We start from the raw sequence: 288,358 nt of genomic DNA, 5'->3' as shown, positions 1-288,358 counted from the left end.
TGCCAACCCCCTGCTCATGCACCAGTGTCTCTATCCCTCCTGCCCACCCCCCGCTCATGCCCTGTGTGTCTCTATCCCTCCCGCCTACCCCCCGCTCAAGCCCCGTGTGTGTCTCTCCCGCCCACCCCCCCTCTCATGCCCCATGTGTGTCTCTCCCTCCACCCCACCCCCTGTTCATGCCCCGTGTGTCTCTCCCCTCACCCCCTACTCATGCCCCGTGTGTCTCTAGAGCTCCCACCCACCCCCCGCTCATGCCCATAGCACTCCCACCCACCCCCGCTCATGCCCCGTGTCTCTCCCCTCCCCACCCAACCCCCGCTCATGCCCCGTGTGTCTCTCCCCTCCCACCCACCCCCTGCTCATGCCCCGTGTGTCTCTATCCCTTCTACCCACCCCCCGCTCATGCCCCGTGTCTCTCCCTCCCCCCACCCCCTGCTCATGCCCTGTGTGTCTCTCCCCTCTCCCCCTACTCATGCCCTGTGTGTCTTTAGCCCTCCCACCCACCCCGCTCATGCCCCGTGTGCCTCTATCCCCTAGAGCCCACCCCCCCGCTCATGCCCCGTGTGTCTCTATCCCTCCCACCCACCCCCCACTCATGCCCCATGTGTCTATCCCTCTCCCCCACACCCGCTCATGCCCCGTGTGTCTCTATCCCCTCCCGCTCATGCCCCGTGTGTCTCTAGACCTCCCGCCCACCCCCCGCTCATGCCCCATGTGTCTCTATCCCTCACACCCACCCCCCGCTCATGCCCTGTGTGTCTCTCTCCCTATCCCACCCCCACTCATGCCCCGTGTGTCTGTTTCCGTCCTTCCCATCCCCCGCTCATACCCCGTGTGTCTCTTTTCCTCCCGCCCACCCCCACGCTCATGCCCCGTGTGTCTCTATCCCTCCCGCCCACCCCCCGCTCATGCCCCGTGTGTCTCTATCCCTCCCACCCACCGCCCGCTCATGCCCCGTGTGGCTCTATCCCTCCCGCCCATCCCCCGCTCATGCCCCGTGTGTCTCTAGATCTCCCACCCACCCCCTGCTCATGCCCGTGTTTGTCTCTCCCTCCCCCGCACCCCCGCTCATGCCTTGTGTGTCTCTAGCCCTCCCACCCCGCTCATACCCTAGCCCGACCACCCACCCCCCGCTCATGCCCCGTGTGTCTCTCCCACCCAGCCCCCGCTCATGCCCCGTGTGTCTCTAGCCCTACCACCCACCCCCGCTCATGCTCTGTGTGTCTCTAGCCCTAATACCCACCCCCCGCTCATGCCCCATGTGTCTCTAGCACTCCCACCCCCCGCTCATGCCCCGTCTCTCTCTAGCACTCCCCCCACCCCCCGCTCATGCCTCGTGTGTGTCTCTCCCCCCACCCCCCGCTCATGCCCCGTGTGTGTCTCGACCTCCCCCCACCCCCTGCTCATGCCCCGTGTGTCTCTCCCCTCACCCCGTTCATGCCTCGTGTGTCTCTAGCCTCTCACCCTCCCCCCACTCATGCCTTGTGTGTCTCTAGCTCTCCCCCCACCCCCCGCTCATGCCTCGTGTGTCTCTCTCCCTCCCCCCACACCCCACTCATGCCCCGTGTGTCTCTAGCCCTCCCACCCACCCCCCGCTCATGCCCCATTTGTCTCTAGCCCTCCCCCCCACCCCCGCTCATGCCCCGTGTGTCTCTCTCCCTCCCCCCACCCCCGCTCATGCCCTGTGTGTCTCTCTCCCTCCCCCCCACCCCCGCTCATGCCCCGTGTGTCTCTAGCCCTCTCCCCCACCCCCCGCTCATGCCCCGTGTGTCTCTCTCCCTCCCCCCACCCCCGCTCATGCCCCGTGTGTCTCTCTCCCTCCCCCCACCCCCGCTCATTCCCCGTGTGTGTCTCTCCCTCCCCCCAACCCTGCTCATGCCCCGTGTGTGTCTCTCCCTCCCCCCACCCCCGCTCATGCCCCGTGTGTGTCTCTCCCTCCCCCCCACCCCTGCTCATGCCCCGTGTGTCTCTCTCCCTCCCCCCCACCCCCGCTCATCCCCCGCTTGTCTCTCTCCCCCCCACCCTGCTCATGCCCCGTGTGTGTCTCTCCCTCCCCCCACCCCTGCTCATGCCCCGTGTGTGTCTAGGCCTCCCTATCCACCCCCGCTCATTCCCCATGTGTCTCTAATCCTCCCACCCACCCCCGCTCCTGCCCCGTGTGTCTCTAGCCCTCCCACCCACCTCCCGCTCATGCCCCGTGTGTCTCTAGCACTCCCACCCACCCCCCGCTCATTCTCAGTGTGTCTCTAGCCCTCCCACCCACCCCCCGCTCATGCCCTGTGTGTCTCTAGCCCTTCCACCCACCCCCCCGCTCATGCCCCGTGTGTCTCTAGCCCTCCCACCCACCCCTGCTCCTGCCCCATGTGTCTCTAGCCCTCCCACCCAGCCCCCGCTCACGCCCCGTGTGTGTCTCTCCCTCCCACCCACCCTCCGCTCATGCCCGTGTGTCTCTAGCCCTCCCACCCACCCCCCGCTCATGCCCCGTGTGTCTCTAGCCCTACCCCCACCCCCCGCTCATGCCCCGTGTGTCTCTAGCCCTCCACCCACCCCCGCTCATGCCCTGTGTGTCTCTCTCCCTCCCCCCCACCCCCGCTCATCCCCCGCTTGTCTCTCTCCCCCCCACCCCCTGCTCATGCCCCGTGTGTGTCTCTCCCTCCCCCCACCCCTGCTCATGCCCCGTGTGTGTCTCTCCCTCCCCCCCACCCCCGCTCATGCCCCGTGTGTGTCTCTCCCCCCCCCCCAATACTGCTCAAGCCCTGTGTGTCTCTCAACCCGCTCACCCCCCATTCATGCCCCGTGTGTCTCTAGGACTCCCTCTCCACCCCCGCTCATTCCCCATGTGTCTCTAGCCCTCCCACCCACCCCCGCTCATGCCCTGTGTTTCCTCCAGCCCTCCCACCCACCCCCTGCTCATGCCCCATGTGTCTCTAGCCCTCCCACTCACCCCCCGCTCATTCCCAGTGTGTCTCTAGCCCTCCCACCCACCCCCCGCTCATGCCCCGTGTGTCTCTAGCCCTCCCTACCCACCCACGCTCACGCCCCGTGTGTCTCTAGCGCTCCCACCCACCCCCCGCTCATGCCCCGTGTGTCTCTAGCCCTCCACCCATCCCCCGCTCATGCCCCGTGTGTCTCTAGACCTCCCGCCCACCCCCCGCTCATGCCCCATGTGTCTCTATCCCTCACACCCACCCCCCGCTCATGCCCTGTGTGTCTCTCTCCCTCCCCCACCCCCACTCATGCCCCGTGTGTCTCTTCCGTCCTGCCCATCCCCCGCTCATGCCCCGTGTGTCTCTTTTCCTCCCGCCCACCCCACGCTCATGCCCCGTGTTTCTCTATCCCTCCCGCCCACCCCCAGCTCATGCCCCGTGTATCTCTATCCCTCCCACCCACCGCCCGCTCATGCCCCGTGTGGCTCTATCCTCCCGCCCATCCCCCGCTCATGCTTCGTGTGTCTCTATCCCTCCCGCCCACCCCCCGCTCATGCCTCGTGTGTCTCTATCCCTCCCACCCACCTCCGCTCATGCCCCGTGTGTCTCTAGATCTCCCACCCACCCCCTGCTCAAGCCCCGTGTTTGTCTCTCCCTCCCCCGCACCCCCCGCTTATGCCTTGTGTGTCTCTAGCCCTCCCACCCCCGCTCATACCCCTAGCCCGACCACCCCACCCCCCGCTCATGCCCCGTGTGTCTCTCCCACCCAGCCCCCGCTCATGCCCCGTGTGTCTCTAGCCCTACCACCCACCCCCCGCTCATGCTCTGTGTGTGTCTAGCCCTAATACCCCACCCCCGCTCATGCCCCATGTGTCTCTAGCACTCCCACCCCCCGCTCATGCCCCGTCTCTCTCTAGCACTCCCCCCACCCCCGCTCATGCCTCGTGTGTGTCTCTCCCCCCACCCCCGCTCATGCCCCGTGTGTGTCTCGACCTCCCCCCCACCCCTGCTCATGCCCCGTGTGTCTCTCCCCTCACCCCGTTCATGCCTCGTGTGTCTCTAGCCCTCTCACCCTCCCCCCACTCATGCCTTGTGTGTCTCTAGCTCTCCCCCCACCCCCCCTCATGCCTCGTGTGTCTCTCTCCCTCCCCCCACACCCCACTCATGCCCCGTGTGTCTCTAGCCCTCCCACCCACCCCCCGCTCATGCCCCATTTGTCTCTAGCCCTCCCCCCCCCCCCCGCTCATGCCCCATGTGTCTCTATCCCTCACACCCACCACCCGCTCATGCCCTGTGTGTCTCTCTCCTCCCCACCCCCACTCATGCCCCGTGTGTCTCTTTCCGTCCTGCCCATCCCCCGCTCATGCCCCGTGTGTCTCTTTTCCTCCCGCCCACCCCACGCTCATGCCCCGTGTCTCTATCCTCCCCGCCCCACCCCCCGCTCATGCCCCGTGTGTCTCTATCCCTCCCACCCACCGCCCGCTCATGCCCCGTGTGGCTCTATCCCTCCCGCCCATCCCCCGCTCATGCTTCGTGTGTCTCTATCCCTCCCGCCCACCCCCCGCTCATGCCTTGTGTGTCTCTATCCCTCCCACCCACCTCCGCTCATGCCCCGTGTGTCTCTAGATCTCCCACCCAGCCCCCTGCTCATGCCCCGTGTTTGTCTCTCCCTCCCCCGCACCCCCCGCTCATGCCTTGTGTGTCTCTAGCCCTCCCACCCCCGCTCATACCCCTAGCCCGACCACCGACCCCCCGCTCATGCCCCGTGTGTCTCTCCCACCCAGCCCCCGCTCATGCCCCGTGTGTCTCTAGCCCTACCACCCACCCCCCGCTCATGCTCTGTGTGTCTCTAGCCCTAATACCCACCCCCCGCTCATGCCCCATGTGTCTCTAGCACTCCCACCCCCCGCTCATGCCCCGTCTCTCTCTAGCACTCCCCCCACCCCCCGCTCATGCCTCGTGTGTGTCTCTCCCCCCACCCCCCGCTCATGCCCCGTGTGTGTCTCAACCTCCCCCCCACCCCCTGCTCATGCCCCGTGTGTCTCTCCCCTCACCCCGTTCATGCCTCGTGTGTCTCTAGCCCTCTCACCCTCCCCCCACTCATGCCTTGTGTGTCTCTAGCTCTCCCCCCACCCCCCGCTCATGCCTTGTGTGTCTCTCTCCCTCCCCCCACACCCCACTCATGCCCCGTGTGTCTCTAGCCCTCCCACCCACCCCCCGCTCATGCCCCATTTGTCTCTAGCCCTCCCCCCACCCCCCGCTCATGCCCCGTGTGTCTCTCTCCCTCCCCCCACCCCCGCTCATGCCCTGTGTGTCTCTCTCCCTCCCCCCCCACCCCCGCTCATGCCCCGTGTGTCTCTAGCCCTCTCCCCCACCCCCCGCTCATGCCCCGTGTGTCTCTCTCCCTCCCCCCACCCCCGCTCATGCCCCGTGTGTCTCTCGAACCTCCCCCCACCCCCGCTCATGCCCCGTGTGTGTCTCTCCCTCCCCCCACCCCTGCTCATGCCCCGTGTGTGTCTCTCCCTCCCCCCCACCCCCGCTCATGCCCCGTGTGTGTCTCTCCCTCCCCCCCACCCCTGCTCATGCCCCGTGTGTCTCTCTCCCTCCCGCCCACCCCCCGCTCATCCCCCGTTCATGCCCCGTGTGTCTCTAGGCCTCCCTATCCACCCCCGCTCATTCCCCGTGTGTCTCTAATCCTCCCACCCACCCCCGCTCCTGCCCCGTGTGTCTCTAGCCCTCCCACCCACCTCCCGCTCATGCCCTGTGTGTCTCTCTCCCTCCCCCACCCCCACTCATGCCCCGTGTGTCTCTTTCCGTCCTGCCCATCCCCCGCTCATGCCCCGTGTGTCTCTTTCCTCCCGCCCACCCCACGCTCATGCCCCGTGTTTCTCTATCCCTCCCGCCCACCCCCAGCTCATGCCCCGTGTGTCTCTATCCCTCCCACCCACCGCCCGCTCATGCCCCGTGTGGCTCTATCCCTCCCGCCCATACCCCGCTCATGCTTCGTGTGTCTCTATCCCTCCCGCCCACCCCCCGCTCATGCCTCGTGTGTCTCTATCCCTCCCACCCACCTCCGCTCATGCCCCGTGTGTCTCTAGATCTCCACCCACCCCCTGCTCATGCCCCGTGTTTGTCTCTCCCTCCCCCGCACCCCCCGCTTATGCCTTGTGTGTCTCTAGCCCTCCCACCCCCGCTCATACCCCTAGCCCGACCACCCACCCCCCGCTCATGCCCCGTGTGTCTCTCCCACCCAGCCCCCGCTCATGCCCCGTGTGTCTCTAAGCCCTACCACCCACCCCCCGCTCATGCTCTGTGTGTCTCTAGCCCTAATACCCACCCCTCGCTCATGCCCCATGTGTCTCTAGCACTCCCACCCCCCGCTCATGCCCCGTCTCTCTCTAGCACTCCCCCACCCCCCGCTCATGCCTCGTGTGTGTCTCTCCCCCCACCCCCCGCTCATGCCCCGTGTGTGTCTCGACCTCCCCCCACCCCCTGCTCATGCCCCGTGTGTCTCTCCCCTCACCCCGTTCATGCCTCGTGTGTCTCTAGCCCTCTCACCCTCCCCCCACTCATGCCTTGTGTGTCTCTAGCTCTCCCCCCACCCCCCGCTCATGCCTCGTGTGTCTCTCTCCCTCCCCCCACACCCCACTCATGCCCCGTGTGTCTCTAGCCCTCCCACCCACCCCCCGCTCATGCCCCATTTGTCTCTAGCCCTCCCCCCATCCCCCGCTCATGCCCCATGTGTCTCTATCCCTCACACCCACCCCCCGCTCATGCCCTGTGTGTCTCTCTCCCTCCCCCACCCCCACTCATGCCCCGTGTGTCTCTTTCCGTCCTGCCCATCCCCCGCTCATGCCCCGTGTGTCTCTTTTCCTCCCGCCCACCCCACGCTCATGCCCCGTGTCTCTATCCCTCCCGCCCACCCCCCGCTCATGCCCCGTGTGTCTCTATCCCTCCCACCCACCGCCCGCTCATGCCCCGTGTGGCTCTATCCCTCCCGCCCATCCCCCGCTCATGCTTCGTGTGTCTCTATCCCTCCCGCCCACCCCCCGCTCATGCCTCGTGTGTCTCTATCCCTCCCACCCACCTCCGCTCATGCCCCGTGTGTCTCTAGATCTCCCACCCATCCCCTGCTCATGCCCCGTGTTTGTCTCTCCCTCCCCCGCACCCCCCGCTCATGCCTTGTGTGTCTCTAGCCCTCCCACCCCCGCTCATACCCCTAGCCCGACCACCGACCCCCCGCTCATGCCCCGTGTGTCTCTCCCACCCAGCCCCCGCTCATGCCCCGTGTGTCTCTAGCCCTACCACCCACCCCCCGCTCATGCTCTGTGTGTCTCTAGCCCTAATACCCACCCCCCGCTCATGCCCCATGTGTCTCTAGCACTCCCACCCCCCGCTCATGCCCCGTCTCTCTCTAGCACTCCCCCCACCCCCCGCTCATGCCTCGTGTGTGTCTCTCCCCCCACCCCCCGCTCATGCCCCGTGTGTGTCTCAACCTCCCCCCCACCCCCTGCTCATGCCCCGTGTGTCTCTCCCCTCACCCCGTTCATGCCTCGTGTGTCTCTAGCCCTCTCACCCTCCCCCCACTCATGCCTTGTGTGTCTCTAGCTCTCCCCCCACCCCCCGCTCATGCCTCGTGTGTCTCTCTCCCTCCCCCCACACCCCACTCATGCCCCGTGTGTCTCTAGCCCTCCCACCCACCCCCCGCTCATGCCCCATTTGTCTCTAGCCCTCCCCCCCACCCCCCGCTCATGCCCCGTGTGTCTCTCTCCCTCCCCCCCACCCCCGCTCATGCCCTGTGTGTCTCTCTCCCTCACCCCCACCCCCGCTCATGCCCCGTGTGTCTCTAGCCCTCTCCCCCACCCCCCGCTCATGCCCCGTGTGTCTCTCTCCCTCCCCCCACCCCCGCTCATGCCCCGTGTGTCTCTCGAACCTCCCCCCCACCCCCGCTCATGCCCCGTGTGTGTCTCTCCCTCCCCCCACCCCTGCTCATGCCCCGTGTGTGTCTCTCCCTCCCCCCCACCCCTGCTCATGCCCCGTGTGTGTCTCTCCCTCCCCCCCACCCCTGCTCATGCCCCGTGTGTCTCTCTCCCTCCCGCCCACCCCCCGCTCATCCCCCCGTTCATGCCCCGTGTGTCTCTAGGCCTCCCTATCCACCCCCGCTCATTCCCCGTGTGTCTCTAATCCTCCCACCCACCCCGCTCCTGCCCCGTGTGTCTCTAGCCCTCCCACCCACCTCCCGCTCATGCCCCGTGTGTCTCTAGCACTCCCACCCACCCCCCGCTCATTCCCAGTGTGTCTCTAGCCCTCCCACCCACCCCCCGCTCATGCCCCGTGTGTCTCTAGCCCTTCCACCCACCCCCCGCTCATGCCCCGTGTGTCTCTAGACCTCCCACCCACCCCTGCTCCTGCCCCATGTGTCTCTAGCCCTCCCACCCAGCCCCCGCTCACGCCCCGTGTGTGTCTCTCCCTCCCACCCACCCTCCGCTCATGCCCCGTGTGTCTCTAGCCCTCCCACCCACCCCCCGCTCATGCCCCGTGTGTCTCTAGCCCTACCCCCCACCCCCCGCTCATGCCCCGTGTGTCTCTAGCCCTCCACCCACCCCCGCTCATGCCCTGTGTGTCTCTCTCCCTCCCCCCCCACCCCTGCTCATCCCCCGCTTGTCTCTCCCCCCCACCCCTGCTCATGCCCCGTGTGTGTCTCTCCCTCCCGACACCCCTGCACATGCTCCGTGTGTGTCTCTCCCTCCCCCCACCCCCGCTCATGCCCGTGTGTGTCTCTCCCTCCCCCCCAATACTGCTCATGCCCTGTGTGTCTCTCTCCCTCCCGCCCACCCCCCGCTCACCCCCCATTCCCCCGTGTGTCTCTAGGCCTCCCTCTCCACCCCCGCTCATTCCCCATGTGTCTCTAGCCCTCCCACCCACCCCCGCTCATGCCCTGTGTGTCTCCAGCCCTCCCACCCCACCCCCTGCTCATGCCCCATGTCTCTAGCCCTCCCACCCACCCCCGCTCATTCCCAGTGTGTCTCTAGCCCTCCCACCCACCCCCCGCTCATGCCCCGTGTGTCTCTAGCCCTCCTACCCACCCCACGCTCACGCCCCGTGTGTCTCTAGCGCTCCCACCCACCCCCGCTCCTGCCCCGTGTGTCTCTAGCCCTCCCACCCAGCCCCCGCTCATGCCCCGTGTGTCTCTAGCCCTCCCACCCCACCCCCCGCTCATGCCCCGTGTGTGTCTCTGTCTCCCACCCACCCTCCGCTCATGCCGCGTGTGTCTCTAGCCCTCCCACCCACCCCCTGCTCATGCCCCATGTGTCTCTAGCCCTCCCCCCACCCCCCGCTCATGCCCCGTGTGTCTCTAGCCCTCCCACCCACACCCGCTCATGCCCCGTGTGTCTCTAGCCCTCTGACCCACCCCCCGCTCATGCCCCGTGTGTCTCTAGCCCACCCACCCAAACCCTGCTCATGCCCCGTGTGTGTCTCTCCCCCCTCCCACCCCCCGCTCATGCCCCGTGTGTCTCTAGCCCTCCCACCCACCCCCGCTCATGCCCCCTAGCCCTGCCACCCACTCCCCGCTCATGCCCCGTGTGTCTCTAGCCAACCCTCCCACCCACCCCCGCTCACGCCCCGTGTGTCTCTAGCCCTCCCCCCACCCCCTGCTCATGCCCGGTGTGTCTCTAGCCCTCCCACCCACCCCCTGCTCATGCCCCCTGTGTCTCTCCCCTCCCTCCCACCCCCCGCTCATGTCCGTGTGACTCTAGCCCTCCCACCCACCCCCCGCTCCTGCCCCGTGTGTCTCTAGCCCTCCTACCCACCCCCCACTCATGCCCCGTGTGTCTCTAGCGCTCCCACCCACCCCCCGCTCCTGCCCCGTGTGTCTCTAGCCCTCCCACCCAGCCCCCGCTCACGCCCCGTGTGTCTCTAGCCCTCCCACCCACCCCCCGCGTGTGTCTCTGTCTCCCACCCACCCTCCGCTCATGCCCCGTGTGTCTCTAGTGCTCCCACCACCCCCTGCTCATGCCCCATGTGTCTCTAGCCCACCCCCCACCCCCCGCTCATGCCCCGTGTGTCTCTAGCCCTCCCCACCCACCCCGGCTCACGCCCCGTGTGTCTCTAGCCCTCCGACCCACCCCCCGCTCATGCCCCGTGTGTCTCTAGCCCTCCCACCCAAACCCTGCTCATGCCCCGTGTGTGTCTCTCCCTCCCCCCACCCCCCGCTCATGCCCCGTGTGTCTGTAGCCCTCCCACCCACCCCCGCTCATGCCCCTAGCCCTGCCACCCACTCCCCGCTCATGCCCCGTGTGTCTCTCCCCCTACTTCCCGCTCATGCCCCGTGTGTCTCTAGCCAACCCTCCCACCCACCCCCGCTCATGCCCCGTGTGTCTCTAGCCCTCCCCCCACCCCCTGCTCATGCCCGGTGTGTCTCTAGCCCTCCCACCCACCCCCTTCTCATGCCCCCTGTGTCTCTCCCCTCCCTCCCATCCCCCGCTCATGCCCCGTGAGTCTCTCCCCTCCCACCCACCCCCCGCTAATGCCCCATGTGTCTCTCCCCTCCCACCCACCCCCCCCATGCCACGTGTGTCTCTCCCCTCCCACCCACTCCCCGCTCATGCCCCGTGTGTCTCTCCCCTCCCGCCCACCCACCGCTCATGCCCCGTGTGTCTCTCCCCTCCCACCCACCCCCTGCTCATGCCCCGTGTGTCTCCCCCCTCCCACCCACCCCCTGCTCATGCCCCATGTGTCTCTCAACCTGCTCACGCCCCGTGTGTCTCTTCCCTCCCACCCACCCCCTGCTCATGCCCCGTGTGTCTCTCCCCTCCCACCCACCCCCTGCTCATGCCCCGTGAGTCTCTCCCCTCCCACCCACCCCCTGCTCATGCCCCGTGTGTCTCTCCCCTCCCACCCACCCCCTGCTCATGCCCCGTGTGTCTCTCCCCTCCCACCCACCTGCTCATGGCTGGTGTGTCTCTATCCCTCCCTCCACCCCCCGCTCATGCCCCGTGTGTCTCTATTACTCCCACCCACCCCCTGCTCATGCCCCCTGTGTCTCTATCCTTCCCACCGACCCCCGCTCATGCCCCATGTGTCTCTATCCCTCCCACCCACCCCCCGCTCATGCCCGTGTCCCCCGCTCATGCCCCGTGTGTCTCTATCCCTCTCCCACACCCCTCGCTCATGCTCCGGGTGTCGCTATCCCCTCCCGCCCACCACCCGCTCATGCCCCGTGTGTCTCTATCCCTCCCGCCCACCCCCCGGTCACGCCCCGCGTGTCTCTATCCCTCCCGCCCCCCCCTCATGCCCCGTGTGTCTCTATCCCTCCTGCCCCACCCCCCAGCTCATGCCCTGTGTGTCTCTATCCCTCCCGCTCACTGCCCTGCTCATGCCCCGTGTGTATATCCCCTCCCACCCACCACCCGCTCATGCCCGTGTGTGTCTATCCCCTCCCGCCCACCCCCCACTCATGCACTGTGTGTGTCTATCCCCTCCCGCCAACCCCCGCTCATGCCCCGTGTATCTCTATCCCTACCGCCCACCCCCGCTCATGCCCCATGTGTCTCTCCCCTCACCCCCTACTCATGCCCCGTGTGTCTAAATCCCTCCTGCCCACCCCCCGCTCATGCCCCGTTTGTCTCTATCCCTCCCGCCCACCCCCCGTTCATGCCCCATGTGTCTCTATCCCTCCCGCCCACCCCCCGCTCATGCCCCGTGTGTGTCTCTCCCTCCCCCCAGACCCGCTCATGCCCCGTGTGTCTCTATACCTCCCGCCCACCCCCGCTCACGCCCCGTGTGTCTCTATCCCTCCCGCCCACCCCTGCTCATGCCCCGTGTGTCTCTCCCCTCACCCCCTACTCATGCCCCGTGTGTCTCTAGCCCTCCCACCCACCCCCAGCTCATGTCCCTAGCCATCCCACCCACCCCCCGCTCGTGCCCCGTTTGTCTCTATCCCTCCCACCCAATCCCCGCTCATGCCCCGTGTGTCTCTATCACTCCCACCCACCCCCCGCTAATGCCCCGTGTGTCTCTATCCCTCCCGCCCACCCCCCGCTCATGCCCCGTGTGTCTCTTCCCCCACACCCGCTCATGCCCCGTGTGTCTCTATCCCTCCCACCCACCCCCTGCTCATGCCACGAGTGTCTCTATCCCTCCCGCCCACCCCCCGCTCATGTCCCGTGTGTCTCTATCCCTCCCGCCCACCCAGGCTCATGCCCCGTGTGTGTCTCTCCCGCCCACCCCCCGCTCATGCCCCATGTGTGTCTCTCACTCCCCCACCCCCTGCTCACACCCCATGTGTCTCTCCCCTCACCCCCTACTCATGCCCCGTGTGTCTCTAGAGCTCCCTCCCACCCCCCGCTCATGCCCATAGCCCACCCACCCACCCCCCGCTCATGCCCCGTGTCTCTCCCCTCCCACCCACCCCTGCTCAGGCCCCGTGTGTCTCTCACCTGCTCATGCCCCGTCTGTCTCTATCCCTCCCACCCACCCCCTGCTCATGCCCCGTGTCTCTCCCTCATCCCCACCCCCTGCTCATGCCCCTTTTGTCTCTCCCCTCTCCCCCTACTCATGCCCCGTGTGTCTCTAGCCCTCCCACCCACCCCCTGCTCATGCCCCAAGCCCTCCCACCCACCCCCCGCTCATGCCCCGTGTGTCTCTCCCACCCACCCACCCATCCTCATGCCCCGTGTGTCTCTATCCCTCCCACCCACCCCCCCTCATGCCCCGTGTTTCTCTATCCCTCCCACCCACCCCCGCTCATGCCCCGTGTGTCTCTATCCCTCTCCCCCACCCTCCGCTCATGCCCCGCGTGTCTCTATCCCTTCCCGCCCACCCCCCACTCATGCCAGATGTGTCTCTATCCCTCCCACCCACCCCCCGCTCATGCCGCATGTGTCTCTATCCCTCTCCCCCACCCCCCGCTCATGCCCCGTGTGTCTCTATCCCCTCCCACCCACCCCCGCTCATGCCCCGTGTCTCTAGACCTCCCACCCATCCCCCGCTCATGCCCCATGTGTCTCTATCCCTCACACCCACCCCCCGCTCATGCCCTGTGTGTCTCTCGACCTCCCCCCACCCCCGCTCACGCCCCGTGTGTCTCTTTCCCTCCTTCCCACCTCCCGCTCATGCTCCGTTTGTCTCTATCCCTCCTGCCCCCCCGATCATGCCCAGTGTGTCTCTATCCTTCCCGCCCACCCCCCGCTGATGCCCCGTGTGTCTCTATCCCTCCCGCCCACCCCCAGCTCATGCCCCGTGTGTCTCTATCCCTCCCGCCCACCGCCCGCTCAGGCCCCATGTGTGTCTATCCCTCCCGCCCACCCCCCGCTCATGCCCCGTGTGTCTCTAGCCCTCCCGCCCACCCCCCGCTCATGCCTCGTGTGTCTCTATCCCTCTCGCCCACCCCCCGCTCATGCCCCGTGTGTCTCTATCCCTCCTGCCCACCCCCCACTCATGTCCCATGTGTCTCTATCCCTCCTGCCCAACCCCGCTCATGCCCCGTGTGTCTCTAGCCCTAATACCCACCCCTGCTCATGCCCCATGTGTCTCTAGCCCTCCCACCCCCTGCTCATGCTCCGTGTGTCTCTAGCCCTCCCCCTCCCCCCGCTCACGCCCGGTGTGTGTCTCTCCCCCCCACCCCCGCTCATGCCCCGTGTGTGTCTCTCCCTCCCCCCCACCCCCTGCTCACGCCCCGTGTGTCTCTCCCCTCACCCCCTGCTCATGCCTCGTGTGTCTCTAGACCTCCCACCCACCCCCCGCTCTCATGCCCCGTGTGTCTCTAGCCCTCCCACCTAACCCCCACTCATTCCCAGTGTGTCTCTATCCCTCCTGCCCACCCCCTGCTCATGCCCCGTGTGTCTCTATCCCTCCCGCCCACCCCCCGCTCATGCTCAGCGTGTCTCTATCCCTCCCGCCCACCCCCCGCTCATTCCCCGTGTGTGTCTATCCCCCCACACCTGCTCATGCCCCGTGTGTCTCTATCCCTCCCGCCAACCCCCTGCTCATGCCACGAGTGTCTCTATCCCTCCTGCCCACCCCCCGCTCATGCCCTGTGTGTCTCTATCCCTCCCGCCTACCCCCCGCTCAAGCCTCGTGTGTGTCTCTCCCGCCTACCCCCCGCTCAAGCCCCATGTGTGTCTCTCCCCCCCACCCCCTGCTCATGCCCCGTGTGTCTCTCCCCTCACCCCCTACTCATGCCCCCTGTGTCTCTAGAGCTCCCACCCACCCCCCACTCATGCCCATAGCACTCCCATCCACCCCCCGCTCATGCCCCGTGTCTCTCCCCTCCCACCCACCCCCCGCTCATGCCCCGTGTGTCTCTCCCCTCCCACCCACCCCCTGCTCATGCCCCGTGTGTCTCTATATCTCCCACCCACCCCCCGCTCATGCCCCGTGTCTCGACCTCCCCCCACCCCCTGCTCATGCCCCGTGTGTCTCTCCCCTCTCCCCCTACTCATGCCCTGTGTGTCTCTAGCCCTCCCACCCACCCCGCTCATGCCCCGTGTGCCTCTATCCCCTAGAGCCCACCCCCCGCTCATGCCCCGTGAGTCTCTATCCCTCCCACCCACCCCCCACTCATGCCCCATGTGTCTCTATCCCTCTCCCCCACACCCGCTCATGCCCCGTGTGTCTCTATCCCCTCCCGCCCACCCCCCGCTCATGCCCCGTGTGTCTCTAGGCCTCCCGCCCACCTCCCGCTCATGCCCCATGTGTCTCTATCCCTCACACCTACCCCCCGCTCATGACCTGTGTGTCTCTCTCCCTCCCCCACCCCCACTCATGCCCCGTGTGTCTCTTTCCGTCCTGCCCACCCCCCGCTCACGCCCCGTGTGTCTCTTTTCCTCCCGCCCACCCCCGCTCATGCCCCGTGTGTCTCTATCCCTCCCGCCTACCCCCCGCTCATGCCCCGTGTGCCTCTATCCCTCCCACCCACCGCCCGCTCATGCCCCGTGTGTCTCTATCCCTCCCGCCCATCCCCCGCTCATGCTTCGTGTGTCTCTATCCCACCCGCCCACCCCCCGCTCATGCCTCGTGTGTCTCTATCCCTCCCACCCACCTCCGCTCATGCCCCATGTGTCTCTAGATCTCCCACCCACCCCCTGCTCATGCCCCGTGCATGTCTCTCCCTCCCCCGCACCCCCCGCTCATGCCCCGTGTGTCTCTAGCCCTCCCACCCCCGCTCATGCCCCTAGCCCGACCACCCACCCCCTGCTCATGCCCCGTGTGTCTCTCCCACCCAGCCCCCGCTCATGCCCCATGTGTCTCTAGCCCTACCACCCACCCCCCGCTCATGCTCTGTATCTCTCTAGCCCTAATACCCACCCCCCGCTCATGCCCCATGTGCCTCTAGCCCTCCCACCCCACGCTCATGCCCCGTCTCTCTCTAGCACTCCCCCCACCCCCCGCTCATGCCTCGTGTGTGTCTCTCCCCCCACCCCCGCTCATGCCCCGTGTGTCTCTCCCCTCACCCCCCGTTCATGCCTCGTGTGTCTCTAGCCCTCCCACCCACCCCCCACTCATGCCTCGTGTGTCTCTAGCCCTCCCACCTAACCCCCACTCATTCCCAGTGTGTCTCTATCCCTCCTGCCCACCCCCCGCTCATGCCCGTGTGTCTCTATCCCCCCGCCCACCCCCGCTCATGCTCAGTGTGTCTCTATCCCGAACGCCCACCCCCCGCTCAGGCCCCGTGTGTGTCTCTCCCTCCCTCCCTCCAGCCCCGCTCATGCCCCGTGTGTCTCTATCCCTCCCGCCCACCCCCCGCTCATGCCCCGTGTGTCTCTCCCCTCCCACCCACCCCCTGCTCATGCCCTGTGAGTCTCTCCCCTCCCACCCACCCCCTGCTCATGCCCCGTGTGTTTCTCCCCTCCCACCCACCCCCTGCTCATGCCCCGTGTGTCTCTCCCGTACCACCCACCCCCCGCTCATGCCCTGTGTGTCTCTCCCACCCAGCCCCCGCTCATGCCCCGTGTGTCTCTAGCCCTCCCACCCCCCGCTCATGCCCCGTCTCTCTCTAGCACTCCCCCCCACCCCCCGCTCATGCCCCGTGTGTGTCTCTCCCTCCCCCCCACCCCCCGCTCATGCTCTGTGTGTCTCTAGCCCTAATACCCACCCCCCGCTCATGCCCCATGTGTCTCTAGCCCTTCCACCCCCCGCTCATGCCCCGTCTCTCTCTAGCACTCCCCCCCACCCCCCGCTCATGCCCCGTGTGTGTCTCTCCCTCCCCCCCACCCCCTGCTCATGCCCCGTGTGTCTCTCCCCTCACCCCCCGTTCATGCCTCGTGTGTCTCTAGCCCTCCCACCCACCCCCCGCTCATGCCTCGTGTGTCTCTAGCCCTCCTGTGTGTCTCTAGGCCTCCCTCTCCACCCCTGCTCATTCCCTGTGTGTCTCTAACGCTCCCACCCACCCCCGCTCATGCCCCGTGTGTCTCTAGCCCTCCCACCCACCCCCCGCTCATGCCCCGTGTGTCTCTAGCCCTCCCACCCACCCCCTGCTCATTCCCAGTGTGTCTCTAGCCCTCCCACCCACCCCCCGCTCATGCCCCATGTGTCTCTAGCCCTCCCCCCCACCCCCGCTCATGCCCCGTGTGTCTCTCTCCCTCTCCCCACCCCTGCTCATGCCCCGTGTGTCTCTCTCCCTCCCCCCCACCCCCGCTCATGCCCCGTGTGTCTCTAGCCCTCTCCCCCACCCCCCGCTCAAGCCCCGTGTGTCTCTCAGTCCCCCCCCCACCCCCGCTCATGCCCCGTGTGTCTCTCTGCCTCCCCCCACCCACGCTCATGCCCCGTGTGTGTCTCTCCCTCCCCCCACCCCTGCTCATGCCGTGTGTGTCTCTCCCTCCCCCCACCCCCGCTCATGCCCCATGTGTGTCTCTCCCTCCCCCCCACCCCTGCTCATGCCCCGTGTGTCTCTCATCCTGCTCACCCCCTGTTCATGCCCCGTGTGTCTCTAGGCCTCCCTCTCCACCCCCGCTCATTTCCTTTGTGTCTCTATCCCTCCCACCCACCCCCGCTCATGCCCCCTGTGTCTCTAGCCCTCCCACCCACCCCCCGCTCATGCCCCGTGTGTCTCTAGCACTCCCACCCACCCCCCGCTCATTCCCAGTGTGTCTCTAGCCCTCCCACCCACCCCCCGCTCATGCACCGTGTGTCTCTAGCCCTCCCACCCACCCCCCGCTCATGCCCCATGTGTCTCTAGCCCTCCCACCCACCCTCCGCTCCTGCCCCGTGTGTCTCTAGCCCTCCCACCCAGCCCCCGCTCACGCCCCGTGTGTCTCTAGCCCTCCCACCCACCCCCCGCTCATGCTCCATGTGTGTCTCTCCCTCCCACCCACCCTCCGCTCATGCCCCGTGTGTCTCTAGCCCTCCCACCCACCCCCCGCTCATGCCCCGTGTGTCTCTAGCCCTCCCCCCACCCCCCGCTCATGCCCCGTGTGTCTCTAGCCCTCCCACCCACCCCCGCTCATGCCCCTTGTGTCTCTCTCCCTCCCCCCCAACCCCGCTCATGCCCCGTGTGTCTCTCTCCCTCCCACCCACCCCCCGCTCATGCCCCGTGTGTCTCTAGCCCTCCCACCCACCCCCCGCTCATGCCCCATGTGTCTCTAGCCCTCCCACCCACCCCCCGCTCCTGCCCCGTGTGTCTCTAGCCCTCCCACCCAGCCCACGCTCACGCCCCGTGTGTCTCTAGCCCTCCCACCCACCCCCGCTCGTGCTCCATGTGTGTCTCTCCCTCCCACCCACCCTCCGCTCATGCCCCGTGTGTCTCTAGCCCTCCCACCCACCCCCCGCTCATGCCCCGTGTGTCTCTAGCCCTCCCCCCACCCCCCGCTCATGCCCCGTGTGTCTCTAGCCCTCCCACCCACCCACCCCCGCTCATGCCCCTTGTGTCTCTCTCCCTCCCCCCAACCCCGCTCATGCCCCGTGTGTCTCTCTCCCTCCCCCCCACCCCTGCTCATGCCCCGTGTGTGTCTCTCCCTCCCCCCCACCCCCGCTCATGCCCCGTGTGTGTCTCTCCCTCCCCCCACCCCTGCTCATGCCCCGTGTGTCTCTCTCCTTCCCGCCCACCCCCCGCTCACCCCCCGTTCATGCCCCGTGTGTCTCTAGGCCTCCCTCTCCACCCCTGCTCATTCCCCGTGTGTCTCTAACGCTCCCACCCACCCCCGCTCATGCCCCGTGTGTCTCTAGCCCTCCCACCCACCCCCCGCTCATGCCCCATGTGTCTCTAGCCCTCCCACCCACCCCCCGCTCATTCCCAGTGTGTCTCTAGCCCTCCCACCCACCACCCGCTCATGCCCCGTGTGTCTCTAGCCCTCCCACCCACCCCCCGCTCATGCCCCGTGTGTCTCTAGCCCTTCCACCCACCCCCCGGTCCTGCCCCGTGTGTCTCTAGCCCTCCCACCCATCCCCCGCTCACGCCCCGTGTGTCTCTAGCCCTCCCACCCACCCCCGCTCATGCCCCGTGTGTGTCTCTCCATCCCCCCACCCCTGCTCATGCCCCGTGTGTGTCTCACCCTCCCCCCCACCCCTGCTCATGCCCCGTGTGTGTCTCTCCCTCCCCCCCACCCCTGCTCATGCCCCGTGTGTGTCTCTCCCTCCCACCCACCCCCCGCTCACCCCCCGTTCATGCCCCGTGTGTCTCTAGACCTCCCTCTCCACCCCCGCTCATTCCCTGTGTGTCTCTAGCCCTCCCACCCACCCCCGCTCATGCCCCCTGTGTCTCTAGCCCTCCCACCCACCCCCCGCTCATGCCCCGTGTGTCTCTAGCACTCCCACCCACCCCCCTCTCATTCCCAGTGTGTCTCTAGCCCTCCCACCCACCCCGCGCTCATGCCCCGTGTGTCTCTAGCCCTCCCACCCACCCCCCGCTCATGCCCCATGTGTCTCTAACCCTCCCACCCACCCCCCGCTCTTGCCCCGTGTGTCTCTAGCCCTCCCACCCAGCCCCCGCTCACGCCCCATGTGTCTCTAGCCCTCCCACCCATCCCCCGCTCATGCTCCATGTGTGTCTCTCCCTCCCACCCACCCTCCGCTCATGCCCCGTGTGTCTCTAGCCCTCCCCCCCACCCGCCGCTCATGCCCCGTGTGTCTCTAGCCCTCCCACCCACCCCCGCTCATGCCCCGTGTGTCTCTCTCCCTCCCCCCACCCCCTCTCATGCCCCGTGTGTCTCTCTCCCTCCCCCCCACCCCCGCTCATGCCCCGTGTGTGTCTCTCCCTCCCCCCACCCCTGCTCATGCCCGGTGTGTGTCTCTCCCTCCCCCCCACCCCCGCTCATGCCCCGTGTGTGTCTCTCCCTCCCCCCCACCCCTGCTCATGCCCCGTGTGTCTCTCTCCCTCCCGCCCACCCCCCGTTCATGCCCCGTGTGTCTCTAGGCCTCCCTCTCCACCCCTGCTCATTCCCTGTGTGTCTCCAATGCTCCCACCCACCCCCGCTCATGCCCCGTGTGTCTCCAGCCCTCCCACCCACCCCCCGCTCATGCCCCGTGTGTCTCTAGCCCTCCCACCCACCCCCCGCTCATTCCCAGTGTGTCTCTAGCCCTCCCACCCACCCCCGCTCATGCCCCGTGTGTCTCTAGCCCTCCCACCCACCCCCCGCTCATGCCCCGTGTGTCTCTAGCCCTCCCACCCACCCCCCGCTCCTGCCCCGTGTGTCTCTAGCCCTCCCACCCAGCCCCCGCTCATGCCCCGTGTGTCTCTAGCTCTCCCACCCACCCCTGCTCATGCCCCGTGTGTTTCTCTCCCTCCCACCCACCCTCCGCTCATGCCCCGTGTGTCTCTAGCCCGACCACCCACCCCCCGCTCATGCCCCGTGTGTCTCTAGCCCTCCCCCCACCCCCCGCTCATGCCCCGTGTGTCTCTAGCTCTCCCACCCACCCCCGCTCATGCCCCGTGTGTCTCTAGCCCTCCCACCCACCCCCCGCTCATGCCCCGTGTGTCTCTAGCCCTCCCACCCAAACCCTGCTCATGCCCAGTGTGTGTCTCTCCCTCCCCCCACCCCCTGCTCATGCCCCGTGTCTCTAGCCCTCCCACCCACCCCCGCTCATGCCCCTAGCCCTCACAACCACTCCCCGCTCATGCCCCATGTGTCTCTCCCCCTACTTCCCGCTCATGCCCCTTGCGTCTCTAGCCAGCCCTCCCACCCACCCCCGCTCATGCCCCGTGTGTCTCTAGCCCTCCCCCCACCCCCTGCTCATGCCCGGTGTGTCGCTAGCCCTCCCACCCACCCCCTTCTCATGCCCCTCTGTGTCTCTCCCCTCCCTCCCACCCCCCGCTCTGCCCCGTGTGTCTCTAGCCCTCCCACCCACCCCCGCTCATGCCCCCTGTGTCTCTAGCCCTCCCACCCACCCCCCGCTCATGCCCCGTGTGTCTCTAGCACTCCCACCCACCCCCCTCTCATTCCCAGTGTGTCTCTAGCCCTCCCACCCACCCCGCGCTCATGCCCCGTGTGTCTCTAGCCCTCCCACCCACCCCCCGCTCATGCCCCATGTGTCTCTAACCCTCCCACCCACCCCCCGCTCTTGCCCCGTGTGTCTCTAGCCCTCCCACCCAGCCCCCGCTCACGCCCCATGTGTCTCTAGCCCTCCCACCCATCCCCCGCTCATGCTCCATGTGTGTCTCTCCCTCCCACCCACCCTCCGCTCATGCCCCGTGTGTCTCTAGCCCTCCCCCCCACCCGCCGCTCATGCCCCGTGTGTCTCTAGCCCTCCCACCCACCCCCGCTCATGCCCCGTGTGTCTCTCTCCCTCCCCCCCACCCCCTCTCATGCCCCGTGTGTCTCTCTCCCTCCCCCCCACCCCCGCTCATGCCCCGTGTGTGTCTCTCCCTCCCCCCACCCCTGCTCATGCCCGGTGTGTGTCTCTCCCTCCCCCCCACCCCCGCTCATGCCCCGTGTGTGTCTCTCCCTCCCCCCCACCCCTGCTCATGCCCCGTGTGTCTCTCTCCCTCCCGCCCACCCCCCGTTCATGCCCCGTGTGTCTCTAGGCCTCCCTCTCCACCCCTGCTCATTCCCTGTGTGTCTCCAACGCTCCCACCCACCCCCGCTCATGCCCCGTGTGTCTCCAGCCCTCCCACCCACCCCCCGCTCATGCCCCGTGTGTCTCTAGCCCTCCCACCCACCCCCCGCTCATTCCCAGTGTGTCTCTAGCCCTCCCACCCACCCCCGCTCATGCCCCGTGTGTCTCTAGCCCTCCCACCCACCCCCCGCTCATGCCCCGTGTGTCTCTAGCCCTCCCACCCACCCCCCGCTCCTGCCCCGTGTGTCTCTAGCCCTCCCACCCAGCCCCCGCTCATGCCCCGTGTGTCTCTAGCTCTCCCACCCACCCCTGCTCATGCCCCGTGTGTTTCTCTCCCTCCCACCCACCCTCCGCTCATGCCCCGTGTGTCTCTAGCCCGACCACCCACCCCCCGCTCATGCCCCGTGTGTCTCTAGCCCTCCCCCCACCCCCCGCTCATGCCCCGTGTGTCTCTAGCTCTCCCACCCACCCCCGCTCATGCCCCGTGTGTCTCTAGCCCTCCCACCCACCCCCCGCTCATGCCCCGTGTGTCTCTAGCCCTCCCACCCAAACCCTGCTCATGCCCAGTGTGTGTCTCTCCCTCCCCCCACCCCCTGCTCATGCCCCGTGTCTCTAGCCCTCCCACCCACCCCCGCTCATGCCCCTAGCCCTCACAACCACTCCCCGCTCATGCCCCATGTGTCTCTCCCCCTACTTCCCGCTCATGCCCCTTGCGTCTCTAGCCAGCCCTCCCACCCACCCCCGCTCATGCCCCGTGTGTCTCTAGCCCTCCCCCCACCCCCTGCTCATGCCCGGTGTGTCGCTAGCCCTCCCACCCACCCCCTTCTCATGCCCCTCTGTGTCTCTCCCCTCCCTCCCACCCCCCGCTCTGCCCCGTGTGTCTCTAGCCCTCCCACCCACCCCCGCTCATGCCCCCTGTGTCTCTAGCCCTCCCACCCACCCCCCGCTCATGCCCCGTGTGTCTCTAGCACTCCCACCCACCCCCCTCTCATTCCCAGTGTGTCTCTAGCCCTCCCACCCACCCCGCGCTCATGCCCCGTGTGTCTCTAGCCCTCCCACCCACCCCCCGCTCATGCCCCATGTGTCTCTAACCCTCCCACCCACCCCCCGCTCTTGCCCCGTGTGTCTCTAGCCCTCCCACCCAGCCCCCGCTCACGCCCCATGTGTCTCTAGCCCTCCCACCCATCCCCCGCTCATGCTCCATGTGTGTCTCTCCCTCCCACCCACCCTCCGCTCATGCCCCGTGTGTCTCTAGCCCTCCCCCCCACCCGCCGCTCATGCCCCGTGTGTCTCTAGCCCTCCCACCCACCCCCGCTCATGCCCCGTGTGTCTCTCTCCCTCCCCCCCACCCCCGCTCATGCCCCGTGTGTGTCTCTCCCTCCCCCCACCCCTGCTCATGCCCGGTGTGTGTCTCTCCCTCCCCCCCACCCCCGCTCATGCCCCGTGTGTGTCTCTCCCTCCCCCCCACCCCTGCTCATGCCCCGTGTGTCTCTCTCCCTCCCGCCCAACCCCCGTTCATACCCCGTGTGTCTCTAGGCCTCCCTCTCCACCCCTGCTCATTCCCTGTGTGTCTCCAACGCTCCCACCCACCCCCGCTCATGCCCCGTGTGTCTCCAGCCCTCCCACCCAGCCCCCGCTCATGCCCCGTGTGTCTCTAGCCCTCCCACCCACCCCCCGCTCATTCCCAGTGTGTCTCTAGCCCTCCCACCCACCCCCGCTCATGCCCCGTGTGTCTCTAGCCCTCCCACCCACCCCCCGCTCATGCCCCGTGTGTCTCTAGCCCTCCCACCCACCCCCCGCTCCTGCCCCGTGTGTCTCTAGCCCTCCCACCCAGCCCCCGCTCATGCCCCGTGTGTCTCTAGCTCTCCCACCCACCCCTGCTCATGCCCCGTGTGTTTCTCTCCCTCCCACCCACCCTCCGCTCATGCCCCGTGTGTCTCTAGCCCGACCACCCACCCCCCGCTCATGCCCCGTGTGTCTCTAGCCCTCCCCCCACCCCCCGCTCATGCCCCGTGTGTCTCTAGCTCTCCCACCCACCCCCGCTCATGCCCCGTGTGTCTCTAGCCCTCCCACCCACCCCCCGCTCATGCCCCGTGTGTCTCTAGCCCTCCCACCCAAACCCTGCTCATGCCCAGTGTGTGTCTCTCCCTCCCCCCACCCCCTGCTCATGCCCCGTGTCTCTAGCCCTCCCACCCACCCCCGCTCATGCCCCTAGCCCTCACAACCACTCCCCGCTCATGCCCCATGTGTCTCTCCCCCTACTTCCCGCTCATGCCCCTTGCGTCTCTAGCCAGCCCTCCCACCCACCCCCGCTCATGCCCCGTGTGTCTCTAGCCCTCCCCCCACCCCCTGCTCATGCCCGGTGTGTCGCTAGCCCTCCCACCCACCCCCTTCTCATGCCCCTCTGTGTCTCTCCCCTCCCTCCCACCCCCCGCTCTGCCCCGTGTGTCTCTCCCCTCCCACCCACCCCCGCTAATGCCCCATGTATCTCTCCCCTCCCACCCACCCCCCCTCATGCCACGTGTGTCTCTTCCCTCCCACCCACCCCCCGCTCATGCCCCGTGTGTCTCTCCCCTCCCGCCCACCCACCGCTCATGCCCCGTGTGTCTCTCCCCTCCCACCCACCCCCTGCTCATGCCCCGTGTGTCTCTAGCCCTCCCCCCCACCCGCCGCTCATGCCCCGTGTGTCTCTAGCCCTCCCACCCACCCCCGCTCATGCCCCGTGTGTCTCTCTCCCTCCCCCCCACCCCCTCTCATGCCCCGTGTGTCTCTCTCCCTCCCCCCCACCCCCGCTCATGCCCCGTGTGTGTCTCTCCCTCCCCCCACCCCTGCTCATGCCCGGTGTGTGTCTCTCCCTCCCCCCCACCCCCGCTCATGCCCTGTGTGTGTCTCTCCCTCCCCCCCACCCCTGCTCATGCCCCGTGTGTCTCTCTCCCTCCCGCCCACCCCCCGTTCATGCCCCGTGTGTCTCTAGGCCTCCCTCTCCACCCCTGCTCATTCCCTGTGTGTCTCCAACGCTCCCACCCACCCCCGCTCATGCCCTGTGTGTCTCCAGCCCTCCCACCCACCCCCCGCTCATGCCCCGTGTGTCTCTAGCCCTCCCACCCACCCCCCGCTCATTCCCAGTGTGTCTCTAGCCCTCCCACCCACCCCCGCTCATGCCCCGTGTGTCTCTAGCCCTCCCACCCACCCCCCGCTCATGCCCCGTGTGTCTCTAGCCCTCCCACCCACCCCCCGCTCCTGCCCCGTGTGTCTCTAGCCCTCCCACCCAGCCCCCGCTCATGCCCCGTGTGTCTCTAGCTCTCCCACCCACCCCTGCTCATGCCCCGTGTGTTTCTCTCCCTCCCACCCACCCTCCGCTCATGCCCCGTGTGTCTCTAGCCCGACCACCCACCCCCCGCTCATGCCCCGTGTGTCTCTAGCCCTCCCCCCACCCCCTGCTCATGCCCGGTGTGTCGCTAGCCCTCCCACCCACCCCCTTCTCATGCCCCTCTGTGTCTCTCCCCTCCCTCCCACCCCCCGCTCTGCCCCGTGTGTCTCTCCCCTCCCACCCACCCCCGCTAATGCCCCATGTATCTCTCCCCTCCCACCCACCCCCCCTCATGCCACGTGTGTCTCTTCCCTCCCACCCACCCCCCGCTCATGCCCCGTGTGTCTCTCCCCTCCCGCCCACCCACCGCTCATGCCCCGTGTGTCTCTCCCCTCCCACCCACCCCCTGCTCATGCCCCGTGTGTCTCTAGCCCTCCCCCCCACCCGCCGCTCATGCCCCGTGTGTCTCTAGCCCTCCCACCCACCCCCGCTCATGCCCCGTGTGTCTCTCTCCCTCCCCCCCACCCCCTCTCATGCCCCGTGTGTCTCTCTCCCTCCCCCCCACCCCCGCTCATGCCCCGTGTGTGTCTCTCCCTCCCCCCACCCCTGCTCATGCCCGGTGTGTGTCTCTCCCTCCCCCCCACCCCCGCTCATGCCCTGTGTGTGTCTCTCCCTCCCCCCCACCCCTGCTCATGCCCCGTGTGTCTCTCTCCCTCCCGCCCACCCCCCGTTCATGCCCCGTGTGTCTCTAGGCCTCCCTCTCCACCCCTGCTCATTCCCTGTGTGTCTCCAACGCTCCCACCCACCCCCGCTCATGCCCTGTGTGTCTCCAGCCCTCCCACCCACCCCCCGCTCATGCCCCGTGTGTCTCTAGCCCTCCCACCCACCCCCCGCTCATTCCCAGTGTGTCTCTAGCCCTCCCACCCACCCCCGCTCATGCCCCGTGTGTCTCTAGCCCTCCCACCCACCCCCCGCTCATGCCCCGTGTGTCTCTAGCCCTCCCACCCACCCCCCGCTCCTGCCCCGTGTGTCTCTAGCCCTCCCACCCAGCCCCCGCTCATGCCCCGTGTGTCTCTAGCTCTCCCACCCACCCCTGCTCATGCCCCGTGTGTTTCTCTCCCTCCCACCCACCCTCCGCTCATGCCCCGTGTGTCTCTAGCCCGACCACCCACCCCCCGCTCATGCCCCGTGTGTCTCTAGCCCTCCCCCCACCCCCCGCTCATGCCCCGTGTGTCTCTAGCTCTCCCACCCACCCCCGCTCATGCCCCGTGTGTCTCTAGCCCTCCCACCCACCCCCCGCTCATGCCCCGTGTGTCTCTAGCCCTCCCACCCAAACCCTGCTCATGCCCAGTGTGTGTCTCTCCCTCCCCCCACCCCCTGCTCATGCCCCGTGTCTCTAGCCCTCCCACCCACCCCCGCTCATGCCCCTAGCCCTCACAACCACTCCCCGCTCATGCCCCATGTGTCTCTCCCCCTACTTCCCGCTCATGCCCCTTGCGTCTCTAGCCAGCCCTCCCACCCACCCCCGCTCATGCCCCGTGTGTCTCTAGCCCTCCCCCCACCCCCTGCTCATGCCCGGTGTGTCGCTAGCCCTCCCACCCACCCCCTTCTCATGCCCCTCTGTGTCTCTCCCCTCCCTCCCACCCCCCGCTCTGCCCCGTGTGTCTCTCCCCTCCCACCCACCCCCGCTAATGCCCCATGTATCTCTCCCCTCCCACCCACCCCCCCTCATGCCACGTGTGTCTCTTCCCTCCCACCCACCCCCCGCTCATGCCCCGTGTGTCTCTCCCCTCCCGCCCACCCACCGCTCATGCCCCGTGTGTCTCTCCCCTCCCACCCACCCCCTGCTCATGCCCCGTGTGTCTCTCCCCTCCCACCCACCCCCTGCTCATGCCCGTGTGTCTCTGCCTTCCCACCCACCCCCTGCTCAAGCCCCGTGTGTCTCTCCCCTCTGTGTAAGGATGCCAAGCTGCTACGTGATACTCCTGTTTCCCTCCACAATCACAGCTAAAGATCACTATGTTGTCCTTGGTCACCATGCCCTGCTTGTTACTAGCAACAGTGCTGCACCTCCGGCCACAAAACTATGTTGTATGGTGTATTTGTTAACCCTGGCTGCTGGAGTCTTGATGCCCTTCTTTCCTGGCTCCTGTGAGAGGGGAAGGAGTCCCCAGGACAGCAGGAGTTCACAGCTTTCTGTAGGGCACTGTAGCTTTATATATCTAGCTATGGGACTGTCCAGTATGGTTGTCACTTCTCCCGTCCTCTCCCAGCGTGCAATCGCCTATTTGTTAGCTCTGGCAGGTGCTATGCCACTGGGGGGCCCAGATCAACCTGTAGGGCAGGGGTTTGGCCATGCACCGTGTGCAACGGGTCTCCGCTTTTATGTCCACAGATTCCATCCATCGTGCCTGCCACGCAGTTCAGGCCGGGCTCAATTTGCTCGAGTACTAAAGACAGACCGCCATAGGAGGTACAGGACAGGAGTCACCAAGGCAGGTGCTGAGTCCACTCCAGCCTCCCCCGACCTTGGAGCGCACGGATGAGGCCACTCAGAGGACGCCCGCGTGTGCACTGCATGCATCTGCCTGCCCCCAGAGCTTCGTTGGTTTTTGGTCTCACCTCCACTGCAAGTAATCACCAGCTTCTCAGGCCTCTGCCAGGGTGCATGCAGCCTCCGCTGTGTGGCACCACAATGTCCTTTGGGGCACTAACAGTGTTTCCACTGTCTTCATACAGAGCCTCTGTACATTGCAGTTTTTCACCCAGGATGTTATCATGATATTTGGTAGCAGAGCCGCAGGTCCGCACTGTTACCTGTCTGTCACTTTGGCCATGCCCCCCGCAATGTTATTCTCATCATCTTCAAAACTATACATGGACTTGCCCCACCCTACCTATCGGCCCATCTCACTCCCTACTGTCACCTTCACTCCCTATGATCATCCTTGGCTCACCTCCTTGCCACCTGTCATGCCCTTTGTGCTCCCTCTCATTTCTGTTCTTTCTTTACTCACCCTTACTTTGGAATGCACTTCCTCTCCCTCCCTGCAGTACTCCCACTCTCTCTGTATTTAAATCCAACTGCCTAGCTCCCCTCCTTTCTGAAGAACCACTTGCATAGCATTCTACACCACCACATATCCCTGTTCTCGTCTCCTCCAACTTCTCTACAACAACCCCAGGGAACTTTTCCTTCATCCCTTCGTCCTAAATCTTAACACATCCTCCTCTATCCCGTTCCTATATCATGTTCTACTGTCCTTGTCCCTGGTTCCTGTTTCTACCTCCCCTTCATCATCTGGTATTATAACCACATTTTCTCACACATTGTTACCGACACTGGTCCTCCACTCTGTAAATCAATGTTAAAACGTGTTAAAAGCATTTGTATGCTAACAATGCATTTTTTTTCCATGAAATTTGTATAAAATAAATCAATAAATCTAATTGAAACAAGGGCATCACAGGCTTTTGATAACCAATGTTCAAGGGTCGATATGGAATCTCTGGGTGAAGTAGATATACTGCGGGGTGTTGGAGTCGACAATACATATTGTCTATAGTGGCTTCGGTACTCCTTTGTAATGGATCTATTGTATGTCAAATATCTTTGTGATCAGTCAGTGCAGGAAAGACTTAGTCCCTAGGACTGGCAAGGATGGGAACCAATGCTTGAATAGGACTTGTGACTTTGGGACTCAATCAGGATTCAGGTTACTTTTGAAGCCCTTGGAGGCGGAAATAGCAGTAGTGTCCATTGTTTTGTGTACAGGTTATCTGGCCTCATCTTATGGAGCGTTAAAATGTCATGAAAGTAGAATTGTTATTTTCAAGTCAATTACCAGTACATGACAAGAGTTTCTTTGCAAGGGACTTTTTTTCTTGTTGCAAGGTAAAGAGCAAAAACATTATAGCCACGGTCACTCCTCTTTCACCTGTGCGGGAAGATTGATATTGACGAGAGGCGTAAATGGCAACAGCTCTGCTACTAAATCCTTCAATACACATCATAAAACTGCAACTCGTTAAGCTATAAGAGCCGAGCACACTTGTGCTTTCGGATTATTGATAATACTTCCACTTGCAAGCTTCCCCAGGTCCTCCTGCCTCCATTTAATGATGATGTGTTATTTATATAGCACTTTCACTGAAGCGCTTTACGTAGAACATTTACATGCTCTATCAACCAACATCGACCTCGGAAGGATTAAAGTCCGACTTGGCACTGCACAGATTCAAACCTGTGACCTGCAGTTCACAGAGATCGCAGAAGCCAGGGATCAACCTGCAGAGCTATTTTAGCGGCTTTTACCGAGCACCTCTGCATTTATGCGTGGTCCATCCCACCAGGTGAATCCTACTGCATCACATAGAGATGTGGTGACACCATCATTTTATTTCAGAAACACTTTCACCTTGCAACCAGGGAAACATTCCAAGAGTGACGGCTTGCTGACACATGTTTTGGACAGTGTACATAAATACCATCTGGTGCAGAGAGACCCAGGCAATAGGAAGCAGACAATGGCGGATGCCCACAGAAAGCCTTGAGGCGGCACTCTCCCCCTTCAATGAAGTGCCATTTTCTTTTCCTTGAGGAAACTCTTTTGCTTCTTGGGAGTGTATTAAGAAATATATAGCCGGGTAATGGAAACGGGATGCTCTCTGTCCGTCAATAGAATCTATATATACAATCTATCCCCTCGGGGATTAATTCCGCGTTTGATTCAATCTTTGGAAGGCTTAAATCATCATGTTACAAACCTCCGAGGAACAACTGTACTACTGGTGACCTTTCGTATTACTTTCTGGCGTTTGATAAGAGAGCGAAAATTGATTTATAGCGGAGTGGGGTTTGCATGAGATCACAAGCAGCAGGGCTGTGGAATACGGACTACAGAAGCCCCACGAGCAAGTGCGTACGCGTGACTTTTGATAAAGGCCATTAATTAAGAGATTAAACGCCCCACCCATCCTCACAGGAATATGGACAAGGCAACACTGTAAATGTCACCCCACTCATGTTAACAACACACTGCCCTCCACAGAGTACACTGGAGTGTAAGGGAAAACGAGAATAGAAGTGAATTCCAAACATGTCCTTCCCTTTATTAGCCCAGTTTGGTCTGCTGCACATTAAAGCCGAACTGCAATGTTTATAAATGTTACAAACTATCAATGTTGTTTTTTAAAAAAAAAATCCTATTCAAACCGCATTTTTCAAATGTTTGTAACCATTTTTCTTGTTGAAATGTTCCTCCATTTGGGGGGTTGATTTAAGCCTCAAGAGGGAAATCGCAGGGGACAGAGTGAAGACTGTAGCTCCGTTAAAACAGCAAAAAGGTTGTTTTTCATTTACTTACACCAACAAGTGTACTTACAATCTAACACTGTCCAAATAATCAGATTAGTTACAGATTTAGTAGTGATAACTTTAGTAGTATTAATAGTATTGATACCAACTGTAGATGGTAGTATCAGCAGCACTACTCTCACTTTTGCCAACAATCGTACCATTACTACCAACATTGGTAGCATTCGTACCAGTAGTCTTAATGGTACCACCATTACCAGTAGTAGTATTTTAGTAATTATAATATTGCTAGTAGAAATACTACAAGTAGCTGTAGTAGTAGAACTATTACTGCTGCCAATATTAGTTGTAGTAGAACTATTATCATTGCCAGTAGCATCAGTAGCAACAGTATTGCCAACAGCTGTAGTAGTGACATTACTAACACCCATAACACTAACACTAATACTAACAGTACAGTTTTAGCACTATTACTATTAGTTGTATGGCTACAACTACTAGTAGTACTGCTAATAGTATCAGAATACTACCACTAGTAGCAGTAGTGGTCGAATTATTACCACTGCTAATATTGGTTGTAGTAGAACTATTACCATTGGTGGTAGCAGCAGTAATAGTACTATTTCCAGCAGCAGTAGTAGTGGCATTACTAAAACCAATTCAAATTGTCCGAGAGAGAAAGGTGGGCACAACCAAACAGTACTTAGATATAATAGATGCTGAGTTCCAGTAGATGTGATAGACATATAAAAAGGAGCAGTCTGATAATGAAGACCCTGTGACACAGGGATCCAAATTCCCCCAAAATTGGGTTAAACCACTTAGTAGACCAGACACTCACAAACTGCTCTCTTGCAAAAGCTGCTGTGCTTGGTAGGGATATTTTCCTTGCTACTCTGCTAATAAGAGCATTCTTCACATGTTAATAAATAATGAAAGCATTATTCTCAATGCTTTAGGCGTAATACCAAAAATAGTATTTAATTATAGTTAGTAGAGGCAAACAGTATCCTCAGCAGTGTGGGCTCGTTAGCCAATGTATTTCAGAGATAACTCCATCTTTAGGGCTGAGCACTTAGCATGAGGACCTTGGTGTCTGAGCTGTGAGGTATGCGGTCCAGGGAGGCCGTTAGTGAGGAGATTTAGAGTTGCGGGCGGGCGGCTCACCCATGCTAAGTGCTCAGCCCACAAGATGGAGTTATCTCCAAAATGCATTGGCTAATGAGCCCACACCACTGGCAATGCTGTTTGCCTCTACTAACTATAATAAGAATTAAATACGATTTTTGTCCTAACAAAGTGGAATACCTATTATTTTATGATAATGGAGGAATTGAAGCTTGGGGAAGGGAACCCCAATAATGTGAAAGAACGGTATATGAAAAGGAAAAGTACAGCCTGACAAAACTGAATTTGTGTTGGAAACTGAAATCGGTCTGAGTTTGGGGAAATGAACCCTGAGAGGCCTAGCAAAGTTGGAGACATATTGTTTTGTAATGTTGAAAGGATTGAAGCTTGGGGAAGGGAACCCTGATAAGCTTCAACAGGAACTGTGTTATTTTTCTTTTGTGGTGTTTGGAACTTGGGCAAGTCGAAGCTTCTGGAAGGGAATCCTCAGAAGCTTCAAAAGTAACAGTGTTATATTTATTTTGTGGTGTTTTGAACTTGGACAATTTGAAGCTTAGGGAAGGGAATCCCAAGATACCAAAGACATTGAAAGTATTTGAGAATATTGCAAGGACCCTGCTACAAGCAGCCTTTTTTAATTGAACCTATTTTTATGACATTGATCAAACTACACCTGGTGAGAAGGCCACCCGAAACCAACCTTGGTTTCCTATTTTCTGTTGGACCACTATTTTACCTTTTTAAAGACTTTCTAACACATTTTTGTAAAGAGTGAGGGCAAGCAGAGGTTCAGACACAGACAGATTTTTATTTTGGAGTATCAGACATGGAAGACCCTTTGAGGACCCTTAGAGGTAGTTAAGGGAACCACCCTTTAGGGTTAGGGCCAGTCAGGCATTACACCAACCCATGAAACTTAGTAAATAAAGGTTGTGAGACTCATATCTTTGAGTCTGTGTCTCTCTTGATACCATGCCTGTCTCACATATGTGTTAAGGTGTTAAGGGCGGGATGCACCTCAACCAAAACAAGTTTGTGGACCCTGAAATATGAGAAGTTAAAGGATAGAGCCTACAGCCCCACAGTGTCCACTAAAGGATCTGTTGGGTTTGGTGTTTGTAGTTGTCAGATAGAAACCATCCCGCCAAAGGAAAAAGACGTCTCATCCCTACTGATCTCGTTCTTATTCCACCTCCCGGAACTTACATCAGATTTTCACCCAAGTCAGGACTTGTGTGGAAGTTTGGCATCAATGTCCAAGTTGGGGTGGTGGACCCTGATTTTAGAGGGGATGTGAAGGTACTACATGGGGAAGAGGCCTTTCAGATCCAGACAGGGGATCACATAGGCCAGGTGATTCTTGTAAGAATGATGTTGCCTGTCCTGAGAGAAGATGCTGAGAAAGATGTCACTGAAAGGGGTGCTTAGGCTTTGGGGAAGCTGATGCCCAACCCAGTTCTATCCAACCCCCAGCCATCCATGACGAAAGTTCAGACATACTTCTGGACTTGACATTTGCTCACTGGAACCATCATGAGGATCAGGGTCAAAGGGAGGAGGGCCATTTTTCTTTTTAAAGAAAGGACTCCTGTATAGAGGGGAGGTTATTTCGTTAGGGATGGCAATAACGAAGCTAGTGGCTCCCGGAAGTCACAAAAAGATAGTGCTTGACATTTAGGTCAAGCTAAAACTCATGCTCACCTGGCCATCAAATTCTTTTGTCCTGGAATACATGTCGACTTGAATAATTTCAGACTTGTGAAATATGTCTGCGTACCAGTACTCACTTACCACCACCAGCCCCCTTAAATCCATTACCCACCATTGAAGTACCATTCTCGAGGATTGGAATGGACATTATTGGGTCCCTTAAAAAATCTAAGTTAGGGAACAAATATTTGTTAGTGATACTTGACTATGCCACCAGATACCTAGAGGCATTCACCCTGCACAATACTACCAACGAGCAGCTACTCAAGCATTTACTTCCCTTTGTCTCTCGACTGGGCTTCCCTAAGGACATTTTAATGGACCAGGGTACCCTCTTTATTAGTAAGCTCATTGGGGAAGTAAAAGAGCTACTTCAAGGTAACCACCTTGAGGACGTCTATTTACCATCCCCAAACGCCCCAAACTCAGACACCATTGTATCTCTCCAGCACTGAAATCTCTTCACTTGCTCCCAGTGGTTGCAAGGATTAAGGTCAAGACCCTCTGCATTGTCCACAAGACCTTCTGACACCTGGGTCCTCAATACCTCCAACTTTCTCTTCTTATATACCTTCCTACTTGAGCTCTCCGCTCCTCCACCTCCAAATCTCTCAGGGTCAGATGCTTATCCAAGCAATGGGTTGGGGGTAGATCTCTTTCTTTGCGTGAGGGCCTCCCTCTGGAACTTGAGGAGAACCATCTCTGGTTCTGGAAGCACATATAGATCTTCCTCTTTGCTTCTGCCTTCTCTCTTGCTCTCCCCTGCTGATCTCCTGTCTGATACTGCACTGGTCATCTGGCTACCCTCTGAGTTCGGACCATGGTCCCTGATTGCCCATTTACACACCCACACTGCCGCCTGGCATCCCTTGCACTTGGGTCTGTATCTGTAACCCCACAGTCCCATACCTACACTTATTGGACAACTGCTGCCAGTACTAACCCTTGCACCTGCCACCTGCTGGCCGCACCTCTTGTTATTGTGATTCCATGTACAGCACTGCCACCCTCCCCCACCTCTGACACTTTTCCCCTCCCCTCTCCCCTCCACTTGTACAATCTCAATTTCACCTGGCCTAGTAAGATCGCTGTATCTGTCCTCCCCCTGTTCCCCCTCCCTTGCTTTGTCACACCTTGAAACTCTTGTGTTAATTATAAATGCAATATTATATCATATCATATCAAACTGACGGATTAGTTTAATGGTTTAACAAGATGCTTAAGACCATTCTTAAGAAGCTAGTTGACAAGGACATAATCAACTGGGATCAGATGATTCTGTGGGCTTTATTGCCATAAGAAGAACTCCTCAAGCATCCAATGGCTTCTCACCCTTCGATTTGTTGTATGGGTGAGAAGCCAGAGATGTTCTAGATATGCTTTGAGTAACATGGAAGGAAAGGAAAGATGCTCCAATACCACTGTCCCGGACAGTCTCTCAATTCAAAGAACATATGACACCTTGGCAGAGACCCAAAGCCAAAGGAAAGCATCTTAAAATAAGAAGGTATCGCTTAGGTCTTTTTCCATCAAGCATCTCTGAATCCACTGCCACAGTGTTATCTTGTATGATACCAGAAGAGGTAAATAATAATACTCCGATTCCCTCTGATATCACTGACACTCAACAAAAAGTTCAGCCCCTTGAATTGCTAGAACAATTCTGCGATGTGTTCCGTGAAGAGCTTGGCAGGGTTTAAGCAATATACCATCACATCCACACCCTTGCAGACAAGGTATTACATCTTAAACCAAATCGACTACCTGAGGCCCGTAGAAATATTTTCCTCAAAGAGGTTGAGCATATGCTACAGTCCAACATAATTGAACCATCTACCAGTCCAAGGTCTTCCCGCATTGTGCTAGTGGAAAAGCCAGACAAAAGTTGGAGGGTCTCTATAAAATTCCAAAAGGAGAATCACATTTCAGCCTTCGACGCCTTCCCAATGCCTCGTATTGATGATGTTATCGATACATTGAGTAGTGCTGACTATTTGTCCACCCTAAACTGAACCAAAGGGTATTGGCAAGTCCCACTACAGGGACCAGATAAAGCAAAGACCGGCATTGCAACCTCGATAGGGCTATACCAGTTTAAAGCCTTACCCTTCGGGTAGCATGGTGCCCCCGCAACTTTCTCCAACCATATTCAGAATTTTGAGGGCATACATCAACAACATTGTAATCCACAGTCAAACCTGGGAAGACCATTTGTACCACCTATACACTCTAATAAGACCCTTATGAAAAGCGGGGTTAACAACCAAAGTAGTTCCACCTGCCGTAAAATTCTTCAGTTAGAGCTGTCTTGTAGTCCCCTATGCCTGAAACTAAAACGGATTTAAGATCTTTCCCAGGGTTAATTGGGTACTATCAGAGATTCATAGCTAATGTTTCCAATAAAACAGCTAGATTGACCGACAAATTAAGAAATGCAGAACACCAGAAACTCAAATGGGATGAAGAACGAAGCATGCTATTGGACCCCCAAACAAACATTTTGTCAAAGCCCTATTCTCAAGGTGGCAGACTATTCTAAGGACTTCATATTATACACGGATACATCTTTGACTGGTTTAGGTGTAGTATTATCTCCGAATCATGACAGGCTAGAACATCCCATTCTATATACTAGTTGAAATCGGTTTCCCAGAGAAAAGAACCATTCAGTGATCGAATTGGAAGCTTTAGCGATCAAATGGGCCATCATGCATCTCAAGTATTACTTATTTGGCTGAAAATTTAGATTGATCACCGACCACTCCCCCCTAATATAGATCAGTGAAAGGAAAGAGTCCAACCCAAGGGTTATGGGGTAGTTCTTGGACTTGCAACCCTATTGCTTCTCAGTGGGATATCAAAAGGGCAAAGGACAAGGAAATGTAGATTTCTGTTACATTCCATCTCCCGAGCCTTCCCTGCATGGAATTTGGAAGGCTCGGGAAATCGAGGAAGATGGTTGCTGGCGAGTGAGGAAGCTGAATGGTGTCCCTTGAGGTCGGTAAATAAAGAACCATTTCGCTAACTGCTTACCGTGAATAAGAAGGTATTTCACTAGCAACAAGGATAATTAACGGGCCTTTGGGAGATCCCTCAACATGGATGGCAGAGGCAGTGACTCTGCAGTGAAAGCGACAGGAAGAGAGCGTCGGAACAAGACCTCACACCCACCCGACCGCATTGTTTCAGACAGGACAGCAGTGAAGGGGTGAAGGTAAGGAGAGGGCCCACTAAAAGGGAAAACAGCACTCACGTGACACGTACAGGTTAAAGGTAAGGACCTGCGAGCATCGACGAAACATAACAAGGAAGGCGTTGAGGAAGATGTTGTCATAGCAACAACAATAAACAATGCTCTAGAAAGGAGAAACAACACACTTGCAATATCAAGATTAAACGGGCCCCATAACACAGCGGCAGAACAACAAAAGTGTAGTCTTAAACAAGCAAACACTGAAATAAAGCAAAGCTAGCATAAAGCAGCCGCAGCCCAATACAAAAGCAGCAAATAAAACTGACACCAATAAGATAAAACAAGCAAACTGCAGACATGGCAGCTGCAAGCATGTCACCACCACCACCATTGTTAACTGAACCTGGCACACCAGCAGGTGGGAGAGGTGGAAAAGCTATTTGACACATATTTACTGGCAATAGGAGGAGACAAATTCACATCTGCTAGAAAACAAGCTGTTCTCCTGTACAACTTAGGAGCAGAGGGGCGAAGTGTATATGATGGCCTTCCAGACTCAGGAGAAGCGGGGCAAGGATATGTAGATGACTACACACTGGCTGTACAAAGATTTCAAAACCATTTTGAGCCAAAAAAAACATTACGTTTTTATGCCAAAAGTGTTTTGAGAGGTCACAAGAACCACAGGATCCAGTAGAGTGTTTTGAGGAAGCTTTAAGAACCTTAAGTCACACATGTGACTTCAGGACACTAACTAACTCCCTAATTAGGGACAAATTGGTATGCTGTACCAACAACACCAGAGTGCAAGAGGAGTTACTGTCAAAATATGTGCCTCTGGAATAAGCAACGGAAGTTGACAGAGGTATGGAACAAATAACCCGCTACATGAAGAGCATGAGAAATGAAAAAACAAGTACAAAAAGTATTCGCAATAAAATAAAACAGAAAGGCAAATGAAGGAAAAAATATAAGTGCAATAAATGTGGCAGCAATAGACATCTAACATCAAGTCTATTTTACCCAGCAAGGAATGTAAACTGCATTAAATGCAAAAGGAGACGACATTTTACCCTAGTGTGCCGCAAATCATCAGTAGAACCGATTGATACAGGAGGAAGACATCCAGAATAAAAAAAGCTTCTGCAAACCAATCAACAACACAGAATAAATACATTCTAGAAGTCAGTGCTGTGTCTGGAGAAAGGAAGAGCCCAACCGATGTATTTGTAGTAAATGGAAAAGTGGTCACAGTGAAGGTAGACAGTTGCTCTCTGTGGACTATAATATCACATGAGACATTCAAAGAATGTGTAGAAGGGAGAGAAGAAGACCTACTAGCAGGACATAGAACCATATGCCTACGGAAGTGTGAAAATTGAACTAATTGGAAAATATTCAGCTGTTGTCAAATAGAAGGGTCACAGCTGTTTAGCAGATGTGTATGTCACAAAAGTAGGATCATCACTATTAGGTTGGGAGGAACAGTACAACCTGGGAATTCGCATCCAGGGGAATGCACCCACTCTGATAACAATAGCTGAAGTGGGGGACAAGTGGGAAAGAGAGTTTGCAGAAGTATTCTCAGACATCCTAGGCGAACTCAAAGATTTGGAGCATTGCATTAGGCTCAAGAAAGAAGTAATACCTAAGGTGAATGAAGTGAGGTCAGTCCCACAGCAGTTAAAGGAGAAGCTAAACGAAGAGCTGGAAGTGTTACTTCAAAAAGGAATAATTGAACGGAACGAAAGCTCAGAGTGGCTGTCTTCAGTTGTAACTGTGGCAACATCAAATGGCAACATCAGACTCTGTGTAGACTTACAAGACTTAAACAGAAATATTTGGGTAGATCACCACCCATTGCCTATTATTTCAGAAGCCTTATCAATGTTGAGCAACTCAAAGGTATTCTCAGTGATAGATTTGCAGTTTGCATATCACCAAGTTCCACTCATGCATGAATTTCAGCATTTTACAGCTTTTGTCACAACTGAAGGAGCATTCAAATTCTGCCGAATGCCTTTTGGATTAGCTTCAGCAGCGGCAGCATTCCAGAGAGTGATGGAGAAGGTGTTGGAACGGGTGCCCAACATAATAGTGTTCCAAGATGACATACTGGTTTATGCAGAATAACCAGAGGAACATGATGAACTGTTAAGAATGGTATTGAATAGGTTAAAGGCAGCAGGTTTGATGGTACAAAGGAAGAAATGCAAAATAGCTGTGGAGAGTGTCGACTACTTGGGACACAGTGTATCAGCCCAAATGTAAGTGTCAAGGAAGCTATCAATAAAGTTCCCAAACCCAATGACAAAGACCAACTGAGATCATTTCTGATTTTAGCAGAATATTAACATACTATTGTGAGAAATGTTGCAGTCATATCCACGTCCCTGAGATCATTACTAAAGCAAGGTGCCAAGTTCAATTGGTCAAAGGAATGTGAAGAGGATAATTCAAAGGATAAAGTAAGACATTGTGAAGGGACCTTCGATAGGAAAATTCTCTCCAAATGATAGATGTGTTCTGACAGTGGATGTGAGCGTCTTGGGAGTGGGAGGGATTCACACTCAGTATGATGAAGACAAGGAACAACGTGTGATAGTGTTTCATCAAGAACACTGAAGGGAGCCGAAAGGTACTATTCTGTCATCAAAAGAGAAGCATTGGCCATGTTCTGGCCAATAATACATTTTAAGTATTTTCTGTGGGGCAGAGAATGTATAGTTAGTTCAGATCCCAAGCCCTGTGCCCATATCTGTGAATGTGGGAACTGGGGTACAGGATCACTGAGAATAAGCTGGTGGCATTTAGGTCTGCAAGATTATAATTTCAAGGTGTGTTACCTGTCAGGGAGACAAAATATAGTCGCAGATTGCATATGAGGAGGTCATTGTTGCAAGTGTAGAAATAGGTAGTGTGGAGCAAATGGAATGGGAGAACTGTGAAAATCTTGATGAGTATATACAAATCACTCGGAGTCAGAGACTTCCTTATCCTGTCTTCGCCTGACTTTCTAACACCATTTAGACAGAAACAATTTATTTGAATTGCTTAATCCTATGGTCTGAGTCCCTAAGTTACATAGGGACTCATGCCATAAGATTAAAAAAGTCTTAATGAGGACATGAAAGTAATTAGAGAGTGGACAGTTTCTGGTTGGGACAATAAAGCAACTTTAGACAAGAAATGTGAAGTTTGGTGGGAAGTAAAAAATGAACTGCATATCATTGATGGTAGACTCAGAAGATTGGGGTGCATTGTCCCTCCTGAGAAACTTAGATCTCAATTAGATGAAATAGCTCATCAAGGCCATTTAGGAGTGAGCAGTACTAAAAGAAGGCTAAGACAAGGTTTTTGGTGGCCTGGGAAGGACAGTTCTGCAGAAGGATTTGTCAGAAGTTGTACTCCTTGTTGTTTAAGTGATAAGACCAGGGTTGTATGCGAGACCCTGCTTATTTCAATTTATTTTCCTGATCAGCCTTGGAAGAAAGTGCCAATTGATATAATGGGGCCCTTACATGTACTAGGAGAAGGATTGAAGTTTTTGTTTGTAGTGGTGGATTTTCACACCAAATGGATGGAATGGAGTGTGTTAGAGAAGTGACAGCAAGAGAATTAGTGACATTTCTGAAAAGGGTTTTTTGAGGGAAGGATTTGCCACTGAAATTGTTTACAGACAATGGAGTACCATTTTGTTCTGAGTTCATGAAAACGTTTCTAAAGAGTTATGCCATTAAGCATACCCGCACAGCATTATGTCACCAAAGGGCAAATGGAATGGTACACAGAGCAAATAGATTTATCATGAGTGGTATTCAGCTGGCGTTAAGATCAGGGTTGCCATGGAAAGGGGTTTTAAACCACATGGTGTGGGGTTATCTCACAATACCACATTCAGTGACAAACATTTCACTGTTTGTTTCATTAAAAGGGAGAGAGCCATGTACCAAGTTGTGTCCGGGATGGTTAGGTCTGGCGAGTTTGGTTGATGTGGATACGAAAGCAATAATGGATGTAATAAAAAGTCAGAACAAGGACAAGGAAATGTTTGATGATAAAAAGGGAGTAAAAGACCAAAATTGGAAATGAGGAGATTGTGTATTGATACAAAACCCTAGGTTCTCTCACAAATGTATAGAGAGGAAATCTATTGGTCCAAAAATAATTTCTGCAGTAAGAAAAGGTGTGGTGATATTGGAAGGAGGGGAGGTGTGGTCAATGTGAAAGTTGGCAAAGTGTGAGGAAGGTCAGTACAGCGTTTCAGTGGACACCAATACTGATGATGTTGATTTATCATCTAAGATATTGAGAATAAAACCTAGTTGGGTGAAGGATTTTGTGCATGAGTAATCACCAATGATATGAAGAGATGTTATAATAGTCAGAAAACTCTTATGTTAATCTTCTTATTACCAATGATATACAGAGCTGTTATAATAGAAAACTCTTATCTTACTCTTATCTTAATCTCCTAATGTTGTATTTCTCTATTACTAATTTTGTAGGCAGTCACACTCATGCCCACTGATGAGTGTTAATGTCCAGAAAACCCCTACCTTTAGATTTTCAAGTTGCAATCCTTACTCCTGTTATGTTTTATAAATGGTCTTTCAATACAGTTATATATATAAAGGGGGTAGATGTGTTGCATTCCATCTCCCGAGCCTTCTCTGCATGGAACTTGGAAGGCTTGGGAGATTGAGGAAGATGGTTGCTGGCGAGTGAGGAAGCTGAATGGTGTCCCCCGCAGGCCGGTAAATAAAGAACCATTTTACTAACCACTTACCGCGAAAGAGTAGTCATTTCAATTTCCTTTCAAGGTTCCCCAGTGAAGGAATGCAGTCCAAACCGCATAGGGGAAAGATTTGTGAGAAACATGACTGTATTATCTGACTTACTCCCTCGGGATCTTCCATTCTGGTGTCATGGGAAGGGCCATTGTTTTTGGCTCCCGAACCTGGGGGTGGACAAGCGAGGGAGGATCACCTGAGTGGAGGATCATGCGGGATTGGGAGGAGGATACTCAATGGTGAGACATGGTATTCCCCCATTCCCAATAATACCCCAACCCACTCTCCCTCAGCCTTTATGGGGCATTTTAAAACTCACCCCATCTCCCCGTCCTCATTTCCAGCAAATACTGAGACGAGGGAGGTGCAACTAGGAGCAGTGAAGATTGCCCATAGAAACAACATGGGGAAAGAGAAACCTACTTTAGGAAGAACTCATGTTGTCCCACTAATAGGGTCAGGCTGGGTCAGGCATTCAATAATGACCACTGACACCTGACTCCACTTGACTGTTTTTTCAACTATAAAAGGTGCGGTTTTTCAGAAGGTAGAGAGCGAGCTGGGGATGCTGTCCGGACCAGAGAAGCCAAGGAGCAGTGAGCAGCAGAAGTTGAAGTCTGAAAGTGAACGTTATGCCGAGACACTGGTCCAGTGTTTGTGAGGGGCTGCAGCATGGCAAGGAACCAGAGTAAGGCAGCCAGTACCCTGTTGGTGGTGTCTGGTAAAGTGCTCATTCCCTTGGGATGTGTGCCGGTCCCAAGAGTGTTGAGGGGCAGGTGGTGAGACCCAGACCTCAACCCTGTGAATCTAGAGAGACCGCTTGTCGATGCAACGCACCCCGGTGAGTAAAAGAGAGAAAATTGGGAATGTGCCTTTGACTGGAGCGGAGCGGGAAAAAGGCACAGTTTTAAAGTGACACGGAGCAGAAAGTGGGATAAAGTGTACGAAGGACAGAAAGTGTAAGAAATAATCAGAATAAAAGAAATAGCATCATGGAAGAAAAGTAAAAGTAGAAGAAAAACATTTGAAGAGTGCAAAGAAGTAAAAAGTGGAATAAGGTGTTTTGAAGAGTGCAAAGTGTGCACGTTAAATAAAGTACAGTGTGTGAAGCATGTAGGTAGCATAAGAAAGAAAGTAAAGTAAGGTGCATGTGTGCCCGGTGGACAGAAGGGGAACAGTAAAGGGAAGGTACAGGTGTGCACGAGAAAGAAGCAAAGGAAAACAAGAAGGGGTGCAGGAAGGACCTGAAGGTGAAAGGTTAAAAAGCAAGACCAAGGAATGAAGAGAGGGGTTACAGATCAAAGTGGTCATGCCCAGGAGGAGCAAAGAACCTGGCAGTTTTGAAAGTATCTGATTGTACCCCACGAGTGAGGTGTGTGTAAAAGAATGGTATGTAACAGGAATGGTACATCATGACAGGCTAAACTTGTGTTTGAAATCAAAAGGGGCCCAAGCTTGTGGAAGAGAACCCTGAGAGGCCCAACAAAGTGGAAAACTTATTATTTTATGATACTGGAGGAATTGAAGCTTGGGGGAGGGGACCCCAAGAGTGTGAAAGAACTGTATATGAAAAGGAAAGTACATCCTGACAAAACTGAATTTGTGTTGGAAACTGAAAGGGACGTGAGCTTGGGGGAGGGAACCCTGAAAGGGCTAGCACAGCTTGAGACATATTGTATTCGTAGTGTTGAAACAATTGAAGCTTGGGGAAGGAAATCCTGAGTTATATTTCTTTTGTGGTGTTTGAAACTTGGACAAGTTGAAGCTTGGGGAAGGGAATCCAAAGGAACCAAGACATTGACAGATTTAGAGAATATTGCAAGGCCCCTGTGGAGAAGGTCTAACAACCCTTTTTGATTGAACTTATTTTTGTGACATAGACCAAACTACACCTGGTGAGAAGACCACTTGAAACCAACCTTGGTTTCCTATTTTGTGTTGAACCACTATTTTAACTTATTAAATACTTCCTAACACATGTTCGTAAAGAGTGAGGGCAAGCATAGGTTTAGACACAGACAGATTGTTATTTTGGACTATCGGACATCGATGGCCCTTAGAATCGTCAGTTAAGGGAACCGCCCTTTTAAGTTAGGGCCAGTTAGGTATTAGACCAACTTAGGAACCTTAGTAAATAATGGTTTTGAGACTAATATCTTTGTGTTTGTGTCTCTCTTGACACCATGCCTGTCTCACACTGTGCAACACTTCCCTCTGCAACAAAAAAAATGGAGAGCATAGATCTGAATTTTAAATAAGGTTCATGCTGGCAATGCAGGACTAAAATGATGAATCACGTCTAACACGATGTGATTAGAATCCGTGCACAACTATAATAGCAAAGGATTGCCAAAATCAATTGTGGAAAAAGTAAAACATTTTTAATGGTTGATACTTAATGGCTCCTTCAACAGAGAGTAATCAACAAAAAATGAAATCTTGTTGAGTGTCTTCAGAAAACAATATCACAATGTAGTGTAAAAAGTCATCAAATCAACAATAAGATACATTTAAATCAATTGTTTCAAAACGTTACAACAAACAAAAACAATAGGAATCAATTCTTCAATTCAACAATAATCAACATAAAATTTTTGGTGTTGAGATAAATCACTAGATGTGTCTTTTTATCTCCCAATACATGACGCGTTTCGGGCCGTCACCAGGTGTGGGAATTCATCTACTCAGTAAAATAAATAAATATACTCATTACTAGCATGTTTCTGGAAGTTTACCTGCATGATGCATCAGTGTCTAATGTTGTTTAACACGATCACTAGCCAGGGTATATCAATAATGCCTCTTGTCTCAGAAATAAAGGCACCAACCCAAATGTAATAGTCTTCTTTCAAACAAGATCGATACGATCTGGAAACAATTGGAAATGGGCAAATTTGATAACCATATGTGAAAAGATGGTGGGTGCTATGTGGGATCAGATGCAAAAGTTATAGCACTGGGTCCCACATCAGAGTCATTGTTTAGAAATGCAGACGTAACTTTGATCAACCAATTAAAATGTTTACTTTTTCCAGAATTGATTTTGGCAATTCTTTGCTATTATAGTTGTGCACAGATTCTAATCACAGCGTGTTAGATGTAATTCACCCTTTTAGTCCTATATTCACAGATCTTGTAGTTCAGGATCATTGAATCTGTGGCACCTAAACATTTGGAAACAACCATCACCAACCATTAAACAAACTTACAAGGATTGATCTAAGAGTGCCCCTCTCCATTTTCATTGTTCTATCATGCCGGCAATGCCTCAGAAATGAAGCAAGGTACAAAAACCTGCGGGTATAATCTTAATTGAGAACTAGCCCTAAACACACCATCACAAGAAGTGTTTCCATGTATAGTTTTAAAACAGCCTGTGAATTGGAACAATAGCAACTAATGTACGCTGCAACATGCTTATATTATCAAAGGCAGACACTTGAAGAGTCTCAAAATGATCATTTAAGCAATCAAAGATAATTTTCATCCTAATTATATTTCCTGTTTCCCTATCACGGAATGCAGGTATGTTTTTATTCTGCATGCTACCTGTATGTGCACCACCCCTTGAGTAATTCTTCCTCCATAGGCCGTGTATATATCTTTAGTAGTGGTTGGCCCTCTTTCTATACCTATTAATTCATGGTTCATTTCCCAATGAATTTGCCATTGGTGTAAGGCAAGCAAAGGGAAATTGTGCTGATTGGATGGAAAAACATTTAAAAAGATTCAGTCATTGGTTTGTTCATTCCATGTGGACAGGTGTAGAAAGTATGATGTGAACTATAAATTCCATATGTATGAGGCACATAGGACCCATTGTGATAGTATACTATTTCCAAATGTTGTAGAGCTAAATCCCCTATTTTACGAGCTTCTAATAGGTGTCATAAATAACACCAATACAACGTTGCCTTGTACATTTGTTGCATTAAACAGTAATTTCTTTTACAGGCTTTTCTAATAAGCACATTGGGTCATTAGTATTTCGTATCATAGAAATTCTGGTGTGTTAGTAAGTTAGTGACTTGCACATTTTCTAATTCAGCATAATGTGCACATTAAGCTGAATTTGAAAGTTTACAACTCACTAATTGACTTCAATTGTGCTTATGAATAGAGCATGTACAAAAATACAAAAATCACTGTTTAATACAACAACCGTACAATCAACTTTTGATTGGTTTTATTTATGATACCTATGAGAATCACTCAAAATAGGGATCTTGCTCCAAAACCATTTTTTAAGGCATAGGTTGTGGGCCTTCCCTTTGGTGAGCTGCTCTCTAGTAACCGAAAGGCAATATTCATCCCACAACACCTCGAAGCGACTTGGTGGCACCGCCAACACAACTAAACAGCCATAGTTTACTTTAACCTTATTTCCAAATGGACCTAATTACGAGCCTGGTCATGACATCATTTCTAGTGGTAATTCCATTGCTTTTTTACCACTTTTTTGGTGGTAACAACATTACTGCCATTCATACCGCACCAGTGAATTCTGACTTTGGGGTGAAGTGGAGGATATTCACCATCCTACAGATGGAGGTAAATCATCAACTTTTTCACCAAAATCATCAGAATTAGCTCTTTAGAGTGACTATTTACAGTAAACCTGAAGAAATCCCTATGGAGCTGGATAGAATACAAACATTTAGATTAACACCACTTTAACAGCATGCATAATCCAACAGTAAATCTGCTGGACTGAGTGGTGGTAACAGTAAAAATGACTGGCAATAATTGAGCCAAAACACTGCAGAATTACCATCAAACTAGTAATGAGTTTTTTTCTTTATTTTTTGTATTTATTGGTTCTTTGCCATAGTGTAGGACCATTTATATTTTTTGAGAGACAATGTCAGTGGTTTTCCTCCGTCTTAAATCATCTGATGTACCACAGATGTGTTATATAGGCAGAATCCTATCATCCTGATGATGAAATGAAAAGGAGCAGAGTTGGATTCCTTACAAATGCCAATCTAGATGAAATATGTGTTGGGAGTTTTAGCACACGTTTTATGATTGTATTGTAACACTGTCCATTTTAGTTTGTTAATGTCTAACTTAAACGACCATTCATGTGCTAGTCAGCGTGTAATGTTGTATATATTCTTAGTATTGTGAACATTCCCAACATCAATATTTCTTTAGAGAATAGGTGGCATTAATATTATAATGCAATTATTTTTGAATGATGATATGATCATGTTCAGACTCAAATGTCTTTCTTCGGTTTTTATGAAATGCCCACCTTGTATCTAACATTAATTGCTACAGTTATAATTACGTAAACAGATTTGAAATTGTAAGTGGAAACACTCCTTTCAAATAAATGAGAAAATTGTGCAAACAAGTCTAGGACATTTGGGTTTCTAATCCTAAACAATTAGAAACGTGTTTAGCATTTTAGAGCATGAGAGGAACAAGAAATGTCATACAACTACAGCATTCTGTAAATGGTCTGCTATGGTTCTGAGGTATAAACATTCTTATGAATTGAAATGATATGTTAATATCTTTGCACAAAAGTTATTCTCCAAATGTAGAAGGGCAATCTATGCTAGGAATGTGTGCATTGTTTTTTCTTTACATACATATTTTAATGTAATATTCACTGAGGAAAGTTTTAGAAAGACAATATTAGTCAGGTAGTACAGTAGAAAAAAGTTAGATCATAACACCGTGCTTTTTTTTTAAAACACACACTTTATATATATATACTTATATGTCAGCAATCCAGGGCAAAATATAACTTATTTCACATTTAATCACATAAATTTAAAGGCAAAATAGGCAATGCATCTGGTCCTTGAACACATAATATGATATACTAAATTGATTTCTTAAAAATAATTTATTGCTTTTATTATATTTTTATACAACATAGGATACTCAAATCCAGAAAGAAAAAAAATGTAAACTTTAATTTGGCATTCACATAATTAAGCAAGTTAAAATACCTGCATTTCAACCTACAGAAGAACAACAAGAGATATGCAGATTAAAGCCGTTACTGCTGTAACATGGAAACCCTGAAAGGTATATTTTATTGCTATCTACCTACATAGAAATAAGAGGCCAAAAAGATAAAAAATGTATATAGAAACAAACATCGGGCAACATGGATGTTGGATTCGCTCTGAAAAGAATATGCTGGTGAAAAAATGAACGCAGCTTGGCCTACAGTGACACCATTTCCTATTCATCTGAACCAGTCCTTGCTGTAGAAAGAGAAGCGGTAGGATTGGACTGGGCATCGATGATGTGACACACAGATCCTATAAACAAATTGAACAAGTCATGAATGCCAAACAGTAGTAGAACACTAACCTTCACACCTTAGAGGAGCCACATGGACAAATAATCATGTCCAAAAAAATGTGTGTTCTGGTGACAGACACAATTCCCTATAAAAGTAGTTGCCTAGACAAGCAATGCCATCAAGAACGTTGTCATGGACCTGTGGAAGGTCATGCTAGTGCACGGTGCCACGCTGCTGTAAAGCAGGTTGGCATCTCCAGCTTTGGCACCTGACTCTAGTCTGACAATTGTTATGCATCCTAGGTATAAATATTTCACTGGCCATTTTAAAAAAAAACATATTTTAGTCATTTCTTCATTCAAAATAAATATGATAAATGCAACTGATAAATATGCCTCCTTCGGTAAACACAGGAATGAAGTTTCTGATATTCATACAGAATGCATAAGCTGACATCCTAGAACCGGGCCAAAGAGAAGATTACTGGCTTTGTATGTGAATGCAAGATTCACAAAAAACAAATATATTGTACAAATCAGAGTGCTTTTGAGCTATTTTGCTCTGACATTAAAACCACAGAAGAATTTGTTCAAATTTCAAAAGGCTTCTTGTTTGAAGTTCTGAAAACTAAAGATGCACAAACAAAATGTTTAAAAAGATATTTCATGAATGATTACCCCATAAGAGACTTCATAAAAAATCTATTTTCTACAAAATTTTAGATGACAAAGTCGGATTCCACTAACAATTTTGGTGTACAAAACTGCAAAATAAAAGCAAGTAGCACATACAAGTGGAGAAGTCTTTTTAAAGTGATGAGAAGTCCTACTTCTGGAGAACTAGAGGACAAAAGGGCATTCCTTGATAAAACATCTAGGTGGAAGCCCACCTTAATAGGGACAAATGTGCGTAAAGCATTTTATTTGTGCACTTCACGATAACACACACACACTGCCTTTTTACAATCAAATATATATATATATATATATATATATATATATATATATATATATATATATATATATAGCATAAATTTAGCTCCCTAAATATGTTAGTGTACAATAATGTTCACTTCATATAATTACATTTGAATATTATAGATTAAGAAAAAATCTGCATCATTGAAAAGAAGGCTGCATTTACAGTGCATAGCTGTAACAAATAAAGGACATTGTCATACAGTATATACACAAAATAAAAATACTCCATTTAACAATTGTAAATACTTGAACTACACATTCAAATGTAGTGTAGCCGCTATCTGGACATTTTCCAGATACAATGTAGTTATACCTGGCTCGCGCCTTACTGTAACACCACATCCACTCGTCAAGAAGAAAAAAGTGACACAAGCTGCATCGTTGACCATTTGCAAGGTTCTTTTAAAGTTTGATGTGGAAGATCGATATTCTGGACATCTTGCATGGGTGTCAGATTTAAGGAAAATGGCTTCAGAAACATTAGGTGCCAGCAGCAGACATTATCTTGGTGTATTCCCTGCCTATACCCCAGGCTCTCACAAAATCAGTAGTAGGACTTTTAATGTATGATTTGGTTTTAGTTTTTACTTCTTCTGTGTTCTTGGTAATGAAGTCCAACAAGAAGTATCATTACTGAATAAATATACTAAGCGTATGCATCTTAGTTTATAGGAACTGTATGTCCCCTATATTTTAGTATGGCCTTCATACTTTGTAGGTTCTGCCCTTCACAGGTTCCTGTGGTGAGAGTGCTCTATCATTAGGTGCTTTGTTCTTGTCTTGACTTGAGTCTTCGGGATTGGCAACCTTCACCACTTCAGGAAAGCTAGCTATCTGACACCATGAGTGCACATGTTTGTTCGTCGTCTCTTTTCTCCCTCCACTCCTCAGCAGCTGTGTTCATGTAAACCTTTGTAGTACAGAGTGTAAATCAGGAGAAATTCCTTAACTTGATTTCCAATAGTCTTGTTGATGGACATGCTGTCCATGAGGTATTCTCCATCCGTCCATTGTCTTCACACTTGGTGCATGTTACCTGCGAAGGCTTCTCTGTGCTTCTTTGAGCAAACTGTCAAAATCCATGGAGTCATATTTGCTCTTTGTGGAAGCAGGGTCGAAGTCGTCTGAGTTTGAATCTAGAGAAAAATAAAATAATTGAAGTAGAGGGCACATGCCAATTGGAATTGCAGAAACGAATCCCTCATCTAATGAGCACTAAACAAATATTGAAGTAATTATACCAAGTGTCTGCAAACCTGGTGTGTCGAAGTGTTCTGGACTACAACCTCCACAATCCCTCACCATTGACTAAGGTGGCTTGGGTTGTTGGCAGTTGTAGTCCAGACCTGGAGAAAGAATGTTTGCAGACCACTGAATCAGTCCCTTCTGGCATTGTAATTGCAATATTTTTAAACAGTTTACCCTGGTGGGATCAAGATGGTACAACAGTAATACACATAGTGGTATGAGGGAGAAAATCAAATGCACAAACATTCCAATCCTCTCTTTCCTATTTGAGCTCATTACTTATCCATTAAATGCTCACTTGGCTTGATATTTCTGTCTGACTCTCATCAAGAAGTTAAACATTGTGCTAAAAGTAACAATAAAATAGTGTATTCCCTCACATAAATATATACCATTTCATCATTTTCAAAAAGGAACACTTCAAATATAGAAACCAGTATGTATTTCTAATTGCTCAAACTTTCAGGAGGTAGGAGAGGGTGACAAAGGATTTTACAGGGATCGTTCACTTCAGCAAAATGGCAACACAGGAATACGAAGTAGGATTTCCAAGTTCAACAGCCATAAAGCAAGGCACTACACCACATCCACACCACATCTCCTCCTCTCATGACAATGGCAGGCATTATTTCTTGTTGTGAGGTAGCATCACATCCTCTTTAGGCACTCACAGCGACTTTAATATGAAATGCTCATCGCTGTTACTTACAGCTAAATGATCAAAGTCAAATAAGCAGTAAAGTCTAATATTGTTTTTGGCACATAAATGTTGCATATGACCAACAAAAACAGTTTTACAAATTCAAAACGTAGCAGAAAAGCAATGGAGTTGAACTCTCCTGGCAGTTGCTGAATAACTAAACTGAAAATGCTTTGAGTAAAAAAGAAAAATCACTAATTCTACAATCATTAAGGGGATTGAAAGTACATTGTGTAAAAACCAAAACCAGTAAAATGAATGTGCAGTGCTGTGACAGATTGCCAATTGCGAGGGTGTTAAAGTACTGTTTTTTTTTATTTTTATGAATTAAGAAATGATGCAGGTAATTCTGCTTCTGAAAGGGGAGTCGGCCATTCAGACGTCCCTTTACTGATGTTTCATGCCAAAAGCATAGCCCATACATGTGCCCTCACTGCATCAGTCGCATGACATCTGCAGCAAGTGCTTTTCTTTGGCACGGGCAGTTTTAAAAGTCAGATGTACATTCCTAACAGCTGCTGTGATGCAAAATACTGCAGCCATAGCTTATTTTTTGGAACTTCCACAGCTCTGATTTCAAATGTAATAATTGCTGCCTTATCCACCTGGTTGCAGGTTAATCTGTAAGGCATATCTGGTTATGTGTTAATTACTGATAAGAGCACACAATTATTAAAGTCACACCAATCTGATATCATATACGTCTTACCTCTGTGAGGGCGATGTGTATAATGTCAGCCTGGCTGTCTGCAATGCTCCCAGTAACACAATGACCAGGAAGCTGTCTACCTGTGATCCCATAGGAGGAATGGTAACACCTCCCTTTAGGCATATGATCTACCACTAGGAGAGATCCTGTTAACCCTGCCTCAAAGGGGCACACGCATTACAAAGGCCAGCTTCACACCAGGTTGCTGCACTCCAAAGCGCCTTTGTAGGTTGCTGCAATCCAAAGGGCCTTGAAGTTTCAAGAATGGGATGGGGGTGGGGGGGGGTAGTGTATCCAGAGAGAATTGAGTGGACATATGAGGGTGTTCCATTAGCTTGCTTTTCCTTCCAGCTCCCTCCATTTCCTGTGGAACAAGACGCTCTTAGTATGATGCAAAAAGCCAAAAGTGTCTTGTTATAGCAACTCCTGGTATGACTCAGACCTCGTCACCCTTAAACGCAAGTGCAGGGTGGCTGAGAGAAATGGCATGATTCCTGTACATCTTCTGACAAACTGGCCTGCCGCCTGCTCCAAAGGCAATACCGGCTCTCTGTCCGCGCCAAGAAGAGAGCCCATGAACTCTTTAAAATCTGCAAGGAGCTTGCCAATCCTGCTGCAGTCTCTACCTCACATGTCCCCTCCCAGGCCCTCTGCATGGCCTTGGCTTCTCATTTCATCTCCAAAACTCAGGACATCCTGTCCTCTCTCTCTTCCTCCCCTCATCCCCTCCTCCTCCTTCTACTCCCCTCTCTTCCTCTGGCACTTCCGTGGCCACCTCTCCTCCCTACTTCTCTGCCTTTCCATTGTTCTCCCCTCACAAGGTCACTAGACAAGTCCAATCTATGAAAGTCTCATCATAACAGGTTCTCCCTTGTTCCTCTAAAACCATCAAGGACGGCATTGACACCTTGGCTCCTGCTTTGGCTGACTTCTCCAACCACTTTCGTCTCAGATCGACCCTCCCAGGTCCAACTGGGGTCCTTCCTCTCCTCTATCTCTATCTCTACCTGTGGTGTTCCCCAGGGGTCTAACCTCTCTCCCTGGCTGTTCAACTAATACATGGCAATTTTTGCCCACCGCATTGCCGCTCTCTTCTCCAATTTTCAGTGCTATGCAGACGACACTCAGCTTATTTTCAGGCTCCCTTACGCCACCCCTTCTACTTCTCTCATCTCTGACTGCCTACCTGCTATCCAGGAGTGGTGTGCCTCCAACGATCTCTGCCTCAATGCCAGAAAGACTGATATTCTCCTCATCGGCATGCCTGCTCCCTCCTTTCCTGTCGCTCTCTGGCGGGCCGCTCTTGGCCCTCTTCCTTCTCCCACTTCTGAGGCTAAAAACCTCGGGGTCATCTTCGACTCCACTCTCTCCTTCTCTGCTCACATCTCTGACGTCTCTAAGAAGTCACACTACCAGCTGCACCTCCTCAGAGGTATTCTTCCTTTCATGTCCTTCCCCCAGAAGTTCACTGTCCCCAGAGCTCTGGTTCTCTCTAGGCTAGACTACTGTAACAGCCTCTTTCTAAATCTGCCAGCTTCTACTCTCCGCCCTCTGCAACTCATCCAGAACTGGACTGCGAGACTTGTCCTTGGCCACAAGCCCAGGGATCGTATCTCTCTAGGACTGAAATCTCTGCATTGGCTCCCAGTGGCTGCAAGGATTAAGTTCAAAGCTCTCTGCATTGTCCATAAGGCCTTCTGGGGACTGGGGCCTCAATACCTCCAACTCTCTCTTCCTAAATATCTTCCTGCTCGAGGTTTTCGCTCATCCACCTCCATCTCCCTCTGGGTCAGTCGCTTCTCCAATCAACGAGTTGGTGGTAGATCTCTTTCTTCGGCTGGGGCCTCCCTCTGGAACAGCCTCCCTGCCTCCCAGAAACATGAGGAGAATGATCTCTGGTTCCCGGAAGCACCTCAAGACCTTTCTCTTTGCTTCTGCTTTCTCTCCTCCTCTCCCCTGCTGAATTCCGGGCTGAAACTGCACTGGTCACCTGGCTACCCTTTGATCTCAGGCCCAGGAACACTCCCCACCAGCTATGCACCTGCACTGCCTCCCGGGCAACCCCTGCATATGGGGGCTGTTTTTTCTGTATCCCTACTGTCCCCACCAGCTCCTGACACTTGATGTCTGCACTTATTACTGCACTTGCCACTAGCTGGCCGCACTTTTTCCTCTGTTGTATTTATTTTATTTATTCTTTACTATTGATCCTATGTATGGCACTGCCCCTCTCCCTTCCCCCCGCACTTACCCTCTCTCTCTTCCCCTGCACTTGCACAATCTCAATGTCACCGGGCCTAGTAAGATCTTTGGGCCTCATTACATGGTAGGCGGTAACCATGGCGCTATTAGTAAATACAGCCGTTGAGGTCGGGTCCCGCAAAGGGACCTCGTAGTAAGGCAGTAGGGGATTACCGGCACTGGTGCCCTTACCGGTGCTGGTAATCCCCTACCGCGTTCCGTGTAATGAGGCCCTTTGTCTTTGTCTTCCCTCTGTCCCCTCTCCCTTGCCACGTCGCGCCTCAAAACATTTGTGTATAGGCGCATTATAAATGCCATATCATATCCTATCATGGTACTGCAAAGAGGCCCTGACACCCGTGTCTACTTTTGTGACCATAGTGACTTTTAATTCCCCAACCCTGCCTTTTCCTTGAAAGACATATCCATTGACGTTGCTGCACCTGATCACCCAGCTCAAATGCACTGGGTGCTATTCTCTACCAGTCAAGCATTTATATTGTGTTTTAGTTCGTTTTTTGTATTTTTATTGTTTAATTAAAGTATACATATTTGGGCATTGTTTTATTTTGGAGTCGTTACACTATTGCTGTTTGGGTTTCTTCTAACACTTCACACCCCTCCTGAAAGTATAAGCATACATTGGCCCATGTCACTACAAAAGGCCAATGGGGTATACCCTTTGCCCTGCATATGTTTCACCTTTACGATTTGAACACTGCTGGTTCCGTAGTCACACTACTATCAAAGGTGTTGTAAGTCAGGTGTAACTTATTTTATCAATAGCAAAGCCCTCTCCAAGTGTATGGTAGGCGTAAATTAGAGTTACCCCTTCTAAATTGTTTGTGAATGTGTCCCATTGAGTGGTGGACTAGCCTACAGGGAACTCTGGAGATATCCTGTCCTGTTGAGCTTCTTTTGAGTGGGATGAATTAAAGAATGTGTTACAAAGCTTCGCATCCATGTTAATATGGGGAAATTTTGAAAAACATTTTCACTGCCAATTTACATCTCTCCAGTCCAGCCTTGGGCCCATTTCTTCCATTGCAGCAGCCAAGAGCTAGTCTCATTTTGGTTGGTAATTCAAGTTGACGCTGGTAGTTTCTTTTATAATGAGAATAGTATGTGTTAATGCAATTACCACTGGGAGTAAAGACTTAACAGGCATCAAAAATTGAACAAATTTTGAAAATCCAAGGAAGTAGATGTGATTGCCACTGGTATCTATCTTTTCTGTGGGGAGAGCTATTTTCCAACTGACAACAGTTCTTATTTACAGCAGAACTCTCCACACTGTGGCCCTATTTGTATTGAAGACCAATTGTATTCAATATATTGCACCATACATCCATCCATACCTTATACAGAGGATCTCACAAAAATATATTCCTTTGTGTTTTCACACTAAGTGCAACAACAAAATAGCTGAGGTCCCTTTGCTTCATTTGTTAAAACCTTGGCAGTGGGCGGAGCCTATAATGATTTCTTATCGGAATTCTGGATGAACATACCTGCCAAGAATGCAAATAGTTTAGGACATGAAGCTTTGATTTCGTTGCAATCCATCGCTGTGTTTTATTGCGCAGGCGGTGAACTGCTTAACAGTCCTCCCACATGGTGCTCGGAGTCCTCTATTATGTCCTGGGTACTCTGTCCCTAACGCTGTCATTTTTTGAGATGTGAGACACCCCCGTGACCTTCTTACTGTAGAACAGTATTGAAACCTAGATATTTCTCTGCCTTTTTCTGCTTTTATCAGATAACATTTGAACAAATGACTTGCCACCTTGTATGCTTTCATCTTCTGCTCTCTATCTCACCAGAAGTCAGTCACATTTTCTCAGCCGCTCGCTATCTATTTTGCCTTTGAAGTGAATTACCACATATGCATCGTCAATAATGCTCATCACTGTTATCATTTATCTTGAGGTCGACATCCTTTCAGGTGAAAAAATAGATTTATTTGTATTCATCTGAGTGGTATTAAAGCAAAACAACAGTATAGCCGCCCTTTCTATTCCGAGCTTGATACGGTCCGGTCCATCAGCACCTCTAGTAAGAGGTAACCAGGGGTCTAGTTATGTTATGTGATATTTGTATAGCTCCTACGACCATCATTATGGATTTGGAAGACATTCCAGAAGACTGAAGTCTGTGCATGCATGAAAATTAAAAAGCATTATATTGCATGGAAATAGTCTAGTGGCAAAGTTGGTAAACTTGTAACATGGAAACTGGAAGCCCGGATTCTTTATGATTTGCCACTACGGGCATGTACTTGACACCTAGTAAGTAATCAGCCTGCCAAGCATACTTTTGTGGGACATAGTAGTTCCTCTCATAAAGATTATGCATTTGTTTTATCTAGTGATTGGTGAACAGTAACTAAATTCGAGGTATTATATTGTAATGACCACAAACCGTTGTTTTTTACTCTCAAATTCCTAGAGCAAATAAATCCTGGAAGAGGCTCTACCGTCAGCCTTGCATATCCGAGCTCAGCCTGCTATTAAATGGACTAGGATTATTTCCACCAAACGCAAGCCAATTATCTACAATGTAGCACTGAACCCTATTGAAAAGATTTGTAATGCAGAGGCATCACTTGATGAAGTGCTAACTGAGTTTCTTGAACTAGTTACCTATATGGGCCCCCTCTTTCTGCAACCAACGGGAGAGATTAAGAGAAAAGCTGTGAAATCAGTGGGCTGGTTTGTCGAGGACTGTAGATGAATCACAAGAGAACTAATGTACTGATTATCTGGGAATGAAAGGATGGACAAGAATCATATATGGGTTCTTAGAGCAAATTACAAGATAATAGTTAAACACAAGAAGGAAGTATATAACAGGGCAGAGTTGGTGGAATTATCAGAGGCTGCAAGGAGAGGTGATTCAACATCCTTTTGGAAAATTGTTTTGGGTAAGAAGGATGGTAGTGACTCCCACTTGCACGGCTGAGTGGAGGGCTCACTTTGCAGAGTTATGTGGCCCTTGTCACTCTGTACTGAGGGATGTTAGGGACAATGATACTGAGAAATACCGAGAGTCAGGAACTAGAAAGTTCTCCATCTTGGTAGCTGAGGTGGAAGAGGTCATATGTAGCACACAGTGGGGGAAGGCCCCTGGCTCTGACAGGATAGCGCCTAATTTATTTAAGGATGAGCTTTCTGTATTGACACCTGTTTTGTGGCAAGTGTTCAATGCAGTGATTGCCACCAACTGTGTCCCTGGTTTATGGAAGGGAGATGAGTTGGTGCCAAAATACAAAATGGTGGGACAGCCCTGGTAATTATCGACCGATCTCGCTATTAGACGGTGTGGGAAAGATCTTGGCCGGGGCATTCTTGGAGCATCTCCAGGAGTGGGTAGCAGCAAGAGATCTCATCAATCATTTTCAGATTTATGCCTGGAATGAATACCCTAAAACAATGTTTTTGTCTATTCCTCTTCCTAAAGAAATATACATTTATTCGCAAAGTTAAGGTCTATGCAGTCTTTGTTGATTTTAAGACTGTATTTGATACAGTACCTAGGAACCAACTTTGGCATGTTTTGGACAAACGGGGTATCCCAAGCACTCTTACAAACTGTTATTAGCCAACTGTACTCAGACAATAGTGCTGTGATTAGATGGGGACTGGGGGGAGAGAGGTGACAGAGTCCATTAAAATGGAAGGAGAAGTGAGCCAGGGATGTGTCCTTGCTCCTCTCCTCTTTGGCCTTTATATTAATAAAGTGGTCACTGAACTGGTGGATGGCTGTATCGCAAATTGGTTTGATCCACCTGAGATGTGACAGAATGTAGTTCCAGCACACTTTTACGCGGGTGACGCCATACTGTTGGTGACATCCCAGATGGGGGTGAGACGCTCCCTAAATTGTTTTGTAGCCAAATGCTGACAGTTGGGTTTAGAGCTTGATAAAACCAAGACTAAAGTTATGGTTTTTGTCCTGAAATTATCCAAAGGTCAGAAACTGCGCATTGTGATTGATGGTTATAGACTTTAGCAAGCTCCATATTATGATTACGTGGGTGTCAGGTTCTCGGTAAAGGGTTCCTAGTCTGCTCAGATGATCAAAACCTCGAATACTCTGGAGAAAAATGGCAGAGGTGCAGCCAACTGTCATGCAAGTCATTGCCTGGGGAATGTGATGGCAGCCATTGAGATATATAAGATACATGCCATTTCTTAGGCCCTATAAAGGGGGTATGCTAAATGTGGATCACTGGTCATAGCTAAGAACAAATTCTTAAAAAGTTTAAGATTGCCGGTGAGCACCCTTAACGTCCCCTTATTATTAAACGTTACATGGTACCAATTCAAATTCATGTTGTGAACACATCGGTTCAGTCTTGGGTAAGATGGGTAAGATGCCGACCATCCCCAGGATTGGGAACCTATAGAGAAGCCCATGAATCTATACTGAACAGTGCAGGTGGTTGTTCATTGCCATGGGTCAGACATGTTAAGAAATAATTAGTGGCCTTGCATCTGGCCCCAGCATGGAGTGATCCAATGGCGTTGACAATAAAACACAAATACATGGTAAAAAGGGCAATAAAGTCCCTTTCCTCAGACTCAAGGAGGAAGGTTCCAAGTTGAGCACGGGTCTAATGTATGTGAGATACAAACAAGAACCAGGTTTTGAAAAATATCTCGACCTATTCAGCCAAGTTCAGCACGGGACTTATACAAAGACGTCCGTCTCAACACATTGAAAGTAGCCACTTTTACAAGCCATTGGAGAGGACATACTTGAGCTGTATGCACAGTATGTGGACATGAGGATGAACCATTGACACACTTTTGGTTATTTTGTGATTGTTTAAGGGAACTAAAAGTCTTGTACCTGCACCCATTGTTTATAACTGCCTGTAAACGAAGAGTATCTGATGCTATGTTCTTTTGTAAAATTCCAATCAGCCCTAATGTTGCATATCGTGTTGCAACATATATACACCAAGCCTGGATTAAAAGGACTCAAAGAATCCAATGGCTGTCAACAATCAATGGTAACACTGGGCTGTTACAATAATGTGCTGTTGTAGGAGCTAGAAGAAATTGATAAGGGGATCTACTCTGGTCATTTATGTAAGCACGATAGCACTTTCCCAAAACCCGAAATTGTCTGGAGGGATGGACATTTCATTTAAATGATGCTGTATTTATAAGGTTTTTTTTTTACTTATGTATAATGTGTTTTCCTATCGTTGTATAAAATCCAGTTTTTATAATTGAGAAGTTCTATTTTGTTTGCGTTTTAAGTGTTTGATGCTGAAGACAAATTACCAACTAAAGCCTGTGAAATGAAATAGTAAGCTCTGGCACTTGCTCTAAAATGTCATGTGATTACCTCCCTGTGAAAATAGGTGTGAATAAAATATGTTACTACCAATTAAAGAGTGGAGTCCTACATGTCCCTTACGCCATCATTTCATCTTTGTATCCACTGCAATGCACGTTCTCTCTGAGTGCTCCATTTATTTATCATTATTTATTTATTGAGTATTTACAATGCGCCTATACAGCAAATGGTGTTTCAAGGCACAACAAAACAGAAGGGGTTTGGGGAACAGAGGAAGAATATCAAAAAACGGTCCTACTAGGCCTGGTGACATTTAGGATTGTTCATGTGCAGTAACAAGAAGTGTAGGGGGTTGGGGAGGAGGGGGAAGTGCTGATCAGAGAGGAGAGCATGCAGTTCTGGTGCGCAGGACAGGGGTGAAGAGGGCCCAGGGCTAGGCCAGTGCTAAGGGGAGGCCAAGTGTTCAAGTGCCAGGGGAATGCAGAAAGTGCAGGGGAATGAATGTCCACATGCTAAGTGCGAGGACAGGGCTGATAGGCTCAATAGGGGTGCAGGCCCAGCAATGGCCAGTGCAGGGGGAGGGAGCCTGGAAGGGCAAGTGCAGATTAGGGGGTGGGGGCTCAGGGGCTACATCTAAAATGCCCAAAACATGGCCAAACACCACTTCCTCATTCAGTACTGTAGCACTAGAAGGTAGCTTAGTGGGTAGAGCTCTCACTGCTGCAATCTGTGTGTGATCTGCAGGTCACAGTCTCGAATCCTAGCAGGGGAAATTTAGCCTTTCATCCTTCTAAGATTGATAAATACTTTAATATCTGAAGGTCTATAGGAGAGACAAGCACTGTGTCTATTTCGAGCCGCCCCTACTTTCCTACCCAAATTTGGATCACATCATTTGCAATGTATGCCTCTGAAGCACCAGCTCTCCCTCACATGCTGGAACATGCACAGGTGTAAGCCCACCAGAATTAATGTCCTCACTATTTTGATGCACCTAAGAGAACAATTTGTGTGCTGAAGGGTGCATTTCAGTCTACCCGTGGATTTATCTGGATGACCCCATATGATAATATGGGAAAAGCCTATCTATTCATCTATTTCCATTTCCATGCGGTAATGGTGCCAGTGTTTCCACGTCCATCTGCAGCCGGTGGCATTACGCCCGCCAGGTCAGACCTGGCAGGCGTAACCCCACCAGCGGCAGAATCTGTAGTTAGCCAGTCTTATAACGGTGCCGGTACGGTTTTACCGGCACCGTTAAATTCGGACCGGCTAACTTGTAATGAGGCCCAATGTGATTAATAGTAGTTGAAGCATATCCTCTTGTTAAAATGTACATTTTTATCAAAATAGTTCTATCAATGACCTCTGCGTGTTATATCCACCAGACCCACGTGGGCTTCACAATCTCCTCTCCTCACTGTCCCTAGATTCAAAGAGCAGGGGGTAATAGTTTCCCTGTAATGTTGACAAACACTGGAATACCCTCCTTACACATCTCAAATTGGAACCCTCCTTCTAGTACTTCAGCAAAAGCCTCAAAACTTGGCTCTTCTCACTCGATCTCTAATCTCCACTTACCATCCCCAACGATAACCAATTAGACATGCTGGAACTGCACCCTACCTTTAAGTTTGAAATATATGCGCCACCTATACCGGCTTTGACGCGCCTCTGTAACCAGCAGTCAATGCTACTGCTCTGATCTCACTAAGATGAGCTATACTGTAACTGCATCCAAGGCCTACGCCTTCCTACTTCTCATGTATTGTCGAAGCTTTTCTGTAACAAGCGCCTTGATGCCTCAGGCCTTGGTGTGCTATACAATTGACAAAATAAATAAAGATAAAGATATTTTTACAAATTACAAAGTAAGAATTTCTGGCACGTTTCAAACTCTTGGAATCGAGGAGTTCAAGCTGTCCGGTTGGTATCTATTTGTGAGCTATGGGGGTTGGTGGTTTGAGGACAAGTTCAACGTATTTTAAATAGCCCCCCAGGATTCTTTGTGTGTTTCTGCATATGCACAAGTCACTGCGGTGCTGTATTTGTAATGTGGTAGCAAAGAATTATGGGAAGGTTAAGTATCCGCCCAGGACTCTTTGTTTGTTTTTGCATATGCACTAGTCACTGCGGTGCTGTATTTGTAATGTGGTAGCAAAGAATTATGGGAAGGTTAAGTATCCGCCCAGGACTCTTTGTTTGTTTTTGCATATGCACTAGTCACTGCGGTGCTGTATTTGTAATGTGGTAGCAAAGAATTATGGGAAAGTTAAGTATCCGCCCAGGACTCTTTGTTTGTTTTTGCATATACACTAGTCACTGCAGTGCTGTATTTGTAATGTGGTAGCAAAGAATTATGGGAAGGTTAAGTATCCGCCCAGGACTCTTTGTTTGTTTTTGCATATACACTAGTCACTGCAGTGCTGTATTTGTAATGTGGTAGCAAAGAATTATGGGAAGGTTAAGTATCCGCACAGGACTCTTTGTTTGATTTTGCATATGCATTCCTCACTGCAGTGCTGTATTTGTAATGTGGCAGCAAAGAATTATGGGAAGGTTAAGTATAAGGTTAAGCAAAGTATCTTTGCTTTTGCATATGCATTCCTCACTGCAGTGCTGTATTTGTAATGTGGCAGCAAAGAATTATGGGAAGGTTAAGTATAAGGTTAAGCAAAGTATCTTTGCTTTTGCATATGCATTCCTCACTGCAGTGCTGTATTTGTAATGTGGTAGCAAATAATTATGGGATGGTCATGTATCCGCCAGGAATCTTTGTTTGTTTGTGCATATAAACTAGTCACTGCAGTGATGTAGTTGTAATGTGGTAGCAAAAACCTATGAGAAGATGAAGTGCCTGATTTATAAAAGCACTTTTGAATGGGAAACCCCCATTGAAACAGGCTTTGTAAATCATGCCCTAAGAATCCTTCCAGGCGGTTTGTTTGTGTTTGCACCATTAGGTTGTAAGCCTTTGTTGTGCTGTGGGCTTTCGCTCCCTTAAGCAGAACACATTCAAGCTTAGCCTAGCACATAATCACCGTTTTAGCAGTGGGCATTCTATCCAAATCCATCCCCGGCCAAATGCAATCGTGTTCCATTTTCATCTCTGCATGATGTACGCCCCATCCCTGCACGATCAAATCCATACCTAGGTCTGCATAGTTAGACTTGCAAAATTGCTTGCTTCCGCAAAAGTACAGCTCAAAGTCAGGCTCGTGTGACCGGCGCAGAGTGTATCCGTTCCCAAGAGCAGCGAAGGCATCGCAAGTGTAGCGGTATGTGATGAAGCCATAGCAGTCCCTGGAAGTGAAACAAAGGAGAAGGCATGGGAGAAATAGTCAGAAATATTGCAAGAACCCAAGGTGCCACAGCACTCCAAACACCCCCATTTCTGTGGCCAATTCTCAGCAGGACGATCCTGTCGTGAGACTAAGCACCTGAAGACATAGGATTAATAAATACGGAGGAGAACAAATCAACAATACTCCCAGCTCAATGTATCACCTGTTAGACCCACGCGATAAACCTGCACACCCACAATCTTCCCGGCATGCATATAGAGGCGGTATATTCTGCAGAAGAGGCCAACAGGGGCCATGCACAGGTGTGGAAGATAGGAAACAGTGTCTGCCAATCGTTGGCTTGCTTGCAATTAAAACTCCTAGGCAGATGTAGCTACAGGGGAAGTTATTACTTTAAATATTCCTACTTTCTGATCTTTGTGTGCTGTATAGCAGACTTTTGCAGTATATTTCCATGAATTATTTTCTTGTTGCATTGCAACTTTAAATTATGCCCCAATTGCACAAACAATGCAATGAATGTCATCATTGTAAGCAGTCACAGAAAAAAGGAGACGATTGATCTCACTGATAATGCCCGATTTGGCCTAAACATGTCTAGGGTTGGTGGTGGCCCAGCTGTTCAAGCTGAGTTACCCAGTGTAAAGTGGGATCAAGCCTAATTTGCATATGGTTTTACTTTTTCTTTAATGGCATAGCTGGCAGACAAATGATGGTCTAGAGGACTGCCTAGAGTAATGACAGAGGTTGTGATGTATTCAGAATCTTATATCACTCACTCTTCAGTTTTACATGAATCCTCGTAAGTGGGTGGCTATACTAAGACACTGGGACTGAGACTGACGTGCCTACAGAATCAAGGTATACCTCACTGTTGATGCTTAACAAGATTAAAACACGTCTGGGATTGTGTGCGCTCTCATACCAAATAGGTGTGAGCTCGCAGTGTGGGCCTATTTTGCCGTAAGGTCATTCCTAATGTACATATGATTTGCATATTACCCCTTTTCTAATAACAGGAGGGGCAGATGGTTGGGAGAGTTACACAGAACAATGTCAGATAGCGGTTTGGATTTAATCAACACCTCCACTTCATCACTCTTCAGTTTAGAATCCCGTAAGGTGCCATTACAATAAAATAAATTTAAAAAACATTATGAAGAGCAATTGACAAACTAACTGCAACTATGCAGAGTAAAGGAGAAAATTAAAAATACATTATTCAACGTTTTCAGGAGAAGATCTATGATATCCTATGTTTGATTAAATGTACAACTTGGAGAAGCACAGTTATGGGTATATGGGCATACATGTGTCACTTCTTTCAGCCAGGCCAATTGGAATGACCATTGGATGGCTGTGTTGTTTGTTGTGCGATACGGGGAAGATGCTGTTGCTTCCTTATTTTCACCCCATTTCCTGCAATCTCTGTGTCTCTACCCCTTCTCTCTACACCTGCCACCCATCCTAAATCATGCCTGTGATCCTCGCAGTCTGCTGACCATCTCTCAACCTCTGTATGCTCCACCCTTTCAATGTCTCCCCCGCACCTCACACATGACTCTATGGCCCTTAACCAAATGTTCCAGGTATGTCCCCTTTACTCTTTTCTTGTCTGTATATTTGCATCACCCAGCTTCCCCCCATTTATCTGTATCCATTCCCATTCCCTCCTCCCGACCCACTCTCTTTGCATGTCCAGATGTACTGGACAGAGGGTAATGTTTTTGCAATCTACAGATAATCACTGGCCACATTATACATTCACTTTACATTCTCTTTATCTTCCGCAAACAATTTTAAGTGGAATGGAATGCATTGCATTGACAAAGTATCTAAAGCGATGCCCTGTTGCAAAAATGCATGGAAAATCTATCTTTTTGCACTAAGGCAATTTTTTCCTAGTTCTTATAATTTGCCTAACTGCACTTGTAAGGGTGCAATGGTTTTCTAATATGTCCCAGTGTTTTTAAACATAGGGCACCCTTTGCCCTACTGCTAAGACTGTGCAACTGGCACCGGTGCAAAGTTTCTGCAATCATGCATAATTCTGGTTCTGTAAGGCTCATGTCAGTTTTCAGGATGTGACAAATAACATTTCTTTTACATTTTAACAAGATTGATCCAAATGGGGATATTTTATAGGTGCATTTGGTATTTCAAAAGTCAATTGTTTGATTGTCTACAGCTCTTTCATGAGATCACAGAAACACTATCTCTTCTAAAACGAAAAGAAGGTCCAATCAGTAATGACTGAAAAGGAAACATTCAAGATGATGCTCACCACACTGCTCTAAAATATGTTGTTCATGCCTTCCTCTGTTTGCTTAAGTAAGGGGGTTGGAACACGTATCTCTCCAGATACCTGTCGCTATCCTTCCCATGATCACTCACCATTGTCTATGCTGGCTAGGGCTGATAGTAGTTGTAGTCCAAAGCATCTGAAAAGCCAAAGGTTTCAGACACCTAGCCTATATATTTCACCTTCACCTCACTGATGAGGCCCAACAAGGCTGAAACACGTGTATGGAGTTGCTGTTGTTACCCTTGTTCAGAGAGGAATTGCCATAGCATTTCGGTGCTGGACTGTCCAAGTGGGCGATACAAAGACTGATATGCAAATGGCTATTTCCCATCTGTGAAAGGTACAGTGAGCAAAAAGCGTGTGCTGAAAACTCTCATTTCAGAACAGGTTATCATGCCTTGTTCTTTCTGGAGAGGAGCGCCTGCTAACTTTTTTGAAATATTTGCAAGGAACTTGGGGTTGGTCACCCCAAGTTACCAGGGGGCAACCAGACGTGGACTCTCTGCTCACTGTGCTCAGAGAGGCACGGCTTCACCTCACTGATGAGGCCCAACAAGGCTGAAACATGTGTATGGGGTTGCTGTTGGTAGTCTTGTTCAGAGAGGCATTGCCATAGCATTTCGGTGCTGGACTGCCCATGTGGGCGGGACAAAGAATGATATGCAAATAGATATTTCCCATCTGTCAAAGGTAAAGTGAGCAAAAAGCGTGTGCTGCAAGCTCTCATTTCAGAACAGGTTATCATGCCTTGTTCTTTCTGGAGAGGAGCGCATGCTACCTTTTTTGAAATATATATATATATATATATATATTTATCCGAATACAGATTCAATAGAATGAACAAAGGTTGTGAATAACACAGAAGAGAAGACAGTCTCAAGAGAGAGAATCATAAAGGTTCGATAAGGTTACCCTTGGAAAAGGGAAGATAAACTCTTCATAATAAAAGTACAAAAAAAAGAACAAACCTACCGAAAACCATTAACAAGTGAGAAGATATCAGTCTAAGGCAACATCTTTTAAGAACAATCATAAGGATAATAAAGTGTTAAAATAACTGTTGAAACTGAGTAAAGAAGTCACAAAAGACTGAAAATCAGCTATTAAGCAGACTTTTGCAAGAAACAAAACTCAGGTGAAGGGAGTCATTCTCCTGTCTTTAGCTGTTAGAATAGTGGCAGGGTCAGTTAGGTTTAGTTTGGACAGCGGACAGATTTTTTTAAGACATTCACTGAAGACTGTCAAGCACTGTAGCTAGTTTTTTTAGATAGGAAAAAACACACAGAAGCAGAGAGAGATAGGCATGATCCTTTCCTTTCTTATATACACACTTGAAATGTCTTATAAGATTCTGACCTGCCACATAATCCATTGGGATTTCAGCAGAATTACTGACTGTGGTAATTCTGCCAATTTTGCTGGTGTTTGGTGGTAAGGAGGATGACTTACATCCAGCATTTTGCTGGAGTTTTATCCTCCACCTTAACCACCAAACTTGTAGTGCGGCAGTTCAGTAATGCAGCTGTAATGCAGCGGTAACAGATTGACTGCAGCATTACTGCCGTTTTCACTGACACTGCAGTGCTTGCATAATGAGGGCCATTGTGTTTGTGTAAAAAAGTGAAGCAGCACACGAGGTGTAGCCGATAAAACATATGCTAGCCGGTAAAGCAGAAGATGGGATTTCAAATCCAGAAGTTATTTTCAATGCTAATAGCATTAATGAGCCTATTTTCTTTTTTTAAAAGGATGTGCATTTTGCCAAGTCCTTAATAATACTGCAGGAGGGGCACGTGACTGCTTCTCTCTTGCCACCTGATAGAACAGGGAAGGCTGGAGAACTACATGAAGGAAAGTAGCTATCCCAGAAACAGTTGCAAATCTGTCCTACTACTCTATCTGTCCTCCTTGAAATTGACTCTCCTTTGGCATGCCAACTGCACAATGAACAACAGCTTTACTGATGAAGAGGCACTGCTAGACGTTGCCAATGCTTTATCGTGGACTAGTGAACTACTTCTCAGTGCCTATCACAAGAAAAGGGATAGGCAACACAAGAGGATGGGTGGATTCAATATCTTGTTGTTACAGTGCACTATAATAGAATAATAAATATAGAGAGCAAGTAGCAATCAAGTAAGTAATTACCCATCATCGCGCAGATTTACAGTGCATTCTTCAATTTCCCCAAACACCTCAAAGCGGTCCCGAAGTTCTGTCCGACTAATATCCGGTCTGATTTTACTGACGTAAATGACACGGCGTTCTTCCTGTTTAGAAAGAAAGGAATGTTCAGTTGTAAGACAATGGCATTATTGTAGGCAGGTGAAAGAAGGCATAGGTGTTGGACTCTGTCACTAAGTAACTTGGGGAAGACATCACAGAAACATTTAGCAATCAATGAGAGTTTCAAACTGGCATGGGTGTGTTCGGTAAAGGACATTAACTCAATGACAGAAAATTGGAATAAACAATCTGAAAAAAACTCAATCACTTTTTAGAAAAAGATGCCAATTCATTTTGCCAATGTCTTTGTTTTCTTTTTAGTTCCAATGAGATTCTGAGATCCGCCAGAGAGTGGCATCCTGCTCTCTGCAGTCCTTCAAATGTCACTTTAACTTGTGTTGCTTCCTGCACATCACCTTCTCCTGCTCTCCATTCTTGTTCTCTGCCCGCTGAGGAGACTTTTGTGGAGTGCAGTATGTACTTAACCCCATAAATAAATAATACATCTCTTTGGGTTTGTCAACCTGATGTTAGCATTACATATTTGAAAACACTGAAGTGCATATTGGAAAACATGCGCATCTAATAACTGGTTTTACAACGAAGTCAACGCCGCCTCATTTTGGGGGCGGGGGTGGTGTGGGTGTTTGTGTGCGTGTGCGTGTTCGTGTGCGTGTGTGTGCGTGTGTGTGTGTATTATCAACATGATAGCGATTTTGCTGTATGTTTAGTGAGTTATTTACTACGGTAGTATGTCTGATATTTGTCTCTAAAGAATGATAGAAAGTGATGTGCTGGATAACTAGGTCATCTTTTCTTTAGAGCAAAAGTGAAGCTCCAGTCGACAGAACTTACATTGGCCAGAGAACTGACTTGCCATTAGGCGGATCTATTGAGGATATTATAAAGCATCTGGACTTGTGGCATAACTATGCCACCTCTCACTAACATTAAGATGGCATATGGCATGGACCTAATAATAATTATTTACTAAAAAGTGATGCTATTTGTTTCACGCTAGGGGACTACAGGGCAGCTGTTCTACAATCACTCATTTACTTTACATAGTATTTTGACTGCTTATAACCACAAACCCACCTCCCTCACTCACTCCCTCAGAGTGACTACTGGCTTTGCCGAATGAGTGTGACTTTAGACCGACATAACTGACTGCTTCTGTCTCCTCAATACATTTTGCATCTCAATACAATAATCAGTGCCAGATAATAAGTAATCAATTTATCTAGATCCCACCTTATGAAAAATAGCATTTATTAACCCAGACTTCAAGTGAAGCAACTTGGCAACATATTTATGACATATGTAAGGATTGAACTAGAGCAAGGTTCTGCACCTTGCAGCCTTTCATATGTTTTGGACTGCTACTCCCTTTCTCCCCTGCCATTGAGAATGCTGACTTCGGCTGATGGGAGTTGTGGTTCAAAACGCATGCTGATTCAAAGGTTGCAGACTCCTGAAACAGCATACAACCAAAGATCGGGACCACTGACCAAATGCACTAATGAATACAAGGAGTGTTAACTGGCGGTTCTACTTGTACACATATGTCATCATACAGTTTTATATATAAAAGACAGTCACAATAAAAACGTATTATTTGATTGTAATAAGCACTTGTTTCACACATCTATGTCATTCTACAACTATAGCGGGGTCTGCAACCAGCAGCTATCCACGTTTTTAGGACTAGGACTCCCGTGATCCCTCACCATTGACTATGTTGGCTTGGGCTGATGGCAGTTGTAGTCCAAAACCTGTAAAGAGCCAACGTTTGCTGACCACTGAACTATAGCGTAGCAGAGTACCAGGATATACTTCAAGGTGCTAATTTTCTATATAGAATATGCAAGACTTTGAACAACTGAATGTAAAACTTTGCATTAATATAAAGTTTTAGGGGGTCATTACGAGGTTGCTGGGCCTAGCAGTGTGGGATGTATTTACCCATGCATCCGAGCCCTACCTCAAAACTGTGCAGTACTGACATGGAAAACATCATGATGGCCAGAGCTTCCCAGAAAATGCACAGGGAAATGCATGAAGAATAGGCTGCCACCCATTTTGGCCGATGTTATGGGCACAGAAGGACACTGCCTAAAACCACCATTGGACTACCCACACAGTAGTCTGAAACCATTGGGAGTGGCAATGCTGATTGCCAAAAGCAAACCCATAACTGTTGGGAATTCATTTTCTTAAATCCCAAAAAGGGGTGCAGTACCAGTACTCACCACTATCCAAAAGCCGGCGTTTTAAAACAACACCAGATTTTACTTTTTTTTGTGTAAAACTGAATAAATGAACCCAAAACATGCCAAAGAAAGACATTTTAAGAGGTGGATCCAATGTAAAGTTATATTCTGAAGTGACTTGAAGGTTTATAACAAGACTGGCTGAGCTGTGGATTTCAGCAGTTTAAGTAAATTTGGACTGAAAGACACTAAAAAATCTAAATGTTTAAATTGACTGAGTGACCTACTTTTGTGTGTCACATAGGTTTCAATTGTTTAAATGTCATAGTTTTAAACTTAGAATCAGCATTCTAGCTGCATATGTAAAAATGTTTAGTTTTATTTGAATGCAGAAAACTGGGGAACAGAAATGACATGTAGCTAAAAACTGGCTTAAAGAGATTCCAATTTTGCCTGGCAACTACCCCCCATCAGGAGTGAAACTTGAGTCACAGCTGTGTTCCCAGGCCTATCTGCCTTTTGCTGGCCACACTAAGGATATGCCATCTCTCTGATAATTGAATTAAGGGGAGCCCCCACAGAATACAGGAGCTCTGAACAAAGCCCTGTCCTGACCCAGGCAAATGGTTTATTGCAGATGTCGTAAATGTCGCTTCCTCCTGGAAGGACAAAGGAGGGGCACTGCCTGTGAGAGCAAGCTGGCTTGGCAGAACTGGAAAAAACAGAAATTCAACCTTGTGCTGGGGAAAACCACACCCCTTTGGGGCCAGAACATAACTCTAAAAAGATGAATAACTCATAGAGCGGACATGTGAAAATTTTATAAATGATACCATAATTCTTGTGATTTTTCTGCCCACATTTTAAGAGGTTTTTAGAACCGGTGGTATGTTCAGGGGAGTTTTAGCGGAAAAGAGGATATTACTCAAAATGTGTGCATGTGAAAAATCTGACACTTCATCAACTAATGTCCATACTCCTTGCGCACATGTGTGTAAATTTGGGGTAATGTCCGGTATTGCAAATCAGTTAAAAAGTGCAAATATTGCCATTTCTGAATGCAAGCTCCCAGGAAGAGCAGAGTTTGAACAGGGGATACCTCCTGTGATATGTGAGGGGTGCATGTAATTTTAAACAATATGTACCTCTGCAAATATGTATTTGGTTCAAATCTAGATTTGTGTGCAAGTTGACAGGAGGAGTGGACTTTCTGCAGGCTGTAAAATGACATCACTCTGACACAACCTAGCTCCCCCAATCAGGGGAGAAATGAAAGCTTGGCCAATGATAAGTGGAGAGGGGCTGGCTAGTGATGCTGCTCACACACACCCATTTTCAAAACACATAAAAGCAGAGAGACAGGACAGATAGGGACCTTCAAATCCATTTGCAGCTGGAAGCTCTGCCGGGAAAATCCATACTTTACCTCCATCAACCTTCAGAGACCCAGACCAGACCAGCAGAGTAGAGCTGACCTGTTAGCAGAACCAGAGAGAGCTGACCCAGATCACTGTGAAGTGCAGAGACCAGAGTCCAGTCCAAAACCTGACCAGATCCATGGCGAGGCCCATTTCATTCAAGAATATAGTGTGAGTACCTAGCAAAACTGTGCAGAACCAATCTCCTAGTTAAAATAATATAATCCAAGCTATTTTAATCTAAGTAGAACTGCCTCCTAACTGTCACCTGTCATTTGTAAAGCTGTCACCTGTCATTTTCTAGTTGCAAGCTGCACTTGTCTTTTTGAACTTTAAAATTTCAATCTGAAAAACGACCTTTATTTAATCGCTCATATCTCCATAACCGTTTGTGCTAGAGACTTGCAGTAACTTTCATCTGGAAGCTGAGATCCTAGGCTTTCTTAGGACCCCAAACCGATAGTGATAGTCCTTGTAGTTCCTCTGTAATCGCGTCCGGCGCATTCGCGAATTTTGCCGCGATTTGCAAATTTCTTCACGTGTAAAAATCTGCTGCTGCTTGCCTTCCATTTGCCAGAAATTCGTTTAACCTGCTAATTATCCCTGAATCATTGATAGTGTGAGCCTGGACTAATATTAACTAGATACCACTCACCCTGAACCTCTAGAGGGAATTAAAAGCATTTTAACATATTTTCACTCCATTGCCAGCACATATCAAAGCATTTTGCCTGTGTTTTCAACTTCTGTAGTCTAAGTTGCTGGGTGAACTGAATTACATTTGAATTGCATTTCTGAGAACTGTGTGCCTTCCTTCCATTTCCTTGCTTTGCATAAAAGGGGGGGGGGGGTGAATTGTCCAAGAAAGTGATTACATTGTCTTTGCTGCAATCCTATCAAGTTATTTTCTGTACTGCATTTCATTCCACATTGCATCCATTGGAAACCATAAAAGTATTGTTGCTATCTTATCCATCCTATAACCACTCATCATTGATTATAAAGAAGTGTGCTAGTGCCAGATTCTCCGTTGTTAATCTTTATCATATCAGATTAAGTGTGATATTCAATTATTAATTTATTATAAAGCGTGATATACATATATATATATATATTGTTTAAATTATCAATTAAACCTTTTAACTTGCAAAACAGAACTACTTCTTGGCTCAGTGGTGTCAGGAGGATTCCAAGAGAGGGGTGTTATATAGGGGTAGTCATCCAGAACGCATGAACTGGACATAAAGATATATCAATAAGGGTTTTCATTCAGTATTCTAGACTAGGCGTTGACTTGGCTGTAGTGCTGAATTGAATCCTCTTACAAATTGGGGGCTCGTAGCCGGGATTCTGGGTTAGAATACCACTTGTGCAGCTTAATACAGTGTGCTAACTGACGGGATGCATACATCCAGTCGGATCACCACGCTGCATTACGCTGTGAAGCATTCCTCAAAAGGGACACTCCAAGAAAAGTTCTGTTCTGCAAAAATAAAATACAAACTTCTGTAAGTCAGGACAGAGACCAATCTCTAGAATGACGACCTTAGTAGACATGAAAATAGCCAGAGAGCACCTCTTGCATAAGCTATTTGTGAGAGGTGAATGGACCGAACAGGGCCAGGATGCGTGGTTGCAGGCCATCACACAACAGGTCACTGAAACAGGGTCAGATATATATAGAGATCAGGGTCCCTTACATGTGGCCCTGAGTGAACTATATATGGCTCCTAAAGCCAAAGAGGAACACAATAAGATTGCCAGGATAGCAGCATACCTGTACCTATATATGGGAGACATGCAGGATAGATGTGCTGAAAGCCAAAATCTGGCAAATAGGCAACAGATGGCATTACAGAAGGCCCAATCTGATCTGGACTCTTCTGAGCAGAGGCTGCTCAGGAGCCAGGAGTCAGAAAATGACAGTAGGCAGTATATCATTAAAATAAAAGAGGACATGGATATACTGCAACAGGAAAAGGCTGACCAGGATACTAGATTTCTGGCCCTGCAGAAGGAGCACCGAGACAGTTTGGACTCCTTACTGCAGAGCCAGAAAAAGCTGGAGCAACAATTAGACTTTAACAGGGCATGCACGGAGCAGGTAGCCACCCTGCAAAGTCATCTAGATAGAGTGAAGGTAGAGAGCAACAAGCTGATTTCGAAAGACCTGGATACCCAGGCAGAGTTTGATGAAGAACGCCAGAAAGCTGGTGCCTTTCAAAGGCAGAGGGACGACCTGGTGGCACAAATGCAGGCTCTTAGTCAGGAAAGAGACGCCTTAGGCCAGGAAGTCTGCCATTTAAAAAGAAAAATGGAAGAAAATCACCTGGCCCACCAGGGACTGGGTGACCTCCAAAAAGAACACCAGAACTTGTTAGAGCACACCAGGAGGGTGGAGGATGCTCTAGCAAGAAAGGAGCAGGCCAATAGGGACACAGCTCAGGAGGTAACCCTCCTGCAGCAAAGACTGGCCCAGTGCTCCAGGACCAACCAGGAAGCACAGAGGGAAAATGAGGCCCTCTGTCAACACAATGATAGGCTCCAACAACAGGTAGCGATGCAGGAGAGACTGATAGAGTCTAGTAAGGCCTTAACTGAGGAACTGAAGGCACAAATGCAGGCTCTTGCATTGCAACAGGGAGCAGGGGCGGATAGAGATGAGGTTCGCTGGGAAAGGGAAACTCCGGAGCATAACCTCAGGAGCCCTAGTACCAGAGGCCCTCATACCTCTCAGTCCCTGGACTCTGCCACCCCCATGTCCCCTGGCGCACATGAGCACCGGGCCACAGGGATGGCAGACTACTATCCAGACAAAAGTATGGGGCTCATAGGCCAGTACCACCCAGGTATGGAGGGGCGGGCATCCGGGTATGGGCACCCCAGCACAGTGCAATTTAATGGGGAACCCCAGGAGAGTAGGCCCATTAAGGGCATCCTGAAAACCTCTGCCCAGTTAGGTCAGTGGGGGGGGGGGGTACCCATCAAATCCTGGCAGCAAGGAAGAATCTGAAGACTCCTCTGAACTGCGCAGGACACAGGAGACCAGGTCCCCACATTCGGCCAGCCATTCCCAGGCTCGCAGAATCCGGGAAAACCTGGAAGAGCAGACAAGAACCTCTGGGAGCAGTGCCTCTGAGTCAGAGGATGAATGGACAAGGGTTACCCGAACCAAAAAGGCCAATAAGGCAAAAAGGGCCTTGCTTAAGGACCCCTTAAAGCAGATTAAGGCGATCAGGAGCGTCATCACGCCTTACCATAAGAACGCTAAGTATTCTGTTTGGGAGCACTTAGAGTTGTTTGAGCAAATGATGGAGACTTTCCATTTGAAGGACAGCCAAAGCTGTATTCAATATGTAAAGTGGACCTTCTCCCCGGAATACTCCAGTTTCTTTGCGGGGCTGGAGGACCAAAATCATTTAAGATGGTCCACCTATAAGGCGGCCATCTTGAAACACTTTTCTGTTCACAGAAATCCTCAAGAGGCTCGCAAGGCAGCCTACAATTTGCAATGTGGGGAGGATCAGGCCCCACAAGAATTTGTGCAAGAACTGAAACGTGCTTTTGCACAGACCACCAGAAGGGTGCGCACAGACAGTAGAGAATTCATTTATACATTTTTTCATGCCTTGCCCAAATACATAATGACCCAGCTCGTGAGGGATTTTCACGAGAAAAGATCTTTAGACTGGGTCATTGAACAGGCTACCCGGATCTATGAGGTGCAGAAACCGGTAGATAGCAAAAGTAATGCCCAGAAAAACCCCAAAGCCAACAGCACCCCTGCTGCTGCCAAGGTGGCAGAGGTAAAGGTCACCCCCGTTTTGGATTTGGAGATGGGGGGCCTAAAAACCTACCTGCACCTAATAATGCTAGGCCCAGAAGGTCCTCGGGCCAGTCACAGACAGGGAGCCAGGGAGGCAGCCCCACAAATGGGGTCCCTCGCTCTCCTGATTATGTAAGTCCCCGTTACAAGGGAAATCGACCCATCCTGGGTTATGTGTGGACTCCTCCAGCCCAAGGGGGGGGATCCAGCCAAGCACCTAACCCAGGGAACTTCCCTCCCAACTTCCCACAGAAGGGCAGAAATTCTCCAAATCCTGGGCAGAACTTTTTCCCCAGGTATCCACCCAATTTCCAACCCCAAAATCATCCATCCGTCTTTCCCCAATTCCCTGAGCCCAGACAAGCTAATCCGGGAGAGGGGAGGCCAAGGGTTGAGGGGTACCCAAATCTTCCCAATCCGGGGTATTACCAGAGAAGGGACAGCTACCCTTCCCAGGATCAGCCCAGGGGAGAAAACAGGGCCCCGTATCAGCCTGAGCGGGTTTCCCAGTTAGAGCGCCAGGTTCAAAACATGGCGCGGGATCTGGGTCACATACTGAGGGCTCAGCAGAACCCTCAGATGGGCGTGCCGGCGCAGAACGCACCCAACTCTGGACCTGGTGCTCCAGAACAATGACGGGGGCAGCACCCCGATAACTCACCGGTTCCCAGGAAGGAGGCACAAAGGGAAGGGGGGTGTAAAGCCTTGGAGGAAGCTTCCTTCCTCACTTGTAAACAGCCCCTGGAAACCCAGGAACCGGAAACAAAATCTCTTGCCCCTGAAAGTCTGCCTCCTAAGGAGCAGAGGGGGGGTAGGAGAAACAAAAGACCCAAACAGACTCAGTTTGATGAGGAGGTACAGATCTTCCAATTTGAGGGAGAGGGATCCTCAGAGGATCCTGGGAAAAGGATCTTCTCCTTCAGAGAGGGGGGAACTCCTCCCAAAGAAAAATGGGTCCCTAGGGATGCAAATCCAGACTGGGGAGATGTGGAGACTGAGCTACCGCCGCCCACCATCTCATCCCAGAACCAACAGCAAGAAAATCCCCCGGTTCAAACCCATCCTGGTGACTGCCTCCAAAAAGGGGGGGGGCGGCCCAGAACCGGAACCAGGGGAACCCACAATGGCTCTGATCTCCAGTTGCCAACTTTTTCTTTCAGATTCCCAAGGCTCTCCACAGAATTCTGCCCAAATCTCTTCGCTAGCGATGTCCAAAACCAGAAAATTAGCCCACCAGTTGTCCAAAAATGTGCATTATCTGTGCCCCCTTGAGGAGAAGGAGGGAAGATACTATGCCCCGGTACAAGTACAGGGGCAGGGTACAATTTTGGCACTGGTGGACACTGGATCTCAAGCTACCCTTCTGTCAAGAAGGGCCTTTGACGAACTGAATGCAGGAAGGGGAGAGAATTACCAAATTCCTCTCACCTCTCTTCCTGGACAACTGCAGAACTTTGACGGGAAGGAAATTCCCGTTGAGGGGACTGCAGACTTGGACATTAAGATCGGGCGACACAAGTTGAAACACCCGGTCATAGTTGTGACTCCAGAGGGCACCCCTTGTTTACTGGGGAATGACCTCCTGAGAAGGTTGTCACCCCTAATAGATTGTGTAAACAAGGCCCTCTGGACCCAGACTAGCCGACCAATAAAATTAAAACAGAGTGTCAACCATGTTAGTTTAAACGGCACCTGCCACATGGTTGAACAAAAATCTGACCAAGTAGAATTTCACTTCCAGAATAGCCAAATTCCAGACGTGACAGTAATAGCAGTAGGACAACAGACTGGTGATGGGGGGTCCTCTCTATTTCTGAAAATCAACCTTCCTTCCAGTCTAAAGTGGTACTCCACGCTGGAAGGAAACACTCTGAGATTCTATACTAATCCACAATCAGAAACTCCCACTCCTATAGTCCAGAAAGATGTGAAATCAGCTCAGAGCCTGGCTGATATTCAGCAAATTGGAGAGCAGTTGTTCATCCCTGTTCAGTTAAATGATGGGAAGGACTCGAGTGTGCGTGAACAATGGTAAGAGCTTCATCAGCGAAGCCATGTTCCGCCAACTCCCAAAAGATCCAGCCATTCCCACATTCAAACTGATAGACAAATGGGAAATGGACCTGGAAGCGCCTAATTCCAAACATCTCCTGCCAAGCAGGTGTATGCTCAAAATCTCCATTGGCAACAAGAGCATAGTCCATAATTGTTGGATCGTGCGACACGTCCCTGCCACCTTTTACTTAGGCAGTGACATTCTCAATCGCTTTGCCATTAGTTTGGACCTAATAAACTTCAAAGCTTGGTCCCGAGTAGTGGATAATCCCATGGGCTTTGATGATCCAGAAAAAAAGCATTTAGGTCAGATCAATTGCTACCTTATGCAGTTGAAATTCAGATCAAAGAGGAAGTCACCATCCCAGAAAGGACCCGACAATTCTCCCTGGAAGTGAAAGTTAAAAGAGGACAATATTTCCAAAACCCGATGCTTACATACATCTAAACGCTTCTCTCCAACAGCAAGGGTTGGGGGTAAACCCAACACCATTAGTCAACATAGAACATGACACCATTCCAATAGAGGTGGATAACAGCGACTTGAAGAGTATTACTCTAGCCGCAGGCACCATTATTGGAATGGCGGTTGATGACCGACATTTCTCCATTGATCTTGGAAATGAACTGTTAGGACCAATCCCCAAGGACTGCATTGACAGTGAGGACCATACAACACCAGACAGGATTTTTACCCGGCATGGGGGGAACTTCCTAGTGTACACTTCCTGCCCCTATGGTAAGGAAGATGTGACTTGTGACTTCAGGAGGGATGAGGTGATTTTCCAGGTCCATGAGGGCTGCCTTTCCCGCCTGAAGCCTCCAGTCCAAATCAGCACTCTGACCAGGGACTTCTCCACCCAGCTGGAGGAGGCCGCTGAAATAGCCAAACCAGAAGTCTTTCCAGGCTTCAGGCAGATGGTGGACGAGTGAGTCAACCTAGCTGATGTCTGTGTGACTCTGGAACAAAAGCAAAAGTTGAAACAAGTTTTCTTGGATTTCCAAGATCTCTTTGCGGTAGACTCATATGACTGTGGTCGCACCGACATCCACACAACCACAATCCCCATGGACCCTGGCATGACTCCTGTGTTTGTGAAGCAATATCGCTTGCCTCTCGCATCAATGGAGTCCCTTACTGAAATAATTAAGAACCTTGAGTCCAGGGGAATAATCCGTCCAGTCCACAGCACCTTCAATAACCCGGTGCTGGGAATATTGAAGCCAAACGGCCAGTGGAGACTCTGTGCTGACCTTAGGGAGCTCAACAAACGGGTCCATACTTCCCGATGGCCTCTGCCCGACATTGACCAAGGGCTGGCCCAGATCCAGGGGTCACAGGTATTCACTGCAATAGACCTGACCAATGGATACTGGACCGTGCCTGTCAGTAGGGAGGACCAATACAAACTGGCTTTTACCTTTGGGGGCCAGCAGTACACATGGACCCGGACTCCTTTCGGATACCTCAACTCCGGTAATGAGTTCAATATTTTCCTACATAAGGCCATGCCCGACCTGGGTGCGAGGGGTAACCTGGCTTATGTAGATGATGTCCTCATCAAAAGTTCATCTGTGGAGGAACACATAGCGGAGATCCGTTATGTTCTGACGCAGTTGACGGCCGCCGGAGCAAAACTTTCCTTTCAGAAAGCACAGTGGTGTAGAACCCGTGTTAATTTCTTGGGGCATGAGATTACTCCTCAGGGTCTCTGTCCCCAGGAAAAGAAAGTGGAAGCCCTCCAAAAATTGAAAGACCCCACAACTCTGCGGGAACTAAGGAGCCTCCTTGGACTGACTAATTACAGCAGAAAGTTCATTGAGGGCTACGCAGAGATCACCAGACCCCTGATTCATCTCCTGAAGGGGGGGGTCAAGTGGGAATGGGGTCCAGAACAAGCCGAGGCAGTAAGACAACTCAAGAGAAGCCTCTCACAAGCGCCTTGCCTAGCTTACCCTGTCAGAAACAAGGAGTTCTTCCTGGAGACGGGGTTCTCTAATACGTGCTTGACGGCAGTATTATACCAAAAGCATGACAAGGTCAATAAAGTAATCTCCTATGCGAGCAAAACTTTATCCTCTGTGGAGGAAAAATTCAACGATTGTGAGAAGGCACTCCTGGCAACGGTGTGGGCATTGAAGAATTACCGCCCGTTTATCCAGGGGGAACACATCATAGTGGAGACTCCACACCAGCCTCTGCAATATCTCCAAAGTGACAGAATCCGGGCCGGAAATGTGAGTAATTCCCGAATTACTTCCTGGATTCTGTCAATGCAAGGCTTTCCTGTGGAGGTCAGATATGGCCAAAACAAGAAGAGTCCCCTCGCGCAAGGTCTGGCTGACTTGCATGATTGTGCCAGAGAAAACTGTCTCGAGGACGAAAGTCTAAAAATCAAGGACAACATGGAGGCATACCTTAATTCCCCACACAAAGTCTTTGAAGAAGACAAGTGTGAGGGAATGCCCACTGTCTATGTGGATGGATGCTCTTACCATGTTGACAACAACGGGGAGAAAGAACTGGTGGCCGGCGTAGGGAATGCATGGGTGAATGAGTCCCCAGAACCCTCCGCTGGATACAAAATTGGTCCCCGAAGTAGTCAGGTGGCAGAATTGATGGCTGTGCATCAGGCCATCCTCACTGCTGTCCAGCATCAACTCCACGAACTGGTCATAATTACAGATTCGGATTATGTACGGAACGGGTTCGTGGAGCACCTGGTTAATTGGAAAACCAGAGGCATGTTATGTGCTAACAACAAACCCTTGAAACATGGGAAGTTGATCCAAAACATTGATGATCTGGTCACCTCGAATGAGATGACCATCTATTGGAAAAAGATCAAGGGTCATTCCAAAGTAGAGGGACCAGACAAAACTGGAAATGACTTAGCTGATCAGCTGGCCAAAACCGGGGCCATCCAAGGGGATCTAATTGAGATCGAGTCCCTGTTGGGGGAAATCCAGGTCACTGCTATCACTAGGTCCCAGACAAATGCTCACAACGACCTTTCAATTGCACAATGGAGTAAGGAGACCCCTGATGCTGATTTGATTACTGCTCAGAAGGGGGATCCAATAATTGGTAAATTTTACCAGCACCTTGAGGACCCTGAGAACTTTCCCCTGACGGATACCGATTATATTGGGAAAGAGGACCTAAGAGTGTTGATGAAATGTCCAAAAATGTTCCGAATCCAAGACGGTTTGTTGGTAAGGAAATCCAAAGCTGGCCACGATCAGTGGGTGGTTCCTACCTCATTCCGAAGCCTGATGTTAAGTCACGCCCATGATGCGGCCACTGCCGGTCATAGGGGGTTTCACACAACACTGGAAATCTTAAGAGAGGTTGCATACTGGCCACACATGGGGCAGGACCTCGACCAATACTTGAAGGGGTGTCTTGTGTGTTCACAATTTCAGCCATCATCCCTCACGCACCGTGCGCCTCTCCAAAAGAGGGGGATGACACTGCCATGGTCAGATTTGCAAATCGACTTTGTAGGCCCTGTGATTCGCTCTGCTAGGGGGAATAAGTACATGTTGACTGTGACATGCTTGTTTACCAAGTGGGTGGAATGTCTCCCAGCCCCAAATTGCAAGGCAGAAACAGCAGCTGCCCTGATGATTAACCACATATTTTCCAGTTTCGGCCTACCTCAAAGGATTGAGTCAGACAGAGGTAGCCACTTCACCAGTGAAGTAATGACAAAGATGTGGGAGATACTGGGGGTCAAGAGAAAGCTGCATATTGCTTATAGACCAGCTTCTTCTGGGGCAGTAGAGAGATATAACCGGACAATTATGAGCATATTAAAGAAGTTTGTGGCAGATTCTGGGCCAAGTTGGGATATCCGATTACCTCTGGTCCTAATGGCCATCAGATCTACCCCTTCATCTGCAACCAAAATGTCACCATTTGAGTTGATGACTGGGCGCAAGATGGTGCTTCCTCAGCATTTGCTCTACAGGACCCAAGAGCAGACACTGATAAATGCCTCCACTACTCATGAGTATGTGGAGAATTTAAGGAAACACCTTCAACATGCTTTTGCTTATGCTCAGCGGAATCTAGAAAGATCAGCTGATAGCATGAAGACCCACTATGACCTGAAAACTTCCAGGAAGGAATATCAGGTGGGGGACCGGGTCTATCTATACAACTTCCAAAGGAACCAGGCCAAGCAGCGCAAATTTTTGCCTACATGGAAAGGACCCTTTGAGATCATCGACAAGATCTCCCCTGTGGCCTACAAGATCCGTATCCCCGAAGGCGGTTTGGCAGAGGGGGAAGACAAGTGGGTCCACATAAACCAGTTGAAATGTTGCCATCCCAGGCACACTCTGCAACAACTGGAGGAATCCTCTGGAATCCTAGCGGGTACTGTCTCAGACTAATTCAGTTCCAACCATAAAACATACCACATCTAGTCTCTAAAATATTGTGATTTGCATGAAACTGTCTCTTAGTTATACTGTTTTTTTTTTCAAAATAAGAATGTAATGTTTCGTTATGATGAAATGCATATGCACTATCTCAACAGTGGTGGAAAAATGTCTATGAATAGGTATTGCCGCTCTTCCTTTGTCGTCCTAGGAGAAAGAAAACCTGGAGACGGGACAAGGAGGACGATCCGGAGACCGGTAGCGGAGACGCAACGGGCCCAGTGTACCACCCAATATTCCCATCAGGACCGGCGAGGAGAACCGATCGATCCGACCGGATGGAGAAAAAGATGCTGAACTGTGCCATCTACCGGAAGAAGATGAGAACTACATCCCAGGTCTTGCGAGTCCCATCAGTGAAACAGAATGGCCATCGCAAGAGGGGGGCTTGTGGGATGTATTTACCCATGCATCCGAGCCCTACCTCAAAACTGTGCAGTACTGACATGGAAAACATCATGATGGCCAGAGCTTCCCAGAAAATGCACAGGGAAATGCATGAAGAATAGGCTGCCACCCATTTTGGCCGATGTTATGGGCACAGAAGGGCACTGCCTAAAACCACCATTGGACTACCCACACAGTAGTCTGAAACCATTGGGAGTGGCAATGCTGATTGCCAAAAGCAAACCCATAACTGTTGGGAATTCATTTTCTTAAATCCCAAAAAGGGGTGCAGTACCAGTACTCACCACTATCCAAAAGCCGGCGTTTTAAAACAACACCAGATTTTACTTTTTTTTGTGTAAAACTGAATAAATGAACCCAAAACATGCCAAAGAAAGACATTTTAAGAGGTGGATCCAATGTAAAGTTATATTCTGAAGTGACTTGAAGGTTTGTAACAAGACTGGCTGAGCTGTGGATTTCAGCAGTTTAAGTAAATTTGGACTGAAAGACACTAGGAAATCTAAATGTTTAAATTGACTGAGTGACCTACTTTTGTGTGTCACATAGGTTTCAATTGTTTAAATGTCATAGTTTTAAACTTAGAATCAGCATTCTAGCTGCATATGTAAAAATGTTTAGTTTTATTTGAATGCAGAAAACTGGGGAACAGAAATGACATGTAGCTAAAAACTGGCTTAAAGAGATTCCAATTTTGCCTGGCAACTACCCCCCATCAGGAGTGAAACTTGAGTCACAGCTGTGTTCCCAGGCCTATCTGCCTTTTGCTGGCCACACTAAGGATATGCCATCTCTCTGATAATTGAATTAAGGGGAGCCCCCACAGAATACAGGAGCTCTGAACAAAGCCCTGTCCTGACCCAGGCAGATGGTTTATTGCAGATGTTGTAAATGTAGCTTCCTCCTGGAAGGACAAAGGAGGGGCACTGCCTGTGAGAGCAAGCTGGCTTGGCAGAACTGGAAAAAACAGAAATTCAACCTTGTGCTGGGGAAAACCACACCCCTTTGGGGCCAGAACATAACTCTAAAAAGATGAATAACTCATAGAGCGGACATGTGAAAATTTTATAAATGATACCATAATTCTTGTGATTTTTCTGCCCACATTTTAAGAGGTTTTTAGAACCGGTGGTATGTTCAGGGGAGTTTTAGCGGAAAAGAGGATATTACTCAAAATGTGTGCATGTGAAAAATCTGACACTTCATCAACTAATGTCCATACTCCTTGCGCACATGTGTGTAAATTTGGGGTAATGTCCGGTATTGCAAATCAGTTAAAAAGTGCAAATATTGCCATTTCTGAATGCAAGCTCCCAGGAAGAGCAGAGTTTGAACAGGGGATACCTCCTGTGATATGTGTGGGGTGCATGTAATTTTAAACAATATGTACCTCTGCAAATATGTATTTGGTTCAAATCTAGATTTGTGTGCAAGTTGACAGGAGGAGTGGACTTTCTGCAGGCTGTAAAATGACATCACTCTGACACAACCTAGCTCCCCCAATCAGGGGAGAAATGAAAGCTTGGCCAATGATAAGTGGAGAGGGGCTGGCTAGTGATGCTGCTCACACACACCCATTTTCAAAACACATAAAAGCAGAGAGACAGGACAGATAGGGACCTTCAAATCCATTTGCAGCTGGAAGCTCTGCCGGGGAAATCCATACTTTACCTCCATCAACCTTCAGAGACCCAGACCAGACCAGCAGAGTAGAGCTGACCTGTTAGCAGAACCAGAGAGAGCTGACCCAGATCACTGTGAAGTGCAGAGACCAGAGTCCAGTCCAAAACCTGACCAGATCCATGGCGAGGCCCATTTCATTCAAGAATATAGTGTGAGTACCTAGCAAAACTGTGCAGAACCAATCTCCTAGTTAAAATAATATAATCCAAGCTATTTTAATCTAAGTAGAACTGCCTCCAAACTGTCACCTGTCATCTGTAAAGCTGTCACCTGTCATTTTCTAGTTGCAAGCTGCACTTGTCTTTTTGAACTTTAAAATTTCAATCTGAAAAACGACCTTTATTTAATCGCTCATATCTCCGTAACCGTTTGTGCTAGAGACTTGCAGTAACTTTCACCTGGAAGCTGAGATCCTAGGCTTTCTTAAGACCCCAAAAAGATAGTGATAGTCCTTGTAGTTCCTCTGTAATCGCGTCCGGCGCATTCGCGAATTTTGCCGCGATTTGCAAATTTCTTCACGTGTAAAAATCTGCTGCTGCTTGCCTTCCATTTGCCAGAAATTCGTTTAACCTGCTAATTATCCCTGAATCATTGCTAATGTGAGCCTGGACTAATATTAACTAGATACCACTCACCCTGAACCTCTAGAGGAAATTAAAAGCATTTTAACATATTTTCACTCCATTGCCAGCACATATCAAAGCATTTTGCCTGTGTTTTCAACTTCTGTAGTCTAAGTTGCTGGGTGAACTGAATTACATTTGAATTGCATTTCTGATAACTGTGTGCCTTCCTTCCATTTCCTTGCATTGCATTAAAGGGGGGGGTGAATTGTCCAAGAAAGTGATTACATTGTCTTTGCTGCAATCCTATCAAGTTATTTTCTGTACTGCATTTCATTCCACATTGCATCCATTGGAAACCATAAAAGTATTGTTGCTATTTTATCCATCCTATAACCACTCATCATTGATTATAAAGAAGTGTGCTAGTGCCAGATTCTCCGTTGTTAATCTTTATCATATCAGATTAAGTGTGATATTCAATTATTAATTAATTATAAAGCGTGATATACATATATATATATATTGTTTAAATTATCAATTAAACCTTTTAACTTGCAAAACAGAACTACTTCTTGGCTCAGTGGGGTCAGGAGGATTCCAAGAGAGGGGTGTTATATAGGGGTAGTCATCCAGAACGCATGAACTGGACATATAGATATATCAATAAGGGTTTTCATTCAGTATTCTAGACTAGGCGTTGACTTGGCTGTAGTGCTGAATTGAATCCTCTTACAGCAGCAACCTTATCTTACTGTTTTCGCCGCCCGATATCCTGTTATTACCGAGATATTACGGGCGACGGCAGAGTGGTACGTTCCCACTCCTGCAGAGTCCCATAGGACTTCACATAATGGGAACACTGAAGCACCAGCGTCGTTGTTAATGGTGCCAGTGCTTCAGCGAGTTATCTGCCGGTAGGGGCCAGAACTACCGGCAGGTCAGGCCTGCTAGTTGTTCACTGCCCCTACCGGCAGGCTCTGAGTAACTCGGGCCAGAAAAAATTGCCAGAGCTGGTAGTACCAACCATTTTACCAGCATTTGTTCCAGACCGGCTTACTCGTAATGAGGCCCTAAGTTGCACCTGAAGACAAAAGGATTAATCCTCACATTCAACATCTACTTCAAAGTGCTATTTGCATGCTCGCAGGACTAGCTGAGCGAGGGGATATTGATGAACATATTTGGTTAGTCTGGCATTCAATGAGGGACCGCCTTTAAATTAAAAGCTCCTTGTACCATACTTCATGTCGTATAGGGTACCATCTTTTGGACCGGTGATCAATGTGGAGGCTAGAACTGGGTGGGTGTTGATTAGTTAAGGAGGACTTGCTACAGCCTGGCTTCTGTATTTTGCTGAGTCTGAAAATGACGTACCAGGTATTATGCTTGCCTGTGATATCGTGCAGCATTTTAGCAAAACACGGTTATACTAACACAACTCCTGCCTCTGCTCTTTTTAAGAATACTTAACATATTTCTTAGAATTAGTGATTGTGGTCCCTTGTTTTTCTGTAAGCTTCTTCCAATGGAATGCTTTCACTTCTTGCATCACACATCTTTAATCTTAGACTAAGGCATTACTCGAATACTAGGGGGTAAATAAAAGTTTAGTTGTCAGAATATTCTAGTAAAAACAATGTGTATAAACATACAACAAGGCCCAAAGTCTGGAGAAATGATGTGCCATGCCAATTTAAATGCTATAATGTATATGTCGAGACACCTGATATTAGAGATGGCCACAACACACACATGGGTCAACCAAAATAAAGACTGTATATTATATAACAGGTTTAAAGTGCTTACAATGGCTTTCTGTCTTTGCCGTTCCCTTTGTTTGGCCCTTTCTGATTCCCGTTGTTCATACTCTTTACGATACTCTTCTCTCTTTAGCCTTTCATGCTGATATTCCTCATAGCTGTCATATCTATGAAAACACAAATCATAATCAATATTGACACACAATCACCAATATTACGTAAGGTTCGTTAACATCAAACCTCATATAAACAGTTTTTTGGTGATGGGTTTAGGCAGATGGTCACAGGTGCAATCGAGGTTCAGGTTAGAATAAAAGTATGAATATAGAGCTTCCTTTTTAGGTATTGATGGATGGGCAAAAATTGAAAGAAGGGCGGGGCTAAACTCAACGCAATGAAGGAATTGCTGGATGAGGGCCATAACATTGAAAGAAGAACCAGTCTAGAATCAAACTCTGAAGATGTGGCTATGCTAGGGGTAAGCACAGGGAAGTGGGCCAGGCTAGGGTTAGAGGGTCAAAGTAACTAACTATTAGGAGAGGGTGAAAGGGCTGAAGGAAGAGCCCAGTGAGGGCTAAATAATACAAGGAAATGGCCAGGCTAGAATTAAATATTTAAGGAAAGGCTAAGCTAGAGTTAAAATACTAAATCAAGAGCACAGAAGCAAGGGACAGGCAACATTTAGAGACGTAAAGGCAAAGCTAAGGTAATGCTCTGTTGCAAGGGCCAGAAAAGAGTACAAACTCCAAATGGTGCGGAGGCCTAGGGCTAAAGTACTATTCAAATGATTTGAACAATGATAATTGTACTGAAAGAAGGACTTGGAAGAAATGGGACAGGCAACGTCTGATGAATCAGGATCAAATATAATTTGAACAAGGAAAGAATGTCCAACAAAGGCAAGAATTTGTTTTTGTTTGATTCAGGAAAGGGGTAGAATTGGCCTAAAGCAGCTGCTTTAAGGGCAGCATGTAGATCAATTAAACAGGGTTATAAAGAGGAATTCAATACGATTATCATGCCTTTTCAGTGAATCATCTTTGACAGAAAACATGAACATCTATCAATGACTGTTCAGTGATTGGTTTTAAATCCACATATCTATAGTCACTGATTTACACAGTCATTATTTCTCTTCTAACTTAATATATGGTGCATACTATTTGGCATAGCTATATGGAGCTATGTGATAAACCTCATTACTTCACAGGCATCCAACAATAGACATTAAAATGCGAGAAAGCATTGCTAATTCAATTTATAAATGGGGCCTCGGTGTCAGCTGACCAAAAGCCATAACATACTATCCTAGAGGAACCCACACGACACGAATATCTACCTTGTACTTAAGCGTGAAATGAAGTAGTAAGGCTTATGATAGTGGAGCGAAAACCATTGTCTTTATAATGATAAATTCAAAGGAATTCCCCTTAGTCATCATCAGGGCTGGACATTGGGGAAATCGGTCTCCCTCCTCAAGTGCCAGATCTTTGAAGTTATCTTTTGGATTCTGGCCTATCCCTAAACCCATCATTTGGGAATGCTGAAGTCAGGTAGGAAATATCTATTCATGTTGACAAAGACTAATTAGCTCCCACAAAGTAGACATTAACACAGCTTTCTCCAAGACGTTAGTGCAAGCCAAAGGATTCAGAACCAGTCAGCTATATAGTGCTTTAGCTGTGATCTAAAACAGAATTTTAATGAATTGAGGAAGGTTTCGTATTTGACAAATTGTGCTGGGATGAGCCATTCAATTTGTATGCGTCAGCAGAATGGCTGATAACCTGTGGAAAACTTAAACCATAGAGTAGAAACAGTGTATGGTTGCTATCAGCTCAACGTGCTATTTCCCTCAGTGTTGCAATCAATTATGTATCAAGACGTGATATATTGTCATCATTCAATTCCTTAATTCTTTGTTGAAACAGCCAACACATGTTTTGACTACTTTTCAAGGCTATACCTCCTCTTTACAGACAGACCTTTGCAAAATAATCTGTCAATCTCCTTACAGCCGCTTTTCCTTTTCGATGAGTTCTGCTCTGTGGCCCCACCTATAGTATTACAAGTATTGGCAATGCCGCTAGTCTGCCGATGTCCCATTCAAGTCCTGTTGCTTGGCTATAGAATGCCTATTATCTCCTTCAATAGGAAACCATGCGGACCGCTCATAGGTGTATCTGAACAGGACACCAGCTGAACAACTGCATAGTAAATATATTCAGCACCATTCAATGAGATAACGGGCATTCTATAGCCAAGCAACATAACTTGAACGGGACATCGGCATACTAACGGCATTGCCAATACTTCTAATATTATAGGTGGGGCCACAGAGCATAACTCACAGAAAGGGGCTGTAAGGAGATTGACACATTATTACGCAACGGTCCGTCTGTAAAGAGGAGGTATAACCTTGAAAAAGACAAGTAGTCGAAACACGTGTTGGCTGTTCAACAAAGAATTAAAGAATTGAATAATGACAATATATCAAGTCTTGATACATAATTGATTGCAACACTAATGGCAATAGTGCGTTGAGCTGATAGCAACCATTCACAGCATTTGAATGAATACTGCCCTAAAAGCACTAGAATTGCTGCAACTGGACTGCAGAACATGTTTCAAAATACTGTACACATGTACAAATGCTTCGGGAGGTTGGTGTGAACTAGCCTGGGAAACTAGTACACCCCACTGCACATCAGCCAGAATATCGAGATCCATTCACGTGTATACAATCGACACTTCAAACTTCAGCACGATCAAACATATTGGCATAAGTGGAGGCTAAATATAACTGGTCTAAGGAGGACACTGGCCCATCCATTTTTTAAATTCCTTTAATGGATCTTGCTTTCCTTGGCACTGAAACAAGCAATATCATCACAGCAATTAATAACCCAATAACAGTAAAATATCACCATATATCACTCCCACATTCATCACTCCTATGTCATATTATAACTATCACTCCCTCAAAGATCATACTCCATTCCCTCCTGCAGCACTCTGTAATTTGAATCGGAAAGGGACAGAAACAAAGATATGAAAATGGGGTGGAGGGTAACCTGGGGCCTGATTTACAACAGTGATTTACAATGGGAAATCCCTTTGCAAAGCAGGCCTTTGGTTTCTTGGTGTAGTTTGACAATGCATTCTTCACACATTACCTAGCTACAACATCACCCCATATCTCATGATGTGTGTCAGAATGCCCACTCTTCACACCAGTCCCAGGCCCGAGAGCACATTCAGGCTGTCTGCTTTTCAGACGACGATTGACAGTGGGTCTGTTCAAATGATTCTTTGCTAAATGAGGCAAGGGCCCGCTGCCCAGGAATGATGAGATGTGCTGCCCTCCTCCATGTATGTCCACTTGCCATTTTAGCTATGCATGTAGCCCAGCTCCATCTGCATAGTGTCTACCTCAGACTATTGCATGTGTTAAGACTTATACATTCATGCAAGAAAGTGATATGAAGTGGTTATGAAGCACGAAATTTGGTGCTTTGCAGAACGTCTACATACATAAATGAATTATTGAATTCACCAATTTAACAAATCTTGGACATGATACCAGAGAAGGTGTAATTGGTATCAACCCTGATGGTATGGCACTAATCCTATGGTGAGCTGTAAAAGCCTTATAAGAAAATATGATCAAGGGTCATTGGAATGTAGGAGAATGAATCCTAGGAGAGTATGGAATTCCGTGAAGAGCTTTCAGAAAAAAAAGGGTTAAGTGTATTTTAACTGGTATTGCAGGGAGAAGAGAAAAAGCCATGAAGGAAGCAAATTGTCAATATTGGATAATAGGTATGACAATGCCCATGCCGAGTGATCAAAAGCCAACCTTCTACATGTGAATGTGAAGGCTGTATGGTATGGGAACATGAGGGAGTTTCTTAGAATATAAACAATCTACTATGTAAGGAGGACAGGTTTCACTGGTGAGTGGCATTGTTACAAAGGAAATGGAGACATTGCAAAGCAATTATGTGCATATTTGGATTACCGAGGTCTGCGACTATATGGAGATCTGGATCGTGACCTTGAACACATGGTAGGACTTCGGTGTCCCTGGTGTCTGCAGTGGCTTGACTCATTGTAGTAACAGGATCTGAAAAGGTATACAATGAAAACATGATAGTGTGTTCTCTCATTTAGTGCATTTCCTGAGATCCAAAACTGGATTTAGTAGTTAAGAAAGTAGTAATGTGTATTGCACTTGCACTGCAGTCTGGAGCATTTATTGCAATTAATCATACTATCAAGACTCTTGCACACTGTAGGATTGGTGAACCCCGGCAACCAGACATGGTTGCATCTTTGAAACAATGAGTCAGAACAAGTATGAGTGTGAACATCGAATGTGAGGCATTGTAAAATTGTGTTCATGAAGTATAGATCCTATCTTCCCTCAGCAGTTATGTGGGACACATGCCAGGTCCTTATTGACACCACCTAGAGGTTCAAGTACAGAAGCATGAGGCTGTAGGTGGTCAATTTAAGGATGCACTAAAAACAACAGAAGAAAGATAGCTGCCAGTTTTGCACTTGAATCCATGTTTTTCTCGATTTGCAGGCCATCTTTCAGATTATGGTGTCCCTCAACCCTAGTGACATTACCTCTAACACTGGTATTTATGTTCTATGTGCAGTGAGCACCTTAAACCAAAGTGCTGCACATTTTAAAAACAAAGTGCGGTACAAAAGAGTGGTAGGCAGTAAACAATCCATCCTGGTAGCAAACATTCAGGGATATTGAAGAAGGTGGGTTTTCAAAGACACACGAAAGAGAGAGTAAACTGTAATAGAGTGGATAGAAAGTGGAAGGGCATTCCAGTGAAGGGGAGCAAGAAGGTAGAAAGATCGGAAGATGCAATATATTTGGAGGAGTTAGAGAAAGGATGTAAGTTTTATTTATCGGGCTAAGCAGAGAAGTGTAGGTACAGCACGAAGGGCCTACCAAGTAGAATGACCTCAATATGTTATATTCTAGAAGAAATATTCATTTGGTTAAGTCCAGTAAAGGAGTGTGACTCAGACAATATACTCCCCGACACAACATACGTTCCTTATAACATAAGACAATGTTATCACAATCTTATAAGATCTTACAGAAATCTTACTTCATACTTATAAGATTTTATAAGAATTCAATAAGCGGTTCATTGTCATGTAGGTTTTTATAAAGTTCTTACTATTGTTCAGAAAAATCCCACTAGTTTCTCACAGGGTCTTGTAAGTTATATAAGAGTATTTTATAATGCATTTCTGTAGCTTCCAGAGTTGACCATTGAGCATCAAAAGCATAGTATCTGATGTTGCCTCATCCCTCGTCTAGCTAACATTGCATGATCCTTTAAGAGGATTGGTTTAATTCCTGTATTTGCTCTCTAATTCAGGTACAGAGCCTGCACTGCATAGCTGTGTTAAGACACAACGAGTAGCTTAGTATACAGTGTTGTATCACCTACACCTGCAGAGGGAATTCAATTTATGCAAGCGGATGGATAGATAAAACTGACATAAATGGCATTTAACACAGCCCAACCAATGACAGCCCAGGCGATCATTCTGATAATAAGAGCCTCTCAGATAAGTGCATATTTTCCTACCTGGAAGATGATCGGCTGCATGGTGACCGCGATCCTGAACGGGAGTATGGAGAGCATGAACATGAACGGCTGGGTGAAAAGGATCGGGACCTTGATCTGGAATGTATCCTCTGTGATCGCTGTGAAAAAAAGCTTTTTGTTGGAGACAATGAATCTCTGCATGGAGAGTTCAGAGAAGAGCAAGATGGTGATATGTCAAATAAGGAAAAAGACTGTGGCCCATCCCATGAGTAGCAGAGTTTATCGCTTTCATCCTCACTGTCATCAAACAGGCCTTCCATGGCCAATCCTGAATTTATAAACATAGGTAGTTTGGAAAACTGTTCACTGCTATAATCATTGTCCCTTGTTTTCTTGATTTCGTCTTTGACCTCAAAAATGGCTTTATTGGGGTGGCCAAAGTGCTTGTTAAGTTCAGCTCGTATTTCCTGGTCTTGGAGTTGCTTCCTGCTGTTACACTGGGGCACTTGGGCACATGGCTGTAAAGCCTCTCCCTTGGAGTCCTGTGTTTCATCTGATGTAGGACACGTCTGCCACTTCCGTCCAGCAGAGGCATGTTTAACTGTTTGCTCTCTGGGGTTCTGGGGATTTGGGGATATATGTATGTGAATCTCAGATTTTCCATTTGTCGACTGACAGTAGTCATGGTCACCGAACAGCCGCAAACTGGGCCGCTTTGTCTTTTTGTCCTCATGTCCTCTGATGAGTACTGTTGTCTTGCTGAGATGAGCATACAGCTCTGACTGTTCAGGACCTTTCTTGGATGAATAATTTCCTTGGGAATTGGAAGACACATTGCAACAAGGCTTTTTCAAAGGTGGCACAGTGGCTTTGCACACCGACTTTGGCTTGGGTGATGTTCGAAATGGGTTGTCCTGGTTGGCTTTATGAGGAGGTGTTGTAGGGGGCGTTAGACCTAAAATAGACAATGAATGAAGAACAGATAGGTTAATATGGCATGATGACGAAGCTATCGTTCTGTATTTTTCTAGCACATTCAGAAACAGATTACTTTTTCTGTACGCATGCATACTGTAAATTGAAAATTCATAAGAGCAGCAAATAGCAACAAATGGTTGTCGCTTGTACAACTGAAGTGCAGTCGTCACTTGCATAATGCCACAAATGGGGAAATATTAAATTAGGATGGTACTTTACTACATATATTTATTTTTTGGCGCTTTCAAATCAATGCTATCTTTTACACCACCAAGGGGACCTCTTGGAAGTGGGGAATACAACTAGAGAGATATCAACAAAGTCTTGAGGAGAGACTGAAGTCAAAAAGTGTGGGGACTCAGCATAACAATTGAATGTGGTGTCACCAGAAATTAGCATATCAAGGTGCCCTCTGTAAAAACTGGGGGGGGGGACTTCTGAAAAAGTGGGGGGACTCTGTCCACTCATGTGGACCCTCGACTTGAACCCTGAGGAGATATTAACATTGTGCTAATGTTTACACAATAGAATGAGGAACAAATTGAGATAGTGCATCTTCTTAAGCAGGCTTTACAATAAGAAATGATTGAACCCCAAATTTTACCCAAAAAGGATAGATAAACAGCATATTGAAGACACATATTTCGCAAATGTGAGGTTTTTGTGGTGACCGGCTTATAGCTGGACATGCGGCATGGTGGAATAAGGTTTTAGGATGTTGCCAGAAGTGCTCTTTCAATACTAACATTCATCATCTGTTATTCACAATCGTGCCAATTTAGTTTTTGAAGCAGTTTCAAGACTCACTGAAAGTTGCAGCTACGGTCTCTTGTAGAACATGTGTGAGTTTTCTATACATAAATTGATAATATCAGTAAATCTGAAGTCCAAACAGTGGCCTGATGGATCCTGGGATTTTATATAGGCCCATACAAGAATCAACATATAAAATAATGTATTTATGTTGCTAATTAATGAACAAGGTTGATATCTCATTCTTGTAAATACTAATTATAATCTCTGTTTCAGATATTTTGAGAGTCATAATCGGGCACTGATCACAGCTGTCCAACAATATGGGGTTCAAAACTACTAATATATTTAAATCTCCCTATATAAATATTTGCATTCTCTGGCTCTCCAGATGTTTTAGACTACAATTCGCAGCAGTCTTAGCCAGCAAATTCAATGGCGAGGGATAATAGGAGTTGGATTCCCAAACATCTGTCGTACTGCAGAATGTATAACAATTAAAGAGCGATGCAGTTCATTAACTTTCAGCAACATGATGCTTAAAAAGGTAGAAACACTTGGTCACTTCTCAATGTGGAGCCACATTTGACAGTTTATATTTAAGCGTCATAACAAGGGAAATGACTCACGGCTCCTTAACTTCCACTGAAGACAGACTCAGTTCACCTATGATAACATTCTGGAGAATGCTATCATAGGTTCAAGTTATTCACCACATCTAAGCAGATGACTCCATGGCATCAGTGAAACCCTATTCCAGTACAGAAATGAACTTTTAATGTAATTTTACTTTGATCCATACTCCCAGAATGCAATTGATGAAAAAATGACTTGGGGTCATTGGGTACCCTTCGCCACATCTGTACACAAATCCTTTAAATGCCGGGAGAAGCGAACCAGATCGAAAAACACGTCTCCTTTTGCAAAGTAGTTCAATTGCAGGCAAGGTTCTCCTGATGGTGAGTCATTTTACTTTCCATACCAAGTCCCAAAAGGTATGACCTGCATCAGAGCCAATCAAGCACCAAACAAAGTCTAGGGATTGACTCTAGCACGTGGATGCTTTGCATGAGATAAATGATGCAGTCCCACAACATCCAATATCTAAACGGCACAGAAACCGGTTGAAACAGGATTTGCACCAGGTGATTGTGATGGTACAGTTTAATGTGCAGGAAAGCCACCCTCAGCCACAGAGTGCATGCTACTTTCTGTGACCAAATAACATGCAACCGCATGAAGGAGAGTCCATAAAATTGCACCTTATTTCAAATACTTGAATTTATTTATATTGATTTACTATCACACTCGCCCTTGCTTAACACGTGTTTCGGCCATCAAAGGCCTTTCTCAGAAATGACTAAACCCCCGGCTCCAGTTGAGCAGACTACAACGGGATTTAACCCTTTATAATTGCGAAGAGTGAGGAATCATTGAACACACTAGTGGGTTAAATCTAAGTATTAATTTGTTCGAGCCCTATTTTGAGAAAGGCCTTGGATGGCCGAAACACGTGTAAAGCAAGGGCGAGTGTGATAGTAAATCAATATAAATAAATTCAAGTATTTGAAATAAGGTGCAATTTCCTGGACTATCCTTCATGCGGTTGCATGTTATTTGTTCATATATTAGACGGTTTTTTCTGTGGCTTACCGTCAGTCCAGTGATCTGCGACAACAATACTGATTATTCTGGGAAAACGAGAATTTGTTGCACCTATTTTCAAGCATCAGGAGTCGCCCAACAGACCAGCTGTAACCCCAAGCCCAGTTCACCTGTTCTTACTTTCTGTGACATTTCATGCATGTGGGATGTAGAAGATTGTGTTGATGGGTTGAAGATACAAAGTCATGGTCACAGGTCTATGACTCATTGTGCAAACATTGTACAGTGATATGCCGAACTGTGTGTACTAAGTGATGCTCAGATGTGCATGTAGTGTGGGTGGCCAAAGACTAATCTGCATGTCAGGTGCATAGTCCGCTTTAAGATCCACCAAAAACGTAAACAGCAACACGAGAAAAGAAGAGCGCATCATTATTCAGGAACACCATAATCCTTGCTCCTTTTATCATCTGTCATCACCATTTCAGAACGAGATGTCTACATCAATTTCTTTTAATGGGGGCTACCCAGTCCACGTGATTTCTTGCCATAATGTCATTCTTGACATCCCATGGCCAATTCCCTGCTCCTGTTGGAATATGGACGATTTTGAGGTATTTATGGACAGGCGGAAGGCCATGATATACAAGCAGCAGAGAAGAAGCAGTTCTGAATGTTGTCAACACAGTCGCACAGAGCCGCAGCAGTGCGCGCCGCGCCGAATCAAATTCAGACTACGACATTTTTATTGCTGCCTATTTTCTTTTGTCAAAGGAGCCTGCTGTGCACAGCAACAAATGACTGCCATTACCCAGAATGTAATGGGTGTCAAACAAATCACGTAACACAAACAATCAAGAGTATGTAGGTCGTTTATCAGTAGAGCACAGCCCTGGCAATATTTATGAGTACTGCATTGAAATGTGCTCTGTAATAAATAGGTGGCTCCACATCACTCAAACCTATGGACCTCAGAGCAGCAAAGCTCTTGCAAGTGCTGTGGAGCCCACCGCAGAACCATACTTTTAAGGCGGCTTTCATTTAGGAGCAAACGATAAGTATTCTTCCATGACATTCTCAGAAAGCCATTGCCTTTTCACAGACGTTTTTTAATTGAAAGACGCGGGTAAATGATAAGTGCAGGGAAGGCACTTTGATTGGTTGCTGCTTTCTTTCACGAGTCTGCTCATCCATCTCCCTTCAAATCATTTGCGGCAAATGATTGGCCTTTTCTCAGAACAACTTGACCACCTTAAGCACGCGTGGTAGCTCCATCTCCACCGCAGGAGCACGAATGCCGTTGGCAAGATATATCAGTAAGAGCTAAAACAAAATGGCCATACTTGCTCTCCCTAGTTTATACTGCTAACAACACCACAACATCAGATGTGTGGTGCAGGATTCGCCTCCGCCAAAGGGGAACGCCTCTCATTGCACCCAGTCTGAGTGGCTCGGAGTATTACTGGGGAAAGAGTGCTTCATTCATTACATATTTACTCTGAAACCACCTTTCACAGAATAACATGGAACTTAAATAACTGGGGGAGAGGGCACACGTCAATTCTCCTGAATGCATCCTCTGAACTACCCATGAATCTTAACCGCATGTGTTGGAAGTCACTTCTGCCACTATAAGATGCACTCCATAAATACATCTGTGATGTTATTCATCCATAATGTAGTCTCCTAAAAAGTACTGCAAAACAACCCTTTTAAAACACAAAGTAAATTGAGGAGCTACAATTACTGTGAAATCACCTTGTAAATACGCCTCCGTTAAGGGCAATCATCTGATTGATATGGTATGATATGATATAATATGGCATTTATAACGTGCCTATACACAAGTGTTTCAAAGCGCGACGAGGCAAGGGAGGGGGAACAGAGGGAAGACAGACAACCGATCATACTAGGCCAGGTGCCATTCAGATCACGCATGTGCAGGTAAGGGGAAGGAGGGAAGTGCAGAAGGGGAGAGGGGACAGTGCAGTACATGGGATAATAAGATAAATAACAAAGTAAAAGTACAGCCAGCAGGTGGCAAGTGCAAGGGTAAGTGCAGACAACAGGTGGCAAGTGCTGGTAAGGGACTGTGGGGATACTGAAACAGTCCCCAAGTGCGGGGATTGCCTGGAGGGCAGTGCAGGAGTGCGACTGGCAGGCAAGGGGCCTGGGCCCAAGATCAGCGGGAGGCCAGGTAACCAGTGCAGTTTCAGTATCAGCCAGGGGGTCAGCAGAGGAGATTACCTTTGAATTGTCATAAACCTTTGTACAGCCACATAAACCACCACAAAACAACACCCATGTTCTGCACCGTATATCAAAAACAAGTGTAAGCATACAGTAGGGGACGTGCCCCTGCTGTTGATTAATCCCTAGACTGAGCCATCTTTGGGATAATTGTTATAGGATAAATAACTGGAGTAAATAATGCTTCCATAAAAGATGCAGTTAAGATAATTGACGTATGAGTAAAGAAACGATTGTTAAGTCAATTTCTAGGTCAATTGACATGTTAATTGTTATGTCAATTAACTGTTGAGTTGTTAATTGTTAATTGGTAATTGTTAAATCAACTATCTTAATAGACGTATTAAATGAGTTAAGTCAATTGATGTATGAGTAAAGAAACAATTACGCACAGTTGAAAGAAGTCATCTTCATGAGTCAAGCCTTGACTTTTGCATGCTCCTGGCTTCCGAAAAGAGTCTTTAATATTCAAATCTATCGGCAGAACATTCTGCTCCAAATCTGACATCCTATCATTGCAGTCACAAGAGAGCACTTAGGGATGGAAAAAACTAATGTAATATTGAAGCCATAGGCGAAATTTAGACTCTGCCATGGAAGCTCATCTTAAAGGGATAGTTTGCCCAAAAATGTTATTGTTTAAAAATATTGCCCAGGATAAAAAAAATATGTTAAAATAACTTTTACAAAAAAGTTCCTATATAAACTTTTCTGCAAATTATGCTCAAAGGCCTGACTAGGAGCGTCCATTTTGTAAAATGAAGCACCCTCCTGTGTTCATGTTAACTGTGCTCACATGGCAGTAATCAAGCAAACGCCCCCTACTGGGAACTTTTGCTTATTGTTGCCTGAGACCAGAGAATGCTTGAAGACTACCTACTACCTGCCGGCATAGTATTTTAATTGCCAGTATTTTCATTTTAAATTTCCGGGGCTCCCCCCCTCCAGGGGATCACAGGAAACTAACAGCGAAAGTCACAGTACATAATTGCCAGTACATTTGTTTTAAGTTTCCGGGGGAGCCCAGAAAAATGTAAATGAAAGTACTGACAATTATGAATACTTCGCTACATGCCGCAATTTTATATTCAAGAACTCGAAGAACTGTAGTTCATTAATATAGGATTGCGGCGGCAGGGGTTTTATGAATAGAAATTAAGGGGTGGGGGCAGCCCTGACCAGGAGCACAGGGACAAGAAAGACAGGCAGGTGGTGTAGGCTCCAGTTGGAGGCTGATAGCATTCCCTGATCTCCAGCTGCAATAAGCAAAAGCTCTGAGTAGGGGGCAATTGCTTGATTACTGCCGTGAGGACAGAGTTAACATGAACACAGGAGGCTTGTTCATTTCACAAAATGGATGCCTCCTAGTGAATACAAATCCTGACTTTGAGGCTCATTTGCCGAATATTTTACAAAGGAACTTTTTGTAAAAATAATGTTTATATATATTTGTTATCATGGGCAATATTTTTAAACAATACATTATTGAGCAAACTACCCCTTTAATGATCCATGATTACAATGGAGAACAGTCCTTGAAAAGCAATACCTGGCATGTATTTTTAGAAATGATTCTTCAGATGCACAATATAAATTATGCGAGCTAATCAATAAACAAAGGAGAAGGCATCCTTCCAAAGAGGCCGTAATATCTGCCTGCCTGCCTCCATTGTGAGGGGGTTGTATGTCATTTTTGACAATGCCAACAAATACTGGCAGTTGCAAACAGAATGTGGCAGGTTTCAGACAGACTTCTGAAACAGATTCCACCAAACAATATATTACTAAGTCTGACACAGTACCTGATGGGTAACAGTTCTCTGAAAAATCAAATGCATGTATGTGCCCATCACAAAACTTTGGGGCAAGTTAAAACATTGAGTGCTCCTTACACAAACGTTTGCCTCACATGAGCAATAGCTGCTAATACACAGAGGCCGATTACATACGATCTGACATTATTACTTCTGTAGAAGGACACAACGATATGTTGAACGCATGTGCAGGCATTCACATACTCCATGCACGGGACAAAGTAGCACCTTACACTGCTGCGCATATCCTCACTCCTTCAGTGTGTGCCTGTGATGGACATGCAATTAGAGTGCGTGTTGCCCTTCTGTCAGTATGTGGTTACCAACCCAACCTTTGTGCCACGGATCGTGTATGGGACAGAGATGGGCGCAATCATCCTTTGGGTGACATACATTTTCAAACTACCGCAGAGCGTAACATGCACAATGGGAAGACTTCATTCTGTGCATTTGTATAGTGCATGCAATCATGGAAATGCAGGGGATTCCCTCAATGAACATGCTGGTGGATGATTGGATGGCTAAACGTGTATTACAGAAGGTGCCACCCTCCCTCTAGACCCAAATGATGCTGGCTTGCCAAGCTGAACATTCATGACCCGGAAAAATAACACCAGTTCCAAATATTGTGTCCAGGGATATCAGGCTCATCAACATCCCCATTCCAGAAAATAAATTATTTATTTTGTAGGACTCACCACAGTCTTAATGCCATTTTAGCATGGAATGAATGTGCTGGGTTTTTTGACCAGCTGAGCTCAGTTTGAAAATCTCTTCTATTAGTTAAGTACACAAGTGGGCACACCTTATTGGTGCTGTGAATATATCGGAATACAAATTTGCAACCAAGCCCTCTAACAGGAAGTTCAGAAAACACATATGGGCACATTTGCTTTCGTTCTGCTGTTGTTGTGTTAACGTTAAAAAAGGTAAAATATGGAAATGCATTAAGGAATTCTGCTGCAAATAATCACAAAGTATGCCAATGGAGACAATAATGGGCACTGCCAAGCTACACTTGACGAAAGCCCTGAGGACTCTTCTCGTCAATTCACATTTTAGCAATCGCTGATCGCTCCACTCACCTCAATTTCTTTTTCTGTTAGAACACAGCATACAGGAGCTATGACCTTAAGGTTTCATAGGACTCCAATAAACAGAAGAAAATGTGTGACCAATCGGAATAAGAATTATCAATTTGATTCGAAAAACCAGGTTTTTAGTCTCTTTCTGAATTCAAAAAGAGTCTATATTTTCCTGATGTCCAACAGAAATCGTTCTGTAGTTTGGCACACACTATTGGTCCGGATCATCCATATGCCCTGGACGTGTTGGATCTCGGAATTTAATTTCCAGCTTCAGGTTGAGTGACAATCTTAATGGTCTTTTGATATGGTGAAAGACAAACCACCCTTTCATATAAATGGGGGCATTGCCATAAAAAGTCTTATGGATTAGGGTAAAGAATTTGAACGTAATCATGGCTTGTTTAGAGAGCCAATAGAGCCTTTTAAATACTGTAGAAATATGTGCCCATCTATTGCTGTCTGACACCATCCAAACTGCTGCATTCCAAAACATGTGTAGCCGTTGAATGGACCTTTTGGCTAGCCCTGCATAGAAACTATTGCAATAGTCTAGTTCCCTATAATGCCCTTTGCTAGAGTGGCACAGTCGTCTTCCAATATGTGGGGGTCTTAGTTGTTTTAAAATCATTAAGTAGTAACAGGTGCAACTCATTAGGCTAATTATTGTGATGCTAATGACAAAACAGAATCGAGGATTCCACCTAATGATTTTACTTGATCCAGTATTAGAATTGTGGGGCCAGATCTAGAAAGATCTGCAGACCTAGGAAGTTTTTCCCAAGAGCTTTAGAAGTGGAAATAAAAAGAATGTATGTGATAATTTAATTTAATTTTAATTTAATGCATTTGTGTAGCACCCAAACCCAAAGGTATCACAGAACCTGTACCAAGGGAGATAGAGGCATGACAAAACATAAAGGCAGAACATATGCTCGAGTTCATAAATCATAGTTGTGAGGCAGAAAATCATCAATCATATTTGTTAAATAGCCATGTTTTTAAACGTTTCCTGAATATGAGGTAGGATGGTTCATCTTTCATTGAAACGCGCCTTGAAACACTTGCCTTTAGGTGCGTTATGAATGCCATATCATATCATATCATTACTGGTTTGTGGGTGTTCCAGAGCGTGGAGGCAGCAACTGTAAATTTGGAGCTTCCCATTCGCTTGCTTTTGAATCTGGGGTTTGGAGCAAGAGGATGGTGGACGAGTGCAGCTGGTGTGATTTGGGTTTTTCTGGAATGATGGTGGTTAAGGTAGGAAATGGCGGCACTATGGATGCAGCAGTGAGCGATTGTCTGAGTTTTAGATTAAATACAGGCTTTGATCGGTAGCCAGTGAGCTTCACGGTTGGCATGTGAATTGTGATTGGTGCAGCGCATGCCCGATGCTGCTCTGAGTGTGTTGTTTTGCAGCAGTTGTAGTTTAGTTAGGTTCTTGGCAGTGGCACCCGTGAATACAGCATTGCATTAGTCAAGGTTGCAGGCTAGGATAGCTCTGGCAAGCGTTAGGCAGATGTCTGGGTCAATTATTGCCTGCTGAGATTGATAGGTTTGGCCGTGTAGGCAGCAGAGAATGCAAGGGCATTGATATGTTTGGAGATGTTGAGTTTTGTGACCCCTAAGAGTTTTTACATGTTCCGAGATGGGGATATTTTGACCGTCTATGGTGAAGGTTGGGAGGGTGGGATCAAGGTCTTCAGGAGATTAGGGGAACCTACGATGAGCAGTTCAATTTGTTTGTCATTGAGGCATAGGTGGTGATTGGCCACCCAGTTCTGGATCATGCCATAGATCTAATTTATCGAGGTGGTGTCTTGGGAGTGCTTGCCTTTGATGGGAAGAAGAATCTGCATGTCGTCAGTGAAGTTGGTTGATGGGTGGGTGGGGGAGCTGCAAGAAGTTTGGGGGACTCCATAGTGAACAAGAATGGGCTCTGCAGCAGCTTCACCTGAGAATACTCTGGATGCACAACCACTCAGGAAGGAGTTTATCCAGGCGGTAGACTCTGGGGAGAATTGGAACTTTGTTGTGAGGTGTTGTCATAGGGTATAATGGTCGACATGATCAAAGGCACCGTGAGGTCGAGGAGGAGCAGAAGGGCTAGGTTGCCTGTATTGCTGTTGCTGTACAGTTGTAATTTAAGAGGAGTGCTGTTTTTGTGCTGTATTTGGGTCTGAAACCAGACTGGCGAGAGCCAAGCAGATTGTAGTGTTCGAGGAATAAGTGGATTTGGGTATAGGCTGTACAGTCAAGGATTTTGAAGAGGAAAGGGACTGTAGTGATGGGACTTTAGTTGGTGGGGAGTGTTGGGTCAAGGGTGGGTTTCTTTGCTAGGGGGTTAAACAGGCTTCTTGATGCAGGTGGGGATGATTCCTGTGGTAAAGGAAGCGTTTATGAAGTCAGTGATAATGTGGATGAGGGCGTCAGTGCAGGATTTGACGATGTACGTTGGGCAGACAACACCTTTGCAATTGGAGGGTTTGAGTGACTGGATAGTTTTTGTCAAATCAGAAGGTGTGACTGTCAGGGAGTGGAAGGGGGCATGGAGGGCAGGGCATAGAGGGTGTTAAGGTCTTCTGGTGTGTATGGATTGTTGCTGGTGAGCTGTTTTTTGTGACAGTTATTTATCTCAACTTACAAGTTTTTTCTTTATGGGTTACTTGAATGGACATATCTTTGGAGAATTGGGATGTAGGTAGGACAGAATTCTCTAGCTCTTAGAGAATTTTGAAGAGCTCTTTTGAGTTAGAGTTGGCCTCAGTGATTCTGGTACTGTAGGTGTTAGTTTTGGAGGATATGAGCAATGACTTGTTTTCTCTAGCAGTGGCAGAGAAAGCATCTTTGTTGGCTGGGGTGTTTTCTCCAGAGATGTTCAAGAGCATGTTCAAGAGCCTGCGAAGGGATTGAAGTTCTTCAGAGAACCAACAGTTGTTTCGCCGCACTTGTTTTGGGATCATGGCTTTGAGTGGATATTGTAGGTCCAAAGGTTTGAGAAATGTGATGCTGTACTGGCTGGCAAGTGTTTGAGGGTCGCAATGGCTGATGTGTGCTGTGAGTAAGGCTGATTTGTGCCTTCAGTAAGAGAGTCAGGGTGGGTACCAGTGATACTTGTGTGATCCTGTGGGTGTATGTGCTAGGATAGAGAGGGGGAGGTGGATTGGTTAGTGAGATTGTGTGTGTGTGGGTGAGATGCAAAATTCGATCAGGAAGTGGTCAGTCCAGTGGATGGGGTTAATGACAGTGAGTTTGAGGGGGTTTAAACACAACCAGTGTAATGACATGCACTGCAAAATGGCCTGAAACGTAGACTGGATGGAAATTGCATTGTCATCAAAAGATCAGGATAACTGGAAAATGATCTGTGTGTCTTCAGCATCATCTGGAAAAGTAACTATGAGATCAATAAACAGATCATACAGCGGCTTTATATATAAATTAAAAAGCAAGGGGAGACTCATGAGCCTTGCTGTACTCCAAAGGTCAAGACCTCTGAATCGGACAGACAATCTTTTATTTTTACTCTTGAAGTTCTTTTCATGAGGAAGTACTTAAAGCATCTGGTTGATGCTCCTGACACCACAGCATATTATTCCTTCATTCTAATTCTAAATATTCCCCTCTGGACCTTGTCACTCCTCTGCCATCCCAATCCATCCCAGCTTCTCTGCTACGCCTGACACCTTACATGCAAAACCCATGGATTTGTCTACTTGTACAGAGCTTTGTTGCTTCCTGCTAAGTTCACACTTTAAACATCCCACTCATACCCTGGGTCTGGTTTTCAGTGGACTAATGAATCCACTACAGGCATCTGCGTTTGATTGTATGGTGGCATGTTTGAATCATACCAGACCCACTCAGCACTTATTTCTTCTGAGGTTGACAACATGAGTAGCATTGAGTTGGGTAATAGTAACACCTGTTATCAGGTCCAAGAGGTTCCACTGGGGGGAACTTGTGCTCCACAAATACACATGATGTTATTCATATATAATGGAGTTCCCCAAAATGTGCTGCGCAATCCCTGCAGCATTTGGTTCCTAGCAGAATGTGCCTCTTCACTCTACTGCACGGTCCAGCTCTGTCACACACCTTGACCTGTGCTTCTCCAGCTTTCCGGTTAGTCTGTCCATGGTGGACTAGATGGGAATGCTTTTAGCTGTACAATAGCATTCCGGTCTGCAACCTCTTCTATCTTCCATGCCAGAAGACTCCTCTGCTCGCGGTTCCTCCAGGTCGGGGGCTTGACGACATGTTAAGTCCATCTTTTGATTTTATCGGATGTGGGCAAGTTCTCCCTTTTTCTTTTCCTTGTTCTGCACCTCCTCCTCATCCCAGTACTTGTTAACTAGGTCTTCCTTAGGTCATCCCTGCTCTTCCTAGTCTCAGTAGTTATTATGTGTTCTGACTTATAGACATGCATGGAAGTATGGGATATGGAGTTCGGTTTTATGGGATATGAAGGTGTACAGGGTGTCGGTGGAGGGTTGGCATAACGCGTTCTACCAAGATGTTCTCCCTTGTCCGCGGAGGGGGAGTCTCTCCCCATGAGATTATCCCAGCTGTGCACCACCCTCAGGGAACTATCACATAGTGGCCTCACCACCCTGGCCTCATGGGAAGGGGCTCCCACTCAGGGAGAAGCAACGACATCTCAGGATTCGTCACACATTCATGTACTATGAGAGGGATAAAGTCACCTGGCAGCACAAATGCCGGAAGTATGTGTTGACACACATTCAAGGAGGGTGCATGATGCGTTATACACTGTTCACTTATCTTACTGGTTTGGTGCTTACCAAGCAGCGTCATAGGATTCCGGGGAGGGGCGCCCCACTGGTTCTTGCCAATCTTTAGTCTCGACTTGTCTTCATAATGATGCAGACTGGGTAACACGTCATCCTTACCCAAGACGAGTCTGCATCAGGACCCATATTTCTCACATTGAAAGGAAGAGTGTAGAGTCTTCAACAATATCTTGTTTGAATTCAATAACGTGTGGATCTTTAAAAGTGAATGAACTTAATGTAAATACATTTGTTTTAGATACAAAATAAGTGTTTTCTTAGTTTCCCACCATTGCAGTAAGCACGGGTGGAGAAGGATTCCTTCACTGCACTTCTGGGTGGATTCCACAATGCAGAACTGCTGTTCTGGAATGAATTCACACCAAAGAGATACCGGGTGGGTCATGTGCTACCTCCTCCTCCATGAAGGCAACATCATGTTTACTGTACACCAGTGTGGGCTGTGCCACCTGGGATCCCTTCCACAGAGTCCATTAGATATGTCTTGTGATATCCAGAGATTTCCCCAGATGTCAATGAGTTGGAATCAGATTGAATCAAATGTGGACGCACATGTATACGGACAATCGTTTTAATAGTTGTTTACTAAATGATCGTGTTTGAAATACCAATGATTTCATAATAAATGTGAATCAAGTGAATAAAGTAGCAATTATGGGTATCAATTAATATTATTTGAGGCAATACGCATTGGCATATAATCTTATGCATCAAATTGATTCAGCATTATTGATAGTATGAGAGGGGACCAGAGTGCGCGGCATACACGCCACACATGTGGGAGCTGTTATCTGCCAAGCTTACCTGGCAGAAAAGCATCTTCAAACCGGTTCATGCTGTCTGAGAGCTATCTCAGAGACTGAAGGATGAAAGCTGTGCCTGCCTCCTGGAGAGACTGGCTCAACCGGTTTCATTAAACCCCAACTGGCACTGGCATATTCAGACGGCTCGGGCTTAGAGCAGCACTAAATGCCACTGACAGCGAGCTTTGTGAGCATGTGATCAGGGCAGGAGTTTGGCAACGATTTCTCTTTCGGTCCCCTCTTAAATTGGAGGATTTGGAATGTAATTTACATAAAAACACGTGCTCACTCTTTTGTCCCATGCTATGCTGCAGCCTCAGTCATTTGAATGGGAAAACCGTGTAAGCCTGTGCCGCTTTTCTGATGTCAAAACCTGATGGCCCAAGCTTTACAGAAGGAGCGCGGGAAATCATTCTTTATTAGTAGGGCAACATATCTTATTGTATTTATGTCTTTCCTGATATTTATTCAACACAGACCAAACTGCAGGAAGCAATGGAATGATGCATATCAGTAGGGTTTACAGGCATATGTAACATATCTACAGGGAGGAAGTCCTAACATCAAGGCACTGATTGCAGCACACGAGTTGGGAGAGCAGCAAATAGCAACATGTACAGTTAGTAGGGGAACAGGTGCTGAGAGTGGGCGAGCGTGAAACGGGAGGTGGGGTGCAGAAGGTGGCCATCAGGAGGGATACGGGCTCGGTGGATTTAGGGGAGTGTATCTTAAGGGGTGGGAAGAAGGTACTCCTTGAAAAGGAGGGGCTTGAATGATGTTATGCTTTGCATGAGAGCGGGAGCAAGTCTGAGGTTAATGGGTAGGCGGCCCCACAGTCTGTGCGTAGACTCAGAATGCTTGTTTCCTTGTTCTGTTCTTTTTAGACTTTTTGTAGCTCTGGTCTGTCAAGATGCTCACTCTGGTAATGCGCTGACAGCCAAAGATGGCGACTTTGTCTTCCGAGTAGGAGGGATGGTGCAAGTGTGCAGCGTTACCGTAAATAAAATACAGGGGAGGCTTCTAGGAGATCAGAACGTTTCTAGCTAAGGCACATGATCTTGAGATGCAGTAAAGCCTTGTCTAGGGTTCAAGAATGGCCGTATGCTCTGACGTAGGTCTTGTTCTGATCAGTTTAACAAAAACATGTGTTTTCTTGCCTTGATTTGAGGACCTTCCTGTGGGAAAAAAGGTAACATGATGCTATAATGATTTTAGTGAAAGGTTTGGTTGAAAATATGACATGAAACTCACCCTCCTAATCAATGGCAATGATTTTTCTGAAAATAGGTCGCCTATTTAATGTATTTGCTTTGGCAGCATATATTGCCAGGATAGTTGTGGACGCTGAAGGTGTGCCTTGAGCAGCGAACGTACTGATAAGAAAAGGCTTTGTTATCTGTGGCCAGCAGCACTGCGAGCAGGAGCTCTTGCTGCTCCCTGCTTCCTGGAGGAGGCGGGGCTCATCCCGCTCACGTGACTGATCACGTGACCACAGCCGGGTACTAATTGCCGGCCCAACCGCCCGAGTGGCGTGTAGTTGTGGACGCTGAAGGTGTGCCTTGAGCAGCGAACGTACTGATAAGAAAAGGCTTTGTTATCTGTGGCCAGCAGCACTGCGAGCAGGAGCTCTTGCTGCTCCCTGCTTCCTGGAGGAGGCGGGGCTCATCCCGCTCACGTGACTGATCACGTGACCACAGCCGGGTACTAATTGCCGGCCCAACCACCCTCGCGGCGTAAGCCCTGGTGGCAGAAGGGCTGGTGCTGTTAGGCTGTTCGGCGTGTGCGGCTGCCGGATGCCAGTAAGTTTCACTACCTTCGTGCGGCTAGAGATATCTTGAGAGGAGAAAAGGCTTGGATTCGCTGGTTGCGGTAAGAAGCTACATCGTGCCACGTCTGACTCGGACAACACGGTCACACACCTCTATATATACGCTGGTAAGTGGAAGCGGGAGCTGGTGTGTATGTCCTTGCTGTGGACGTGTCCTAATCTTCTACTGACAATACAGAAACTATTTTTCTGTAAAGGCTAACATTCGCTCTTAAATAGTATTGCAGTAAACTTCAAACAGGCTCCCACAATGCGAGAAACACGTGCCCAGCGCAAATTAGAATCTATGTCGACCATGGAGCCGCCGCAGTACATAAATGAACAGCAGAAAGATGCTAGTGCAGCAGGATCAAATATGGAGCGGCCTGCTGAGCTAATAAACACTGTCATCCACCCAGCTGAGGTACTACCACTAAACATTATAGTACCATCGCCTACACTATCTAGAGGTTCACCTCATATGGAACAAATAAGTGGTAATTTGCACAGTGCAATGCTGAAACCACCTAATTGCCTTGCTCGAGTCACGGATCGGGAGATTTGCCCTCAGACACTGCCCTCTACTGTGTTATCAGTGGACGTACAGGAGCAGGAAACTTGGCTGCCTGAGGAGCTGCATGCAATAAATGACATGAGCGGCAGTGGTGGGGCTACCCTTGCTGAAGAGATAAATAAAGAAGGATCCTACCTTAGATATCATGTTGCCGGGGCAGGGGGGCCTACCGCTGTGGACGCGGTAGGTGGAGGGACCCATCCAAGGATTATGGAGCAGACAAGCTCCCCTGCTGAAGCAACTACGGTAACAACTTTAGTTGTTTTGACGGACGATGTTCACAAACTGCCATGTGAACACAGTGTATTTGCTGGTGACTGGGCCAAGCATCAGATATCCATGGATGGTGCGACTTCATACCTGAACTTGTCCACTAATCAATCGCCCAACCCCACTGGAAATCCAATGTCCCCACGGCCTAGGTTCTATAGTGCTGTAGATACAGCACCCTTCATTGGCAATACCAACCATCCGGCAGAGGATACCAGCGATGACGTATTCAAGGGTAAGAATGGCTCAGAGTCAAGTGGGGAAGATGTTGTGTTAATAAAGAGTGTGACACCATCACGAGTGGGAAGGGTGGTTAGCCAAGATCAAAATCAAGAGTCAACTAATCAAGATCGCCCTACCCCCTTCATTGACCTGAAACCTGGATCGGAAAGAAGAAATTCTTTGGAGGTAGTTAACAAACTCTTAAACGCCCTCACACGCCTTAATGCGGAAAGAGCCTCTAAAAAATTAGAGAATTGTGGAGTGTCCATGTCGGAGTGTGAAAACATTGGTCCGTGTGTTGATGAAGCACCAACGATACCACAGCCCATACCACAATCACGAGAAGAAAGCTCCGTATTGAAACGTAGGAGGCTAATCGAGAGCATATCGCCTAGCGTCAGCTGCTCACAGAATAAAAAACTGAAAATGGCAACTATTCCACTAAACCTCTCTTCACCACTCTTAACAACTAACACAACACAGCCAGAACCCATTAAACCCTTAGCCGCTACTGTTTCCTCAACAGACGATGACTCTACTGACTCATCGATAATGGAACGCCCATACCCAAAGATTAGAAGACCTGTGAATCGTGATAGGATACACCCACGATCTATTAATAACGTGTTAGAAGAGAGGGACACTGCTTACCATGCCAAAGATTTACAAGCAACTATAATTTCATCCATGACATTATCAATTGCTCCATTTATCAAAATGTATGAAAATCTTAATGAGAATATAAAAGAGCTTTCATCAGTGGTTGCTACAATAAACAACAAGTTGCTTAGCATGGAAAACAAAAACTTCCACTGTAAAGAAGTGCTTCATGAAATCCATCGAAAAACCGACTGGGCCATAGAAACCCTTGTTGAACATGCCAAAAATGCAAATTTAGACAAAAGATTGTTGGCCGAAGTCGCAAAAGAGGCATTGGGGATTTTTCAACAACAGAAAAAAAAAAACGACCAGCAAACGGACGGGACTGGTTGTCCGGCTAATGGCCGGTTACCTAAAACAGCTAATCCAACAAATGTAGAACGCCTCACTGAACAAGCCTGTGTTAATGCTACACGGTACACTCAAAAACACCCTACGGCCCAGCACAAGATGCTACCTTAAGCTCACCGTTACAAATGGAAAACGCACTGAACCGTCTGAGCCCTGTTGACAGCGAGGTACGCTTATTACAAACACTGAAGAATCCTGGTGGTGTATCAGCATCGGTGGCTGCTGCAAATAGCACACTTGCAGTTGACTGCCACCCTGTGAACGTGCCTTTAAAAGAACTAAACAAGGTCAGCAGTGGTTTCGCAAACGCTATTAAGGAGTCCCAAGTGGCCTCGAATTTGGCTCTTTTAAATCCGCAAGTGCCATCGACCTCAACACTACCAGCCATTAGGGAAGCAACAAGCACTCAAATGCCAGCTACGCCCCTTAATGGGGAGGCTATTGCCATGCCCGAACTATATAGCATCTTCAAAGGCCCATTGGACACCCAAAAGACCACTGCAAGCAGTGCACAGCCTAAGAGCGGCTTGACTAAAAAAAGTAAAAATCAGCCGCAAAGGAAAGCCAAACGCAATGCTGACTCAAGAAAATTCCTGCGTCATCTTAAAACAGTCAACGTAACGGTTAACGGACCCTTGTATGGGGCCGAAAACGCTGGAATAAAGGAAGGAGTACACGTAGTACCAGCTGGCCCAATCATTTTAGAAGAATCTATAAGTAACAGCAGTGATGGCACCGATCTCCTAATAAACCTTTCAACATATAATGATGAAGAATTGGTAGAGAAGGAATCTGCCGCGCCACACCCCTCGAGTGTGCTCGAAGCACCTATTATGATGCAATCTGTAATTGCTCCAGAGGGATCCATTGTGCCGGCGATCCAGGATGACATAAAAGCATGTGATACGGTGACACTGGCCGTAACAAAGGATCAAATTACAGCGAGCTCCTTGACTTTTCCATATAGAAAGTGCAAACTTCTCCAACCACTATCCTCGCTACAAAATGCGAAGAATCATTTGGAACCTATATTTACGACACTAGAGGCCAAACGAAGATTAATTGTTGCCAAGTCGCAAATCAAAGGCCGGGTGCCAAATCCACAAGATGATTGGGAGGTGTTGCATGATACTGTTAACGCGCAAGATCAAAACAGAGAAATCTTCTCTGTGAATAATGGTCATTCGATACCGCACAGAAACAGACAAACTTCATGCCTTAAGACAGGAATCGATCTAAAGACGCAAACAGTGAGGCAGAGTTACAAAAATGTGTACACTCCAAAAGTCGACAACAAGGGAAGGAACTCACAAGCACACACAACTCAAGTGCTACACCGACTCCTCTTGGGACGAATTGAAACATCTGACGATTTAATTCTAAATCGACATAATGTGTTGTGGCTGTGCCATTTAATTCCAAGTCTAAGAGCAATCGAATCCGCGGATCTAAAAATCGTTGAATTCTTCGATGAGAAGAAAAATGATGCTGTGATTTTACACCTAGAGTCTAAACTCATAGTGGAAGCCCTGTTGGACGCCGGCCCCGTATTAATATCACTGGGGTTTGACATAGCGAAAATCAAAGAAGACAGACAGTCTGGTTCATCCGAAGACAAGACAGATTTGCAAACAGTTGCGGCGACAAACCATCCTCTGATTGAAGAAATAGAAACAAACCAGGGTGAAACCAAAGCTGGCAAGTCGCCGTTGGGTTTGCATCAGGTATCTTACATAAAGGATCCGATAAGAATAACGATTACCGGAATGACAAGCCCTCAGCGCACAGGGGTTGATACAAAGAACCAGGAATCTTCAAGCAACAGTGATGACGACTGGACATGGTTGGCTGCAACCATAAATAATCAATCGGAGAAGTAACGCCAGGAACCAGAGAACCCTGAAGGATGCACTCTGGGCTCATGGAATACCCGCGGCTTCTTGCACCTCTTTGAAACATTGTGGGCCAGTGGATTGGACATAATATGCTTACAAGAAACTTGGTTATCGCAAACTCCGCTGCTGGAAGGCTTTGAGGTGGCATTTAATCCAGCCATAAAACAGGCAAAAGGCAGACCGATGGCTGGCCTGCTTGTGGCCACAAAAAAAGCATCCGGCCTTCAGATTGTGAACTCTTTTAATCCATCCCCTTTTATCCAGGTTGTTACCATCACTACACACCAAAATGGATGTAAGGCACCTTGTCTGTTTATCATTAACGTATATTGGAATCATCTGGCCAAGGACGACTCACTTTTTATTGATCAAATTACAACACTGATCGATGATCTCCTAACAAAGGAGCTGCCACTGGACCTAATTGTATGTGGAGACCTAAACATTATCTGCGCCCAAAACGGAGATAGAACCGAGCTAAAAGATAAGAAGGCGCACAAACATGAAAGAATAGCAGCGCAGTGGTGCTTAGAAATGGAGTTTCGTGGTCTATCAATGCTCAACGGCCACACTATTGGGGACATTCCTGCATGTCCTACTTGGAGAAGACTTGATCAGGCCTCAGTACTTGACTATATATTCGTTTCTGAAAACATCCACAAACGGACAAAAAAAATGGAAGTCATCAAAATGAAGCATAGTGACCACGATATGGTTCAATTCATATTTGAACTGCCTATTCCGTGTAATAAGGAAAATTGGGGCTTTGCGGTTACTGCTGGTTCCAATAGGATTCGTTTAAATTTGTTGGATACAGAAGTTATTGCCATTACACACAATTTCCAACATGGCTCAAAAGCTCTTGAATATTGAGACCTCCTGTGCGACTACGAAGAACAGAAACGCAATACACATCGCAAGGGGTTTCGAGCAAAACACAAATTTGATATGGCTGTTATGCAACGAAAAAGAGCCATGCGACAAGAACTAAGGGCCATAAAAAACACAAGCAGTTTAACTAAAAAGGAGTGTAAACGAATGATTAAACAAAGATATCGGAACTGGCACAAATCGCATGCCGCAATTCTGGTGCAAAATGACTCCGAAATTATGCTACAGAAAATGTCTGGTAAAAAATCGGCTGAGTACTGGAGATTGATAAACAACAGCTTGGCGCCTCAACATGCACTACAAGCCAACGCAGTCTTGGAAGAAAAGTGGATCGAATTCTACTCGAATCTATATGCTAAAGATCCATCTTCCACAGTTTGGGTATATACAGCGCTAAAGAAATGGGATTTGGTGTTTGAGCGTCTTGACATACTTAATGTAATTAAAAATGTGCACGACTCTAGAGCACCCGGGCCAGATGGCTTAACCAACTTCACACTCAAGAAAAATCCAGAACTATGGACGGACTTCTGTGTAACACTGTTCGAAAGGGTTATTAAGAACTGTTCGACCCCGAAGTCATGGAAAAACGCGGTGGTGGTACCTATCTTTAAAAAAGGGGACCGAACTAATCCTCGAAACTATAGGCCTATAGCGCTACTTGATGTTTTGGGGAAAGTCTATGCAAGCCTTCTACAACAAAAACTCCTCAAATGGGCCATATCCTCAAAACACGTAGATCCCAGACAAGCGGGCTTTGTAAAAGGAGTAGGATGTGGGTTGAAATTGCTACTGCTAAATCTGCTAAAAATGGATGCATTGAAGTCAAACACAAAGATATACACGGCACTAATAGACCTGTCACAGGCGTTTGACAGCATAAACAGGGAACTGTTGTGGGAAAAACTTAAGAGGTGGAACTGTCCTTCGAGTCTAGTGGATGCAATCCGTGAGTTACACACAGGCACTTCTATTAAGATTCGGTTGGATGAGAAAGGCACGTTGTCTGCTGATATTGCTACATATAAGGGCGTGAAGCAAGGCTGCCCATTAGCAGCAATTATCTTCAATCTCTTTATCTCAGATATAAAGCAAGCGTTCAACGGTGTAGTTACCTTTCCTCCAAAACTTTATGGAACCTCAATAGAATATTTGGTCTATGCTGATGATCTCATTTTGGTGGACTCAACGCCGATTGGGCTCCAGCGAAAACTCAATTGTCTTGAGCATTATACAACAGAAAACGGCCTTAAAATCAACAAAGAAAAAAGTGAAATTCTGATTTTGGAAAAGTTACAGGGAAACAAAGGTAAAAAAGGAAAATTTTGCTGGCGAATTGCAAATGAGGACCTACAAATCGTAAAGAGCTCGACCTACCTGGGCATGAAAATTAGCGCCAGTAGAAGAGACGAACCGTGGTCCATTGCTGCAAAAAGCAAGTGTCGGCAGCTGGCGTGCCAGGCGCAATTAATTAATAAGAAATTTGGCAAATTTTCGTTAAAACCTGTCATCTTATTTTATGAGCAAAAAGCGGTACCTGCACTTATATACGGCGGAGAAAACGCATTTGGTTGCGCAGAGGACTTGTGGAAATCCCTAGAAAACATTTTTTGGTCCCGTGTCTTGCAGCTTCCAAAGGGTACATCAACAACATGCCTACGGTATGAGCTAGGGCTCATATCAATCAAAGCAAGAGTTACATGGAACCTCCTAAGTATATATAGAAAAACGATGGTCAAAACTCCGGTGCCGCAATTTGAATTACTACATAAGTCTGACAAAGACAGAATCACTTCCACCTTGTTCGATTGGAACGTCCTCTGCAAGGCTCTACTAGAGGAGTATGGCATTAATCTCTCACTGCTAATAGAGAATCCAGTCATGGCTAAAACGACAATCTGGAGAACTGACTGGATATCAACCTGTGATTTAAGAGCAAATTCAATTCTAATGTGCGAGGTACCGGGGGAAGCAAAAGCCTACGGTCAGCGACACACATATCTAACCTGCTTACCAGATCAATACTCAAGAGCTTTGTATATGCGATTCAGAATGAATTTGTTCTTAACAAAAGAACGTTTGGCTACATGGACAAAGTATGCTAACATTGATCCAGTATGCAGATTCTGTAAAAAGAGCAAAGAATCCATCAAACATTTAGTCATGAGTTGTCTTGCTTTTGAACACCAAAGAGAAAGACAATTTGGAAAACTGATCAACGAGCATCAATTCATGAATACAGAGGATTGGTGGAAGGCACTGTTTGAGGGGAACAACAGAGCAGTTCTATTTGCTCTAATAAATTTCCTTCGATTGCTGAAAAGTATTTTAGATATAGAGAATGAGAAACTGGGTTTACGTAATTAAGAAAATTGTTACGGAGTAGGAACCTGGCTTATGTGTGTGAAATTAAAATGTTTCAAATTGATGAAGGGAACTAGTAATTGAAAGGAGAGACTGGAAGATTGCAATGTGTTGTTATTTTTAAAGGTTTGAATAAACCAAATAAAAAATTTTTAAAAAATATATATTGCCAGGATATCGCTGCATCCTACACCGTTTGTGTTAGTGATCATAGCCAGGCATGTGCCCTGCTGACCTTGCCCATGGAAATGATTTATAGAGAAGGTTACAGTACTCTCAATCAATGCACATTACCCACTAAGCTATTTCTTTCAAGAAGGCGGTTTGAACATGAGCGCGAAAATACAGGTGCTTTACTGTGACATGGTTTGCTCATTATAAAAACAGAGCACAGAGCATAAGACAAGCAATGAGTAATGATGGTAGGCATTTTTTGTAGAAAGCAGATAGATTATTTTTCAATTAAAAGCCCATTCTATGTTACTTAACCCCCTAAGTGCCAAGGACGTGTATGCTCGTCCTTTTTGCATAGACTTGAATAATAGACTGGCAGTAGAGAGTAGCCCTGGCACTGCTGTACGTGATAAGTTAAGACAGAGTCATTAGTATCGAAAACACTGGCACAAACTCTGATTCACAGATTGAGCCATATTTGAGATGCTGTTCACAGATGATGTGATATGTGTAGATGTTTTATTTATATCGGGCCCATAAACAAATGTTTCAGAGTGCGACGAGGCAAGAGAGGGATACAGGGCGGACAAAACAATGATCTTTCTAGGCCCAATGACATTGAGAATGCGCAAGTACAGGGGAGATGGAAGGGGGAAAGGGAAAAGGGGAGGGGAGGAGTGGAAAGTGCTGAACAAGTGATCAAAACAACAGCAATAGGGCAGCCAGCAGGTGGCAAGTGCAAGAATTAAGCGCAGACCGCGGAAGTCTAATAAGTGCAGTAAAGGGGACTTCAGGGTTGCAGGTACAGACGTAAATGCAGGGGTTTCAAGGAGGCAGTGCTGGTGTGCAGCTGGGTGGGCAGGGAACTAAGCCCGAAATTCAGAAGGTAGCCAGGAGCCCAGTGCAAAAACAGGCAGATCAGCAACAGTGAGGAAGAGAGAAGGCAGAAGCAAAGAGGAAGGTCTTGCGGTGCTTCCGGAACAGAAGATGGTTCTCCTCAAGTTGCAGAGAGGCAGACCAGTGCTCTTTTTCTCGCTCTTGCCATAATGCCACACTTCCTTTTGAAAACCTGTAAGCAGTCCAGGAGAACTGAATTGTGGCTTACCTGCCCTAGTGTAAAGTGGTCTTTTGCGGTAGTGGACATGCCACTTAGTGGCATGGCCCCAGCAAATTGTATAACAGTCCATCAGCATCCCGGCCTGGTTACAGCACTGATGTACACAGTGCATTTCTGAATAGAACCAGTCATTTTGTTGACCAGGCTTTAATTGTGCAGCACTTGAGTGCAAACCTGTCAACACCACAAGGTCCATGCCTCACAGCCTGGATCTGCACCTGGGTGACCCAAGTCTGCTTTTGGCCCAGGAGGTGAAGGCCCAGAATAATGCCTGCACTGTCAAAGGTCAACCTGAAGTTTGCACATAGTAAGTACACCACTCACAGGATGGTGTGCAAGCTGTGCTCCGCTTTGAAGGAGCAATTTTCCAATGGGACATCATGCCCCATGAAATGTAAGGCTCTATGTACCAGCCTATTCACTATCACAAAAGCTGACTCGTGCCTCTTGCTCTAAGAGCAATGGACACCAGCAGTAGAGAAACCACTGAAAACTGTGGCTTCCACTGGTCTGTGGACATCACGCTAACATTATATAATAGAAGGCACCGTGCCATGTACAACCTACGTAGGCACCTGCCTCACTCATTCCATCATACAGGAGACATGCATACACAGATTATTGGAGTCACTCGTATTGTGCGGCATTCTGAGCAGATAAAAAACGTTAAGTTGAGCAATCACATTTAATAAATTCCCTTTGTTTGTATTTGAATCTCTAGGGGATTATGACACGTGTACTCAATTAGTACATATAATATTGTACTACTACGTATTATATTTATTGTGCTGGACAAATAAAAATCACTCTCTCGCTCCTCCAACAGTACTTCACTACTGTATAAAATGCCAAGCCCAATTCTGGCCCCCTCCTTTTGTAAAGCGCTGTGCTCTCTTGAGCTAGGTTCGAGCTATAAGCAATAAAATAATATAAAAAATTGTACAGTGTAATATTCCTTCTTTTTCAAACATCATGCCTGGGAGCAGCAATTATTGCTGTATATGGATTGATTAAATCACTGTACAAATAATCTATAAGGCCATATTGCTACTAAATACAAACCCACATTGGCTGCAATTTTGAGTTATTAAATGCAGCGTCTGGATTAGCAATGCTCTATGTCCTTAATTCTACTGAAACTGTTAAGCCCATTTATATGGAACGGCAGAAACGGAGAGAGATTGAGAGAGAGTTGCAAACATGCTGCTGCACGGGGGGAGCCCACTCTTAGTCTAACATTGACCACACAGAAGACAAGGAAAGGGTGTGATGGGGAAAGTCTTTTTCATCCATGGTCATTGCATTGCAGTCATACTCGGGTGGTGAGAGGGGTGTTTTCTATTTCTCCTCCTCCTAAGTAAAGTAAAGTGGTTTTATGTAGCACCCTTCAGCCAATAACGTTGCCCTTGCTGCACGTGGCTCGGTACATGCCAAGAGTTTAAGAACCACTCAAGTCATCTTCTTAAGAAGTGAGCCCACATGATGTGGTGGGCCCCATGGACACAGGCGTGCTCATGGAACTCTGCATACATTTACATAGGAGTCATTTGAGAACGTAGCTGTGACTGTATTTTAAAAGGTAACTATCATTAGGCACAAGGCAATAGATGTATCTTTTTGTTTGGCTTTAATATCCTGGCAGTGTCATTGCACATACCAGCAAGTCAAGCAATTCATGCTGTACGCCATGGGAAAGGATTCAAATGCACAGCTAGGTCAAAACAAAATATCAGCATTTACCCTGCAACAGACTTGATTCTTTATAGCCCATGACACCTACATCCATATACATATTTATCCTGTAGCTAGAAGCTGTTGTTGCTAGGGTCCTGGCATGTGTAATTGATTGTTAAGCAAACAGCACAAATTCTATGACCTATCACAGAATGTTGTATATTAGGCATGACACTGATTTCCAGAATTACCGGGTAGCCTCTACCAACTGGACATTTTTCTTTCAGTCTTGAGTTTAAGACTGAATGCCAGCTATGGTCTAACAAATCACTACACATTGGCATGTATGCTTACCCAGAGGAAAATCCCTACTATGAAATACTCAGGAAAACCCTACTGGCCTGTACCCTCTGCACCAGATTCATAAATGAAGAGACATTCCTGGAGGTCAGTGGCTTGACTAACCATCTCAAGTGTATGCATGGTTGAGTCACCCCTTGCCTTCTTCCTTAAACGTCCAACCAACAACGGTCTACCCTTTGATTAACCCCCACTTAATTTCAGTCATTCCATATACCTGTGTCTCCTGAAACGACACGCCAGGTGGCTGCAAATCATCCCAAATAATGCAGCAAGGAAGCAAGGACGATCAACGATCCCCAACATTTGGCTATGGCCACCCCTATCCTCCACAGTCTTCACTGGCTGCCAATTCAGGAGAGAACCAAGCTCAAAATACTAGTCATGACCTCCGGAGCCATCCATGGGCTGGGCCCTCTCTACCTGCAAGACAAAATGTCCATTCATAAAGTAACCAGAAATCACTGTTCCTAGGAACAAGAATGATGACTACACCAATGGACAAAATGGCCACACATGAGGGACACATATTTTCGGAGACGAACAATACAATGGAACCTTCTGCTGATCACACAGGTCTTTCAGCATGCATGTCCTGCGTGGTCCCTTGCCTACCCATTCTGCAAAGGCTCCCATCGCACGAATTCAGCACCATGCGCATGTGCCCTGTTAGCCCCCTCAACAATAATAAGGTGTTTCTGATGCTGTAGATGATGTGTTGTGTTTTCGAATGATGACTCATTGCACCCAGTCTACATATGAGAAGCAAATAAACAGTAGGGTGATATTCTGATCCAACAGGCCTATAGTGATCAGTTATGAAGTTCTGCAATAGTCAGAAAATAAGTCAGTCATGTCAAAAATATAATGGCTGGTCCTACAATTCGTTTTTTTTTTTTTTTTAAGTGGACACAATACATTTGTAATCCTTCCGAAGAAAGCTTTACATTTGTCTTTTCATTGAGTGTGTATCCTAGAATGTGTGGCTGCAATAAAACAATATACTTGCAAATGTACAAGCTTTGTATGGTCCACTGGCTTGACACATTTAGGGCAGTGCTGGAGTACAAGGTGGCACACCTCCCCAAACAGTCCAACAGGGGAGAATAGTACATTTTTGACTCGTGCTCCTAAAAGTAATACCGCACACCCTCGTTTACAATACTGAAATAATGTATGTGCATCAGTACCACACTTTCTATACTCTGATCCGGTGTGGTATGCCTCTTTTTGAGGACATCTTGCAATATTCAATAGCAAATGTACGAGTTCTGCTTCAGGAGGCATCTTTGGCTTTCTATAGACTGGCTTTATAATAAACTAGGGTTATTTTAACCCATCCTCAATGGACTGCATAGGAGCAATGACACCATGAGGCAAAGGGACATTAATCTATTCGGAGAAGAAGGGCAAGAATCTGTGTGCTGCCATTGCATCTCAAGTCGTACACATGGGTCTGGATCTTTCTGTTCCTCTGCAGGGTGTGCCCGGGGCTGCCATGTTTCTGTCTCGTTGTGAATGTCTTTCTCAAGCTATTGAATAATACCAGATGGGGATGTGGTGTATAAAGCAATCAATAGGATGATGAATCGAAAACACAGTCCTGAAATGTCCTTCTGTCCTCTCAAATACTGCATCTCCAAGTCTTACACTTGGATATGAAACTTAACCAGCTTAACCAGCATAAAACGGAATTTAAGACTGGTGATTGCTGTATCAAAGAATCCATGGGCATTCAGTTACGTGGGCTGTACACCTTTATTACTTATTTGAACATTTAAATAGTGCAAGTCCCAATGTAGACAATGCACTGACAGATAGAAACAATGACTGGGAACTGGAAAAAGTCCTTTGGCCCAACATTCCAACATTTCCTCTTTGTCTTGCTTAGTTGTAAATAGAACATTTGCACCCAGTGAAGGGCACTCAACTAATCAGGTGGCTGGAACAGCAAGCAAGAATACACTGTATGCAGCTTTCTGTTTCCAGCCACCTGGGGCTCTTCCCCAGGTGGAGACATCTTGATTGTAGGGAGGCAACATGGAGCCTCTCCCTGTTGCATCACCACATCGCCACTGTCCCGCCACTCCCAAAACAAATCTTACTCTCCCCCACCTCTCCTTCCCTGACCACTTAACTGCTGGACCAGAGCTCCTCTTGTCCGCAGCCGCCAAAGAAATGGAAAATGGTCATATCTCTTTATCTATGGTGGCCATCTATTTTTCTGAAAGAATGGGCTCGCACAATACTCATCGAGCCCATCCCCGCAAAAACAAATTAAACCATTTGCACCCCGATTAACCCCAGGGCACCATAGCACTCGCTGAGGCCCTGGCTTCATTTGAGCCTGCCTAGGCTCGGGCTGGTGGACCGTTACAGGCCATGTGAGTTTATTTATTTATTTATTTATTTATTTATTTATGTATACAGGAGGAACAATGCTCTTCTGATCACAAAACAACCCACAATAGATAAGAAATCAGATTTGATGGGAAGCAGTGAGCCTCTTAAAATAGGGTGAGTTTGAGGTACATTATGTCCAGGTTGTGGATGGGAGTAAATGGAACAGTCACTGGGGACAATACATAAGTGGACATACCAAGTACAAAACAACCAATATTTGACATCTTTAAGTGCAGGTAGCATGGCGAAGTGCTAGAATAGAAGCAGAGTAAGTGAGATACAGAGGCAGGTTAGAGGCAAGGGCAAATTTTAGCTAGCAGGCAGCTAAGCGGCAGGTTAAGTGGTTAACTCAGAGGCGAGAAAGTAGTTTGGTTTTGAACAAATCCATGTGGACTGTTTCTTGGATGTCCGGGTTAAGAGAATTTAATGCAAGTGGAGCAAGAAGAGAGAAAGAGCGGAAGCAAGAAGAAGCACAGGAAGGGCGAGGAGGCACTGGGATAGTTGAGGATGTAGAGCAGGGATTACAAGAAGGATTATAGTGTTGGATAGAGGAGGATAGATACAATGGTGCCTTACCAAGGATAGATTTGTGAACCAGGAGAAGAAATTTAAATCTTGCCCCGTTTTTCATCATCAGCCATTCAGCCTGGTTACGGTACTACAAAGTAGGTGTGAAGTGAGGGAGTTCAAAGAGAGTCATGGTAGTGAAGTTAATGAACTTGTAGAGAGGACATAAAGCCTAGTTGGGGAGACCAAAGAGGATGCTAGCAGAGTAGTCCAGTTTAGAGAAGACAAGGGTTGTTAAGAGATGCTTGGCGGTATTGAAAGGAAGGAGATGCCTGGTTTTCCTAATATTTAGGAAGTTGAGGTGAACTGCTGTTCCAGTTTTGGATATGTATGTAGAGAAGGTGTGAGAGGGGTCATAGATGACGCTTAGGTTTATGGCTGAAGAAGAGTAGGGGAGAGTAGTAGGTGGCAACTGGATAGGCAGAGGGAGAGATGGGAGAGAGTTTTTGGCAGGGAAGAAGAGTACTTCTGTTTTGGTAGTGTTTAACATCAGAGAGTGCAAAGCCATCAAATATTTAATGACAGAGAGATAGTTTGAAATTTTGATAGAGAGATCAGAGGAGAGTTCAGGAAAAGAGAAGATTTGGGTGTCGTTCACAAAGAGTTGCTACAAGTACCTAAAGGAGGAGATTAGTGCCCCAATAGCAGAAGTGTACAGTGCAAAGCAGAGTGGACCCAAGACAAAGCCTTGTGGAACACCAACAGTGAGATGAGTGAGTTGAGATGTATTGTTGCTCCAGGAAAAGGAGAATTGGCAAGGGGCAAGGTAGGATTCAATCCAGGCAAGGACTTGATTGCAAATCCCAACAATAAAGCGAGGATCCCCCCCTGATGTGAGGGTGAATGCGATATTCTGTCCTTATTGGGTACAATGTTCGGTTCTCAATAATACCACCTGATAACATCCCTTGGCCCACATTAAATGGCCTTATTTTACAATGTCCTGTTTTTTGCAATGATGACAACCAAGTTGCTTAAAACAGGAGCTGAATGAAACACTTGTGTATAGGCGTGTTATAAATGCCATATCATATCATATCAATCGTAAAATCAAAGTCTGTCCTCAGGGCGAGTTCAACCCTGCCCTCTCCCCCTCTAGCTTCATGGGCAACCTGATTCTTTATTCCCTATACCCAAATCAATCTCCAAATGCCTTCCATTCTTGCTGCAAAATACCTCCTGGCCCAATCACCAGCACCTTGATTCTCCAACTTCAGCTCCCAGTTCCTCGAAATGGCTAGCCGTGTCCGCACGTAGCACCAACCCACAATGCCATGGCGGTCTCCTTAGGTGTATTATTTTTGTGTTAAACAATGGTATGCACAGTCACCCCTTCATGTTATTTGACAGAAGATAATTGCTGTTAGCCCCTCAGGGGGTTGCCCGAGATTACTAATAGCACTAATTCATTTTTAAGGACTGTTCCAGGTGGTAATGGTCCAGTGCAGCCCGTATAATAGTTACTGCTGAAATGGTAGCTGTCTGCTATCTGTAACCCCAGTGTTCAATGTGGGATGTTCTACATAATAATATTAGGTGACTGTTGCTTAATTTCCAATAGAAAAATCCATACTTTATTCCTTTTTAGAAATGCATTTGCATTATGGACATAACCTTATCACTAGGTGTGCTTTCAAACCAATGCTTTAGCTGGAGCAAAACATTGATTTTGTGATGCAAAAACATGCAAGTGCATACCTTGAACCTGTGCAATGTGCACATGTGAACTTTGCCCTTTCACACGAATATGACACTGGCCATGCATATCTTTACAGCTTTCTAAGTGTGTTAGCCCAGTCATGTTCAGTCTCTGCTGGAGGGAGGACTGGAGACCAGAGCCTGAAAGCCTCAGTGGTTGCCTTCATGATCGATATGTTGTCACATCCAACTCTGGGGAAGGGCTGAAGGGCAGCACGTTCTTAAGAGCAGTGCCAAAGTCAAGGAGCTTGTTTGTGACATAAAGAAGCGAATGCTATCTAAGTGTTTCAGTTCCACTGAAATACCCATTTTTGCGTAGGCGTTTTTCTTACCAAACAATCAGCTATTTGTTTTATTATCTATCAGCAAAATGTCTAAGGTATTCAGATGTTTGCTTAAGTAGGGCTTTGTACGTAAAATAAACGTATAATATTGGGAGGATGAAAACAGTGAGAATGTCCCCATGAAACATCAACCAGGTACAAAAGATTATACTTTCCCTTAAATTTTGATAGATGGATGGTGAGAGACACTCAATACAACACAATATGATTTGATCTTTTATAATTAATGCTTGTCCAAGTAACCCGCTAAGCAGTCGGTGTGCAGTTATTCACAAGGCGCTGTGTTTGACCTGACTTCCAAATCTTGGTCTAGTCCATGGGTGTGCATGTTTTTATCTTTAAGTTCATTTACGACCCGGCGAGGAGCAATGAGATTGTAAAAAGCAAGCTCATTGGCCCTCACCTGGGCCTTACTAGAATGACAAGGCTCTGCAACACCGCTGCAGTTCCGGGTTCCTTCGCCACTGGCCACCATGGAAAGGGAGAAGGGACTACTTGTCGTCCCTTCTCCATATTCCATGGTGGCCATTTTGCATTACCACTCAGGTAATTCCTCACCCCTCCTCAGGTCATATTGCCTAAACAATATACAGAGAGATTAAATACTCAACTTTAAATACTAACATGTATAGCAATGATTCTGACAGTGATAGTTGATCATGCTTATTTTCTTTCAGCGTTCAGATCCCACAGCATAATGTAGTTTAATAATTAATAAACATGTTTAAGAGCCCCAAACAAGCACATTCTTTGCTGCATCACGAGTGCATCTCTTTAAGTACAGGGAGAGAAATATGGGTGTTGTCTACTAGGTGACAAAAGGGAGTCCACAGAAGGGAGTCTTCCAGGTGCCTACAGGTAATCAGAAGCACTTGAATAACATAGACGTCAGAAATATGCATAATGCAACTATTTGACTAGTCTCACCTGCAGTTCCAGAGAGCTCCACAGCTAAGCTCTGTTCAATTGTCTTGCTTTCAAATGGGGAACCCTTGGGATCACTAGAAGACATTGAACATTTATAAAAACAAGCTGAAATGGAGCTGCTTTAGCCACAATATGTGAAAGTCCCTCTCATATAAAGAAGGTTTGACAGTACTTAATACTTACTTTGGTGACTCGGGTGTCAGTGGCAGTGACAAACATGTTGACTTGGCTGCAAATGGAAAGAAAGAAACAACCTGAAATGCTTGTCTGTACAATCAGTGCATCCAAAAAGTTCTAATCACAGCCACTAGGACTTACATTATGCAGCATAGCCTGAAGGAAATCAAATAACTGTAGAAATAAACTCAATATACAGGCTGCTTGACAGGATATACATGGGAAAATAAAGTAGACGAGTTGACAATGCGCAATCATGCCATGACGTTCCACGTGAACCAGCTTTTTTCCAACCATCCCAAATGTTTAGTAGTGCCCACTCACTGGGGCAAAATAAACAGGGACAATATTTACTGTGCTAGGAACACATAAGAAAAAACAACATTGGTGGCTTGTGCAAGAACTCCTTGTTTCATCCCACATCTCAATTTGAAAATATGTCCTAGTTGTAACCCTCCCAACCCGTGTAAGCTGAAAAACAAATTTCAAAAAATAATAATTTCTAATTCCCACCTCAAGTCTGTTATATTAGTTTAAACAAGGTTATTAGAGTCTTTTTGCTATATCATTATTCCTAGAAAAATAATAATTTAAAATCTCCCCAGCAGCCTTGCATCTCAACTCCAAATGATCCAGAAGAAAGCCGATAGACCACACTCGTTCTTCTTTCCATGCCCTGGCTGAGTGTAAGAGCCCACATTGACTTATAAGTCATCTGTCTTATATAAAGAACCTACCGGAACAAAAGGCCGCTGACAGAAAATTAAAACAATTCAAATAAACTACCCTAAAGGCAACTGAGATCTTCAGGCTCCAAAATCCTAGTGGTGGCAGCTTTCAGAAAAAAGAAACTGGGTTTCAGAAGACTGGATATGATAAGATTCTGCTGCTGGTATAGTCCCCTAGTTGCCATCAGAGAAATGGAGAACGTCTTCCACAGGCACTGAAGTTCCTCCCCTTCCGGAAGTATGCTGGACTTGATTACTGATCATTTATAACTAAGCGGTTTCCTAGCTTTGATCTATCTGCCCGGCAACTCTTTTTGAAATAGTATGTGCTAAGCTCTCTTCTCCAAACTGCTTTCCTTTGCACCTAACTGGTCTGAATGTGGCAGGAGTCTCTGAAGGTTCAGAGTCGCCTTCTGTCTCCTCTACTCCGGGGAGCTATGAAGTGGCATTGCGAGTGCCTTATAACCCCCCACCCAGAGCCCCAAAAATAAAAGCAAAAACATCAAGGCCAGTGTGAAGACTCCACTTTTCATCCCCTAAAGTCGTTGAAACGAAACGAGTGACGTTTGTTAGGTAACAATGGCACCTACTCCCGCCCAACCATTTCCAACACATCAACTTCTGTTAAGGGATGTTTAGACAATCAAAACACATTCCTCTTACTCTAGCTATGAATTCTGGAATGCCTTGCTAATGATCTGTTTTCTAAAAATGGTGGAGCGGATCGTCGTGTGTGTGCCAATTGTTTAAATTCACAGAGATTTTAGAACTGTATTTCCCTCAAATGTCAGTGGAAATTGTCAATATTATAAGTAAATGGCACGCTTTATTATCCCCTCACTCTTAAAGCAGCGCAGAACCAATTAGCTTGATTTTGAAACGGACCATTGTGTAAAAAGTATGACGAGTACAATGTGCTCTACACACAAATGCATGGCAAGTTTCTGATTGGCTATCTAATCTAAATACTGTATGTTGGCTTGTTTGTGGAAGATAGTATGACCTTCAGTAGAGATGCCTGCTCTGTAAAATGAGACTGCTGAACAAGTTCAATAAGTAAAGGTGAACCTATGAAACTAGCAACGCACTTCCTGCCACTGATACATGAAAAGAGCGTATTCTTCTGGAACGCGGCCATACGACATGCACGCACGGAGACGTGGAGTTCATGACCCCTCTTTCTGGTCGCTGGTAGGAGCCCTAAACGTTGATTGCAATGACCTCCGATTCGTTCTGGTCAAAGACATTGTGATGCTCAAGCACTCAGCTGCACGTGCGTCTAGCACACGTATATCGACACAGTATCAGTTGACCAACATTGTAACATGGTCAAAGTCAACAACGCTTGGGCTTAGAAGCGGCACAAGTCAGCAGCGCAATGCACTTGGTGAATGTCAATCTTGAACAATATGGATTGTTGTATGCATGGATCACACCTCCTATTTTACAAAACATCAGATTAAACCTTCTTCTCCCCACACCTGTCCCCCGATAATGTACGGGGAGGAATCACACATGTTAGTCAACCAAGTGAAGGTTTAATTCTCGATTTCGATCAAAGGCCTACTTTGGTTGTAGCTTCTCATGCACTCACTACTTCTTTAAACAATTGAAAAAATGGTGGCCTCAAAACGAGCATGGCTGTAGTTTGGTGGTAATTCCGCTGAACTGCCACCAAAATCGATTATCATTACTGTCACTTGGTCCAAGTGATGGCATGGCAGTGTAAGTCTCTATTTTCGCAGTCCATTGGGTTCCATGGGGATTTCGACAGAACTACTGTCAGCGATAGATCTGTCGAGGTAATTCTGCTGAAATTGGGCGGTAGGGAGGCAGATTCACCACCAGCTTCTTGATGGAGTGTAAATCCTACACCCCACCGCAAAACTCACAGAATGTTGGTGTGGGAATACAGCGGTAATGTGGCAGTAACAGAGTTACTGTCATGTTACAAATATTTTTTCCTGCACCACCATGCACGTGATGAGGCCCAATATGTTCTGCCTACATCTACAACAGGCACGATTGCCTATATATATATGTATATATATATATATATATATATATATATATATATATATATATATATATATATATATATATATACATATATAATATCAAGCTGTTTATATTTCACCTTTAGACCATAACACTGTGCCCACTTATTGCAATGGAGAAAGAGAACACTCAGTTTAGTCTTTAATAACCGAGGGGCACTGCATCTCCAATATGAAGCTGGTCGATGCCTGCCAATGCCAGAGCTTCCTGGCTTTCCATGGCCATTCATGAGACGGCATGCATTCCTACTCATTTTCATTTGGACTCTGGGATGTACACTTTATTCTTGCCCATTTGATATTTGGGAAAACTACAATTCCCAGAATTCTAAGTAAAAACAGGACTGTATGGGCTTCTCCCGCATGGCCATGGGAAAGTTGACAGCTCTGCCATGCTGACTGTGCAATGAAGACAAAAAGGTAACCCAGTGAATTAACCAACATCTCTATTTCTTTGGCATGTGAATACATCATTCTTCACTGCACTATAGTTCAAATCCTCGAGCCCTGGTTGCCCGGTGATAGCATTTACAGATCCTCGTGTTCATCCTCGAAATGTCTAGGAGGTCCACAAGTTTTGCTAATCAAAGCTGTCCAGCGTGTTTTTTTCTTTACAGCACCTCGCCTTAGGAACTCTTTGCCCCCAGCAATTCACAAGTTGGTCACATTCCTTTAATTTGGGTTGGACTTTCTGGAAAAATGTCACTAAAAGGGCCCTGATTTGGGCATGGTGGCAACAGCAAAGCATGTGCCATTTTAAATACTACTTTTTAAAATATCACCAAATTATGAGTTGCGATCACAAGGGAATTGTCATGCAATAAAGGGCTATAGAAAGTAAGGCCTGGTGTAAATATGGGGTACTTACACCATCCAATACTTTCTATGTACACTGTGATGTAATTATTTCATGCAAAACCAATTCATATTGTGGTGATGTTTTCAAAATAGGAAGTAATTAAAATACTGCATTTTACTGTTACCACCATACTTATAAAGATGTCTCACTGGCTGTCCCTAGAAATTAATTTCAACATTAGTAATATTTTATGTTTTCTTAGTTCTGTATTTTTCTGTTCTTTTCTAGTTTTGCTCTGTTCTAGACAATGGAGCACCTTCTGCGTGTTATCTAGAGCTGTAATAAAATGAGTTGATTATAAACTTGCATTGCAATTTACAGACACATGTTCTCTTTTATTTATTTATTTATTCACATTTGTTGAGTGCACAACAGCCCATAGGCATTGTGGTGCTTGTTACAGTGCGTGAACATAGCGTAGTTACGTAAAAAACAGAAACAACAGTCAATCATAATATGTACAAATATTATTACCTCTTATCCTTCTTTCTAGTACGCCTACATACAACACTTAAACTGAATTTTCCCTACAGTAGGTTATCTAACATTGGAAGGAAATCTGTGTAGAAACCTATTAGAACAGAAGGGATGTTTGCCCCTGGACATACTATGGTTTTGGGGAGACCCTTAATCCTGGGGGGACCTTAAAGGGACCGTCTGAGGTGACCTGTGAGGACCCACACACACTTCATATTCATATTTCATGAAGGCTCCCACTTGTGTTTGTGTGGTCTAGCCATATTGAAAAATACTCATCCAATCTTGGCCCCCACCTGAACCTCACTTTGTTGGATAACTCAAGATAACTAAAAGCAAGCATTTGTTTGTGGGTACCTCCCTACCAGTGGGCGCATCTCAATATTTAAAGAGACAAAGTGCATTGTGTTTGCTTCTACCCTGTTACATGTGGCAAAATTCCCATAGGTTGACCATTTGTCCATAGAAAACAAGACATAATCAATCACTGAGCTCATCCCTCTTGCTTCACATGTGGATTCATCTGTCTGTTTACAGACTACCATATTGTGGGCTGAGACTAAGGGCCTCATCACAAGATGGGTGGCATGGTCAAAATGTGCCGGTAATGCTATTACCCCCACATTACTTCTCCACCCAACTATGAGTTGGGCAGAAAGTTGGGGTTTCTCCTTCAGCTCTGAGCTAGGAGTAAATCCACTGGCTCGCAGCCATTTTCTGCACAATTAGCGCTGCGATAAATGCGCCCAATATGAATGGGGACTTACCGCTGTACGAGAATCCGGGATCTGGCGCTAATAGCACTGGAGTTGCAGTCCCGCTGTTTCCATTGGACGGTATCCCTACAGATTTACAGCCGGGATACAGCCCATTCATGATGAGGCCCTAAACCATGATCTATGACAATGGGTGTCCACCTCCGTCCTTTAGGATCAGTCTTTGTCTGGCTGGGCCTCAGGATTGGTGTCCCATAGGCACTACATTTTTTTATTGTATCCCTTCTTGGCATTCAGATCCGCACAGATGATAAAATCATGTTTACCATCCAAGGGTGAGATTGCTTCCTCCACCAATTTACCCATTAAAGAGGAGGAATCAGAACATGTGTTGCAACTTGAGTAGACATTTAACAGTACAACGTCACTTGCCATCATTGCATTTTGATGTTTGGTGTTCAGTGTATGCTCCTCAGCATGCCAACAAGCCCTGGTTCCACATGAGATCTGTAATCCACCCAAGCTCCTTGCCTCTAATCCCTTATCAGAACTTTAAAAAGAAAAGGTAATGTAGTCACCCAGTTTGGGTAGCCATGGTTTTTATGGATGCCAGCAATGTTTAAGGGTATGAGATGTATTATCGACCACAGGGTACAGGCACACTCTATTTTGGTGCTTTTCACTCTCAATCTGGGATTCCTCTCCAGGTAGTTACCTGCTGGTACAGGTTGATGTTTGGATAATTGGTGGCAATTCAGGGTGTCATCCCTGGGTTTTCATCTGCTGAAGGTCGGGTTTGACATACAAACGAGCATGTATTCTGCTTTTGAGTGGTTGGGAATTTAGAAATTGATGTTTCAATCCTCATCTGCTGCCTGGGACACCAGTGGGATGGCCTAATGTCTCCCTGTGTGCTCCTCTGTGGCCTCTCTGTATCCAAGTTTGAAGGCTTTTTTCCATTAAACAAATTTAAACATTTGGTAAAATCAGTTGGATTTTGCAGAAAGGATTAATTAGCGGGTACAATATTTTTGTGAAGGGTATCAAACTTGAGGTACCACACCCAAAGAGGATTACATTTTGAGGCACATCACCCATATTTATTCTCAACCTCTTCAAAATGTTTAGGTCAGGCCTCAAAATTGTACCTTCGCTGAGATTACTGCTTAGCCATCTGTACGCCTTATTTCATAAACCAGACCCATTTTCTGGATCATTTGGCTTTAGTACATTTATCATTAACATGTTTCTTTCATCAACAAGCAGATCTGTTAAGTTGTTTCCCTGGGCCACTGCAACTAGGTTGCATAGAGTCTTGCACAGCTCCATTTCTACGATTAACTCAGAGACAGATGAGGGTGGCATTCAGTCACACCGTCGGTCGGTATCGATAGATACATTTTCAATCTGTCATCAATCATTTGAGTGCAACACCAGGATCAGAATAAGGCCTGATGCTGGAATGTCTATCAGATCCAATTGCAAGGATTTAGAGACATTTGACCCATAGGACAGCCTGCTTTGCATATCCTTACGAAAACACATTGGCACGTTAGCTTCTTTGTCAGCAAAATAGTGTGCCTTAATAGAGTGGGTGTATTTTGCTACTTCCTTTTGCCTTGGGTCGTCCAGTGCTACAACTGAACTACAAATTAAAGTGTTAGCTCTTCTCACGTAGTTCACACAACAGCTAGATCAGGTCCTACCACTCAGGATTGGATCTTTGCCGATGTTATAGGCATCAAACTGCATAAATAAAGCGTCTTGTGAAGACAATACCGCTTTACTTACCAGCTTTCTTCTGATTACTTGATCTATTTTGCAAAACACATCCCTGAAATCTTGGGCCCACTTAGGTTCGTGCTACATATCCTCCCGCCATGCCTCCATCACCACCATGGCATTCAGTTCATCAATTGACCCTTGATTCAATTGGCTCCCAGTACGTGCACAGTGCCATGCAGTGGTGATGTCTGGGTCCCTAAATTACTGAAGCATGGGAGCGCACTATTAGAATCCTAGTATTTCACAGGTCTAACCAGCTTAGGTTTCACTTGACATGTGTGTCCTTTGCCTTCGACCACAGGAACTGCCATCAACACAATCTGAAGTGGGAGTGGACTGTTACGGCAATCATCTATCTGGAAAGACTAGAATTCATGTTTGCACTTGATGGACCCTCCTATCTTCAGCATTGGAGATTCATTGGGAACTGGCCTGCACTTAATTTGATTTATATAGTTACACAGAGTTTTATCCTGACCTCACTTTGGCCATTGGTTTCTTGACAGGGTCAGCATATATGTTATAAGATAGGGGTTTTGCTCCTTCAATCATATCTGATGTCTTCAGCACTTTGGGCCCAATGTCCCAGGGAGTCCCTTGTTTCAACCACAACCATCCTCTAGCAAGGGAATGTGGCCAAAGCCTAGTCTTGGCAGACTAATAATTTGAATTAGGTCAGAAAAAGGTCCTCACACGGGCCCCTGATATCCCAAAGCTGATGCATTCATTTGAGGTTGGATTGCTAAAACTAGATGAGAGGTTAGGAGAATTTTCATTGTCGGGGCAAATTAATTTCGAATCCTGTGTTGATCTGTAACTGACCCCAATGATATTGCTTCAAACTCAGGCACCTCTGCTGTCACCATTGAGATCTTACTCTGTTGGCTACCAACAGCATTCCAGGCCTCCTTAAAGTGGGCGGCAGGCATACTGGCCTCTAGATTTCCTATCCACTAAGTTATGTAAGGCTGATGTATAAACTTTCTTCTATAGGGGTGTATTGATTACATTGATTGAATTGAGCGAGTGAGCACCGGATAGCCCCTCCTGCCCCACTGCCACCACCTCCTTTGCCTCTTACTGTCTTTTGACTCAGGTCCCCTAGACGGTGTGTTTCTTACAAACAACATCATCTACAGATTTTCGAAAACACGTTGCTTCTGTCTTGTCGAAATATGTATGTTGATACAGAGGTGTCGCTAGGTGGTGGATGGGGTTTGGGCCGGGGCTATAGCCCTGGTACTTTTGGTTGTAGCCCTGGATAGAAGCTCAGGGGCTACAACAAAAGGGTATCTAGCCACAAGTCTACAGACAGTCCCGACATTAGCATAGCCCCGGATCTTTTCCGAACTATCAAAAACCTATCAAAAATTCTGCGTTGATACACATGCGCCAGAAAGGAAGAGGGCCAGTCCCTCTCCCCCGCTAATCCAGAGCCCGTGGGGTCGATAGGCCCCAGCGAGTTGTGTTTTTCTGTATATATTTCTTTTGTTATCTACAATAATAAAATCTGAGATGAAGGGGATATTGAGGAAAGTCCAAAAGCGCTACCATGGCCACTGCTATAATATTATGAAGGTCATCATAGCATACCATAACAGGAAATGAACATATAGTCAGTCAGTCAACCAAAAGAGACGCTTGCACATGTAACTTAAGGATACACGATAATTAATGGTAATGCACACAAAAATCATCGAAACATGTAAAATGCTACTTACTTCTGACTCACGTGCAGCGCAGTCGGTTGTGGCCATTTACCCCCGTAAACACAGGTCCTCACAAGTTACTTTCAGCAACTGTTACGGATCACAATCCTGTGCCGCTATATGGTGGAGGGCAGCGTGAAACAGCGAGGGGGTTCGAAGTCTCTGCGGGGCACCACACTGCCACTCACAAGTCGCTGTGCCGCACCGTGGGCCTCACAATGCCACTGCTCCACAGGCTCGGGGAAAGGACGTCGAAGCATTGGCGTTGCAGCATGGCTTCGAGCTGCCCCACTTGCCCCAGTGGGCGCTTCTGCCGACCACACCTGAGAGTGGCTGTGAATACATGCAATGAGCCTCATCTTACATTGCCGGGTCACCAGTGACCTCTGGTGGGTGGGTGGTCTCTATAATGTATCTATATTTGTGTTTTCGGCTGATAGCTCAATACGGTTTGTTCTTATTTGGGATATTTATGTTCCGGATGTCGGGCAGGTACGAATCTTGGCAAGAGCCTGCAGCTTTTTTTTTTACAATGTATTCTTAAATGAAGTGAGAGAGGAATTATGTGCACCCTTGCAAGGTAATGCCTGAGCACACCTTTACTCCCCTTTCAGCCTTCTCTGCTCTGGACTGGGAGTGCAGATTGTCTATGCCCCCATAGGGCCCAATCAAAATCGGGGTCTAAGTCTCTGATCCTTTCCTGGTCAATACAAGGATTATAATTGATTTGAATAAAAATAAAACCCGTCATCAGCCACTAGAATGATTCAGCTGATAAATACAATATGATCGTTTTGAGATCCCAACCCTCCTTTAATCTTGCATAAATTGTAGAGAATTATTTCAAGCTCAGACCGCATACATAGATACCACCTCATGACTTTGGTGGCTTATGTGGCGTTTCCCGTCTATGGAACATTGGAAACCCACACTTACAAGTACAAACGCAGCGCGACAACTTGGGGACGCCAAATTCCACACATACACAATAGGAAAGCGGCAGTTACAACGCATACGGTTGTGAACACAAGAACGATGCTGTGAGGAGCATTCTTGCAGGGCCTGCTGCGGGTTTTTGTTATGGTAGCCTTGCGGGATTCCACGAGTATTGTACTTAACTCAAACCTGTTCCATTGTCTCTCACCGGCTCACTCAAACCAAGCATCGCTATCGGGTTCTTTAGGGAGACCTGCTAATTGCCGTTGTTCTGTGCTGAAAAAACGTGTGGTTTCACTTAGAGTGAGGCCTGAATTGAATAGCACGTTTGATTGTACTTTGGAGCTCGTTTTGCTGGCTTTGACTTAGGGTTGGGCCAATGGAAGAGTGAAATCATGTCCGGTATCCAGGATACATGATAGCAGTTCACTTGCATAATGATTGATCATTGTGAGCAATCCGACTTTTATTTCCTTGATTATCCGTGAACATTGTGAAATACAGCTTAGCTGTTCATTAAAAGTGCTAAATTCCTCCTGCATAGTTAAGCGAGTTTCTGGTGAGCATGTATGTTTCTTATATATTGGATAAATAGTACATATGCAAACGTATTTGCCATGTGAATGCATTGATCATATTTTCAACATTGTATTTTAGTAAACAGCGCATTATTACTCTGAAACGATGTAAAAGGGACACCAATTCGTTTTTGCCTAGAGCCCCTGCTGGTAGTTAATGCTACTCCCGTCATTGACATGTTTGGTGATCCACATTAGATAGTTCTATAGTTAGCATATTAAGGCCTGAAACGGTGCCCTCATCATGGTGCCCTTCAACTGGGGTGGTCAAGATAGCTGCATAGAACTTCCTTATTTCAGCACAAACCTTTCCAATAGCCATTGAATATAGATGCACATAAATAGGGCTTTAAGTGGGTCAGGGCTAGCCTCATCTCAGTTGCAGCACATCCAACAATTGCCCTAGAGCTGAGGCTCTTCCTGTGTTCCCTGGCCTGATTTCCTCATGCCTACATTGAATAAAAAAGTGATGAATGTCCATACCAGTGATTTCCAGTAGATGTCACTGCCAACCATGTTTAGAATCACACCATCAGCTATGGATTTAGATTATTTGCTTTTAATTCTCTGAAGGGAATGATGTCATTGAATTAATTAATACATAAGACTCATGGATTTCCTTCAATTGATTTGAGGGATTTGAACCTTGATTTGAACCTTGATTTGAACGTTGGTTTCATCTCGTTATATTAATATGTTTGAGTCTATTTAGATTTTCATGCCATGAACTGACCCCATCTGTTACACCACTCCTTTTAATTCCATAGACCACACGGTTCTTTAAAGGTCCTTAGCTACTTGCAATTCTTTTTATTGAGGAAAGTTCAATATACAACCAATTCTTACACTTTCCGTAACATGTCATCCAGGACAGGACAAGCTCACAGAGCCTGATTTACAAACGCATGTTTCAATGGGATTTTCCAATTTTTAATCGGGCACACAGTCCAGTCCACATTTCTTCCCTAAAAGCCTTGCCTTATCTACAAAGGTAGCCACACCAGTAGAACACAACATGAAAGGGAGCACAAAAGACCAAATCAAAGGTGTAGACTAGGCCACTATAAACAGATGCACGTAAAGCAAACGAAATAAGTAGTAAAGGGTAAGAATACGTTTGAAGTTTTCACAGAGATTAGGTAGATCCTGAATCCAGTTTTTGATGATCAGGCGAGTATTCTCCTTCTACACTTTCAAAATGAGTTTCTTTGCTACCAGTATCACTTTGCAGACCCGTTTCCTAACAGAAGGATTGCAGTAGACAGAATGGGCACCACCCGGCACACATCTGATAGACTGCTGCTGTAGTTAAAAGGGTTGCAATGTATTTTAAAGGTTCCTATGTACTTATGATTATTAGGCCGTGCCATACACTACTTCAGCCATTCACCCAGATATTGATTTGCGACTCGTTTGGACCCCCGAACCCTTCGGATTTCTTTTCCCACTTAAAGTGCAGTGTATAAAAAAGCACATGTGAACAAATATGTTTCTGTATATGACACCTATGGTGTATGTTTACTCTTTCTGCAGATGCCTATTAATGAATAGAGTCAAAGTTAAAAGACACAAAAAATACAATCCAATTAAAAATAACATGGAAATATAAAGCCTGTCAAGACATTGGCGCAAAGGGATACTGACACCGGTGCCAGTAATCCCTTTGCGCCCTATTCCGAGGTCCCTTTGCGTTTTACCAGGCGTTATGGACGGGACTCACAAAGGGATACCGGGGTCAATAACGGTACCGCAATTTGCGGTACCGTTATTGACGCCTTCCCCCTTCCCATTGAGCCCTATGGGGGCTCAAATGAGAATGGGGAATGGCTTTTCAAATGGGACTTACCGGTCCCGTAAAGGTCGGAATAGACCGGTAAGTCCCCATACCACCAAGTCCGTGGCGGTACCGATATTCGTGCTAGTCATGGCGCTAATAGCTCCATGACTAGCACCAACCTCGGAATGAGGGCCATTAAATGGAATAGTAATAAAATGGCACATGATGACAAAGTCATATTTGAATAGGTACGTCTAAATATGTACAGCTTTAACTGTTCCCAATCCTCAAGCACGGAAGGCGCAAACGTACTAATCAAAGAATGCCACACACGAGAACCAGCATCGGCTCGGGTTCAAGTTACCACAGATGTTCTACGTGTTGCCCTACTTCTCAGATCTCCTTTATCACCATGCCTTTTTATGCCACTGCTTCTGGAAATGTTGGGCTTGTTCCTGGGCTGGCTGGTTCCTTCTCGCTTGGCATCTTAATGTCCTCCCCGTCACCCAGGCCCTTCTTTTAAAAGATTGCTTTTGTTTCGCCACTCCAATCTTCTGGGGTGCTGTGGCTGTTCCCAGACATGAACATGGGACCTGCAAGGCTTTGCCTCCCCCGCTTCGACCTTTCAATTGTGTGCCCTTACCCCCGTTACCCCCAGCGCTTCCCCCTTTTTCATGGAGTACTCCTACATGACCCCCATTTATTTTCTCCTCCCTTCTTAATTGTGTCTTTCTTCTTTCCCTCACCCTGTTGCTACTAGCCTTGCACTGCTATATTTGTACATAAACTCAGGGATATAATTTGGGGGTTCCCAGCGGTCACACCTGCAACCCCTTAGGTGTCCCTTGTTACCACTGCGGTCTCCTTTGCTACCCCTAAAAAATTAAAACCTCTTTTTTTTTAATTGAAGCTCCTGGACTGTGGCCAGCACCATGGGGCTCTTTATTTCTGGAGTGGCTGGCTTTCTTGTTCAGGCCTCTTAAAAAAAAAAAAAAACAGGGGGTTCCACAAGTGTAGCAATTTGAGCAGTGACACTAAATAAGAAATAATAGGAATAACACGTCATTTGTCTTTCTAGAAATCTATTGCTAGACTCATTAAAGTTTTTTTTTTTTCATCTTTTTTTCATCAGGCACACTTCAGGGGGTGAGTCTCTGATTAAATTTGTACTTAAACACCTCATATTCACAATGCAGACAAAAACGTCCAAAAAGCATTTGGAGTAGAACAAGCAACAATTTCAGACTATGTATTTTGCTTTTTCGAAAGTTGCTGTTATAGCATGTTTTATTTCTGCCTTTGTCTCTGTTATGATCATCCCAAGACATTGCTTCTAGTTGTCCTTGGTCACTTAACACAAGCCTTGTGCCAAAAATGTAGTGTACAGGGCAGAAATGTTTGACCATAGCACATTAATTGGCCCTTGATTTCATTGTGCAACAAATAATGCTTTGTTGCAATGTGTCTGTCTTTCCTATCTCCATGGCATACTGTTCATGGTGCTTGTGTGCATATATGAGGTCACGAGTGCCCAGAGTACGGGATGCCGTGTGCGAGTGCTGCTTTCCCTGCGCTATTCAAGGGTTGTGTGGAGACATTCCCATTAGCCCTGGCATTTTGGTGAAATGAAGTCCCTGCATAAACTCCAGCATTCACCAGGTAAGGAGAATCACGGCCAAACAGCCGCTGTTACTTGACCCACTCCCTCTGCAGAGAAGGCCTGTTTAGAGAACTTTCAGTTATTAAACGTTCTGATATCTAAGCACCTGATCGTCTTACTGCATGTTCTTCTAGAGTCAGCTTCTTTGGCAATTGTATAGGCATTCCCAAGATATGTGCCCTGACAGCCATACAGCCCCGTATCTATAGTAAACAAAACTTCAATGGAAGCCGGTGAAGTTGAAATAAAATGGCGGCCACGTGATTAAACTTTAGTGCATCAACCACCAATTGTGCGTTACAGTGACATATCATAACATACGGACCATCTGATATCACACAATATATGAAAGCTGAACAAGGAAGGAATCACAGCTTTGAGAGGGCAGAAGATGGCAGACTGGAACATCTTTTTAGAAGAAGTCATTCTAAAATAGGACCAATGCTAAACCCACCTGGTAAATGATGTGACTGGCTGTGGGCGTGGACTTTCTTTTTGGGGATGCCTTTGTCGTGCCTGGCACTGATACTCCTGCTCTCAGTAGTCTTGGTGTGAGGAGGGTCATCGTTTGCCGTCAGGTACTTCAGCAGTTCGGAGCAGGGACGCCTGTGCGGCTTTTGCTGCAGACCTGTGGCTTTTGGCTTACTGTTCCAAGGAGTTTCGGCCTGAAAATGGAAGAACAAACAGAAGAACAAAGTGACTACATTTTTTGGGGGATCATTTCACGGAATTGTACCCTCTAACTATCCTTACAACAGGGCGCGGTGTGCACATATACATTATCAGAGAGCACTAATGCATCCTTTGTCATAATGTCCTAAATCTTTGAAATGCCTCCAGTTCATTTACACTGAATACAGTTGCTTGAATATTGTTGCTCTTATGATCATATAAGCCTTCTTTCCAAGACTGGGAACAATAATCCTTCCTTCCAATTATGGGAACAATAGGCCTTGCTTCCAAGTATGGGGACAATAAGCTTTCCTTCCAAGTATGGGTACAATAAGCCTTCCTTCTAAATACGGGGACAATAAGCCTTCCTTCCAAGTATGGGGACAATAGGCCTCCCTTCCAAGTATGGGAACAATAGGCCTTCCTTCCAAGTATGGGGACAATAGGTCTTCCTTCCAAGTATGGGAACAATAGGCCTTCCTTCCAAGTATGGGGACAATAGGCCTTCCTTCCAAGTATGGGAACAATAGGCCTTCCTTCCAAGTATGGGGACAATATGCCTTCCTTCCAAGTATGGGGACAATAAGCCTTCCTTCCAAGTACGGGGAACAATAAGCCTTCCTTCCAAGTATGGGAACAATAGGCCTTCCTTCCAAGTATGGGGACAATACGCCTTCCTTCCAAGTACGGGGAACAATAAGCCTTCCTTCCAAGTATGGGAACAATAGGCCTTCCTTCTAAGTATGGGGACAATAAGCCTTCCTTCCAAGTATGGGTACAATAAGCCTTCCTTCTAAGTATGGGGACAATAAGCCTTCCTTCCAAGTATGGGACACATTGGACACAGTGTTAAATAGCTGAGCGAGTAATGCAATGGTACTGAGCCTTATTCAGACCAACCGGAAAATGACGAGCCAACATCTCTACTCCCTCTAAAACCATTGCCATAAAAAGGTTTTATAACTCCACTAACATTCTGTGCATAGAGCAGTGCCGAGGCTGAACTGTATCCATTTTGAAACTCTTGTGTGCATCTGCTCGTTGTGAAACAGGATTTCTGAAATAAATCTCTCCAAGTCCCCCCACCTGCCACCTCTCACCCGCATTCACAATGGCAGAGACACCTAGAACTTCCATCACACCCAACACCAGCTTCCCCAGCTCCCATCTTCCTTTATCTGGGGGGTACTGCCGGAACATTGCCACTCCACTCTTCCCACCCAACGGCCATTATGTTTGGATGGGATTTATAACGTGCGTACAATAGGAGCTTTGTTGGTAATGCATGGTGCATTTTTTATATAGAGGATGAATACAGGGGTTTACAAGTAGGCTTGTGCGGGTTAGTAGAGGAGATGGCATGTGTGGGTGCAACATAGAAGAAGGACTTCTGGACACGGAGAAGTAGCGCTGAGTGGAGCGATTAGTCAGATGTCCCTTGAACAACCATACAACCCTGTCGAGAACAAAACAGCCAGACAAGAGTCATTCAGTGTACAGAACAACACATGTGTGAGAGTGTAGTTGCAACGTGAATTAAGATCTATTTACTTAAGTTTCTGAACGTGTAGCCGAGGACAGCTTGCAGCATACGCGGCCCAACTCTTTACTCCGATTGCTCAAAGCATGGAGGACTTTGTTAAGTTCCTTGCCTCCCAGCAAAGATTATGTTCGTACCTTAACAACCGCCGGGCTTGTTCTGATCCTGTGATTAGAGGCTGCATGGTTTTGTACGCTGAGGCCACGGCATTCATTATAATTTAGCTGAGCGTTGGCTGGAGCCAGCAAGAGCTTCTTAAGCTATAAACATATCATGGAAGCAAAAAAGGGAAAAGTTATATACCTCCGAGGATTAAAATAACTCATTTGAATTTTCTGCATAGTTTGTTAAATTTAGCTCAATCAATGTCCTGCAGAGTGCAGGCTCATTGTCTGAGCTGCTGAACCATTGCAGTCCCTGACTTCATAAAGCAATGGGGAGTGAATCAGAGGTCCATTTTCCTAGTAGTAAAATATAACCTTGCTTTGTAATGATAGGAACCCGATTATCGAGGGTTTGCCCCAGTGCCCAAACTGTTCAAATGTGCTGAGTCCCAATTTTAGTGCTTGTGTAATACGAAATGGAGCAGTTTGTGCTACAGAGTACATTCCCTAAAGCAGGGGCCTGCGCTGCAAATGCCATCAGCGCCAGCCAGTGTAATCGGTGGCGAGGCATCATGGGGTTGTAGAGGAAAACGTCTGCAAGTCCCAAGTTGTAGACCCAAAGATGTTTGCACTGCGGCAAAAGAGAATTTGACTCAAATTGCTATTCAGTAGGGTCCCAGCTAAAATACAGAGCAAGCTCTCTTTCATCGTATCCCTAGATCATGCAGCCAGAAAAATATGGGAAACCATTTAATTCCATTGCAATCGTTTCTTTGGAATATGGATTGGCGCAGAAATGATTTGCTCCATTCCATATTACACAAGCAGCAACACTAGTGCATCATTTTAGCACTGATGCAGACATTAGATCATCTCTTCACGTACGCCCTTGATGTATCAAGAATGTCACAAAGTCCCCTGGGGAGATGCTTGTTATACATTTACATAATAATCGAACTACAAATCAGTCTTCACGGCCACCAATGGAGACTGAGCCACAGGCAAGCTGCAAGCAATGTCCAATCCACAAGCATCTGTTTATGGCAGTGAAAATGGGAGCACTAGTCGGGGTGAGATGCTGGTTTCCAAGGTGTGGTGGGAGAGTAAGTTCATAGATGACAACTGAGCATTCCCTGGGGTGTAACAAAAGCATGGGTGAAATTGACATTTTCATTTCAGCAGCAATGCTTGGTGTTCCCAGGCATTGCTATGCAGGTTAACAAGGCAGTGTGATATAGAGGCATTCTATAGCCTTTCCACAGATAAGTCCAATCACTTTATAAGGATACCAACGACTGCCTTGTTAAAGGCAAGGTCAACTGATCCATCCTTACACGTTCAGGAAATATGTCATACACCAGTGATAGCCGACAATTATTTCTTCTTCTCCATGTTTAGGTTACATTATGTTATGTTTTATAGTTTTATGTTGTGTTACGTTTTCGTATAGTGGTAGTTATGTAGAGCATCACCATATGACAGCAGAGTGTCCAGTGGGCTGCTTTTGGATGGGGGCTTGGCAGCAAGCTGGTGATAAGGTTCAAGTGGGTTTACTGGGCTCACAGGTTTCAATATGGCAATCATATTGAGGACTTTAAAACTGTAGTAGGAGGTTGTTTTTCGATGTATTGGATTCCTACCATACTGATACCAGAATAGTCTTCACAAGCAAGCCTGAAATTTGCTGGCATAATGGTTATCTTTATATTTTCCACAGTACTGGATACTGAAGTGTCACACGGGGTGGAGGGGGGGTAGTTATTTTCCAGTGTTGTACATGTGTGGTTAAGGGTACAGTGGAGAGGCTCACCCTGGCATTAAGTTAAGCTAAGTGGTCAGACATGGTGCCAATAATGTTGGGCACACTACGTGTGGCTCTGTAAAAAACCAGCAATGGCTGGAGGTGGCAGTGTTAGTGCGGGATGGAGGAGAGGCGGGTGCAGACAACTGCTGTGTTGATCAATGCAGGTTGGAAGCACCTATTGCCTGTGTGGTGCTAGGGATTCTGTGTATTCAGGGCTAGAAAGGATCTGGGGTGGGGTAAGGGTATATGTGAAGGTAAGGGGAAGTGAGGGGGAGCAGCGGGGTCTCCTCCCGCATTATTAAAAACAAATTCGACCCAAAAATATTCAGCCATTTTTCATTAGGTTTTTTTTCCCAGTCAGTTCATGGTATCAAGGTAATCCGGCATGAAGACAGCCACTGTGGGTGCTATATTGTTTTAAATAGTCATTGCGATGTGACGCTTCTTTTTAGCTCTCTCTTTCTCCTCAGCATCTCTCGTGCTACATGTTATTGTGGGCCCATGTGATGGGTGCAGATGACATGCACTTGGAGATTTTAGGAATGACTATGTGGACTTGACACACGCTTTCCAACACCTCACCATACTGGATGAGTGGGGTGGGGAGCATAGGGGAGTCAGATCACGGTGACGTACCACCATGATTGTTCCTCTGAGATGCTGATAAGGCGGTCCTCTATGTGTGTGAGGGGTGCCAGAGGCAGTGTCTTAATAAAAACTTGATCACCAGAGTAAAAACTCCAGCCCGATAGCTATTCGGTGGGGACAGACTTGGCTGTTTTTCTGCAGCATCTTGAAGATGTTTGAGAATTTGTGCAAGATGCTGGATATCGAAAACTGGGGTCTATTATTTATTATGGGTACTATGGTGTCTAATATTATTTGTGCACCCTAAAATATATCATGGCTCATAATATATTAAGAACATTTATTATGTGGCAGATATTTATCTGATGTGTATTATGTATAATAAAGAGGCTATCAAGATATATATATTTTTTTTAAACACATCCCTTTGCAGTTTTTGGAGTTCCAGTAAGGAACAATGTTTAAGTTATTCCCTTATGGACTTGAACCTTTACCTGAAGTCATTTGGACAGCGGTAGAAGCAGTAAATAGCATGATCGGTTTTAGGCACGACCACAGGGGAACTTGCCAAGTGCCACCTTGCCATGAGCGGAGGGTGCCACGGGCGCACATTGCTTTAGCCAGTAAGGGAGATTGTTCATTTCATCCAAGAAAATGGCCGTTCAGGAGAAAGCTGGGCATGACACAACTTGCTCAGATATTGAATGCAGCCAAAGCTGCAGTATCTGCAGGTTTGTATGGGCCTCTGGTGTCTTCGAGATAAAGAATGCAAACTCAATATCTCAAATATTCATACGGTCAGCAGGGGGCACGTCTCTTGCAGTCAGCATGGTGACTAATGAGGCTTTTGGACTGTTTGCAACAGCTAATGGAAGCCGTGACGCCTATTCAGGGCATCTCAGAATGCTCAGGGGTCATGCGTGATGCGTGCTGGCATATTCTCTTATTAGATAATGCATTCTTATCAGTCCACAACAATTATAACATCATCAGATTCGAGTAACTGGTTTTACTGTGCGCAATACCAAATCATAATTCCCTTTGGTGAGTCCTGCCATTTCTTTCAATACTTCTCAAAGGTCATGTGCCATATTAACCGTAGTGAAATTTAAAGGGCTGGATCATTTTAATTGACGTGCTGATTCGAATTGTACATTAAAAAAATACATAATTGAACATCTGTGTTTTGTGAACAGCTGGACCCGCAGAGTGTGTGCATATGGTGCATTGCTTGGCTGTGGGGCAGCCCACATTGGGGAATTCATGAATCTTCATGACAAAATGCACCTCTGGAGATCTTTCCATCTCAAAAAGGGGACACAATAGGCAGTTTTCCGTATGTTTTGTACTACGAATGCATGGCCCCTCGCCATTGACTATGCTGCCCAGGGCTGGTGGGAGTCGCAGTGCTAGAAATCTGGAGTGCCAATGATTGCAGACCACTACCCTACTTGCGTCCATGTGATTGGAACGTTTGCTGATGCATCTTAGTTTCTATTTTGTTGTGGTAGACAAGGCAAGGCAACCTGAATACAACAAGAAAAAGCACCCATTCATGCATAAATAGTGAATACCTTCTGCGGATATTGTTAGACTCAGTATGAGGGATTTTGGGGGTAATTCACAGAAGCGTTTTATAATGTCGCAATCCCATAAGAAAGCACTCTGTGAATCAGGCCCTTTGTGCCATAAGGAGAAGATCACCCCCAAAACATGTTTATTGCTCCAATGATTGTACATGCATGTTCTGGTGTGAGCTAACGCATTGCACAACATGTTTAGACGCTGTGTGGTTATCTTCCCGAATAAAAGCGCAAATCCTTATTTTGGCTACATCATACCCATGCAGCGAGTGGCGAGAGGCCAATCCAACTCCTCATAAACAGTAGGAAGGGTTCTTACTAGAGACGGCTCTTCTGCCTCCTGAGTTGGAGGGGGGCCGTCATGCATGAACGCAAAGCTAGGATCATTTTCATTGGCCTCCTCGCCATCGGTCAATGCGTCAAAAGAAGGCAGTCCATTCTCATCCACAGGAAGACTGTCCAGTGTCTCAGTGAGGACCGCCAGCAAGTTCGCCTCACTCTCTTCATCTATCTTCTGCAAGGGAGAAGAAAAGAGGAGGGGACGGATATGCGATTATTCAAAGGTTAGTACTTCAACCAGAAACCTTAACTCCTTTGCTTCTGTAAATACTTCTGTGAATACCAGATCATGTTCAACTATGTATACGTCATTTAGTTTGTTCTCAGCTGATATTATGGCCAGAGGCGTTGCTAGGTGGGGGTTGAGGGGGCTATAGTCCCAGGTCCTTTGGTTATAGCCCCAGATAGAAGCTCAGGGGTTACAACCAAAAAGGCTAGCTAGCCCCCAATCCCAGCAGTCCCAAAATTAGCATTGCACCAGATCTTTTCCAGACCTAGTAACACCCCTGATTATGACCCACAAAGCAAAACAGAATGCACAGTTAAGTCGTATACAATTCGTCAAGCTAATACATCCCACTGTAATGCACTTTCTCCTAACTTCAATTTACTAATTAAAAAGAGAGCATGCAGCTCTGGGTGAGGATAGATTATCTAATCTAGGACTCCAATCCGTTTTTCGTAGCCTAAGAAGTAGTACCTACCTTGTGTATTTGCTTATTTCACTTTGGCGTCAAAGAGCTTCCCCTCCCCCTCCCCCTCCCAATCTGTGCACGTTATATAAACAAAAGCTTAGAGCCCAATCTCAAAGGCTCCAGGGTTCAAGAACTGCAATGACACCACCCCAGCACAATAGCAGGTTTGTGATGGTTGAAAAATGTAGCACAAAGGTAGTCTTTGAAGTTGTCCTTGCCTGGACGTATTTGTTTTGCCTGTTTTCGGTTTGGCTATTCGAACTTATCTCTGTTGCACTTGTTCATGAAGGGATAGCATCGTTTTCTATCCGGTGTTGGCACAGTGTTCGTTTATATTAGATATCTCATGTTCGTAAATCAACGAGGCACCAAATTACGTAAGCAATCTCCCTGTCTTTGCACTCTCTTTCCCTTCTGCGTGTTTTTCCCTCATGGTCTCCCTTTCTCACTCCCTTTCTATTATTGCCACTCTATCCGTAACTCTCTCACGTTTTGACCCTCTGTATCTCTCACGCATTCTCTCTGTCTCTCTCTCTCTCCCATTCTCTCATTCTCTCTCTATTGCTCTATCTTGTTCTCCCACACTCTCGTTCTCTCTCGCTTTCCCTCTGACCCATCTATTCTCTGCTTCTATCTTTATTCCAGTCTCTTTCTCTCTATTTTACAGTGTATAGTATCCTTTCTTCCTTTTCTCAATCTTGATCTGTCTCTATCATTCTCTTCATTTTCCTTTTCTCTCAGTCTCCCTCTTTCTCTTCCCCTCACCCTCATTATTTCTCTCACATTTCTCCCTCTCATTCTTTCTTTGTCACACTCTCTTACTCTATTTCGTATCCCATTTGGTTTCTTAATGTATTTCTTCCCTCTCGCTCCCTCTCTCATACACAATCTCAATGTTTCCAACTTTCCCTCATCCTCTTCTTCCTCCCAATCCTTTTGTTTTTTCTCACATTTTCTCTCCACCATTCGCTTTCCCATTATTTTTCTTTCTGACTTTCTCTCTCTCTCTTACTCTCTCTCTATTTATCTCTTTACTGTGCTCTCTTTATTCTCTCACCTTCCCTTTCTCCCATTCTTTTTCTTTAATTATCACATTATCTTCGTCACCCTTTCTCTCTCTCTTTCTTGATATTGCTCTCTTTCACTGAATTGTTTCTGTGGATCATTTATTAGATATGAGACAGAAATAAAGAAATATAACTGATTTAGTTTCACAAATTACACGAGGACTGTTGTTCCACATATAATTGAAATACCATGTGACGTCAGTGTTCCTACAAATGTACAGTAACAGCAACCAGACTGCTCACGTGTTCATAATAGAGAACGTGCTTGATACCAAAGATGTAATAATTTAAGGAGACCAGCAAATACGCACAGAAATGAAATTCCTGCTAAAGTATAGGAACATTACTTACAGAAAAGACTCCAGCTTGTTTGCGATATAGAGGATCCAAGAAAATTCACACTATATGCTTTCTCATTACAAAACGTTATGCAATGGACATTCTACAGAACGGTGTTCATCAGTTGAACAGCATAAGAAGGATTGGCAGATCCATTTGCCCTGTCTTCTGTATACTCTGAGTCTTCCCGCCTCTTGTCCCAATCCCACACCCACTGCCACACCTTCCCTCGTCACACTCACATCCAAAACAAAACTAGGACACTTCCTGGATGATGCATGCCGGCCTCAATCCGCATTCAACTGCATCACGTTCCTGGCTAAACACAGGTTCAACACCGTCAAAACTTGTCTCTCACATAGCACAATCCACTGTACACTCAAAAATTGACAAATCTACACCTTCCTCAAAACCGATCTTTCAACCCCACACTCTATTGCCCGATTATCATGCCATACCTCACCACAACCATGGAATGCTTCATCGCCAGTGCATCCAACAACACTTCACCACAAGGAAGCTCCTAAATTCCTTCTAGTCTGGCCTTTAACCTGGCCACAGCATCGAGATCGCAACACTTCACATCCTCGATGACCTCCACAATACTGACAAAGGAAGCACAGCCCTCCTCATACTCCTGCACCTCTCTGCTGCCTTCAATGCCATCATCTTACAGAGTGAAATTCTCATGCACCATTCTCGACTGTTTCATTTTACCTCCTTCCTCATTGAAAGGACACTTCTTATCTCCATGTCCCTCTTTCAATCTGATCTCAACCCAGTCAAGAATGGAATTCCATACCAACCCTGCCTGTCTCCACTTCTCTTCAAACTATGTATAGAATCCCTTGGACAGACCTTTAATAACCACATCTATTCAACCATTACTCAGATGACACTCAAATATGCTTCAAAATGTAAATCCCATCATAACTCGAGAGCCTACACCTAGATGGCCACCCACTTCCTTTCACACTACCCTTCCAAAATGGAATACCTTATTATGCCACCCAGACACAAACCCAGCCACAAACCTTGGATTAGAGGACTGACCATGGTCAATTCACACATATCCATATCCACACCTGTCAAATCCCTAAGCTTCAACATCAACCCCCTAGTTTTCTTTCATACACAACATAGCTGCTGTCAGCAAAACATACAATCTACAACTAAACCTCCAGCTCAAGATAAGACGCATCCTTCCCCCTGATAACTTCAGCACCAGGGTCCAAGCACTAGTTCTATCTAGGCTGACTATGGAAAGGCTCCTTCAATTGGATTCTCCAACACAACCATCACCGCCTTTCAAGCGATTCTGTGGAGTGTAATCAAAGACCCCCAGTCAATATAACTAAAAGTCCCACTGGAAAAACGACCTCCAAGCCTTCATTAAAAGAAAATAACAGAGCCTTCACACTGAGAAATGGGCCTATTAAGGCAGACTTTGGGGTTTCTGTAAGTAGCACAAAGAAGGGCCATGTGATAAAGGCCTCACTGGCATTGCAAAAGGAAAAGCAGCATTTTAATTCACCGTGGTAGAAGAAATTAAAAGGTCCCTTTCACATGAAAACCAGGATTTTCAAACGCTGACACTAAAACGGTTTTTCATGTGTGTTTACAGTTTAGAGCAAGATATGAGAAAACATTTTCCCCAGCCAAAATAAAGATGTCAGGGAAGAAACTTGGTGTGTGTTGACAAAAAGTAATGTATATCATGCTTTACATGCAAAATACTGGCAACAAAGGAGAAGAACAACTTTCTGCTATGGGTCACTAGAAGATTTCATTTAGGCCCAAGGCAGACCCTTTTGGCTTATTGGTGGACAAACTTTATAAAGAACTCCCCACCGAAAGCCTCGTCTGTGCATCCCAAATGTTTACAACTGAAATAAAATGGGTCCTGTCAAAAGTTGTCCAAAACCAAGTTTCCCTAGACCTGCTGTCTCTAAGGGCAATTCTGAGCAGGCCAAATGCTTTGGCTGGTGTATTTACAGAATGTAGGGGTGAGGTGTGATAACAGGGGCTGCAATCAAGACTGAACTCTGAATTCAAACAACCAACTTCAAAGAGACTGATAAAAAACATTGGTCACAGGCTGGTCCAGAGTGGCAAATGGAGCTGGGGGAAGCTGGCTCCAATTTGAATATCCCAAAGATTTGCTATTAATGTAAAATTACTATGATCATTTAGACCTTTTTCTCAACAACCATAAGTCATACTTTCTTGATTGACATGTCACATTTTAGGTAATTTCGAGGTGATTTTGGTGATATGAAATTCATCCACTTGCAACTCAGGGAACTGTAATGGCCATCTAAAATTATTTTCTGGCTGATTTGAAAATGTTCCAAATCTGACAGTTGGCGAACGGGTGGTGGCTGAAATTAGTAATATGGATAGTAAATTGCATGTTCCTAACATTTATTCTTTTTGTAAAAATAGCAGAAATGTGCAACATGGTGCAGACCAGGCTGTCATCTATTTTTAGTCCCCAAGATTAGCTGAACCAGAAAATATGTTTATTATGACAGTTACTAGTAAAATTATGAGGTTTTGCTACATAAATAATGTTTGCCAGAAATGTGACATGAGAACAAATGGTGATTGCAAATGGAAGTTGTCATATGTCTGCTCCAGACTCCAGAGTCAATACTTAGAGAGGGGATGGATTTGGAAGCAGAGAGAAGGGTAACTGTCCAATCCGATTTGTGAGATCTCTTGCAGGGTACTCCCCAAGACGGTAAACTTTACGGTGTCATTGCTTCTATATTAAGTGGATGCACTATTAGCCAGGGTGAGAACTCCTAAAATTATCATCAGGGAGAGCTGCTAAAAATTATCATCAGACAGAGCTGCTGACATTTGCCATCTGACAGCTGCAACGAAAAACAAAAGGCGATTGCATCTGGGTGGAGCTGTCCATTACTGGGAAGGCCTAAAAAGCTGTCTGGGGCCTATAGTGGATAGCTGGAAGCCATCCTTGAGAGTGTAGTGACCAACCACTTTGGTTGTCATTCCAGAGGGTCCTGATATGCACTGGATTTGCTGTCTTTAAACAGAGGTTTAAAATGTAAGTGGACTTGATCCCTTTGCAACCAAAAGGTGTGGGAATCTGCTGGCCTTAAATCCTTTCCCTTTACAGTTGGCAGGGGGTTCAAAACGGTGTAGATCCTTAGCCTATTTAACAAAAAATATTAAGTTAATTAATTCCCCATGGCAGAACACAACAGGGTGATTTTTGTTAGAATTTGAAAATAACACAGCTCATTCCTAGTGTGTACTGAAAACTATAGTCTGTAATTTAATGGGCAATATTTCTGTTCAGCTTCCCCAACACAGTGGAGGTGGGTCCAAAATTCAACATTCTCAAATCATTCCAGTTTTTCTGTCCGACTTCTCCAACACAGACCAAAGTACGGTAGGTCTGAAAAACAAACAACAAACTGCAAAATCACCTTGTGTTTATTTACTGCAGGAAAACCAAAATTGTACAGCATCACAAATGTAAAGTGATGTTATTCAGAGATGTTGATGACCATTTATTTTGAAATGTGTGTAAAGTCAAATATTGTGATTTAAGTTTTCCAATCCAAATTGTGAGTTATTTATGTAGAGAGAAGTTTATTGTGTTGTGCCATGGATAAAATGGGGTGACATTTTAGTGTGATTTTCTATTATCTATCATCCAAATAAATACAAATATATTTCCTGCACACCGGCCTGGTTCTCGGCTCATTGGTAGCTCAGGGTGAAGGATCCAAGGAGCATCATATGAGGCTGTGGTAAGGCTGTATAAAATAATTGACATTAACCGTTTATTGTGTGACATTTAGTTTGGGGAGGGAAGGAACTCCCAGAGTGTAGGGTGGCCTCTCAACAAACCATTACAATACAGAATGCAGCAAGAAACTCATCCTGCTCCCATACAAACACTTACTCACCACCCCAACTCTTTCCCAGCACCACTAACTCCCCATAGTTCAGAGGATTTCCTTCAAAGGACTCTGCATTACATACAAAGCCATCCACATCAAAACCACATTTTACCTTCATAGCAAATTGAAATCCAACACCTACACAACCACCAGACAAGCTAGCCAAAATCTCCTTCACATTCCACTGTGAAAACTAACTTGCATAAAAAAAACAAGCATTCAACCAGTGGGAACCCAGAGCCTGGAAAACTCTACAACTTAATATCCACACAAGCCCTCCATCACCACTTTCTGAAAAAGCCTCCCTAAAATATACCTCTTAACCCACACCTAATCCAGCCGCATCATCTCCCCTGCCATTGCCTGTCTATCCTAGCCTTCATAACCTGTCCTAAAAATTGGTAAACTCCTGTTTCATTTCCCACCTCTTCAAGATTTAAATCTTGTAAGTTGCTCAAAAACTCTCTAGTTAGTGACAGCGTTGGACAAAAATTCAAACAAAATAAATAAAATTGACACACATGTAGAGGAGCAGCCAAATGCCTTTGCAGGAAGTCCCGCCCAAGTCCTGCTACCTGTATGTTGGAAGCCTGAACCTGCAGCATGTTTGCCACAAGTAATTGTAACCATACCACAACAAATTTTCAAGAAATGATATCCGTTAAGAAAGCCCTACCAGATGTATGCCCGAAGAGATGATAATCTCTTGGAAATGGTCCCCAAAGGAATATGGAAACAAGAAAAGGAGAAGCTGGTGACATCACAAAGATAAGCGTGGCACACTACGAATAATGATCAAAGAAGAGGATGTATGGACTCTATGAATCTTATAACGAAATAAGGAACTAAGTAAATGTTGATGTGCAGAAAAGAAGATTGCATGTGTATATATGACACACTGAAGATAATGTAAACTGTTTAATAACTGTACAGATGCCGTAATGCAAGTAGATTAAGTGATCATAGAAGCTGACTATATGTAGTGAATAGACTGCAGGCAAGCCGCCATTATATGTGTATAATGGACCTGCACATCAGTGTCACAATTTTAGTAAACTCATACCCACACAGAAAAGGATCGAAAACTGTGTCGCAGCAAAGAATTTGCTGAGAGCAAGAAGGAAGCGAGAAAGGCTGCTTGGCCTGATGACAAGACTGGAAGTGGCCAAGAACTGGTTATCTGTTCTCAAAGGAAGCAAACGTGAGAAGCCAGATCATCCCTTGAATAAGGCATGAAGATAGAACAACATGAGTTCCAAGTTTAATAATTCAAGACAATGAAATGCTATGAAATGGGTCCAATTGTGGGCTCCTATCAAGTGAGTCGAGGATGAAAATAGGAGGTGGGCATGTGGACCAGAATCGTGATAAGCATGTACCCATACTCCCGTATATTCCCAGAGAAGAGAAACTACTATAAGACTGAGATCAAAGATAAGTCTTCATGGCAGAAGGCATGGGCGATGAGAGATGCATGACTAATTGGGTGGGGAGGAGAAGTCAAGTTCATCCCCTGGCACCTGGGTCTAAGCTTACGTGCTGCTAATGTACCAGATGTTCCAGACATGGTATGAGAGTGTCAACCAATTTTAGAGGGCCATATAAGGAAGAGCCTTATAGTTTAAGAACCAATAATATACTGTGTACCTAATAACTGTTGAGGATGACTTGCACTAGAGGCAGGCTTAAGTTGTTCACCTGAGAGTAGAAAAGTATATTTAGATGTTCCCCTTGGCCAACTACAACTCCTCATCGGGTTTTCTTATTTGCCACGTAGTATGATGTCACTTATGGCGTTTTTTTGTATAAAGCTGTGTTTACTATGGGAAATGATTTAGAGAACATGCGCGAATGTCCGTCGATGTCCGTTGTAACTCCCTGTTTTAGACAATTCATAATAAAACAGTTGGACTCAATTTTGCCAACTTCCTGAGTCTGTCTTATTATTTGGTGTAAGAGTTACTCTGCATCTCATCTGTTGCATGACGTGTTACTAATTACGGACCATAAGTTCACACACAAACCCAAACAACACGCATAGAGACACAGATGATCATGAACAATGTGTATGCAGGCACCCAATAATGCACAGAAATAATACAAATCAATCACCCAATTATACAGAGGCAAAACACATACATTACCCACGCAGAAACCAACATCAGGTGGTATATCTATGGACCCTAAAGGCAAAATAATTAATAATGACCACCATCAGAAAATACAGGAATGCATCCATTCCTGTAACAGTATCATTATTTTCCAAAATTGTCTGATGGGGTGAATATTACCTACACTGCACCATTAGGTAGTATATATAATACATTCGAAATAGATCAGCATTGGCACGAACATATTTAGCATTTAGGTTGCAATGAGCCTACTATGGCATTGTAGGTATTAATCAGTTTCATGAATCAGTATATGTATGACTGAGCATCACCCCAATTATTCAGGATAGACATGATCCCATTAGGCACTATACATGACATTAACTACCATTAGGCAATGTGTAATAATTTTTGTCATCAGGCTGTATGTCTATGATTGAAATATGTAACAAAGGCACTCATGACCCATGAGTATGTGGGGGAGGCGTGCATGATCGCTCTGTGTTTGTCGCATGTTTCGATGTACATTGTGGTTCTAGCAAAGGTCAGTGTGAGACAGCATTAAGACCGGGGCCCGCAAAGGAGACATCTGGCTCCAACTCTAAATTGCCCTGCACCCCACTGGTCAGTGCCAATTCGGGTTGATAGTGGGAGATGAGTCAGGGAAGGGCCCAGTAGATAACTTAATGTAGCATACAACGACAAAAGTTACATAGGCAACATGACCTTTCTTAATTTTTGAAGTGAGGACATCACACCTCGCTATCCTGCATCCCAAACTTCCATTCCCCGCCCCTGTCTGGTGGATACTTTGCAAGTTATAATTGTTCTTTTATAACACGCTAAACACCGGGAACTAGTTTCTAAGCATGAGCTCGGGATTCGAACCTGCGCTTCCAAGACAAAAGTGTTGCCCCTGAGCTATCCTCCCGGCATTGGTGCCCTTCCCCTTCACATAACAGCCCCAAGGCTGGGAAAGGTCTGATCCTCCTTGACTGCCTCCTGCCTTCGCTCTTTTCCTTCCTTCCTCTTGGGGTGCTACACAGTGACTGATCACAGTTTGCGCTTTACAAGGTTCACAGTCCTCTTGGGGTTAATCAACGTTCTGCAACATATTATTAAAGTCAACTGAGCCGCAGATAGCATCCTTTCTCTCAAACTAACAGGTGGGACCGCAATATACTAGAAATCTTTGTTTAAATGGTCATTTCTGGTTTTCAGGTGGTTTCCAAAGGCTTACATAGCATCTTACCCCAGACCTTTGATAAAGGACACATGCGGCAGGTAATTTGAAATCTTCACATTTAAAGCACAGTGATTTAACACACTGCCATTCCATATGGAGACAATTACTCCAGTTACTTCCAGTGCTTTGCAAAGTTGAGATATGCATAACCACTCAGAGCCAGTCAATGTCCTCTCTATTGCAGCTCAACTTCCTCTCTAAGAGCAGAAGTTGGCAAGGGAGGGAATCACTGATGCGATGGCACTGCCAGGGGGCTATAATAATAATAACAATAATAATAATTTGGCACTTATATAGCTCTACGAACCACCAGGAATCTGAGTGCTGCTTATTATTACCCACAGTGTGTGGTGCTCATTTATTGACTTTGGAAGGATGAAAGGCTGAGTTTGGCCCTGCCGGGATTCAAACCTGCGTTAGCAGGCTCTAGCACAGATGTCAAAGCGAGCGATGGGTGGTAACAAGAGTTTGCATACTATTTAGTTTGGAGGGCAAAAGGAGAGCCGGGCACATTTCTAGCATACCTTTTGCTGCACCCACCTCTCCTTTTGTTTCTTAATCTGCAGCGCTTACCCCTGCAAATAGACCATTCACTGCACGCATGGGTTGGGCTAGTGTCAGCAGCCTTGACAGAGCGAGTGGCTCGGGGGTACTGTTTGGAGACTGCAGGGTCTCAGGGCCATCTAGCCCCGGCCCACATAAGGCCCTGTTGATGGATATACAGGAGTCATGCAGTGCAATCACTGTTGTGAGGGCATCATGATGATATATATTCACGAGTACTACTATTTCTACAGACAGGTTCATTGAACGCTTTGCAGGAGTACAAGAAAACATTTAGACCATGGGCCTCATCCCGAGTTGGGCGCTAACCCCGGCGGTATTACCGAGTGGGCTATTAGCCCTACCACCAAACTCACCGGCGCTATTACCGTTTGGCGGAAAGGTAATACCCCATTCCCCACTGGACCCATTCGGGAATTTCCCATTCCCCTTTGGGCCTAATGGGGAATGTTCGGCGATATTACAGCCAGCGGTGTTACTGCTGGCAGTAATAGTGCTGAAAATCGGCAAATCACGTCAGATTTTCCCCCAGCTCAGAGCTGGGGGTAGATCCACCAAACCCATGATTTGTCGGACCCTTAAATGCAGCGGTAATATCGTTACCACTGCATTTAAGGGTTACCGCCAAACTCGTAATGAGGCCACATGTAAACATCTCCTTAATAAATATATTTTTAAAACCACAGGGACGGGTGATGCATCTCTGAGATGCACCTTAGACGTACAGAACTTTCTCGACTATGACTAAAAGTGAAAAATGGGGTTTATATGGATCTGAACTTGGCCAGTTTTGCTGTCACTTGATAGTAGCCGAGCACTTTGGTAGTGCACTTAGGCGGGGTGGATTGGCCTATAGGGAACTCTGGAGATTTCCCGGTAGGCCTCTGCACCCTGGGCCTCTTTCTTGTTTTATTTCCAAATGTTCTCATAGGACAATGGTTGGACTTGTTGAAAATGTGTAACATGGGGCCACTTTCAGAATTATTTCTAGGGTCTCTTTTAGTTTGCAGTCCTCCCCTGCACTTAGGCAAGAACGTGTGAGGCATCGTGTTTTTAACTAAGCAGACAGAGCCAGCCCGGAAGTCCACACTCAAGCAGGGCCAGCTCACTCATGGCATGAACGACAATTCGGATCGTTTTGTCATTAGCTGTTGTATTTAAAATGCTTTCAAAGGAGACATTGAACATCATGGCTGCTTCGATGGAAGAGGCCCGCTGGACGCAGGACCTCGTCGTAGCAATCTCAATTAGTTTTGTACAGGCCTCAACAATGGAACACCCTCGAGAAAGCGATGGATGTGGCAGAGATGACTCTGTTAAACAATTAATGTCACTTTCCATTATTGCTCCAGTCCCAATTTACAGAGCGAATAAATCAAAGCCCACAAAGATGAAAGAGACTGCCCTGCCACTACCACGTGCCAGCCCACAAGTGACAGGGCAGCCGCAGCGCATTAGTGAGTAAAATGACATTGGGAGATAACCTTTAAAAGGTCTAACTATGCTATTACTCTTAATTGTCTTAAATTACTGTTTATACAAAAACAGATTTGCTCGGTGCAGTGAGAGGAAGGGCGGGGAGGAACTGGGGCGAGCGGATGATGGTATGAGCAACATCTTCAAGTACGGGCCCCTGGATGCATGTCATATACTGGTGTTCTGTGATGACGAATGGCGTGAAGGCAGACGAGGCATGCGCAGTGCACTGTCCTAACTCATTTAGCTCACTGACTTCTTCATCCTGAATCCACTCGTTTAATGACATGGCACTAGTAGAGACTGCCCTGACAAAGCCAGTGCTTTAAATGGAAAAAAAGAAGTGCAGATACTCACCAAGCTACAAAGCTGGACATTCTGGCGTAACGCGTCCGGCGCTGTTTGTTTCAGCGCTGGTCGTTTCGGCGTGACACTTTGGCCACAGGCCCCTTTTAAGCACACCCTGTTGTGTGCAGGCAATGCCCATTGAGATGAAATATGTGCCAAGGAGCACACACCTTGGTAAATTATGTGCCAAGGAGCACACACCTTGGTAAAGCAGGGTATCAGAGATCCTTTCACACAAACTTCCAGGAGGAACTAGGAGATATAGCTGTAAACTAAGCTTTAGAAGGGGAGTTTTATTAATGCTTCAGAAGGTAACTGGAGCTGTGTGCGAGTTTTCAGTCGAAAACGTTTCAGCACAACTCCAATTACTTAAACATTTGCATATTGGAATAGGCACTGCTAATAAACAAACATCTTAAAAAAAATATGTTCCCAGGCTTTCCACATCAATCCCTGCTCCATCAAGGAACACCAATAGTAAAAGGTGAAGCTCACTTTGCGAAACAGTGTTTCCGCGCCTAGTGTGCTGAGAGCAGAGTAGATGCATATTTGTCTCTCCATTTGTTCTGCAGTGTGGGCACTGAAGGAGGTATTATGGGCAGTGCAGGTGGTGCAGAGAGAAGGAGGAAGGGGGGTGCTGCTTTCCCCAGAAAAGGCTACAGAATCGTAGTCCTTTAAGTTGCGATAAGGTGAAATGAAAAGCTTTAATTTTCACCTAACCACATAGTTGAGTGCTGGTACTCTCTTCTAGTCATTGAGAAGTGCAGATACTCAAATGCTCAAAAATAAGAAGTGCAGGTAATGAGGGCCGGGTAGGACCAGCCCATTTAAAGCACTGCTTAGGACCAGAAACATGAGCAAAATTAAACAAATGGGAAATTGGCATAAATGTTGAGGCCCGTATTAAGCAAACCTTGAACTGATGCAGGAACATTAATTTAAACTACATAGGTGAAAATATAGTTTCAAGGCCAAATTATTGGATTTTGAATAACTAACTTTCTGCAACACAAAACCTAAATGTTAGAATGTTAACACTCCCATTGCAAGATATTAATAAGCACCGAAGAGAAGTCAGTTTGCATTATTCAAGGGGACTACAAACATAACTGCAAATGTAACTGCACTTTCAACAAAAGAAAACCCTCATGTCATGTTATAAGTAACTGTCCATGTGATCAGAGTCCTATTTTCCAAACAAAAGAGCCAACCAGATACCCAGCAAAGGAAAATTTAAACAATAGGACCTCTGAGAGCTGTTTGCATGGCTCATGATTCAAAGAAATGGAACTTAAAGATGTAACCATGCATCGGAAATGTGTTTAACATGTTTTTTTTATATAAATGCACAACCATAAGACTTAGAATAAAAAGGGACAGTGGGTCACCAATGTGAGAATCGTCTCACTCCAATTAATCTAAATTCGAGATTTGTAGGATGCATACTTCATATTTGATCACAAAATTTCATTTTGGGTATCCCTGCATATATCAGAACCAGTGGTATCCAAAAGTATCCAGAACAGCAAAGTCCCCACCTTTTCCCATGTTTTGAAAATATAGGTAACCTTTGAAAATTGATGTGTGTATGCTGTGAGAGTGTCTGTCTGTTATGCAAGACAATGGAAACACTTGATCAATCAGAAATGGTGACATCACAATGATATAGTGTTGAAAAGAATTACCACTGTAAAAGTAGAAACACACAGAGAATAAGAGGGTACTGGAATTAAAGGATGTCCGGAAGGAGAACACCTCTTCCAAACGGATGAGAGCTAAGCTAAGATAATATCTGGAGGATTGGCCCTTATCCATGAGAAAAAGATTACCTGGGTCAGGCCTGATTTCCAAGATGAATGAGAAAGAGACCAAAAGAGGGCTGGCTGCAGTGCTTAATTGTGGGGGTACTTTCCAGAGCTCAGCTCCAGCACTTATTTCGATGATCTGAACTTATTGTCTCAGGCTCCATTTAATTATGATGAAACTTTGGCAACGTTATTGTTTAAACTGTCAGCCAGTCATAGTCACACAACAAGAAACAACAGTGTGCACCGGCCCTGCATCCTGGGTTGGCTCTATGTTATTTATGAACTGGATGACTCTGGTGGACTGGGCATTGCTAGTTACTCATTTTAATGGATGTATGCCACACTTTTGCCAAAATGCAACTTTTCTGAATGAATTTTCACCACATTCTGTTCCTCTTTTTTTAACCACAGATGGCAAGCAGGGTAAAGGAATATAGAGGGTGAGTGGGTGGTAGGAGGAGTTTGTGTAAGGTCTCTCCTCACATTTGGTGGTAAAGAAGTGGTAAAAATGCCAAAAAAGTCAACAAAATTGACATTCGGAAAGAAATTGGCACAGCCGCATATATGCTCATAGGCAAGTTGGAAGGTGCTAAAGCTGGGTGCTCGAGTTTTCCATTTCCCCCTACTGCTATTGTCAGACTGTGCAACATTGGTGCAGCGATGCTACTGTAATAAAGAAGATGCACTATTAAAGCAGAGTGGCTTTATAACATGTCAGTCACCAGACAGCAGCACCACCACAAGAGCAAGGCATGGGTGGTAGCTACAGTGGGCAGTGGGCTATCTGCCACAATATGTATGCATTAAACACTGGCTGGCTTACTGGGAGTTCCTTTAAAAACTCGTGATGATCCATCCTGCCTCAGTGCTTTAAAGAATTATTGAAAAGTGTGTATGACAATCACCCATATATAAACATATAGTAGCCATCTAGGACCATTTATTTGCTAAGTTTCAACAGTGAGAGGACTGGGAGGTGGTTTACACTAGGGGATCCCATTCCAAATAGAATGTTTTGATATTTTAGTGTGAAGTGCAACATAGCTTTCTCACTATATTTAAAGACAAGAGAGATTTGATTTATTATATAAAAACATAACATTTTACAGTGCACATAGCACAGGGGCTAATAAATTATTACTAGGAGAATGAGAATAGGATACTGTAGTTTGTTAGTCTAAATCATATCCTGCATTCACTGCAATTAAAGCAGAGGGAGAAATAAATGAAAATAAGAAGAAAATATGATTTTGCCTTTCGATGTGCTTTGTGTTCTGTGTAAAATAGGGTCATTTCCCAGCAATCAGAGTACTGCATGTTTGTAAATGACAGTTAAATAAAATGAATTCAGGGGTTCTCACAGGTATAGTCAATAATCTCGGCAGTGAATTGGTGGCCACACTTTAAAGCCTAACAGGAAAATTGACAAATCAACACTTGTGAAAGCCATGGATATTCAAAAAGACAGATTTCGATGGGAGGGTGTTGGGATTTTATCTTCTAAAGAAAAGGTGATATGGACACTGCAATTTCACCAATTATATTGTGTTTTACTGAGAGGATCCCTAACTAAAGACACCCAAATAAATTAAGGTGCCTGAGAGGCACCGTTTTTGTCTTTTCAGACAATAATAATCATGGATGGATACATAGAGTAATCACATAATTATATTTGATGCTTAGAAGTGCAATTACATTATTTAAGATTAGAAATATTACAAATATAATCTGTTGATACATAGATTGACTATGTCTGTAGAACATTTTAGTGAGACTGTCAAAGGAAGGCCAATTTCTATTTCTATGAATCAGTTACAAACATAACCGTATTACATTGTGGTGACTTCCTAAACCTAAAGTTAGGGGACCACCTTTTGAGACATTGTATGTGAATAAAACAAAATGTATATTCCTTTTATAGCCTATTACGTGTCCAAGAATTTTGGAGTAGGCTTGTATATCAGTTGGCTTTAAACCAGGGGATGTGCCTTAGCAATTAATATTACGGAATCCATGAAAGATGTGACAAAATATAATTAATTGGAGGGCAACGCATCAAAAGACATATACATATTTTGCTATGGCAGCTATGTCAAATCTGTGAATAGCCTCCACACTGCTCCTTCTTACAGTTTGTTCAGAAGTGAGGTGTTCACACCAAGTAATTTCTGCTATAAAGAAATACGCAATCACTTCATTATCAAGAGCACTCTGTTTTGCATCCTACAATAATTGAGTCTTTTCATACACACATTTCTAGAGTTTGTTTCTGAGTCATCATGCTCAGGAGCACATCTCAATTTAACACTGCACCTATGAACATTTTGGAATTACTCAAAACACATGCCATCTCCTATTTACCTTGTTTTTTAATTTCTTTTGACACAATTCTCCATTTCCAATCCAGTGCAAAACCTTCCATCATTCACGACAACCCTGTCTTTTTACCAGCTAGTTTGCTAATGATGTTATTTTCCGCTTGACTCCAGTATATTATATGTGTTGCTTCATTGTTTAACACACCTCCATTTATTTCTGAATTAACCTCATGTGCCCTGCTTCCCTCCATAAATGTACTATTCAAAAAGGGGTCTACAGCTGTAACCAAACTGGATGAATCCCATGTCTTCAAATGAGGTATTTCAATAAGACCATGGGCCCTCAAAAGCATATTGCATCTGACGGATAATACTCTGAGCATTTGCTCTCCATGCACATCCCCCCCACACGCACACACCTGTGTAGTTAGCAATTGCGTTACATTATAAATGATCACATTTTGAGTTTAATTGTTTCACCGTTCCAGAAAATGTGCTGCCATGGGATGTGATGTGCTATTGTTTAGTAATCAAACCCACATGAACCTGGGTTATCAATTTCAATTTGCATATCATGCCAGCAATTGTATGTCTATTAACACATAAACTCTAATATACATGCCATAAAGTTTAATTCCCAATAGATCAAACAATTAATACACATCCTTATGTGTCACTTTGTTGCAATTTGGACTGGCTGCTGTAATGTGGGAATTGGATGCATTGCCCTCTGGTTCCTTGACTAGCATTCCTACTTGTATCCTTGTTTTTCCATCTACTTTCAACATCATAAGCTAAGTATTTTACTGATATTATTAACACAGTACAGTACTTCCTTGAAGTAACCGGAAGTTGGAGATTCCAACTAACGTCCATAGGTGTAGAAAGATCATTTTGTCTCGGACATCAGGCTGCCTACTTTGTATTTGTGATATTTCCAGAACTGTGTGAGAGCACATACCTGATGTTAATAAAGGGCATGGATTACACCCATACGTGGTGTCAGTGTGAAGAAGCATTTTAAAAATACAAGCTCCTTCTGCTTTCCATTAACTGTTTACATAATTGCCAACACAAGAAATGGCATTGGGTAGTGGAAACATTGTAAATGATCCCTACCGGGACAACTAAAAAAAGTCTAACATGGTTTTCACAAGGGTCAGATAGCCATGGATGGACTCGGCATTAGATCATCAAAGATATTTCACGTGGGTCTCAGGCAGCCACAGTCAGACATTCTGTAACCTGATACAACCTCCTACATGTATGTGCTGACACACCCGTCTAGGTTGGGAGTTGTCTGCCACGTGATGAGTTGGTATCTTTGCCTAGTTACACACGTGAAAAGATGCGCAAATCTCGCAGATCTAATTGGTCTCACATCTGGCAGTCTGGGGAAAAGCCTATAATAGTCACAACAACAATGTCAGCTTTTTCATGGTGGACTGTTTCGACTTCCAAGCTCTGGAATAACGCATTACTATTGCACAATTTCATCGTCCTAAACGTTCCAACATTAGAAGGATGATTTCTCTTTTGAGAGTACAGGGTGGCCTATGTCAGAGGAGAGTGGTTAAAATGTGAGCCCGATAGTGAGAGGGGGAGATCACAGCTCATGTAATACTCACAACATTAATTCTACTAAGCAAAACCTAGAAGTCAGTATAAAATACTTTAATCTACAAAAAAAGAAAATATTAATACAAACTATATGACTCAAGACTAAAAATGCTATAGACAATTCTGTATGTGTAGTTTCTCTGGAATAGCAAACAAATGTCCTCCTCCAAAAAAACACCTTCTCTAGCACGTCACTCTTAATGTACAATAGGAGCCTTTCATCGTGCCGTGCTGCATTAAAAAAATATTGCGCTCAGGCTTGTAGGTAGGGTGAAAGTCATCTCTGTTGTTTACATGTTTGTTACAGTTCATTCAATCGTCCAAGGCTTTGCAGAACCAGACAACCGCTTCGAGAGACACACTGCACTTTAAGACTAATGTGGGAACAACCCCAAGGAATTTTAGTTGGCAGTCAGGGGTTCAAATAACAGTAATGTAAACTTTGCTTAAGCCAGACAGACGACAAAAAGATGCACTGAAGCAACATGAATGACATACCTGCCTCAGCTCCCAGTTGGTGCAAACTGCAACAAAGTTATACAACTATGTCTCAGAGCTGCACTGACATAACACATGCGCCTCACTTATATACCATCCTGAGGATACCACCTGCTCAGCTTTGCATAAATGGGTTACCCCTTGAACATAATATCCTAGGTGTCAAGTAAAGTCTAAAGTATCTAATTATTTAAGTTGTGCATGCAAGCAGGAATTCCATAGTTAAAAAAATACTTCTCCGGTTGCATGGGAGATCAAATTAAACTGTGATTTCAATACACTTTTATGTCAAGTAAAAGGGATTTTCCACAGTGCTTCCCTACTTCTGAGATGTTGTTATTATTTTCCAATTTAATAATTCTCATTATATCTGCCCAGTAATCAATTATGAGGAAAGTGTTCCTGAATCTTCCACTCTGAACGGCCACATCGGTGGCAAGATGGTGATTGCCCTAGCTTGAGCTGTGTGGGTGCCTCCATACTCTGAAGTGGCTGGTTGGCACCATGTCAGCAAAGTAAAGAACATTAAGCAAATAAACCTAAGATAATTAAAAAGACCCCACGAACATTTCATGCCACTTTAATTTAGCCCTCACTCTTCATCTAACCTCAGCTGTAACATATCCAAACTCAAGTTTCACTCATCAATACACATGCCATTTGTTTGCCATCTCTGACACCCACTCACCTACACTCAGCTGCTAACACACAATATTTCCTCAATGACTCTCCTTTTTACACACTGAGTCAAAGGAACAGTGAACTTAGAAGAGTGCCTCTTCAGCTACACATTTCAGGTATGACTACATAAAACTGTTTTTTATCATCTTTGTGCACAATTAATGTGTCTTCATTTGTTTTAATTATACTGATCAGTAATATCAAAGCTTTCTAGTTATTGTGAAACGATCATCCTACATGATGTTCAGGATTTCATTTTTTGCTTTGTGAAATATGCACAGCATTTAAATTGAAATGAAATACATTACCTGCAAGATAACCCTACAAGGGAAATGATAAAAACACTCTTTTAAAACAGAAACACAATGTTGGATGTGTTATTTTTCGTGCCTCTGCTTTTACGAAGCAGTAACACATTCAACTTTCAAATATGATATGCGTGCTATGTCGTAAAACTGTTCTTACACCATGCAGTTAGGGGGCACAGCCATGATATCTGAAGCTGGCAGCAGAGTGGATATGGAGGTGGGATCATCTGTCAACCATATGTAGTCTTTAGTATGGAATATTCCACATCTTTGTCCTAACAGAGCCAACTTGGAGATGGCCAAAGTAAGTTTGGAGGTGTTCTTCCAATAAAGACTCTTTTTCCAAAATATCAAATTATTTCCAATGAAGCTATAACAAACAGTTTTAAGCTACGGTCTGTGGTTGCATCACAGAATGATGGCGAACCTTGACATTGAGGGCATGTACTGTATTTGGATATTTTACCATAGTAAATGGGTTCTTGTTTATAATGTTCAGTCTTGCAGATAAGTAACTTTTTCAGTATCTTCAGGTAGTTTATTCCCAGGTGTAGATTCCCACCCTGACACGGACATTTCTGGTCCAACAGTTAAACCACTTTTTTTTTAAGCAGAGGTATGTCAAGTAGCTGGAAATTGGATACCTTTCAGCCAACCTACTTAGGGTGCCCCACGGCTTGTTCACACCCACAGAAGGCAATATCAAAGATTGCAGTGGAAGAGGAGACCACAAAAGGAATTGATTCAATTTTTATTTTTTACATATTGGGAACAACTTTAAGTATCAGACACATTCATTTGTTACAAAGGGACTTCCTTTTGTACCCGCTAATGGTACTAATTGGTCTGAAACAGAAGTTGACTTGCATGAATTGTTTGTAAAATACATTTAAGGGATTTTTTTTCTAAATAAAACTATTCATACAAAAGCTTCTGCCCCATGCTTGAAATGTAAGTCCACACTTACTCCATCTGATGGGGTGGTCTCTCCAACTATCCTCACTTTTGAGAAGGGAGCTGGATAGCATATCTTCAAATTTAAGGAAAATGAAAAACAATATTGTGTATGCCAAACTAAAGGGTTAATTAGAATTTAAAACAAACCATAACAAGATGAACAGGTAACAGTATGAGCTAATGGAGGCAAGAACCCACTAAAGATAGTAAAGAAAAAACATTAGTTGTCACTCGAGAAGTGTTTGTTCTAATCTCATCACCAAACAGGAATTTTATTTCTTGAATTTGGCCTCTGAACATACTACAACCAATTATGCTCTACCGAAGATAAATACATTCTCTAATAACTCACTCAATGTTGTTGAGTATCTTGATGTCTTTTTGGAAACATTGGATTAAAATACATTAATCTTTTTATGTGATGGCACTCACACTATACAGGACATTGAAAGTATTACCTTCTCCAGTGAGACACAATTATTAGTCAATTTAGATATCTGTGCCTTGTATACAAGCATACTTCTGGAGAGGCAACGAAGTGTATTATGACTTCCCTGTATCCACATAACTGTGATACGAAAGAAGATCCCTTTCCGTGTTGATTATGAAACATGTTACAACAGCTATGAACAAAATTAATTCAAGTTTAAGATTCTTTTTTTTAATAGTTTGATGAATGGTACTGCCATAAGAACACATTTGCCCAATTATTTGCTTTTCTCTTTATGTTCCTGTTTGAAGAGCAACAGATTGTCAGTGATCAAAGCACATGTCTATGTAATACTCATAAAGAGAAACATGACATTAACAACATCATTCATATTTAGAATCGTAATTGTCAATTATTATTGCAGGTCCACGCATGTCTAAATGACAGCAATGTGTATATTCAAATCATTATGAATCATAACAACTCTAAGATTTTAACATCATGCCACAAGAGGGTCATTTAGTTTGAGAAGTGTACACAAGGGACACTGATTAGAGCACATTACTCCATTACTCAAGCTACCACCCAAGGGCCCAGAGAGTCAATTTAACATGTTGTCAGTATTTCAGTATTAGGAGGAAGTGCAGCTCTATGCACAACTATAGTGCCCATTCTAAATGATTGCATGCATGATTATGAGACAGAGGTTACCCAAGAAAATGGATTGGCTCATTTCACACAATAGCTAAATATATGCCAAGTTTTAGTTCAAAAGAAAGATACTGAGGATAGAATTGTTTGTGTGCCCACCTGTCAACATAACTCCATACACAGTTAAACAATACTGGCCACTGGTATATCTTATCCTCTTTGAATTGAAACAACCTTTGTTTTCACTTAAATGGGCTAAGAATGTATAAGATAATTTCGTACATTCGAGACATCAATCAGGCCAAAAAACCACAACGAAATACAATGTAGAATGTACCATCACCTATGGATCACCATCCATGCAGCAAATGCTCAGTATGTTCATTCTTCTTAAAAAACTAAATTTGAACATATAGCGCTGTTGGTGGAATTCTTGTAATTTCTGAACAATGCAAACAAATCCGATGGCAATTCAGTTTGAAATAAATTGCAAGGACAACAAGCATGGTCAACACTAGGATTGTGGAACATCGCTCAAAAATCAGAAACCAGACAATCATTGCAGTGTTGGCCCAACATTTTAGGATGTTAAGACACTCACCAGATGACATCATATGGTGAGTTGTGAATGTGGTGCACCCAAGTATCTATAATCTTTTATCTGATAAGCATTTGAATTATACAATAATCTAGATGGATCCACAGACTCCTAAAAAAAGTTTATGGCCTCAATGTCCTAACACAGTATGTACAATGAGTATTATTAAGAATGTCATTAAAGATACATTGTTTAATTCATTTTTACTCCAGTACACCCAATTAGGTAACTGGAGACATTTTGTTGACAGGTAACCACCTAATGCTTTTAATTATATTACTTTTGTCTAAACTATCTTTTGTAAGCTTTCAATTGTCATCCTAACTAGAGGAATATTTTTGAAGGAACGAGGTATCATTTCTTTTATTGTGCTTGATTTACATATTTCCACTATATTTTGAAGATTAAGATGTGTATGAATTTTGAATTTTGATTAATTTATATAGCGCGCACAACAAACTGAATGGTATGCCGGTACAGGTGGAACATTTAACTAGTACACAAAAGAGAATCAGTCGGATAATTATAATTACCAATAGGAGACAGAGAGGGAAAAAGACCTAGTTGAATAGGTAGGTCTTTAGGCCTGCTCTAAATGTTGGTAATGAATGTACCCTTCTTAATTTCGAAGGCAAGCTGTTGCATAATCTGGAACCAGCGACTGAAAAACTGCGATCACCTGTGTGCTAGTGATATTGATTTTAAATAATATTTGACAACATATCAGTTAGAAGTAATCAAGCTGAGTAGTTGCATCACTTTACATATGCTTGTAATAAGCATTTTGTCTTTAACTTTGTAACTCTTGAGGAACATGGGCAGTGCGTTAGTTCTTGAAAGGTCTTAATTGCCTAAACCATGTTTCACGCAAATGGCATGTGCCCTGCAAATGTACTCAAGATGTCAGACACTCCTTGCATGATACTTGCAAAGAGTGTCTGACATCTACTGTGATTCCGACACAACGAAATCAATGTATTAGGGCAGTTAGGATTCAGTTCTATCATTTTTGGACTGCTAGGACCCTGCATGGAATATGACAGTAATGTAGTCTACTTTCTCTATCCATGATTTCATAAAATCTCCCCCTTTTGCATTGCTGTATTTTTCTCCTTGCCTATGGCCTCACAACACACTGCCATCAGGAGAAGGAAGAGCACCTCCAACTTTGCCTTCCCCCCTGATTCACTGCTACCATTTCCATGCGCATTTGGAAGCCAGGCGAACAAGGAAATGACGAGAACAAGCAAGCTTCAGCAATGCTGTAAAACCCTAGGCCATGCGCCTTATAGCCCACACTGTCAGACAAGAGAGTGCAGGTATACCTGCCTTATCACCATGCCATGGCCGAGAAACTCATTATCTCTGGAGACAGCACACCACCAGAAGCCACAATATCACCAGAGAGGAAACAAAGAAAGGCAAACAAGGAAAAACAAGGAACCAGGTATTTTCCTGCTCTGCACACTGTCTCAGGAACAAGTTAAAACCACAGATAAGACTGCCCAAATCTCCATCTAACAATTCAGGAAGTGCCTGAAGACCCTACTATTTAAATATAATCTTCCAAATCACACCACTCAGCCCTATTCCTCCCCCGCATGAATTCCCCCTTTCCATGTTCCTCCTACACAGACAAGTCTTCTCACTGGATTACTCACTTCACTATTCTCCCTTTCACCAGTTTTGATCATGAGCAAAGTCCAGCAGAAGAATTGAGCATCATTTTGCGATTCTCCCACCAGCTTAGAAGAGGAGCCCAGTTACAGGAATGAGTGAAGACAGGAGCAGGAGGAGACTGCATCTTGCTGAAAGGACTGTTGCAATTCCATTGTTGCCAATCTTTAGGAAATCCTTTGGAGTAAGGCAAGAAGCTGTGCAATTAATGGCAGTCTATGACAGTGAAGAAACAAGCTAGCCATTGATGGGAATACTTAGCAATGGGGCAAAAAGCTGAGCAGTTGATGACAATTCTTGGAAAAGGAGAAAGCACCTGTCCAGTTTATGACAATCCATAGCAAAAGAGGCATGTTCCTGGGCAGTTGTTGACACGCCATGGCAATGAGGTATGCATATTGGGACGCGAATTGTAAATCCTTGTCATAGAGGAAAGTATCTGGTCATGTGCATGGACATTTCCAGGTAATCACTTGCAATGCAGCAAGTAGCTGAACCATTGATGGCAATCCTCGGAAATGGTAGAGGTATATGTATGGTTCTTGGCAGTGGTCAGGTATCCAGGCATGTTATGGCATTTATTTTCAGAGGTACAAGTACTCTGAAACTTCATGTCAATATTTGGTTGAAAACCCAAAGAAATTAGACATTGATGGCAGTCCTTCATAATGGTGCATGTTTGCAAGCATTTGATGGGAATCTTTGTCTATAGAGCTCATTAATATGTATTTGAAGGTGTTTTGTGACAATTTTGCAACTATCTGGTTATTGTATGGCAATCCTTGGGAGTAGGGCAGGTTTCAAGGCATTTGGTACCAATCGTAGCACTCTGGTAAGTATCTGTGCCTCTGATGGTAATTGCTGGCAGTGGGGCCATTTACTTGGCATTTAGTGGTCATCCTTGCCTTCAGCATTGTTTGCTACTATACTGGTATCTCAGCCACAGAACAGATAGGCAGCATATAAGGCCAGCCAGGTTGCTAATACAGCAGTCCAAACCATTGATGTTCTAATGCTTGTTGGCTTGGTCTTTTCTCCATGTGGGTATCTACGAAATGCTACCTATAATGTGGCCAGTTTATGGAGTAGCATAATAAATACATAACTTGAAAACCTTACCAAACCTTGGTGGCACATATTCAAAGTCTGACATTTAGGATGGCACATTGAGATCATCCGGCATGTGGCTAATATGCTTTGGTTAAAATGTCAAAACTCTAGCACGTAATTCTCAAGGAAACAATTTGAAAAGAAAACCATTCCGTAAGGCAATGAAATGCATAGACCCAAACAAATTAGGCAAAAGCAAATAGGGGTGGACAAAGAGGTTCTGCCAATCAGGTAAACCCGGGAAGTGGCAAACAAATCAAATAAAGCTGAAGCATGGCCTAATCACAAGATGGGGCACAAGATGGGGCACTTGGATGGAAGAGGAAACTGGCTTTGCCGAGGCCAACCATTCATGGTGACTGATGCATAGAGGAATGTGTTAGAATAGGTGATCAATATGTTAGAACGATAGATGCATGCATAGAAAAATCCAGTGCTTTCTAATATTCTACTTTTTTTTTTTTTGCTGTAAAATATTGCATATCCGATAGCACATTAACAACCTCAGAGATTGGCAATAGTGTGTCTCTCACTACAGTAGGCAAGTGTGTCTCAGGTGTGCAACAGTTACTTAACACTAATGTATATACTCATGTCTCCTAAAGTCTCCCTGATCATGGCTTTCATATGTAGATCACCCAAGTGCATGAGTGTGGCATAATGTCTTTCTCCATCTGCAATCAGATATTGTCAACAAGTGCTTAAACTACTTGGAGAATAAACTAGATATTACCTAGAATAACATCTCTGATCTTATGGAAGTGGAAATATATCTTGGAGAAATTATACACAATGTTTTTTAAAAAGTGGATTTATTGCTGAGGTATTTTTATCAGAAGACGAACCGATAACATTTAGCGATTAAACACAGAACAGAGAGGGTAACCTATGATTTCAAAAGACAATGGTCAGACATTGCAAGCATCTTTGTCCAAACAAATATTTGTCAAATGCATGCAACTTAAATTTTGGTTTAGATATTTAAGATAGGAATATGCCTTAAAGAATGGTGGCTAGTCAGGTGTGACATCTAAATAACACTTAATGAGAACACCAAAATATGAAACATTTAAAAAAGAAATGATAGATTTAAAAGGAGAAGATATGAACCTGCAGGTATAATGCATGAAAACCTGTCGTAGGAATGCTGCGCATTCACCTGGATTTTACGAGTGAAATTATGAGTGCAGACCACCATCTGCATAATACGACTCAACATAGTTGCTAATTCTTCTGAAGAAGCATTGTAGAAACAGTCCAAAATAATAAAATGTTTTGGCTGATGCACATATGGTCAAATACTCTACGATATATACACAGGAAAAACATGATCACATCATCATTGCAGGCCACTATTGAGTAATTGATGGGCTAAAATACTCCTTTAGAATTCAAAGACTGTATCCCCACTTCTGAGAAAATAATGAACGCTTTAGTAAAGGCGGCGGATCGGTTTGAGTATCATCAGAACATACCTTAATTCAGAAGGTTCACCAGGAGCTTAGAATATAGCACTCATGTATTCCTTTCTCAGCTAAGATCCTGGAGTGGGGAGTGACGAGTTAGGTTTAAGGAATAATGTAATAGATTACATTAGTAATATGATAGATTAGGTAAAGGAGTAATGTATTAGATTATAGGCATGAATAGTAAATCAATTGATGTAATGGATGGTTTCAAAATAGCAACTGGTCTCACTGTTCTCCATTTACCAAGGACAAGCACTGGAGAATCTTGCCATGGAGATGAGCTGCTATGGTACACATCCAGTGCACCAGTAATTATGGAGTTATAAAGTGTTGAAGATTGAACAAGACAGAAAGAGCAAAAGGAGTGACTGTGAAAATAGGTGATCCAGGATTCGGTTGAGGGATCCTTTAGAGACTGGGATATCTTGATATGACACGATGTGTGCAAGACATCATATTACAATCGGAAAGAAACCGATTGCATCATTAGGGCAAGGATGACAATGTCAGTGAGGCAGGTGAAGAGTTCGCAGGTAACAAATAAATCTGACATTAAGACGAGAGGTGTGATGTAAGTCCTGAACTGTATACATGCACAACTAAAGTGTAATGTGCATGCAAACACATACACTTACACAAACACGAGAACATTATTTCGTTTTTTTTAATTACTGCGTCAAATGGAGGCAAAGCATATAATAGGAATGGGAAGATGGTGTGTCCTATGCTCAGCAGCCTGGAAGATTGATGGATAATGCTTTGTTCCATATAAATCAACAACAGATGGAACACAATTTGTAAGATGGATGTTTAGTTGTCTGCTCTCATTAAAGTACCCACATAAGGAATAATCAGCGAGGAAACTGGGAATGCAGAGAAGGCAAATGAAGAGCAGAATTAATAGGCCAATAGATTCTAAGCACATGCTCAGGCACTGCAACTGTGCGTGTGCACACATGGGAAGAGGCGTAAGACGGTATGGCAATCAAACAGACTTACATTGAGTACGTCATGGGTGTGTTTGATTCGCCGACAATAGCACACAAGCAACTTTCAGAGCCGTTGAAAAATAACCACAGAGATTGGATGAAGGAAAGTGGGAACCAGTCCCTGATTGCACCATCATTTGATTGATTTGATTAAATAACCACAGAGATTGGATGAAGGAAAGTGGGAACCAGTCCCTGATTGCACCATCATTTGATTGATTTGATTAAATAACCACAGAGATTGGATGAAGGAAAGTGGGAACCAGTCCCTGATTGCACCATCATTTGATTGATTTGATTAAATAACCACAGAGATTGGATAAAGGAAAGTGGGAACCAGTCCCTGATTGCACCATCATTTGATTGATTTGATTAAATAACCACAGAGATTGGATGAAGGAAAGTGGGAACCAGTCCCTGATTGCACCATCATTTGATTGATTTGATTAAATAACCACAGAGATTGGATGAAGGAAAGTGGGAACCAGTCCCTGATTGCACCATCATTTGATTGATTTGATTAAATAACCACAGAGATTGGATGAAGGAAAGTGGGAACCAGTCCCTGATTGCACCATCATTTGATTGATTTGATTATTTCAGGACTATGCGGTTAAGGTTCAGTCCTAACAGACATGGTCAGTCACAAACATCCGTGTGCGGAAAAACACTATACTAAGTAGCATTGGAACAGAAAATTGTCCAGAGAATTTAGTGGGGTAACTCAAAATGTAGGAGCCCTCCTGTAAGCCCTGTTTAGTTTGCCCCTCCCCCCACGCTCCCTGCAAAAGCACAAGCCACATCACAGACTCTCAGCCAATGCACAGGATGATCATTCTGCCCGATGGGCGCAACATGTGAAAGATGAAAGTATGATTTTGTATCAAATCTTACAACTTTCACCTAACATAGAAAAAAGGAGGGTGACACATAGACAGTGGGGCTCAAACGTACAAACCACTACTGTGCACGAAGATTGACATTGAAACGTGAATAACAGTGACGGAAGCAGTGTTTGGTCACAGAGGGGCAGATGCTGAGGGGCACTGGCATTTTAAATTAGTCAAGGTCAGTGACACCAGGTGAGTATTTCTGTTGATGGGGCATTTTCACATTTCATATGAATTAATGTCAATTGCCAAGTGTAGTGAGGGAGCCCTAAGTGATGCACAGGTGTTCAGTGGGTACTCACCCCTGAGCAGCTTTGTAAAATACTGTATTGAAATTATGCATTTTACAGCACAATAAAAAGATGGAGTCGAATCCATACATTTTCCAATTGGTTCTCTAGAGTATCACATGAGCAAATTCAGTACATGCAATGTCACCAGCAGTACACAGGAGGAGCATTTTACTAAATGTTCATGATGCTATTGTCCATAACATTAGCCTGCATTGCCACTGTGTGTCATCTTCGATATATGCCACTTTAAATCACTTCATGAATCAACACCTATAAAATATGCCAGCAGTAACACTGTAAATCACTTTCATGCTCATGCTACGTTCCATGTCATGTGTTAAGAATGATGGCAAGGCACGCACTCTGGTTTAGAGTCAAGTTTTCCTGCTGTAGCAACAAATTGTCTTCTCCTCCAAACGTTTCCTTGACTCCATCAATCATCAGGGAGGCTGTGTTTCTTTTCCTTTTCAGGCGTGTCTAGTTACATTTCCTTTTCAGGTGTTTCAGGTTAATTCACATTGATGTCTCTAAGGATCCTGGTACTTGTATTCTCACACATTTTTCAATTGCAGTTGACTGGGGAACAACTCCCTCCAAAGCACAAATCTTACCCTTGACAGAGGGAGGGGGAAAACCATAATCATGGATCTCCATAGTAAGGCATGATGGCCCTGGTGCTGCAGCCTCTTGAGCCCGGGACTCCTGGAACATAGTGTTAAGAATGATGGCAAGGCGCACACTCTGGTTTCCAGTCAAGTTTTCCTGCTGTAATAACAAATTGTCTTCTCCTCCGGGCTGCAGCAACAGGGCCATCATGCCTTACTATGAAGAGCCAAAAACATGGTTTCCTCCTCTCCCTATCAAGGGTAAGATTTGTGCTTTGGAGGGAGTTGATTCCTAGTCCCATTTTGGGACGCTACATCCACAATCTAGGTCAGTATGGTCACTGTCAATCCTTTGCATGAAGTTGTGTACAGAACTCTCATCCCCTCTGGCCCGACTCACTCTGCAGGGCACACTCTGGATGTTCTGATCTCCTCAGACCTTCTCCTTTCTGTCCCTCTCACCACTCCTCTCTCCGGGATTGATCACTTTCTCCTCTTCCTCCCAGCTCACTCTACCTACCCCTCAGGCCAAGCCAACCCCATCACTGCCACCCACCTTCTTGGTCATCCAACCCATGAAGTGCATGTCTGTTGAGGCTTTTGTCGCCGCTTCTAACCCCCTCGCCCCCTTTGGCTGACTCTCACCCTGACACAGCCCTTTCCATGCTCCACTCTGCTATATCTGATACTCTTGATATTCTTGCCCCTGTCATGGTGATCCGCCTGAAGCCCAAAGACAAGTGCAACTCCTGGTACGACTCAGATCTCGTCTCCCTTAAATGCAAGTGCAGGGTGGCTGAGAGGAAATGGCGTGCTTCATGTACATCCTCTGACAAACTGGCCTGACGCCTTCTCCAAAGGCAATACTGGCCATCTCTCCTCACCAAGAAGAGAGCTCACATCCAAGGCCGCATCTGCGGCATCTACCAACTCCGCTGAACTCTTTAAAATCTGCAAGGACCTGGCCAATACTTTTGCAGCCTTTTCCTCTCCTGTCCCTTCCCAGGCCCTCAGCATGGCACTGGCTTCTCCTTTCATCTCTAAAACTCAGGACTTCCTGCCCTCTCTCTCCTCCTCTCTCCTTCCTCCCTCTACTCCCTGCTCTTCCTCTGGCCCTTCTGCAACCACCTCTCCTCCCTCCTTCTCTGCCTTTCCCCTGTTCTCCCCAGACAAGGTTTCTAGACAAGTCCGATCTATGAAAGTCTAGTCACAACAGGTCACCCCTGTTCCTCCAAAACTATCAAGGACCACATTGACTCCCTGGCTCCTGCCCTGGCTGACTTCTGCAACCACTCTGTCACTACTGGAGTCTTCCCGGACCCCCTGAAGCACTCCGTTGTGCACCCCTTCTTAAGAAACCCTCTGCCTAACCCTCCTGACCGACTAACTATTGCCCAATCTCCATCACTCCATTCCTGGGCAAACTCCTGGAAAAGCTGGCCAACTCCCAGCTCAACCTTCACTCTGAATCCGTTGGTTGTTTCCATGACCATCAGTCTGGCTTCAGAGCTGCCAGAAGCACGGAAACTGCTACCCTGAACATCTGTGAAGACCTGCTCTCCAACCTTGACTCCAACACCCCTGTGTCCTCATCTTACTTGATCTCTCCTCTGCCTTTGATATAGTTAAGCATGCCATCCTGCTGAACCGTCTCTGTGATAACCTGGGCATCAATGGTCAGGCCCTGGCATGGCTGACTTCTTTCCTTTCTGAATGACCCTCCCAGGTTCAACTTGGGTCCTTCCTCTCCTCTATTTTTATCTCTACCTGTGGTGTTCCCCATGGGTCTAACCTCTCTCCCTGGCTGTTCAACCAATAACTGGCACTTCTTGCCCACTGCATTGACACGGTCTGCCCCAACTTTCAGTGCTATCTGGATGACACTCAGCTAATTTTCAGGCTACCCTCAGCCACCTCTTCTCCCTCTCTCATCTCTGACTGTCCGTCTGCTATCTAGGAGTGGTGTGCCGTCAATGATATCTGCCTTAATGCCTGTAAGACCGAGATTCTCCTCATCGGCACATCCACTCCCTCCTCTCCTGTCACTCTCTGGCCGGCCTCTCTTAGCACCCTTCCTGCCCCCACCTGTGAGGCTAAAAACCTTGCGGTCATTTTAGACTCCACACTCTCCTTCGCTCCTCATATCTCTGCCATCTCTAAGAAGTCACAGTACCAGCTGTATCTCCTCAGAGGTATTCTTCCTTTCCTCTCCTTCACCCAGAGGCTCACTGTCTCCAGAGCTCTGGTTCTCTCTAGGCTGGACTATTGCAACAGTGTCTTTCTAAATCTGTCTGATTTGAGTGTCATCGGTATAGTTGGTGTAGGCTTTGCCGATGGAAGCCAAGATGTCAAAGCGTGGTCTACTGTTGATGTTATAAAAGTGCAGAGGATATGCACGATCCTTGAGGCACCCCACAAGAGATCAGTGTTGGTGATACACAGAAGTTCTCCCCAAACACTCTCATGACCCTCCAATCTAGAAAGGAGGCAATACATGTTGTGGCTTCCTGGGAGAAGTTAGCCGTGGTGATTAGGTGGTGACACAGGATTTTATGGTCGACCAGGAAGAACGCTGCCGACAAATTAAGAAGAAGGAGGAGGGCAGAATTACCCAGGTCCCTGATCTCATTCATATGGTTTTTCTAGGTCCAGAAGGGCTGATTCTGTACCATGGCCAGGGGGGGCAGGGGGGGATGGGAGCAAGATTGGTGTATTCCCAGGATATGGGTTGTTTCAAGATAATGCTGCCCTTGTAGGTAGGCTGTTCTGTCTAAGATTTTAAGTAGGAAGGGTCCTGTGGTGATGGCCCTGTAGTTGTTAGGGGTCTCAGGGTTTAACAACTTTTTTTTAGTAGCGGAAGTACCGATGCTTCCTTTGGACTAGAGGGCACTATTGTCTGAACTTGCTTACTAGGGTACAAAGGGAGAGAACAGTACTGCACTCTGGAGTCATCACTATTGCCCAATGATATTGCAATGGGGTTTTGTGATTTAACATACAAATGAAACCATTCCTGTTGGTGTGGTGACATATTGACAATAGTATAGGAACAGATGCTTTTGCTGCGGAGGTGACCTTGGACTTTCTTGCTACAGTCCTGTTCTGGCCATCATATTACATACACAAACACACACATACACACACACATGCAGTAAGTCCAAACCCTTGGTATGTCTTTTCATCAGGTAAAAAAGGGTTAAGCAAGTAGCAAGGAGAAAAAGCGACACATGTGTGCCTCCTTCTTTTCTTTCTTTCTTTCTTTCTTTCTTTCTTTCTTTCTTTCTTTCTTTCTTTCTTTCTTTCTTTCTTTCTTTCTTTCTTTCTTTCTTTTCTTTCTTTCCTTCCTTCCTTCCTCCATCACAAAATGACACTCATGAATACAGATATGACTTAAAAAAAAGACCCACAAAGAAAAGGGGATTGAAGTATGATTTTCCTAAAACAAGTCCCTTCTAAGGGAAAAATGCTGCATAGCCGAGCCAAGCAGTAGGCTTGCTTGGAATGAACCTTAAGATTCCAGTTAGATTATATCATTCATTAAGAAAAACTCATTCATGGTGACCTCTTTGTCTTGATTGTGGCTGACAAGTTTTCATTATTTTCCGACTCATGTGCAAAACAAGCCACACACAAACGAACGCTGGTATCTTGCAAGGTCACCACGGACATAGGCGCTGGTTGAGATACATGCTACACCCTTTGACCAAAAATCATTCACATTCTGCGAATCAATTAACGATAAGATTTGGTTTGTGTAAATTGCATAACTTCTATGTCCTTGACCGAAGGTGCTCACTCAGAGGGCCCAGCTATCATTCTCCTGAGTTAACAGGACGGGTGATAAGATATTCTCCTGCCGGAGCCAACACACTGGTCTTTGGCTCAAAGTGAAAAATGTATGGTAATCGAATGCACTGAATGTGTAGCACTGCAGTCAATGTGATTCATTATTAGAAGGTCACACTATTCAATTTATACTCCACAGCGAGCACCCAACTTGGAAAAAAAACACCTGCAAGCAAATGATCTTATCACTGCCAATAGGCCACACTTTGCTGATGGGTGAGGTAATTTACTGATTGCTAAATAAATGCATTACCTTTAAGCATGATCTTCTGAGCTATATTGAGATGACTAGGTCAGGGGGCGCAGTGTGATGTGTTAACTTGACATTGCAAAAGCTGTACTAGACTTAACGTTAACAATCTGAGCCCAAGTATTATATTTACATTGTGGGGTTCCCGCTTAGAGTGTAAGAGCAGCACACAAGTGTACTTCAGAATCCAACCACGCATACATCACTGTCTTCAAGACAGGCAGCTAATTAAATATTTGACTGATATGCAAAACCATACCATGATCGCTCAGTGATGTGTTACGTAAATCAATTGTTTTCTTTTGACAGCACTCCATAGCAACATAGCATGCCGGTTTTACCAAGGGCCCAGGATCAAAGGGACTGCCAACCAGAGGGGGTACTCAACCACACTTGACTTCTATCCCCTCTCCTCAAGCAGGACATTTATTTGAGTGTGGCCATGTTTCGAATTCAATAAAAGAACAGGCTTTTAACAAGGGTATGTTCTCATATTTCATTGATGCTTTCCGTAAAATATGTTACACGTGTGTGAACAGCACTTTTCAAATTCTCTACTCGACATCATCAACCAGGTCTCAAAAGCACCACCTCCATGGGTCAAAGTATTTGTTCTGATCACAAACAAATGTTGACTTGTGCTGAAATCCAGAGAACGGGGTGCAGTATCCAAACGTCATGCAGCCAGTGTTGTCAGGAGGGTCCTAACAGGTAACTATGCACAAGTTGATGCAGATTGGTGAAACGGTGCAGAGTTGTATAAGGGAAAACACTTTGCCATGCCACAAACAAACCCACAAATGTTCACTTTTATGAATGTAGATTGTGTTTGAATGTTATCTTTAATGCCCCGGTCACACAAATCTTGTGGGCCAGGGTATTAAAAGCAATATGACACTTGCAGCGGGGGCATTACCGACTCAGGTACTGCCCCAGGGCCTTCGTTAAGTAACTATGGGCCCCGGGGCATTACCTGAGTCGGTAATGCCCCCGCCGCTCGGGTCATATTGCTTAACTAATGCAAGTCACAATTCCAGCTGCTCCATAAATGTGTTTAGAAGAGGAGGAACAGTCTTTACCAAAATGCTAGGAATAGATGATGATCTATCACATACTCAATTGTAGGCCATAATTGACATCATATGAAATTTGACCCCAATGACCCCCATCACCCTACTTAATGCTTGGATTCTGTGCACTTGTATGTGCAAATGGAAAACACAAGTGGAAACAAATTGTTTGTGAACCAATCCCCTGTGCACACACCTCTACACGTGCAAATATATGGGCATCCATTGACCTTCAAGGAATATACATAACCAGCATATTGCCATGCTTACTATGTGATGAAGAGTCTGCTGTGAGATATGTGCACTTGGGTATCCTTTATATGACGAACAGGATGAAAGACTCTGGCTACATTTTAGGAAGTGACATCACCAATATAAAAAGAAGATCACAAAGCATACATTGTTAAATCATAATTTTGTTGGGTGTAGTCCTGGTATGCAAGTTGTACACCCAGCAAAATCTTCATAGTCAATGGGAATTGTCTTCATATGCCAGCATAGCCTCAGGTAGCCATCTATTGCCATTTTATACCCACCAATGTCTACCACGATAAGTGTAGTAGAGATATGCAAGACACATTCTTTTATGCCTCAGCTCTGCCAACATATGACACGTGTAGCCTCAAATGCCATGTGTTGCCATTAAATGTCTCCTAAGCTCTTTCAAATAAAAGAATGCCCAAATCAACCATATGACATCCAAGTGTACAATCAAGCAAGAGTTGCCAAAGTTGGTGCCCTTATTCAAACACATGGATGACAAGAGAAGATGTCCAAGTAGAAGGTAAAGTATTCTCCTTAAGAATAGTTCCATATAAACATTAGATATGAGCCCAAATCTTGGGTTGGCATTTTTTAATTTTTTTTAATTATTATTATTTGTATATGTTCAAAAGAACTTTACAAACAAAAAAAAGTTGAGAGAAAAAAAAACGAAGTGCAGTAACTACACAAGGGTGGGACCCTCATCCCGCTATCCTCATCAAGGATAGTGGGATGAGGGTCCCACCCTTGTGTAGTTACTGCACTTCGTTTTTTTTTCTCTCAACTTTTTTTTTTTGTAAAGTTCTTTTGAACATATACAAATAATAATCATGACCAGGAGGTCTTGTGCTCTTTAGATTACATATAGCAGTAATAATATCTTCTTTAGATAAGTGACTATACCAAGAGCTTAGTTTCCTAATCCTAAATGTTTGGTTTACCCTATCCTTAGATGAAATAACTTGCTGATAGTTGGCTATTCATATTTCCTCTGAAATCGGTTTAATTATTGCCTACAAGTGCAATTTATACACCTCCTTCAATACATCTTAAAAAATTGTTGGATCATTATTAGATGCAATTTGTATCTCCAAATATTAGAATCCTTTGTATACTTATAGGTTTTCAATCAATTTTCATAATGCTGATTTAGCTTAGATGTGCATCCAGGCTACAGTGACTCACTGTCCGATTGGAGACTCTTAAATTGTTGAATAGTTTCATCAAATGGTGCCCGATACTGGGACTGTTAAGAGGAACCAGTGATCCATGATGACATTTATGATATAAGTTCCATGCTGTTATAATTCATAAAAGTAAGGAGGTGCTCACCAATTATGATCACATAACGGGACAATAGTCCAAAGATCCTATTGCTTGCTTATCCACATTGACATAGAGTGCAGGTTTTTAAAAGACCAAAATAAACAGTGGTTTTAACCATAATTGGTTGCCACTTCCCCTCCGCAGCATATTGGAATTTTCTTATGCACAAAATCATAAAGGCAGCACTTAGGAAATCATGATCACTAACCTCAGTTTGAGTAATAGTAAAAGATTATTAATGATCAAAGCTAGAAATGGGAATAAACATATAATCTAAAGTCAATTTAGAAGTGTCCGAAAATCATGTGTAGCAAGCTGGCACATCCACTTGTGGTCTGCCATTAATCAAAATAAATTTGCAGGCAGTTAGTTAGGAGCATGGCCCTAGCTAATCCATTAAGGTGCTTCTAGATTGCAGTAACTTGACCCGAAGAATATCTAATTGATCGCCCAAATCTTGGTAAGGGAAAGAGTCCAGCGATCTGGACAATCTCCATTTATGCCACCAAACAAAATTACAATGGGAGGGGGCATGGCCAAGGGGCAAGCGCAATCAATGGTGGCGTAGTCCCTTTGACCAGTTCTTCAAGAAAAATACACAGAGCTGTTGGCACAATTAAAACAGGGGAAATAGCTGCTTCTTCATGCGGAACAACTATACGTTACTAGCACAATTATAAAATGTAAGTTTGTATTTGTATTTGTTTTATTTATAACACGCAAACCATCAGGCCCGGAGGCATCAGGGTGCAATTTGTACAGAGTTACAATAATGCATACATACAGACATAAAAATTACATTAACAGAATACTAACAGTGTTTCTATCTACATACATTACAGTGATTACAGTGCCGCTAGGCTTAACAGTGGATATACCCATAGGGTGTACAGAAAATAGTAACGGAGGTCAGCGGGCCAGAGTATGTAAGACGAGGGCGCAGAGCATGTCTTAGTGCTGGTCAAAAAGCCAAGATTTAGTTTTGGCCTTGAATGTGTTGAATGAGTCTTCAGCTCTGATTGTAGTGGTGGAGGGAGTTCCATGGCTTAGAGGGTAGGACAGGGAAGCTAGTGCCCCCCGCTTTTTGAAGTTTAAACCTAGGGATCGATAGACAGCGGGTCTGGGCAGTTCTTAGAGGTCAGGAGGTTGAGTGGCGAGACAGCCGCTGCATAGGTAGATAGGAGCCTTGTTAGCCAAGCATTTGTGCGTGAGGGCAAGTGTTTTTAGTCAGATTCTCTGCTTGACAGGTAGCCACTTTAGGTTGGTTCTGGATTCTGAAATGTGGTGGTTGTGGGGGATGTTTAGGGCAGCTCGAATGGCATTGTTCTGGGTTGTTTGGAATTTATTCAGGTTCTCTTGGCTAGTACCTAAGTAAAGAGCACTACAATAATCAATTTTAGCCATAATGAGAGCTCTAGCTAGTTTGAGACTGTTAGTTGCTTGTTCGCACTTAGTCGAGCTCCGTCATAGAGGTGAGTCATCTTGGGAGTGTTCATGAAAGTGAGAAAGTGGCAGTAGCTGCAGTGTAGGCTGTTGGGCCATTGGTGAACTCTTCTCTTCAGAGAAGTGAATTTACTGCGTTTAATGCATAATACCAATGAAAGTTCCCTGCAATATTCTATGAGGTGACTTTTATTTCTTATGGGTTGCTCTGCATGTATATACCCCCCTCAAGTGGCATATGCTGGTATCTATTAATCTTCATTTAACAGAGTAACAGACTTATTTCCTTTTATTATGCACTCTCTCTCGCAACTAGCGCTAGCTGGTACCTAAATGCAATTATTTTTTTAAAAGAGAATGAACAATTCTTTACCTTTTTTCTGTGGCCTAGTGGACTATACACCTCTTTAGCACAGCCTCTCATCTTTTTACCCATATTCGCTTCAGTGCCAGCCTACAATATTACCAGTGGCATCTTCAACCGTATTAGGGCACCCTAAAAAAAGGCCAAAATGAAGATGCATCTCCTTCATCATCTAACACTTTAAAGCACCCCAAAAGTGATTCTCCACCACCAAAAGAGGAAATGCTAGAGCCTACTAAGCAAACTATTTTATTGGAACGTCAAACTTTAAAACCCTTTATGGAGGCTACTTGTACCAAACTACAGCAATTAGATGATGGATGGTCTGTGTTTGAGTTCAGCATGTCCGAAGTAGAGTGGAGAGTTGGTCATGTAGAAGATGATACGAACAGAGTGGAAGCACTGGAGATGGCAGTGAAAACCCTTCAGAAGCAATCTGAACATTTAGAAAATAGGAATAGGAGGAACAATCTTCACATTGTTGGTCTTCCTGAATGAGCAGAGAATGATAATCCTATTGTATTCCTTAGCTCCATGCTTCCTAAGCTTCTCGACCTTCCAGCATCAGTACATCTCAAAATTCAAAGAGATCCTCGTGTGGGCCCTCCTGGCTCTATACGATCTCCAGGTACCTCTTCCGGAACATTAATTAATCCTGGCTCTGCTGTACTACACACATTTTCAGGCGATACTAAATAAAGTGAAACAAATAAAACAACTAATATGGGAAAAATATATATTTCTCAAGATGTTTCCAACGCCACTGCCACAAGAAAGAAGGAGCTCCTTGCTGCTAGACCTGCTCTAAGGCAACGTAATGCAAGATATGGAATTCTTCATCCAGGAATTATAAAAGTTGCCTTTCGGGGCCATATATCTACCTTTGACAACCCTTAAGATCTCACACAGTCCAATCAAACATATAAGTACCAACCTGGTTGATACAGTTCAACGCAAAGTCTCAATCATTTACTGGTACATGTTCTACCAGAATGCAGGTGGAATTAGTCTCGCCTCAATCTCCACCTCGGCAGCTTTTCTAGTCAGCATGACTTGGAGTTGCTGTTTCCAGTTAGTCACGGTAAAACTCTACCTGCAAGTTGCTATATTCTACATCTTAATTTCATGTTGACTCAATTTGTGTTCCCCTTTTCCTTCTGATTGCATCCCTACTTCATGTTCTTCCTCCATGATAGTCTAAGATATGTTGTGGTTAACCCTTTTTGCTATTAATTTATATGCTCATTATTCCAGCAATATGATTCTTATGTGTTTTCAGCTTTCACATTATGCCACTGAATATTACTTTGTGGACTGTTAAGGGTCTACATAACCCTGTTAAAAGTCAAAATGTTTTTTTTTTCTTATTTAAACAGATCCAAACCGTTTATTGCTTGCATTCAGGAATCGCACCTCTAAGATACAGAAGCAGTTAAGCTTAAGAGGTAATGGGTGGGTCAGGTATTTACAAGTGCAGCTCAGGGTAAGAAGAATGGAGTTATCACTCTTATTAATAAAGCTATTAAGTGTAATGTGATTACATCTTATTTTGGTAATCTGGGTAGGTGGCTCCTTGTTAAAGGATAGTTCCGGGACTTTTTTTTTATTGTCCCTACGGGTCGGCCATGTGTTTGTAAGCATAAATCGGTAGATCGTAGGAAACTTTCCTATGGACCTTACCCGACTTTTCGCCCATTATCGCACTCGAAATCAGCCTCCATTTTGTGATAATCCTATCATTCCGCCGCATCGACCTGGCTCACCTGCCTTTGCGGCACTAAATCAAATCCCCCGCCCCTGAGCCTGACATCAGCAGACGCGTACTGCCCATTTCAAGCACGTCTCGTGTCAACAATCGCTGCGCCTCAGCTATTGACGTGTTGCCATGGAAATGGCAGGACGCCTCTTTGCTCAATAAGTATAAACACACCGTTTCACAACACACAGCAGCAGATTTTCGATTCCATTCCTCTCTCTGTGTTACTTTGAGTATTCTGTGACTCGTTTCAGTGCTCTGGTCAGCTACCTTCGCCGCTTGTAGCCCGTGTGAACACCTGTACCATCTCTGTAAATTATTTTACTATCTTTACCGCACAATGGCCACAATAATGCCGTATATGTACGAGCCCGAGTACACCGAGGAGGAACTACTGGAAAGGCAAGCACGCGAAAACGATGGGGATTCTGACGGCAGTTGGGAGGACCAGTCAACGGATGAAGAGCCTGGACCATGTCGCATGGACGGCGTCTCCACCTGGTGCACGTGCAATCGGTGCGAGCTAATGCCAACTGAGGAGGAGAACTGCTGCTGCCGTGAAAATTCCGGGTGCTTGGCCTACATTTCGGAAAGCGAGCAAAGTCTGCAGGAAGGCGAGCAAAGTCCGCAATGCATCACCGAGCTGCCAGAGTTCAGGGAAGCCTGCCTCTCACGGACAGTGTTGAGGATGATGATGGTGCTTATGCACGAACTTCGTGGCACTGTTCGTCCGCGTAATCCGAGTAACGAGTAAGTATACTCTGTTTGTGATGTCAGTGATGCCACCACTATTTCATGGTCGTCTCCCACATATAAAATTACATTTACATATCATTCGAACGCATGTAAATTGGTTCCATATAGTGCATTTTCTAGATATAATTTTTTTCTAAGAAGAATGACATGTGTTACCTGAATCGACATTGATAAGAAAGTTTGGTCAGTTTAATACAGTTTGCATCTTTTTTTTCACAGGTGGTACAGGCTGGTGGCCTATCGTTGCTTCACTTGGTGGCTTCACGGGAGGCTCGGACACCGCGTTCGGAGAGTAATACCTGCCTGTGCGGTACTTGCCATTAGACAACATTTCCCCAGTGACAGTGGACAATACCGCGGATTTTCCCTCGATGTGCTGCAACCTCAACTTTACAATGTGTAATGTTTATTATTTATGTTTAATTAAAATCTAAAATAAAGCCCAACATATATTTTAACAATGGTTGTTTTGATTTTTTAAATGAATCTAGTGTATATTCTCCTGGGAGGGTGAGGTATTTATAAACTCACCCCCCTGCATTCCATGTAGTAGATCCTGCAGCCATCCTCTTACATTCAGTTAGATGGCCTCTCCTTGGTGAGGCCCTGCGGCAAACGGGTCTTGTCTGCACGACCACCGCCCCGATCCACCCCCCGCCCTATCAAAGGCAGTTCGCACCGGGGTACTTGTGCTGGCAAGTGGAGCTGTCAGGGAGCGATAAAGGCCAAGAGGTGCCAAAGACCATGTACACTTCAAAGTGGTCTATAGAGCATGGGTTGTTGTTCCCATGTCTACCTCCAGACCCCGTGTCTCCTGCCAAGCATCCCCCCTCACGCTGGACGGCCCCCTGCAATCCACATAAGTGTGTCTCCATTCACGAGTCTTCCTGTGTCTTGTCTGCACGACCACCGCCCCGATCCACCCCCCGCCCTATCAAAGGCAGTTCGCACCGGGGTACTTGTGCTGGCAAGTGGAGCTGTCAGGGAGCGATAAAGGCCAAGAGGTGCCAAAGACCATGTACACTTCAAAGTGGTCTATAGAGCATGGGTTGTTGTTCCCATGTCTACCTCCAGACCCCGTGTCTCCTGCCAAGCATCCCCCCTCACGCTGGACGGCCCCCTGCAATCCACATAAGTGTGTCTCCATTCACGAGTCTTCCTGTGTCTTGTCTGCACGACCACCGCCCCGATCCACCCCCCGCCCTATCAAAGGCAGTTCGCACCGGGGTACTTGTGCTGGCAAGTGGAGCTGTCAGGGAGCGATAAAGGCCAAGAGGTGCCAAAGACCATGTACACTTCAAAGTGGTCTATAGAGCATGGGTTGTTGTTCCCATGTCTACCTCCAGACCCCGTGTCTCCTGCCAAGCATCCCCCCTCACGCTGGACGGCCCCCTGCAATCCACATAAGTGTGTCTCCATTCACGAGTCTTCCTGTGTCTTGTCTGCACGACCACCGCCCCGATCCACCCCCCGCCCTATCAAAGGCAGTTCGCACCGGGGTACTTGTGCTGGCAAGTGGAGCTGTCAGGGAGCGATAAAGGCCAAGAGGTGCCAAAGACCATGTACACTTCAAAGTGGTCTATAGAGCATGGGTTGTTGTTCCCATGTCTACCTCCAGACCCCGTGTCTCCTGCCAAGCATCCCCCCTCACGCTGGACGGCCCCCTGCAGACCGCATAATGCCACGACATATACACGTCATTCATTCACAAACACACCCCTGTTTCGAATTCTTTATAACCCACTTCATATTTCTAATGAGAACTTCTTTGCGCTTTGCTAGTCAACCCGTGAAGGTGCTGGTTATCTGCTCTTCGTCTCTGTGAACTTCCATGACCACTTTGAGCAAACTCGTCAGTTTGCAACCTGTGAACAGCTCCCTGTTCTACGACAAGAAACTACTCTGATCCCTGCATCTAACTGTTTGTTCGTCAAGGTAAGTCCATGTACCATAATCATTTTGCGTCCAATTTTTTAATTTATATCTATTTGCTAGTAGTCATCAAATTGCATCCATGTTTTCTTTTCGTTCACGACAGTACATGCAAGGAACTAGTCACATGTTCTGAGTTTAGTCAAATTACTTTTTCTATTTTTTGAAAGTTATTGAAATACTTATCCGCATGTGAATAACATGTATAGTTCCAAGAACCAAAACGGACCTTGCATTGAACCTTTTATGTGTCATTTAATGTTTTAACACATTGGTATTCATAGAGAATTGTTGATCTTTACTTTTCAGAACTTTCCATAATGCCTGCCTGTTCCATTGGCGGTTGCCCTTCGAAGACCCATAACAAATCTGAAGGTACTATAATGCATGTTTTCCCTAAGACAATAGATCAGATAAGAGAATGGGTCCGATATTGCGGATATCCAGCCTCTGAGATAGAAAGTAGAGTCCTAGAAGTCTTTGCGGACAAGAGGGGTGATCGATACCGCATCTGCAGCAGGCACTTTAGCCCAGACATGTACTCCACATCATTGCTAATAAGGACGAAAACACCGCGAGCGAGGCGAAAATTGCTCTCAACCGCTATTCCCACTCTATTCGTCCACATCCCTCCACTGGTGAGTCAAGTTTACGTATTTATCTCTCGGCATTGCGGTAGTGTGTAGCATTAGCTAACAATAATTTTTCCCATTTATGTATCCACTCAATATGAAGGCTGAAGATTCTCCATCCGTGTCGTTATTGCAGTCATCAGCCACTTCAAGCGCCTATCGGGTAATCTTACTTAGCTATTCTGACACTGACTTGTTTTAGGCATGTAAATCAATAGTTTTAATTGATCGTGTAATTATTTTACCTAATGGTACACCACAGTACTCGTCCTCTAGTCTTTGTTTTCAGTTATAATTATTGTTATCCAAAATAATGCAAGTACTGTCTTTCAGGGAGATGCTGAGGAGTCCAACGCATTGACGACAACCGTAGATGTCACTCAGATGCTCGAGGTACGTTTCCGGACAGTTCCATCGATGGAGATCATCAGATCTTGCATTCTTGTAGCGTGATTGTTACACACAATGTTTCTTTCGTTTTTAGCCATTGGTATGTCCTTCTGTCGTCGCCCTCCTATGTGTCTTCTTTTTTCAATATTGTGTTCATTACTAATGAAAGTCCTATGTTTCAGGGAGTCGATGGAGCATTAGTCCAAGAGGAAGGGGGAGCATGCAGTTACGGGTCGGCACAACAGCTTGCAGAAGTGTGCACCACAGTTACAGCGTCCCTTGATGTTCTTATGCATTTCGAGGTATGGATACTGACAGATCAATCATGCGAGATCAAATGACGTGATTACATCCGCTATACTTCCTTCTTTATTAACGCAAGTACTATGTTTCAGGGAGCTGACGGAGCTTCTTCAACAAGAACATCACCCCTAATAGTTGATGCAGATCTCTGGGTGGTGACACTTCCAACGATGGAGCAAATCGAATCATATTTAGATATCCATTATTTATTTTAGACAACTGATCATTTGTGCAGGTCTATTTAGATGAGCCGTTGACGCCTGCAGAAAGTTTATGTTCTTTTAAACAAAATACAAAACCATACTAATGCAATTACTGTGTTTCAGGGAGTTGCTGAAGCCTCATCTTCAATAATATCATCAATGGAAGTCTATGCGGAGCCCGAGGTATGGATCTTGACAGTTCAATCTAACTAGATCAACAATGCGTGAACTATTGTCGTTTGAATGTTCTACACAATGCGTTCATTCGTGTTTTGCTATTGAGATGTACGTATGGGTATTGGTCCCCAAGTACATTTTGTGTTTTCAATATTATTATACATACTAATGAAAGTTCTATGTTTCAGCGAGTCGATGGAGCCTCAGTGAGTGATGGATGTGCTTATCTGAAAGTATAGTCGTTGCAGCGCGAGAGGAAGTGGAGACATGCACACACGAGTCGGAGCAACAGCGTCCTGATGTTGAAGTTCGAGGAAAGAAAGTTTCAAAGAAAAGAAAGCAAAAGAAGGTTAGTGTCCTGTTCACTATATTATGTTGTCTTTCACTGTCAATAGTTCAATACTGTAAGTTGTGTTTAAACTGAACATCCCTTTTCTAATCTGTCCTCTAGTTGCGAGTGGGTGTAAGAACTAGATCTACACAGACAGTGAAGCGAACGAGAGATGTTGCTTGTCAAACCTTTTGGCAGGGACTTGAGACTGGAGATGCATCGTGCCAATGGGAAGAATATGAAGTGATTGACAACGGAGCTATACCACCACCAGCCATTGATAGTGAATGTCCTCCTGGTAGTTTGGATGCAGTCGTAGATCAATTCACAGAATCCACACCCGCAAAAAATAAGAGCACGCGAAAGTTGAAGACATTGTTTTTTTCTCCCATCTCCGGACAAGGAACAGATGTTGCAATGGAAGAGAATGAAGTGGACGACAATGAAACACCATCAATATCACTCAGCATAGCGGAAGACGATATCAGAGATTGTACCTTTCATGCGAGTGACATGTCCTCAACGTTACAGGCCGAACCAGCTGGGATGCAGAGTGACAGTATAAGGAAAGAGGCCAAATTCATTGTATTCGATAGCTGTTTGATGGATATTATTATGATGATGAAATGTGGGCATTGGGTTGGTGGGGAAGTATGTGGGGAGCCATTGATTAATGTGACTCGTGCAATTCGAGGCACTAACCTTAAAATACATGCCACCTGTACACAATATCATCCGTTCGCATGGTCTGCACAACCCATGCTGGGGCAACTGCCAGCAGGCAATCTACTTTGTGCAGCGGCCGCGCTTTTTAGTGGTTCAAGTTTTAAAAAGTTACAGTATTTCTTTCAGTTTGTGGGAATCCATTTCATTGCGAAAAGTCAGTTCTACAAATACCAAACCGATTATCTATTTCCAGCCATCAGCGAAGCTTGGAGAATGGAAAAAATGTCAATGGAAAGTACATTCGCGGGCAAACGCTTCAGGCTAGCCGGTGATGGACAATGCGACAGTCCAGGATTTTCAGCCAAGTACTGCACCTACCACTTTCAGGACATGGAAAGTAAGAAAATTGTGAGTTCGGTGGTCGTGCAGGTGTCACAAAGTACATCCTCAGTGGCCATGGAGAAATTTGGCTTTGTAGCATCATTGCAAGAACTACAATCGCGGGGAATGGTGATCGACCTGATAGCCACGGACAGACACGTTTCAATTGCCAAGACAATGAGAGAACAGTACAAAAATATAAATCACCAATTTGACGTTTGGCATCTTGCAAAATCAATCAATAAAAAATTGTCGGCTGCAGGAAAAAAAAAAGATATGCAAGGTATTTCACAGTGGTCCAAGTCAATCAGCAACCATCTTTGGTGGAGCTCAAAAACATGTGAAGGGTCGTTGGAAATTCTACTGGAAAAATGGCGGTCAGTAATGTTGCACTGTAGCAACGTACATCGATGGTCGACAAATGAGCATTTCCACAAATGTGAACATGGCCATTTGTCCACAGAGGAGGCACGGAAGAAGAAGTGGTTGATTCCTTCATCACCCACTCACAAGGCCATTGAAAAGATTGTATTTGATAAAACTATAACAAAAGCTTTGAGGGGACTCACGGAATTCTGCCACACAGGAGATTTGGAGGTGTTCCACAATATGTGCCTCAAGTACAGGCCCAAAAGATTGCATTTTGGCATGGAAGGCATGATAAATCGGACTCTTCTAGCGGTCTTGGCACATAACCATAATGTTGGCCGTCAACAAAGTAGGACGACCGGAACTTTAGGGACGCTTCGCTACAATAAGGCCTTCACTAAAAGAAGTAAACAATGGGTGATCAAACCAGTGTTTGAGGATATGCAATATGAGACTTATCGTAGATGTCCTCGATAGGCACATACATGGAGTGGTGAACGAACCTATGCAGGGGACAACTGCATTGCCACCCAACATTGCCTCTGTTCCATGTCCACCTAAAGCAGAGCTCATTGAGAAATACACATCACGGTTTAAATGATTGTAATTCGATTGTCTGTTCTCTCGAGTCTCCTCATGTTGCAGGCCCATTGCAATTAAACCAAACAGTAATATAAATCATTTTTACAAAAATTATAGAATGTTTCCGTATTACAAACACATGGCCGACCCATAGGGACAATAAAAAAAAAGGCACGCAGACAAGATGCCCTTACACTAACTGGAGCTAACTAGAAATGTGTGCTCGCTCAAAGTGAAGGTCAGCTGCTTTGATGTTTTGCTCGGGTGGCGGAACGGCCCACGACCCAATATAAGGTTCTATTGTGATTTGACCTTGACAGGCCGGGACCATCCTGAAAGACTAAGAAAAGATAATGAATAAAATTTCAGAAACGAAACGATGAGCCACGTTCATTAGAAGAAGTAACGTCGGCAAAGAAGGAGTGGTGTTTCGGGTCTGCCCTACACAGAGACACAATGGAAAATGCAAATATAATGTAAGTAACTTTTGATGAGTTTATACCGCAATTTCATTACTATACAGTGGCTTTAAAGACGGGTTCAGTTGTACTTGTTCGTTCTATGTGGCATAGTGTTTTCTACCGCGCACTATCTGGAGGAGAAACATCTGCTTTTACTGAAGCACCTCAAAACCTTCCTCTTTGCTTCTGCTTTCTCTCTCCCTCTCCCCTGCTACAACTGGTCCACTGTCTGCGACCTCGGTCCTGGGCCCTTCCACTCTCCACCTGCACTGCCTCCCTGTCAACCCCTGCACTGGGGGACTGTCTCAGTATCCTACAGCCCCCCCTTCCCAGCACTTGTTCTGCACTTACCTTGCACTTGCCACCAGCTGGCCCTATTTATTTATTATTTTATGCTACTTACCTTGTACTCCACTCCCCCCCCCTCCATGCCTCGCCACGCCTTTAAACACTTGTGTACACCCAGTAGCGCTGTCCTCGCTATGAAATGAATAATTTTAATAAGGATCTGATGGTGAGACTAATTTCATTTTTTATGTTTTTAGGTACATCATTCACTACTGTCTGTGTCACGAGTACCAGACACCGGCGGACGGCTTCTACAGCCGCCAGTTGCTTCTCCGCGTGAACAACGTTACCACCCTGACCATTTTATGGGACGATCGCCAAGTACAAGTATGCCCTTACGCGGTACTAACGGTTAGATGCAACATACCTACCGTTGTGGTGGCCTAGTGCCTCGTTGTTGGAACAGCCATGCGATTATCAGTGCGACAGAAGAGCTTATTTTTATCGTAAACCAACACCCTGTGTACTGCACACGAACATCGCTTGCCTCAAGACGAACTAATTTGGATCGAGAGCAAAGAAAAATGCAAATCGCTGAATATTCTCTAAACATTTGATGTCCAATAAACGTACTTTGCCAAATGTACAATCTTGCCGTTTGCTTTTAAACCACGGTTTCACATTCCGAATTGTGGTGCTGTATTGTGAGATGCTCTAAGACCCTGTGTACAGCAAAGGACCATCGCGTTCCTCAATACGAACTTTTTGGAACATGAGCAAATAAAAATGCAAATCGCTGAATATTCTCTAAACATTTGATGTCAAATAAATGTACTTTACCACATTTACAATCTTGCGGTTTGATTTCAAAGTACAGTTTCATATTCCGAATTGTGGTGCGCTGTATTGTGAGCTGATCTGTGTTGATTTCCGGGGTCTGTGTGGAGTCGCGTAGAAGACGCCTGGGCGCGTTTGCCTACGCAGCTCAGTCACGTCACGGATAGAGGCGGGGAATATGAATGTTTTGATAAAGTCTGTTTCAGGGGCGGGGGATTTGATTTAGTGCCGCAAAGGCAGGTGAGCCAGGTCGATGCGGCGGAATGATAGGATTATCACAAAATGGAGGCTGATTTCGAGTGCGATAATGGGCGAAAAGTCGGGTAAGGTCCATAGGAAAGTTTCCTACGATCTACCGATTTATGCTTACAAACACATGGCCGACCCGTAGGGACAATAAAAAAAAAGTCCCGGAACTATCCTTTAAAGGTTGTATTGATTTAGCTGAATATACAATCCTCAATGTGCATGGTCCTACTGCACCAGACCCTACCTGTTGGGCCGAATTGAAAAAACTACTTGTTGCAGACTGATTTGAGTAACATAATTGCCTGTGGGGATTGTAATTAAATTATTGACCCCTTCCTTTATAGGAAGTCAACAGTGTGTTTTAAAAAAACTCTAAGACACCCAACCAATTTTAAAACTTTATATTTCAATTGGGCCTCATGACTCATATACTTCTATCAAAATCCATTTTTGGTCTTATACTACATACCGATAAAGATTGTATTTCCTTGTCAGATCATGCACCTGTACACATTAAACTTGAAATTGCATCAAATAATCATGAATTGAATAGCTGGAGATTCAATACGGCTTTGTTAAAGGATGATTTGTTTGCTACATTTTTGATTGAGTCACATCACAATTTCTTCACTGATAATAGAAGTGAGAACAGCTCTGTAATTGGGACTGTAATAAGGCTGTGCTAAGATGGCAAATCATCTCATATGATACCAAGAAAAATAAGAAGTTGTAACAGGAATCAGAGACTATTTTGAACCAACAGCAAGTTCTTCGAACACAATACACAATACACAATACATACAGAATTCCACTCCAAACCATTTAATTATACAATTGAGAATGAAGTATAACAAAATTGCTTCTGAATACTCATGTGCCTCATTACCTAAATAAAAGGCTAACATATATCAATTTTCTAATAAAACAGGTATATCACTTGCATTTTACATTAGGATTTAAAAAAAGAAAGAACAAGGGTATCTGTTTTCAAAGATATGATTAATATCTTTTCCAAAAATTATCTGAAATTGTATACATCAGAATATAATCACAGTAACCTACCATCCCAAGACTTCTTGAAACACCTGTCTTGCTCTTCTTATCCAAATCCAGATCTTAATTCCTTAAATATTCCAACTATCCCAAATTAAATTTGTAAGGCGATTGACAACCTTAAACAATAAGGAATGGGTGATCACTTATGGCCTGTTGGCAGGATTGTGCTTTAACCAATGAAGAGAACTTCTGTCCTGCGATCTGGGGAAAAAATCTCATGGATGACTTCTGCCAACTCAAACTTTGTATTTCTTTCATCATATAATTTGTATTACCCTGCCTTAACACTTCAAATGTAAGATTGCACAAAATGAAAAATGCTGGAGTGGTGTAAATACAGAAGGTGCATTCATACATATGTGTAATGATCGTAAATGTGTTCAAACATTTTGGAAACATGTTTGGGACACCATCAAACTTACATTCAAGATACAATGTGATTTTGATTTAGATTTAGAATTTTCATTTTTTTGGAAGCGCATTACTCCAGGATACTTTAGAGTTTAATGTTTGCAATTTATTTGAACTCTTTATTCTCATTACCATTCAGACTACCACTGCTGATTGGAAAAACCTAGATTGTGTTAATTATAACATTTGGTGGAACTCTATATGTAACATTCATAGGTTGGAGGGGTGTATTGCCTCATCACCTTGTCTAGTTCGTAAACATGAATTTAAGTGGCTCATGTCTCATGATTTTCTAATTCCCAACATTCCCATTTCATAATATTAGATAGTTACTATTATATTGTCCTGTCCAACCCCCCCCCACCGTCTCGTTTCTGTTGGTCGTGCCTGTTTCTTGTGTACCTAGTTTTGTCTCTTGTTTTAAAAAATGTAATCTTAGATCACTATATAGATATGTAGCCAATTATCAAATTGTATTCTTTCATTCTTCCTATGTATACACCCAATTGTATTCATCCACTGTTGTTGATGTCTTCTGTTGCATTGACGTGCACCACTATTCCTCAAAAAAATATTTTCAAACTAAAGAAAAATAACAAAGTGAGAGATCAGCTGCCCAAACCAATCAATAAAACCAATTTGTAACACACCAACCACAGACAAAACTGACTTTGGTGCTTACAACGCCTTTGAACAATATATATAATGAGACATTAAACCACATAATCTAAATCACATGAATACAAATAATCAGAAATGACAACTGCTAGTTGTATCAGTTCACCGGTAGGTGTGATTAGCCTGAAACTGGAAAGACAAACAAGGAGAAAAGAAAACCTTTCACAATTAAACCTACATTTTTATTTGTAGTTATACACAACTTCTAATTGGTCATGTGGACACAGTGACAGCAGGTTCTCGGTCCAAATACTAACTATAAACCAGTAAACATTTGGTAATAACTGTGTCTCCAGCTTTATCAGAGGGGCTTAATGAAAATATCTTTGCCAAGATAGAACCAGATTTCCAGAGAGGGATTTGAGAGCAGGTGGACAGACAGAAAGGAAGAGCTTAACTGGCAAGGTTCCCAGAGCTGTTAATTGTCCCTACCTCTCCTGTGTCTTTAAAAGACAAACGAAAGTGAGTGGAATAACCACAAAGTATTTAGATAAAAGTCCCAACAAGTTATTAAATCCCAGTTATCAACTGAACGTATTTTGAGGGAGCTATATTTGCAAGCTTTGTCACCATTAGAGGACCTGGCCTGTTTTTACAGGAGCAAATTATATCCAGTGTTTTAGGGATTGATAAGATTCATTACCTTTGAAAATCATAGTTACCATAAAAGGCAAATCCTGAGTAGAGTTTTTTTACTACTCGAAATGAAATAGGAAAGAGGTTTATTTTCTCCCTTTCATTCACAACAAAATGTCAATTTAAATAACCAATATCAATGTTTCACATAACACTGTGCAGAACAGCAAGGATTCTACCTTAAGCGGACTTCTATTGTCAATAGTTTGCTGATCCTTCTTCTTTCTCAATTTTATAATCTCATGCCTGTATGACACTTTAATGATTTAAAATATTTTGCTCTCCTAAATAAAAGTGTCTACCGTGAACTCAAGCCTGTAGAAGAAGTGTAACCAATTTAACCCTGTCAAATATTAGTGTGCCTATGTCCAAACTAGAAACCAATGGTGTCCCACATTTTAGATTTGAATCAGCCCCAGAAAGGGAAAGGGAATAATTTTCTCTAATGCCAACAATTGTCAACAGTTTCAGAGAAAACTAAGGGCCTGATTTACAAAAATGTTTTAAGATGGGTAAGTCCCATTGAAAACATTTTTTGTAAATCAGGCCCCAAGTGAATTGTATTGTTGTAAAAATGTATTCTAAGAATGCTTTTGTGTTTGTTTAATTTATTATCCGATGGCCAGTTGTATGTTTCTGTTGGAGAGGATTATAATATGTTGTCTAGAATTGTTATTCAGGTGTGCTTTTATTCCTAGGCAAGCTGATTGTATTTATGTGAAACACTCCGGGTGGCTTCCGCAGCATTGGATGTTAGGGTACCACCTTTAACGTTTGATTTGTTATTCTAAATAAAAACAATTTTTCAGATGAAAGACTGTTTCTTGTCCAAACATTTGGGGTGAAATTGACATGGTGGGGGATATTAGTTAAGGAATATTTCTTGGTAAAAAAATAATCAAATGATAGAAATGTAGATATAATCCCGAAAATGAAGTTCAACCGCATTACTGCTTTACAACCGCATTCATGATAGCTATCTATATAGAGCAAAATAGATATGACATAAGAGAAGGAGTAGAATTGCAGTCAGCATCTCCCTTCTAGCTACTACAACTATTAGTCCTACTTATAGTTCTTCTTTCCCACTATAGCTGCTGGTAGTTTTATTCCTAGTAGCACTGCTACAATTCCTAATGCTCACGTGTTACTACTATTCTACTACTATATTATTATTATTAGTAGTAGTAATAGGTGTAGTAGTAATACTACTAGTACTGCCAATATAAATACTTGTACTAGTTATTCTACTAATACTTGTGTTTGCATTACTAGTAATGACATGTCGGCACGGCATTACTAGATAGCTGGTAAAAAAGTAGTTGGTGAAATTCAAAAGAAAAATATTTCACTCCTCAGCTGTGCTGCTATACTGGTTCTGTAGTACACACACCTTCTCTGAGGTCAGTTTCTGGTTGAAGGATTCAAATAATTCACAAAATGTAGGACAGGTTTTGTAACAAAAAAGCTTCTGAAAATGTTTTTAAAAATGAAACTGCTCGAAGGTGTTTGTGGTTGTGTGTTCCTGCGGGCAAGTGTGCATGACCAGGTGGCCCAAATAGGGACTCGGACGTTTGATGGCGCTGTACAGAGATGTGTCCTGGATGCATGGGCTCCTATTTGCATATGTGTGCATGAATTGTAATTGAGTTGTGTGGGTTTTTAAAGGTGTGTTTCCATGCTTTGTGAGGTTGAATCACCATGATCTGACTTGCAATCATGGCCTGTGGAACTGCACAGAGGTTTTTGAAGGTTCCTGCATCTGTGTGTTGTGGCGAGATGGAGCTGTGCTCTGAGCACCTGTCCTTTGAGGATAAGTATATGGGAAAGGTGACATGACATTTAAGTCCATGGTAGGCTATTGACATCACCCAGTCAAATTTAGCTTCACAATGTTATAAAATCCAGTGATGGTCTTGCTCAACATTTGGTACTCATACAACACATCTCTTTCAGAATCCATTGCAATCCTTACTAATGTACAGGGAATTCAGCATATCTCTAGTACAGGCTGCAGGCGCCTTTACATTTTCTATCATGGAATTTCAGCCAAATAATGATGTCCTCAAGAACAATTGTCTTCCTTCTCAAGCTAATCACCTTGACAACGTTTACTGTTTAAAGGTTTTGGACCTGTTTTACAAAAGCATTCATCTATATGAAAATCCCATAGACACTTTTGTAAATCACGCTTTTGTGTTAGAGGATCTATCTTGGTTCCAGATGTGTAATCTAATAAAACGATTATTTATTCACAGTGTTATTCATGATTTAGTAGCCCCAAAACACCTGTGAATGCAAACTAAAAATGCAAGCTTGGTTGGCTAATGCACCTGTGTCATAAATGTTTGTATTACTCAAGACACAAGGGTTTAAATCCAAATGGGATTGAATCTCTGCTCAGCCTTCCATACGCGAGGTTAGCTTCAGCAGACCGCAGGCCCGACTCTGTTGCGGGTGTGATATACCGAATATGTCCGTCAGAGTATGTGTGACAGTTTCGCTATTTCACACGTATTCTGCTCATTACTTGGAATGGCCTATTAACTGAAACATGCACCACTGCCATTGTTGTAATGATGATGACCGCGTTTAGGGTCTGGAAACTGTCATAACAACCAGCAGAATCTGAAATGTGTTGGCACTACCTGCATTCGCATGCAGTTCTGACAAAGTTACACTCTCTATAGTACAGGCATAGCCATGTGGTATTTCATGCAATGGTGGAGGCAGGCACTGGCATTGGTACATCGCATGTGGCTTATGCCTCTGTATATTTCTCACCATGTAATCACAATAGGCTCACAAATGTACCACTACCACATCAAATTCCCCCATCAATAAACACGAGCAAGAACGCATAAGCGTGCAACAAAATACTACCAGGGCTCCAACAGCATTTTTGGTATTTGCCAAACATGGAGTAAAGCACAGAATTTGTAATGAAAAATTAACAATTGTGCAAACGCTGTCAGTAAATAAGAACAGTCTATTTACAGCATTTGTATCATGACTTGAGGCACAACACAGAACTGATGCCCTGCTAAATGCACGTTTAGCATTTACCAATTGAATGCCCATTTTCATGCCAACACCAGAATCTAGTCCTTAGAATGATGTAAAAGTGCTATTCCAATAGTAGAAATCCAGATGTCTGCCGTTCTTTAATGTTATGTTATGTTTATGCTTACAACACGCTGTAGCCCACAGTCATCAGGGCGCAGAAATAACACAGAACAAAAACCAACAACGCAGACAGAACACAGTGCCCAGTGGGCTAAAAAGATTGGGGTTCTGAGACAGGAGGTGATCATTATGCGGGAGCAGATTTTCTATTTGAATAAAAGAGTCTTAAGCGTTTTTCGAAACGTTAGAAGGCTCTCGTCTGTCCGCATTTCGCTTGGGAGATGGTTCTATGACTGGAAAGGAGCGGCCTTTTCCCCGGGGGCAAACAAGGCGATTAGTGTTATTACATCTAGTTGATCTACCCTGTGTCTGACGGGTAAGACATTCTTTCAAATAGCTCACGGCTAAGAGACAATGGGCCTCATTACACGGATGGCACTAAGGGATTACCGGCACCGGTAAGGGCACCGGTGTCGGTAATCCATTAGCGCCATACTACGAGGTCCCTCATTGGGTCCCGTCCTTAACGTGTGGACAGACCACACGGTAAGGAAGGGACCCGAGGGACTTCAGGGCAAATAACGGTACCGCTAATAGCGGTACCGTTATTTGCTCCTTCCCCATTCACATTGAGCCCTATGTGGGCTCAAATGAGAATGGGGAAGGGCCTTGGTGAATGGGGAATTACCACCCCGCCAACCTTGGAATGGGGCGGTAATTCCCCCATTCACCAAGGCAGAATCGGTAAAATACCGGCGGCAACCATGGCGCTAACAGCGCCATGGTTACCGCCGTCCGTGTAATGAGGCCCAATATTTTAAACTTAGTCCTAGAGGCGACAGAGAGCCAATGCAGTTCCCTCCTGGCCAAGGTTATGTGCTTCCTTTTGGAGACGCCTTTAATAATGCGAACCACATCATTTTGAAAGACTTGACGTTTCTACATGCAGTTTTTGCAGGCTCCCCCAAGCAAGGCATTACAGTAGTCAATGCGGGACATTATGATAGCTCTGACCAGGTAAACTATTAGCATTATCCTAAAAGCAGTTTGAATATTTTAATCTGAAGGTTGTACTTTTGGGAACTCTTACTTTTCTGTTAAAAGAGAAGTGCTTAACATATTACATTCTTCTTAAATACTCAACAATGTAACTGTTCATTTATTCTAAAGTATTGTGGAAATGTACAGAATGTATTTGAATGCCTTTTAAAGTTCACATGCAACTTTTGCACTCGTGGAAGGGTGTTCAGTCAATCAGGTGGTTTTCATGTAGGGAGGTAACAGGGAGTTTCTCTCTGTTGCCTTCCCACCGCTCCAAAACATTGCACCCCTCCCTATCACCCAACTTACATGCCAGGCCGGAGCTTTGTTTTCTGGTCCAGACGCTCCTCTCATCTCCCGGCCAACACCATATTAATGGCGGTGGCATTTTTGTTTCATTTATTTATTTATTTTTCCTCCGGGGATCACCTCTGGAGGAAACATAAAAAATCATTTACGCCCTGGGTAAACCCGGTGATGTGAATGGCTTTCATCCCAGCTGTGGAGGGTGGCCACTCCTCATTATTCTTTACCTATTGCTCATCAATGTCTCCAACCAGTTTCTGCTCCCCTTCTGGTTTCCAAACTTTCCTCCCAAGTGTCTACTTTAACCTCCCAGTTTTCTACTGTGTGTCACACCACTTCCTTCAGCTTTCTCCCACCAACTGTTGCAACCACCTTCTCCACAACCCTACACCTACCGACTCAGGGTGAGGGTACGCACCTGTGTTTTTAAATTAAAGCTGCCCCGGAATTGAGTTTCCTCTTCTGTTTACCTGGGATAAATGGGCTGAGAGTGTGAAAGCCAAATCTTTTATCAGGTCTGTTACATTTTTAGAAATCATTCCTTCTGTCACTTTACTGAAGAGCACTTTGTGGGGAGACTAGATCGAATTGGTTTCCCCAGTTTGTCTTCTCGACATCCGGGGCCTTCAAACCGGCTGGTAGCTACAGATGGTGCATGGGTCATGTGTCCATAGCAAAACTGCATCTTTGTGTCCTGGGCAGTGAAACATTCTGCCAAGAATATTTGTTTGCTTAGTTTGATTCATGGGTGTGTGGTTCATGGGCCAGGTGAGCATATGTAGATGGCAGTTTTTGAACCTGCAACACTATGCCTTGCACTGATGCCAATAGTTTGCAGGATTCCTCTCTGATCTATGCAAACGTGTCAATGCATATATCTAGACCTCTGACTCCACTGATAGCAAGGTCTTTATCCATATCTGGCCAGTACACAAGACTAGATGTTGAGGTTCCTTCCTAAAGACTCTGGATCTGGTTATGGTTAGCTTAAGGCTCTTGCACTTAGCAAAGGCATCTGTTTTCTGGTCCCCTGTAACTGAACCCTGCCATGCAGCGAGAACCAAGGGAGTGTGACCTCGGAAACCTCCTCATAGTTCTCCCGATATGTCATATGCCAGTTTAGGGAAGCACCCTGTCTGGGCCCTCTTAAGATCTCCAGCATCTGGCAGAGGGCTCTGTTACATCTCCAATAATGGAGAATTCAGGCAGTTAGGTAATCAAGATAACATAGATATTTGTAATATAAAAATGGATGAAAAACATTTAAAGATCTTGTGTGAGGTTTCTTTATCATCATCCATATGTTCGCCTCTATTTTAGTAGAGCTTAGGAGGGCCCCAGTGTCCATGTTCTCTTTAAATGATCCAGCTAAGTATACCTTTACATACACATATTGCAACTCTGCTGAGAAAATGTTAAACAAAGCCTGTCAATCTTGTCAAACTCTATTAAAATATATAAACTGATATACATTTTTCAAACACATGTTAAGGTAGAGGGGAAAAAAGTGCTAGGAGTGACTAATAATATGGAACTGATGTGCACAAATATTAACCACTTCCTCTTGTATATCGGTAGACAGCATTCAGATGTCTCTTGGAACAACTCTATTTTAATGAAGGTGTGTACTCTTAGGTTGCATCTAGCATCAATAAAGTCCACAAGTAAGTGATTGATTCTAATTGAAACTTAGGAAAAATGTAATTAGTCGGTAAGGGTCTCATTAAACCACATTCAGTTACATAAATGTGCCCATCTATGCTGACACGAAGTTTCGGCCATCAAGGCCTTTCTCAATACCAGGCTTTGTTATTTACATCACAGATCAATCAATTTCCTTTCAAATATTTCACATTCTCTATCAAGAAAACATACATTATACATGTATAATCCCATTGTGTAACCAGACAGAATGTTAGGGTTGGTATTGGGTCGTATTGTTGGGGGGTAAAGAATACAGCACCGTAACACATCAGTTATACCTTAACATTGTAAAATTCTTTTATGCTTTATAGGCTATTTTGTTTGAACATTTGTGACCCTTCCATTGTTGCATTATCCCAATTAAGCGCTTACAGGTGTCGTGATCAAATAGGCAAATTGGTCTTCCTCAGTGGATATTTGTGACTAAGTGCTCCTGTGAGTTTGGCTTAGCCTGCACGCCTGCAAACATTTCAGAGACTTACTATCTATGCTGGTGATGCCTTACTCCTCCTTGGTGATTTACTCGGCATCCCTCGTGTCAATTCCTTTTCTGTGGTCTCCTGATTTCCTATTATTCTAGTACGCATTGGATGACGCTGCGCATATTGCGTGTGATATCATTCCATTTCGGTGGATACAATTGGGCTTGGAAAACCAGAAGCGCCTCATTAGCAACAAAGTGCAACTGCAGCAAACCAATTCCCCCTATTTGTGTTAAATCGAATTATATTTCAACCTTAGAAATTGAGTTGCAAAAGTATCTGTATTGAACCATTTATAGTATATCGGTATATGAAAACTGAGGGCAAATGCTCAGTGAATCACTTGTTAAGTGGCTATACACTTCGTGAGGTAAATAACTAAGCCCGGTTTTGAGAAAGGCCTTGATGGCCGAAACATGTGTCAACATAGACAGGCATATACATGTAACTGAATGTGGTCTGATGAGACCCTCACTAACTAATTAAAACATTTCAAACATTTCAAAAAGAATCACTGACTTAATTGTGGTGCAACCTAAGAGTACATAACTTCACTAATTGCCCAAAACGTAAAGTCTGGGTATACCGTACATACTTTACAGGCACAACAAGCACTTTCTTGATGCCTTCTTTTTTGGAGATTGAAACTTTTATGTCACAGGGAGGCAGTCTGTATACCCCAATATATACTCTACTTTGATGCATAGGACGTTTGATTAGTTTTCACTTGCTTAAGAGAGGCACAAGGGGTCACGTCAAGAGTCAAATGCGTTTTACAACGGCCCCATCCCGCTGAATAACGCTTGGTAAATCATGCCTACAGTCACAACAGAAGCAATATGTCGACTCATGTATTCCTAAATTGGCTTGTCTAAGACCCATCATTTCCGATAGGGAAATGGAACTTAGATTAGTAACTTCACATGGCAAACCTCATCATACAACAGAACACTTCTTTTTTTAACCGGATCACACGAGAAGTGCCTAGGTTTCCTGTTACAGAAACGGTGCTCTGCCGCATGAACCGTCAGCAACGGGGGAGGGGAAATTGACCTGGTGCAAAAAAGAAACATTGTTGTTCAATGCATATGGACATCTTTACCCTAGTCCTCGTCATTTCAATTGCCCAGTTACAAAATATGCATTGAACAAATACGTTTTTCACACCCAGGCAATTTTTCTCCAGTGCTAATTGCACTTGCACCGCTGCAATGTTTCTGTGCCCCTATTAACTATTAAAAAAAGACTCTGCTATTGTTGTTGGAGCGCTCTACACATCTGTTGTCAGAGAGTAGGGTCATATTTCCTGGGACTAGTTGACAGAGCCCTGAACCGTCCGCCTTAAGCATGAAATCAAAAGCCGTGCCAAGAAGGCCGGTTGTATGATGAATAGTCATCATGTGTTGTAGATGGCTGTCAATCACCTGTCTGAACCCTATTCCTCGTTCGTTCAAATTACATCATCGTGTGATTTGTGCATTCCAGGAATTTTGTTAAAGTGCGAGCAGTAACACACTTAGCCCCATTTTATGTTTGTGGAAAATAAAACCTTTAGCAAAAATCGATTTGGGGCATCAGAGGGGAAATCAAATTATTTACTGTCCTTTTTTTTCTATAGGCGGTCTTTCCTTTAACGCAACAAAATATATGCTGCGTGCAGAATACTACACAAATACTACACACCAACACAAGTAAGGTTTTGTTTTACTGCAGGCGGCCGGTCATACAATGAACCCTGGAACACAAAGCACAATCCGCTGCCTTCACTGGGAGGCTGCTCTTCGCAGGGCTGGGAGTGGCTGCGTGCCTCATGTTGATACAGCAATAAAGCAGTGTTGTGTATACTGCACACGTGGGGCATGGAGGCTCGGTCAGTATTTGTTGTTATGTTGGGGCCACAAAAAAAGGTATTATGGCAATGGAAGAATGAACAATGCGAGAAAAGTGGTTTAGATCTGCTCTCAAGTAAAGGAGGAAAGCCAGGCTGCCTGCAGTGACGCCGAGAAGACTGTTGGTGTGTTATAAGCGCTGCTTAAGTTAGGATGTCATTGTGCCACATAAAAGCATTGAAGTACAAACCGCGTAGATAATATCCTTTGGCTTCAAACGACAGAGCAGACATATATATATATATATATATATATATATATATATATATATATATATATATATATATATATATATATATATATGTACAGGAAAGGTTAGTTGGTGCTCAGAGGCGTAGCCAGGATTGTCCAGCAAGTGGGGCCTGAAGCTAATGCAGTTGGACGCACCACAGTGACATTAACATCTGTAAATGCCCACACAGCGCTGTTGAATGGGCATTTACGTATTTTGGGTAGGTCTTGCCCGTTCAGGCCTCACCCTGTCTACACCTCTGTAAAAGTGCTGTAGGTAATAGAGAAACCACGACTGTTTTGCTACCATGTCCCGGGAGGATAGCTCAGCGGCAACGTGCTCGCCTTGGAAGCAAGACGACACTGAGCAACACAGGTTCGATCCCCGGGTCCGCGCTTAAAAACCTTTGGGTATTAAGCACGATATAAATAACCTATTAAATCATATCATGCAGATTCTCACGAAATTGGGAAAGTCGTATTCCGCACCTTGCGTTTCATATGCTTCAAGCACCCGAAATAATTAAATAAATATATGTAACTCTGCCAAACTTCCCGCGCTCAATTGACCAGTTAGGAAGAGAGCGAATACCTGAGGAGAGGCGACCTCACATCTTGGGTCTGACGCTGCCATCTTCTAAAACGTGTGTTTCTCGCCCATCTTATAAAATCGAAACCAGACAGCTTATTGGCTTAGATTGTTAGACCGGGCTAAAGGGAGGCAGCATTCAAAGGCTCTTACGGAAGCTTACCCGTGGGCTAAAAATAGCAGCCACTAGAGACTTATCTCGCAGGCTACCCAACGTGTACTTCTCGTCGAATAGAGATAACTGCCTCCTGCTTCCATGTTTGGAAGTGTTCGAGGCAAACCTCCCTCGCTCTGCACTGTGCATTTTTTCCGCTTTGATATATATATATAAAAGAACCGCTTAATGAGGAAGCACACGAGTCTTTTAAGGCAACATAAAGCCCGTAATTCGGGAAAAACATTCGAAAAGATTAAGGAATATTGATCATGCAGAAGTAAAGATAATACAGAAAAACACCAAACCCAGCTGTGGAATGGTGCTAACACATTATAATATAGCGCAAAGTCAAGTTTCAAAAGGGCCACTGAGTGGGAGAGGCAGCCCTCAAGAGGTAGTTTATTTTACCACCACTAGCAGAGGGCATGTTTGAGAGACGGTCCAAAAGCCTCTGCTATACAGCAGTCCATTCAAAATGCTGCACCAAGCCACCCTGATGTTTTCCTGTTTGTTTCCCATACCAGTCCTGCCGCATTGGCATTACATTACCTGCCAGTACTGCAGGAGCGGTTGGGGCTCTAATCTTCAGAAACGCTACATTTACTTGATTGCAAAGGCTCATTTGTGCTAATGTGCAGTTAGGACAAACAACGAACCTGCACAAACCTCTCTAGAAGTTTGCACATTGGAAAATGATTGGACATGCTGCAGCCAATGAAACGTGTTGGAACTATGACTGCCCATTCATTCGCACTCTTTTACTTTACATTTCATGCTCGAAATTGTTAGAGATTAGCTACAGAAACCATTGCCTGATAATGGGTAGGATGCACGGCACGAGGGTTGCCTACTTTATGGTACAGGAATGTGAAAGTCATCTGTGGGTTTCCTAGTCAAATACAGGAACGGGGCTGAAGGCGGACTTGCACTACGCTTTTAATGTACAGTGGGGAGAACAGGGGAAAAAGGCACAATGAAGGTGGGGACCCTGTTTTTTAATACCAGAGATTGTGGTATTAAGAAACAGGGTCACCACCTTCATTGTGCCTTTTACCCCTGCTCTTTTGATCCCTGTTGGTGGTGTTTCCCCGAAACAGGATCTTTCCCATTTTTTATATACAGTGGGGTGAACAGTAATACTTACAGTAGCTGGTGACATCACCAACTTCTTTCAGACTTGATACTTGATCTCTTGCTCACTTTCATGCAAGAGATCTGGAACTTGCTGAGATGCACACTACGGGCCTGATTTTCAAAGAGTTTTTTCAACGGGATTGCACAATTGCAAAATATTTTTGTAAACCAGGCCGTACATTTCCAACCTGTTTGGTTCGAAAAAACACACTCATTTTTGGCTATTTAGGAACAATGGAACACATTACCGCCAAACTCGATTGTCGTTACCGCCACTTGGTCCTGTGGGTTTAACATGCAATTACAAGTGGTGGTAATTTCCCCTTTTTAGAGTCCTTATGAGTGCATGGGTATTTTTGGCAGATTTAGGCCTGACATATTTACTGCACTGTAAATCTTCAGATTTTTTCACGTAAATTGGAGGATTTCTACTTTACCTCCAAATTCAAAATATAGCTGTGCAAGAAAAACAGCTGTAATTGCGTTACTGACCACAAAATTGGTGGTAATGCAATTACCACCCATTTTTCCCGCATCCCCAAACGTTTAATGTAGCCCAATGGCTTTAAAACCCAACTTTGAGATTTTGAATAAGGGGAAACATGCATGTTAATATATTTAGTGCACCCCCCAGCAGTGCACTCAATAAATGTTTCTTTGTTAATTAGTGACACTGAATTAAGAATGAAAATGAATTAAATAGAAAGTAATCTGAAAAGCTTTTCACAACTTTAATTAGTTGTTTTAGGGCAGCTTGAGTTCTGCTTAGAGATGTGCCTCTCAAACTGGGTGCTGAGCCTGGCAGCAAACAGTGTGATGTCACAACTCAACTGCTGTTCTATTGTCTTCTTATAGATGAAAATCGTAATATATGGGTTAAATAGGCACCTGCTAACACAAGTTATATATGGGATGAGGTACTTCTAATGTACGTTATAATGATATTGTAGTTTAGTGGGGAGGTCTATGATCAAAAAGAAGAGGCTAAAAGCCGAGGTCCTTGATAAGGATACAGAACTCCAAGGTGACCAGCAAAATTAATAAAATAAAAGTGAAACACAGAGGCCCAGAAAACAGCACATCTGTCTACCTGGTATTTGCCAATAGACAACACAGAGGGGATTTACTATGCAAATGAAAGGTACCCCTGCTTTTTTGAAAATATGCAAAGCTGGGGGAAAAAACAAAATTAACCGCCAAGTTCTCGCTCTAAAATTCTCCAACGTTTGAACAGAAAACAGCGGTTTATGTAGTACAAATGAGTCATTCTGATGTCACCATGATCACTGAGTTATGAAAACCTATCTCTACTGCTCATTGGTCCTAATTGCTAAGCTACATATAGTATCAATATGTCCCACCCTACTGATTGGGTAACTCTCTATTTAAGGTCCCACCCATAAAACATCCCATAAAATGTACGACTTCGTCATGCTTGAATATTATTGGTAAGCTCTAAATTACTTTTGCAGTGAAACGGACATATGCTTATCGCTTAACATGCGGTGACATTGTCCTTGAACTGCTGGGGGTATAAATAATGATGGATGCGGATGGGGGAGAAGACCAAACTTGTCGCTTTCAGTTCTTAATTAAATAAAACAACCCATGTTATCTCCTTCACTACAAAAGGCCAGATGTATGTTTTTCCGATGCAGTCATGCGCAATATAGGCTGTCCAAACACACAGAATGCTCCGCTAGAGGGAGCTGTTACCTTAAGAAATACAGTGGTCCAGTTTGCATAGCTTCTCCTATTGTCACCGCTAGAGGGAGCTGTTGCCTTAGGATATACAGTGGTCCAACTCGCATAACTTCTCCTGTTGTCACCGCTAGAGGGAGCTGTTGCCTTAGGATATACAGTGGTCCAACTCGCATAACTTCTCCTGTTGTCACCGCTAGAGGGAGCTGTTGTCTGGGGATATATAGTGGTCCTACTGTGGTCATGAAAACCTGCACTTTGGCCGTGTTCATGAGCTGTTACACTAGTATCCTTATAATGTACACAAAGGGTACTTAATTCTTTATACCACATGGTCACACCATCATCTACATTAACACTTGGTATCTTATTCAGTCTAATGCAAGTAATACGTCAATTGCTTATTGAATACATGCAACATATGGTGCGTCCATGAAACACACCAATGTATGACTTGTAACATGTTACAAAATAATTATATTGTAAGAAGTGTATTGCAAAGCCCATTTATAAGTCAGCTTTGTGGTTTAGCATAAGCACTTTCATACAAAACTAATAGATAACCATATTACCATAGATGTCACCATATTTATCAACTGGTTGGAGTGAAATAAATCAGTGCATTTTATCATGGCTTTAAATTGGTATGTTAGTAGCAGTTCGAATTCTGCTGAAAGCTGTCTTCACACATTATGCTTGCTTTGCCAGCACCTACTATGATGTCACAGCTCTAATTCAACAAGAGAAGTGATGTCATTTTTATTACAGGTCAAAACCTGTAACATACGGGATTAAGTACCCATTAACATATGCTATAAGGATATTGCAAATCAACAAAAAGAGGAACAAGGCAGAAGGCCTGGTTCCTTTCTATGGTAACCGAAATCCGAGTTGACTTGCAACATCTCCTTTTTACATATGATAGGGGGTATTTTATTCCTTCTAATACTTGCAATGCTCAAATTGTTTTGTTGATACATATCATCGTAGAACCTGTTTGAATAAAGACCAAAAATATGCATCTTTTGTGTTGCAGCAAAAGAGGTGAAGCAGTTTAATAAAACAAGTCAAAACTCCAGCAGCTCTTAAGATAAACATACTAAAATAAACAGTTCCGTATCAATGTATGTCTGTAAAATGTCACAGAAAACTATTTACAGGAATGTGAAAAGCTTGCCACTGTATTAAATGCTGCTGTGAAAGCTAGAATTCTGCTCTGTTCAGGCTCAAGCAGCTGCAATGTGATGTCACAACTGACCTGCAGTAACTAGTTATAGTGTAGTAGTGATGTCTGGTTCTTATCACAGGTCAATAGTCATATCACACCTACCCTGTAATAAGAAACATATTTACAGGCTTGTGACAGGTATTGTGGGCTGCCATCTATTATAAGAATATCATGTACAGGCCTTTACATAGATATTGTAGGCTTCCATGTATTACAAGAATACTATCCGGCGTAGCATATATCAATCTAGTGCAGTCTCTCTCCCACTTCCTATGTCCTATGTACCGCCGTTCTAGTTCTTAGTGCTCTCCCAGTCCCTCTCTGTCCCTTTCTGTCTGGCTGTCTATGAGAATTTTGTAGTAAAGTGCAGTTTTGATAGATCAATTCCAGATGATTCTGATAGCTTTAAGCAAGCCAGTACGGAAACACCGGCACCGTTTTTAACGGTGCCCGTGCTTCCGTGGTCCTCATTCCCAGTGAGTCCTATGGGACTCAAATGGGAATGGGGATTAACAATTTACCGGAGCCTGACTTCCCGGAACGCAGGGTTTGTAATCCCCTGGTGTTTCTGGAAAGCTAGGCGCCAGTAAATATTGCAAGTCAGGCAGCAACCTGCCGGCAACACCAGCAGGGTTACCGCCGGACTTGTAATGAAGCCCCATGTTTCCTTTTCCCCTGTGCAGATAAATCACATGGTAAAGTTGGCTTTGCACATGCTCGCCTCCCACTGCACACATATCGTAACAACATGATATATTTAGGGTTGCAAGTTACAGAGGAGCAGTGGGGCCAAATAGGGAAATTATGCCAAAAATCAAGTTCCTTTATTATGTTCACAGGAATTCAGAGCTCTTTTACATATAAAAGAGATGGGCACACCATCATCCATTTCAATACTGGGTCTTGCTCCTTAGCTGGCAGAAGCTATCTTCCAATTTTCACAGACAGTTCAGAGGAACAGAATCTGAAAAGCGGGTCATGCCTTTAATGTAATGGTCTCGTGGCAGCTGGAACTCTGCTCTGTCAGACATAAGCACTGTGACACGAAAGCTCACATGCAATGTATTATTCGTTGTTTAGTGACGTAATGTTCTTGTTGCAAGTAGTGATGTCACAATTCTACTGCAATAAGGTAATTATTTAGAGCTTTTTTTAAGCTGTTGCCATCTTCTATGTATATTTCACGCAAACACTACAAACAGACGTGTATGCAGTTGTTGCAGGATTCCGTGTATACGGTCATTCTTTAACAAGATGTAACTGTTTAGTAGGAAATATATTATTGGACAGGTATCATTATGATTTTGAGACAGAAAGGAATGTTTGGTTCAAGAAAAATGAACTGACAACTGTCTTGACACAAAGGGTGACATGTAGCTAAAACAGCCTTCCACTTATAAAACGGATATTAGAATTAAAAATATTAGGAGACAGACCAAGTGTTATATTGTAGGAACATGGGTGGATATTAACGATGAGTAGATTGTGTAGAAACGATATGCCAACCCCTCTGCCAACCCCTCTACATTGTAATAGGCATCCATCTGTAATACTTTCACATGTTCCCGACCAGCTGGCGTAAAACTTTGCCTGTGTCTTTGGTTTCTCCCTATTATTCGAACATCAGGTCAATTCATCAATAATAGAATTATTCTGCTGTTTCAATGTACATTTATATATGTGGAGTCATTGTGTTCATTTGCTTAAAATCTCCAAATGTATTGATTTTACTTTGTAAATTGTATTGATTTGTATGTATGTAAATTGTTTCATTCTGAATAAATAAAGACATTTTTTTAAAAAATGAATGATTCTGCTGTATGCAGTTGTCCATTGGGACCCTCTTTGTGCAGATTCCCACTCAACACAATCACTCTTGGACTTGTTGTATCTAGACTACCCTGGCCTCTATGTAAGCCTTCGAGGAAACCCCTGAGAGCCCAGATTTACATGAATTGCATCATGCCAGTAAGGAACCCTCTATGACTACGTAACTCCCACTGTGTGTGAATTCCCTCTACTCATTCCATTTAAGCCTATGCCAAAGAGACCCTGGAAATGACATTCAAAGTGGAACAGCATTGCACACTTTCAGACAGTCCAACCCTTTTCTTATGAGAAAATGTGGAAATAAAATAGGATGCTATGTAAAAAGAGTCTCAGGGTGCAGGGGCCTACTGGGAAATCTCCAGAGTTCCCTATAGGCCTGTCTATCCCTGATGCCATATCTGATGGACAAGGCAATAAACAGTCGAATACAATCAACACGCACAATATTTTGCGCAGTTTCACAAAAAACGTGCACTAAATCCCATAATAGATAGGTTATCCTCAGTCATACTCAGGGGCGTTGCTAGGGGGGGGCTAAGGGGGCTATAGCCCCTGATATTTTGGTTGTAGCCCCGGATAGAATCTCAGGAGCTACAGCCAAAAGACTAGCTAGCCCCCAGTCCCAACAGTTCCGACATTAGCTTAGCCCCGGGTCTTTTCCAGACCTAGCACTCCCCTGGTCATGCTTACGGCTTTTGTTATCTGTGCCATAATGTTTACCCTGAAATAAACATTTGGCAAGGCATTGAATGGGTGAGGGTACAACCTTTCTGCTCTGCAGGTATACACAATACAATTGCAAGGCAATCAACGTCTTAGCCCTGCTGACTTTTACACACACACACCAGGCACAGACAGACACACACACATACCGTGTCGGGAGGATAGCTCAGGGACAACGTGCTCGCCTTACAAGCAAGACGACACGGAGCACCACAGGTTCGAACCCTGGGTCTGCGCACATTATGAATAATTTACCATATCATACACAACAATAGGTTGTTTAGGTTAAACTAAATATTCATTTTTGATTTCCTTATAACTTTTACAACTTGAATCAATACCAGCAGAAACAAGAACAAATGTAATCAAGCTGCATCACACTCATGATGCACAACATGGCTGGCTGAAACATGTCTGGCATTGCTTATATTGACATGGAGAGGGAGACATGGCCTATTTATTTGGGATATAACTGTTCTCATTGGTGGAAGGACTGTGATTTCCACATGGATGTTCCCCTTCTTTAATGGCTGAGATAAAGTTAATAGGGATGTGATGAAATGAAAGCTGCCCTGGGCAATGCCAGTAATTATGAATAATATATTTCTTTCAATTTGTCACTATTTGGTGTCTTCAGTAAATCACAATGCATTGGAGGGATGAGGCTCATATGTGGGTCACTGGCTTGCTCTGCCAAGAAGATCACGCTGCATCTCTCCAGGAAGTAAACCAATATCTGGAGTTGTGTGTATTCCTATGCAGAGAGGTCATGGCTCAGCAGTTTGGTGGTCTTGTCTGATTCTATTAGGGGCAGAGCTGAGACCCAGTTGCAAATGGCGCGCACCCGTTGATAACATATGAATGGACACGGAAAGTTAAATGGAATGTGTTCAGAGTATTGCAATTTATATTGATCGATTTCTGGTGTCTAATTTGTGACTCACTAACATAGAGAGCCTTTTCCCTAAATGGTTGGTGCCTTACTTACTATGCATAGGGAATCAAGCTGCACCTCACTGATGACGCCCAATGAGATTGAAGCATTTCTGCATTTTGGCATATGAAGTATCACCTGGTCGTATGGGGTGGATAGATATACATGTGGAGGCAGTTATTGGGCATGCGATGATACACCTGAACATATGAGGAGTGACTGGGCTGTAGATAGCTGCAATTGTGCATCTGAGGCTACCCCTGGGGTATTATAGCACTTGTCAGAAATATCGACTATGATCTATATTTAATTTGTTCTTTCCAAGTCAGCAAGGCTAAATCTAATGGTCCCTGATGCACAATCACACCTCACAATTCTGAGGGCAAGAAACAGACTGTTTTTGTCCATTTTTATATTTATTTGTATTATTAAAAGTAAATGTGGAGGTGGTCCCGAGCTTTATCACCACAATTACTCAATCACAGATAGCCTGTGGACAACAATGAAACTGCACTCCATGCTTAAATCTCACACATATGTCACTGTCACAGGCAGCTTATCTGCAGAAATGAAATTGAGCTGTCAGCGTAAAACTCAACAATATTATCCACAGACATCCATCTATATAGTCCAAGATATACATCATAACAGTTTAATTATAATTCTGCCACTCACCAGCCATTTAGTTCAAATGATTCTTAGTTTCAAACTAATGTTCATAAACTGCACACCTTTTGCATTTGCAAATAATATACAATACTTTTACTTTCACAATATCACCACCCAGGGCTGTTATCAAGGAAATATTGCTTCCTGACCTTCATTGCAATTTAATGAGGGTGTTGAGGTCTGCTGGTGTGTGTATGTTGTTTAAAATAAGATCCTAGTGAATTACACCAAACCCCTTTATGTGTCTTAAGTTAGGAAAGCATTGCCGCTAATTTAAAATGCACTCGATTTCAGCTCACCCACCCCAATCTAGATGTATTGAATAAATATAAGTATCCCTCCGCTTTCACTTCATAAGTGAAACCCCCTTCACAAATGAGCTTCCCTGTGCAGTTTCAGAAGGGGTTGCCTGGGGATTTACTTTCAATTTAATGTTTTATGGAAATCGAAATTACTCCTCTAGGGTACCACCACCCATAAATATCGAGTTCCACAGGCTGCACATTATCAATAACTGTCTGTCAGGCTATGAAATGTCTTGATTGATTCATAGTCTGAATTTTCATCTATGCCTGTGGAAACACACGGGTTAAATTTAATATTACTTAGTTTACAAAACCAAAATGGTGCTTAGATTGCACAGAAAAACAAACCGTTTCACAAATTTTTTATATGAAATGACACCACACTTTGCATTTAACTACAATAAATAGCAGTCCATTTGACCATCCTAAGTCCCACTTTGGGGACTTAGCATAACAAGTACTGAAAGGCAATTTGGATTTACATTGGGAATTTATATATATCTTATCCCTTCAAATGGTTATTCCAATTTTGAAAATCAGCCTGGACCCTTTCTCTCCAGTTGGTGTCTCTCATCAATCCAATCATAATCCTAAGAATGTGTCTGTTGTCTGCTGCCTATTTTATAATCAAGATATTCTAAACCACGGTCATCATTATGCATATTTTCATTGTTTAGTTCCTTTCATTGGCTTATTCAATATTTAGACAATCACAAAATGCACACCACAAGGTGGTGGAAAGGACCCAAGTTGGACCTGGGAGGGTTGGTCCAAAAGGAAGGATGTCGGCCATGCCAGAGCCTGATCCATGATGCCCAAGTTCTCTCTGTGGGCCCATTTCTCATCTTGGTGCAGTGAATGTCCTAAATAGCATGACTCACTGCGCCATTTCTTGATGCCGAGGCACCACTGCTATTCTCATGTGGGCCTGGGCGTCTTCACAAAGCATGACAGGGCTTTCTCTGTAATCTGCCTGTTTCTAATGTAAACAGGCAGATTGCAGAATCTCTGCAGCATTTTCGTTAAATAACGAGGGAATCATTATTTAACGAAAATGCTGCCGAGATGAAAACAAAAATGCACGTGGTTTTTGGGTGTAGAGATGCTGACAGGTGGGTCCTGCACTGCATTTGTTTATCTTTATTTGCAGAAGAGTGCATACCGCCATCCATATGGATGGCGGTATGCACTCTTCTGGAAACAAAGATAAAAAAATGCAATGCTGGACCCACCTGTCACCATCTGCACACCCAAACAGCTGTGTGCTTCTTATAGCACTCCCTCTTTACATATGCTTCTTGTGGCACTCCTCCTGTACAACACCAATTTGGTACCGTACTTCAGGGCCAATTTCAAGCACTTACGAAATTGGAGGAGTGCCACAAGAAAAACCATGCAAAGACAGAGTTAACGAGAGTGCCGGTTGCTAGGTCGGTTTCCAGCCCTTCCTAGCAACCGGCACCCACATTCCTTAAGTGGTGCAATCATTCCGACTTCGGAAGATTGTGTCGCCTTCAGAATAGGGTGTAATTACCGAAAATGTCGTTAGCCCTTTTTACTACATTTTCGGCAATTACCACCAACTTGACAATCGGGCTCCCGAGTCGATTAATCAGGATGGCGTGATTAACCCGTATCAAAGGCAGAGGAACGGTCAAGTAGAATGAGGACAGGAGGAAAGCTGGAGTCAAGGTTAGAGAGCATATGTTCACGAGTGTGCAGAAGAGCAGTTTCCGTACCTCTGGCTGCTCTGAAGCAAGACTGATGGTCATCAGACAACCAACAGATTTGGTGTGGAGGGTTAGCTGGGAGATGGCCAGCTTTTTCAGGAGTTTGACCAGGAAAGGAGTGATGGAGATCAGGCAATAGTTCGTAGGACAAGAAGGATCAGCAGAAGGAATTTTAGAAGGGGGTGCAGAAGGGAGTGCTTGAGGTGAGAGGAGGAAGCTCATTGTCTCTAGAACCCTGGTTCTCTGCAGGCTGGACTACTGCAACAGCCTCATTCTCAATCTACATACCTCTACTCTTCGCCCCTGCAAATAATCCTGAACAGGACTGCAAGACTTAAACTTGGCCTCAAGCCCAGGGACAGTATCTGTGTAGCCCTGAAATCTCTCCACTGGATCTCGGTGGCTGCAAGGATCAAGTTCGAGACCCTCTGAATCATCCACAAGGCTTTCTGGGGCCTGGACTACATCCAACTCTCTCTTCCGAAAAACCTTCCTTCCAGAGCCCTTTGCTCAGCTACCTCCAACTCTCTGAGGGTCAGACACTTCTCCAGGCAGAGAGTGGGGTAGATCTCTTGCCTCTGCAGGTGCCACCATCTGGAACGGCCTCCCTGCCCCTCTCAGACATGAGCCGGACCACCTGAAGTTCCAGAAGCAGCTCAAGGCCCTCCTTTTCTCCTCTCCCTTCTCTCTCTCTCTCCCTTACTAACTTAACTGTCTGCAGCTATGACTGAATTGCTTGGTTCCCTCAGGGTCTCACTGGGTGCCTGGCTCTTCGATGACCAGTCTTTGTTTGCACTGCCTCCTGCCCTACCGCATACTTAGGGGCTGTAACTGTAACCGCTACAGGCCGTCTGCCTCTTTGCACTTAGCCAGAGCCACACTGCCCTGGCTGCACTTAGAGCCATGCTGGCCTGATCGCACTTCCCCATTTCCTCTCCCTTGCACTTCCCCCTCTCCTTCCTCTTGCACTTCTTTTGTCGCACTTGCATGATCCAAATGACACAAGGACTAGTAGGATTGCTTATCCTGTCTTCCCTATGTCTTCCCTCCATTGTCTTGTGGCGCATTGAAACACTTGTATACAGGCACTTTATCAATGCCATATCATATAATATCATATCAGAGTGTTGGAGATAGCAAGGTGCAGGCTGCAGAGGGCTGTGTCAGAGTTGGAGTCAGCAGGGGGAGTAGGAAGAGTTGAGAAAGTGGAAGCAAAGGCAGCCACTGACACTCACTTTATGGGCTGAATGACTGAGACAGAAAGTGGCGGTGCTTGGGTGGGCTTTGCCTGGGGGGCAGGAAGCTTCAGGTGGGAGGAGAGCAGAAAGTGGTCAGTCCAAGAGAGAGGAGTAGTGAAAGGGTTAGAGAGGGGGATGTCTGAGGAGATGGGAACATCCAAGGTGTGTTTGGCAAAGTGTATCAGACCAGAGGGTAGAATGGAAAGGGAGAGAGGATCGCAATGGTTGCAGAAGAGCCTACTGGTGGGATCAGAGGCATCCAGGAGGATGTTGAGAACTTCGAGGAGGAGAAGTTGAGAGGAAGAGACAAGAAGAGAAGAGGTGAAGAAGAGTCCAACCTGGCCAGGTGGCCTGTATATGGTGGCCACAGTTAGATTGAGGCGAGGAGAGATGGGAGCTTGCAGACCAGGCATTCAAAGGAGGAATAGGCCTGCATGGGAATGACAGATGCAGGGACCCATTCAGGAAAGATTGAGGCAGCTTCACCTCTGGACCAATTGGTTCTGGGCTCAGAGAGGATCGTGTAGCCCTCAGGGAGAAGTGTCAAAACTTGTGACAGAGCTGGCAGTGAACCAGGTCTTGGTGAGAGTTAGGACATCAAGATCAAGGATTTCGAGGATGTGGCAGATGTCAGAGGAGTGTTTGACAGCAGAGCGAGAGTTGAGAGGAGCAGGTTGGCACTTTTGAAAGATTTCCGGGGTGGGGGATAGGAGTGAAGTACACCCAGCGGAAGTGGCTGAGGGGCCAGAGAGTCAGCAGAGGCATTAGAGGGAGGTGGCATAGTGGCCAGATAGGAGGTGCAGGAGGTGCCACAAAGGATCCAGAAGGGAGGTAGAAGGAGCAGCAGCAGAAGGGAGGAAGTTGATAAGATGTGGGAGACGCCTATCAAGAAGAAGGAGATTGGGCTCAGAGCCCTGGACCATGACAATACCATTTTGATAGAAATGAATGATGGCTACAGAGGAGTGGAAGGAAGCTAAGAGGGCCTCCCATCGGCTGCCACCATTAATTGGAGAGGAGGAGAAAGTAGAGGGCACAGAGACCATATGAGGGTTCCATAGGTCTGGAGAGGGAACGACAAAGATGATGTTGGTGAGAGACTGTCTGGAGGAAGCACTGGTGTAGGTATCAGTGATGGGCAGGCCTGGGGTGGAGACCAGGATATCCTTCTTGAACTTTTTACTACCAGACTTAGTGAGAGGGATCGGATAGGAGATATAGTAGCATTTTGAGAAGATGGGAGAAATTGAGCGCCCCATAAACGGTGCGAGGTGGAAACAGGAGAGAGTGGAGAGAGAAGAGAGAGGAAACAGAAGCAAAGCCCAGAGCCGGCAATGCAGGATGCACAGGAGGGAAGGGTTTACACAGTAGGAAGCACACCAGACGCACAAGCAGGTCATACACCACAAGGAACCACAGGGAACAGCGTGGATGGGTGACAGAGGGGGGACAACAGAGATTAACAGTCAAGGAAGGGGGGGCAGTGGCCACAGCTTTAACCACTGGCACCAACAGTAATCAACAGTAACCAACAATAGTCACCAGTAGGATGGGAACCTAGAGGTTAGGAGAGAGCCTAGTGGACAAAGCAGAAACCAACAATAACCAACAGTAGAAGGAACCTAGAGGGTTCCCATTAACACATACTTTGTGAATCAAGCGCTTAGTGTTTCCCTTGTCCTGCCAAATAAGTGCACTGGTCAAAAGAACCAACACCTTTCTGTCCATGCTCCAAACATCCTATCATTCTTACGAACTAACTTGTGTGAGGTCCTCACCATATCCATGAACATAGCATTTCAGGACTTCTACAGTGCAATGTACACTGGACTCTGCAAAACACAGACTAGCATACAGCAACAAGTACAAAATGAGACAATTTTGCAGTAAAAGGAAAAGGAAAGAGCATATGAAACCTAACTAATAATAACTCAATTAGCTCCCTCTTTAAAGCAGGATTATATGAAAGGTTGTTAGCATTTTGCAAGAGGCCTACAGGAGCAGAGTTGCAGAATACCCACAGAGATTACCCAGCAGCACACTATGCAACACCACAAAGGTAATCTGCAGTTCTGAAAGTCATTGTTGACAGCTTTATGCCAACATATCCCATCATGGTTCATTCACATGACCGCCTTCCTGACAGTCTTACTCAACTATCATCTGTACACAGGTCAATCCCATCAGACCGCCCACCTTCAATTAGGAATCTTGTGCAAAGTCCTCCCATTCCTTCCACCGCTTCTCCTGGCGCCCGTCGTTGCAGCTCTCGTCCTGAACCACATTGGCTACTGTAATTCTCTTTACTTAGCTCAACCTCTTTATCTTATTATGCGTCATCAGCTCCTGCAGAACTTGGCAGCCAGGGCAGCCACCGGCCCCCCTAGGGGTCTCATATTTCGCCTGTGCTATGCTCCCTTCATTGGCAGACAGTATTGGTCTGGTATCTCTTTGAAATGGCTTTATACTGTGCACCGGGCATTCTATGGGGTGCCGCAGAGTTTCTTTGGAACAGGTTTCCACCTTATTGCAACACTCGTGCCCTGCGCGCCCGGAACGCCCGGTTGCTTCCCGTCCTCCAGTTCCATCTCGCCATGTTTGGTGGCTGATCTTTTTCCGTCTCTGCAGCCAAACCATGGAATTCTCGGTCACCTACGTGCAGAGCCATAGAAAACGACCTCCAGTTGAGGAATTTGTTAAAAACGAGTATATTCTAACCCTCCTTCAGGTGGCTCCTGCTCTTGTTTGTTTGCACTTTAAGCGCCCAGTTGCCCACGGTGATCGTGCGCTCTATACATTTATATAACATGGCATAACATATCTCTCATGACTATAAGGCCATTCCACGGTGTGTTCATGGTTAATTACACACTGGTTTGTCACTATTGCATGAATGTGGCATAAGCTTATAAAACATTAGAAGCAGACCATTAAAAAAAAGAAAAGCCCCAAGTTTCTCTGTGTGGCTGTACATTTTACACACAATCACAACAAAGCACATCATATCACAAAGCGCTTTGGATTAAAGCGCTATATAAACAATAAAATACAAAATACAAATATCATAGCTAACGTTATTGGAACTGGTGAGCAACTTAGCACAATCCAATACGATTGAAACGGTGAGATAATTCTATAAAACGTGTTCTCTTTGCATGATCTTTAAAATGTTGTATTTAGAGTCCTGCTGCTCATCAGCGCTGCACCACACCAAGGACGGACGGATCTTCTTTCTAATGTTCACGCAATTATAGTTCATCCAAATCTCCTTAAGCATGTGACTTGTGAGCAGAAACCGGATGGGTGCACGGTCGCGCCAGCAGTGAGCTGGACGAAATGTTTAATATCACTAATTAACAGTTGCTGTATTTCCAAGGAAACGTTTAGTCATGTTTTAATTTTAGTTGAGTGGGACTCCCGAAGTGGAAAGAGCAAGTAACAAATGCAGTGATCCGGATCTATTTTGGGGAGAAGTGATCAAAGGACTGTGGAAACATTCTTCAAGGAAGCAGCAACTGCTTCTTAAGACACGCAGTAGACTGCGGCATACAGGGATGTGACCATTCCGTCGCGTGTAAAAGGTCCTCTCCCCGTGGATGGCAAAGCAGCATTCATTGTGCGGTACCCGTGACTTAGACTTTGCACAAGTGCCCTCGACGCGTCGCTGACCAGTCAATACTGCACATAAAAGTAGACAGGTGCTCGTCATACATCATCCTTTTAAACTTTATGAATAATGTTATTTATTTTGGCACAACTCTGCAGTCATCCGGTCGGCAGCACTATCACAGTCGTGTGCACCACAGAATGTGTGTTTGTGGACCCTGATTTCTTCTAAGGTATTATGTTCAATTCATCCTTATGTCAAAAATGGGACTTTTAGTGGGATTTGATCATTTATTGTGTACCCCTCTCTGCAGGGCAATGTGACCCTTTAAATACATGCATTCATGTTGGCAACCTATCAGTAATTCACCTGACAATATCAATTGTAGTTTGCTATCGACATCCTTACAGAAAATCCAGAAAGGTGGTTAAGCATGGGCAGTGCTTTAAGTGAGGCAAGTGTTTGGGGGTGGGGGGCTCGGACAAAGAGGAGTGGCCTAAATGACAGGGCGCAGGGTAGAGATAGATAGGGGGAATAGTGGGAGACAAGCAAGCGGGGTGGGGCGATTTGGTGCAACCTCTTCTTTTGTTTCTTAGTCACCCGCTCAGACCCCATCAAGCAGTGCCTGCGGACATCTGAGAGCATGATCATGAAACGAAGGGAGAGGTGGCACCAAAAGAATTGCCGTGTCCCGCCTTTTGCTCATTTGTGAGAGGTACCAACACCTCAGGCAGCCCTTTAACTCAACATTGCCATGTGGTTAAATGACTTCCTGCGAGTTGGAGACCTCTCAGTGTTTTGTAATCAGAAAATCTGACCTCACAGACAGCCCTTTAATCATGCAGCTCGTTTGCTCTAAAGGGCTGTCTGAAGTGTCTGGTGCTATTAGGGCTGGTTGGGGCAGGGGAGCCCGAAGAGCTGTGGCTCAGGAGTACTTTTGAAGACTGCCACAGCTCCAGCCAAACTAGCTCAGGTCCACTTAAAGTACTGCACATAGATTACAAAACACAGCACATCTTTTGTGTCCAATGTTATCTTCATCATAAAGGTGCACTGAAGCCCTTAGTTGTACATTTGCCTGCCTTCCTTCTTGTACATCCATCCACCGGTCTCTGTATTCTTTCATCCGCCAATATCAGTTATGTGTACTTCCATTCATCCAGTTTATTTCTGCCTGTTTTGTTCTTCTTCTTTACCATCCTGTCTAACTATCTGTCCAGTTGTCTACCTACATGCCTGGTCAGCATGTATTGATCTGATGTGATATGATATGGCATTTATAACGCGCCTATACACAAGTGTTTCAAAGAGCAACAAGACAAGGGGGGAAATTATCTTTCTAGGTCTTGTCCTGTGACATTCAGAGCGCACAAGTGCTGGGGAAGGGGGACAGGAGACGTGCTGGGCAAGGGGAATGGAGAAGTGTGCGGCAAAGGAAACAGCATAGAGTGCAGCCAACTGGTGGCCAGTGCAGGTACTTGGAAGTGCAGCCAACGGGTGGCTAATAAGTGCAAAAGAAGGCACTCTAGGGTTACAGATGCAGACCACAAGTGCAAGAGCCAGTGCAGGTTGCAGCTGGACAGGCAGGGACCTGGGCGCAAATTCAGACGGTAGCCAGGTGACCAGTATGTGGATCAGACATGAGATCAGCAGGGGAAAGGAAGAGAGAAGGCGGAAGCAAAGAGGAAGTTCTTGAGCTGCTTCCGGAACCGGACATGGTTCTGCTCAAGTTTCAGAGGCAGGGAGGCTGTTCCAGGAGGAGGCCCAGGCCAAAGAAAGAGATCTGCTCCCAACTCTTTGCTTAGAGAAGCAACTGGCCCTCAAAGGGTTGGAGGAGCAGAGGGATCGAGTAGGAAGATATTTAGGTAGAGTGAGTTGGAGGTATTGTGGTCCCTGGCCCCAGAAAGCCTTGTGGACAATGCAGAAGATCTTGAACTTGATCCTTGCCACCACTGGGAGCCAATGAAGAGATTTCAGCACTGGAGAGATACAATCCCTTGGCTTGAGGCCAAGGATTAGTCTTGCATTTCTGTTCTGGATGGGTTGTAGAGGGTGGAGAGTAGAGGCAGGCTGATTTGGAAATAGGCTGTTGCAGTAGTCCAGCCTAGAGAGAACCAGAGCTCTGGAGACAGTGAGCTTTTGGGGGAAAGTGAGGAAAGTAAGAGTATCTCTGAGTATCTGTCTGCCTGTTTGTTAATCATTAAGGTTGTTTTGAGCCTAATTCCTACTGCTCAACATGATGTAATATTCACAGAAAGAAGGAACAAAGCCAGTGCATTAGGGAGAAGCCTGATCTTCTAGTGGGGAGTATTAGATGAGCGGTTCACGTGAAGAGAAAAGAGTGGAAGGACTTCCAGGACAGGTGCGTTAGAATGCATGGTGTGGTGAAAAAGAGTTTTTGCACGGTTCAAAGTGACTCTGCACTGCTGAAATGTGACTTTGCACTGCAGACACAAACCCTGATTCATGGAACTGTGCAAAGTGTATTTATTTTTGCAGTGCAAAGTCAGTGCAAGTGGTCATTTTTGCAGTACAAAATGACTTTGGACTGACTTTGCATTACAAAAATACACTTTGCACTGTCCCATGAATCAGGGTTTGTGTCAGCAGTGCACAGTCACTTTTCAGCAATGTAAAGTCTCTTTGAACCGTGCAAGAAATTCCATGAATCTGGCACTGTATCTTTCGTGAGGAAGCTGCATTCCGGAAGTCAATTGGAAGAGGCAAATACGAGGCGTGGGAAGCTATGCAATTGGGACAATGTAATGTAATTGTTTTGCTGTTCCTGATGGGAAGCAGGACATGGAGACTGCGTTAAAGTATGGAGGTGGAGTGAAGGAGGTGGAGTGAAGGAATGTGATCGTCAGCTACCTTCAGAGAGATATCTGGTAACTCAGAGGAAATGAAGTGCAATTGGCAAATTGGGAGACTACTGGATAAGAAAGGATCTTAGCGGAGTACATAACTGATGAAAATGTCAAGTTAACAAAGAAAACAATTCTAAGTATGCCTAACTACACATGCGTTAATATTATCCCAACCAAGGTTGTGTTCATCGAACCATCCAACTCTAAATTTCAGCCTGTTTTTCATGAATATCATCAACAAATATGCAATTGATTTACATGCACATGATTCCCATGCATGTTCCTTGTGCATGCCCTATAGACCTGACTAGGTTTTACAATTCGGTGGGCCGGTGAGCTCAGTTATAAGCCCACATGAATAGAAGAACTTCTAAAGCTGAGTGAACCCACCCAGAATTCGGTCAGAGACTTAAAAGTTGACCACGGATTTCAGTAGCATGGGGTAAACTCACTGAGCTATTTAATCTATTAAAGAAGAGGTTTATGCATGGCCGATTTGTGTAGTGTGTTGTCACAGCATTATAAAAGCAAGACATTTTTCCAGTCCTAAACTAGTCCACAACTAAAATGCTTTCAAATAACTAAGCAAAGGTTCAGAATATATGTTTAATTTCCATTAGATGCCGCTACATTTTAAGGTTTGAAGTGGAAACACGGCAAAGGCGTTTACCGTGCAATGCTGCTTAAAGTGACATTTCATTAAAACATGAGTGATTTCTTTTGTTTTCTCAATTTTGGGAATTCCAAATTCCTGGATTTGTTTTTTAATTGAACAAAGAGGGCCGGTAGGTATACACTGTCTATTGTTGTGACTACAACCATACTTATTTTTGTACAGATGTTACATAAAAGCGTTAATATTCCGAGAAACTATAGTTCTGGTGTTCACTTGAACTAATAATTGCATGTCTCGAGCCCTGTGGGCCTAACATCGTGTTCGTGCAAAATGCAGTGTCCCGGTCAAACTCTGCTGCAATCTGCATAGATGGATTCATGGCGTTAAATCCAATCTCTTGATATTGTTTGTTTGTTTTATTTAGTATAGCACTCCAGACCCAGGGGTAAATGGGCACTTACGGACAGGTTACATAGTTACAGTATATAAGCAGTTATACAATTGTGGCGTTAATATGCCATATATAGTATGTACAGGCAGGTATGAATGTTTACTGTCTGTTTAACATGGCACAATGTGTGCTCGAGCGTTGATATGATTCTAACAGTTGCACTATACCAACCCATACACAATGTGTACTTTTTAGGGTGTGCTATACACTTTTGTGTTATACTTCACAAGCATTCTGCCCTAATGTGTTGCTTTGGTATGACATGCTATGCTGCTTTGTACCATTCAATGGCATGTGATGTTTACAGCTGTATGTATTGCTTGCCTTGCTATATGGTGCTTGTAATGTCATGCTTTGTTTGCAATGTTATGTAATGTTGAGTATGGTATTATGCAAGTTACACTAACCAACATGTATATCCCTCTTTACTGATACCCTATATACCTCCTCCCACAGAAATATACCTTAACCTAGAAATTCACACTCAACCCTTACAAACATGCCAATTCATGATGATGGCCAAACATTCTGGGATGATGTCTCTGGAGGCATTCTGGCTGAAAGAAGCAACTTTAAACATCAGTTATTGCTCTGCAACGCACACATCACAGCATTTCTTAACATGCCGCCTCTAATATGGAGGCAGTTTTTCCATCCGTACCACATCAGCACATTTCCTTAATGGGTAGATGCACGCACACGGCAGAGCACTGCTACCTTTATCTACCTTGCATCACCATTTTAGGAAAAACAATATTGGTCTTCTCTTGCTATCTAATGAGAACCCCATCTCTCAGACAGTAACCAAAATGCCAAACAAGCACAAACACGTCAAAAGATGTTCTGCTATGACCCAGTTTCATATCATAACATATAACAGTCAGATAAAACTTCTGAACCAGTGGCAATAGACATTTGCAATAGGAACGAGAGTAAATATATGGGGACCCTAGCATCATAGATGGTAAGTGATGAATCCATAAGTTGTAAGAGAGAATATTTATTCGAGATAGTGGAAACAAACATTGACAAAGACAACAGGTTTGACTTTTGTGCAGCCACATTGCAGACACAAATGCAGACACACATACCACACATCTATATGTTTGCCTACACACTTTGTTGACACACATACCAGAACCAATTCACAGCCACGTATTATTACTATTATTACTACTATTATTCGTATTATTATTAGTAGTACTAGTAGTAGTAGTAGTAGTAGTAGTAGTAGTAATATTACATTTGTTGAGTGGGGACCTTTTTTCAGGAAGCAACTGAGTGCTTTACAAGTCATAGGCGGAAGTACACAACCAGGGAAGCATATCACAAGGGATTATTACATGGAAGAAGGGATATTTCATAGGGATAGGAGAAGGAGTGGCAATTTGGCAGCAAAGGATCTACAAGCAACCAGTAGAGGAACAGGAGGGAGCCGATATCACAGTCTCGTGCTAGGTGGGGAGTGGGGGTGTGTGGAAATAAGTGTTAAGGGGGCAGTGTTCCTTGAAGAGGGGGGTCTTGGGCTTGTCCACAAAATGTAGAAGCAAGAAGGCAAGTCTGTTGTTGACAGGAGACACTCTCTGAAAAAGTGAGAGACCCAATTAACAAAATGATGCTTCCTGTTGGATTGAGTATCTTACTTGCAGCCATGATAGATAAGGTTGCCCCCTGTGAAATACACCTTAAAGACATGTTTTAACAAAGTAAAAGAAACTTCTACAAACTGCAACTATTTCCAATGCATTCTACAGAACCCAGAGACTGGCTTGCTAAAGTTAAGGACATGCTGTGAATTGTACTGATTTGAATGGGAACTTTCTACATGTGATGGTACAAAAGGTTTGGCTTCATGCTTTAAAGACACAAATGCAAATCATGTATTGTTCCAAATATTGCCTGATCACTCTCTGAAGACATGTAGAAAAATGAACAGGGAAGTGGGAACTGTGCACATGTGAAAAGGGTGTGTTTGCCACATCCAAAAGAATATAACACACCTCACATTTGTTGGAGCATTATAAAAATAAAGAAACTGGGATTTCACCAGAGTACTGTTGTTCTAATTGGATCATAACTAAACATAATTCCCATTGTATTTGTCCATGTAGTTCACTTCATTCTGAATTACACTGTATTTCAATTTAACTGGAAAGAACTGGCTCACACCCTTTTATGATGGAAAGTTGTGTATTCATTCCTCTTATACGTGGCACATGTAGCTGGAGCTGACATAGGATTTACCTCACTCCAGCCCCCTTAATCACAGCACAAGGCATGAGGCCACAGTAAGGTCCTGATTAATCATGTTCAAACGTGTTCCAAACCAAGGGCTCATAAAACATTTCAGATATTGGCTAATGGGCACAGTACAACAAGACTTGTCACATATATAAAATCCAGGACCCTCATAAAATCAGTTAAGCTAAGGTCATGGGTTCTCTGTGACGAAGCAAAATACATTCCAAATGCAGCCACACAAATGTTCTTGTATGTTTTTGCCAGTCACATTAGCTTTTATAAGAGCTAAACTATGTCTCCCCAGGTGTATAAAGCAGAGGCACAGAGAAAAGACTTGTACCTAGCAATAATGGATATAGTTCAGTGTGTAATCTATTCTGTTTTGATCCAAATCTGGAAACACTTTGATGGAAAATATTAACTTCTCATTTAAAATGCATCCAATGAAATGTTGGTATGACCCAATAAGCGCCATCAATATTATGGTGGGTTTCCAGAAGCATGAACATAAATCTACAATGTGAGAGTAGACAAGCCATTTCAACTACCACACCATACATGCTAGATCCCCATGCAAGAGACATTCCCTTGAAATTCATCTCCAGTTTGGAGCCATAGAGCTATGCATTGTGGGCATGCAAATTAGCTCAAATATATTGTTTGTGCTTCAGAATATTATTTTTGTCCTATGGAGTGGCACTACTTTATATATAGCTTTATCAACCCAGGACAGACAGCTCACAAGGATGCATGCAGCCACATATGTGTTTCACCCGTTTTAGGGATCATCAGTACAGTATAGTCCTAAATCATTGAAGATGGAGCATTAGGGTATGTTTAGCAGACGGTATTAGTATATTTGTTCGAATATATTTGCCGTATGGTACATTTGACAGAATTGGCCTGTACCATTCAAACAAATTGGCTAATACATACCGAACATGTGTAGCGTGGATTGTGGGGGTGTCCCCCATTCCCTATGATAGGTGTGTAATGGCCTTGGGGGGTTGCGGGCGTGTCCCCCGCTTCCTCGATATTGGAAGCGGGGACAGAAAAAAAATAAACAAGAAAAGAAAAGGGGCGATTGCAGCATCGGATCCGACCTGCTTAAGAGGGACGGATCTGATGCTGCACGGCAGAAGTGGAGCAGGCCGCGAGGTAACAGGTAAGTGGGGGGGGGGGTGAATGGCAATGAATACTTTTTTTGATGTTGCATGTGGTCAGTTTCTTTTCGGTCTATTTTTTGCGACCAATTCTTATTCGGTCAAATCAGCCTAAACCTTAGCAGACACCTTCAAGGTTATGGTGGGTTTAAAAACCATGAAAAAACACTTTGCCCTGAAATGTGAGGGGAGAACAGCCCATTTCAGCTAACAAACAACATATGCCACAGTGCCTTCCCTGGAAGTTCACCTGCATTTCAGAACCACGTGTGGCTGTTTGCTGAAATGGCTTACTTTACTATGACCCAAAATCAGGTTTCAACTGTAAACTCATGTGCCAACTGTTAAGACGTTTTTTTCCACCTAGGGGCTTTATAAAACTACACCTTAGGCAATACACAACTCTAACTCTTAGTATAGACCTCTGCCACATGCGATACATGGTAGCAATGACAGAGCAGCCAGGCTTAGCTTAGGAGGGAGAGAGGTCTGTAGAAGGTACAAAGAAATTGTAGCATACATATGATCCAAAGAAACAATGATACACTTATTTATAGTAAAGATAATGCTTTATTGTATATACACATAGGCAAAGATAACTCCTTGGGAAAGTAAGTACTATTATCATTCATAACCACAGTTATAAAAACCAACACAATACTTAAGGTCTGCAAACCAAAGTATAGACCTTACTCAGAATGGCAATATGCAGTTCAAAGTGAGTGAAACCTAATGTGACACATTTAGAATGGAAGAACACTATTAATGGTGAGTAAAACCATATTAGTTAGACTTTTAGAAAGACACAGTGTCATTCAAGGCAGCACAATCTATTGGTAATAACCTACAGTGTTATTCAGTTTCAAGAATCAGCTTGTTATACCAACACTGTTATGAGTATACCCCTTGCAACACATGTAACGTATTCTTCTTTTCAGAATGGATACAGTTACACTAACATTACTTTTCAGAACACAGTTCAAAGGAAAGTAAAAAAGCTACTTTTCAGAGTGGCAGTCAGCTACTCATGGCTAGGCAAGACCTCTGAAAGACTATTTTAGACTGGCACTGAGCAAGTCAAGGTAAGCATAACCCAATGTTACGCTTTTTGAATGGCAGTAGCTATTCAAGATGAGTAAAAACCTGTTGGTACTAAACTCTAACACTATTTCTATTAGAGGAATAGTCAGTTATACCAATGATACTTTTCAGAACAGTGTAACACAATGCTATGGTAAGTAGGAACTCCAGCAGACTATTTTAGAAAGGCAATAGTGGTTCAGGGTAAGCAAAGCCCACTGGTACACTTTAGGAATGGCAGTATGCTATTCAAGGTGAGTAAACCCTATTGGTAAGCTTTTACACTTATTCAGTTTCAGGAATAATAAAACAATACCAACTATGTTACTTTCCAGAAGAGTAGAACACAATTTAAAGGTAAGTAATTAACTTTGTATACTTTTCAGAATGGCAGTCAACAATTCAAAGGTAGGTAAGAACTTTAGTAACACTTTGTAACATATTCCTTTTTTGAGATACAGATAAAACACTAATGGTTACATTTTCAAGACAGAGCCTCATAATTTTACAATCCTTCCCTATTCTAGGGAATGAGTGATCTCCGAGGCAGAAGAGGGACCGATGAGGCTCAGATGCAGTAAAGTCAGAGTTCCAGAGGATTTCTCCTTCAACAAGTAAGTACAGACTTCAAAGTTAGTAGAAAGTGTTCAGGGACTTCGTAGAAGGCTCCCTAGATGCATTCCAGCATTAGGCCTGGTCCAATGGTAAGGGTGTACTCCCTAACAAACGAATCACCCACTCAGCCACACAGGATTGACACAAGACTTTAGGTAAATACTACCCAATCCCACACAGTACCTCATCAGTGAAGAAGAGCTTGCAGACGGACAATGTCATGATGTAGCAGCACAGGACCCGGTCCCTGGATTCTTGATCTGGTGACAAAAGAACAGACACTGGATGGGAACTTGCAGCAGCAGTTGATGTAAAAGGCCCCCAACAAAGAATTATGTGGTGCTTCTCTTGGCTCTGTGGATTTGGTACCCTTTTAGAGGCACCAGATGAAGAACAGATGTCACTGGTCGGATTCTTTACACTCTCTCGGTCCAGCACTTTGGTGAGGGGACTTCAGGGATTCAAGTTGTATCTCTGGAGGTCCATCAGGAGGCAATTGAAGTTTACATGAGAATCAGACTTCAGAAGACCATGCACCACACTCTGGCTCGGATTCCCTGGGTATTGGTGGTATGCAGCCTAGCAAGGTTTCAGCACATCGAGGAATGACTTGAAATGCAGGTCTTTGCATGACTAATGAGTCCCATCCGCCTAATGGCCAGAGTCATTGGGCCTCATTAGGACCCTGGCGGAGAGGGTTTTACGCCAGCGTAGTGCATGGCGTACCTCTCCGCCATACTACGAGTTCCCGTAGCGCCATGGCGGCCTTTTCCGCCTGGTTTTACCAGGCGGAGAAAACCATGGCGCTACGGGACCTCGTTGTTAATTACGCCACCGTATTTTACGGTGGCGTAATTAACTCCTTCCCCACTCCCATTATACCCTATGGGGCAAAAATGGGAATGGGGAAGGGCAGAATGGGGATTGGGGATTTACCGCTCCGCCGAGGTCGGAATGGGGCGGTAAATCCGCCAACCCCCATGGCGCTATCGGCGGCTTTCCGCCATGCTTCGCGGTGCATTTAGCACCGCGAAATCCGCCTGGGTCCTAATGAGGCCCATTGTCTTTAGGAATCCTAGGTTGGGTGGAAGAAAGGGTCAGATCAGGCTCTAGATACTCAGCAGGTATCTCTGGTTGCTGGAATCAGCTACAGGCATCTTTTCTTCCTCTTCCTCTTTCGGATACAGTGCCAGTGGTCAACTTGTGTTCAGCTTCCAGGATCAGACTTGTATACAGGAACTCACACACAATGTATGCAAACTCTCCCTGCAGTTTACAGAAAGGGATGGGTGGCTGTCCAATTAGGAAGCCAGCTCCCCAGTAGGAACGAGTTTCACTAAGGCAGGCACACCAGAAGATGAAGGGATGCAGAGTTGTGGACTCATCCCTCACTTCCTTCCTTCACAGACACTCTGGAGCCTCGGCAGGAAAAATAACGTATTCCAGCCGATGACAAAACTTCAACCAGAACCTCCCCCACCTAGGACAGCAGAGGAATACCCTAGAAAATACAAGCACGCTACAAAAGTGGGGGAAAAAGAAGCCACCACTCTAGCACAATGGTTATCTTTCTATCCATTACCGCGGCTAGTTTGACAACCTGTGTGTGAAATTAACTTCAACGTCATTAAAGTATATACACTGCCACCAGCCATAAGTGTTAGCTTTCCCCAGTAACAGAAATGTTACAAGGTCAGTGAGAAAGGGGATACCCATATATTTCCCCAGCACTCCACATAAAGTGGGGTGTGCTGGTTTCACATATAAATTGTAAAGGTGTTGAAAATCCTTCTCTACCATTGGGAACAATAGTTCACCCAAGGTGCATTAAGTGAAAATACAAAGGGAAGTCCAAAGGGCAATCCTGCAAAACTGCAGAGAAAATGCTGTGTGCTACAATAGGAAAATGCATTAAGCCCAAACAATATAGGGAACTATACATCCAAACATACACTATGGAGAGACATAAAAAGGTAACCCATAAAAAGAACAAAAGACAATTTGAGAGGGGAAAAAGTGTTCCACTCACCCAGGAACATGGACAAATAATCACCAAGTCCAGCAAAACGTTCTGGGGGTTTCACAAGAGAGGTAGATTTAGCCCATAAATGAAAATCATACCTAACACTTACCCCAGTCATTTTTGTTTCTTTTTCTGAAATCCGTAAAATAGATATCTAGGTACCCATGACTGTAAATAAACCAGGGAACGGTTTGGTTCTAGATACGAGACAAGTAGATCCTCACACAGTTTCAAGATTGGTGAACAGGCCTGTCATTTAGCCATGGAAAATATTAGAAAAACTTGCCTGCGCCAAGAGCAAGCAAATAAACACTTAGGGCCTCATTACACGGTAGGCGATAAGGGTTTACCGGTACCTGTATTTTACTGGTACCGGTAAATCCTTACCGCCTTACTACGAGGTCCCTTTGCGGGTTGGGGATTTTAACGCCTGCTTTTTGCAGGCGTTAAAAACCAACCCGCAAAGGGACCCAAGGAGCTAATTACGGTACCGCAATTTGTGGTGCCGTAATTAGCGCCTTCCCCATTCCCATTATGCCCTATGGGGCAAAAATGGGAATGGGGAAGGGCAATGGTGGAAGGGGGAATTACCGGCCCTCTAACCTTGGAATGGGGCGGTAATTCCCCTTTCCACCAAGGCGGTGCCGGTATTTTACCGGCATGAACCATGGCGCTAATTGCGCCATGGTTCACCGCCTACCGTGCAATGAGGCCCTTAGACAAAATGCCCTGCATTCCGGTCATTTATGGTGGGTGGTCATAATTTAGAAAATAAAATGTCGACAGACAAAAATGTCGACAAAAAAATGTCGAAAAAAAGAAAATGTCGACTTTCGTTTTTTTTATTATATATTTATTTTAGGGGTTCGGGAGTAAAAAACAAGGGAAACATTTTTAAAAAAATTAAAAAAGGGGGGTTGGGGGGGAACCCCCCCATTTAAAAAAAAAATGCATTGAAAAAAAAAGTCGACATTTTTTTTTTCGACATTTTTTTTTCGATATTTTGACTTTCGACATTTTTGTTGTCGAAATTATCACTATAAACCGTCATTTATATCTCGGTGGCTTGCATGTTGCCGCAGCCAAAATGCCACCATGAGAGGTGGACCTTCCAGATATACATTGCTTCTGATTGTGACCAAAATGGATTCGCGTTGACCTCTGTAAAGAAGGCTTTTGCATTTTCAAATACTCATCCAGGCTATCTCTGTATCACTGAAGCAGCTGCCACCGGCTTGTATTTAGATACGAGGCTCCATGCTCGGTACTGAATGTGCTCAATCGACGTCTTTTTAATGCTGGATTACTCATGTTGAAAACACTCAACCTTTGACAGTGTTTGTGCAAAAAAAAAAAAAAAAGGTTACCCCTGATAACAACAAAAAAAATGTCGCGAGCAAGCAAATGTTTGCGGCCATTTGAGTAAGCGGCAGCGAGTACTTTAAACTTTGGCCGGTTCAGGTGAAATGCTGGCAAGTCCAATGGAATGTCTGCATCACAGGATGGCGCAGGGAGATCACTTGCTTCTGCCCGATCATGCGCCTGGGAAGTGAGTCAAGGCCACTTACACTATCAAATCCCTTTCAGCTAAACGAATGCAATAATTAGATGGGAGAAGGTCGGACCATCATCAAAGTGCTTAGTGTCCTCAAGAGAAGTGCAGCTCGATAAAGTGTAAATACGCCACCCTGCAGCTAGGCAGGGGCAAGTCAGGTCAGTGAAACCCACAGCCATGGCTGTGTAACTTTAAAAATGGGGACACGTTCCCTAGCGTATGTTTCATGCTCATGAATATGTTGTCACTGCGTATCCTCAAAACATATGTCAAGACTCTTGACTCGATTTATAAAATCATTTTTCAATTAGCAAATCTCATTGAAAAAAAACTTTGTAAATTGGGCCCTCCGTGCTCACTGGAAATTGGGCATTCCTAGGCAGTGAGTCCCTCTCATTACTCTCCCTACAAACTTCTGTCAAGGGTGCAGTGAGACATCCACAAATATATAAAGCTCTTATTTTTAACTCTTAAAATGAAATAAAATATAGTAAATATTTTGTAACACAAAAAATCAATGAAACCTCTCTACTACATGTACCCGCTGTCACACCCACTTCACCACATCCTTACTTGTCACGTCTACCCTTGCAAACTCTGTGCATGTTCTTTCCACCCAACTATTCTAGGAGCAGAACCCAGGCTGTACCCAGGGCCGTCATTACACAAAAATGCCATCAGTAGCGAAAGTGACATCACAAGACACTTGACCTCTGATGACATCACAGGACGTGATGTAATTTGACCCCACTTCCAAGTGACATCACATGAAGTAATGGCAGACGACCTTCAGATGCGTCTAACACCTGTGTGTCCACCCAGAACATTCAAACACACACTATCACATTTATACTCTTTCACCCATCAGTCACTCAATGGTAAACCTTCTGTTACTGCATTCTCCACACAGACATACACCCACCCAAAACATTGAAATGCACACACTCGCACATTTCTTCTCATTCTCCCACCACTCACTGACCCATAGCAAATATATACATCTGACATGCACGTCGCACATGCAAAATACACATTGCAGTTCTTTTTTTCTAAAAAGCCTTCTTATCTGTTTTTCTAGCTTCGGTCCATCACTCCAGGCCACCATTGGCTATTTTGTGCTGCTCACAAACAGGAACCAGGTAGCTGGGAGAGCTTCCTGGTTCCTGCATATGAGCCTCGAGGAAGCCAGAGGAGAAGGGGTTGGCGCTGAACGTGGCATGTGACACTTGCCACATGTCATGGTCAGCTAACCCTACTGATCGCTTCCCTCTCGCGCTGCAAGCCCCGGCCCAGCTTTCACCCTGATGGGTGAGGATTGGGTCAGGCATCCCGCCCCCGGACCAAGTGTGGCTGGGCCCCCGTTACTCCGGTGCCCAGGAGCTTCTATTTAATAAAACGTTTTTTCTTTTTTTTTACAGTGGTAGCCACGGAGACTGCAGGGGTAGCAAGTGAGACCACAGGGGTGCAGCTGTTACCCTTGGCAAACCCCAAATGACGCCTCTGGATGTACCCTGAAGGACTTAATTTTTCCATACTCCATTCTTGGCAAACAAATGGCAAACACTTCCCTGACCCCAGAAATTACAACCTGCAGTTTTACAGCATTTTTATAGATCCATATGTTTGCCTCTGTATTTTTTCATTCAATACTTTAAGTGGATACCCAGACTTGTAGTTAAAAAGGAATTTGCTCCCATTTCTGATGCACGCTCTTGCACCTCAAACTTTGAAGCCTACACAAAGAAACATCTGGTCCCTAATCAATTGACAATGGCATATATCATTTCATATGTCGGTATGACATACAATCATTCTATATTGTCCCTCAGTACCCAAGATGGGTGACCCCTCTTTTTCACTAACCAAAGGTAAACTTAACTAATTTTAAAGGAGACAGATCACTCTTGAAAATGCAGCGGGAAAGTCATTCTTTCATTGTGAGGAATTTGACCATCCACAGGGGAGAGTGCGCTCGCCGGGGCTTTTTTGATTTTTTTTAATGATGAAAATGAATGATGGAAGACCAACCTCGGAGAAATGTGCAAAGCCATTCTGTGCACATTACATCTGCCTCCCACACAAACACAGTCACATTTACTCCAGGAAAACACAGCCTACAAGTGACATCTTCCCCTGTCATATTCAGCCCCGGGGTACTTTGAAGCATCTCAAGGAGGGGGGAGGTACACCTTCCTCCAGCATGGGCAGCCTAATTTAAATACCAAAGGCTCCATGGATCTGCATTCCTTTTGTCCTCCGGACGGTGGCAGTGCATACTAACGAGATAATTGAGGTACGCCTGCTGAGTGGGCTTGGTTGCTGAAGAGACAACAGGAAGGCGGGACTGACACCCCTTTAGTATGCAATGTATCAACTTGAAGCTATTTCCCACCTCTCTGTATGAAAGGCAGTGAATGGCCTCCCTGGGTTCAGCAGTTACCACAGGTGTTCCTGCAGAGCACTCCCCTTTCAGAGGGGAGAAATATGTGGTTTTGAAGAGACAGGAAGTCTGCTCCCAGCACAAACTTCAAGGGAACCCTGCACTTCAATCAAGAGTCACAGAGGGCTCAGTTAACCAGAGAGACACATTGATCTACAACAGACAGGGCTATGGGTGGGACTTAGGTATATGTTGTCACCCTCTTGCCAGTCCTTTTGCAGAGCACTATGGTCCTGACCTCATGCATAACAGAAGATTGTTGGTGGGGACCCAGGATTGGTTCATTAAGGTGGGCTTAGCCTGCAACAATCACTGGGGCCCATTTGGCTTTAAAAAAAGGCTGAACCCCTCAGCAGATCATCTGAAGACTTTGAAAGGAGTAAGAAGAAGGGCTCATTTGGACCAGAGCTGAAGGTACAGTCTACCTTACATCTTCCGCCAGTGGAGGAAAGCCAGGAGTCCCAAGAGGGAAGCAATATCCCTCCCCTAAACATCTCCCAGAGAACAGAGGGAGATATCGGACTCAGGCGACCAATCCAGCAGATTCAGAACTGGTACCCAGCCCGCACAAAGCATACACTGCTAGGTTCTACCAGCATGCTTACCAGGTGGGAAGTGCCAGAGAACCTCTGGACAAAGGACATGGCTCTTGATTGCAATCACTCTCCAGTGCAAAGTGTCTTTTTGCCGCGCACAGTCACTTTGCACTGCAAAAATACACTTTGCACGGCTTCACACCGATTCATGGAGCAGTGCAAAGTGAATTTTTGCAGTGCAAAGTGACTGTGCATGGCAAAAAGACACTTTGCACTGTTCCATGAATCAGGGTGTTCGTTGGCAGTGCAAAGTCACTTTGCACAAGTAAAACGTCAATTTGCACCGTGTAAAAGAACCAGGCCCTTAGTGTTTACAATCAATAGCACATGCCACGTGTGTGTGTGTTTCTGTATGAAGATGCAGTATCAAAACATACCCTGCTATTTATTTAAAAAAAGCTTGGGAAGCGCCAAAAGCGTGCTTGCAAGTGACGGATGAAGCATGATTGTCAGAATCAAGCTATAAAATAAAGAAAAGACAACCGAGGGACATGGACTACTGAGTGCAAGCAATAATTCGATAAATATTGAATGAGCAGCACCAGAAAAAATTACTGTTATGTAGGAAGCCAAACAAATAGTGAAGGAAACAAAAGACAAACAATTGTGAAGCACGCTTGCCACGCTCACCAAATTTGGAGCTGGTTTCCAGTGAATGTTAGTAGCCCCCTCGCCACAAATTACAGGTGGGGGTGGTGGGATTTCACCGTCACTTGCAGGACTGTGGCGGCCTAAAAATAACCCATGTTCTGCAGCAGTCAAGTTTGTGGCGCAGTCTCCTTTCATAACGTTGCTCCTTGGCAGTCTCGGAAACATGACGTGACAGATAACATAATCACAACTCCATTCACATCGCCGGGGCCTTCGTGGCTCTTATCAGCGTCGTTTTATGAACCTCTCAGGACAGTAATTCATGGCGGTGTTTGTGCAATCTCTTTAACTGCCTCGTTTCGCGGGCGCAGGAATGCAGATGCCCGCTTCATACTTTTAGAACGTGCATTGCTACAAAGTGAACTGCCTGCTTTGGATAAACTGTTGTTTTTAATTATTAATATTTTTATCCTTAGCAAAGCTCAAAAATACCTCTTCCGTGTTGCCTCAACCTCGAGTGGTTTAAGTGCGTTGATGAGCTCAGCCACCCTGACCGCAAGAATGTTTAACACACACTTCAGTGTCTCGCCGAAATCACGGCTGCTTCTGCGGTTCTTGGAGATACCCCATAACATAGAGCCAGTGGTTAACCAGTGAGGCTGTCGGGCCTTGGATGCTAATTTGTAAACATAATAGCATACTGCAATCATTTGCATAATAGCATTTTAATCTTTTTTGGGTAAAGGCTGTAATTCCACACACAGCGCACTGCAGTAGAGACTAAAGTGACTATTGCTAATAATAAAAAAAGGCCCTTAAAATTCCGATCCTATTATGGTGCTGGAATGCACCCAACCCGCTCCTATCCTCTCCAGAGTGTTGCACTTCTCTGATTTAGGTGACTATGTCAAGAATAAAAATGAAGCCTATCTCGTAGCGCTGCTCCATTTCCTGCGCAAATTTTAGTATTCTCCCAGTACCAGCACTTTACAAATAGCTCTGAGGCTGTTCTGCAAAGTGCCGGCGCTCACCACGGCTCACCTCCAGTCTTTGCCGGGCCATGATAAATCCTGCTGCTTTGGCACTGAAGGACACCAGCCCTCAAGGATTTGAATAGTAAAACATTTCTTTGTACACTAAGATTACATCTGCTTGAACTGCTTGCTGCAGGCTACTGATGTTGAAAAAATGAGTAAGTGGAAAAATATTCTAGCACAGTAAAAAAAAAAAACACTATGGAGGCCCAGTCCCCGGGAAGCCCGTTAACTCCGGTCACAAGACTGGGAAAGACAACATTGGTGGCTGTTTGAAAGTCAAGCAAAGTCCTTTTACGCAAGATCTGGTCATTCATTAATCAGCCTGGCTGCAGAACAAGAATGGCTAACTTGTGGCTATAGTGGCCCGCCGATCTGAGGAGGTGCTGGGTTTTAGAATCGGGACCCATGCACATTGCCCTGATGACATAGAGGGAAACAATCACGGTGCTTTGGCGTGAACTATTCTACAGGGGCGAGAAGCAATTTTTCTTTCGAGGTATCGTCATGCCCATGAGAGACAGGTTTTGATTGGTACGGAGAATCCCGGCCAGGTCTTTGCTTTTCCATCATTGCTTGTTGGAATTCAGCTGCTTTGGTGAGTCATCGTGAGATGAAATAACCCACAGTCGTAAGGGTTTAAATGACAGGCCAAGGCAGTATTTAGGGCGGGCAAGCACCAAAGCATGGTATTGCAAATTCTTTACAGTGTGCAATTTGGGTTTTATTAAAGCCAGTAAAAATGCCAAGTGAGTAGTAAAGGGAGCCGCTAGAAAAATGCACCTTGTTCACTCTATAGCATCCACATCCCAAGCATATTTCAGAAGCATTCGGCTGTGATAGAGGTGACAGCCAGAGGCAGTGCTCAGAATCCCAGATTACTGACTGCCTGGACTTCACTAGTATGAACACAATAGCTCTGGGCTCCCATGCAAATGCAGCTTTGAAAGCCATGGGTGGAGGGACTATCTGTTCAAACGTTTCAGGAAAAAGAGGGGGTCATCCATGTCTGTGTCCATTATGTCCTGGTCTCTTTCTCTCTATGTCCCGTAAAAGGTCTGGGTGCGTCTTATGTTCAGAGTCTTACCTCAATAGCAATTTTATGCATTTTCCTCCATTCTTAATCCACCAGAATATGTCGGTGCTCACAGGAAGTGGATTAATGGCATCCAGAGGATTCTGCTTAAAGGTATGAAAAAGGCTGCAGGTGCTCTATCCCCGACTGAAGCTTAAACAATGGGGGGTCACTCTATCTTCCCACCCTAGGGTAAACCCTATTAGAGTGACAATGCATCACCATTGTTCTTTCTAACAGAAATAATACCATCACCTGTAGGATGTTTTAATCTTTTTACAATTACTCTGAGGGAATTTTACACTGACCTCAAATCAGGGGAGCAACATTTTAATTTACTAAAGTTCATTTTAATGGATTGCGACCCACAATGTAACCATATTGGTTCGACAGCATCCCTCCCCTTTTGGCACAACAAAAACACAGGGTTGCACAAAGGGTCAATTTATTAACAACTAGAAATCATTTGATCAAATTATGCATCTATGAAATTCCAACTTCAATGAAGAATGAGCAATACACTGGTTGCATCTCAGGCTGTACCGACTAGCATATTAAGTATTCGGCCGAATACCGAATAGTTTGTCAACTATTCGGCCGAAGCCGAATATGAAGCCGAATAGTTGCTTTATTTAATAAATCATGTTCCAAACTTCAAAAAACACACTTATTAAAAAAACATATAAAGCACCATTTGAAATGCATTCTATTCTTTTATTTCTTTTTCATGTAGCATCTTTATTAAAAGTATAAAAGCGAGAAATAAAGAAGATTTAACTAAAATGAACGGAACAAATGTACAGAAGATTGTTGCATATTCAGTGCCAGTTAAAGTAGGAGGCTTCATAAATGCAAAATAACTGCCTTTGTGAATCAGATGCATTGCATTCTCTATCCAGTTGCAAAGTCGATGTGGTCGAGTTTCGAAACTTCTTTGCAGCTCACATAGAAATATATAAAATGGTTCATGTCGGCTGATGCAGGACACAAGTCAAGAGGAAATCTGAAATGTGTAAACTCCATCTCACAACTATTTACCCCACCCAAACAAATGCTGCTCACATTTCACTTATCCTAGCCACTCTTTCTCACCAATACACAAACATATGCAATTTCCTGATAAAATATACAGATAATGTTAAACTCAGGACTCAAGTTCTTAAAAAAGAAAAGGGGGGACTATGACATACGCACTGGGGAGTGACATGACAGCAACTGAAAGTATCCATGCACATTTCTTTCAGTTTGTTTTTTACAACTGAAAAAGTGCACATTGCATATAAACATTTGTCAAAAGAAAAGATGTTTCTTTATTGTTGCAGGCTAAGCATAAAAAATGAGCACCTTTTTTGTCTATGAATCTGTAACAAAACATGCCATAAAGAGCAGATTACAATATAGGATATTTTTAAGCTTTGTGATAGCAATTTGTATGGTCTAATTCTATTCTGTTTTGCAAACTGCAGTCTATATTTGCCTTTCTGAGTTCATGTTGCATTGTATTCAAATGAGAATGTCAAAGTATTTGGCAAGAGCCAAATAGCTTTTTTTCAGTTGGAATTCGGCCGAATACTTACTCGAAGCCGAAATTCGGGACACCCCTAGTTGCATCCCTTTTCTATGCAACATTTACATGAGTAGACTTTTGTAAACATACACATCTCCATCTATACATTAGGTTTACGCCGAGTGCCATCCACTGTGGATTCAACAATGAATAAGAAATTCAGAAAAGCTTTCATTTGATAAAGCAAAATTGAACCAGAATATCCATGCCTATCTAAGTCTCTAAATCTTAGTCAATGTTAATACACATATCTCCCTCCCCTGCTCAATGGTTATGTCAAAATTTTAAACAGCATTTTAGAAAACTCTATCATAAGACAAGCACTTGCAAAGAGAAAAATGCAGACAACCTAAAGGTGGAAAAATGGGTATCAATTAATTAAACTTCCCACTTTCTCTTGACTGGCTTGGGCCAGTAACATTGATGTAACCTGGAAATAACTTGAATTTACATTATTTTGCTAGGTACGCAAACAGTAAGATATCCATTTGACTCCACCAAAATCTCTTTTGTGTTTGATCATTGCATGGAGAAGGAGGCAGGGGATCTCCTAGTATACACACCATAGGCGCTATTGTATCAAATCTATGATTCCTGAAACACAAATGCTTATAAAAAATGTTTTACTTTGACCTCTGACCACCATATGCCACGAAGCTCTGCCTCATCTAAGCCCTTGCTGAACCTTCCATCAGTCATGCGGAGCGGCTGCTCCCTCCAGAAGGCCACCGTTTTCAACCTGAGGCCGACATGACTAATTTCTTCAAAATGCCTGACTCTGCTTTGTGCGGTTTGCCCTAGGCATCTCTTTTCCATCTGCTGCATAAGGAGCCGGCAGGTGGAGCCGGCCCCGTCTATGGCCCCCATTTAAGGGTTCTGCTGATGCTCCTGTCTGGGCCTGGGCACTGACATTAGCCTCTCTCACCACCATATACCACGTAGCTCTGTCCCATCTAAGCCCTTGCTGGGCCTTCCATCAGTCATGCAGAGCGGGCTGTTCCTTCCAGCATGGACGCCGTTTTTGGCCTGAGGCCGACAAGACTCCTTTCTTCAAAATGCCTGCCTGTACATTGCGAGAGTTGGCCGAGGCATCTCTTTTCGCTCTGCTGCACATGGAGCTGGTAGGTGGAGTGAAAAGGGCCCCATTTAAGGGTTCTACTGATGCTTCTGTCTGGGCCTGGGCACTAACATCAGTCCCTCTGACCACCATGGACCATGGAGCTCTGCCTCATCTAACCCCTTGCTATTTGGATGTGTTACAGCAGTCCATTGTGTGACTACAAATGAGAGCTGTACTATCCAAATGCAAGACATTTGACAACACTATGTGCAAGACCAGATTACATTTTATTAATTGAAAAGGTTGGGTAAACGCCTCACTATCCCTACCGAGGATGTCCCTGCCTAAAATAAACGCTCTAACAAAAGGTTTCTGTCCCTCATACATATTCATATAGCAACTCAACAAGGTAATATATGGCAGTTTAAAAGCAAAAATTATAACAGTTAAGTTAATAGTTTGATAACAGTTTCTTCTTATAATCTGGATGAATTTCCCTTCCCCATACCAAGCAGGATTCTGTTCAACAATTCCAAAAGAATAAGGAGATCCTGTATTGTAACAAAGTTCAAAAGCTGTTATTTTGATTCCAACTTGGCAACAAACGTTCTGACTCTTCAGAATGGTTCAACAAGGTTCCTTCTCTTCCCCTTGTGATATTAAGAAATCAAGCAACCTTCTTCGCATAAACCAAGAACAGTTCCTTAGTTAATCAGGATCAACATCAATTGTCTTTGTCAGGATGTTTCTGCAACAACATATTTGTTTTGAAAATGTTAAATACTTCTGCAGCTGTTTATACAACTCTTGCTTCAGCAATGAAAGTTTGTCAGGATGATTTGCTAATAATTCACCAAAACATATCAGTGGTTCTACCACTTCTTCTTTTCAACGTGTCAATACCACTTCACAACACTTCAACCTCTACCTGGTTTACTTCCATTGCAGACCTACTACTTCAAAGTTCTCTGTTGTGGTGTACTCTCCTGCCAGAAATGAATAAGTGTCACATCAACCTCTGACTTGGTGTACTCATCTGCCAGCCCACAATAAACTATGAACGACAAGTACTTCTGTTGTAAACATCAGCTTACAACAACTTGGCAATGTCCTTTGCTTCACAACACCACGTTTAAGAATTTCTTCAGGGAAAACAAGATTCAAATTGGTGCTATTTATGATACACTTTCCATACACTCTGCAGGTTATGCAACACTCCTTCTGAATATCCTTTACCAGAAGGGCATTCTTCTTGCCACTCTTGTTTCCCCACTTCTTCATTAACCAAATACTGACAATTTTCTCACTTTGATGCTTCTTTGGCTTTGGCGATGTGGGTTTAAACCAGTTCCTTTTAGGAACTCCTTCAAACATGGGCAATACGTTTAGCATTCAGATTTGTATTTGCCCCTCTTGACTTTGGCAATGATTGTTATTTTGTATTAGCCTTGTTAAAACTATCTTTTGGCTTTGGCAATGGTAGTCTGTAGTGGGTTCCTTGAATTATTGTCCCCTATTGTTGGTGGCTTTCAAATGGATCCACATGCCTGCAATCACACTCCTTTGGTCTGATAATCAAGCCCTTATAATTCATTCCACTTCCACCTTTTAAAGTCAGTTTGGTTTACAAAATATTGATTTCTCTGTTTTCTGTCAGTTCGGTATTCAAAGGTACTTTTCTTCTTGTATTTCCTTCTACTGTATTATTACTAAACTTATAATACCTGGTCTGAGCAAGCAGGTGGTAACGGAGCGCTCAAGAGATCACAGTATCTTAGTGAACTTACTGAGTCTGGCATGCGTGTCCGTACGCTTCACTGCTTCCAGGTCCTCCGCCTCAGCTGCTTCTCGTGGTCCAGCAACTGGCTGCTTGCAGTCTACTGCAGCCCGTGCCACATGCACACGGATCTCTCTCTGCTCCAAAGGCTCTCCGGTGCTCACCTGCCAGAGGAGATAGCCTTATTTTGGAGAAAGCTTTTCAAACTTTCGCTCCCCGCTGCGCAGCCTCTGCAATTAAGATCTCCAGGTGGAAATCTTCCATCTATAATGCTTCCTGCTACGCAACCTCTGCAATTAAGGCCCCTGGAGGTAAAGACCCTCAGAGGACCGGCAACTGCTCCATACTCAACACTGGTCCGGGCGTCTTCTTCCTCCTACAGATTCTGCTTCTGCTGCAATATGGAGGGTTCACAACTCCTCCACCTACGACTACTGCCCTGCTCCTTCTCTCTCTTGGCCTGCACCTGACAGGGCCTTTAAAGCCTCCCTGTCTCCCTGGAGTGTGTGTCATTTTCAATAACAAGATGCACCTTGCAGTTTCGTTCCTCTTCAGTCCTCTTTTTCGTCCCAGTAATTTGGGGATTAAGGAACTTGGATTCCATTATATAAAAAGCAGCTTTTCTATTTTTTTTCCATTTTACAATAGGGCATTAGAAGATTGGGGACTCGGGGAAAGTTGACAAAGGGGGTTTCCCATTTCTCTTGGTCTGCTTCCCCCCTCACGTGATCCTCCTGCAGAGCACCACCAGTAGGCTCACGATCATAAATTGTCTGCAGTTCGCAGACCATATGAGAAGGGTCCCAGGCAATGTTTGCTGGGGGAATCATCTCTGATTCATCACATAGAGCAAAACTGTCATGGCACTGTTTGAAATCTGTATGATACTTTTCTAGAGGTAATACACAAGCTAGCGTGCCAATATTTTTGATTGGCCAAACACTTGGATGGCATTGTTGAAATTGTCATTGTATTTATTTTTCCTGTTATTCTAAATTTCATTTGATTACCTAGATCAGAAAAAATGATGCTGATCATATTTTCGAAAATAATATTTAATATGTTCTTTCTAAAGGACTATCATTTAAAACTATATCTTTCCAAATGTGTCAGCAGCACCATGTGTTAGAGATTGCATTGGTGTTCTGGCACACATGATGTTCCTACTGAACATAATAGTTTTCCTTTAGGCGTGCATTTTTCTGATGACCGCTTACATTGCTTTGTTTACTGAAAAGCAGAGGATTGCGTGTGTTCATTGCCTTCAGAGCTCCTTGTAAATTCCTTCAATTGTGTTTTACTCTAACGTCTTTCATAAGGGTAAGGTAATAGTGCACTATTTGTTTCAAATAATCTTGTGGAGAGAAAACTCAAATCTTCTCTGGGTAGGGTTAGGCTTGCTCATTCATATTCGTAGTAGATAGACATCACCTGCTTGATGGTTCACGAGCTGTCACTAGAACTTCTCACTTTGCTGCAATTGTTTTTGTTTTTAAAGCTAATTAATGGTTCAAAAAGTACAATGCTAACAGCGCCTTTACTCTTCTGAAGATTGCCCTTAGAGGTGTGTATTGTCTACAATTGTCTGGAACCTAGAGGAATTTCAGTTCAATCTGGTAAAAACAACTGTTGTGAATATGTTTTTTGGTGCAAGGTAAGCAAATATATCTGCAGCGCAGACCGAAAATATCCCGTGGTTGCTCCAGGAGCCAAGTTCAATATCTAAACAAGTGAACTTTAATCAAGGCCCACCTATTACCTTCTTTGGAGGTCAATGTTCTACCAGCAGGCTTGGAAGCTTCTTGGAGGGTGATTGATTGTACATTCTACTGACCTTGTCACTGAGGTCACAGTTGCAGTATTCTTACAGAGCAAAAAAACATACACTGAAGTTTGCGGCAGAATTGAATTTCGATGCATGTGTGTCAGGCTCACGCAATCTATCTCCTGTCTTGAGGACGTTCTTGGATATGAAGTCATTGGAGCTGGTTACTTCATCTGCAATCAGTAATACTAATAATAATAGTAGTAGTAGTAGTAGTAGTAGTAGTAGAGAGGTGAAAGGTTATATTTTATTTTTATTTACTATTAGAGAGTTCTCCTTTGTCTACCTCTCAAAAGTCTTCAAAAGGCGAGAAATACCCATCTAAGTGCAGTCCAATAACAAAATATCTTCTGTATAAATGATCCAATGCGTCCGTCTCACACCCAAAGAACACTGGCGATACCAATGTTGATTGTGCCAAGGATTCCCCCAAGTCTGCCAAATAAATGTTGAAAAGGAATGGGGCAAGCACTCACTCCTGCCAAAACCATTTTCCGCTGGCATGGGTTGAGTGAGAGTTCCCTGTTGACTAAACCTGACTTTTAATGTGGTTTTAGTGTGTAGGCAAATTGGAATATTCAATAAGTGGGATAGAATACCCGAATCATGCATTTTCTCTATAATATTTGCCTATCAACTTTGTCGAAGGCTAAAGTCAAGTCACTGCTAACTAGATATATTTGCTCAATCACTGTCCGCCATGCCAACTGCTGCAAATGTCCCCACACCTTGCCTAAAACCTAATAGATTTGGCTTTAGTATACCAGTGGTTTCAGCTCCGTTTTGTAGCTCTGTTTGCACTAAGCATACAAAAATGTTTCTGTCCACGTCCATTAACGTAATCGGATGATAGTTTGCAGTGTCCATTTTATTTGCCTTCTTTAAAATTAGTAGAATAAAAGCTAAGGACCAACTCTCCGCTAACGTTTGAATAGACACAATTGTTTTTAACAGATTGCATAGAGTTGAAGCCCAGAAACTGAGACTGAGAAATTGAGACTTGTCAATAATGTTTTTGATGTCCTCGTTTGAAAATTCCAAGCGCTATTTACCAGTATCCATAAATTGCTCAGACACCCCATACATCATTGCATAACGCTTAGCAAAGTGTTCCTTCCACATGCACTATGAGATTGGACACCCCATACATCATTGCATAACGCTTAGCAAAGTGTTCCTTCCACATGCACTATGAGATTGGATTTTCTTGAATCTCATTCTGGTGATTATTCTTTTGATTCACTAAGAACCAAAACATGTTATCAGATTTTTTAGGATAGTCTTTAACATAGCCTCACCTTCTCCTTGATTTCTACAGTAGCGCTTTGGCTTTCACTTTATTCTTATAGCTTTGCTTTACTTTAGCAATTAATTGAGCCGTCTCCATTCCACGCATATTATTTGATGATAAGTAGTGTATAGCTCTACGCATCTCTCACATTAAAGGCTGAGTTTCTGAACGTATTGGGCCTTTCTATCTAAGTTGTTAAAACAAGGAAAGGCGTACACCTGCCTAATGCTTTGCATAATACTGGAATGATCCTTAACTGCTGCAGATCACTTAATTCATTTGATAAAACAGTTTCCCACCTACTCTTGAACTCCGGCATAAAGTTTTCAGTGGCCCCATCAGTCCACCTTAGTCTATTTTTCCCTGTATTTACCACCCCCGGTTGTACCACCCCAGATGGCAAAGGGCCGTTGGAGCACATGAAGCTTCCCCTAAGAATACTAAGATCACTTGGTAGACCATCACATACTTTGAACTGAATGCACGAGTGAAACAATTCTATAGAAACAAATATAAAATCGATTCCACTGCTTTGTGTCCCACAGCCCCATGTCTCTGTTCCCTTCAAATCTCCCTCAGTGTTGCCATTTCATGGAGTTAACCCCCATTTATTAAAGAAGAACGCCGTAGTTTTTCCAACACCATTTGCCATCGTCCCTCTGGAAGTAGGATGAGACAAGCAATCAGCATTGAAATCACCAGAAATGATAAAAATATCTCCCATTACCGGAGATCTGCCAACTTAGTAAAACCTCTTCCATTTTGGCTTTGAGTTCATCCTGCGTGATCTCCTTGTAATTGCAGTATATATATTTGTGACCAAAACAGGGCACTGAAGCCCATTTGCAACCACCTTCATCATAAGCAAACAAGGGGCAAGATCATACACCAAGGCAATGGGCCTCATTACGAGGAGGGTGGTAAGGGGTTAACAGCGCTGGTAAAGGTGCCTGAGCCGTTAACCCCGTACCGCCCTATTACGAGGTCCCCTCGCGGGACCCGCTCTGGACGTCTGGTTTTACCAGATGTCCTTTGCGGATCCCGCGAGAGGACAAGCATGCTAACAACGGAAAAACCAGCCCGTCATTAACAGGCCCGTTGTCAGCATGCTGCCCATTCCCATTGAGCCCTATGGGGGCTCAAATGGGAATGGGGATGGTCTGGGTCTGGGTTCCCTGAATGGGGAAATACTGGGCCCGCCAAGTCGGATTGGCCCGGTATTTCCCCATTCAGGGACCCCGGACCCGAGTTTGGAGGCAGCCATGCCCTTATTGAGCCGAGCTGGCTGCTTTGGGCTCTCCATTTGCCCTAGGGAGCTGGAAGAATCCGATCAATCCAGCGACCACACTGGTTCTTGAGACATAAATAGGGCGGGGGAAGCTGTCAACGCAGTGGCTGTTATATTGTACTCTTCCCTGCTCATCAATGGAGCCTCCCTCCAATACCTCTCAGTGACAGATGCAGTTTCCGCCTCATTTGGGGCCATAGTTTCCAGTTAGAGCGGGGGTAATGCTGGTAATATCCCTGTCCTAAAATCAATCATACACACACTCCGTCTCCTTTGAAAAAAGTCAGTTTTCTTAATTTTTATGGGAGTAGCTGACAATGTATACTCCCCTGGGGAAACACTTGAGGGTTCCACAAATTGGTGTAGTGCCATACTGCTACCCAGCGATACTGCTATAAGCATTTCCACTGAGAAGATGGCAAAGTCATTTGTTGCTGGCTCAATAGCCACACTCATAGAATGTCCACAGTTCCCTTCCCGCATGTTACCGCTGTGCTGACAATACATCCATCAAGACAACCCATTTTGTTTATCAAAGCACGAGGCGAAGGTTTGCCCCAAATATAGAATTTATCAATAAATTTCACTCTTAAATTCTCACTTGCCGTAATCTACTTTGCCATTCCGTGGTGCATGGATAAATATTAGCAGTTTGCCCACTGACCTGCTGCTGTGCTGTGGGACTGCCAGACTGCTTGCTTCACTTGCGAGCTGCACTTCCGGGATGTGCACTCGCGGATGCGCGGCCAGTCACCTCTTTAAACTCCCCAGGCGGAGTAACGATTTCCGAGCGGGTAGCCCAGTTCAATAGGGCCAGATAGGGCAGCACTGGAGCTGGTAAGGGTCAATACACGTTCAAAATTACCAAAGTGTTTCCGAATGCCACAACTGCTGTCAGACTGGATGCGCATGAGCGGATGCATGGCTGCCACCTCTATAAACTCCCCAGGCAGAGTAATGATTTCTGGGGGGCAGCCGAGTTCAGTAGAGTGGAGATAGAAGAGCAACAATGGAGCTGGAACAGGTCAAACCATGTTCAAACCAAAGAAAATGAACAAAGCATTTCAGAACGCCACCGCCACTGCCAGACTGCTTGCTGCACTTGTGAGCTGCACTTCCGTGAGGCATGCCTAATTTTAATATTGGCAGTAACGCATTGCATTCCTATGGAATGTGCCTGCTTTATAAACACGCTAAAAACAGGGGATTGCTTAGGAATCCATTGTAAAAACCACATGCTTCCCCCGGATGCCTTCACCCCATATTGTTAGGCCTACTACAATGGGGAAGAACTACAATGTAAACTCATTGTAAGTCCACTGATGTACCATGCCTCCGGCCACTGCTGCCCACACACACCACTTGTTACCCCATATGGCCCCAAAACACACACTCCCTGTGGCATCTGTGTTGAGCCCAATCCCTTCATTAGGGAGTGCTTTTTCTGGACATACTTGAATTCCATTGTAATCAGACAGGAAATTGTCCCAGACCTTGAGATCCACCTTTAAAGCGTCAGACAGTATTTTATGGGGTTTTTCAGTGAGACCAGAGCCCCAGCTGTGACGTGTGAAAACGGGCACCTCATCAGGACGATCCTAAGCGCAAAGTTTTGTTGTCCTACCAGGCGCTGCAGTTGAGTCAAGGTCACCTTTCTTGTCTGCAAGCATATGTACACTGAGTCCAGGAATTCTGCCACCTTGCCTGCTGGGAGATGGCATATCTCCTGCACTGAGTCAATTTCAATACCCAAGAATGTGATCATGGCGACAAGGTCCTCTGCCGTTTCCTGTGCCAACGAGACCCTAGTTGTTTTGCCATTTTCTGGAATGCTTGCAGGGTGCACATACTCTGTCCAAAATATGGTGGCCCCAAAAATGTGAAGGCATCCTAGTAATGCACTACTTGCATTGCCACTTCGTGAGCCATTCTAAAAAGGAGCTGAATGCCTCGAAATAGCTACATGATATGGAACACCCCATAGGCGAGCATTTATCAAAGTAAAACGTTCCCCTTGCCTGGAAACCCAGTAGTCGGTAATCATCAGGTAGACCGGTAATAACCTGAAGGCGATGTTATATCTGCTTTTGCCAGCAGGTCCCCTTTCCCAAGCACATATAACTGGCAGAGAGCATTGTCAAGGGATGCGTATCTCACTGAGCATACTTCCTTAGTGATTGCATCGTTCACCAATGCCCCTTTTTTGGAATGACACACTGTGAATCATTCTGAACTTTTCTTCCTCTTTTTTGGGCACAATGCCCACTGCGAAGCCAACAAAATCAGTGAATAGGGGATGCGTAAATGGGCCCACTATCCTCCCCATCCTCTTCTCTTTTGCTATTTTTTCCATCAGCACCAAGTTGTTGCCGAGAACCGATTATTTGGCACTGCCGGGGTATAAAGCCCTGCACCGGAATGCAAAACCCCCCCTCGGAAACCTACCAATAACTGCGCATCCCCTTTCCTAGGGTACTTATTAGCCCATTCGCGGAGTTCATCCACCTTGATTGGTGAGGGCAGGGGGGCCTGTTGTCAGGGGCCGTTAATCATTCTTTTTGTGCTCCCTGTCCTTTGCTCTCCCTTTATATCTTTGTCTGGGGTAACCTGGCAACCCGCAGAAAGCCCATGCATGTTTAAATCTGCATATTGAACTGGTACATGATTTGGTATTGAATGCCTAACCATGTCTTTTTTATCCCGAGCTTGGGGGGGAGTCCAAAACGACTGCCCCAGTCTTGGTGCCCAGGCCCCCTGGGCCCAAGCCCCTTGGGTCCTCCCTCCCTGTTGATGGACCATGGTGCAACTGGCCCATAGATCTAGGGCCCTGGTCCCCCAGTCCCGCTGCACACTCCCTGCCTATGATGTTCTAAACCTCGCATCAAAACTAAGCCATGCATCAAATGTACATTTGCGGTACATGGAGAGTATTAAGTGTAAGTGTGACCATAGCTTTTGATGCAACTCAGGGAATTTTTCAACCATTACTGCTGAAAATATTGCGAAACCTGTTGTCCAATGTACAATAGATTTTGCTACCTGAACCTTCTTTTCCTTCCCCTCCCCTATAGCCTCCTTTAGCTCCTCAGTTACAGTAACATTTAACAATGAGAATATATCTACAAATATGCCCTTCCAAATCGTATATTTTAGTTCTGGCGAAATGTGCCATGTGAGCATACCTGAAGCGTTATTGGTGGGGGCTGCTGGTGCCCTTACATAATCCCATGAAGTGTTGGTCACCAGGACATCTGTATTTCCTTGCATTCCTAGTGCAGCTGCCCCACTTGTGGTGCCCCTATACTCCATATTCTGTGCCACCCCCCTTGCCCTGTCATGGGAGGGTTGTCAAGCCCTGTGCTACTCCATCTCCCTGCTGTGTGACCCTGTCCAGGACCTGACGTGCTTTGGGTGAGTGCGCCCTGTAACGGGACAAAGGTACCCCCCATTGGCCTCCCAGTTTCCTACTGGCTCATCCAGGAACCTCCACCCAGGACAATGCTCACTGGTCCTGCTGGCCATTTCCGTGCCATGTACACCCTTGGATAACCCTGGATAGCCCCCATTGCTGGGGGGCCACCCTACCCATATTGGGGCCAGCTGTGCTGTTACCATGGGCTGTGGCAGTGGCACTGCTTGCTTCAGCATTGGGTAATGGGTTGCTGCCCCTTGTCCCAAAGGGACCTCCTGCCTTACCGCCTGTGCCCCCACACCTTCCAAATACTGAGTAATTGCTTCTCCCTGTGTCACTACTGACACCACATTGCTTGCCTCGGTATTCATAGTGCAAATTACTGGACCTGTTGTGGAATGCATTTAAAGGCCCCAAACAGACGTCCCTTTCACATGAATGGCAGGCATTTTAAACACTGAAACAAAAACAGCCTGGCCTTTGTTGTTGTTTTTCTAGTACAATTAAAGAGCCATGTGGAAAAGGGCCTAGATGTCATTGTTAATTGATAAGCAGCATTTTAATTTACAAAGAAGGAGGAATCGAAGATCCCTGTCACATGGAAAACATGGTTTTTAAACATTGAAAACAAAAACGGCCTGCACATGTGTGTGCAAATAAAAACAGTTTTTAAAAGTAAAAGGGAAAAAAACATCACTGCTCACGGAAAAATGTCAGGAAAACAAAACATGATGTGCAGGTTGACCAAAAGCAATGTATATTATGTTTCACCTACCAAACCTCCATTGACATTTGAAGAGCCACTTTGTCTTCATAGAAAATGTCAGCCCAAGGCAGTCCTTTTTTCTGGCTGTGGGCAAAACTTCACAGGGAAAACTCTCACTCTTAGGCTGGATGTAATATCTCCCATCTAATGATCAACTGCAATAGAATTTCCTGCTAAAGGTGTCGAAATTCAGTGTTCTCTGCTGGCTCTGAAAGCATTAACTTCAAGAAAAAGTAATCGTTGGCTGGAGCACGACTAATCTGTGTGAAAATGGGGGCACCGACTTCAAAGAGCAAGATTCCAAAACAAAGGAGATTGATTAAAAAAAATGTGGGTACAGGCTGACCTGGTGAAAGCAAATGGCCGTAAGGCAGGAGTCAGGGCCATTTGTCCCACATGAAGATTCACAATTAATTTAAAAGGACTATTATCATTTAGGCCTTTTTCTCAGCCATCATAAGGTGGATGGATTTCATCTATGTGACAGGTTTTATGTAATTTCCAGGTGATTTTGGGGATATAAAATTCATCCACATGCGACTCATGGAACTGTAATGGCTATCTAAGATGTGTTTCTGGCTGATCTGAACATGTTCCAAATGTGAGAGTTGGTGAGCGGGTGGAAAAGGAAATTAGGGATATGCTTAATAACTTACATATTCATAACTGTTTATGGAACCGGCAGAAAGATGCAACATGGCCGTGCTACATGATACGGATTTGGTGGTCGGCTTTTCTAATTCCCCATGATTAGCTGAAACAGAAAATATGTTTAGTATGGCAGTTGCTAGTAAGATTATAAGATGTGATACATAACTAGTTTTTGAAAAAAATGTTGAAAGGAGAACAAAGGGGCGATGACAAAAGGGAATTGCCATATGTTGCTCCAGACACCTAAACCAATCCTGACTTGGAGGCTGGGTTTTGGAGGAGAGAGAAGGATAACTGTCCAATACTAGTGGCAGGGATTATTGCAGAGTACTTTTATAAGATTGTAAAATTGGTGGTGTCATTGCTGCGATATAAAGGGGGATTCACTAGGACAGGGGACACTCAGAGCAGAACAGACAGAAAAAAAGGAGAAAGACAGGTGGACAGAGAGAAGAGACAGACCGTCAGTAAGGCTGCTGAAACTCACCATCTGACAGCTGTAATGAGACACCAGAGGAGATTGCTGAGAGTGCATCTGGGTGGAGCTGTCTATTTCTAGGAATTGTGGGATGATTCAATCCACTTTTGGCTCTGCTATGTGGCACCACTGTGTTCTGATAGTGCCAGAAACATCATAATGACTGCAAAACCTTTGTGCGCGCCAAAACCTCTGATAATCGCACTCTGCAAAGCACAAAAAGAGGGCTGCCCAATCTATCACGCATGTTGTCAGTGGTGGAACAGAGATCTCATGCCTGAAATATGTCACTGGGCTCTACAACAAGTGAAAATGCAGTACAGAGGGAAAAGCAGTGCTCTGTAAAGGAAATCCCAAAATCGTGCTTTAAATCCTTTTTCTATGTTGCTGAAACTGCAGAATATCGGTACAATACACCCTCAAACATCCAGAATTCTTGCTGGGTGCTACAATTCACTTAGTTCAAGAAATCATGTTGAACATACAATGTCCTGAAAAGCTGAAAGTATCAAAGAAACATCCAAAGCAAAAGTTGCCTGCATGTGGAATCTGTCAAAATCTGGGTGCAGTACCCTCGGCCGCCTGAATGACAGCTGTCAGAAGCCTGCATGATAAACTTTAAAACCTGTATTAACTGAAATCAATGTTTACAATCAAAGTGGCCTGTACTGAGAGTAACCTATGTTGTGATTGTTTGAGCCCATGGTTAAGAATCTGGAATAAGTGTTCTAGCTGCTAGTTTGAAATCACAAGTTTGTTTTAAGCTAAGAAAAAATGCAACCGAATTAACATTTAAATTTAAGCTTGGCTAAAAGCCACCAAACTGGAATAACAGCTTTCCTCAAAGATGCAAGGCCTCTCCCTCCAGCTTCCCTCCTGCAGGAAATCACACCTAAGTGATGATTATAGGGTGGGGAAGAATTTGGTCCCCAGGGGGAAGGAGACAATGGACATCCTCCAGCTAAAGGAAATGTGAAGTGTGAAGTGTCGTAAATGGCCTCTGCCCAGGAGAAACAGGGAGGAGATGCTCCTGTGTCCCATGTCCCAGGGAGAGCCCAAAGGGATGGAGCTAAACAACCATTTGTTGCTTAACAAGGCCAAAAGATACATTTTAAAAAGATCACTAACTTACTATGTAAAATTGTGCAAAATATAGAAATAACAGCATTGTTAATGTAATTTCTGGATGCACGGGTGAAAAGGCGCCAGAACTCTGTGACATGTTCTGGGAAGAAACGGCGGAAAATGTGATATTACACAAAATGTATTTCTGATAGAAGTATGAAACTCTATACACATATGCCCATGTTCAACGCGCGCATTTGTAGAAATATGCTCCGAAATTGAACATTGTGTTCCGGATGAAAAGGGCAGAATTCTGTGAAAAGCAGACACCAGTTCCTACGGCGATGGGGTTTGGAGGAGTATCTGCCACACAAAATATGTAATCTGTATATGTGATTGTTATAGAGGTTGCACATGTGGAAATATGTATTGTACCAACTGTAGATTTTGTGTTCAATGAGCTAGGGATGGATTATAAGCCTTGTAAACCCACACCATAAAGATGACACACTGTTTTTCTCCTCCTATCAAGGAAGAGAGGGGACCATGACCAATCCCTGTCAAAGGGGCATGCTTAGGAGAAACCAGCACACACACTCCCTGTATCATAAGCATAAATATAGATAACTCAGCACTCAAAAAGACAGACAGATTCACCCACTATCTGAATGCCATCAGAAAAAAAAGATCCAATCCAGTCCTGTGCCATCCTGTGACCAGAGCCATAGCAGATCCGATCCAGTCCTGTGCCGTGCTGTGAACAGACCCAGTCTTATCCGGTGTGCCCAGCAGTCTGTCCTGACCAGAATCCCTGACCAGAATCCTGATGGTTCTGTTTAAAAACATATCTAGTGAGTATCTATAGATAGAACTGTGTCACTAGCATATGTACTGTCCTGTCCATAGCCGATCCCTATCTTAAACCCAGCCTATCTTGTCTTCAGAACCTGATAGTGGTAGGAGTATTTCTGAATTGTCAGAACTTTTCTTGCACTGAGTTTCTCTTATTTGTATTCTAAAATCAGAAGTCATTAGTGTTGTGAGTTACTAAAGTGAATCCCCAAAAGAAATTGAGTATCCACCACTTGAAGGGTTCCCTGGCCAGGAACTGTGCAGATTCATGTGTGGCATTCTCTTTTTCTATAGTCATAATTTAGTGTAAGAAATTCTGTTTGTCTTTTAAAAGTGCATTCCTGTTTCCCATTCTTGCGCCTGTCTCGAAAAAATGACCTCTGCTAAAACATCCATAACTTCCTAAATGTTTGTGCTAGAAACACAATTTCAATCTCTGCTTATAGCTGACATCCACCACTCTTGTGTTGCTAGGGGGAAATTGGGATTGATATCTTGTTTGAATTCTGCCATTCCTGAATTCCTGCTCTCTCTCCTCCTATCTCTTTTCATTGCCTATTGGGGGGTTGAGGGGTGTGCAGGGGGAAATAGTAACAACATTGCTATTTGATCTGCACACACACACACACAAAAGTATTATTTCTGTGCTGAATTGTTTTGCTCCCTATTACTCCTTGTGTATTAAAGAGATTATTTAGTGTTACATCACCCCATTGGTGATCATTGTGTACCCATTAAAACATAGTGTGATTGAATTGTAAATACATAAATAAATATTTTAACTTTGCAAACCAGCCTGATTCCTGGTTCATTGTGACCGGGGAGGTGGGGGGGGGCACCAGGAGAGGGGCGTGATATGAGTGGTACATCGTTCAGAGTAAAAGAACTTTTAGACACAAATAAATAAGGCTTTCAGTTGTGCATTACACGCTAGGCGGTGACTTAGGTGTGTGCCGGATTGAAATCACTTACAGATTGCCTCAAAGCTGACTGGGTCCTATGGTGGAGAGTGGGAGGCCATATTTGAGAGTGAAGTGACCAGACCCCTGGCCCTATCGTTCCAGAGTGTCCTGAGATGTAGCTGGTTTTCCTGAACCTTAAACAGAGGCTTGCTATGTAAGTAGAACTGAGCCCTGGGAAGCCAAAATGTGGGGGGGGGGTTCTGCTTGTCTTGAATCTTTTCCCTTTATAGTGGGGGTAGAGGGGATAAAACTGTGTAGATCCTTAGCCTATTTAACTCAAAATATTAATTTAATTAATTGATCATTTGTCAGAACACTACGGGGTGAATTTTATTAACATTCGAAATTAACAAAGCTCTCTTCCCAGTGTGGGCTGAAAACTATAGCCTATAATTTAATTGGGTAATCCTTGTTATCAAACTGACCCCGACTTCTTTAAGGAAGGGGGATGTTGTTGTTCTTAAATCAATTCAACCTTTTTATCTAGCTTCCCCAACACAGGCCTTTCAGTGAGGGGGGTCTGAAATCCAACATTTTCCAAGGCTTTCCAATTTTTCTGTCTGACTTCCCAACATAGGTCAAAACAAGGGGGGCTCTGAAAAAGAAACCGATAAATCACCCAGTGTTTATTTTAAACCAAAGGTGTGGGTGAAATCTTCATTACCAATCTTGAAACCCTAGTGCTAGCCTTTTAAGCCTGCAGGAAAATCAAAATCGCCCAATATTATATAAGTGCCCTTTTTATTGATCAGTGTATTTTTTTCGGGAAGTGAAATTTGCAGAAAGTGAAGAATTGTGATTGTGTTCTTTTTAACTCACTTGTGTAATTTATTTATGCTGAGAGAAGTTGATTGTGTTGTGCCACGGATAAAGTGGTGTTTAACATGTTCATGCTAATTTCTATTACTTTTAATTTAAATGAAAACCAATATATTTCCTGTGCACTGGCCTGGTTCTTGGCTCATTGTTAGCTCGGGGAGAGAGATCCAAGGGGCATGATATGTGTCTGAGATAGGGGTAAAAAAGTATCTGTTAAAAAGTTTGTTGAATAACCACTTGAATGGGCAGGGAAGGAACTCCCCATGTCGAGGGTGGCTTCTCAATAAACTGTTACACTGTGGGGGTGGTATTTCCCACCTTGTTGCTTACTGCAGTCTGTATTACTGGTAGCTGCCTGGCTGAAATTATCAGAACTTCACCCCTCCATTAGCCCCTTTGTCCCTTTTATCCTTTTTGTGGGTGGGCATGCGGCCCTTGGGGCCCCATTCTTTCTCCTGGGTCAGCCCCCACTCTCCTCTGCTGCACCTGCCTCCTGTTGTTGCCCTCCAGTGCATCCAGTGCTTTCTTCCCCAAGCTGTACCATCACTGGGTCTATTCCCTTGTCCTGTAGCAAGGCAAATAATTCTGCAACCTTGCTTGCATCCAAAATATCCTGTTTCTAATTTCTTGACCCACCCTGCATTTCACTAATCCTTTCCTTAATCACATTTTTTTTGTCAAATAATGCTTCATACTTATGTAGCCTGTCCCCTGCCTTTTCCCACACGGGTGGATTCTTCGGGAAACATATATGTGAACACTTCCCGTGATTGCATACATAAAATTGCTCCACTGTATTTCTGTTAACACTCTTACGCCCCTCAATATGCCAAAAACCATGCATACGAATCAATTCACAATTCTAATATGTAGAACATCAGTAATTCATCGGCCCCCGCTGTAACTCTATTGTTGTGGCTGGGGGCGCGACTCAAAGCACCCAGCCAGTTCTAGATGACTGCTTCCTGCAACCACCTGATTCACCAGCCGTTCTGGTGGCTCCCGCACTGCCCACCTCCTGAGGGGACTCATCTCTAGAGTATTCCAAACAAATCCATTGTCAAAGCTGCCAGTCAATCGTGGCATTTACACTATGAAGTGCAAAAAGAAATGGTAAAGGCAAAATCACCCGCTTTTGACATGCACATAAGTTAAAACGTAGCAGGTCCGGTCCGAGCGATTTGTGAGGTTTTGCAAAATGACCACCAGTAGGAGAATATTTGATGGGACAATGCACAGGAAATGGCACATTTCAAAGCTTTTACGGTAAGGAACATTATCAAAAACTACCAGCTGCATACAGTGCACAAAGGACAGCTCAGGGGCAATGTGCTTGCCTTAGAAGCAAAGCAACACGGAGCAACACAGGTTTGAACCCCGGGTCCGCGCTTATAAACCTCTCTGCATTAAGCGCGTTATAAATAACCTATCATAAAGTCATTCAAGCGGCCCATATTGGTCCAGAAACCTGGTTCATACTGGTCTACTGGGTCAGTACTTTCTGGATTGTACTCTTACCATAATGGCCAGTCCCACCCTTCTTCTTCTATCCCTTAGCGTGATTCTCACACACGCAGGCCGCATTTGGATCACAGACCATCAGGCCTACTTCTCCGACTCCACAGAGAGAGTGCTAGAGTTGTGCATGAGTTCACGCACTGTTCTAAGATCTCAAAAGTGTTTTTTTTCAGTTGTGCCTTGTAGAAAAATAAACATGAAAACTCCAACATTAATGCTAATATTCGATTAGTTTGTTCACCAGAAAGTTACTTCCAGTAACCACTCGCTTAATTCAGAATAATTTGATGTCACTCAAAATTCTGTAATAGGTTCATCCAAAGTCGAACTAATTTGACTTCATGCTTAAAAATATGAGGAACGCCAACCTCTATTCATGTCATAAGCAACTAATCGAGAGACATGGATGGCAATTCCTGCTAAAGCACTGGCCCCATTCCAGGAAACAAGGTGCCTTTGGAAAGCTTGTTGTCTGTAGAATAAAGTAGGGCAACGAAAGTCTGCCTCAAAAAAAATTAAGCCATTTGACTCCATTGATGTTGCTGGAAGTTGACAAGATGGACTCAATTTGCTTTTGCCTTTCGTCTGTCAAAAACCATGATGTGCAATGCTTTTAATAAATGACAGTACTGGCTTAAGTCCAGGTCCACGTGGTAGACAACAAGAGCATCACATCCTAATACGAATTGTTTCAAAAACACATTTAATGGGAAAACGTGCATTGTCAAGTTTCAGTCTTTCCTCGGATCCATAATTTCTGATCATGTGAGTAGGGCCACTGACATGCATAGCGTTGTCTGCTAGGCTAATCGGCTCTGAAAACCATGACATTGCTCTGGATGCGAGCGGGAGTGCACCTCTGCACATATGTTCGCGTTCAGCGCTAATACCGAGTCACATGTTTAACCTCCATTTTATCCGTTATGCCTGAGTCTGGCATTTCAAATGTCAGCCCTGCGCTGCACTGCATTGTTTCAATTTGAAACAAGTGTAAAGGTCACACAGCGTGTTTCCAACACGTGATGCAACCCTATTCAAAAAGCTTCTTAGAATGTTTCAAACATTTTCAATGGTATGGATTTTTAGCTCCAGTTGCGCTGGTGGCATCCATTTTGTAATATCGCCCACCAGGAAGAAATACTGTAGAGAAATATAAACGATGATCCCCGCTTTTCTCAGAGGCCCTGCATCGCAGAATACTGCACCTTTGGGAGACTACCACAGGGTGGGCCATCGCAGAGTGGACAGTCCCTGGAGTGGCCTAGGGCAATGAAAAGGGGTATTGCAGGAAAAACCTGCCGTCAGCCATCTTGACTGCATTTAGTGCAAACTGTAACAAGGGATGTATTCACATGGCCATTTCAGATGTGCACAGAGCCCAATACGTGCAACCTACTTATTTCCCAATTAACCTTCAGTACTGCAAGTTGGTGAATGGCACTACAAAGTTCTATCACTGCAGTTCCATCTATATGCAGAACTCCTGAGAGAACCCCCTCCCCTCCACCCCCAATAGCCCAATCACAAAAGGTAAAAAAACACTTTTAACGCCTCCATATTTGGTTTCTGAATGCTGTGGCAGATCATATGTCTTCCTTACAAGGGCATATCGAGTACCAAACGTGTGATTTCTGAAAATGCCACCGCATGTCCTTGGCACACTATTAGGTGTGGCAATCGTAACAGAAAGAGGACTACCAGCTGGAATGTGGGATGATTGAGACACACATGCTAATGATGCATGCTAGCAAGGGCATGACATGTCTTTGCACATCTCAGAGCACGCTTCTAGGCGTTTACTTTCCTGAATGGCTTGCTACCTCCATGCCATCATAGAGGACATACTGTGTGGTGTTTCCCTTTTAAAAACATGCATTGCCCCTTTCCTCATGCGTCATGACTGACTGGAAATAAAAGGAGCTTTCGCACGTGCGTGCTTTAGATCAGTGGCAGACTCCATGTAATGGCACTGTGGCTCTGTGTCTTATTTCGTTGGACCTGCAGGCCCACGCTGTGTGATCACGGTTCTGCTGGTCTGGGTACCCATCATGCATAACCTGGCTTCCCCCAGGCCACAGTCCCTCCGGGTGATCTCAGAGCAGCAGTTGTCCGGGAGCCCCCAGATGCTGAGGTCTAGCCATGTGACCACGGCCAACAGGGTTATCCCTGCAATGATCGGAGTGTGTTGGGTGCACCCAGAAACCCATGGGCTGTTCCATGTGCCTGTGAGCCAGCCCACAAAGGTAACTTCTCAATTCTATGATGGGTGCCCCCAGTGATGGTCTGACTGACCTGCGTGACCATCAGGTTCTGGACAAAACAGCAGGACAGTTAGTTTATTCATTATTCAGGTTCTGGACCCGTCTGTGGGACTATAGAAGAATGTCTGTTCTCCCCAGTCCACATTAATACATAAAAAACATAGACCATCAGCCTAGACGTATCTTCAGGTCTCAGACTGCGTAAAGTGCTAACTGTTGATATGTGATGTCTTTCAGCAGAACACATGCTTCTGCGTCACAATGAGGCTGAGGCCATAGCCTTCCTGCGAGTCCAATGTTCAGCCCCTAAACGGTTATGCTTGCAAATGAGGATGCTGGATGTTTTGCGGCAGATCGTCAAGACTCTTATCATGCCACATACGTTCATCCCATCCATCTGCCTACGAGACACCTCATTACTCTCTGAGAGTAATATAGAAACTGTAATGATTGTGGGATTGTGGTGGCAGCCCTGTGGGTCTGTCTGGCAGAGGATGTCGCAAGGAGGATCAACCATCTTCCTATGGACCCCTTTCGGGAATTCTCTTTACTGCAAAGCGAGGGGCCCTGGTTGGATGCGGTCAGTGAGTCCTGTTGCTTCCTGTGCACGGCCCTTGCCTTTCGGACAACTGTGTGTCACGTGCTCTGTCTGCACTAGGACACATGTTCCTCTATAGGGGTTTCAAGAGTTTTCCTTGGGCTTTTCCTTAACCCTTGACATTGAAGCGTGGCATTCTCGGTTCCAGTGTTAGGGCACCGGTGAAAACAGAATAGAAGTAAACAATATGCAGCGTTCAAATAAATCTGCATTGCTGCATTTTCTTCAGCAACTTTTTTCAGAAGAGTTGGGCGGCCACACATCCCCTTGAATGATTGCAACCTCTATCTGTGGCCAAAACAAACAATGCCACATAAGAAAGATAGATTCATGCCACTAAGAGGTGTCACCAGTGGTGTCACCAGTGATGTCACTGCGTAGTCTGAGAACACGTTCCTATCATGGTGTTGCTTAGTTGCTTTATTGTCATTCATTTCGATAGCAGTTCATGTCTGATTGCAGACTTTCAAGGAAGGAATCTATTTAGGCACAACTATTACGGCCTAATGAAAAGGATCCTCTTTTTATCAATTGAAGAAGGATGACAGGATGAGCGGATCTTGTCTGGAGATTGCACGCTTGGTGACTGGTGAAAGAGTAGGTTCGGACGTTCTCCCCTGCTACAGCTGAGCTACACTCATAAACTCTCATATGTCCGCATAGGTCTCATTCTAAACAGGTACAGTGTTTGAGAACAGAAGCATTTGCTCAGCTCATAAGGACTGCAGGAGAAGTCTGGTGCACTTGGAGTCCACCTGAGCAAGGGCTGAAAGCACCTGCAGAGCACATTCCTAAAATAGAGCTTTCCCCTGGACATGAAGGGCGAACCGATGCAAGATCCAGCCCTCGCTCCGCAGGGGAATAGCATGCAAAAAAACGGCAGGCCACCTCATTATTCATCGCTTTGACTCACGCGCTTCACATGGCCATCTGCTAAGAGCAAGGGGACATTGGAAATTAAGAGAACGTTGGGACGCTCAACTCCCCTGACTTAAAACGCGCAGTGACAAACAGTTTGATTTAAAATGATAATTCAGGAGGGCTCGTTACTGGAAAGGGACAATAAATGTATTCTGGACCCTTCAAACTTTGATGCGTTCTGGCACTTGATTGAAAAGAACAGCTTGGCACAGTTCCTGTTGGCATCGGTGGAGCACTCGTTGAATAACTCGATTGGACGCATCATGCAATGCAGTTGCACTGGAAGTGCAGAGGGGGCCGTGACTCACCCACTGCCTGCCACATCCAGGAACATAGAGGGAGACCTCAGTCTCAAAGACAAAGCCGCCCAGATTCTGTCACTATATACACCCAGACCGGTCCCCAGATAAGGAGAGAAAAACCCTGCCTAATCGTAATGAAATGGGGTGCAAACAACACAATAGCGATATTCTCTACAGCGTGAAGTATACGTAGTGGGAAGTGCTCAGTGTGAAAATGCATACCTACTGCTTCTTGCCCCTACCACTCAAAGAAAGCTGTCAACATTGACGCCATTGATGTCTTGCATTGATCAATTACGCCTCAAGTAATAGCATCTATTATTGGGTGATGTATTGTATTGTTCACTTCATCTTTGAATAACCTGATTTTCTTTCTCACTCACTCAGTACAACTAGCTTTGCTGTTCATAAAGGCTGGTTTCCTATCCCATCTGTCGCTCCAGCTCACACCACATAGCGACGGTGGTATCTCCATTTCCTTCATTGGCCCTCATTACGAGGTTGGCGGAATGGGTTTACCGGCACCGGTAATGGTGCCGGTGCAGTAAACCCATTCCGCCCTATTACGAGGTCTCCTCACGGGACCCGCAAAGAGTGCCTGGTAAAACCAGGTGTCCTTTCCCGGGTCCCGCGAGGAGACCAGGGAGCTAACAACGGGCCTGTTATAAACGGGCCCGTTGTTAGCTCCTTCCCCATTCCCATTGAGCCCTATGGGGGCTCGAATGGGAATGGGGATGGACCGGGTCCGGGTTCCTCAGACGAGGAATTACCACGTCCGCCAAGGTTGGGATGGCCCGGTAAGTACTCATTTGAGGAACCCGGGCCCGGTATGCGGTAAGGAGGCAAACATGCCGCTAATTGCGGCATGGTTACCTCCAACCTCGTAATGAGGGCCAATTGTCTTCTGCAGCTTTCTACAATGCACGTGTTGCTTTCTCGAACCTGATACTCAGAGACACAGCCGATATCATGATGCAGGGATAACACGCCACGTGGTACCTGGCCAGGCGGAGCTATTGGGCTTCTAATTTCCCAGGGAATATTTGTGTTCTAGGGTTCGGATGTCATAGATTGAGATGCAGGATGACTATGATTTAGCAGACTGACCTGTGTCCAATATGGGATGCTGAGGGCACATATGTCCTGTGGACCACTGTATTCTACAGAAAGCAAACAGCCAATCTCTTCACTGTAGTCTTTGGTGCCCCATTCTTTTCTGCACCCAGAATATTTGCGCGGTCAAATGTCCTCAAATTTACAAAGTCTGAGGGTTGAAGATTCAAACTTGGTCATTCCCTTTGCAACACTTTTCTTCCAGGTGAACCAAAAGGACTGGTTCTCTGTCGAGTTTGTACTTCTTTTATTGTTGTGCATTTGTACTTATTTGGTGACAGGTATACCATTGCAAACAGAAATGTTGCTCCATGGATGCATTACAGATGGCAAAGGCAATCCCTGGGTGAGGTGCCTTCACAATTTACTATGATTTTCTGGATGAAAGTATACGAGGCGGGGGAAGGGAAGTGTGAAACAACATAGACCAGGAGCAGGGGAAGCTCAGGGGCAACGCACTCGTCTTGGAAGCAAGATGACACTGAGCAATGCAGGTTCGATCCCCGGGTCCGCGCTTAGAAACCTCTGTGTATTATAAATAACCCATTACAATTACAATTACAGTGACTAGGGTACGGACTAGTGAGATATGCATTTAGGGCCCAGCGCCAGTAACTACATAGGTACAATCTACACATGTACACCCTTGTGTCACAGAACAAGGATGGCATTGTGATCAACTCCGTGTATTCCACTAAAGAATCAGATGAAACTCCAAACTGTACATACATCTTTCACGGTTAATATACCAAGCTATGATAGCACTTCATCTTAAAAGGCTGATATTCAGCTTTGTGTATCCCAGAGCAGTCGATTTTAGGATAGGAATTTTGGAACAATTATTTAGATGGCCTCCACCTCTTGCCCCCCCTCTCCTTCCCTTCAGGTTAGTTTGTCCACTACTCCCTCGTTCTTCTTGTGTTTTCCAGAGTCTTGTGCATTGCCTCGTGGTCTGCTACTTGCTGAAAGAGCACTCCTTTTGGCCCACTTTGCAACAAAGAATGCCACATGGCCTCTCACAGGCCCGGCTAACTTACGCTATAACAATGCTTTCTTCCAAACCATGACACCTGCTGTCAGTGTGCAGGCTCTGGTGAAACACACTGATCATGCTGTACAATGTACACTTCTATTGTCCCTTTTTCTTTTGGATAAGATGAACCTTTGCAAGTGTTGTCCGCTTCAGTTACATCACTTTGGAAGTCCTTGTGCTGGCAACGCTTTGTTTTATACTGTTGCGCCGTGGCCCTGATGCAGCCGTTCAGGACATTATGTATGGCTCTCCAAGTCACCTGAGGGCTTAAGGATGAAGTGTTGCCTGGCCTAAAGTCCTTTTTTTTGTCTTCGCATCGTGATAAAAGAATGGTACTTGTATTAAAACGTGATCCAAGAACCAGAGCACAAATCAATCAAAGCGGTGAAGTCATCATCACACAAGCTGCTGTTAAAAAAAAATAAAGCAATACATAACAACTAGGCCTCATATCCCATGCTATTTGTTTTTTTTTTACTCAAATTTGCAAACGACACCCTTACCAAAGGTTTATACTCAGACCTGACAACCGTTTATCGCCATGGATGCTCCGGCCCACTCATGAGACGTATATGAGATTTGTGAGCAATATCAGTTGTGAACACCTGGTTCATATTCTCCCCAAAAACACAAATAAAATAAACGGGCACTTGGGGAAAGCAATGATGTCACTGTGCCAAAGAGCAGAGCAAATTCCAAATGTCTGATCCAGTTGGGTGCTCGAGACAGAATAGGCCCGCTGGTCCGGCTAACGCAAAGTGGACTGTCAAAGACATATGCAGCCACAAGTGGGAGCTGTCAGAAAACGGTGTTGGCCACATTTGTACATTTAGCACGTGCTTGCCTAATCAGTGCACTCATGATCGCACACAGAGGTCAGAATGTACTCGGGGGCTGGGGGGGTCCCATGAAATATGAAAATAGATGTCATCATATAGGAGCACTCCATAAAGGGCTTTCGGTGCATGCCTTGACATCACCGTCCTGCACGACTAAAATGGGATAGCATTGCTGCGGGTTGTGATTCTTCTTGATGTGCTTGGCACATTAAAAGTATATTGCCAAATGTTGGTATGTGTGTGCTCTCAACTTTCCATTTCATTGTGGAGGAGTGATGCGTGGTTCTTCTCAGTGCAGTATCTACTGTAGAACAGCATTGACCACATGACAAGGCAGCCTTTCTACTCTAGCAGTGTGAAGAAAATAGCTTTTCCAGTAGGCGTGCTTTGCGAGGGGTTGCAAATAAAAATGTATCCGAAGAACCGAAGTAATTTGGGGGTTTCTGAGATACATGTGTACATATGCCTGGGACTATGGGACTATTTCTCAGTACTAAATGTTTGAATTAGCAAAATCGTTCAATTGCATGGAGCAGAGGGAGGGGCTGGGCTGAGGATTCAGGTTAGCGTGTTTGTGTGGCCCGCTAGATACCCCAGAAGACACTGGGGAATGTTCAGCGGTGTGGGTGATCAGTTGGTGATACAGTGATCTGCTCACCCATAATAGATACAGCCCTAATAATCCTAGGGGCCATGAGGCAATGGGGGTACGTGGGCCTGAATGATCACATCTATACCTGCCCGGGGGTCCTTATACATCCTCCTGTAAGAGTGGATATGTCCGGTTACTTCTAAAGTGTCAATTACATGCAGTTCAGAAGGATGCCCACACACCACCCTTTTCTTAACTTCCTAGATGTTACATAGTTTGTATTTCTGTACAATTCTGCAGCGTTTTCAATTCCGCTGGCACGGTCAGACCAAGCAAGGATGCACCGGGAACCATGAGAGGGCTTCGCAGATTGGAGTTTTATTTACTCCTTTTACATTAATGGCAAATTATCGGGGACAACATTCAAAATGGTTTGTGGGCAATGTGGCAGGGTTACGGTAGACTGCGAGTTGAGGGCAGCTCTCTGAATTGCTTCTGCAGAGTGCAGTAAAGCACATTTTCCTTTCGTTAGGTGTGAACTTAGGAAAGTCATTTTGGGCCACAGTGACAACAATGATGCACAGAAAGACAGAGGAAGGAGAGAAACACATTTTTGCTGAACAATGAGAAACAGGCAAGAGGAGAAACCAGAATATTCAAACAAATGAAATGATGCAGTATAGACACTCATTAGATGACACCTCCACTAAAGTCCTGCTCTTGGTGACAACTTCACGTTCCTTAGATGACAACAGACAATGTTCCTTGCCTACATCTAGAATCCACTTCTCATTTCTAAACACCCGCTTGTTACTTAAGCACAGTGCAGAGGTCTTGGATTCCATCACTCATAGGGGATGTGATGTTATAGCCATCACTGAATCCTGGCTTACTCCCGATGCCCCCAGTTCTGCCACCTTAGCAATACCTAATAGGTTCTTGGTGTAGAGTTCAGACCGTATAGAGCGTTGCGGGGGTGGAGTTGCCATACTGACTTCCGATTACCTGAAAATTAATCTCAACCATTATGATTCCTTGGATGGTTGTGAAAGCATACTGGCCAAAATTAAGCTTCACAATAATAATTCCTTAACTGTAATACTTGTCTATCTTCCCCTCTTGGAAACACTAGCCTTTGAAGAACAACTAATCTGTCTGATCAATAAAACAGCCAAGGCCAAAACTCCAATGATTGTCCTTGGAGAATTTAACAATTGGGCTTATTACTCTTAACTCCAATGGCTTTACTCAGCATGTATCCTTGCCTACACATAAGGCCGTTCACGCTCTCGATTGGGTACTGACCCATCATATCTCCGTATCTGACATGGACATTGATCATTGCCCTTGGTCAGACCACTTTCAAATCACATTTGATTTTTGCCTGCCCAGTTCCATACTTTCCCAGGAAGTGATTCCTCGTCAATATGTTCTTGCAAGACATTTCAAGAAACTCTCCCCTCAGCTCTCATCTCACTTGTTATGCCACCTTGAATCAGCACATTCCTTCACTAACGCCAATGATCTCAACAGTCACCTCACCAATATGATTAATCACATTATTGACACTTTGGCATCAAGAAAACCTTGATTGGAGAAAAACAAAACCAACTCCAATTCCTGGTTTGGGATTCCATTATTACTCTACGGCGGGACAAGCATAAGGCGGAAAGAGAATGGAGGAAGAACACTACCCCTTTTCACCTTGACACCTACAAATCACTAGCAGCCAACCTGAAAGAAGCTATTATTGCTGCCAAATCAGAAAGTTTTAACAACCGGATTGCTTCCGCCAAGTCTAGTACACATGAATTGTTTACAATATTGAAGGAATTTGAAGATAAGTAACAGGTGGGTTCACCCTTTTGAGGTACACTGACTGGTGTCAGCAGATGCATAATGAATTTGATCAAAATATTCTTGGCCATAAAACCACCATTGATTCACAGCATAATCATATGTCTATTACTACTTCTGATAATCCCAAGTCACCAGACACGCTAGCACACACCACCGGTAAAGACTCAGTGCAGGCACTGTTTATGTCAGAGAAACAGATATGTGGAATCATGGCCAAAATGAAAGCCACTTCTTGCTTGAGCAATTACTGCCCATCGAGGCGCTTCAAGGACTGCATTGAGACACTGTCACTGTAGGTTACCCACCTTGATAATATGTCCTCAAGGAAGCCAATGTAGCCATATCACTTAAGGAGTCATGGGTAACTCCCCTACTAAAGAAGAGTGCCATGAACCCCCATGATCCGAAAAACTATCAACCTATCACTAACATTCCATTTATGCTAATAATTCTGGACCCAGTGGCATACATACAACAGGAGCAATTGGAGAGCAATCACTTACTCAACCCCAGGCAATTGAGCTTTCGGGCCAAACATGGGACCGATACAGCACTTCTTGACCTCAGGTCAAATACAGCTGGTATTGTTGATAAGGGCAAACCGCCCTTGATCATGTTACTTGATCTTTCCGCTGACTGACCACTCACTGTTGGTCAAAAGACTGGTCGATCAGGCTCAATTCACTGCCATGGCCTCTCAATGGATCGCTTCCTTTTTGGGCCCTAGATCTGTATGGGTGGCGGTGGATAGTGCCAGCTCCCACCCTACACTTGTTACGTGCAATGTCCCGCAGGGCTCATGCATTTCCCCCACATTGTTCAATGTATACACTGTGCCTCTTATCACACTTCTTGAGGACCTGGGTGTCCTATTTACCAACTACGTAGATGACACTCAGGTCATCGTTGAACTATCGGGAAATTACGTTGAGGACTCTAATACCATTAACACCATCTTCAGAGCTATACAGGTCTGGATGGCCTCCAATTTGCTTGCCCTGAGTGCCGGAAAAAAACAAACTCATCATTGCTTCCGGCAACAAGCTCCAAATTCTAAGCTCCGGCAACACCACCTTCACTATTGCCGATATCAAGATAAAAGTGGCCAATTCAGTCAAGACTCAGAGCATAACACTAGATGCCGAACTCTCCATGAAGCCACAAGTTGCCCAAATTAAATTAAATGTGGCTATACTGCAAAACTTCTTAGCCACATCCGTTCCTACATTTTGCTTCAAAATAGATCCCTGCTCGCCACAGCCTTGATTAATGCTCGACTTCATTATGGCAACAGCCTCTTAGCAGGTACTACTAAATCAAACCTCCAGATTCTACAGGTGACACAGAATAATGCAGTCAGAGCCGTCTATGGTATGTCTCACAGAGACCACGCTTCAGTTGCCAGGCGGGATCTTCATTGGCTTCCTGTTAAACAGTGTATTATGCACAAAGTTCTGTCCCTTACTTACAAGTGCTGTAACGTGTGTGCCGCCTAGTATTTGTCCAATCGGCTAACTGCAAGTAGAACGGTCCACGTATTGTACTCCCGCGATCGCACTAAACTCGTCCAATCGTGATTTAAACTCTCCAGTTTTTGTGGCAACAGTTTTTAGGCCCAAGCACCGCAAGCATGAAATCTGCTATCCATTCATCTTTAGAAAATGAACTCCATTTTAGAGTCCAGAGGGGAGTCAAGACTCATCTTTTCAACTTTGATTCAGACTGTGGCTTCTCTACCCTTTCCTGCCACCTCAGGTTCCGTCTGTGTGTTATGATTATTGTTGATTGTGCGCTGAGGCCTGCGGGCGATTTAGCACGTTACAAAAATGTAATCAAATCAACATCCCTAAAACAAAAGCCCCCTAAATCACAACTTCACTTGATTGCACCCTCACTAGATCGCCCCTCAGGGACACACTGTGCATCATAAGAGTGCATCATAAGTTTAAACCATGGCTGGGTCATCACAGCTCTTCAATATATTGAGTACATTTCCTGTGGGTAATAGCAGCGACTGTTGTAGTGGTTAGACGTGTGCAGGAACCCTGCATGAAGAACTAGATAAACAAACAATTATTATTATTATTATTATTATTATTATTATTATTATTATTATTATTATTATTATTATATCACACACAACACCTAACCCCTATCTCTCCCTTTATGTCACACCTCCACTATATCTCACCAGCACTGGATAACACCACCAAAATCACTCCCTCCCTGGATCAGGACTTAGAGGGAATGCCGGCCTGTAAGGAGTAATGCTCATTTTGGGGTATGAGTTGTTGATTACTTGTATGTCTATTTGAGGGGTTTATTTACACCTCGAAAACTATTACATATTATATATGAAGTATATTTTACATGTGAATATATCAGTGATTCCCCCGGAATACAAATTACCCACTTGACCCCATATTAATCTATATACGCTGCTCAAAATGGTGGCAGCTGCAGCTTAATTGATAGGGCTGCTCACTGTATTTGGCTTGGTGTGACAAGTCCTAACACACAACAACAGAGGTTTTGGAAAAATATAGTAAATTACAGAGGCATCTATATTCCCGAGGGCAGGTATGTCACTAATGTCCCCGCGTGTAACAGTACGGTGCGGTGGTACTGGAAAGACGTAAGGAACGATGCAACTGCATAATAGCACTGAGGCCATTTGAGTCAACCAATTGCAAATACCAGACATATATAATTCACTGATCAGCAGTCAGGCCACAACCCATGCTTAAAATATCTCGAACTCATTCTGAGCACTATGAGTTGAAAAGGTTGGGCATAGCCACAAATTAATCTTGTGCTTTACTTTTTAGGCAAAAGTGGTGGGTCTGTCCACATGGTGTGATAATGATCGCACTCATTGAATATACTCTACTGTAAGTTTCCATAAACATCCACGCCACGTGACCAAGTGGTGCCCCATATGTTCACATCGCGTCATGGCCAAGACCTCAAGAAAACCAGCATGCAGTGGCTCGCCACATACGTCTCACACGCCCACCGCGGGCTAACAATTAAAGATGAGTGCGAAATGTCCTCACCTGCAGTTCAATAGATGTGTAAAAAGAATCGACTATTAGCAATCCTGCTACCAACTGCCAAGAATATGTTGCTTTGGGAAAGCTCTAAACATGCTATATATCCTATGCTCTATTTTGTCTCCAGAGTCACATGCCTGACTGGGTCCAGGAAATAGTGCTTTAGCGGAAATCTCAAAAGAACTCTTGCTAAGCATCCAGCGCCTTTGGCTATTGGCAGTCTGGGACCTGTGCTACTAATCCTGGGCCAAGTTGGGGCTACTGCACTTATTCTAGGCACAGTACTGAGCAAAGGGGTATTTGGTACATAGATCCAATAGGGTCATATTGAAATTGTTTGGTGGAGAGAACATGTTGCACATGACACGCGCTTACAATTGCACACGTTAGCCGCCGAATCTTGTGTGATGCTGGAAATGTGGATCTAGGTGTGCACCTGTTCTGCTTGGAGCACTGAGCATCTAAGGCGTGGTTGCTTTACCACGAAGAAGACACCTAACATATCTGCAGATCCTGAGCTGAAAGTCTGGGCTCTGGGAAGGAATCACGAGGGTGATGTTCGCGCACTACAGTTCTCGCGAGATGATCTCTTCTCTGGGCCCAGGCCTGCGCACACTGACGGGTTGCAGTGTGTGCTTCCTTTGAGATGAGGAGGACGGCATTTGGGAATCTGGATTTTTTTGCCGTCTAAAAACAAAATCATATTTAAAAAAAAAAAGAAATGAGATACTGGAAACGTTATAAATTAAACAAAAATACATATTAAACTAAACATGTGGCGCTCATCATGTGTCCAAAGTGGAGGTTCCTGAAATTAGTTCACCGTTTCCATAACATGCAGTCTTAAAAGGGGCTGCAGCTAGCGCTGCGAGGACAACGATTGTGGAATGACGCTATACCGGCCGACTTGCATTAAATTACATCTAATAGTACCATGCCAATAATTCCCCTGTTATGGATACATATACCTTTAACCCTTCCCTTGCAGACAGACGAAGGTGCTGCGACATGAATCGATATTTGATCCGTACGATACAAATGTGTGCTAATGCCTCACGCACTGCGCCTAGTTTAAAGTGCTGCAAAAACGGCAAGAACGCGTGTCTTGTTCTAGTGCAGTGCGCTGGCCATAATATCGGACTAGGCTCTCCAGGAGTCCTAGACTGCACTGGTGACACAGCCAATGTCCAGGCCTCTAGGAACTCTTTCTCACAGGTGCCAGACTATGGCACATATACCCAAATCAGAACAGGAAGCCAGGAAGTGCAAACTGGATCTCCACCGCGCCCTGGGCAACCCCTAATATCGCCTCTCTCCATAATCCAGAGTAACCTCTTTTAGAGCCCTGGCATGCTGTCGATTGCTGAATAATGCCCAGCCCCAACACCTTTCTCTCATCATCAGTGGACTTGTTTTTCCAGAAAAACCACACTTGCTTACCCAGATGCAACCCATTTCAAACTAGTAGGTTGGCATAGGTCATGCTGTCCCCCTCCTTATAGAAGTCTTAGGAAGCCTGGTCATAATTCAGACCCAATATATGATATGGCATTTATATTTATTTGTTTTTGTCGTGTTATAAAGCGTGGGACAGCCATAGATGTCAAATCATTTGTCTTTGAAGAAAATGGCCCTTTGGAAACCGAGGTTATGCATCCATATATCTAGCAATATAGATATATTCTGACGATATTTACATGAAAAATACGTGTATGCTTAAACGCAAACCAGATAAATAACGTCATTGATAGACACCCTTACAATTCACAATGAAAACATTGACTGTGGCTCAAGAGTGTGTTGGAACACAAAAATACTATTTGTCTCAGTTGCCAACATTACTAAACCACATGTAACACTTCTGATGGATCATCGTTTAGCCTTGGCCAAGAAAAACCCAGGAAACTCCCAGATGCAGGTCCATGTGGGGCTGGAAGTCTTCTGGACAAGTGCCTCTGCCTCTTCAGGGTTGCCAGTCAATTCGTCGAAAAAAATTGGTCGACCAGACAAATGGTCGAAGCAAATTGGTCGAAAACCATTTCGTCGAAATTTTTTTTTTTCTATTTTAACCCTTTTTTTTTTTTTTTTTTGGGGGGGTCCCCCCCCCAACCCCCTTTTTTTCTCTAAAAACCCCTTTTTTAACCAAACGAAAACCCAAAAAATAAATATATAAAAAAAATAAAATTTCGACGAAATGGTTTTCGACCAAATTGCGTCGACCAAATTGCAGTCGACCAGTTTTTTTTCGACGAGTTGACTGGACACCCTCTTCAGCATAAAGGGCCAGGTTCAATGGGCCCGTGGGGCCTCAGCCCCACCAATAAGGAATGATCTCGGACTCCGGGGGCTAGAGCCACCCCCTGAGGTCCTTTGGCAGTGCTCCCGAATCCCTGAAAGTGTGGAAAGGATTGTTTTGAAGTGAAAATCACTTTAATCGGCCTCAGTAATTGTCTTATTTGAGTAATATGGGTGCCTTTTCTTTTGTGCCCGGCAGACACAGATCTGACAAAAGGCTTTGACAAAACGTTACGGCTGTGTACCAGCAGGGCTTCACATGGTGCAATTCATTCTGCCCCCTCCCCCTCACCTGTCTCTTTCATCTTTTAAGCGGCCCACTGGTCAGTTATTTTATTTGAGGCTGCAGGAGACAGAGGTGTGTGAGGGGGAATGCCCTGTCCTTTGTCAAGTTACAGCTCGCTGGGATGGGCTTGTTACCATTTCAAGACCCCTCAGTCTGCACCTACCGCAAGGAACACCTTCATGATATGACATCAACCTCTGTTTAAGATGGAAAAACACAGAATAGTCTTGTTGTGTCTGCTTGGTTGATATGGCAATAACATGTTTACCAAGTTTCAGGAATTGAACATTGCATTCATAGCCTGCATGACAAGAAGCTTGCCAGGTGAAGCAACAACTAGCAGGCTTCTGTGGTTGCCTCAAGTGAGGTATGAAAAGTCTGCCCATTCTGGCTTTCAGGCGCACATCATATTGCATTCTGGTACTTACGGAACTACCTTATAATGAGGAAAACTACAAATATGAGAAATGCAAGATGGTGTGGACCACAGAAATAGGACTGACAGTACAAGACCCAAGAGCTCTACTTCTATATATCTGTAAGAACTATGAGTGTGATTGGAATAATTATGTTAGATGAGAAAAGTGTGCAGTGGTTTGTCTTCGTCTTTACTTGTGTGGCTTTAACATTTTTAGAAGGCTGATAGAATTGCCCTCTTTGTGCCTTTTCACTCCTCTTGTGCCCGGAAGTTGTCGCCAGAGAGGAGGTCAGGGAAGAATGACACAAACGTTACTTTGCAATAGAAGAAATGATAATTCAATTTGTATACCTATTCCTAAAAAGACCGAAACAATATCTGCATCGAAACGACATGTAGAGCAGCTCATATGATCATGTCATCCCATGAACTATATCTATATCTACACATGTATAGATAGAGAGAATTGCATAATGAAGTTTCCAAGTCAGTTTAGCATGCTGCTAAGCTTGCATAACTGAGTTTCACAGTTGTCTGTTTATTTTTATGCCTTTACCAAAATGTTCCTTTATAACTTTCCCAGGGCCGCCCTACATGGCATGGGACTGTACCATTTGGCCTGCCAGATGTTTTGGACTACAACTCCAATGATCCTTCACCATTGACATGTTTGACCTCCTCTCAGCTAAACTAGCACTCTCCCCTAAAGATACAATCAACATTCATGTCACCCATAGACCTCCAGGCCCAGTCAACAATTTTACAGCTGCTATCAACCACCTCCTTGGAAATAACTTAAAAAACATCCAAAACATTGCTCCTAGGAGACTTAAATCTAGGATTCAATGATAAACTTGACAAAGGAGCAGCCATCCTCGCTAGAAATCTCACAGACTTAGGATTCACACAGATAGTGACAGCTCCGACACACAATAAAGGCTGTATCTTAGACTGGGTAGCAGACCACAACTGTGGCTCCATCCTTAACTCCAACACAGCCCTCCCATGGTCTGACTATAATTGCCTACAATTCTGCTTTCCTATCACCACTTACTCCAAACCGTTAACACCTGCACCAGCCAAGCTAGTCCGAAGTGCCAAAAAAGTCACAGCAGACAATATACGCCCCTTTCTCAACAATCCCTGCCTATCACATCCTTTCTCAACTGACCCTGATACTCTAGCAGAAATGTTCAATGACATCCCTACCCACGCCATCAATACTGTCACTCCAACTCATGGTTCTCAGATGACCTATTAAATCTTCGCCAAAGCAAGCGCCAAGCTTTCAAAGCATGGCAGGCCAATGCCTGTGACGTCACCAAAGCTAACTTTCTGAGCATCTCTAAGAGGTACAAAAGCTCCATATTCAAGGCTAAATCAGAAACTTACAACAAGCATATCACAGAAGCTAACTCCCACTCAAAAGAGCTATTCACCATATTCAAAGAGCTCACCATACCTCCAATCTGCACTGACGAGATTGTCAAGGATGAAGCTTGGTGCAATAGCATCCAAACAGCTATGCTAAAGAAAATAGATCTACTTCAAACTAAAATAGCAGAACACTTTAAGGCCCTTCCCCCCCAGCAGCCCTTTCACGCCAGTGCCTCTGAAGACAGGCATTCCCCCAAGTTTCACTTCTCTCAAGTCACTGAATCTGAGGTTCTTTGCATCCTCAAACAGCTTAAACCGCCTCAATGCAAAGGTGATATATATCCCCCCAGCATCATCAAAGAGTGTGCAGCACCTCTTACGCCAATCATCACAGCATTTATTAACGCTTCATTCAAGACGGGTGATGCCCTCTTTGTGCCTTTTCACTCCTCTTGTGCCCGGAAGTTGTTGCCAGAGAGGAGGCCAGGGAAGAATGACACAAACGTTACTTTGCAATAGAAGAAATAATAATTCAATTTGTATACGTATTCCTAAAACTAAACGTTTTCTAAGAAAGGACAAGGAAGCATGGAGACCGGTGGTGGCAGACTGGCAATGTGCATTTTCAAGTATATGAGTGGTGTAATGGGCTGTGCCGACTGCTTTCTTTGTCTACATAAGTGTGGGTGGTTTCTAGGGGTAATGTCAGAAACAAGGAAACGGATGCTCTCAAAAAAGGAAAAAGAGCAATGGTACCACTTTGGACTGAGACTTCCATCACCGGCTTGAAACCCCAGGAGCCAGCTCTCCTCGAGCAATTAATTTCCTCTGTTGTCAGCATGGTGCTTGACATGAGACCCACATATTCTAGCTTGGTGTCCTGTGCTACATGGGCCACCTGACCACTGCCTCACACAATTGGACTGCCCTAATCCACTTGCTGGAGTGATGCCTCTTCCTCTGGCCCTGAAAGGTGCAAGGGAAATCTCTGTGCCATGGCAGCCCGCATTAAGGAGCACCATGAATGCAGCTCCTTTGATATCCTGCTCTGGAGACAGCCACGAAAGCATTCCTACCTGCTGATCTCCACACCATATCATTGTGCATAGATAACACGTCTGCCTTGTGGCTTTCATTCATAGACGGAGAAAAAAAGCTACAATCATATTCCTTTTGCTCAACATGTTTCTATAATGATTTATATTTTGTCGGATGTGTTTATTATGTGATTTGTGTACTCCTGAAGTCAGCTTTAAAAGCAAAATATCAGTTTAGCCACGAGTAGATAAAAAGTAACACATATCAGTGCAAACTAGATCTGGCTAAATATGTATGGTCAGGTGTCTGCTTTTCAGGCCTGGGTCAAATCCCAGCTTCACCACTTAATAAATGTGTGTGAATTTGGGCATTCATCTATTCTCCCTGTGCTATATTTAACACAACTTTGAGTCCCTATAAGTGATTCAGTTTGCAATGTACACGATTGAAAAAAACAAATTAACGATTCGCTAGACAATAAGCACGCAGTTTAGCTTTTGCAAAGCCAAATATTATGGCTTGGGACATCATCACCATATAAATACATATGTGTGGTTTCCAAATGTGTGGGTCACACAGAGGGGCTACAGTTGCTGGTCCTGATAGTTGAGAGGAGCTTAATTGGAGCAATGAGTTCATAATTATGATGCAAGGTTGCAATGCAGGGTTTATGATATGGGTGCATTCTAGTGACTCCTACATGATTCCATGATTATGATGCAAGGTTGCAATGCAGGGTTTATGGTATGGGTGATTTCTACATGGCACTCTTCTGTCTACAATATGCCTGAAAAGAGGTAACAGGGTGAGGGGGAGGGGAAGCTGTTCTATTTAACGATGCTGCATTCTCGGAGCTGTACCAGGTGCTTACAGCTTGTAGCTTAGTGAGGTCCTTTCATGCAGGCTGATGCCACGTGGTATGGACTGAATAAAGGCACTTTATGGCTATTGCCACCCCTCATGAAACACGTATGGTTCTGCGGGTTAGATAAGATAGAGAAGATTGCGGTCCTCGTGTTCAGTATGTTACGGTATGTTATGTTGATTTATACAGCACACCGGTACCACCCAGGGACAGGCTCCAGGTGCTCTATGTAAAAAAAGAAACGTAGCTCCCAAGCCAATGGAAGCCGTGGCTCTGCTGGTAGGCCACCTTCCAATTCCATGGCATGGGAGTTAAGGTGCCAGTGAAAGGCAGGGCATTGGAGGCCGAGCAGGAATAGTGCAGCATTGACAGAAGGCAAGGAGGTGAAGAGGCTATAGCAGGCAGAAGGACCAGGCAGGGAAGGGGTGGTGGAGACCGGGGAGGCTGACATATGGAGCACCGGAATATGAAGCAGTGCCCAGCAGCTTCAGAATAATGCCTGCACTCATGTGAAGCTGATTGGCTCGTCTCATACTGATTCCCGGGGTACTTATGACGTCTCCTTGAACTTCCTGGCCCCACCAATACATTTGTGAAGTTGGCAGCCATGTTCTTTAGTACACAGATCACAGAAATGCCTGCAATCTTAGCTGCCGGCAGTATCTCTTGTAAGCTTGAGAAAATGGCAGTGTGGTAACCCAGTCAAGGGTTCACTGGAGTGCCACCGTGGAGTGCCACCCTGGAGGGCCACCCACAGAAGTGCCATATCATCAGTGAACTGGAGACAGGGGATATTGGCACATAAAGTTGAGAAAAGATACTGTGGCAACATTAGTGAGAAGAAATGCCACAAATGAAATCAGTGTTACACATGACTGTCATGTTCCATTTTTTGTTGGGAATGGTATTTATTTTTCAAAAAACGCAAAGGGTTCTGTAACGTAACACTGGGATGACTCTGGCAAGATGGTCGTTGTGCTAAACAAGATTTATTTTCATAACAGATTCGTGAATTAATAAGGCTCATATTTCGGCCCTAATTATTAAGAGGTTACTTGAGGGCAAATGTCAAATTTGCAACAGCTTCTAGAATAAATGCGAAGAAATGGATGCATAATCTGTCAGTAAACAAATGGCATTAGAAACGGACCCCATGTCAATGTACCGCGGGAGGGGACCTCGCCCTCAATTCTGGAGGAGTGAGCAAATACAGGACTATGGAAGTGCTACGTTTTCTGAAAATTATAATACATCCCATGGCAGCCAACGAGTTCTGAGCTCTACAGTGTCTTGGAAAGAGGAGATGCCATCCTTACCGAGGAAATACCAAATTCTCAGTTAGAATCAACTGTGGTTCGATCCCTCACGCAATGGTGAAACTTCCTTTCCCTCTAAATGGGGTGAAGGGCTGGCAGTGCCCCTTTCTACGGTCTGACCCTTTCTTATGTTGTTAGACTTCCACACTGTTTGTTGTGACAACCTTGGCTACTTGGCTAGCATTGGCTGATCTCTGCAGTGTTGCAGATCATAATGAGCAGAACTGGATCCTTTGCTCATGGTACCAACGCGGGTTACATAGGGCAGGACCCGGGCGCCTTATTTCCGGATTATGTTTGAAGTTTAAAAGATCTCACTCATCTAAATCGCACACTTCCATTCCTGCATATCCGACACAAAAACGTTCCTGACAATGTAACGTCCCCAGGAAAGCGTTCACTGCCTTCTCAGAGGATAATCTTAGAATTGAAGAGCTTCTCCTAGGCCCAGCACATCCCAAAAATGCACTTCTTCACCTCGCCTATTCGCATATGCCTCCTCGGACTGCAAGTCTTATTCCTAAACCTTGACCTCGGACAGAATCCTCCAACTGGTGCTTTCTCTGTGCTGATCAAAATTTAGGGCCTGATTCATGGAAATATTTGCATGGAAAATCTGGGATTTGCATGCCAATCTGCATGCCAATCCCTGTTCGGCCATTCATGGAACCGAATGCGTGGGACTTTTTCTGGGACTTGTGAGGATTCCGCGCAGGCCTGACATGTCTCTGTGAGTGGACGCGCACCTTGCGTGAGACACCACGCAAAGAGCGTTTGCAAGGCCTGTGCGCAGGGGTCCGTGTAAGGGGCAGAACTCAGAAAATGAGGAAGAACAGGAGAACAAGAGGCGTTACAAGGGATGGGCTGCAAGCAGTCCATAGTATTCCCACAAATGCGCACGTCAAAGCGTATTCATGGATATGACCATGCAACCTCTCGCCTGTGAAATGCCCATGCAAATTCCTCAATCTCTCTGCCATGCCAAGGCAGGAGTAAAGACACTTGCGCATAGGAATCGTAGCACGGAGGTGGGTTTGCATGTCGGATTTAGGGGTGTGTGTACGCTGCCGGGGATCTGATCCAACATAGGGGTGCGCATATGCAGTGTATTGTGGTGCAGGAACGGTTTACGGGGGTTTGCACGCATATTCTCTGAGTTTTACCCGAGTTAGAAATAAATCTTACACATGTTGTCGGGGTGCCGGTACCAGATATGGGGGGACCTTGCACAGGCTCCCCGAGAGGCAGGCCTGCTTGCTGGGGGGGACTCTGCACACTGTTTTAAGGGTTTGTGTATTCGCAACCGGAGGAGCGTGCAAAGATAGCTGTTCAGGCTGTTTTTGCTTTGCGTGGGAGCGTGTCAGGATGTTCCGGCCGTGACCTGCATATACGGTTACTTTGCGCAGAAAATTCCATGAAATTGTGGGGCTGGCATTTTTTATTTTGTGCCCAGGCGCACACAGTGGTGTTCTCGGCGTACGGCCTTTGCAGGATAAATGTGCACTTTTCCATGAATCGGGCGCCAAGTATCACTCTAAACAGGGTATTAAGTGAAAATGTAGTTTTTTTTCAAAACAACATTAAAAAAGCCAGATTTGGAAAGACTGCTCTGTTACTGCACAGAGCGGTCTTTCTAAATCTAATTGTCACGCCCCTGTTGCACACGAGTATGTGCAGGGGCTGACAGGTGCAGCCAAGACGAGCACAGGAAGAAGGAAGATGGAGGTGAGGTACTTGTGTGTTTGCGTGCCTGTGTGTATGTTGTGGGGTATTGTTGGGTGTGTGTGGGGAGGGGGCTGGCGAGAAGGGGTGTTTATATGTGTTTGTGTTAGTGGGGGGGACGTTATGTGGGAGAGATTGCAGGATTAAGATGGGTGCGGGGGTGAAACCCCCAATTTCAGAGTAGAGGAAGATGCTAAAAACTGATATTTGGTGAATATTAAAGGCTGCACCAAGTTGGCCATAAACAAACTGTCTTTTTGTGTGCGGGCTCTAATATTTGCCAATATAACATAGAACCCTAAGCACCACATGGCCATGTTTGACAATACATTGATGGAGATGCATTTCCTCCCAATGAAAGCCATTGGATAAATCAACATTCTGCACCTGGTCTGTGAGATATAGCCCTTCGACGCACCCTCTTATCTCTGTCACAATACCAATCCATACCATCGCTGATAACCACTACTCTCTGCCAAACGACCCACTCTATACAACAGATTTGTGAACAAGGGTGCCAGGTGCTTCTGATACTGGACTCTGAAACTGTGGATTGATTCCCCCAGGCACCCTATTGTACCCCAGGCTACTCCACGTAACTAAAGCCCTAGAAAAATGCAGGTTCAGCTAACTTCGGCCAGAGCGCTTTCAGCTTTACCCAAACATCAGAAATGCACCCAGATATAATTCAGTTGATGGTATATACCCGACTCAAATCTCACAACAGCATATGATGATTGTGTGTTCCGGAGGGTGAGATACTGTTCTGAGAGGGTGCTGCCCCCATTTAGTGGGCCACTTATGAGACAGCAGTCTTGCACTAGCATCTAAAACATCACTTACAATTTGTTGGAATGGTCATGTTTTCTGTATCCCCTACTTAAACGTTTATATAGTCCAATACCACAATTAAAAAAAATAAAAATAAAAAAAAAAAAAAATTAGGCCAGAAAGGTAACATGTTTTCTAAACAAATCCAGCGTGGTCCAAGAAATTCCAAACATTCAAGATTTTTGTTTCAATGCTGTATCCACTAGTACATGATCTTTATGAAAATGACCTCTGTATTGAAGAAAACAAAACAGATTTTCTGCAAAATTTCAAATGTTGGTGCAAATCTAGTTTCCTTGTGACAATGCTGGTTCCAAGACATATACTACAATGTTGATGTTACATGTTTTAAACCATTAGTACTTAAAAGTAGGTTGTGTTGTGTAATCTTGTATTTAAAATAAGCCCCCGTACCTCAAATAGATTCGATGAGTCATTGCTGTATTGATTGGAAATGATTTCTGATTGGTCACTGTACCACTTGAGCCCTCCCAGGAAGCTGTCAGCATCCAGGTCATTCACATCCAGTTCAGAGAGATCCAGTTCTGGCAGATCCGGGCAAAGAGGCTGGTCTTCTCCAACCAGAGCAGCGCACTACAGGAAGCAATCCAGAAAAAAAAGCACGGGTATGTTAGTGACAGGAGCGGCTGATCAGGTAGTATGCAAAAAAAGGCTGGTCTGAAGTAAAGGTCGGTTGAGGCACCTACTACGCCGAGCGAGTAGGAGAGGTTGCCCTATTTGTGCAAGGAAATCCCAGAGAGCCTGGTCCACATTGGCATCACATTGACATGCCACTGTGGCCGCTCTCGCAAGGCCCCTTCTTCCCTTAGATGAGAGCTTCCTGGGCTTGTCGTCTGGTAATGGTAGATAACATGGAGGCATTGTCAGAGATGATTGTGGCTGATTGGGTGTGCAGTACAGTTGAGCACATTGGCATACACTTCCCTGAATGCTGATTTATGAAAAGGCAAAGAGATTGTCCACATTCACTGTTGTATACCTACATGTTAGACATATGATCATATCAGCTGTTCTACATGTAGAGCAGGCAAGGTTTGCTCAGCGAGACACTCGCTGAGCTTGGAGACGCCTATATTGTAGTGAACACTACTTCAAAATTCAAATTTAAAGCATAAAAAATGAATTATCCATTCTTTCTTCAACCTATAAAGGTTGCATCAAATCATAGCCATTGCCTAAGTTCTTAGTGTTCAATCATCTTTTTTTTTATTTTAAATTTTCATTTAGCTGAGGCCCAAGCTGATGCATTTCGGACGGTATGTCCTTCTTCAGGGGGGGCTCTAATCAGCCTGAAGACTGCTCCTCCAAAGACTGAAACAATATCTGCATCGAAACGACATGTAGAGCAGCTCATATGATCATGTCATCCCATGAACTATATCTATATCTACACAAATAGATAGAGAGAATTGCATAATGAAGTTTCCAAGTCAGTTTAGCATGCTGCTAAGCTTGCATAACTGAGTTTCACAGTTGTCTATTTATTTTTATGCCTTTACCAAAATGTTCCTTTATAACTTTCCCAGGGCCGTCCTACATGGCATGGGACTGTACCATTTGGCCTGCCAGATGTTTTGGACTACAACTCCAATGATCCTTCACCATTGACTATGCTGGTTTGAGTTGATTGGAGTTGTAGTTTGAAACATCTGTTGAGACAAAGGTTGGAGACCCTTGATCTATAGTCACTGATCAGAGAGACCAGTGCTCTCACGTGATGCCATTTCATCCTGTGTCACAAAGCAGAAGTCATGTCACATGAGTAGAGTATGTCAAGTGGGGAAGAAGAGGAGACGATGGGAGTTTATTGGTAAATGTTTTTGTTTCAGCAGATTCACTGCCCCTCTGGCCACCTGTTTCCGTTAAACTCGCCTCCTCTAGCGCAGGGGGCAGAAGTGCGTGGAAAGTGATTCAGTGTGGCAACAGCTCAGAATGGTTGGTAAGAGCAGCACTGGTAAGGTGGACTTGTGTGTGTGCATGTGAGGTAAGACACACGGTTTGTGAAGGGATCTCCCGGGAAGACGATCCGTAGTGTTGTTGAGAAAGGGAAGCAGTCGAGGGGTGCCTGGACCCAACGTTCTGGGCCCGCCGCAAACAGACACGAGTGCCAGGAGCGGGTCCAGGTAGCAGCGGAGATACATGTCATTCTATGAAGAGGTTAACCAACACCGGTAAATACACTTGCACACCAGGGTAAATATAGTTCAGTGAAAGATATACGAATAAATATAAATAAACCGAATGTTAAATAGTTCAAGGTGCAGGGGAGAAAAAACACAGCCTTGGTTTCTAGGCTGGATATATACAAAGAACAAAAAAGTAATCCAATGAGGATAGCTACGTCTGATGAAGAGTGTTCATAACTCGAAACGCGTTGGGCCTATCAAGATACTAATAGAAAGAAAATATTTTTTATGTATCAACAGAAATCTTCAATTGAATTCTTTATCATAATATCCTTCATGTGTGAAGTTAAGAGATCATATGTATTTGTATAATTGTTGTTCCAATCTCCATTAGGCCATTTTTGGCCCTTCAGAAAGTGTGCAGGGGACGTAGCTGTCCTCATTGGATTCCTTTTTTGTTCTTTATTCTATGAAGAGGTGCCCAAAGGTAAATGGCTGGCAGTGACCGGCAATGGGCCACTTGCATGGATGAGCAGTTAGGGCAAAGGGGTGCCAGGGGAAGACCGTGGGTCTCCCGGGAGTAAGTACCGGAGAATATTTAAGTAGAGGCGGACCACTCATCGAAGGGTAGGAAGTCTAGGACTACACTCAACAGAGGGTTAGAGAGTTATTCCCGAAAATATCAATGGGCCACCCACTAAGTCGTAAGACCAGGAGTAACAGGTGTCCCTGGCGGTGGTATGGAGAGTTTGACGTGCTTGGAGCAATGGTTTGCTTCGGGAACAGGAGATTGGGCGATGAAGAGCCATTAGATCTTGCTATGGTTGTGGTTTCACCAGTATGACAAGGAACTAGGGGTTTCTGAGGGGTAAGATCAGAGCACTGAAAAGGCAACAAGGCCCATGATGCCTAAGGGAGTAGGGCGAAAGGTGCTACATACTGGGGGCATAGGGGGTCATGGGGGCAGCCCCAAAGCATGGCAGAGTTCCAAGGCCAGTCCTAGAGAAGGGGGTACGCTGCAGTCTTTCCGCAAGCTATAACCACTGCTGCATCAGCCAGGATGGGTGAGACGGGCATTGATACCACTAGGAACGGTTGGGACTCCTCAACAACTAATGCAGCAGCCTTGTTTGCTCCATTGACTAAAATGGGACTGGCAGTTGGATACCAGGGGGCACCGTTCTCGCAAGAGCGGAAACGGAAGTGAGAAGGGCTCACCGGTTTTGAATGAGGCTATGTAACACAGGATTGGCAGAACCACCCGAGAGAGGAGTATGTTTTTCGGTCAGGCATACTGGTGGCCTGAGTAGGGCTAGCACCACTCATTCGGATGACTCTAAGAAAGCGACCATGTGTATTACAATAAAATGTAATATGTTTTTCCAAATCAGAAAATAAGGTCTCGGTTTCATCTCATTATATGTGGAGAATGAAGATGATGTATTGTGGGTAGGGGCCCATGGTAGGGTTTAGCCCCACTATGTGGCGTAAGAAAGACAGCCAATCAAAAAGGCAGTTCAAGTGTGCACAAGAAACAGCTAATAAATGGGGCTGACTATAGCTAATATATGCTGGAAGGGCATACTGTGTGGGTGGCCACTTGCTGCGGTGAGTTGAAAGCAGTGCATACTGTCCAGGTGGCCACTTGCTGCAGTGTGTTGGGTGGCACTGTTCACTGTACACTAGAAGGACATCTGCCAAAAGCAGTGCATACTGTCTGGGCAGCCATTTACTGAAGTGTGTTGGGTGGCACCGTTCTCTGTACACTGGAAGGGCAATCTGCCGAAAGCAGTGCATACTGTCAGGGCGGCCACTTGCTGCAGTGTGTTGGGTGGCACCGTTCTCTGTACACTGGAAGGGCAATCTGCCAAAAGCAGTGCATACTGTCCGGTCGGCCACTTCTGCAGTATGTTGGGTGGCACCGTTCCCTTTACACTGGAAGGGCAATCTGCCGAAAGCAGTGCATACTGTCCGGGCGGCCACTTGCTTCAGTGTGTTGGGTGGCCCCATTCTCTGTACACTGGAAGGACAATCTGTCGAAAGCAGTGCATACTGTCCGGGTGGCCACTTGCTGCAGTGTGTTGAAAGCAGTGCATACTGTCCGGGAAGTCACTTGCTGCAGTGTGTTGGGTGGCACTGTTCTTTGTACACTGGAATGGCAATCTGTCGAAAGCAGTGCATACTGTCTGGGCAGCCATTTACTGAAGTGTGTTGGGTGGCACCGTTCTCTGTACACTGGAAGGGCAATCTGCCGAAAGCAGTGCATACTGTCAGGGCGGCCACTTGCTGCAGTGTGTTGGGTGGCACCGTTCTCTGTACACTGGAAGGGCAATCTGCCAAAAGCAGTGCATACTGTCCGGTCGGCCACTTCTGCAGTATGTTGGGTGGCACCGTTCCCTTTACACTGGAAGGGCAATCTGCCGAAAGCAGTGCATACTGTCCGGGCGGCCACTTGCTTCAGTGTGTTGGGTGGCCCCATTCTCTGTACACTGGAAGGACAATCTGTCGAAAGCAGTGCATACTGTCCGGGTGGCCACTTGGTGCAGTGTGTTGGGTGGCACCGTTCTCTGTGCACTGGAAGGGCAATCTGCCGAAAACCGTGCATACTGTCCGGGCGGCCACTTGCTGCAGTGTGTTGAGTGGCACCGCTCTCTGCACAGTGGAAGAGCAATCTGCGGAAAGCAGTGCATACCGTTAGGGCGGCCACTTGCTGCAGTGTGTTGAAAGCAGTGCATACTGTCTGGGAAGCCACTTGCTGCAGTATGTTGGGTGGCACCGTTCTCTGTACACTGGAAGGGTAATCTGCGGAAAGCAGTACATACTGTCCAGGCGGCCACTTGCTGCAGTGTGTTGAAAGCAGTGCATGCTGTTCTGGCGGCCACTTGCTGCAGTGTGTTGGGTGGCATCGTTATCTGTGCACTGGAAGGGCAATCTGCCGAAAGCAGTGCATACTGTTAGGGCGGCCACTTGCTGCAGTGTGTTGAAAGCAGTGCATACTGTCTGGGAAGCCACTTGCTGCAGTGTGTTGGGTGGCACCGTTCTCTGTACACTGGAAGGGTAATCTGCGGAAAGCAGTACATACTGTCCAGGCGGCCTCTTGCTGCAGTGTGTTGAGTGGCACCGCTCTCTGCACAGTGGAAGAGCAATCTGCGGAAAGCAGTGCATACCGTTAGGGCGGCCACTTGCTGCAGTGTGTTGAAAGCAGTGCATACTGTCTGGGAAGCCACTTGCTGCAGTGTGTTGGGTGGCACCGTTCTCTGTACACTGGAAGGGTAATCTGCGGAAAGCAGTACATACTGTCCAGGCGGCCACTTGCTGCAGTGTGTTGAAAGCAGTGCATGCTGTTCTGGCGGCCACTTGCTGCAGTGTGTTGGGTGGCATCGTTATCTGTGCACTGGAAGGGCAATCTGCCGAAAGCAGTGCATACTGTTAGGGCGGCCACTTGCTGAAGTGTGTTGAAAGCAGTGCATACTGTCTGGGAAGCCACTTGGTGCAGTGTGTTGGGTGGCACCGTTCTCTGTACACTGGAAGGGTAATCTGCGGAAAGCAGTACATACTGTCCAGGCGGCCACTTGCTGCAGTGTGTTGGGTGGCATCGTTCTCTGTGCACTGGAAGGGCAATCTGCCGAAAGCAGTGCATACTGTTAGGGCGGCCACTTGCTGCAGTGTGTTGAAAGCAGTGCATACTGTCTGGGAAGCCACTTGCTGCAGTGTGTTGGGTGGCACCGTTCTCTGTACACTGGAAGGGTAATCTGCGGAAAGCAGTGCATACTGTTAGGGCGGCCACTTGCTGCAGTGTGTTGAAAGCAGTGCATACTGTCTGGGAAGCCACTTGCTGCAGTGTGTTGGGTGGCACCGTTCTCTGTACACTGGAAGGGCAATCTGCCGAAAGCAGTGCATACTGTTAGGGCGGCCACTTGCTGCAGTGTGTTGGGTGGCACCGTTCTCTGTGCACTGGAAGGGCACTCTGCCGAAAGCAGTGCATACTGTTAGGGCGGCCACTTGCTGCAGTGTGTTGGGTGGCACCGTTCTCTGTACACTGGAAGGGCAATCTGCGGAATGCAGTACATACTGTCCAGGCGGCCACTTGCTGCAGTGTGTTGAAAGCAGTGCATACTGTTCTGGCGGCCACTTGCTGCAGTGTGTTGGGTGGCATCGTTCTCTGTGCACAGGAAGGGCAATCTGCCGAAAGCAGTGCATACTGTTAGGGCGGCCACTTGCTGCAGTGTGTTGGGTGGCACCGTTCTCTCTACACTTGGAAGATAAATGCCCTGTCTCTGAGTATTTAATATCACATCAAGATAAAATACAAAATACAGAACAAGAGCATCCCTGGGTAGTGCATTCGTGCGCAGAAAGGTCCAAAATGGCATTCTGAAATCAATCTCCGTGTGCCAGCTGAGAGAGAACAACACCCACCCTGCCAATGATGACATGATAACAGAATTAATGCTTCTGACTGCTGTGCCGGGCCTTCTAAATTTGGGACACATTAGTAGCGAGTGTTCTTGCTGTTAATTTATATGTGGCCTTTCGGGGGTTGCCAGATTTCACACTCCTAACCGTTCCCGTCTGATATGCTGATCCCCCTTCATTGCTGCATGTGGGACAGGTGCAGCCGCCATGGTACATGCCCCCTTCCTTCTCAAGGACCAAAGCACTTAATCCCGGCCTCTCGGACACCCTTGGGCCGCCGAGTGCGCTGGGCACATCAGCCCGCGCAGCGTCTTCCCCGGCAGTAAATTAGCCTGAGTGCCCCTGTGTTCAAAGCGGGTCCTTCTAATTAGCTGTAATTCTCCATTAACCTTTGGGAGGGATATTACGTGCTTCTTTGATGGTAAATCCAAAAAGGGCTGGAACGGGGCCTTGGAGGTTTTATAGCTGGAGAAACAATGTGGCTTGTGTGTTCCAAAGCATCCTTACGCAGCCAGAGGGAGGCATGCGCCCAGGAAAGGAAGGCGTGCTTGGGTGTGCTGCTCCATCACGGCGGGCCACAGCTGGCAGCACGGTGCCTACAATCAGCGATCAGCCTGTGGCTTGAACGCTGTGCCGGGCAAAGCAGAACTTGCACACCTCTGACCGTGTCACCACTCCATCCGCCTCCCCCGCCTCCCCTCCCCAAAGTGGCGCATCGTCTGCTGAAAAGAAACCCACAATCTGACGACGTATATAAAACATCGCCTTCTGATTAATGTACCCAGGTAACACCTGGTGCAGCTGCTCGGGCTGATACAGCAAGATGCGCGTGCACCAGCGGGACAAATCATAGCTCTGGGATGGCGTATATTAAAATGCACAGAGGCGGGGCCGGGAAACACGCCGTTCATATCTCATTCTCGGAACGCCTGGTGCACATGGGAATAACCCGCGCAGGTATGATAGCTCAGTGGATTTAGTATGCGTCGCTGAGATCAGTTTGCAAGATGCATGCCACCGGCCCAAAGCCTCTCTGTGAGCCAAACATTTAATCTTTGGGGGTCCTTAAAGAGAGTTGAGGTAGGTTGTGCTTAAAGCGCTACGAAGCAACCGAAATGCGGTATAAGGTGCTATATAAAACAAGTTATTGGCAATGTATTGCTCGCACCCACTGGGCAAAGGGGCATTTGTTTTAGAGTGTGCCCCCCTCTTACAGTTTCATTACGCCTGAAGGCATCAGGGATGCTCCGTTGCGTGGAAATGCTGCCGTCTGCACGATATCAGAAGCGTGCGTTGCAACCACCAGTAAACACGGACAAGTCGCACCGTGTGAGCCCCGGTCCTGCTCTTGTCTGGGGACGAGTCTGTCTTCAGCTGTGCAGTGCACGATGAGCCCCCACGGTTAACGCGATGAGCCCCCACGGTTAACCCCTTCTGAAGAGCAGCGTGTGCAAGGCCGGACTGAAGCCCCGCCAAGACACCGTCGCCCTGGGGGGCTTGTGACAGGCATATAGGTGATACGCCGTCTGCGCTGCTCTCCTCTCGCGCCAGCCGGCTCCTCAATCAGCTCCTCGCAGCGACACAAATAATACATGATGGAAAAAGCAAGCTCCTGCAGCTGAGACCCACACAGAGAGCCCGGCAACAGCCCAGAGGACACTCCCCGGCTGCTCGAAGACAATTAGGACTTTGGAGCCAGGACGTCATCCACTTACAGCCCTGGATACGGACGGGATGCATGAATTATCCATACGCAGTCAGCTTTACCAAGAGACAAGAGGACGGTACCAGCCACTCACCCATCCACCCTGCGCAGGCAGAAGGAACCCGTGCGCTGTTCGCCACTGCGTGCTGGACGAGTCGGTGCCCCGGCCCCCACCTCCCTGCCACCAACGGCCAGGCATATCTCAGCCAATGCAGATTGGCTGGACTTACACTTTGAGCAGAGTCCGCATTTTACGCCCGGGCATCTGATTTTTCAAGAAAATATGCACTGTTTGAAGTACAATCGCAAAGTAGACGAGCGAGTGTTGGGTTCCTTTGCCACACACTATAGCATGCACACATGCAAAGTTCCACTGATTTCCCAAGTTGCTGGGTCAGATGAACACTGTGCATGAGTTGGGTTCGCGGACAGGTGCATATCACTGGGGGGGGGGGGGGGCATGGTGTGTACGTAAACGCTACTCTAGGGATAAGAGGGGTCCGTGTCTTTCCTGCGTATGCACTGTGGCGCAGAAAAAAAACTGCCGGTTTTCTATATTGCATTCTATCTACACACTCAGGTCGCCAGTTTCCAGCCCAGCATGCACCCCATTATATGGTGCACAGTGGGCTTTAATGGGTCGTTGCTCGCTACGAGCACCCCTTCCCTTTTAGCTGAAGGCACGCAGCCCTCATTTTCTGACTAAGGGAGGCAACACTGAGTGCATCGCAAACCCTGGCGGCACGCATTACTGGTCCAGTCCCTTAGTCCGTTCTTGGTCAACGTTCTGTGCAGCCCAGGAACGTCGGAACCTCGAGGGATGCTCAACACAGAAACAGGCAGTGGCATTCCAGAAATGAACCAACACACACGTGCACTTAAAGGTGGTGGAGAAACAGACGTGGGCCATCGCCAGCAAAGCCCCCCCCCCACCCCCCCACAACGCCGCCAGAACGACTTCTGCGCCCAATTCCTTGCAGTGTCTCGGGGCACGCACACACCGCATCTGACTGCAGCGGGAGCCACACGCACACGGACTTTCCAACTGCAGGAGACACCGATGACAGCAGCTAATCTTTGATTTTCCCGAGGCATTACACAGACCCAGTCTTAAAATAGCCACTTGCTAGGGTGCAGCAACAACTCGGCGTGCTTCCTCGGCAATCCGCCCGTTCACTGCCGTGGCCTCCCTTCTCTTCAAACATTAATAAGAACACGAATAAAAAGGCGTGCATTCGGGCTGAAAACGCATGCTTGGGGTGTTCCGTAGCAGCGCTGCTCACCTCTATGTCACTCCATACAGAGTCCTGGTTGCACATGTCCCACGCCATCCAGTCCCCGGATGACGGCTGCGCTGCCCGCAAACTACAATCCACAGATATGTACGGCGCCCGGCACACACTCATGCAGGAAACTCGCCCCTCACTGAGGCTGAACGGAAGGCACCTGTCTTACTACTGTTCCCAGGCACATGACAAAGCTATTAAAAAGTGGGCTGGGCTGTCACTCACCCAGCCCTCTCTCCGGAGCTGCTGGGGAAGCGCTGACGTCTCAGGGAGGCCGACCCAAGCCGGTGCGAAGCCAGCCTTCAAACGCGCACGGCAGTCGCGCGCGCACACACACACACACACACGCACACACAGACTGGCACTCGCTGGCTGGGGCTTCGAGGCTCCGGCAGCACGGTGTGATTAAAAGCAGATTTAAACGCCACACCTCCTTTAATTGATCCACGGCGTTAAATCCCACGGAATGTTTCTTTAATTAATTATAAACAACCGCACGAAATCCCCGCTTAGCCCAACGCGGCTGGCGAGGCGTTTAATAAATGCATGTCACTGTTTTCTGGGGTGGATGCGATGTGTAGTCTTGCTCCCCCCTCTCTGCGTCACCACTGGGGCTGTGCTGGGAGACACTGTTGCTCCGATGTTCATTTCACTCGTGCCATAGTTTGGCTTCCCCCAAGGAGCATTGCCTAGTGTTTCTTTTATTTTTTATTTTTGTTATCAACCTTAATAAATGAGATGGCGGGGTAGCCGTTCGCAATCCATATTCTGAAAACCTTCTTACGTGACCTCAACGAGACACGAATATGAGCTAATCTGGTGTTTGGTTTCCAGTGGAAAGAGACGAGCTTTTAAAAAAAGCCCACTTCTCCCTTTACAGGCTGCCTCGGCGCGCGCTGTTTCCATTTCGCATCGAGGCTCCTTGGAAACAAGTGTCACACGCCGCTGCCTGGGCACTGCCGGGCACTGCTGAGGCTGCGCTCCTCATTTCCATGCAGGCGGGTGCAGGTCACGCCCCTTGCCTGGGGGGTGTTTAGGAGTAAGCTCACTGAATATTCTATGCATGACCTCGGCGCTGAATGTTCAGTGTGAAACCAGAATGGGCACTGTCGTTGCCAGTTAAGGAGTCCTTCCTACACTCACGACAAACAGCACTCTACCCTCAAGTCTCTACGGACCCCGATCCCCATGACAGCGCGCGCATTCTGCCGGCCCAGTTGTCGCTGTTTTCCGACTGTGACCATTAGCTACACACAACATTGCAAAGTGCATTTACCAAACAAGGTAAACGATCACTCCAGGACACAATTGCCAAAACATGGC

At 45.5% G+C, this 288,358-nt stretch overlaps 1 protein-coding gene across 2 annotated transcripts; it reads right to left on the bottom strand.

Moving 5' to 3' along the window:
• Positions 1 to 46,210: 46,210 nt before the first annotated feature.
• Positions 46,211 to 287,246, bottom strand: PPARGC1A (PPARG coactivator 1 alpha). 2 transcript variants are annotated; one of them, XM_069631878.1, is made up of 13 exons: positions 287,033 to 287,245; positions 277,896 to 278,075; positions 142,097 to 142,291; positions 137,836 to 137,958; positions 135,941 to 136,151; positions 122,211 to 122,256; positions 122,028 to 122,101; positions 89,667 to 90,582; positions 88,061 to 88,165; positions 84,086 to 84,206; positions 65,584 to 65,705; positions 60,977 to 61,128; positions 46,211 to 48,753 (listed from the first exon to the last, which is right to left on the bottom strand). In XM_069631878.1, exons 1-13 carry the CDS (start codon positions 287,153 to 287,155, stop codon positions 48,650 to 48,652), a joined length of 2,472 nt encoding a protein of 823 aa, XP_069487979.1. In that variant the 5' UTR covers positions 287,156 to 287,245; the 3' UTR covers positions 46,211 to 48,649. The 2 variants fall into 2 exon arrangements, with proteins under 2 accessions (XP_069487979.1, XP_069487980.1); XM_069631879.1 differs by lacking the exon at positions 88,061 to 88,165 and having other exon boundaries at positions 287,033 to 287,246.
• Between the last annotated feature and the right edge of the window lie 1,112 nt (positions 287,247 to 288,358).

This window comes from Ambystoma mexicanum, chromosome 6q, assembly GCF_040938575.1.
Source record: "Ambystoma mexicanum isolate Mex_15411 chromosome 6q, UKY_AmexF1_1, whole genome shotgun sequence".
Classification (NCBI taxonomy): Eukaryota; Metazoa; Chordata; class Amphibia; order Caudata; family Ambystomatidae; genus Ambystoma; species Ambystoma mexicanum.
This window is presented reverse-complemented; position numbering and strand designations above follow the sequence as displayed.

Excerpts from the sequence above, each read along its gene's own strand:
- PPARGC1A (XM_069631878.1), bottom strand. The coding sequence starts at position 287,155 with ATGAGTGTGTGCCGGGCGCCGTACATATCTGTGGATTGTAGTTTGCGG. Across the intron at positions 142,292-277,895 it reads ACTCATCGAATCTATTTGAG|AAGATAGATGAAGAGAGTGA; the intron begins GTACGGGGGCTT and ends TCTCCCTTGCAG. Across the intron at positions 90,583-122,027 it reads GGAGCTCTCTGGAACTGCAG|GTCTAACGCCCCCTACAACA; the intron begins GTGAGACTAGTC and ends TGTCTATTTTAG.